This window comes from Gymnogyps californianus, chromosome 7 (assembly GCF_018139145.2).
Source record: "Gymnogyps californianus isolate 813 chromosome 7, ASM1813914v2, whole genome shotgun sequence".
In the NCBI taxonomy this organism is placed as follows: Eukaryota; Metazoa; Chordata; class Aves; order Accipitriformes; family Cathartidae; genus Gymnogyps; species Gymnogyps californianus.
This window is the reverse complement of record NC_059477.1, coordinates 3,445,398-3,670,965: the sequence shown is the minus strand read 5'-3', so window position 1 is coordinate 3,670,965 and position 225,568 is coordinate 3,445,398. Positions and strand designations below refer to the sequence as shown.

The 225,568-nt window shown below is 45.9% G+C and overlaps 4 protein-coding genes across 4 annotated transcripts; 1 reads left to right on the top strand and 3 right to left on the bottom strand.

The window, feature by feature from the left end:
* Positions 1-2,406: 2,406 nt before the first annotated feature.
* On the bottom strand, positions 2,407-49,456 carry RBM44 (RNA binding motif protein 44). Its single transcript, XM_050899966.1, has 19 exons — positions 49,423-49,456; positions 48,863-48,897; positions 46,434-47,110; positions 45,508-46,403; positions 45,320-45,378; positions 43,934-44,110; positions 43,051-43,225; positions 42,944-42,969; positions 41,947-42,019; positions 41,549-41,642; positions 41,078-41,209; positions 40,311-40,384; positions 40,134-40,207; positions 39,423-39,819; positions 38,501-38,646; positions 38,237-38,381; positions 33,024-33,117; positions 13,174-13,312; positions 2,407-2,892 (listed from the first exon to the last, which is right to left on the bottom strand). The coding sequence occupies exons 3-19, from the start codon at positions 47,005-47,007 to the stop codon at positions 2,637-2,639; spliced, it is 3,531 nt and encodes a 1,176-aa protein (XP_050755923.1). The 5' UTR covers positions 47,008-47,110; positions 48,863-48,897; positions 49,423-49,456; the 3' UTR covers positions 2,407-2,636.
* A 1,529-nt stretch (positions 49,457-50,985) lies between these two features.
* LRRFIP1 (LRR binding FLII interacting protein 1) lies at positions 50,986-167,404 on the bottom strand. The gene is made up of 25 exons (XM_050899965.1): positions 167,315-167,404; positions 116,440-116,526; positions 109,184-109,201; positions 105,188-105,235; positions 103,505-103,549; positions 102,929-102,979; positions 99,247-99,279; positions 98,072-98,119; positions 94,839-94,895; positions 89,166-89,210; positions 88,111-88,176; positions 84,347-84,424; positions 75,528-75,560; positions 74,611-74,736; positions 73,391-73,462; positions 71,003-71,173; positions 69,921-70,013; positions 69,349-69,441; positions 68,076-68,168; positions 67,462-67,603; positions 57,183-57,229; positions 56,123-56,240; positions 55,598-55,677; positions 54,825-54,929; positions 50,986-53,404 (listed from the first exon to the last, which is right to left on the bottom strand). Exons 1-25 carry the CDS (start codon positions 167,402-167,404, stop codon positions 53,294-53,296), a joined length of 1,950 nt encoding a protein of 649 aa, XP_050755922.1. The 3' UTR covers positions 50,986-53,293.
* Positions 167,405-186,935: 19,531 nt separating this feature from the next.
* On the top strand, positions 186,936-191,011 carry RAB17 (RAB17, member RAS oncogene family). The gene is given in 7 exon segments (XM_050899964.1): positions 186,936-186,971; positions 187,803-187,962; positions 189,379-189,530; positions 189,960-190,085; positions 190,282-190,375; positions 190,879-190,928; positions 190,930-191,011. Coding segments are annotated over 7 exon segments (681 nt in total). The 3' UTR covers positions 190,993-191,011.
* Positions 191,012-195,927: 4,916 nt separating this feature from the next.
* MLPH (melanophilin) lies at positions 195,928-224,947 on the bottom strand. The gene is made up of 17 exons (XM_050900265.1): positions 224,838-224,947; positions 220,557-220,778; positions 220,196-220,332; positions 218,722-218,760; positions 217,514-217,608; positions 216,324-216,452; positions 214,662-214,857; positions 213,172-213,332; positions 208,531-208,614; positions 206,574-206,765; positions 203,319-203,513; positions 200,916-201,071; positions 200,711-200,803; positions 200,165-200,230; positions 199,945-200,002; positions 198,423-198,520; positions 195,928-198,021 (listed from the first exon to the last, which is right to left on the bottom strand). Exons 1-17 carry the CDS (start codon positions 224,945-224,947, stop codon positions 197,995-197,997), a joined length of 2,058 nt encoding a protein of 685 aa, XP_050756222.1. The 3' UTR covers positions 195,928-197,994.
* Positions 224,948-225,568: the final 621 nt, after the last annotated feature.

Genomic DNA, 225,568 nt, shown 5'->3' with positions numbered 1-225,568 from the left:
AATGTCAGGGAAGGTAAGGAATAAAACACTCACAAAAATAGAAAGGTTGGAAAATACATCCAGTTTTTGCTTACTGAATGAGAAGGATTCTCTTATTTTCGAGCTGAAAACGCTGAACCAGTTTGCTGTAACGAAGATGAGTGCTCCTTGCTGTAGTGGCACCCTGCTACCGTTATCGCGTTCCAGCCTTCAGCAAAAGGGGGTAAAAGTCCCTGTTTCTTGGGCTGTCACCCATGCCTGGCTCCCCACTCTTGCCTGGAAGCCACTGCAGATGCACCCAGGGCAGAGCAAATGCAGGGTGCTGCTCCAGAGAGCCAGGAGAAGCTGTGTCAGGGCGTGCAGCAGGTTTGGGGTACTTGTGTGAGCACAGAGCTAGCGATGCCATCATCAACGCCAGTCCCCACCTCCCAGCACAGTCCTGCTGTATAATCCCTTCAGCGTGTTTTTGCTTACCTAGAGGAGATGAGCAGAATATTCAAGTTTGGATGCTGTTAAAGACTGTACAAGAAGGCCTGAGCAGCGGTTTCTTCCCATCCCGAATACATGGGGGGAAAAAAGACGTTACACCTCATCCTCAGCCTAGAAGAGCCCATCAGTTCACAGTCCAGGAAAATAAACTGAATTATCTTTTCCTGAACACGAGGAGCTGGGGTTTTTTGTACACATATTTATTTTTATATGTATTTTTATATATACGTATATTTGTATAGATACAACTAATCTATACTCCTTCCAGCCACCCTCGATTTCTGCCTCTCACCTGGGGTGCTGCCGGGGGCACCGTTCGCCGCATATGGCCAGAACACTCCTACAGAAATCTCACGGGGAGCTCGTCTCCATCCGGCACCCCCCATGGACCCCCTGCGATGGCAGAAGGCAAACTATCCTATACGTTCCCAAAGCGTCACCTTCCCCTGTGGCCGGTCAGCAGGTGGAGGCTCATAAGCAAATAGCGCTTGTGCAGGAATCGGCTTCTGTAACTCCCACGCAGCTTTTGGAGCAACTTGCTGCTTTTTTCTTGGTTGTTTGGTTGGGTTTTTTTAATTTATTTTTATCCTCGGCAGGTAACCATCTTCCAGAAAGCCTCTTCAGCTCTTCCTGGCTGCAGGGACCACAGTCTCCGGAGCCCTAGGCGCTCCCCATCAAATAACGCTGATTATTTTTTTTCTTAATTGTTCAACCGCCCTTGGAAAAAAGCCCCAAATATCAAACGGCAAAGAAAAAAAAATGCTGCAGCGTCCCAGAAGAGGAACAGGAGTCAGGACCGGGCAGCCTGGGGTGGGCCAGGCGGATGGCTGGGCGTCCCACTGCCCGGCATGTGCAATTTTGGGGTTTTTTGGGGGAAATGTGAGGGCCAGAGGGAACAGCAGCTGGAGCTGTCGGGGATGAGCAGAGACCAGTGGCAGGGTCAGGGTGTTCCCCCCCCCCATCCCAGGTGCTGCCCAGTCTCCCACCAAGGGAGCTGACCCCAATCCTGGACCCTGCTGAAGGGGCGGCCCCCCCCGACCTGCCCACCCACACCTGGGGACCCCCCTAGGGACCCCCCAGGGACCCCGCTGCCTCGGAGGGGCAGACCCCACTCAGTCAGCCTCCCACCGCCCCCAACCCACCCCTGGGACCCCCAGTGCCACCCCAAAGGTTGTCCATGGGGTCAACACTATTAGGGGCGTCTCCGGGATCACAGAGGCTCTTTCAGGGCAGCGAGGGGGGTATCCGGGGGGGGCCCCTCGATCCACTTGGACCCCAGCCTTCATGGAAGGGGCGAGCACTGAGGATTCGCACCAGAGACGGGCACCTGGTTTAGGTATTTATTTATTTAGGTAGGAAAAGCACCTTATTCCCATTGCTTATTAGCCCCAGGGCACCGCCAAGGCCACCACCGGTGCCACCACCAGTGCCACTGCCGACGGTCACCCATTGCTCCCCATCTCCTAGGCAAAACCCACCCCGTGCAGGCCTTGTCCTTGCACTGGGGGCCGGGGAGACGATGCCTTTCCTGCTGGGGGGGGGGGGGGGGGGAGGGGGGGGGGGGGGGGGGGGGGGGGAAAGGACAAAAAGAGGAAGCCATGGTGGTTTTGTTGCCCAGGGTGGCACCCAGACCCGCCGGCCTCGTGGTTATGCCCGCCAGCACCTCCCGACGCTGTGCCAGCACCGCGGGGCCGGCAGGATTTCAACGTACCCCCACCCCCCCCCCCCTTTTCTTTTTTTTTTTTTCTTTTTTCTTTAAAAATTTTCCTCTTTTGGCACGCAATGCTGAGGGGTGCCGGGAGGGAAGCAGCTGTGAAAGGCCGCAGAGCTGCGGCGGTGCCGCTGCTGGAGCGAGCCGTGCTCCCCAGTACCCCCCCGAGAGGGCTCCCTGCCGCCGGGGCAGCCCGTGACGGCCTCGCCGGCCACCGGCATCCCGTATCGCCAAACAACCGTGTCTTAAATGATGTATTTATTTGGAAACCGCCAGGCGAGCGGCACGTGCGTGGTGTGGAGGGTACCGGCGAGGGAAGAGCGGTGGCGTTGCCGTCTCTGCCTCTGGGGCTTGGTACCCCTCTGTGATGCTCTTCTGCCAGGGTCTTCCCAAAAAAAGGGCATGTTCCAGCGGGGCGGGGTCCCCTTGTCCCTCCTTTGCACCTTGTAGGGCGTCCCTACACGATGCCCTCGCTGCGTTTGCTCCTCCACACCACCAGCGCGGTCATCAGCAGGGTGACGAGGATGGGCAGCAGGATGAAGGGGCAGAGGACGCTGTTGGGGGGGTCGTGCAGCGCCCGGCCGGAGGGGGAGCAGTTCCTGAAGTACTGCTTGTGGACGGCCACGAAGAACTCGTCCACCAGCCGGTTGGGCCAGTAGCAGTTGAGCCTCTTGGCGATCAGCACCGTGCAGTTCGTCAGCTCCCCGTAGGTGCTGCAACACAGACAAGGGCACCGGGGTGGCACCAAGGTGGCACCGGGGACCAGCACCCGGACACGAGCGTGCCACCTCCCTGCCTGTATAATATAAAATATTATATACTTTCTATTATAGCTGCGTGCATTTGTTATTTGAGATTGTATTTGAGATTGTTGTTTGAATTTTTTTTTTTAGGTATTTTTTTGAGATTGTATGTAGATAAGTATAAAAATACATGGTTTTTTTTTTTTAATTTCCCATCAGGTTTTGCCACTTTGATCACACTTTTAAGTGCTCACCCACAGCCAAAGCACAAGGAGGTTTCATTTACAGAAGTAAATAAAACCAGAAATAATATTTACAGAAATAACTAGAAGCAAGGTGTGTTTGGTTTGGTTTGTGTTAATTTTTGCAGGATTTCACGGCCGGACTGGTGCTATTAGAAAATACTGATCGGACTCACATAACCCTCTGGCACCTTCAGGCAAAGACCTTCAGGAAACCCATCCCAGGCCACGGAGCAGCTCGCCCGGCTGCCGGCCTTCAGGGCACCCTCCTTTAGCTTGCGTGGGTTCAGCCAAAAGGGGACAGAAATAAGTACAGCGAATCTACTTAAAACTCTCCTTTTAATTGCCAAAAAATGGGGGGTTTTGCACATGAACCAACAGCATGCTTTTGACGCTCATCTCTCTGCAGTTCCCTGCTTTGCAGATCTGCAGGACCCTGACCCATCCCACCTCTCAATGGCCGGCAAGTCCATTTTTTGAGGGTTTTGGTGGTTTTTTTTTTCTCAAATATTTGGAAAACAAGGAGCAGCCCTGAGCAAGAGGCACTGCAGGAAGAGGACTGCCCCTGTGCTGCTCCAACCAGCCGTCCTCTGGAAGGACAGGTATTACCATGGGTTTCAAATCCTACCTACCTGCTTTAAAATTGACTATGCATTAAAAAAAATATAGTTTTTTTTTCCCCCCATCCCAATTACTCACATCTCATCCTAGAGAAGCAGAACAAACCAAAACCCAGCTAGCCAATTAAAAACCCACCTGGGGGAAGAAATATTTTATAAGCAGCTTCCCAGCTACTCGCCGCAGCCCCTCCGCATCTCATCAGCTGGGTTTTCGGGCAGGCAGCGGTTGCCTTGCCGTGCCCATCGGCACACAGCAGCGCTGGAGGGAGCCTCTGCGGAGTCCAGTGATTTAATTAACGGGGCGCCTGCAGCTACTAAAAGCAGCTTCTGCTCAGCATCCCCATGTGCAAAATTACCATTTCCCGTTCATCAGCATCCTTAGGAGATCTCAGGAGCTGAAGCATCTTCAGGAACCAGATGGAAAGAGTTAACAGAGAAGCGAATAAAAGCTGGCTTAGCCCTTCTCCGGCTCAGACCGTGCTTTCGTGCTGATCAATAGCTGCTCCCATCATTATACGCGAAGACGTGCAACTAACCGAAGCAAAATGGCGCCAGCAAATGCAAGGATAAATTGTAATGACACTTTGCGCTTCGGCAGCATCCGTATTGCAGCGCTCAGGCGGCTCCGTGCGCACCGTGCTGGGGAGAGGACGGACCCGAGGAGAGGAGCCGAGCGGCTACGGCCCCGCGAGCAGCACAGGGGGATGAGGAGGCGGCCGTGGGGCTACGACCGTCTGCCCAGGTGTGGAAGGAGGTCCCTCCATCCTGATGGAGGGGTCTGCAGCTGTGGCTTAAGATACCCTAAGTCTCTGTCCCTTTTATTTTTATGTCCCCTGTCTTCGTTAAAGCCACCCTGCTCTGGATGTGATCGCACGGTCGGCGGGAGCAGGGTGGCATCACGGGCACAGCCGCCCGCCAGCCCTGCATGCCCCCAAAGCCCAGCGGGGAGTGAGCAGGAGGGGCCTGGAGGGAAAAGAAAACATTTTCAGCAACAGCTAGAAGTGTAGAGGTGACAGCGAGGGCTGCTGAGCTCTTGGCCAAGGGAAAGCAAATCTGGAGGCTCTTCAAGACATGACTTTCTGCCCTTTGCTTGCACAAAGCACTACTTGACCATGATAGTTTTACGAACAGCCAACTAAAAGCAAAGCCGAACTCTCAACTGTAGCTGAGCGCTTTAATTTCTTCCACTTTATCTCACAGACCCTTGGCCATCCATGGACACGAGCTGACAACCGCCGGCCGAGACCATCCCCGCCAGCTGCGCGGGTCCTGAGCTGCCGTGTGTCACGCTGTTTGGCGAACGGTCCTGCGAGACTCCGTCCTTCTGTCCTCGCATGCACAGCACCAAGACACGTGGCACCGAGGACCTTCTCATCGCATGTGCACCACCAGCTACCGTAGAGGGATAGCAAAGGGATCCATTTGCTGGAAACGCTGATAAACCAGACCAGTCGGACCCAGGCTGCTGCTTGCGATGCCTCGTCAGAAGGGATCACAATCCCACCGGAGAGCAGCAGTGTTGACGCCCGGGGCTAAGCGTGCTCTTCCCTGCCACAGCCACGGCGAAAATTCATCCCGTTGCATCTGGTATCTGGTTCTCTCTCTCCCCACAAGCAGAGCCGCATTATTACCTTAGCACCACACCGGCGTGGTCCCACTGGGGAATTCAGCCCATGCTGATGGTGAAGCATCTCGAGGGTGGTTTTTTTTCCTGTCCAGCACGGCTGCTCTGCCCTCCCCTTGCCACCCCACAGCCCAGCCCGGGAGAGTGAGGTTCCCCCCCCACCCTGCTCAGCCAGGCAAAGCTGAGCCGAGCTCCGGGAGCTGCAAGGATGATCACACTATTTCTGGTGTCCAGAAAGAGGTGTAATCCTCAGTCGCAGAGTTAAAACTCTCTTTGGAGAGAAGGTGGAGTCAAGCTTTGGCTTTCAAACAACGCTATGGCTCATTTGGAAGCCTCCAGCTCCCAAAACACTGTCTCCTTCACCTGAGCAAGGGCACAGACCTTCCAAAAAAAAAAAAAAAAAAAGCCTCCAGGAATGATACCTCTGCAAGCGGGACAAAAAGGCATCGCCAAATCTCAGCCCCACGTCCCACGCTTATGGAGGACCGCGTGCCGTGCCCCGCTGCGCCGGGGACGCTGCTGGGGTCAGGGCGCTGCTGACCAGGGCTACAGCCCCGGCAGGGACCCTGCTGCTGCTGCAGCTGAAGCGAAACGCGACGCCGGTGACCGACGCAGCTGCAGAAATAGAGCGGCACGGCATGCCACCGGCTCTGCCGCCGCGGCCTCGGCCGGGGTGCAGCTGGGACCACCCTGGAGATGATGATGGTGAGGGCAGAAACCCAAGTCGGCGGCATCAGGGGCGTCTGGGGATTGCAATGCCTGGCAAAACACTTCAGACAATTTTTTGGGGAGGACCTAAGAGACCTGAATGCCACCGACCCCAAATCAGACCCGAGGCGGGGGTGTGCAGAGAAATACCCGTGCCCTGTGGCCTCTCCTCCCTCACCCTGCAGACCAGGGGCTGGCTGCCCTCTAAAAACAGCTGAGCAGGGCCTTACGGCCGTTACTGAAAGCAAGGGAGTTAACCACAGGGCGGATCCTTGGCCAGGCTTCCAACAAGCTCCGTGATGACTCAGTTCAGTCGGGGTAAATAAGGAGGTAGAGAAGCCACCGGGCCACGGACCTGCGCCGTGGCACATGCCTGCGGCTTTGCAGAGCAGCCACAGGATCTGAGGATGCAACATCTAAGGATGGTTGTCCCCGACTTCCCAGCCCGCCTAGGAGCAAGAGCTAACCAAAGGAGCGGGTGTTTTTAACGCTGTTTGCCAGGGGCTATGAAGCCCCGCCGTCTGCTATTCGTAACAGCCGAAAGCCAGGCTGCAAAACCTGGCTGGCAACGGAGGAGTTAGTTAAGATATCTGGAATTAGAGGATGCGACAAAAGCCTTTCCATTGGGCGCCTCTGCCCCCATGGGAAGGTATTTGAAATCCCTCCTCGCCTCTCGCAAAGACCGTCCAGTTGTATCTGCAGGAAAATCCTGGTCAGAGCACTGGGGCTGGTCCTGCTTCCCCCAAGCCTGAGGAGAGCTCAGCGGCTTCGAGGAGAAGCGTCCCCAAGTCACACTCCCTTTTCCCAACTGGGCTTGGGCTTCTCTGGGATCTTTCCCGGTGCCAAAAATCGCCAGCGGCCCAGCGAGGGCTCCCCTGGGAACAGCAGCTCTTGGGGCCTCACCTGTGCTTCGAGATGCAGGGATGCCTGTGGCTGGAGGAGCGCTGAGCATGGAGGGTGTCCTTAGCTTGCCGTGATGGTCAGCGTGTCCCCAGAGACCACTAGACATGGGGTGGGGGAGAGGGAAAGGAGAAGCGGTCTGCGCCCACGTCACCTCCCTCTTCTTCCACCCCTCCTCTCCCTTGGTTTTGCCTTCAATACCAGCATCTTAATTTAAAATCCTTAAAAAAGCCTTAAAAGCTTTAATTATGAAAAGAAATATAAAAAAATTGTGATTATTGAGCTGATATAGGATAGCACAGGGAACAGGGCAAGTTTTCCCAAGCCATCCCACCACCACAGGCTGCGGGCAGGGAGACAGGCAGGGAGACAGGCAGGGAGACAGGCAGGGAGCCTGCCCTGAAAAGTACGGCTTTGATCAGTTCTAAATATTTTTTTTTTTCCCTACCCAATGTGAGCTGCAATTAAAACTGTTTTCCTTGTCGCCATGGAAACGGTTTGGGTTTAAAGGATGCTGCGGCAGGAGGAGGCTGAGCAGCGCGGGGACCACGTGGGGACAAACAACGCCCGTGGGCAGGACGGGGACGGGACTGGGCCGCTGGTGGGAAGCAATCGAGGACTGATTTATGGTTTGACGGGATCCAAATGCTTACACTGCTGTAAATCCTAAGCAATGCCTCCGTTTTGTTTTTCTTTTTTACCACTGCAACCGAGACTGGAATTTGATCTGCCATTTATTCCTCGCCAGCGCCTGGGTGCGGACGGTGTTACACTACGGACACCGGTTAGGGTTCACAGACTTGCCAGCTCTCCCTTTTGCCACAAGTATCAGGATTTTTTCCTATCCTCCCCAAATCCCTTGCTTCAGAAGGAAAAAAAAAAAAACCACAAACAACAAACCACAAGGCTTTCCTTTGGCTTTGTAAATTAAAAGAAAAAATTGATTTCTTCCTCTGCAAGGTCGCAGGGCGAGCTTGGAGATGTGCTGAAGGGGTATCCAGAAGGGACCTGGCAACCTGAAGATAAGTAAGTAGATAATGAGATTATAAGATAATGGATCAATCTGTTGTCTGTAAGATAATAGATCAATAACCTGAAGACACACTGTGAGTGTATTCAGAGCTGTGAGAGCAGCCCCGCGGCAGGGGTAGGAGCGGGGCAGGGTACCAGGCGTGCAGGGAACTGGCAGCATCATCCCTCATTTCTGGACCTGGCTGCAGCTGTCAGACCAGCATGCTCACACTGGTGAGCTCCTTCCCCGCAGGATGCCCGCAGCGAGGGGAAAGCATTCCCCGGAGATTTTTAGGCGTGCCACGGGGCGGATATATTTGGGATGAAGGCGCCCGGCTTGGCTGGAGTGACACCCGCAGCTGCGGCACCGCTCAGCGCAGCGAGCGTCCCCCCCGCTCCGTCCCGCTCGCTGCTGCCCGGTGCACCAATGCGGCGCAAAAACCATCGTGCAAAGCCGTCCCCCGGCCACGGCCCGCCGGCGAGGCAAAACCGTGCGGGAAAAATATCTACAAGTCATCAGCTCCTGCTGATGCATTCGTGGGTGAGCAGCCGGCAGCCTGACCCCTCCAGCAGCCCCAGCTCTGCCAGCAGTGCTCCACGTCCCCAAAATAGCTGCCCCAAGGGAGACCACAGCTAATTCCCCGGCTCAATCGCCGTGCTGATGAATCTGGACCTGGAATCAAAATAGCCAAGTTGATCTTTGGGATAATTAGTCACGCACAGCTGAGCTCCCGGTCAAAGCAGCTCGGCCACCACCACGAAGCAGAGGAGCCCATGACGCAGCTCCAGCTAAATGATCGTCTGGCTTTTAAATAACAGGGCAGCCGCAAGCCCTAGAAAACAAAACACCAGGGTGCTCTGTCTAAATTGCTTTCAGGCCAAGGATCCACGGGATAATGCCACGGAGGGGCTGGAGACACCAGCTCCACTGGGCAGGTGAGCAGCCCCAGGCAGCTGACCCAGCAGGCACCAGCACGTACGGCTCCAGCAGGAGCATCTGGGGCCGTGCCGAATCGCTCGTCCTTTGGGGAGGAAGAGAGGGAAGGAAACCAGACGACCCAAGGGAAAACACCTCTCAGAGCAGTCCTTCTCCCTTCCCAGGAGACAGTGTTCATGACCAACTTCTGGAACTAATTATTTTATTAAAAACCACCTGGCATCCCATTCCCGAAGCATGTAACAGCTCTGGTACACGATAAAGACTTGCATATCAAAAAACATCAGCTTTCCCCAAATAAGCACGGCTAAGAAAGCCAGCAGAGCTTAAGGGTGTTGGACAAACCTTCTCAGAGAGTTGGTGCTTGTCCACGTGGTCCAAGCCCAACCTCACCAAACACGCCTGGTCCAGCTAGACCCCTCCGTTACATCTGAACGCCGCGGTGCCAGCGATGCAAGAGCTCGGTTAATACCTCTGAGGGTAAGATGGGAGGATAATCTGCAGCCTACAAACAGGACCAATAAACCACAATTACAAACTCTGCTGAGACAATTCATTTATCCAGATGTTCCCATCATGTCATTCTCAATTGAGCAGTAAATGGGCCTAACAGGCATTTCCCTGCTAAATGCCGTTTCCTCTCCGTATCTTCCCCCAAACCAAGGAACTTTGATGCTTGAAACCTGTCTGAAACGAGGAGAAATGTTTGAAGGTTTTGCCTCTGACACCACCTGTACTGTCAGCAGCATCGGGTTTGGAGCTGATTCCTCATATGCGGCACTTAGCCTAACAACAGTACTTTTTCTCCTAAAAGGGGATGGTGAGTCCCATGCACACTGAGGGAACAGGGGTGTCGAGCGAGGTGGCCACCCAAAACCCATGTTCTTGCAGAGCAGCTTATTTACAGCAGTAGCTGAGCTACTTCTACCTGATTTTCCTAATGTCCTGAGAGCACAGGAGGATCAGAGGAATGTCATCTCTTAAATAAACCCAAGCCTTGTGTTCGCACGGAGCAAATGGACTCATGCAATCAAATTAAACACTGCAAGTTTATCCATGTTTCCTCCAAGTGCCTCAAGGATAACAAGTTTAGTAGAAGCTATTTAGAAGAAAAACAGGACGTTGGAGATAAAGAACAAGCTCTCTAATACACCTCTGCTTCCTGTGCCATGGCTTCACTGAAGGTCTGGAGGAGGAGATGGATTGCATCTCATCAAGCTTGCAGATAGCACCAAACCAGGACCAAAAGCAAAGTCCTGCCCCTGGGACACACTCAGCCCCTGCACGGGGACAGCCCAGTTTGGGGACAGCTCTGCCGGGATGGCCACAGGGGTGGGAGCTCACCCCCAGTGCAGCCGGGAGACCCAGGGGGGGTGGTTATCCCCTTCTCCTGCCACTCACCGCATCTGGACCACATCTGGATGCTGCCTCCAAAGGCGTCAACAAAGGGCGACGGGTCCTGCGGTGACCCCCAGGGCGGCTGGGGGCTGGAGCAAGGGCAGCAGCCCTGGACATTTTTGAGGACCAGATGAGGTTTCTCAGAACCAGAAAACCTCCCACAGTCTTTCCAGTCTCTTTTCTTCCCCTCCATTTTATCCCCCTGATAAAGGGGAAGGAAAACCCAAGCTGTCCTTTTCAAAAGCTATCTATCTATATATGTCTGTTTACATACACCCATATATACAGATTTTAATTTGGCACAGAAGAGAGGGGCATGAAGCAGGAAATCAACCAAAATCTTACAAAAACTCTGATTTTTGTGCAAAACGCTCACGGCGTAGGGCAACATCTGCTCGCCATTTCCAGCTGACCTCAATCCCCACCTTGTGTTGCAAGAGCTCATTTTTGTCCGCCGCTTTGTTTTCCCGGAGAAAGGCCGCGGCACAACAATGCTGTACGATGTGGAAAGCCAGCTCGGAGTAGAGAACGCGTTTTTATTTTCTCTTTTCAGGCCCTCACACCAACACACGGACACCCCTGACCGGTCTTTGCAACTTCAATCAAAACCATCTCGCCAGGAGAATGATTTACGCCATGGCGGTACCGAAAAATTCAGCTCTGCTGATTATAAATAGGAAAGAGCTAATCCAAAGAAAGCACCATTCGGGTGGGTTGCAATAAAAAAAAACCAAAAGAAAAGCCAAAAAAGCCAAAAACAACCCCCACAGAGCAGCACGTTCCCCACACACAACATCCCTGCTCTCCCTGACGCTGCTGCATTAAGTAGGGTTCCCTCATCACCCTCATTATCCCCCCCAAGGATGCCGCCGAGCGCTCCACCAGGAAAGCAGACCGCATCTCCGCTTCTCCTAAGTCATAAATCACCGCTAATTCCCTGACACTGATTACAAACAGGAGGCGTAGCAGAAGACTGCCATGCCGTACCATGCCAGCCTCTCCCTCTAGTTGCTAAGAGAAATCAACACGCAACTTTTGGAAGCAGCGGGCGAGCCAGCAGGTCTGGTGGGACCTCCTGGGATTTTCTCGTAGAGCGGGTCTGAGGGCATCTCAGTGGGTTATGGGGTTTGCAAGCTGGGTTAGGGCATTTTGGACTGTCTGGAGAACCTGAGTGCTGAGAAAAAAGAAAAATCTCATGGAAAATACGTCCATCGAGCAGTGAGTCACCCAAAACGGTAACGGAGCTGTGACAGGGATCCCAATCTACTGCCTTATTAACACACTGATACCCAGCATGGAGCAGACAGCCGTGGTCGTCTACTGAAGCTCCGCCACTGGGGCGTGTGGTTTCGTCATATGTACATAACTGTATTGAGCAAGACTGCCACCCTGATTTCCAAACACTGCTTAGGTTGGTCTCCTTGAAAGCCCATTTAATCACAGAATGGCTGAGGTTGGAGAGGACCTCTGGAGGTCCACCTCATCTTGTCCAAACACCCCTGCTCAAGCAGGGCCACCTAGAGTTGGTTGCTCATGACCATGTCCAGATGCTTTTTGAATATCTCCAAGGATGGAGACTTCACAACCTCCCTGGGTGACCTGTGCCAGTGCTCGGTCACCCTCACAGTGAAAAAGCGTTTCCTGATGTTCATGGGGAACCTCCCATGCTTCAGTTTGTGCCCACTGCCTCTGGTCCTGTCACTGGGCACCGCTGAGAAGAGCCTGGCTCCATCCTCTTTGCACCCTCCCTTCAGATATTTATATACCTTAATAAGATCCCCCCGAGCCTTCTCTTCTCCAGGCTGAACAGCCCCAGCTCTCTCAGCCTTTCCTCGTACGACAGATGCTCCAGTCCCTTCATTGTCTTTTTATGGTCCTTCGCTGGACTCTCTCCAGTATGTCCATGTCTCTCTCGCACTGGGGAGCCCAGAACTGGACCCAGCACACCGGGGGTGGCCTCACCAGTGCCGAGGAGAGGGGAAGGATCGCCTCCCTCGACCTGCTGGAAACACTCCTCCTAATGCAGCCCCAGATACCATTCACCTTCTTGGCCGCAAGGGCCCCCAAGGTCCTTTTCCGACAAGTTGCTTTCCAGCTGGACGGTCCCCAGCATATACTGGTGCCTGGGGTGGTTCCTCCCCAGGTGCAGGACTTTACAGTTCTCTTTATTGAACTTCGTGAAGTTCCTGTAGGCCCATTTCTCCAGCCTGCTGAGATCCCTCTGGACAGCAGCATGACCCTCTGTGTGTCACCCACTCCTCCCAGTCCGGTATCATCTGCAAACTCGCTGAGGGTACACTCTGCCCCAGCACCCAGACCATTAATGAAGAGCTTAAGCAGGACTGGACCCAGCATTGACCCCTGGGGTACACCACTAGTTGCTGGCCTCCAACAGGGCTTTGTCCAACGATCACCACCCTCTGGGCCCGGCCGTTCAGCCAGTTTTCATCCCACCTCGCTGTCTGCTCATCCAGCCCACACTTCATCAGCTTGTCTGCGAGGATCTTATGGCAGACGGTGTCAAAAGCCTCACTGAAGTCCAGGTAGACGACGTCCACTGCTCTCCCCTCCGAGCCCACCTCGTGGCCCCTCCACAAGCAACCAGGAAGGGGAAGCCCCTTCAGCTGGACCCAGCAGGGACGGAGCCAGGGCAGCATCAGCAGCAAAGCAGAGGGAAATGGCACATTTGTTTCCCCCCCCGGCCATGAAACAAAACCCACTGCTGACCTCCTTACACCCCAAAATCAAAGACGGGTGCAGGCGGTCCCGGGACACCGGGAAGGGAGGGGTGAGCAGAGGGACCTCACTTACCCCATGGTCTCGTCCCAGTCACACCAGAGCTGCTGCCCGATGCTCTCCATGCTGAGCTGGAACTGCTGCAGGCAGTAGTGCCGGATCATCCAGCCGTAGTCCGCCTCCTGGCACGCCGTCGCTGCGATGAAGTGATGGGCTGGAAGACAGGCGAGAGGCCGGCGGGGTTAGGCTCTGCCGCGGTGGGTCATGGCGCAATGACAGCCCCTTGCCCCCCCCGCCACCGCGCGGTCCCCCCACAGCTTTTCAGGCAGAGGGCATCTGCCAAAGCAAAGCTGGACGTCAAAGCAACTCCACGCTCAGCCAGCTTCTTCAAAACCTCCTTCTCAGGGTTTTACTTCCCTCTTCACATCCCTCTGACCCTGCAGCATCATCCTCCGTTACCCTCCCAAGTGCTTGACGGTAGATAAATCAATTATTCAAAATATGCCAGGTAAGCCCTAAATAAGTAAGGACGCAGATTCATTCTCTGCTGATCACTTGACACACGTCTTTTTGGACTTTAAATTCCCAGTTTTTTGGTTTACAAAAAGAGTCAGGCTGTGGGGGAAGTTGAGGAATAACCCCACGGCTCCCAGCCAGATCCCTGCTGCTGCTGAGCAAAGGACCCCTTAAAAATTATCTGCACGGTGCCACACTTGGAAACAAATATCCATCTCGGACGGAGCGCAGGTACAAGCGTAGTGAAATTCATCTCTGGCTGCACGGCGCTGATTTAATTCACCTCTGGGTACGTGTCCCTGCTACACGTCCCTTCTGGTTTGGGACCAGAGAAGGAAGAGATGCTGCTTACTTCCCTAAGAGTTTGTGCACAATATCAGTGTGATGTTGCTAGCGTGTGGAAAGAGAAAAGGACAGTAACGCTACAAAAGGAAGAGGGAGCAGGCTCGAAGAAAAAAAACCTTTGGAGGAATGATTTACCGAGCCTGGCTATAAATTATATCTTTCCCTTTGTCCCAAAGTGCCAGCTAGTGCCTTTGCAGCTCCTGGAGTACACTGCAGGCAGGGATCGCATACCAGCTCTATTTTTTGCTACGCGTGAATAACTCTGCACAAAAGAGCGGGGCTTTATTTTTATCTTATTTTTCAACAAAACAGACTTTAGCTACTAATTTAGCAGTCTGCATATGAAAGCCATGGGACATCGCCAGTGGCTCCTACCCGGGGGAATGCCCTCCTTGAGCGGTCCCTCTGTAGCCCCCAAATCCTCAGAGCGCTTAGGTACCAGCATCCTATGGCAACGGGTGGGAACTCAGGACCTGCTGGGGGATTTGGGTGGCAAGGGGCCCCCAGACCCTTGGGCGAGGATTCAGGATGGCTGCAGGGCTCCCATGCTGCCTCCCACCACGGCAGCCGCTTCGGTCCAGCTCAAGATAAGACAACGTGAGTTATCAAGCCAAGGGAAGGGAGTTAAGGAGCATTAAACCCTCACCGTTGCAACAATAAAACCGAGTTTATCGTAATCTATAGCTCTCCCCAACTGATACCACTCAGGGGCTCACCCTACAGCACTGGCGCAACACGACCTCAGCCAGAGACGAGCCCTGCTCTGAAATAGGAAGGTTTGGGATGCTGAAGCAAAGCGCTGAGTGAGGAGGAGGAGGAGGAAGGAAGGTGCAATAATTTTACATGACAGCTGGACTACAAATCTCAGTCCGGGCAGGCTCAAGGATGATTGATGGCTGGGAGGCTTTTCTCTCCTTCCCATCCCTTCAAATATGGACGAATCAAGTGAACAAGTGACATGGCTGAGCGAGCACCAGCATCCAAGGGAGGTTCAGGTGCCACCCCGAGGGGTCACCCCTCGGTGAAGACCGTGCACTGGACTGCGAAGGACAAACGCCCTGCAAACATTACGCCCATCAAACAAACAGCTTGCAGAGAAAAGGCCGTCGGCGAACGCGTCGAGTGCAGAGCAGGAGAGAGCTGCGTAAGGGGAGAAAGGAGAGCAGGGGAGGCGAGCAGATTAAAAAGCAGCCGGACGAGCGGCTGAAGGGATTGAGGAGCAAAGAAGGAAACGGAGCCAGGCAGAAATGAGTGAGACACGCAAAGCGGGGAGAGAAATTGAAGAAGACAAAGCTGCTTTAAGAAATTCAACAGCGATACAGCACAAGAAGAAAGAGAAGCAGAAGTTAACTGAGCGTGGCCAGGCTGCCCTTCGCCTGGCTTCGCTCCTCCCCACTCCCAATTAGCACATAGAGACAAGTCGTCACTTGTACCACAAAAACAACTATCCTTAGAGGTGCCCAAACATTTCCTGATGACCAGGCAGCTGCTCCCGCAGAACGGACCTAGAGGAAAACACCTTAACAGGCAGCTCCACCTTGGGTAGAGAGAGGAGAAACACTAAATAAACCATGGGGGTGAAGCAACTGAGAACCGCAAGCTGGCTGCAACGCCTGCTTGAGTAGCTGCAAGCCACATATATCTGGTAGTCAGCATGAAAACGAGCCCTACTATTAAAAGAAAAAGAAAAAAACCCAACCCAAACCAAGTGAAAACAAAAACCCAGGGAGCTTTAAGCACTTGCCAATCAAAGCAGCTCAAAAGACACTGCTGGGTTGGACGTGGCCATGGGCTGAGTAGAGGTGTGGGCATCCCCGAGTGCGCGACTCGTACGCTTGCACTTTGCTCCTGCCTCTTGTCTCAGCTCTGAAGGTCCTTTGCAGGCATGTCACCACCTTTCTTCCCCCCCCGCCCCGGCAGCTCTTCGCAATGTTCTCCAGGAGCTTTGCCTTCCCCACGAACACTTGCCTTCTGCAGCGGTGAACACTGCAGATGCCGACAGCCAAGGCTTGGCTTGGTGACCCCAAGGAGTGATGCAGAGACCGTGCTCCTGGAAGATGTCTCTCCCACTGCATCTCCCATACCTACACGTGGGGTCTGTCCGCAAATCCTCTTCCCCAGGGGACTGGGGAAAAACAGACCCACCAGCCAGTGACCAAGACATTTCACAAGGACACTTGATTTTTACCAGCGTGAAGGGCTCTTTTGTTTTATACATCAGAGGCAAAGAGCATCCAAGAGGAGCAAGGCTCAACAGAGCCCGTTGTGTAAATGCTGCGAGGACGGAGCTGGGCACAGCGAGGCCGAAAAGCTCTTTTGTTTTCAGCTGGCAGGGGAGAATTGGCTTTAGCTTTAAATGCACATTTTAAGGTCAAAGCGAGGAGAAGCTCCTGCCACGTTTCCACATGGTCCCCACCTTAACCCACGGATACTTCTCTGCTGCTTCCCGGATTTCCCCTAAACCCACTTTTATTGACACATCAGGCTGGGACGGGCTCAGGGTTTGTAACAACAGGGGGGAAAAAAGCAGGGAGGGATTTTTGTACCTCCTGGCTCTCATTCCAGAAGGTTTTCCTTCCCCCCTCAGCCCTGCTGACAGAGGCGGCGTAAGTCAGCTGCAGTGAGCTGTAAATAACTGAGCTCCGGAGCGGTCACGTCTCTGTACTCAGCAGCATCCATTTGTGAAGGCTACAAGGAGCTGCTGAATAAATGAGCTCCAAAACCCGCCTATGCCGAGGCTGAGCTGCCTCCAAGAGCTCCCTTCTCACGTGTTCCCGGCGCTCCCGTTGGGAAAAATGGCATTGGGAGCTGCGGGAACGCAGTGGTCTTCTGGGAACATCCCACCGGACCTCCAAAGCCCTGCTTGGTCTTTACATGCTGCCTAGACACAGAGCGGGGGGTCCTCTCTGTCTTCCCGTGTCTCCCCAGCCCGTGCATCCATGTAGGTGACGATACCCCTGCGAGCCGTCCAAAATTCATCCTTGAGGCGTGCGCGCGCGCTGCCTTCTGCGTGCAAAGATGTCTTCTGCTGGAAGGAGGCACCATCCGACGCGGTGTTTATCTTGGCGCGAGGCCCTGCGCGACTGCTGATGAACGCCCTTCCCTGCCCAGAGGAGCACTGATTGCCTCTTAAAAGACGTAACTTTAAGGATCCTTCATTTGCCTCCTCACAGGGAACATCCAGAGAGCGGCGGTGAGGAAGTGATTGGAGGGAAAGGCTTTTTTAAGGCATCCCAGACCCTCTTGATCGCCCCGGGATTGATGTCCTGGAGAGTCCCAGCAAACGTCTACCAGGGTTCAGCCTACTGAGGGTTAGCTGCAAAAACCCCAAGTCGCTCATGTATTTCAGCAGAAAAAACAGTGTTGGCCCTGAATTGTTACAAAAATTTTGGGAAAATAACTGGACTTTCTTCCGTTGCACTTCTTATAGCTGGAGTCAGGGCCAAGAGCTCTGGGCTCGCAGCTCCAGAAAACAACTTGGTGGACACCACCTCTTCCTTCTCCTCCTGCCACCGCTGCAGAGCCCACACACTTGCCACGGTGATGGTTCACCAGCAGAAAGCCCTCAGCTTTCCCTGCAAGAAAAGTTTTGCATTTCACGTCACTGTCCTCTCTGCGTAATTCTTTGGTCTCCGGCCATTTTCTCCTCAGTTTTCTGGGACTTCTTGGGCTCGTCTTGCTGGGACGTGCAGCCAACCCCAGGGCAAGGCGGAGGCAGGGAGGACCGCGGAGCCTGAGAACGGATGAGCATTTCAGGCTGGCATGGCACAGGAGGTCAAAGCGATGCCAGCGCTGACGGAGCTGGTTCCCAGGCATCACGACGGAGCCTGTCGGCATTTTTTGCAAGCCTCGCTGCCCCAGCCCTCTGCCATTCGACCTCTGGCTGCTGCCCATGACGCGTGTGCGCTGGGAATATATGGAGAGTTTGGGGCAGCGAGTCCCAAGTAAGGCAGTCTCTTTTTGGGGGAGATCCCCCCCAAGGTGGACTCACATGCCGTGTCCTTCTGGGCTTCCTGGGTTTCTCCAGATGCAGCCAGGGCAGCCCCAAGCCATCGGCCATGTGGCTCCTGCAGATGAAGGCTCCTCACCCAGCGCCTGGACTGTACCCGCCGTTTGCAGTCTCACCCAAGAAGGAAGCCCTTGATGGAGCCTCTTATATAGGATGGGAACTGAAGACACCCTAATTTGTGAACCCTTTCAGTGGCACCCACTGGGTGCTGTTGGAGGGGCTGCCAGACCCACCCAGCATGGCTGTAAGCTCACTGCTATTCAGCAAACGGGGGGAGCTTGACTCCCTCAAGCCCACGACACCCCTTGATGGTGCTGGATGAAGGATGAAACTATTTGACTACGCTTGCAGAGTAGTCACCAGACCATCCTGGCTACGGCTGGACCGGCAGGATTTTTTGGTGGAAATCATTCAGAGCTTCATAGCAAAGAGCAGAAACTAGCCAGTTATTCATCTAAAACCTTAGAGGTCTCATTAAACCCCAGAAGATCAGAGATAATTCCAAAGTGACACTCACAGCAGGGCTGCCAATGAACAAGCCACACATAGCTAAACCCGAGCACCAGCAAAGCTCTGGGCTCAAAGAACAAACATCCCAGTATCTTCTCATGGGCTTCTCCCAAATGCTGTGACCCCCCCCAGTGAAATGATTAGCTCTCTCAACAAGCCCGAGATGAAAACAGTCTGTTTTCCCCTCCTTTTTGGTGTGGATGTTTGCTCTGTTTTACTGAGAACAAACCTCGTGGTTTGGACCCAGTTGCAAAAAAAAACCCAACAAGAGCTGGAAATCTGGAGCTCGTTTGCTGAGCGTGCTTTGAGCCCTGCCTTTGCCACGTCCCCATCCAGCGGGATGAATCCTGCCCCGGCAGGTACGAACCTGTGAGATTAAACCAGGCAAAGCCCAGCCGGACAGATGTGCTGCATGCTGCCAAACCGGGCACTCGCCAGCTGGGAACGATGCTGGGAAGGAGACGGTAGCTTGCGGCTAACCCCAAACCTGACTTTGTCCCGCTCTCTTGTGGCCAACATCCCCCGGCCACCTCAGACTCACAGCTGCCCCTGCCAGGCCACTCGCCCTGGTGACAAAAAGCTCCAGTGGGGACCACAGCCCCGTGTCCCCACTGGAGGTACCGCATGGCTCCGGGAGAGCAGGTTTTGAGCAGGGGGATTTTGCAGGCACAGCCCTGGGAAGCCTTGAAAGCCGCTCGGTACATGGGGAGCACACGTTCCTTAGCCTCAGGCTGCCTCATTCTGCTTTTCAACCCTTCCCTTCGTGTTGGGACCCACATTTACAAACAGACCAGCTGAGCTGGTCCTCACCAAGTGCATTTCTCAGCATCTTTGCTTTCACTCAGCAGAGCCACGACATCCGCTGCTAATTAGTAACTCAACATAATTAAGCTCCAGTTTTCATCTTAAGCCTGGTGAGCATCTCGTACCCCCTCCAAAGGGGCCTGGGCACCCTTGGGAGCATCCCTGGGTTGCGTCAGAGCAAGTCCCCTCCCGGCACCCCGGTGCTCTGCCCGGATTGAAGCACGAAGCCGAGGGAAGGATCAGACCCAGCCCAAAACTTCTCATCCGAAACACTTTTGGGAGGGCGAGGAGAGGACATGGGGCCAGGAGGCAGATGATGAGCGTGAAAAACATCCCGGTTTGTGGCCAAAAAATGGAAAACTTGGGGGGGGCTTGCCTTGTTGACTCAAAGCCAACAAACCAGCCCCACTGGAGGCAGCAGATGGTTTCGCAGGGGACGGAGCAAGTGCTTGCAGGACTAAAAATAAAGCCACCGCTCCCAGCAGCGCTTGCACGTAAAGGGCTGGGCTGGGCTGGGCTCCGGCTGGCACCCGCAAACTGCCGACGTGGGGACTGGCAGCATCGCTGCAAACCCACCCCGGGGACCTCCCTGACCGCCTGCCTGTATCTATCCACACCTTCTCCTAAGCCTGATTTTGTGCTCCCCAGACAGAGCCAGGTTTGGCACGGGGGGGCATTTCCAGCCTGCTGCTTTGTACGTAGCCTCTGGCCCCCACGGCGGTATTAGAAAGTCAGATGTTTTCTCCAAAAAGCAGGCTGAGCCCCAACAGAGGTACAAGCCCGGCGCTGGGGACCAACTGCCTCTGCAGCTCACCCATCCGAGGAGCACCTTCCGCACCAGGCTCTGAAGACCCCCATGGGGTACAGCTCCGGATAGGGCTTAAAAACCAAACAACCACTGCGTAACCTAGCAGGAAGCTCAGGTCTTGCACAAGAAACCTCATGCCAAGAAACAAGAGAGAGAGGGGAAGTCACCCACGCCAGCTGAGAAGCAGGAAAAAAAGGCACAACTGCCCCTTCCAGCATCTGCAGCCCCGTAACCCCCAGGAAGGGCCTGGCACCCTCTGCTTAAAAATATACCTCCTGCCGGGGCTGCTTCGGGCAGCTGCCAGCTCAGCGAAGGCTTCAGAGCTTGCAAACGCTCCCTTGGTTCACCACGAAAAAATGAAGCTGGTGCTTAGCAAACGTGTGACCCTCTTGGGCTGGAGCTGGGGGACAGAAAAATGCAGATGTTGGTGCTGGGGAACGACAGGGCGGCTGGCTCAACACTATTTATTTCTCTGTCAGAAAGAAGGGAGCCATCTGCCAATACCCCTGCTTGCCGACAGCCCGGGATGTGCCCCCGCAGTCAAACGAAACCTCCAAGCCCTGGCAGGGGATGCTATTTCTGTCCCGGTTTTGCATAGGGAATGTATTTTTAAAGCCTCTCCTCCCTGCCCGGCTGGGTCAGGCCGGGGGCACTCCCACCCGCCCCGAGCTGCTGGGATCCAGCCGCTCCTGTGGCTGTTGGGGCTGGGCGGTGGCGTGGGAACGGCGAGATGGATGGAGGCACCCAAACTCTGCAGGCGATCGTGGGGGAGACAGAGACCCGTCCCCTTCTCAAGCAGCCTGCCCGAGCCCCACCACCAGCACAGGATCATCCATCCCATCCCATCCCATTCCCATCCCATTCCCATCCCATGAAGGCTGAGCCCAACTTCTCCCCAGGCAGCTCCCCTGCTCCCCTCCTCCCTTCCAAGCTGGGCAATATTTCATCTCCAGCATCTTTCCCTCTCGCTACCAGCCTGCTGCAGGGGAACATCTGTGGAGGCTTTCAGTATCTCCTTCATGGTGATTTCCAAGCCCAGGTTAGAGAAGCATTGCATTGCAGCTCAGGACACCTCTTCCTCCCCAGCCCAGCAAATGTGGTGGGAGGAGAGCACAGGGACACAGGGCTCTCCACACTGCCCTCCCCAGGCACAGCTCCCCTGCTCATGGCACTCTCCTGCCCCGAGTACCAGCTTTTAACTCAAGGCACCTCCCTTTCCTCAGCTGCAGGTGAGGACCATCATCTTGGCCTCTTCTGTAAAGCACCTGGAGATGCAGAAAAGCCATAATTGTTATTTAACAGGCAGAAAAGGAGCCCACAGCCACCTACCCACCAGGCCTGCAGCTGCCAGAGCTACCCTGCCACCACCTCTGACCAAATAAATTTGGCCAAGTGTCCTGGTTTCAGCTAGGACAGAGATAATTTTCTTCCTAGTAGCTCGTATAGTGCTGTGTTTCGGATTTAGTAGGAAAATAATGTTGATAACACACTGATGTTTTTAGTTGTTGCTAAGTAGTGTTGATACTAAGTCAAGGATTTTTCAGCTTCTCGTGCCCAGCCAGCAAGAAGGCTGGAGGGGCACAAGAAGCTGGGAGGGGACACCGCCAGGACAGCTGACCCAAACTGGCCAAAGGGCTATTCCATACCATATGCCATCATGCCCAGTATATAAACTGGGGGAGCGGGCTGGGAGGGGGGGATCGTGGCTCGGGAACTAACTGGGCATCGGTCAACGAGTGGTGAGCAATTGCATTGTGCACCACTTGCTTTGTATAGTTTAATGCTTTTAGTATTACTATTGTCACATTATTATTATCATCATTATCATTGCTTTTCATTCCTTTCTGTCCTATTAAACTGTCTTTATCTCAGCTCACGAGGTTTTTTTCCTGATTCTCTCCCGCATCCCAGGGGTGGGGGGGGAATGAGCGAGCGGCTGCGGGGTGCTTAGCTGCCGGCTGGGGTTAAACCATGACACCAAGGAAAATGGATGGTATGGAGCACTTCAAGCATCTCAAAAACTTTACTTATGAATGCATGATTGGATGAGCTGCTGCTGTGTTTGCCACAGCAAAGTACCAGGCTCCCTGCATACAGTTTAGAGACCTCAAAAATGCGTGGAGGTGTTCGAAGTCCTCGCAGAGTTGCTCCCGCTTCCCGACCGCTGTAGGGATGCAGGTGCTTGGCAGGCAGCGGGTGAGCCCATGGGAAGAGCCTGTCCCTCGCACTGGCAACCCACAGGCACACCGCTGGAGTCGGGCTTGGGGACATCAGGACAAGGAGGGACTCAATGGCCACCCAAAGCAGTCACCCACCATCTTGTTTAATGCGAGAAGGGCATTTCTCATCCTGGCAGCATTAATTCAGAGAGCTGCTCTGTCCCAGATCTGCTCCCTGATGCCTCTGGTGTATCCTCAGGTCCCAAAACCAGGCAGCCCTTGCCTCCCCTGCCTGCTGCACGCTTGTTCACTTGGCGTGTTATGCCACTGTCCCTTAATCCGCAGGATTTTCCTTCCCAACGTAGCCATTCAGGATGTAAATTAAGAGGGAATTCACGGGATTCAGGGGTTTTCATGTGCTGAAAGGGAGTGGGGATTTTTCAACACGCCGCTGAGTCACTGCGTAGCGAGGATTTCAGAGGCAGAGCAGATGCTGGGAGGTGGGGGGAACATCTGCCCGGCTCCCAGCACCCGGGAAGGCTGATCCCAGGATGTCTTGGACATGCTGCCACCGCCCGCTTTGGAAAAAAGAAAGAGAATCCCCCCCTCCCTGCCTCCCCTCTGCCCCGGGGGGCTGCAGATGGAGCAGCAGAAGGAAACTACCCGGCTCCTACTTGAACAGAGCGGTCTGTAAGCACAGCATGGACACAGTTACAAAGCACGGCCGGAGCTCCCCAGCGAGGTCTGCAGATGGAGGGCTCGCCCCGTATTTTACCTGTCCGATAGCTTCACTGCCGTGAAGCCACAAAAGCTTTCGAAAGACTCGAGGACTCTGGAAACTTGGATGGGAGAGAAGTCACTCAGGCTGGGGGGAAAAAAAACCCTCACGGTGGGGAAAAAACGTTAAATGAAAAGAGACAGGGCTAGGAAAGCTCAATTTTAGGAAATCAGATACTCCCCTGAAAAACATGCATGTGGTTGTGGCTTTGTTTGTTCTGCTTTGGGAGTAAGCTGCAGGCGCTGCTGCAGTCCCGGGGCAGAGCATCGCCGTGGTCCCGGGGCAGAGCATCGCCACGGGCCTCCCCCGCCCGGGGCTCCCCAGGTCTCTGCGCTGCATCTCCCTCCACCTAGGCTTACTCACCAAACAGCCTCCCCAACCCCGAATAAATACTTGCCGGCTAATTCCATTAAATCCCAGCGAAATGAGACCTCTGTGCCAAATACGCACCGTGGCGGGAGGTGCCGTGGCATAAGTGCTGTGGCATAAGCGCCGTGCCAGGGGCGTAAGCTGCGGCGAGGGTCGGTGTAACACCTTGCTGGCTTGGGAGACAGCGGATACCTGAATGCAGAATCGGCAGAGAAAGTCAGTCCCTGCTCGGCCAGGCTGGGGATGGTCGGTCCCCTGTTAGAGACCTGGCCACGCGGAAAGCTGGGGTGGCAGATGCCCTCCAAAAAGGCCAAAGGCTTCCACATCTTTGGGAATGAAGCACGTGTGGTGGGTCTAAAGAGCACACTGTGGTCCTGCCAGCTGCCGTCCCACCGCTGCTTCCAGAGGAGCATCCCCAGAACTCCCATTTCTGGGGGGGCCGTGGCCCGGATGAGAGCGGGAGCGGAGCCAGCGCGAGGGCTGCGCCTTGCAAAAGCCAGGCTGGAGGCAGCGCGATGATGCTCCAGAAACACTTCTGGGGATAAACATCACTGGGCATGAAGACTTATTTACAGTAAAAGGCAGTAACAGGAGAAGGTCAAACGGAAACAAGCGGATCACGAATAAGCATCGGCTCCAGCTCAGCTGCATACCGGCAGCCGGACGCGGCTCTCGGCACAAATGCCAGCCCAGCGACCGCAGCAGCTCTGTACCGGCACGCTGCGTTTCCCGGTCCCCTCATTGTACCTGCAAACAGGGCACGCAGCACCAAAGCGCTACCGTTTCTGCCCAGGACTACATCCCTACCTATTTTTTTGGCAGCCTGATGATCGTTCGATAAACGCACCATCGATGACTCGCTCTGAAGCAATACCGGGCACCACGTTTTTACCAAAGCGTGTTGCACCCGAAGCGCTGCAATTGCTTTCCCCTGGCTGTGGCGAGCGGAGCAGCTCCGGTCCCCGCTCGCTGGAGCCAGCACCCGGACCCTGCCACCCCGTCCCGGCTCTGCAGCCGCAGGAGGAGCGGGGCTGCAGTACGCTCCGCTGCGCCCGGCGATCAGCTCCGTAGCTCGGTCCCTAATTAGGGCCGCTTTGTGAGCGGCGGGCTAACGAAGCTGGCCGGTACATGGGTGAGGAGTCCTTTGCCCTCATCTCTCCTCCCAGTGTAATACCTCCTCGCTGCGTCCTGGCTCTCGCTGCCTGCCAAAGGGACCACATAATAACGGAGATTTCCCTGCCATGCCGCCGGGGACCTGCGCCTGCCCTGCCTGCCGGGGCAGCTGCTTTCCCATGGGACAAGGGACCCGGCCTGAAGCGCCTTTCGGAGATGCCCACGCTTCTCCCCGGGCATCGGGGGGGGTCCCGCTGCCAGAGACGGGGTCCCCCAGACCCAGGGCAGGAGCTCTGCAGGGAGGAAAGCAATTTAGGAGACTGAAATGAAAACCACTACGGCCTTCAGCCTGCCCAGGCGGGATTTCACCTGCCTACCTCTGCCGATAACGCTGCCCACCTCCTGCCCGGCACCGGCGCGGCAGAGCTCCTGCCTTGCTGTGCCCCCTGCCCATGGGTGACCCGTGCGCCCTGCCCCTGCTCCCCCCAACTCACAGCCTGGCCTGAGCGGGAGCCCCGACCACCAATTAACAAAAATACCATCAAATCTGCTGGTTGAAAGTGTCCTGCCTCATCAGCTTAGTAAGGCGCTTGCTTAAAAAAAAATAAGTAAAAAAAGAAAAAAGCCCCCAAACAGGCATTGCTTTCAGGCAGCCGGCTCCTACTTCAACAAATAATTCACCAGGAGTTATTTTTAGGCAGTTTGGTTTGTGCCCTCTTGTAATGCTTGGGATCACTATAAAATGACAGCAAAAACTCAAACACCCCCATCCTAGCAAAAACCGAAATGACTACAAGTCATCAGAGTATCAGCTCGATGGATAAATCACTTCCTTCCTTCGCAGGCACAACAGGATGCCAAAATTAAAACCTCGGATATCCTTTTGGGTGGCATGATTATGTTCAGCTGTATGCAAAATATCTCGTTAGTGCTGGCTGGGGAAAAAAAAAAGCTATCTATTTATTTTGCTTTGTGTAATAAAATGAAGGGGAATAACCATCCCAGGAGCAGGGTCCCACTGGATGAAGTCCCCCTTTTCTACACCGAGTTTATCAATCGGATTAAAGGCATTTAGGTTCTGCGTGGAAAGGACAACTCCAGTTCTCCTAAACGTGAAAGCGATTAGTTTTTCTGAGCCTTTGAGGGATTTAAGAAACATGGAAGTGCTTTGGGATGGTGTAAGGCTCCCAAGCACTAAATTACTGCAAGATACAGCGACTCACAAAAGCATCCAGTGACTGCCTCACCAAGCCCACAGAAAACAGTTTCCCCAGCCCCTCCGGCTGGATCCCTGCCACGCTCAGGAGATGCTCGGGTAGCAGAGCTACTGTTGCGCTATGTTATTCCTCTTCCAAGTTCAGTATTTTACGGAGCACCTACAACCCAACGGCCAACCCCTCCCCAAACGAAGGATAAGTTAACATCATTCTGACACAGGTTTCCACGTAACGGCTCTCGTAAGATGCAGAATATTTGATTAAAATTAAAAATGGAAAATAAACGCCGGTACTTTGCAACCCGTAGCCCAGTGCAGGACAGTCTTGCTTCACTGGTCACAAGGGGTGCACTTTTTGCCATATAATATTGCTGTTAAATAATATTAACTGCTAAATACACTGAAATAGGCTGTTCAAAGAGCCAGGACCCTGGTCCAGTTTCTCTCCTCGCCTCAGTTTCCCAGATCTATCAGCACAAGGTATGGCATGTCCCTGTTACCCATCAGCAGCTGCCAAGCACGTTTCCAGGAACGGGCCTTCTCTTACATGTCCCTAGACTTGATTCTGCATAGGGTAGAATGACAAATACTTTTCTTTCCCCCAAAAAATTCATTTAGTAAGTAAAATAAATCAAAACCAGCTGAGAAGGGGGGAAGGAGAAAGGGAATCAAAACCCAGGCATGCTGAAAACCAACTGCTGGCTGACTGCAAATCAGGAGAGGGAAAAATCTGCCATCGGCCGTTAGTCATAAAGGTAATTCTATCTTTAACAAATAGCGGGGTCTTTTTAAAAATAATCCGCCTTGACTAAATTAATGGAGGAAAAACACGGGTTTTAGACGTGCACTGGAGCTTCGGGGTGGTAGAGCCCTGACTTCCCGGGCGTCACCCACTCCCAGTTCAAATCGGGTCTGGCCATTGCCACCATCAAATACCCGCTTGCTGACCTAGAAGAGCTGAACCAGGGGTCCCCATTTAATTCTGCGCGCCCACCTTTTGCCAACAGCCCGCGCGGTTGGCATCAGTTTGCGGGGAACCGGCCGCCTCTCTCCTGCCTACCAGGGGAGGACAGCGGTTTCCAGCACCATCATCCCGACACCTTAACCCGGCGTTAGACCCGCGCTTTAGAGTTATTTTTAAAACATCAACAAAGCACGGGATGCCAAGAAGAGGCCAGATGTCGGCTCGGTCTCAAAGCCGGGCTGGTCTTGTTGCAGAAAGCTAGGGAGAAACGAGCGGCCACCACGCTCAAGACCTCAAGAACGTGCTAAAGGCAAGTGCACTCTTCTTCCCCCGCCCCCAGACTATTTCTTCCTTCAGCTATTTCAGTTGTTTGAGGCTATAATAAGAACAGGGAAACTAACACCAAGGTTAAAAGTGGCCGGCAGCGGTTTGGAGATAACACGCTTCGATCCTGTTGGTTCAGGTTTCAACGGGTTTGTGTGCATTAAACGCGGATTATTCTGGTACGTGGGACTATGAACCATTTTATTGGACTACCTTTGAGATAAAAAAAATCGGTTCCCAGGCAAATGTTATTCACTCAAACAGATTGCCTATAAAGAAGCACATGATAAATAAATATAAAAATTCACTAGGGAGAAAACCAAAATAAATAGCCACACTGTCTTGTTGGTGCATTCATCACAGGCTGCAAAGAACAGCAGCTTGACTAAATACTTTCAACGTACAGTTTCCAGACTAAAATCTGTTGCTGAGCCACGTTAGCAGCCCGGGAATAATTTATTTTCCTTTTTAACAGAGGTTTCCCGATGCGGTTTTCTTTCCTTCCAGCTGAGTAACACGCAGAGATGGCACTTCTCTGCAATTCACCCGCACAGAGCGCTGCCGTTTTCCCAACAAACATTACCTAAAGGATACGGGGAAGCCCGGACGGATCGCATCCCAGCCTCGGTTGAAATCCAGCGCTGCCGGAGGTTTTCACCCAGGCTGCTGCCCCTTTCCCAGCACAGAGCCCCGCTGGGATGCTTTCCCAGGGTGTCAGGCTGTGGTTTTAAATCCTGAAAAGCTCAAGTTGTAGATGTGCAGAGACAAGGGACTGAAACCATTAAGCAGGTTCATTACTGGATTTGCTGATTAAAAGCAGCGAGCTCGTAGGCAGCATCCGCAGCAGTGCAAGGGCAGAGCAATGGCGCCCTGGGCTCGGGATTCCCTGGTACTCACTTATCCACAGCGGGAATTCGCCCAGCAAACCCTAGCCACGATTATCTTTTAGAAGAGAAAAAGGTATTCAGCTCTTTGACCAAGTCGAAACACGCTGCATATCCCCTACAAGCAGTTTTTAATGCTCCTCTCCCCTGAACCCAGTGCTGCCCCACGGCGTTTTCAGTCCTCGGTTGGTGCGGGGTCTGTGCCGGCAAGGGCTGCGACCACAACCATCGCTTTGGGGCCAAAACCTCCACCAAATGTGCCTGCCAGTACCGATGGAGCCAGACTTTACAGCCGGTTAGGGAGGCAGAAGGAACTCGCTCGCACAGAGCCATAACTCCGGATTCCCACTCGCAAGTTTCCAAGACCTCCCTCAGCTCTGTAGTGACCCGATATTGATTTCCAGCCCTTTGAAAATATGAAGGATGCCAACCCCATTTCTAGCGATTATGAGGTCTTTAATTTCATTCCAGGTCATGGCATTTATATTTTCATTACCTACAACCTCCAGGGTCATTACAAAGATGAGATTACAGTGTCGGTGCTTAACGGCTGTTTAATTCAACAGCATTTCAGAGTTAATAAATGCAATTCAATTTCTCAAAGCCAAGTGGCTTCCTGACCGGATAACACAGCCTGCATCCAGCCTACCAAACCCATACGCCACCGGTTTCTGTAGGAATAGAGCTGGCACGTATGGGAGCGGTACGTGAAATTACATGGTGGAAGTAATTTACTTTTCACTACTCACAGGCTTTTCTTTTAATGTATAGGAAGCCTCGAGTCCTCTCCATCTCAGAGATGCTCTGAAAGGGAGGAGGAACGTTTTACTTTATTGTCAGGGATTTATAACACGACACGCTCTAAATATTTAGGAGGATTTTCCCAGAGACGTGGTAGCCTGCAATTAGTCTTTAAAGCAAGACTTAAGCATTTTTCCAAAAGAGGTGCTGCTCGCGCTCAAACGACACACAGGCGTTTCTGAGTGTGCTTTGGGGTGAAGGAAGACACAAATAATCCTAACGCACCGCAAAATTTTGCGGTAGCGGTGCAGCCGCCTGTCTCGCAAAGCTGCTCCTGCTGACAGGCAGAGGTTTCCCTTTCTTGCTACTTTTAGTGTTAATCTTTTCTTATTACTATTATTTTTTGAGTCCAGGAAATTCAAGTGATGAGCTGACTATAGCCCGCAAAGCACTGGCTGACGGTATCAAGGCGTGAGGTATAATGGTTTAAGGATGGTTACAGGGCAAAGGGAATATACAGGCACCCAGGCACGTACAGAAAACGCAAAGCATCTCCTCTCACGATCAAAGTCATGTTGCTTATACATACAGTTAAGACAATTTAAGGCACTCTGAAGAACTCCGAAGGTTTAAAGCTGCTACCTCTTCTCCCGACTCCAGGGGTCCCAGCAGCTGAAGAGAGGATACAAAGGCACTTGCAATTTCGTATTTTCCAGGAGAGATCATAAATAGTGCCAGTAACTGCTTTGTTTTTTAAGAAAGCATAATTTTCTGTAGAATATGCAAACACAATGCTGTACAGCATGGACAGAAGATGCAGGGAATTAATACGATATTCATGTTTTACTGGCCTTCTTTGCAATTCCCTCTTATCTCTTTCAATAATACAGCTATCTAAACCCAAAAGAAGTCAGAGCAGCGTAGCACAGCACGGTGTACCAGCAGAAACGGGCACTGGAAGCGACAGCAAGCGCCGGCGTGGGGAACGTCGGTCCCCGCGGGATCTCCAGCCACCCGCTAGCGTGTCTGTGAGGGGCACCGGGCATCACCCGGCCCTTCTCACGCCAGCCCCGGGCACGCATGTGGATGCTACTGGCACATCCCCGCACCGCGCTCCAGCAAGCGGCGCAGCAGAGGTGCCATCGACGTGGGCCCATCTCTCTGCAAACCCGCGTGGCTTTTAGCAGAAGTAACAGGGTTTGCCTGTTAACTCTCAGCGGCACGACCTCGACCTGCCGTAATCCTGCTTCATCCACCATCGCCAGCAACAACGAGTCTCCTTGTGAAATCCAGCCCTCAGGTAACCCCTTAAACACCGAAATAAGGCTGCAGAGCAGAAGCGTGGTGCTAATCATCACCGCTCCCGGTAACGATGAGCAAGGGCATGGCTCATTCCCTCCCTTCTGAGCCGCCTCTGCAGGGAACCGCAGCCAAAAACCAGAAAAAGCCTAATTTTACTTCTGATGGAAGTGGTTACCTTGGGATACAGCTGGATCTCAGGCCTGCTGAATGAGACCGGGGTTATTTTTAGGCAGTTGATACCCTGACCATCGCTGTTTTTTAAGGACTAAGCAGCCAGTGGCAAAGTTACTTAAAGCTTGAGCTTTAAGAGAAAGGCTTGAGCTTTAAGAGAAAGGTTTTTCTTGTGTAGGAGGAAAGCTCAGATGATCCTGCCAGGATCTGGACCCCGGCTTCAGTACAGCTGGGGGGTTATGGCGGCAGGGAGAGGGTCTGTGTCATCCTCTCGTGGCCCAGACCACAGACAAATTTCGGAGTCAACAGCTTTGAGCTGCCAGGGGAAAGCTCTCCAGTCCGGCTCGCACAGCTTTAGGCCAGGGGCTCGGTCCCCACCACCAAGAAGCCCTGCAGAGGCTGTGGTCACAAGGCAGGGAAGATGCTCCCAACCGGCAGCAGAAGTTGCTGCGCTCTTCCTTGATGCAGAAACGACCAACTCAACAGAGGCACAACGAAGCAGTATCAGCCTTAACCTTGCTCCCCCTGTTTTATTCTGGATGCCAGCCGGGCATCTCAGACGGTATCTGTTTCTTTTGAAATAGAAAGTCAGCCTCCCCGGACCACTTCTGCATCCTGCTGTGGGCTGCAGCGGCGGACCACAGCAAGAAGGAGCTGGGGCAGGGCCAGGCATGGCAAAAGGCCCCCGAGCTCAGGGTGAGGTGCCTACAGAGGCGGACACGTCTCCAGAAATACAGCTCTGGGGAGGAGATCGTCGTAAACCGCTGCTCAACACTCACCGTTCGTAAAGCTCTCAACAATTTGCAAGGGAAGGTGCTTTGGCAGCAATCTCGGAAGCTGTCCGAGAGCATGTCCCAAGGCAGCGGCAGGGCTCACGAGCTGGCAGGAAAAACGCCGACGCACAGCCGTAAAAACCGGCCCTCCCTACCTGCTGCCTGTCCAACGAGGCTCTGCACCGGTGCGTGGCATGATTTACAGGAGCAGAGACGATGCTCCCCGCGTGAGCGTTAAGATGTGGCGTTGAGCAGAGGCACTCCAGGTTTGTCTGCTACCTCAGCGCTCATTTTAGCAAGATCCTGGCACATCTGTTAGCAGAGCTTTTTTCCCCCTTTTATCTTTCCTTTTTTTTAAATTTTTATTTTCATTTTAAAACACCTGCTTCCTCAGAAGCATCAGCAACCTCAAAATTCGCAACTCCACCGTGACTTCTGGGCTCTCTCAGCTGTCACCTGCAATTTCAGCGCAGCCCCGTCCATGTGCGGGGCCGTAAAGCAGAAAGGCAAACAGGGTTTTTTGTTGGTTTTTTGTTCAAATAGGGCAGAGCGTGCTCAAAAAAAAAAACAAACCCGGGGGGGGGGGGGGGGATCACAGGAGGAGGATGCAGCGAAAGACAAACGCATCCACCACTCGACACCACGATTAGCTGTCACCGGTTAAGTGGCTTGCACAGCGGCAGACGTCCTGCTGTGACCGAGCCTACTGGAGATGGAAAAGAGCAGCCTGGAGTATCACCAGCTCCTGCTCTCTTCACTTTTAAAAGTTACAGTGCCCAAACCAAGAGAAGGAAGGGGCAGGAAAAGGGGAAGGGACTGGGAAAACAGAGCAGAGAGAGAATCCTAACCAAACAGGAATTAGCGCTCACTGGCAGCAAAATCAGCCACAGGTTTCTGTGCAGGACTGCTCCCTCCTCAGCCAGGGACCCGGAGCCTTTCCCCGCAACGGAGCACGGAGAACGTGCTTCATCTAACGGCACGGCCTTCTCCTCCCTGTGAATAACCGCCAGCTAAAGAGTAGTAAATAGTTAATTACGTGGTACAGACAAGACCATTACATGCAGCACAGCTCAATGCATTACTCACCACGGTTCGGAGGACAAAACCGGCAGGGGAGAACAAAGGGGAAGAAGGAGAAATCTAGGCTTCCTCAAAGAGGACTTCGATTGCATTGAAGATCAGCGTTAGGATGAGGGTATGCGGTTTCCCTTTTAAGTAACCTTAAATAAACACACTTCTTCTTGTACAGAGTACCAATACGTGATCCTTCTGAGCTTTCTGCTGCAGATACACAGCTTACAAGCACAGCACAAGCCTCTACCTGTTGCACCTGAAATGCTAGGAGCATCAAAGAAACCAGAGCATGCTGCACCCCATGAAAATGATCAGGCAACGCAAGAATTTCGAACCTGATTTTAAGTCAGTCGATCACCTGCAAAACCCAGAACATCCAACCTCAGCCTAGAAATGCCTGCTTGAACGAGCACTCCTGGCTGCGTCCTCTCCCTGTGGCTCAGCAGCAGGAAAACAGAGACTCCTAAAGCAGTCTCTTAGTAATTAATTTCTACTTTTGAAACAAACGGCAGAGGACGTCTGCCAACATGAGCATGCCTCACTAAATCTCACCTACCGAATAGCAAATCCCACACAAAACAGGCTGTGTCTGATAGCATTGTCATCTGACATATTTAGAGGCCAAGTTAGATGTTTTATTATGCCCTAGCGCTCCGGAATGATTTCTCCCTTTAATTTCCACCTGCTTTCTGTGTTGCCAGCAAAGCCCGGCTGGAGACTTCGCAGATCTCAGGAACAAACAGGTCAGCGGGCACTGGTAAAGTCAGGGAGGAGGAGGAGGAGGAGGCCGGTGCTGCACACCCGTTCTCAGCGCAGAGGCAGCGCACACCTCCCGGTCCCGCCGGTGCTCCCGCCGGTCCCGCTCAGGAAGGCAAAGGACTTCCTTCCCGCAACCACCACCGGGCTGCTCCGGGACTTCCAGGGGAGCTTCTCCCGTTGCCACCGCCCCGCATTGAACGCTGCCAAGGGTACCAGCGCGCTTCCCGCCTCCTAGCCCGGCACCGGCACCCAGCCGCTGCAGCGGTAACCGGGGGAAGTTTGCTGCCGGGGATTGCGCGCACTTACCCAGGACGAAGCAGAGGAATCGCCGGGGGAGCGGGGCCATCTCCACCCAGCCCGCCTGCGGAGCGATGGATGCCTCCCGGGCGGCGGCGGGCCGCTCGGCCAGCCACGGGAAGGAGCGGGCCGGCGGGGCGGGAGCCTCCCCCCGCGCCCCGGCTCGGCTCGGCTCCGCGCCGGCGGGTTCTGCGCGGAGGGGCGGGCCCAGCTCCCCCGGTCTCCGCCCGCCACCTGCCCCGCCGGGGCGGCCCCGGGAGCCCCGCTCCGCCGCCGGTTGCGCCTCCTCCTCCCCTGGGGCGCTTCCCTCTCCCCAGCCGCCGCCTTTTTCGGCAGGACCGAAGGCAAGGTAACCTTTCCGATGGCTCCAGCAGGCTTTAGCTGAGGCTGGCTGTCATGCCCGGGTAAGGCAGCGATGTCTCCCATCTCCCCTCACCGTGGAACGGGCAGGTGGGCGCCCACAGACACGGGAAAGGGAACAGAAAAGCACCGAGAAATGCTTCCCCCCCCCATCTTCCTTAGCCCTCCTTCCACCTCCACCGAAGGCATTTCTCTCCAGCCTAAGGCTAAGAACCATACCCTCGCTTTCTTTTTACATGAATGAACATAGAGGATGTAATGCAATCTGAGGAGGAAAATAAGTGTTTTGTGGTTTTTGTTTTTTGTTTTGGTTTGGTTTTTTACGGACTGGAAAATCATTACTGAGCTAGTACACCTCCACCTACAGCTGAATTTTTGCCTTGCCTGAACATGAGAGTGCCTGCTTGGGCTCTTCAGGAGCACATCTGGGATTAGGATATGCCATGAGGAGCGTATCATCCCAGTAGGCGAGGGCTCCAGCTGCAGGGACATCATTGCCCCACAAATTGGTTCTCCCACGTTTTCAGTTAGCTCTTCCTTTCAAAGGGAGAACAAGAAACAAGAAAACTCGAACGAAAACCACAGTGTTCTAACCTGAGTGTTTGATATCATACCCACTTCTGCTTTCCCAACAGAAACAAAAAACAGTTTGCAGGCCAGAAAGCCAGTTCTATCCTAAACTGTTAGTAACACCTGCCTAGTTACAGAATCAAGTCTGGGGAACACAAAGGGCAGCATTTGCCATTACTAATGTGATAAAGCAAAGCCTACGGCTGCTTTCATCTTGATACAAACAGGGACGAAACCAAAGTTGAGGCCTCACCGGCAGTTTCAGGACCAAGTTTACAGTACTGGCTGTCGAAGGCAAGGCTGGGGCTCTGAAAGCATTACCTACGGCGGTTCTGCTAAGAGGAAGGGAACGGATGAGATCTGAAAACAGCAAAACACCCGCACAACTTTCCAAAGAAGGAATTTGAACCTTTATTCACAGGTAAGTAAGGCTGCTGTTTTCAGCAGCCAATGCAGCTGGGATCTAGAACAAAGTCCAACAAAGAGACAGAGATGGACAACAGCGATGTACTGTCTTGTCATGCAATATCACAGCATGAGCCTGTCCGTGTCAATCAAGGATAATTCCCCTCGCCCCCTGACCAGACACGTACACCTAAGCTGCCTTTCCTTTGTTTACCAGAAGAGGATTTAAAATCTAGACCGCTTCTGTACAGTAATGACACAAGCAAACGTGAAAGACTGGATACTCCCAGCTTTCCTCCTCCCCTTGTATCAACCCAAACCCAGGGTCTCAGGGAGTGCGTGCTTCCCGCTATACCAGGCCATGGGACACAAAAAAAAAAAAAAAAAAAAAAAAAAAAAAAAAAAAAAGGATTTAGAAGCCCATCCTCTGCTTGCAGCAACAGAAGTGGAATACGAGACAAGAAAATGCCATGTTCTGAAGAAGGGAAAAAAAAAAAAAAATTAAAATCCAGGCTTCATCCCGAAGGAACTGTTTGGCCATATCACCGCCCTGCAGTCTGCAACACGCTTCTGAGTCAAAAATGGACACGAGATGACTCTGCTGCAGCACGGGATTCTGTAACCGTGTCCACCAGCACTGCCAGCTCCGAAGCCTGGTTTTCTAAGATGAAGCCCTTGCTGCCTCCCCGGTATTCAAAGGATACATGGAATTTCTACAGACTATTCAGAATCAGATTATCTGGAAAGCACAAGCGTGTTGGCTATTTATTAATATCTTAGCAGCTACCACCACGCCTAAAATTAAGTGGCATGCAAGAACTGGCAGTTGTGTACTTCAGCCTAGAAAAGCCCTGCCAGTATTAGAGAAGTCTTGCTTCACTGAAGTGTGATCTTCCTACCTTAGAGAAACCTGCTGAAATGCTTGAACCAACTACGGGGAACAACAAAACTGGGAAGAATCATTTAATATCTGCACAAACAGAAAAACACCTCAAACTGACCTTCAGGTTATATTCTCTTGGATAAGACTGCATATCATACAGTGATGCTACCTGAGTTTTCGTTAAGATCTGCTGAAATAAATCAAACAAGAAACACAGTACGATCTCGGAACAAGCTGGAGTACAGAATTTGCAAAAATCTTCCAAAGGGAGATGATCGATTCTTCATACTCAGAAAGCCATCTATTTAAAAAGAAAAAAAAAAGAACACAAAAAAAAGCAGCAGGTAAATTTTGCATGTACACACTCAAACTGAAATAAAAGGAACATAAGCAGTTTTAATACCCTGGAAAACCACTAGAAGCTATAATAATTGTGCTATGTACTGCAGAAGTACATAGAAGAGTGAGGTTTCCTAGCTTCAAGAACTACATGAAAGAAATGACTACAATAAAATAAAATATATAATCTTTGTGCAACAAATCATATCTGGTGGTCATTTTTTAATTAATTTAATTCAAAATTCAGTTATCACATCATCATTTAGGAGTACGTAGACTCTATGCATTTCTTTATGTTTAGTTATGCTTTGATAAGACCCCTCTCCATTGGTCTGTTTTTAAATTTCTACTATGCAGATTATTAATTTCAGAGAAAGCTTCGAAGCGTGGACATTTGGTACAGATAAAATTTAAGGAAACAGCCACTTTTAATGCTGCACTGAATAACTTTTATAGCATCACAATTCTTGTTAACTGCTGCCTACCATTGGGTTTAGAAAACAGAAAAAAGTTAAGCGTGCTGTTCAGGTAAATATGATAGCCACTCACTAATGAGAATAAAAGGACTTTTCAGTCCAAAACCTAACTTCCCATTTCTAATGAAGTTACTCCTTCAAAATTAACAAATATACAAGGTCTATAAACACTCACATGTCCAACTCTGGGCTAAGTCAGCCAAAGGAAAAAGCAAGATTATATCATGCTTTACTTTAAAACTGAATTTAAGTTGTTACACATTAAACAGTATGTAATACAGCTTGACATAAAAGTACCTTCAGGAGAAGTCTGAAGCTATACACGTACCTGAATTAGTACAGATGAGCTTTGAGCAGAATCATCTTTTCTTAAACATATTACATACTTGTTTCTCACTATGCAAAAGATGAGAATTCTTTTTCCCCATTACTTACTAATGACCTGGCTATTTCACAGCTCCCTCATGATGACAGTAAAAATGGTTAGAGGTCATCATCTCTTTAGCAAAGCAACAGAAAAACCACTATCATAGGAACAATTATGAATGTAAAGCCCACACAGCATTTAAAAAAAGAAAAAAATTAAAAATCGCTTGACAAGGAAAGCACAACACATTTGAGGCTGTTAAAACCTTACTAATTGAAGAGACTTTCAAGTGTAAGATGGGGTTTTTTTGATGAGTTTATGTCTGTATCTGCAGTCCTGTGGAAGTCAGTCAGTAGATTAATATGAAGACTTTTCTTTTTTAAATTTTATTTTGATTCATAGAGGCATCTGTAAAAGCTCACGGGGCAGTCAAATGCCAAACTAAAAAACTTACGTTACACTAATCCTTTCAAAAGGAACTCAGCCAAACATGCATATTGGTTGAGATTCTTTCACGCTCTTCATCACTATGGGAGGTATGATCTTATGCTGTAGGTAAAATCCTATCCTATGTCCCTGTGTATTCAGCACTATCTACAGTCAGTCTTTCTGAAGGACTTTTCTAGTCGCTGGTATTACTTCCCAGAAAAGGACCGAGATGAACGGCCTATAAGCATCTCTTTGTGTATTTAATGCATCTATGGAAACTTTTCTAGCCCAGGCTTCTGCTTCGTCTTACTGGGCAGAATCGCTCTACTTCTATTATAGTTCTACTATGTAACACACAGCTGTTCTGTTCAAGTTAAGGCTGTGTTATAGTTTACTCATGCACTACATGCATAGGCACCCGACCATGAGTATTTAGTCGAAGGAGTATTTAGTCTAAGCAATGTTCAATGGGTGGGAAAGATACTCGGCTATGTAAAACTATCGGCATAAATACTACTCGTCTTGGAAGAGGTGATATCGATTAAAACCAGACTGACTCCTTGACATCCTTGAAACAGGAGCTTTGAGACCAAAATCAGAGCATTAAGAATTTGGTGCAGTTTTGGGAAGAAACATTACAGAAGAATAAATATCGTACAGGTCGCATTTGTGGGCGAAAGTGAAGCTGGAGCATCGCTAAGAACATATGGGACAGTGCGGGAAACCTGGTAGTGGCACTGCTAGCAGCCATAAAGCGAGCAGAATACCAAGCTTAGTAGGAGACTGAAACAAGCGCCAACTCAAGGGTGTCTCCTACAGGAGAATATAGACACAGATCCCTGGAATCCTGGGCTGTGGTTTTAGCATGTTCAGCTTGCTGCAGCTTCCTGCAGCGTCCAGTGCTGTGTCATCATGCAAGATGTCCTTTAACATGAAAAAAACCTAAAAGACATACACTCTTACTCTGTTAGCTTTCTAGTCCAGAACCGAATCTCATACATCAGATAGAAATCATCAATTTTTAAACCAAAATTGAGCCTATGCTGGGATTTCTTTATGAACTGCTACACAAGGACTGGCCGTTAGGTGTCACCTTTGTACAGAGTATGTATGAGCACGTTCTCCACTAAGTTAATCAATGAAACAGTTTGCATACTAAAACCCCCAGTATACCAAGTTTTATAGAATGCATAGGGCTAGCAAGCCAATCTGTGTACAGATGTTCTGCAAAACAGCTAACAATTCCTTAGAAACCATTGTTTCAGTGGATTCATTCAGGTACTTCTTGCAGAGCTTTATACTAAGTTACTTACTAATCTAGTCAGGCTATACAGCTACACAAATTCAAGGGGTTTTATTTCGATATACTTCTGTAGGCTAGAATACTCACTTATTTGCATTGCTTTTCGCACCCACAACTGGGCGTCCATTTCCTTAGAATGACAGAGGTCCTTTCCACAATAGAATTGATGGACAAGCCACTTAGGATACCTTTGTTGTTCTTCCTCACCTCCAGCAGAGCATCCACAATTTTGTCTCTACACAAATAAAAGAAAGAACTGTTTATATCACATTTTGTGCAATACATTTAGCACTTAGTTACCATGGATATTGGACCCATTACAAATCAGGGCAGAAATGAAATCCAAATACTCACCTGCTAGCCTCTGGATGAATTTCTTGAAGTTTCTTCATTAATTTGGTAAAGCTGCTCAAGTTCAACGTATTAGGAGAAATAAAGGCATCATATGCATTAGTGGAGAAAGGAGCAGATGTTTTCTGCAGGCAATTTTCTCCAGTATCCTAGAATTGCATCAAAATCAGCAAAAAGTGGATGGGTTAAGTATTGTGCAAGTAATACAACGTATCTTTACTACTAATAAATATTCCTGTTATGGAAAAAGAAAAAAATGACAGATACAGATTCAGATCAGTAAGTTATTCTAATACAACCAGTCATATTATCCAATCTGTAAATCAGAAATAAAACTACTACATGTATTTATGTGTAACTGACATTCCTGCTACTTTAAATTAGATCTGATTTATATTTCCCAGAGGACTAGCATGTTTCAAGTTAAATCCCCAAAGGTAGCATATCTATATAGTTTATGAGAGCAACACCAGCAATTACTAACTTTGCCTTATCCTCCAAGGACCAATCTGAGCAAAGACAAACTACTATATTTATACGTAGATGTTTCTTAGATTTATATTAAAAAAACCCAAGAGTATCCCAAAATCTTTCCTGTATAAAATCACAAGATATTCACATAAAAAAAGTGTTACAGGCGGAAACTCAAAAGAGGAGAAAAGCAAGACGAAAAATCTAGTGCAAATGGCTAGGTTCCCAGCTGGCTTAGGATTAAGAAAAAAAGAGGGAGCATCACAATTTGATGCAGGGGCAAACAAATGGTGCTCTCACTCTTCTGCAGCATGCCAGAAATTTATTACTGACACATAATATGTTTGCCTATCCTAACATCATTCTCTATACATTAAATGTAACACGTTATGGGACAAGAAGTTTTAAGGCTCTTAATCTGCCATATAAAGGAGCCTTAGTAATAATTATTTACCTTTTGATTAACTCCAAGCAAATAATGTACCGAATCTTCAGTAGATGATTTCAGACCAGGGCACTTTGTTTCTGAAGGTACTTGGGCAGACCATGAAATTTTTGAAGAAGTTATGGGAAGGAGATGCATTTTCTCAGAAGCAGAGGTGGCGTCAGGTGCTTTCACAGAATTGGAGGCCGAAGCGAGTGTTTTATCTTGATCGTTTCTTTGACTGTTATCAACAGGTTGGATTTCATGCCAAAGCTTATTTGTAAGTACTTGGGAAACCAAATATTTATTCTCTGATGAAGTATTTACAAGTTCAACACTTACTGGTTTTCCTTTTATTTTTTTCTGGTTCATTTCCTCTACAGCTAACTTTGCTTTATTAGTGTCTTTAAAGGAAAGAAATGCATATCTAAGGCGTAAAATTAAAAAAAATAATAAAAAAAAGGAAACTAAGTAAAACATATTAAATTACTATCAGTAAGAACACATGATGGTTCATATCTTTTGAATATTAACTGTATCTCCATTAAACTCAACAGAAAATTTCAGACTCCTTAACTTCTCATAAGATGAGGAGCTGTCTGGAATGACAAGTTTTTGTCAACCTATCTGTATCTACATTAATTACTGAAACAAATTAATGAACAACTCCCTCCTCTCTCCCATGATTCACTCACTTTGACAGAAAAAAAACCCTGAAACAAGTAAAACATATTAATATACCTGTAGTTACTAGAATCCACAGAGGTAAGAGTGTCAGAAATCTGATACTTCTGGAAATGTGACCTTAAATCACCCTACAAAATAGAAGCATATTTGGTTGCAAATGTATACTATGAAAGAATTCAGGAAAGAGGCAAGACATTACTACTACTACTACGTAAATAAGAACAGGCATACCTCTGAAACTGAGGAACACAGGCCACCAAGACGAATAAAAGAACACTCATTTCCACTCTCCATTATCTTTGCTTCTAATAATAAGCACAAGAAAGCAAAGTGTTAATAACTGTTCTTGTTTCAGTTCAAGCTAACATCTTCTCTGTGGATTTTGGAAAGTGTAGATAGAAAATGTTTAAAAAACCTAAAAGAATGAAGAGTATGTTCTAACAGAAAATGAGCGTCCTGAGAAGCGGAACAGTTCAGTTTGTGAAATCTCTTTTCCCTGAGTATTTCCTGAGGTTTGAAGAGGCAGAAGAGGTACAACCAGAGAAAATACTGGTCTGAACTAACAGTGCTAAAGCATGGGTAGTGTACTGTGAGTCCCCACCACGGATCACACAAGCTCACTTCTAACCATGCCCATCACTGGGACCCAAGTCTCCAAACACAGATCACTCCCAGCTAACTCTTAAGAAGCCAGTATGGGGAAGGAAGCAGAAAGAGGAGGAAGAGGAAAAAAAAAAAAGAAAGATTTCCAGCTACATGATTGGCTGGACATTTACTAAATTGAGTTTAACCACTGTAAGTAAAGTTTTCAAGGAAAAACGTGGATGAAGAGAGCTGAGTCTCTGTACAAGCATTCACTGCAAGTCAATGAAAAAGTAAGTCTGAAATCCCAGCTAGCATTTTTTGCAAGTTTACTTATGCTTGTAGAAGGAACAGAATACTCAAATAATAAACAAACACCATTATTAGGTATGGCAGCTTAAAGCACATGACCTCACCTCTGAAATCAACCGTGTCTTGTTTTTCTTGTTGCTTTTTTGTTTCTTCAGATATTACTGAAAAATCTGCTACTGTCAAGTCCTCTTTAGCATCAAACCAATATTCATTCCCTTCTTCATTCTTCACAGAGCCTTGACAGTTGAAATAAATTTCAGTGTGTTAAAATTCAGGCCGTGGTACGTCATATGAATGAGTATCAAATTTCTGTGTGCTTAAGAGGATTCCAGCTACCTACATGACTTGGTACTACATTACGAAGAGGTGACACATACTAGTTTTCACTTCTGATTTAAGTAGCAAAATCTTTTCTCAAGATGCAAAGCGTAATATAGAGCTGATATAACGTTAAGCATCCCATCACAGAAAGGACAGCTGAGTATCCATATGTATGTTTTACACAGGGTTTGTTTTTTTTCCAACAACTTAACTAACAAATAACGTAGTACTTGTACTAGGAGCAGATTGCTTACCACGTTCCACGTCCTGATCTTTATGTTGTTCTTCAAATGTCTTGGAGGAAGTAGAGTCACTTGGCTGACCGCCACATACAGTCTGTGGATTGTCCTACAAACGTGTTTCAGTTATGGCACAGCACTTGCACCTGATTATACGTTATTTTTCTGAGCCTCAGCATATTAAATGATTGAACAGGTAGATTTTAAAAAGTTAACCTACTGACCGTCTTCAAGAACCCCCAAGTTATTTTATTTTGAAATGACGATCAACATTTTGGTCACATCAGCTGCATTTGCAATTACTGGCAGAGAATCCCAGTTTGAGCCCTGAAGACTGTATTTGCATATACCTAAGAGAAGACTATGCTTCACAACATAATGTCTAGGAAACTCAGTAATGAGGAATGCCCTACCATGTTGACAGAAATTTTCCCTTCTTGCAGTTTTGGTGCTTCAAAGTCAGTTTTTCTTGTGCCTGAAACAGAACTAAAACAGATCCAAGAATTTCACATAAAATATGGCACAACAATTTTAAATTCTACAATGATACAGAGTACTCTGAAATATTAATTTAAATATTTCCAAAAGCTCACAGTAAAATAAATAAAATGTGCTTCACCAATCTTAGCTTAAAATGAGAACCAAAGGTTTTTGATACCTGTATTTTATAAAAGCATTGGTTGCAACCTGAAACATAAAGCTATGTTCTAGGTTTATGCTAGGCTGTTTTTCCTTTATACCTAGATGGCTTTCTGTGTGATGTTTCGATATATGTCTTTACGATTTGAAATCTCATGCAATTTTTTATTCATTTTACTAATACTTAACAAGAAATTTGAAAGAGATCCCTAGTTGTTTACCTGATGCAGTAAACACTTATTGCCAAATTTGTTTTAATCTCCACTTACATAAAGTAGCTGCACATGGTTCTTGAACATGCAGTACCATATGTCTGCCTGAAGTTATTTTTCTGTCATTCTTCATAAGTGAATGATAATTTTAGCAGAACAGCTGCTTATATGCCTAATATTATCTTTGTTGGCAGCAAAGTCTTTTTGTTTTGGTGGTTTTTTGTGGTTTTTTTTCTTTTTTTTAAGACATAGCATTAAGATTAGAGACAAAGATATTAGTAGTGAAAGCAGGGAACCAGGAGAATTACCTGTAAATTGAAAACTTTTGCTGTAAAGATAGTAAAAATACAACTCCATAGTTTGCATGTTAGAACACTACGGAGTAAAAATTTCCTTAAAATAAAATCACTGTACCCAAAGTTCTATGCTAGTCTTTCAGTTAAACAGTTTGCAGCAACAAGATACATCCTGAAATGAAGAAATTTTAAGTTTAACACCTTTTAAACTCACTTCTCATTTATTTTAACTTCAATAAATAACACAAATGAGGACTACTTACTCATAGCAAAGATCCTCTCTGAACAACTGTCGAAAAAAGAAAAGATTTATCTTAATTTTCTGAAGAAAACAATTTATATTAAAAACAAAAAGCAATTAAGAAATTACCTTGCAGGGGACATAAGAAGAAGAGATTGGGAACAACTTCATCTCAACTGATAGCGGTGGAAGTGCATTTAAAGGTATGCCCATTTTTATTTTCGTTCTCATACTGTTGTAATTCTTCTTTAGCTCTTCCAAAACCAACATGAGAGATGAACCTAATTCAGCATTTCCATTACATCTGTTAAAATACGTGTAAGAAAATAAGATCGACTTAGCCATTTCATTTATTTTACTGCTTCCAGAATTGCCCAAACATTTTACAGTGTTTAAAGATTCCTCGACATCGCGCAAGAACACGAGCTCACTCCCAACACGCACAGTAGCTCTCTGGAGCCATACTCTGTTGCACAGCATTGCAACCTGCTCTCTTGAACCCTCTCCTAAGCTACGGAGCAGACACTTACAGTAATGAGGTTTTATAGCTATCCGTGGCACAGTAAAGCGTTCAGAGGCAGGACTTCTTGATTGAATTCCAGGTGCGTTACAGGGCGTATGCTTTATCAGCTAGAGACTCTGCAATCACTACCCCCTTCCTGCCTCCCCGTCTTAACAATTCTGCTCCTTTACCACCTCCTCCCCAGCTCTCCCTCTATGCATCTCGTCCACTCCTGAACGGATTCCCCGTACTATTCCTTGTGTACTTTTCCTCCTGTACAGAAAGACATTCCTGGAAACAAACTGTATTTCGCTGGGTCTGTGAATGCTACAGAAAGTCTTAGACTGAAAAATAAGACTTTGCAGTTACGAGAATGTAAACTCCCTTGGACAACAATGCTAACTATAAACACTATTACAAGCTATGGATAGAATCCATCGGTAACACTTAGCACTTAATGCGTTTTAACCAAGTTATTGATTTCATTTAAAAGGACATTAAAGTACGTGCCTGCTAAAACATGTGTTTTCCTCCAAAGCCAGTTTGTAAATCTTCAAGCAGTGCTGACAGCACATCTGATAATGAGTGTTTAGAATCTGCAATTCTGCTTCAATCGCTCTCTGCAGTATTTTTTGACAGTAGCTTGATGCAGAATTCTTCACAGCTTGTTTGTCAAGGTGTACCAGCCTTTAAAATCATAATAATAGACAAAGTCTTGAAGCCCTTGAATCAGTATTTTAAGTTCATTGTGTTTTATTTTGAAACAAGCAGCTTTGCAGAAGCTATTTCTGATACGATTTGAGGAAAAAAATAAGAAAAATTAAATCCGTTCCTCCTATTTACTACACAGAAAAAATGATGTCTTACAGTAGCTTTCACATTATAATCAGCCTTAACCGAGAGGTGGGAATTGCACGAGCACCATGATAATTTCTATCCAAAAAGTGCAGTCGTAAGAGCAAAAAGAAACTTAGCAACTCTGCTGATCTACAGACGCACTTATTTTGTTTCCACAGTCACAGAATAATTTAGGTTGGAAAGGATCTGCGGACGTCTGCAGTACAAACCTCTGTTCAAAGCAGGGCCAACTTCAAAATTAGCTCGAGGTCTTAGCCAGTCCAGCTTTGTTGTTGGGTTTGGGGTTTTTTTTTGTTTGTTTCAAATCTCCAAGAAAAGAGACAGTACCAACGTTACTCTCACTGTAAGAAAATTTGTCTTACACCCACTTAGAATTCCCTCCACTGTAACTGCTGGCTCTTGCCCTTTCGAAACACACCCCTGCAAAGAATTTGACTCTGTCTTCTCTGCAACCCACCACCAGGTTGCCAAGAACCGCAGGGAGGCTCCCCACCTCCCTAGCCTTCCCTTCTCCGTGCTGACCAAACCCAGTTCCCTCAGCTCTCCCCGCACATCAGGCGCTCCACCAGCTCCCCTCACCATCTCCACGGTCCTCTGGTGGACTTTCCCCAGTCTGCCAATCTCTTTCTTGGACTACAAGGTCCACAGCCAGAGATACCTTTCCAGATGCAACCTCACAAGCACCAAACTGAGAAGAACTAACACTTCCCTCCATCTGCTGGCTGCACCCTTGCTAATGCAGCCCCAGGATGTGGTTTCCCTTCTTTGCCATATGGGAGCACTGCTGACTTACACTCGACTTGTTCTTGGCCAGTCTGCAACTGCAGACCAAGGCTGCTTTGGTCTTCGTTCAACTCGAGGAGGTCTTCAGCTCATTCTTCTCACTTGTCCAGGTCCCTTCCTACCCTCCAGTGTAGGAACCGCTGCCCAGCAATCTTTCAATACCATCAGTTTTGCTAAGTGATGTACAACCTTTCAATCACGAAAAATTCTTATCCAGCATCTAGAATTCCAAACCAAGAACAATTCACAACCCACCTGTCAGTGCTTGTCTTTAAATCACGGCTACACAGCTCATTTCTTGATTCCCACTGTTCCTAAACAAAAAAACATTTTAAAAAGTGACAGATTAACATTTGTATAGACAACTTCTGAGCAACTTTAAGTTAAAAAAAGTTCTATATATCAAAATTATTTGGTTGTGTTTTTTTTTTTTTTTAAATTACCTGAATTTGTGAACTTCTTTCAGCTGTTGCAGTATTGGCATCTGAGTGTTCTTCCAGTGTGTCAATAAGCTGCGACCGAATTCCCTCTGTACTACCAGCTCCACATGACCAGTCTGTATTGCAAGCAACGTCTGCGCAGGCTTCATGGTGCCATCCCACGGGTCGAGATTTGTTCATCATTGTTATCTCTGTATTAATAGCCCTGGACGAGAGACAAACCTGAGCACTGGTACTTCTGCTTGTTGTAAAGCAAGCTCTAAAATCAGAACTCGCATCAACAGCCTGGTTAACCGTAGAGTCGCTGGCAACGTTTTTCAAGGTTTCACGGTGCTCCAACTCTGAGTTCAGACAGCTGGTATTTCCACAGGAGGATTTATCTGCAACTTCCACCCCAAAAAAGGGATTCTTGCTAGTGAGAATTTCAGAGACTGGAAATTGGGTTTCAGCATCCTTTGCAGTGCAGTCAACGCAGCTGGTACCAAGTGCGCACACACCAGATTCTTCACAACTACAGAAATCAGAGTCCCCTGCACGTTCGCAAAATTGCATGGCTACTGCAGGGGCCCTTGCCACTGGTACAGGGTTTTCTTGCTTCACTGAGATGCTGTGAATGTGTCTGTCATTCTTTTCAGACACTTCTTCACCTGTAGCGATTTGGGGTGGCAGCGTGTCATCAATCGGTCGTATGCCTTTCACCTCTCCATTTTCTACACTGTCACATACAAGCAGATTCGGACAGACCCTTTCTTTACTCCCACAAGAATGACTTTCAAGTATACTTCCACAAACAACACTATGATATTCTGTTTGCTCTTCCTGATGATCACAAGTCATGCCATTGCAATCTGGCAGAGACAGAGAGTCCTGAAGCAGGTGGGGAAGCTCTGGCACAGCTGCTTCTGGGCAGGTCTGGTCATCCACACCACACTCAGAAGCAGGAGAACAATCTTCCGACGCATCAACAAGATTTTGTTCCTGTGCGACTCCACCCCCCGGAACTTCATGAACTGGATCTAGCAGCTTTAAGGTTTCGATTCCTAGAGTTTCCCTTTGCTCAGAAAACTCACTTGAGCTATTCCCATCATCAAAATCTTGCTCGTGAGCACTGAAATACTCCAGCTGTGAATCTTCACCTAAATGGCTTTGTCTGCAATCATCACACACCCCGCAATTAAAGTGCATAGTGTCACATGCCCTTCCCAATGTATCAGCTTCTTTCTTGCTTTCATCTACCTGTGCACAGCAAATTCTCATTCTCTTTTTATTATACTTTTCAATATCTGCATCTAAAGATAAACTTAAATAAGGTAAGCTTTCCTCTGACAACTTTAATTCTGAAACATTGGCAGAACGTGCCTGGCCAAAACCAGAGTGGTTAGCTCCTGCTGCAACGTCTCTGACGAGCGTGTGCTCAGCTTCCTCAGAATAAGAAAAAAGATAGGAGGTCTGATTGAAGCATCTCCTTTTGCTTTTAACATCGTTGTTCTTTTCTAATTCCATGGTACGAACATTTAAGCCCTCCTCCTCAGAAGTAATCCAGACAACTCACTTCCGCCACAACCTCTCAAAGTCATCAGCTTGCCTCTTCGTATCAGTTTCTCACCTTAATAAAAATTAAGATAAGTTTGAGATACTCCATGGTATACCAGAGGACATTACTGTTTAAAAAATACATTTAATTAACCATCTTATTTTTACCTACTGCATGCTAGTATAGAAGCTAGGAATTATACGGTACGTTCTCAAGGAAATCCTAAGAGCTCACGGAAGGCCGTTAAAAGAATTTGCCGTTCTTGCTTGTGTGATTTCTATTGAGTAAAAGCATCCTCAGAGACCAATCAATCCTATTTTCTTACACTCCTGGGCAAATTTTCCGTCCTCTTACCACTGAAGCCTTTCTTGGCTGAATCATCAGAATCCCTGTTGATACACAGCGAGCTATTTACACCATACGCTAACTTCATGACAGCACACAAGGTGTTTAGATGCACGTACTGACTCTGAAAGTCAAGATGCTGATGGTCATGGATTCAGTGACCACAAACTGACCTCACATCCTTCCTGATTGTATACTGGCCTGTAAGCACTCCTCGCCACAGAAAGCTTACAGCTTCTTGATCCATGACCAGTATATTTACTGTAGGGAACATTCTTCAGTCCAGGAGCTATAAAAATTTAAAAACTACTTAAATGAGTGAAGAGGTGAACTTAGAGCTCTGTGCCTCCCGAGAACTAAAAACCCTTCAGGTGTTGGACAAGGGGGAAATGGAAGCATATTCCTTTTAATTCTGGGGAAACAAGAAGAAATGGTTATCAAGCACAGAACCATAAGAAAACCTGAGAATCTTTACAACCAGGAAGTGTAAGTCATAAAGGAAAACAGGAAGATGGTTTCTTGGATCAGAGCACTTCTTTTAGCGACAGAAGAAAGCTGGACAATACACCAAACCAAAGCAGCACACCTGCTCTGGACTTGCAACAAACCTAGTTTCACAGCAAACGTGAACGAAAAGCAGAGAAAAAGCATGTAGGGATGGAAGATGCTCTTTGTGAAGTTTGTTTCTTATCAATAGTTGACAATTCTTCTTCTGCCTTCCCCCAGAAGCTTATAATGAAGAGAGGGATATGTACAAACGTTAGACATACTTCTCAGTTAGGTATGCTTTCTGAACTACTGAAATGAAACATAACAATTTTATATTACAGTCACAGGTCTCTAACCCAACTATAATCTTCTATAAAGCACAGCAAAACACAGTCCTGTCTGTACCTCTTCCCCCTGCGAGGGCATGCAGGCCAACCAACAGGCCCATAAGCCGGGTTTCACATGCTTCTAAAGACACAACTCACTGGTTCATCCTCCAGAGGAGGTTTCCAGCGTGGTGAAACGCAGTCCATAAGGAACCGAGCGAAGTACTAAAGCGAGACACAGGCTGCTGGTGGAGCACGAGGGAAGACGGGAAACTCAGGCCTGGTTTTTGGCTGCTGCTCTGGGATTAACACACAAGTTACGCGAGCTCTGTCCGCTCCAGATATCAACAGTGTGACCCAGGCCTGTATCTGCACAGGAAGGTTTGCAGCATGGACCCCTAAGAGATAACGTCATGACAGCCCTTTCTCACAGGGAAAAACAGCTTGTCTCTCAAATCCGCATCCACCGATTCTCGTCTGCTAAGGATCATCATTAAAATGACATCATTTAAAATCACTTAAGAAAAATAATTTAAACCGTTTAACAGAAGTCATCAATGGAAGTCAGTCACCCTCCAAAAAAACCCTTACCATGATTTCATTATGCACTTCTACAGTTATTTTTGTTTCAAAAACATTAGCTTTCTTATTACACCAACTTTACCTTCATCTCCTAACTGAAGTTTTGAGCAACTGTATCTGTGAAAACAAAAAGTCTTGTCATAACACTACCAAAGCACACGTCAGATACCTATACATAAATCACAACATATTATCACAGAGGAGTGACTTTCCCCCCCCTCCTACTTTTTCCTTAAGAACAAGTTAAGCAACAAGAATCAAAATAGCTCTACCTATGTCCTAGATAAGTAACAATAACGTTGCTGTTACTACCGATGACACAGCTGGACGCTTAACAACAGCCAAGTCGGTCAGAAACCAGCACCGACATTAAAGCGCAGCTTCCACGTGGCGGCGCAGCGTGGGGAGCCACAGCCGAGCCCCTGGGGAGGACGGGGGGGAAGCCCTTAGAGCAGCCCGGTGCCCTCGCTCGACCAGGGGGAACCCCTAGGCAGGGAACCGCGGCTCACAGCCCTCACCCCGGCTCCAGGGAAGGCTGAGCGACCTTCCCGATGCCCAAACGAAGCACCCCCCCCCCCGCCCCGTAACACCCCCGTACCGGAGCCGAGCCCCCCCGGCCTGTTACCCGCACCCCGCGCCTACCGCCCCGCCCGGGCGACAACGGCCCCGTCGAGCACGCGCTCCGCGGCCGCCAGCCGCCGCTCCCCGCCCGCGCCTCCAGCCCATTGGCCGCGACCGGAAGAGTTTCCAGCGCCTGATTGGCCGGCGCGGCGCCTGCGCCAATAGCGTGCTGCGCCCTCCCCCCTCCTCCCCCCTCGACGCCCCCGCGGGCAGGTCTCCTCAGAGGCGGCGGGGCCTTCTCCTCTTCCCTCAGGGCGGCGCGGGGTTCTCCCAGCGCTTCGCGCAGAACGCCCAAACCCGCAGCCTGCCGGGGGGGACAGCAGTCAGCGTGTCTTCTTGTGCGGTTACGGAAACCTACCAGCCGCTAGAAGGCTTTCAGTCTGTGAAAGAGTCCACTACGGGCAGTGGAGAGGGGGAACATCACCCGGTGAATACCCGCTACACAGGTTACCGGTCGTGAACGCACGTTGTTTTTACAAGGTTGGTTCTGGGCCCTACTCCTTCCTTTAAACACATGAAGTTCTTAATAAAGCGAGCAAAACATCACTTAACTGCCTAAAACAAACCCCCAAACCCATACAATCGTTTAGAGCATTTAAAGCAGAGACAAGCACTAACCTCCTCCTGAGTATATTTCATGTAAGTGATCTATGGCAACAGCCATGATCAGTGCAAGATGAAATCCAATACTACAATTGACACGTTTCTGATGAACCAAAGTGCCTCCTGTTGTGAAGGATTCTTCCAGGGAAAGTTACTATGTGGGTTACCTACATGTTCACCATAAATACTCTTAAGTGGAGAATGAATCCGATCAGCAGCACCATTCAAATTTCTCCTGATGGGACACTGTCCCTGTCCTCCCCCTCCCCAAGTGCACCGTGCCATTAAAAATGTTAATATTTGGAGGTGTGTCTCACACCAGTGCTCTCAGTCACATAAGCCCCTGCCTCTGTACTTTTACAACCAGTGTTGCTCACGTTTGTGTGTCTGCAGCAATACATTAAAAAGGAAAATGAGCTGTTAACACCAGTATCATCCAAAAAGTCTGTATTTTCCGAGAGAACTTTTACCAGTAACATCATCATGACAGACCACTCCATAAAAACTACCCAAACAAGTGACATTTTTATTGGCGAGTTCTGCTCATGGATTTCCTTTTCCACTCTTGTATCTCCTAACAGTTTGATTGAAAAAACAAAACAAAACAAAAACATTTTGGGTAACATTCCATTTGCAAACAATAAAATTATTTAACATTTAGAAATAAAACAAAGGATAACAATTTTAAATACAAATTCTAGGAAAACCCGTCCTGGTTCCCCCAGGAGCTGTTCCTCGCCAGGCTGCCACCACCTCGGCTCCGCTCTGAGTCAGCAGGCTGGGTACCGAGGCTCTCTTGTTTGGAGCTCAATTAAAAGGACCGGGGCATGTGCTATTATTACCATTCGAAGCCCTGTTGTTGTACATTCTTCACAAGAAAACATAAAACAGTTTGCAGTAAACCAACCAGTACTTTTTCTTCCCTTATTCTAAAGCTAAGTCATACTGCAAGTTAGGGGGGGGGGGGGGGGGGGGGGGGAAATGTGGCTTCAACATTCAGCTACTTTATCACACACGAAGATTTCTACTAAGAGCATATCCAGGTTGAAATACACATCTGATTTCTGTCATGAGGTTAATGCTTATGGGGTGCGAGATGCGATCTACTTTGAAATGATAAACACGTTGCTTCTTGACGAGCAAAGTATTATTTTTAGCCTTTTGGACCAATGCTTAGTTGCTAGGTTGTTTCTCCTGAATCTTGCCGGGAGAGACAGTTTTCACCGCTACTACAAATAAAAAGATGACTAGTGGCAATCACACACCTTATCATCACTTAGTAAGATGTTGTATTTAGCGCGTTTGTTCGCATTCTGAAAAACCCTTAGTTCATTTTTTAGGCCCCAGAGGCTTTGTACACCAGAAATTACACAAGTCAACCACAGAAAATTGTACATTGGTATCCACAGCGATTTTGAGGTATTCCACAAGAAACCCGGCTCTGCACCTGAATGTTCCTCTCAAAAACCAAGAAAAAGAACCCAAAGCCCTAGCTGGAGTGGAAATTTCATTTAAAAGATTCCTTTCATCCCCATGTTCCACCACATTCGGTCAACAAGGACATACTTATTTCCCCAGGGGCACAAAGAAAGCCTTCTTCATCCTTTTCCTGGACTATTAATTTCAGTACTTCATTCCTAAATTTCGGGTGCACTCAGAAGAGATGAAGAGAAAGGTGTTATTTTCTAGCCAAACCAGAGAAACTCATTCAGACACTGCTTTTTGTTCATTTAATTTGTGAAGGTGCTCTAAGAAGATACCAGCGATCCCCTTACGTTGAAAATAGCAGCGGTTTATACTCTGACCTCCAGTCTGCGAGGAAGAGGCTAGGGAAAGATCTGGACCGGAAAGTCTAAAGACCAAGTTAAGAAAAAATGGTCTCCCGGGTCTGGATTTGGCTTGATAGAACTGTATCTATTGAGGCAGTCAGCATCGACAGAAGGTTGCTCCTGTCAAACAGGAGATGCTGCTTCATAGCGTGAGCAGATTCCTAAGGGACTGGTCGCCTCCCTTACTCGCAAGCTTTTCTGTTAGGGCTGAAGGGGGAAGGACAGCTTTATTCTTCAGGTGACTGCTGTTCTCCTTTGAGTAGTACATTCAGAATAATTTCCAATAAACCAGAGCTGTAGTGGTGCTAGCTGTGTATAATAAATTGCCTGCAACATCTTAATTGGTTACGTTATTTTTCACGGAAAGTGGAAAACCTTTATAATGACCTTAGAAGGAAATCGCTACTTCTGTATTTGTAGAAAAACCATAGGCAGTAATATTTTCTAAAGTGCTTCTTTACTTATCAGTTACTTTTTTAAAAATTAGACTTGTATTTTGTAGCGGCATAGTTTCCTAGTAGTTCATGGACCAGTAGATAGTTTCTGATGTAAAAAACCTATTACATATTTTGTTTAAGCAAATGACACTTGCTTTGACAAATGCACCAAAGTGAGTGACCTAAGTGCAAAACCCACCATTTCTTAAAACACGGCCTTATGCTGGTTTATTAATGCAACTTTACATCCTTTAAAAGTAGTTTACTTCAACTCCAAGAGCAGGGATTAAATAATACAAATAAAAGTTGAAAATTCAATGAAGCTATTGCCTATTTACCCTGAAATAAAATAGTCTTATGATTCCACTGGTGCAAAAATCCCTCCAAACACCTTTGTTTTATTGGCAAAGTCATTTAAGGTCACTTTTGCTTCCAAGACCATCTTCTTCCATGGTTTCCACTGAAGGAGTTTTGCTTTGTAATGGCTTGTGGTTCCACAGTGATTTGTAAATGAAAAACCTACTATGAATAACTCTACTGTAGTCACTAAATTACAGATACTGTCATGAGAAAGTCCAAAACTTACAGTGTTTTTTTGTTTGGTTTTTTTTTTTCTTCAAATTTCCAGCAAGACACAAAATTCCAGTCCAGTTAAAGTGTTTCCTTTGAATGCCATTTTAAACGGCAGTAAGTGGCTGCTGTGCCTTCTGGATGGAGAACTTAACGCGATGCCCAATGTGCTTCTTATACGGTAGACGGATATTGTACTTCAAATGTACCTAAAGAACGGTGTAGAAGGGCTCCCGCAGGCACAGCCATTTGGATCAGCTACTCCTATGTATATAGTGCAGTAGGTTTGAATCCGCGTAGAGAGAACCACAGCTGGGTGGCACGTAGCAAATGTTGGGGTTGTCTGTTCTCAGAAGGCATGACACAAAGCATCCCGGACAGCAAGAGACAGAAGCATCTGCAACGTTGTTCTGATTCTGTCAAGTAGTAGTAGTTTCCATCAAAAGGTGGTGGTTATTGCTGAGACAGTAAAGCGCTCCGGTTGGCTTTCATCTTCTCCAAGCGTTTTACTAGATGACCATTGCTGACTTCAAGCTCTTCGGTTTTATCCAATGCTGAACGAAGCTGAAGGAAGGAAGCAGAAAAAAAACCCCCCTGTAACTTTCACAGTGTTTTCCCTTTCCAAAGATAAAGCAAGGTTTGTAGTTACCAACGCTAACTAACCGTATTGCTGGAATTTCCTTACAAGATAAAGCAGCTGAAAATTCCTATTAGCGGACTTAAATGTTGTGTAACTGCTTTGAAGGCCACACACAGAGATATTTTCTAAGCATGGTGCCAAGAATCCAAGGTATTTACAGAATGTTGAACAAATGGCTCAGAGTTTGCCTCAACAACAGAGGCACGGATGCTCAGAGATATCTGCTGGGTGACATACGCCTGTCTCGCTGCCTGGCCTTTATGTTTCTGGTTCCCGGAACTACAGCCACAGCCGTGACTTTGGTGCCTTAGTTTTCTATAAAAGCCACCACAGGATGGGGGTAGGGAGAGAGAGGTGGACTGCACAGAGCAGTATTTATAGGCAGCAGAGCAGAAGGAGTATTCAGAAAAAGCAAAGAGCCACACTGAAAAACACCCCAAAAAAACTCAGGAGGCAGGTGTGAAAGAAGCTGACAAATGCATTTAAGCTCGTTGTAGCAGCTACTTGGAGAGAACATGAAGTTTGGTAAGACAAATAAGGTCAAAATCACAGAGAGCTTGAAGATGCAATGTTTTAAGAGAGAGAAACATGGACAGAGTCTGTGGACCGACACACTACAGCAAACAGGCATGAACAGATGGACAGAGTAAGAAAAACAGGCTCAATAAGAACGATTCACATCCATTTAGCACTCAAGTTTAGACTCTGAAGCTTGAAAGTTTAGACTATCATTCCTGGTAAGCTGTGGCACTGTGCTTAAATAATGAAGTGCCCAAATTAACTTTACAGCAGGATTTCCAGCTTTCTACTGCTGTAATTTCTGAATCACATGTTCTAAAAAGACCAGTGATTTGTATTTACAAACCCAGAATTTATAACACCCGAAGTAACAAGCCTTCAGGTACAACAAAGGACGAGGACAGCAAAGTAGAAATAGGAGTTCTTCAGCTTGATGAATGTCAAACCATGTGAACATTCACAGCTGCAAAGCAGCACGCAAACCTGAGCACTTGAACGCTGCTTCTAGATTCAAGTTGTCCAAGTAGAACTTGAGTGTGCTCCGGAGAACCAACTCTGGCACAAAGTGAGGCATTACGAGTCAGTTTAGGAAGGAATGGTGAAATGGCAGCGGGAGCTCACAGTTGTGACTGTTACTCCAGTTTGAGTGCTGAATGTTTGGTTACACGTTTAGAATGAATAACTAAAGCAATAAAAAAAGTAGACGTTTATTCTTTGCTCTACCAAGAAGGTTAGCTCCTCCTCTAAAATGCACCAGACAGACAGGTCTCCTCCCACACGGTGCAGGCTGACTGCTAGCCTATGACAGTCTGCGTTTAGGGTTACCTCTCTCTGTAGTTTGCGTTTCTCTGCTTTCAGTTCATCTTCTACTCTTTCAGCATTTTCAGCAGCAGTTTTGTATCGGGCTACCTGACCTTCCAATCGTATTACCTAAGGTGAAGGCAAATTTTTTGAATTAAAAGCTGTACCAAGAAGTTACTCTGAGGCTTTACTCTTCCACTAGTAGTTAAGCAATAACCAGAGAGATGCTCACTTTTCTTCAATAAAAGAAAGGCATATTTTGAGAGAGAAAAAAAAAATATACCAAGGAAGCCTGGCCATGGTAACTTACTCCAGACCTTTTATACATATCCATATTTAATATGCTTCCAGCAACAAAAAAATACAGTCCATTGACTAAATTTATCTTAGCAAGAGTATCGCTGGCATACTCTGGACAAGAGCAAACAGTCAAAATTGAACAGTCTTGTATAAAATCCATATATACTACATCATATGCCAGGAGCCATTTAAAAATTGTCAATAGCTAGGCATAAGAAATTGTTCTGAAGCGTTCAGTAAGTGCTCTCAATATACCTTTGTCTTTGAACATTTTTCCTTCAGTAAAGCTGCGTAATATATTCGCTCTTCCCCATACATAAATGAAAGCATTTTAGTCTTTATGACTTAAGTGCAGTAGCCCTGATGCTCCAACTCTCCTGCTTCTTATTTTAAGGGAAAAACCACAGTAATCATGATTTCATTTATCATATAATAAAATACACTTTCTCTTTGCATTCTCACCATGCCTAAACAAACAGAACAAGCCAAAAACTTACATTCTGCTCCAATGCTGTTATCTCTTGCTCAGACTTTGCTAGTTTAAATTTGAGATCACTGATCTGTCTGTTGGCATCTCCTAAAAGAATTGCAGATTTATCAGAGACGTCAGAACAAGTGTTAACAGTGTCTTCTAACAAGTCTGTCACAAAATTTCCATGCTACAGGAATCTACTTGGGGCAGCGGCAGAGTAGCAAGTGGTCTCTGCCAAAAAAGTGCCCAGCAGATAGGCGCTATTCCCAGTCTTGCCCGATTCCCTTCTGACCACTCTGAAAGCAGAATTAACCAGGAACTCACCCCAGCTCTCCTGGGGAACATAAAGGAGACTTCCAATTGCAATCTTGCTCAAACAAAGGATAATCGTTCCCTCACCTCTAGTAGAGGTGCACGGCTGGCTCCCAGTTTGAAGCTCTCTTAGAGCCGAAGGCTCATTTTTACTTAGAGCCATGTGGTTATTGTACAGATACATTTTCTCACTCACATGCAGGCACAAAAGTTCCCTTAAAATCAAAATGCAGCTCACTTTGGAGGTCAATCATGTGCATATCTGTCCCATTTTCCAGAACTTCATCTTCTGACTGTGTATTTTCCATCTTGCTATTCTTTTGCTTTTCTTCCAGTTGTCCCTTTAATTTTTTAACCTGAAGGACACAAAATAATTAGTTATTAAAATCAGTAAGGGAAAATTGTGGCTCAGTACTCAAATTCACTCAAGTATTATAAAACCAATTATATTTTTTTTAAACCTAAATCGCAAAAAATCTTTTGTTACAAAATAATTTCCTAGAAATTCTTTTGGCAAATGACTATATTTTAAGCACCAGCGCTTATGCATAAATTCAGGACCAAACATAACGAGTGGAAGAAGACTGTTTTATTAGAAAAGCCATAAATGTTCTGCAGGCACATTCACGTAAAACATTCTTCAAACCCCAAAACTGTGTTTGGTTGTATGTGAAGTCTCAAGGTCAAGGATGTAGTCCACAAATGAAAGCATAGAGCATCCTGGAGAGAAACAGATCAGCTAAAGCTTTTTTGAATAAACTTTGTATCTGCTATAGAATATCATGGTACCAGCAATAATTACTTTATAAACTGCTATCTACCCATCTACTGTAATTCCTCCAGCATATCTTTCTGAATGGCCCATTACCCACAGACCCAGCAATCCGGAAGGCTTACTCCTGGAGATAAAATTTGCTTCTACAATTTCTGGACCATATTTGTTTTTCCCTTGGGCTTGGCCAATCTGAAGCATTATTTTTCAGAAATAGTCCTGGAGAAGGAGTTTTAGGTGACTGAGGACGCTGAACGTGACTGGTTAGCAACATGGAACAGGCGCACTGGGCCATATCTTTCTTCCCCTGTATCCTGAGTTAACACGCAGGAGAAATGTTTCAGAGGAAGACTAAAGTGGCAAGCAACGCAGTAAGTCCTCAGCGAGAGCAACCCAGCACACGTTCTGAAAGGCAATGGCACTGCTGTTCAATACCTTACATTAGGGCTATTTTGATTTTCTTAATCTATACTGTTCTTACAATAGATTTAGTAAACACACGGCATTTCAGTTTTCCTGTGATTACCTGGTCTAGTAAGGATTCTCGTTCATCAATGAGTTTTTTCAGCCTGTCTGAAAGAGAAAACTGAAAGTTCAGTGCTGATTCGGTCGAGCCGCACATTTCAGAGTGCATCTGATATAAGACCGAACCGTTAAGGTTAGTGAAACTAATGATGAAGGTAGTTATGCACGTACCACAGGAAATGAGGCCACAGACAGGGCTGGGAAGGGGCTGCAGCCAGGGGAGGTTATGTCATTCTCACAGAACATGCTTGTCACGGCAGTAGCAGCACCCAGCTGCATGCAAAGAGGCTAATCTTCTACTTTAGGTTAGCATGCAAGAACTCTAGGGTCAAACACAACTGCAACACAAAATCTCACAAATTTTTACAGTTTAACATAATGAAAATACTGTAAACACCTATAATCATAGCTATGCATATTCTCAGCACTTTAAATCTTCACTTCTGTTACTAAACAGCATGGCAATGACATTGTGTGTTATCTCCAGTATTACGACCAGAAAAACATTTGCCCATTAAATTATTTTTGTTTCAAACACAGCAGCCTGGTAAAACATTCTTTTCTCTTTAATCCTTCACAGTCAATTCTCCTGGTCAAACATCAAGCAGGCGATGGGCAATGTGGACCAACTGTTGTGCTACACTTGAACTCGGAAGTGCTACAGATCAGCACATGGATACGTGTGGCATTCGTTAATAAAGTGCACGCTACAGAATGAGACAACTGGAAAAAAGAACTAGAAAGCAAGTAACCAAATCACTTGGGTTTTTTCTTCCCTATTAAGGGGTGCAGAATGTGAAAGCATTTTAGCAGGTACTCACAAATTTTCTTATCACTAAAATTACTTTACCTCATTAATTAACAACCTTAGTTTGTTCAGGTACACCTCAACAGAAGTACACTGGAACATAGCATTCAAATATACTTATTAGAAGAGGATATATTGACCTCAGACAGGTCTTACTTCACAAGTTTGACGTGTATGTTTACTGTAGGTTTATTTAGCTTGCCTCCCTTGCCAGCAAGCAGTCACCTGTGCAGAACCCAGGGTTTTCAGAGCTCAACTCCACATCTAAGGTCTGGCCTGTTAATTAAATGGTTAAAATCCAAAGGTCACTCAAGAAGGTGGTCTTTTCATAAACTTAAGGAAAGCAATTGACAAGTTACAGATAAAAGGCTGGTGGGCTTCTACCAACTAAATTCTGTTGACAGACTTAAGTATTTTTGAAAAGCTTTAAAAATACCAGTCCTCAATTGTTGTTAAATCCTGAACAGGCCCAAGTCTTGTGGTTCCCCCTTTTTTCTTGTTAACGCACGCAGTAAAGGGAATAAAGAGTCTGTATTGAATCAAATCATGGGGAAAACTGAAGTTTTCAAATGAAAGTCCCTCTATATGGCAGACATGTACAGTCCATTAGCTAGTAACAATGTGGTATGTCATTCCCCTCCTGGGTATACAAGTTCCCATATACCAGCAGTCATTCTAGAGCACAGAATAAAACCTTTACCTTGACTTCTGATGCAACACCCAAACATAGATCTTAAAGTGACATCCCAGTTCAGCAGTTCTATGCATTCATTCTGAACCTCCTCAAGTCCTATCCTTTTTTTTTTTTTTTTAGCCATTTGTAACATACCCAACATCGTTACACCTGAGCATTGATATGGAAAAACAAAATAAACAAACCCAACAAACAAACCACATTTTTGTAAACTATCAAGAGTAACAAAAATTTACAAGTATAAACCCCTTCAAAATAATAAAACAATTTCACATATCTATATGGGAAGGAAAGGAAGCTTAAGACAGAAATTCTGTAAAAGATGAAAGATAGGGAAGAAAAATAAAGGTCAATGAAGAAAGCAAGGAGAACAAACAGTAAAAGAAAGGTCAGAGATACTCAGACTTGGAGATAGGGCTGGGAGTCACAGGTCGGCAGAGATCAAGAAATGAAGTTCTAAGGACTGGAAAGAGAACGAGGACTGATGCAGAAGGAAAACTCTAGGCCACTACAAAATTAGCCCAAACTTACTGACTCCAAAGGGGCAAAATAACGTACCTTGATCCTGAAAATAACTTAGTCATGCACACAGCTAAGTACCTTTCTCTAACACAACCACTGCTGTGGGGTGAAATATGCCTGCCTGCAGAAAGGACACCCCCTCCAGTTTCCAGTAAGGATGCCCATCAGCTTCCCCCGACCCCTTCCCCTGCAAAATGGATGTCAGCATTTTGGGATGAACCTTCAAATCTGATCTCACCATCAGTTCTCTCTTCCCTCATTAGGGACATCTGTGCACCCCACTGGGACAGATGACGTGCTGGCAGCAGGATTTACAAGACCACAGAAGAAATTAGTTCGCTAAAATTGCTATTCATGTAGAAAAGTTTTCTGCATGTATAGATGAAGGTCTCTTAGGTTTCACTTATCTTAAAACCCCACCTTAACACAGAAAACTTACTTTAGCTTTAATAGAAATCTCTGCAGAGTCACCTTAATTTTGCATTTAGGAGACATTTTTCCAACAAATCAAGGATCTGAGGACCTTGAGAACAGGTGAGCAGAAAAGAGCAATCTACTGAATTAGGACATGAAGCAACTAATTAAAATTCTCATCTGAACAGTGATTATCCTTATTTCACATACAAAGATATTACAATGAATAATTAGAGTGTGACATTCATCTCACTTAAATTTAACTTTGGTAACATGATTCCCAGGCTACTCACTGCACCAATTCACGGCTTTCACAGGCAAAGGAGCTTAAGAGTGGGCTGAGGCGAGGAGCTGGGCCCTGGGAAGGCCTGGCAGAGAGCAGGACACAGCGAGGGGGGGGTGGTGGTGGTGGTTACCAGTGTCTTCTGCTATTGTACAGGCCTGTTTGTAAGTCAAACGACTATTCTCATTACCCTGGAGTTGCGGTTGACTCAAGGTATTGCTAACTAGGGTGCTGCTCCAGTGGCACAGTTGACCTAACATCCCCTAGTCAGCCACAGATCCTGGCTGTCTCTTCCTATTTGGAGGGGAGCATGGGGTGAGAAGCAGCTGGTTTTAACCTGAATGATTTGCATGATGTGTGGCCCAGCAAGTAATTAATCCTGATGCAAATGAAAGGGGTAAACTGTACTTGGAGGGTGGGAAGACATCCCATGAACTCACACCAGCAGCCCCAAGCAGCCATTCCGAACAGCCTGCAAGAATCCAACTGTCAGATCAATAGCAGGTTGGATAATACTCCTTCTCCAGATCTGTCCATTTATTTTGCATCATGAGAAAACAACAATAACAACAACAAAAAATATTGAGAAATGCCTTCCTCTCTTTCTCAGAAGAGGGATACTGCTGGGGACAGGCTGTTGGGACAGTGAATAAACGTAGGATTTAGAAGACACCAGCCTGCAATACTGATTTTGAGGGGGACAGGTGCACTGTTCTTTTCCGTAATAAAGGAAATACTGACCAAGGCCTTTCACTATTACTTGCTGAATAAGAAGGAAAAAAAAAAAAAGTTTCTTCAGCTACTGCTTTTGAAAGCATTTCAGGCTAGCTCTGAATTCGCGGTAATGCACAAACCTGGGCTACAGGCTACATGTGCCACCAGGTATTGAGCAGAAAACCCAGCGAACATTCGGAGCTACGGAGCTATTCTGAAAGACAAAAGTCTTCTACACTCAGAGTGCTGCTCACTGCAGCACACATCAGCAGGCTGTCCCTGCTCAAAACAAAATGGGTAACATAACAGCAGCAAATATGAATCTTGGTTTTAGTTCATCTCATCATTTCTTGGTTTCATGTTAGACCATAAAAAGACTGATTTTGATACGTTGCTGTCTTTGAAAGTCAAAACCAATGAAAAAAGGGACAAGCTAGATCTTTTCTTGTATCCGTTAGATACCGCAGGGAAAATGCCAAAAACCGTTTTCAATTGTGTAACTTTACAAAAGATACATTTTGTAGGTAATTCCTCCTGAGACACCATCTCCTCCCCCTCTCTAATGGCACACATTTCACTCAATGGTAGCTGGCATATTATATTTAAATTATTAGATTTTGAACATAACATCTAGCAGTCCCCTTTATCTTCAAGATGATTTATCTGGGAGGCCTCCCCCTCTCCCTCGATGTGCATATACTCAAGCAAAAACCAAAGAGGTAAAGAATACCATGACCTTCGCCTCCACGGTACTTGCCCAGTTCAGAAAATCAGGGACCAGCTGCCAACAGAGGTACCAAGCAGCTAACGTTCAAAGATGGATTTCTGGTACATCAGCTACTCTGCATTGCCTGTCCATCTTCTTGCTCCTACCATAGTTTCACTGAGAGTCGGCCAGTTACTGTGGGATAAAAGCTGGTATGTGGACAGTTAGGACTAGAGTTGTTTCTCCTTCTGTGACCTGGCTTTAAAAAGGACCTCTCTTACAGATGCTTTGTTTTCTGAAGTGGAAAAACTAGTGAAAATAAGCTCACCATTAATTCCCTCAACCATCCAGAAGCATTTCTATTAGAAAAAAAATCGTATGAAAAATACAAGGAAATGCTGGCTAAATGTGACTAATTTAACTCAGAGTTGCTTACAGATCCATCCACAGGATGGATCCATCCACATAGATGAAGCCTGGTAAGCACGTTTACTTATATATTTAAGTGCATTTAACATTTAAATATAAATACATTTAAAATACTTTCAACATTAAACCATGTATTACTGTTGCGAGTATAGCAGAGACAAATCTTTAAATAAACACTGCAACATAGTAACAAGAGATGATTTTAAGATCTATGACTTTTTAGATCAGCATTTAGTGGAAACCCTTAAGAAGAACAACCGCTAATACTTACAGAAACCATACTGGAACTGTTGTAAGTTGGAGAGAAGCCATATGAAAAGAGTTACAGGTTTACAGTCCTGTATAGGTTTACAGTTAGGGGTGCCATCGTGTATTAGTCTTCGAACACCAAGGCTGCCCATTCCTAGTAAGATAGCTCTTCTAGCTATGTAGCACAATGCAATAAATTTAACAAAGCTGCAGAAAAATGTTTTTGAAATTATATAGATTTAAATATTTATGCAGGTTTATAAACAGTGCTCTGGACAGGCAATTTAAAGTATAAAATATGTTTATTTCAATTATATACAGCTCAGTACATTTTGATATACATCTTGAAATTTTGCAGTCTGTTTGTAGTCCATCAACTTTGTAATAGCAACACAAACACAGCCTTCCATAGCCTCCCCCCCACCTCCCAATTCCTCAATTTGCATTCCCTTGGGACGTTCATTGCTTAAAACAACTTTAAATGAATTTTTAAGTATGCAAAACATGCTCTTCCTCCCAAGTGCTACCAAAGATGCAAGAAGAAATATACCAATGGAGTCAAAGTGTCTAATTTATGCCAGCAATTCAAAGCAATCCAGCTTTTCAAAAAGGCACAGGGGCTAGTATACTCAACAACAATCGTCTTTGGTCTGATATCCAACAAGAATTAACACATGCAAAGTTATCTTCTTTCCAGAAAGGAAGAGGTATAAATTTTTCAGAGATAAAAACATTATTTCAGAATCATAGTTTGCAAAAAATATAATGCAGTAAGGAAATACAATTTTAAACAAAAATCTTCTTGGAAAAATAGACAGTTTATATATTCATAGCGAGACAGTACTTGATAGCAAACCTAAGCACACATTACAGTGTGTATTGACACTTTCTTCGGAAAAAATAAAAAACCCATGTGAGACATGGTGTAAAAGGCCTATTGTGGTGCAAAGTGCCTAGATGAAGTAAACATGTATATATTTATTCCTTTCAGCAAACTAAGACCTGTATGTTGCTTTTTCTTCAAACTGTATATTGTTCTTCCCAAGTGTTTAGACTAAGCAGATTCACAGTGAGCTAACTATATTTTTGGAATATGACCATATTAGAAATACAGACAAAGTGGAATGAGGGTATCGGGTTTTTTTTTCCATAGTAAAAAAAAAAAAAAAAAAAAAAAAAAAAAATTGGTTCCTAGGCTTTAATCATTCAGAAAGAAGTTTCAACATCAGATCAGTGTTGCTGATCTACTGAGTTCCTTCATGAACACATAAGTACATTCAAGACATCTATCATCTAGGCTAGAAAAAAAAAAAGAATTTCTTATAGAAATTCCTCAGTAGCAGTTATCCACACTAAAAGTACTTTAATTGCAAGATAGTCTGAATAGTCGATTTGTGAAGCTTGCTCTTTTGGTGATAAACTTTTAACCTGAGACACAGCAAAACCAAACCCACGCACAATTTCTTGTGGCTAGGTACGTCAGTGAATAACTTAATACTTGCATCATTACCACTTACATAACATTGTATTATGATGAGAGTTACCTATAAAGAAAAAACTTTGAGAGGATTCCTAAGGTCTGATGCATTGTGCAAAGTGCATGCTTCTGTACTGGGACCGATCAAATGGCATGTAACTCGTGTAGCCTTGAGATTTTGAACTTATGATATTGTACAGTCATCTCTGGATTTACCCTTACCCCTTCTACCACCCTGCAAATCCTCCTTGCTACCATCCTTGTTATTGCCAGCACTTTCCAAATCCTGTTCCGAAACATTTTCATCTGGTATCTTTTCCACTTTATTTGAATCTGATTCTTTGATTTCATCTTCCATCACATCAGTCTTCTCATCAGTTTTCCATGACGCTTCCCCTTGCAAGCGCCCTGCTTCTTCAGGCTCCTCTCCTTTTTTATGCTGCAAGCTGTCATCTTCAGTCAAGGCATCTTTGGTTTCTATTTTGTCTGTTCTTTCCCCGGCTTCATCTGTTTGGGCAGTTTTTCCGACAGCACCATTTGCTCCATCACCCTCTTCTTTCTGTGTATCAGCTTCCTCTCCATCACATTTTTCATCAGTTTCTAGTACCTGTTTTGACTCTTCATCAAAATCAAATGCATCACCATCATCTTCCAGTCTTTCCTCCGCTTGACCCTCCAATTTAACTTGTTCACTAACATTTTCATCCTGCTCAGCTTTCTGTGCCGGGGAATTATTTGCACCTTCCTCAGGAGCAAATCCACCACCACGGTGGTCTGCAAGCTCTAACTCTTGCTCATTTTCTTTCAGTGTTTCTTTATCAACTTTGTTTTCAGTAGTTACACTAACATCTACAGTTGACTCCTCTTTAGATTCACCTTCCTCTTGTTTAACTACATTCTGCGCTTCACCTGCTAAAGGAATATTTTTCTCTCCCACTGTATCACCTGTTGTTTCTTCACTACACTGAACTGTTTGAACTTCTACCTTTGGCTTTAAATCTTCTACCCATTCTGTCCTACTTTCCTTTCCTTTCCCAGACTCATCCCCTGTTTCCGATTCTGACTCCTTAATTTTGTCATCTAAAAGACTTGGATCTAAACCGGTTTCCCGAGTTGTCACCTCTTCCACAATGTCTGTGTCTGGCTCTGCCTGCTGCAGCACACTTCCTTTTACCTCAGTAATGCAGCCTACAGCCTCCACAGATGCTTTATCTTGCTCGCCTGTTTCTGCAGAATCCGAACACATCTCCGACTCTTCTATTAATACTTCCTTCTGTCCATCCTTCTCAGCCATAGCATTTTCAAGTTCAGTTTTATCTTGCTTATTTTGTTCCTCTGGTGATGCTGAAGGACTGTCCTCTGAAGAAACTGGTTGGATGTGTGCCTGATCTCCTCCACCTTCCTTTTCACTTGTATCTGCTGGGACACCACTTTCACACGACTCCGTCCCCTCCAAACCCACAGACTCTGTTTCCCTCGTCTGACCCTGAACTGCGTTCCCAACCTCATTTCCTTCTTCAGCTCTATCACCTCCTGTTTGATCAATTCTTCCATCATTGCAGTCTTTGCTTTCAACAAGCTTTTCCTCCAAGACATTTGTAACCTCGTTTTCAGCACTTTCTTCTGAGTGCTGGAGTCCCTCAGCGTGACTCTCCACATTTACCTCTTCACTAAGCGAGCCTGCTACTGTAACCTCTGGTAGCCCTGCCTGGCTAGAAACCAACTCACAGCTCTCACTTGTAATGTCGACTTCCTGATCCATTTCATTATCACTCAGGGCATGGCTAGTTTTAAGATCCTCTCGTTCTTCCTGTTCGGGTGCAGCTTTTTCCAGTTCATGCTCTGTACCTAAGTCACTAGGCATTTCCTGAGGAGTCTCAAAAATCTGATGACCTTGCAGAGAGCCCACCTCTGAGTTCTGAATTGTCCTTGCATTTATGTCATGGTCTTCAGCCTCTGTACTAACAGGCTGTTGGACTGCTGTGCCTGCGGACTCAGTCTCCTTTCTCAAATCATCTGCATCACTATCATCATTTGAAGAAGCACTCCCTGATACATGTTCTGTAAGGCTTTGAATTTGTTCTGCAAACCTACTATCTGGTGACATCACTGTTGACAGGGCATCACATTCTTCAAACGTTTTTTCTGCCTTTGCATTTTCATCAGCATGCAATGTCTGTACTTCCTGCTCCTCAGACTCCTCTTTGTGTTCCTCATGCTCAGTATTCTGCAAGATTTCTCTTTTCCCCATATCCTCCAAAATCTCATTTTTCATGTCCACTTCATTGGCTTTGCCTAAAAGACCATTGAGAAAGTTGAAGGGACCACACCATAGCACTTACCTCCCCACTTAAAACCCGAAAGAGAATGAATCAAAGAATAGGTTAACAGAAGATCAGCTTTTGCCAATTACGTGAGGCAAAGCAGCAATTGAATTAGTAAGGGTTTGGGGGTTTTGATCAGTGAAATTCACCACCACCCTCTCAAAGCAAGAAGTCTCTGGTGCTGGCTTGTGTTTTTGTCAAGTAAAAGATTTATGCTCTTGGCTGTGTGAATTACAGCTTTTGTAGATGAGAACAACTGTTTCAAGCAGTGCAATTTAACAGTAATACTTGCAGATGTAACACTAACAGTAAAGACTTTTTTTTTCTCAGCAATACTCTCTCCAAATTTAACCCTAACACCACTCTATGCATGCAAGAGTGTGTGTCTGATGCCATTATAATGAAGTAATCAAGTATTATTCAGCAATATTTTACTCCTAAGTATCATAAACAGGCATCATCAGTGTATATGACAACCACTGAATGTAAAATCTGATTGGCAAGCAAACGGTTCAGCTGTTTAACATTACCAACACAGATCAAAGCTCAGGTAGTTAGTGCCCCTTACAGCCACTTCATCCACCCAAAGGGATGGGGACTTCTGTGGTTTTGGGTTTTTTTTGGTAACAGTTTTTCTTCAACTTATATTCAGAAGCAACAGGTATTAGAACAACAGTGTTTGTGGTTCCAGCAGTTAGCTTTTGGGTCTATATTGTACCTAATTAAAAAAAAAAAAACAAACAACAACCCAGAATAAGGAGAGACAGAAAACATATTACATTTAAAAAATACACCCTTACCTTGGTTTTGGTGTTCCAGATTGTTTCCACACAAAAACTCAGTGAGGAAAAAGCAGCCAACAGCTAAAAGCAAGATAACTCGCACTTGCAACAGTTGGCTGCCTGTTGCTATTTCTTAGTATGTTCATTTAGAACAAAAACAGGAGGGGGGGGGGGAATCTATTATTTCCTTTCCTTCCACTAGTATAAAAGTTCTCTGAGTGGCCATTCATCACAAGTGCATAAGAACAATGTTTTTGCCAACCAGATTTCTCCTTCCTAACGCTATCCATCTCAGAGTCATATGCTTTGAATATAACAGCATTAATCCTGTTATAACAAGTAAAAATGTTGAAGTGTTAACGTTAACTGCTCAATAGTACTAGATACCAAGAACAACGAATTCATACATCAGTGTGTTTTAACAGCGCCAACAGTTAACTGTTGTTCAGCAGACACTTACAGTTCTCAGGTATATAAATGAACCAACATACAAGTTCTTTATAGGAAACTAAAATGCTTTTTTTTCTGACTCTTTAGGATATGTGCTGAAAAATATTGAACTACAGTAGGATTATTCTGGGACGATTTTCAAATTCAGGGTTTAAATAGTAATCTGAATGATTGCTACTTATCTGTAATGTAATATTTGTATTCTCGTCCTTTGTCACCTTGAATAGGAAATGAAGCCTGCCTTTGCAGGAAACTGCACAACATACTTGAAGTGATAATAAATATTAAGCAGAAAAATGCAGAGGAAGTGATTTGACAAGTAGCATGCTGCGTGATGTGTTAATTGTCCCACTAACAAACGCCCAAACTCCAAGCAAGGATGAATGAATGGACAGACAGAAAGATATGAAAGAATATACAGCACTTACCTAGCATCCCATCCCCTCCTGTCTTTAATGCCTGAGTTGTGCCTGGAACAGTTTTGGAAGAATCCAAGTGTCCTTCGTTATCAAGAATGTCTGACGTCTCCCCGTTGGTGGCTACGTCAGTGTCTGGGATTATTCCATGTTTCTGTGGAGAAGCAAAAGCAATGTTTTAGAGCCTGCTGCTCAGAAAGGGGAGGATTGTTCAACTGTTCTTGTCCTTGATATTCTGAATAAACATTTGCTTCAATCATTCCATTAACGTGGCTGGAAGTCAGAAAAGAGCACAGAATATTACAGTTCTCAGTTTAGCCATTACGATAGAAAGCATGTGATCCCAGCTCTTTTTTTTTTTTTTTAAAAACATAAATCTGCTGCATAAAATGTTCCTCAGAGAAGCATCTCCTACAAAAGCAACTACTTAATACTACAGTTATACTAAGAGCTCACAGTCAATATTAGGGAGGAGCACTTTATGTAGAGAATTCCTGAAATGGCAACTTACAGGCAACATGAAAATAGAGTTCTTGCTACTGAGCTAGATTCAAATTTTCTGCAAAAACGTACAGGAGGAAAAGGTCAGCAGTTGAATATAAGTTTCTTTTATTCCTCTTGCATACCTTCAGTTGCTCCTTCAGCACAACCACTTCATCTCTAAGGTCATCCCGCTCACTTCTTATGGAATCAAAGAAATCTTTCTGCCTCTCTAACGCCTGAGTTCCCAACACAGACAGATGGCGAGGAGATGTGAAGAAAGGAAGGGAGACAAGTAAAGACCATGAAAAGCAAGTGTAAACAAGAATAAGTAGATTTAAGATATTCAGAGATTGATGGAAGTGGCATGTATGAAAAAGGGAAAGTTTACAGATTAAAGGACCAAGTTTACATACACACAGATAAACTTAAAATCCAAGAAATGCACAGCTTATTCAATAACCAGGAATTCCTACTAAAGACATTCAGAGCCCAGTTCTTCAGTAGGGATCCTTCAAATGAGGATCCACTTTTCATTCTTATCTGCCAGACAAGTTAAGTCATATCCGTATTACTTCAACATGCACATTGAAGACACAGTGCCATTCCCATGTGTTAACGGAAGGGCATGAAAGCAGGCCCAGCAGTTTTTAATAGTCTTTTTATTCCATGGGTTACCGTCATGGGTGCAGTACATTCCAGTTCATTTGAAAGCTGCCATTAAGTCGTCTTCAGACTGAGATGTACCATGTGCAAATGCATATTTTGCTACTGAACCCCCTCAATATTTCTATGTCAGTACAAACAGAACAGTAACAAAAATTAGACAATTTTGAGTTTCAAGTTGCTACAGGTTATTGGACATTGCAAGCATGGGCAAGTTGCCAGATTTCTTTCTCCTATATTCAGAAAGTCCTTCAGTGCTCATTGTTAGAAAAGAAAGCCATGCTTTTCTTTAAGAGTGGGTTTCCATTTGGCTTTGATAGGGAGTGGTGGGAAGGGATGAGAAGCAAGGGAGACTTAGAGACTTTCATCCCAATAGCCCATAAATAGCTCTATTACTTCTTTATCACACGCCAGTTTCTGCTTAGTCTGCAGATTAAGTCTGAATAAGCGAAAATTCAGTGCTGATGGCACTGCATTATAAATAGCACTTCCTTTCTCAATATGGCAATTACAAATGGTGCACCTCAGCAAATAAGTTACCCTAGGTTTTGAAATCAGACCAGCCGCTGAATTTTTCTTGGATTTTACGATACTGGCCAAAGACAAAATTTGCTATTTGCTAGTTCACTGGTAATATAGTAAGACAGCCACACCAAGCAAGGGAGGGTTTTATTGATGAGGTTTTGCAAAAGCAGGATCAGCTGGAGAACCACAGTGCCACTCTGAATACATTTCAGGAGTTGACAGTCCTACCCCTATTTTTTTGTCTTTCCACTCTATTGTCTCCTGAAGATCAGAAATTTCCCTGACATAGCTCTGCTGTTTCTGTTGCAGCTGTTGGATTTCCTGAGAGACAGGAGCAAAACGAGAAGACAGAAAGCAGGTAACAGGTTAACAAAGAAGGTTAAGATTGCAGTGATGCCAAAGAATGAAAAAAGTCGGGTGCTAAAGTAAAAGGGTATCTGCATACACAGTTTCACAGTTTCTGACATCTCAACTAAACCTACACTCCTGAAGTCCATCTTTCTATCCACGAGATGACTTGCAAAGTTAGACAGTTCCATCGGTTTCCTCTGCATCTCCGAAACACAGCTTATTTCGTATTATGGACAAGGCAAAAAAAGAAGTCCAACTTCAGATAATACTTATGAAAGTACTACTTCTGTTAGTCAGCTCTGAACCTGTTTGGCCTGAAACACTAGTATTTCTTCAGGTGAGAAACTTGAGTAGGGAATAAAATTCTCCCTGCCTCACCTTCTGCACTCCTACTGCTAACTGGGAACATACCAATCAAAGAAGTCATTAAAAAAAAAAAAGTTACTTACTGCAAGCATTTCTTCTCTTTGCTTCAAAGCCTCTTTGATTTCCATGAACTGAAACTGCAATATGCTATGAGCATGCTTCTCCCTCTCAAATTCCTATGAATAATGAAATATTCATGACATTTTTATTGATCAAAAATAGCATCCCATGAAAAAAGGAGAAAATAAGCCCAACCACAAAAAAAATGCTTACTGCAATGCAATTCTTGAATATTCCTCTATTCACAATCCCACAAGAGTACAATTTTTATCTTATTTGTCCTTTTTCCAAGAAACTATTATTCCATCAAATAAAGAAGTGACAGGCATCATTTAGCCAGTTTCATAAGTTGAGCAGCAGGGCTGGCAGTGAATAGCTTTTACACTCAAGTCCTACAGACTTCACAGATGAATGGATGAGAATTTAAATCACTCTTTCCACATAACCGTGTACTAAAAGTTAGCCAGACATTGCAGACTTTAAAAAAAACCACACCGTATCTTCCAGGAACTATGTGTTTTGAAGTGCGCTATAGTCAAATGCCCCAAGCTAAAGAGCCAGTTCTGAAAAGCTAACACAAGTCACAGCTGCATTATTTAACACCAACTCACTAGCTGTCAGATGCTGAATTCATGTAAAACTTAATTCAACTCTCAACCAAGTAGCTGCCTTAACTATATAAACTGCACAACTCTCCCATGGGCCTACTGAAGAGAGCTTTGTGTGTAAAAATACTCCAGAAGAAGGAAAAAAAAAAAAAAAAAAAAAAAAAAAAGGAATCCTCCAGAAGTCACTATGAACAAAACCTTTGAATTTACTTTAAAGATGGAATATAAAAGGACATGTGATAATATCAGTATAGCCTTACCATATAAAACATTTCTTCACTTCTTCAGATATTGCTTTATAAGACAGAAGCTTAGGGAAAAGTTCCATTTGTATGATCACAACCACATAATATGCTGCTATTCCGCTTGCTTTAACAGTAACTAAATCAATAACTTACTTAAAATCTTGAATAGTAATTTGGTTGCCTCCTCCCAAAGGTCTCTGGCCCCCCCCAAATCTTTCCCTCTTAAATAACGTGCCATGGCTATATACATACTTTACTTTTTTCTTCATATTGCCGCCTGGATTCTGCCAGCTGTTCTTCTAACTCTAAGAGCGCATCCTTCAGGGTATCTACTTGGTACATGAAATTTGTTTTTTCATTGTCTAGTTGAGCATTTGACACCATAGCCTTTTTATATTTCTCTTCAACTTCGGCTAGAGAGTCCTGCAAAGAATAAGCAACCACAGTTGGAGCCAGTTATAAAAGACACTTTGCCAACCAAGCCCTTGAACAAGAAAATTAAGTACTAAACCATAAGCATGCCGAGTACTCCTACAGAAACCAGTGCTAATCATGTGCTTACCAACTGTCCCAAGGTGAGGATAACCTCCACTGTGTTCCCACCAGACTTCTGTTTACAAGCAAGGGACCTTACCTCAGGACGGATAAAATGTTTCCCGTTCTCTGCTGCTTCAGCTTCTGCCTTCTCAGAGTTTTCTTCCTTCTCCCTCCTCCCCCTGCCCCTGCACACTGGCAGCTCAAAGCAGCTGCTGAAGATGACAAGTCGGAATTTTTTTTTTTAAAGGTAAACGGGCCTTGATTTAAGATCATTTTAGATGATCTTAGGCCTTAAATTAAGGCAGTCTGACAGCCACTTCACACGGATTTCAGGGATCCTTGCAGTGTGGGAACCACTAAACACACTGACTCAGGAATTCGAATTTGCCATGAAAAAGCCGCAGCTTTGTGACCTGATGTATCATTTTTCATTAGGTTTCCTCTATCACATCCCTTCTTTACAAATTTATTCTCTAAGATACAATTGCCAGGGTCTCAAAAACCCCTCCTATCAACTTGACCTGAATATAAGATACTGAGGTATTTATAACAACAGATGATGGCAAAATAAAGATCAGGATCATTTTCCATGTTGTGCAGTCAAACTTTGCAGCATTTGATTTTAATAGAGAAACAAAAGACTTATATAAACAAAACAGTGTGAATATGCAAACAAGGAGGACACTCATGTCAACATTTTAGTTTACAGATCAAGCAATTTCTCTCAGAACTTAAGTAATTCTAATAATTACATCTAAAGCACAGGTGAGTTTCATATACTTCCCTTTTCATTCAATCAGTGGAACTGGGGATGACAGTGGTGAGATGACGACAAAATTAACTTCGAGTCAGTTTAGTTTACATTTCTATTGACAAATAAGATAATTTGGCTTTAAGGACATGAATTTGTAGATTTCCAAACACAAACTGTGCTTTGGTGCACTTTCCAGCCCAAGGATGAGAAATACCAAGCAAAGGAAAGCCGCCAGGATTTGGAAACAGGGGTAGGATCAAACCTCAGAAATTAGCTGGAAAGGAAGTATATGCAAATAAGAAGTTAAGGTAGTTGCTGCACCACTCCTTCAGCATGCTACGTTTTGTTTTCTTAGCATCAAGCGGTGCGGCTTAGGTACAAATCACCACAAAAGGCAGTCTAAAGGACATGAATTGAAAAATAACCTACATTTTTTTATGCCCTGTGATTATTTTGCTACACCTGCTACACAGTGATCATGGAAAAAAACAGTTAGATTTTACAGAAAAAGGGCCAGACTACTCTTTTTCCATTGACAACTCACTTAAAATGGCAGCATCTTCACTTGTCACAGCGTTGAGCCGATGACACAGCCAGCAATTAATGCTGATAAATGTGGCATTATATGCCTGGATGTCTACATACATAGTTGTAAGACTGCCTTTTCTAAAAAAATGCAGCTCATGTTGCTGCTCACTCATGAGGTGGTGGTACGTGGATGCACAAGTTAGTAGTTGCACCAAAATCTATTTACGGCTCCATGGACGCGGTAAGCGCTTCTTTAGTGCCAACTGGCATGAGCATTTGTTCTTCACGTAACAAGCTTTGTTACATGGAGTTTTGTTACACGAATTGCTTAAGGGTGTCTTCTGTGATCTAAGTATGAAACCAAAATGATAGTCACCACCTCACATGCACAACTTTCCAGAGGCATGCGGACCTTATCAAAACAAAAACATACAAGCTTTTAAATTCAGATTTTTCATAGCACTGTAGGACAGGAGTTCTAGCTCATCTTCCAATATTGGGAGGTTTCCTGGATGATTAGGAAACTATAAAAAAAAACCCTCATGATTTTAATTTGCTAGCAAAACGATTACCTTCTCAAAACAGCAAAGACAACATGCAATAGTAATCAGCAGCCTTTCAGTTAACATTTGGAAACATTTCTCACCACAATCAACCGAGGTCAGAACAGATACTTTTCCAGTTAATGAAATGCTTTTCACACAATTTACAACCCCTCCCAGAAGCAAAGCATGCAAGGTCAGTTCTAGGTCTCACACTGACTTTTTGAATGCTTAGCTAGTGTTAATGATCACACTCCCAAGCCCGCAGGAAACCAGTACCTTCATTTCTTTCAGTCCCTGCATGTATTTGCCTTCTACATCCTGAATCTGGTCCTTTAACTCATAGATATCCTGAGAGAAATGGTGAGAAAGGTGAATGATGCCACTGAAACTAAGGGGCAGAAGCGCAGCTGATAGGGAAAAGCAAGTACTCAAAATTCTCATTTAAATATTTCTACCACACAGGTTAAGGGGTCTGATCCTAACCTGAAGCTTTGCCAGACAATGAAATTTCTTGGTTAGAAGTTTATGCTAATTCTGCTCTTCTTGACTGGAAAAAAATGAAATCTTCAACATTAAGGACAAGACGCAGACCCAGCTTCAAAGCCTCCAACGATTACATACCCCAGCCACACAGCCCTTCACTAACCCTGTCACCGATTATCGCCCTCTTTGAGGAATTCTGGTATTAAGGGTAACGGCTGCCAAAGCAAGCCTGAAATACAGGCTGTACTAGCGATGTAGGAAAGCCTATATGAAAACCATCCATCACACACAATGTAATTATAAGTCCTATTTCACAGTCTCTCTCTTCTTTTGTCCTTGGTCACCAGCAAATGGCTATCTTTCAGCTGTTTTACAGTGCTGAAACTGGGACAGACCTGCTTGTATCTGAGATCCTAATACAAATCCAGATGTTTTAAACGGCTGTAATTTCAGAAGAGCTGTAAAGTCGTATGCACGAAAGTTAACAGAATTCAGATTTCCCATTTTAAAATAGTCTTCAGAATGGAGCATTAAAAAACAGATTACAAAAACAATTCGGCTATGGACTACCCAGACTAGCACTCAATGATACGAACACTGGATTGCATAGCTATTTGCTATTCAAATGTGTCTAACTTCATGGAATCATTAATTAGATTACAAAATACAGCCCTCTCCCCAACTTAGCATCCAGCGCAGTGCTTCTTGCATTATTTCAGTCCTCCTGTCAGTGTGCTATATTGAGTCCATTTCCTATTTCATTAGGTTCGGATGAGATGTGTCTATTATGATCAGTCTGTTCTGCTATCATATGCCGTAGGACTTCACCCAAATATTCCTGCAATACCCATGAGCTCCCAGCAGCATCCCTCTAATAAAGCTATTCACTTTTCATTTACAGCACACAATTCATTGTGCCAGAACTGCCGGGAGGGGGAGACAAGGCAGTTTCTTTTTTGGAAAGAAGTCTAAAGGATATTTAATAATTTATGCTGGTTTTAAGTATTTCTCACCTTTATTTCTCTGATAGATGCCTCTGTATCGGCTGAGATGGATGTATCCCCACTGCCTCTTCGTGAAGAAGTCCCACCCAGAGAAGCTAAGGTAGCTGCTGATAAACTTGAGACAGTACGTGCTCCCTACAATCACATACGGTCAAAAATGGTTATACCCGTTTTTTGTAGATACATCGTGGGTTTGTAGTTTGTTGTTGTTTTTTTTGAACACACACGTTACATCAACTCTTGCACTTCTAAATTACGCAGATTTGATTAAAATGTAACTTTCTAAGGAGAAGAATCAAAAGATCAGGATTTAACAAGGGAAAGTAATGAGAAAAGGCAGATCAGATGTATTAAAACACTATTGTAATAGGAGTTTGCATGACTTAGCTTCTAACTATTAATTCTTAGTTAGACAAAGTCTTTAGGGGCTAGCATCATCTTGCCAGATATTTTCAAAACTTGTAATAATACACTTTGTGGATGCTTCTGACTACCTCTCAAGCTCCTCTCCCTTTCACGGATATTTATCTACTCTGCAGCAGCAGCCACATTAACTGTTTTACTGTACCGAGGGTTCTGCACTAAGGCAATTTCTCACTAGTGCAGTATCCACCTCTTTTATTATTATTTATTTATTTTTATATAATACCATAATTAAAATCTAATAACCAAACACAGTATTCCTGTGGCTTAGCCTAAAGCAATTTCAGCCAACTGCTGTTGAAGGTCAACTACTTAACATCTGAATGACCAGAGGTTGAAAAGTTCGTCTCCAAAAATGTAGTAGTAGAAGGCTCCAACAATTCAAATTTTTGCCTCACAATGGATTTTATACAAGATTTCTGTACACTCACTGTGAGTTCTACCTACCAAAAAGCACATGAAAAAAGCACTATTGTCAGAATAATTCAGAAGATCCTTCTTACCTTCTCAAAGTCTTTTTCTGGCCTTTCCTCGATCTGTAAAACAAAGATTTAGAAGGAATCATTAATATCATCAATAAAAGACAAGAGAAGGCAGTAAGATATCAGAAGGAGAATTCTTAAACCTGTAAAAGACTTTTCATTAGCAATTTCTATCCACTCAAAAAGCAGCCAGCTCGCTCAGAAAAGCAGTGTCCTGGCTGGTATCTCAGGGCACAAGGCTAGACAATGCACCTCAAATTTCTAAGCAGTATGCAATTAAGTGGAATATACTTATTGATAAAAAACTATTTGGTCTATTAAGACCGAGGAATACTTTTTTCCCATATTCTACATCACAATGTTTCAAACATGAAGATGGCACGTGACCTATGAGTTAACAATGCAAGAATATAAAGACCTATACGGGCATGAACTCAAAGCCCCAGATGTCCTTCCCTGGACATACAAATAGCTGTATGCAACTGCTGGGCTGACGTATGCAGCTACTCCTATTTATTTCAGAACAACTTAAAAATATGCCTCAAATGAACCCCAAATAGCAATTTACTTAAGTAGAGAGGTTAAGTTTTTTAATTGAAAGATCAATAGACTTCCAGACCAAGATAGCTTCTTGAAGTTACATTTTTTTTTATGGACCTTAGCTAAAAAAAGGCTACCTCTGAAGCCTGCCAGCACATCCTCCCCCATTCCAAAAAGCAAGGTACCAAGTTAGAATTGAAGGATTGTACTGCATCTGCACTGCTCCCAAAAGAAAAAAAAAAGGGGGGGGGGGGGCAGTGAAAGAAAAAAGAACTCTAAAGCTTAAAACCTCTGATAAGTATTCTCTGCTCAAGAGAAAAGGTGACTGTGACTTCAAGCAAAGATCCAAGTAAGGCTGAGACTACAAAAAAAACTGACCCTCAAGTCAAATATCAGGGACCAGTTCAAAGTCTAAACAAACAGCTCTTTTACGGTTTCAGTACTTCACTGGAATTTACTAATTCAGAAGACAGATCCTACACTAAAACCAGTCTAGAACAAACAAAACGGAGCCAAAGTAGCATTTAGGAGTACAGAAAATTACCATGGATACAGACAACTTAAATGCTTAAAAGAAAGTTACAGAGCAAAACCCACATACAACCTGAGCAGATTTTTTTTTCCCCCCTTGATGGGAACCATCCTATCAACTTTTTCCTGCTCTGAGACCAAACAAAATATACAAGTTCCCAAGAGCAGAAATTTAAAATCAAGTATTTTGTCATTATTCACTTTGCTATCAAGGGGAAGGAAAAAAAAAAGTGTGTTTCACAACAGAATCTTTTTATAAGTACCTCTGTCTAAAATGGAACTAAGTGTAAAAAGAACTGAATGAAATGAAAAGCTCAGCAGAACTCAAGAAGTCCTGAACATGTGAACCTCTTCTGGGAACATTCAGCACCACAATCAAGATGGTTTCCCAAAAGACTTATAGAAAAATCAATGGCTTCCCCAGATCAAGAGCCTAAGAGCCAAAGGGAATAGTGTTTTTGAAATGACTGAAAAGAAATCAGGAGACATCTGATTCAGGGGAAGGCAGGTTGAGGTTAAGTTGATAAGTTTCATTGAAAACATACTCAAAAACTACATCTCTTTCCAACCAGTTCACATTTGGCACACGGGTTTTTTTCTTTGAATTATAGAGTAATATGTAGATGATCACACTCATTATTTTTCATATTACCCATGGTACCCTATTAAAAAAAAAAAATCCCAAAACTGAGAGGTACCTATTACAAATTAGCTTTTTACACTGACAACACATCTGATATCATACATTTCCTATGATTATCATTAAGAAAACTTAAGACTTAGGCTTCGAAGTAAAATAAGCCAGACTTAAAGCACTAGATATAAACTCTGCAAAGACTCTGAATACACAAAGTACTTAAGGGGGGGGGGGATCTCAGAGTTTGGATGCAATAAGAGAAGGTCATTAATGAAGGTAAATACTTCAGTTCAGACCCAATAAACAAGATGGACTGACTTTTGCAAACAGCCTATTGTTTTCATGCCAGACAGCTTCAAGTGGTGGATTTGGCAGCTTTCTAGCCCAGCCAAACACTACGTTGTTGTTTATCGAGACAGTTGTGGCAGCGTAAATATTGGCATGTTACCAAAGATTACTCTATACACACACACATGCACAGATCTACCTCCAGAAATTTATGTACAGCCTTTTGCAAAGTCTACCTTACAGGTTCAGGGCACAACTCAAAATATTATTTTCCTTAAGCCAGTTGCAGAATGTCCTTTATTTTCTGAAAAAACGTGCAACCTCAGTTTTTAGTAAGATAAAGAAGGGAGCAAATATTGATATTGTTTTAATGATGCATCACGAGTCAAATAAAAGCTTCCATTTACAAAGGGGAAAACGTTGAAGACAATGTGGTGAGAGATATGCACAGGGTGGACATTTCTACTCAGAGCACTCATAACCACACCTGTGAAGCTTGCTACACACGTATTGCAAAACAATCTTTAATAATTCTCTAGGGCAGCATAATCCTTAATAATTAAAGCTATTAAGTAACTTCTAATATTGAAGTGGTTTAAAAGAAAAAAAACAAAACCAAACAGGAGTTTTCATTTTCCCTAATGATGCTCTCATACATACATCCATTTGGTGCCGTGAATGGAATACTCAGAGCATTTTCTCCTCAAAAACAGTAATTACCACTACCAATTTATTTAAATATCAACATTTAAAAATTTAATCTGTTTTGAGAAAAGCCAGTTCCTCTTTCTAACATAGTATACTTCCATTACAAAGATGCTTCCTGCTACACAATACTTTTCTAAGCAAAAAGTCAGACTGAAACAAGCAGAATTTAATTTTATGGTTACGTGGCAGCGATACACCAAAAGCTGTAAAGAGTGTCTTGTAGAAAGACAGAAGTCTATTTTAGATTAATATTTTATACAGCTTTCATTCTGCTTATCTTTAGATTAATGTATTCACAATATCACTCCTTTAAAAAGATAAACGGTGCTTTCCAACAGCGGCCAGCCACCAGAGGGAACTCCAGGTTCTCAGCCTTCACCGTCCCCAACAAGCCCTTTGGCATTTGATCCCATAAGAAATCAAACAGAGAAAGGTCGGGAAAAAAAATGTTTATTTTTTTTTGAAGTTGCACAAAATTCTTGCCCAAAACACCTACCTTCCATACTGTCATTCAATAAAGAATACTGTAACGATTAAATAGACTGAACACAACTTCTCCACCTTCACAGTACTATACTCAGCATAGTTTTTCATACACATATATACTGGCTTTGGGACTTTTCCACATAAAAATATAAAGGACTAACAGAATACTTGCTAGAAAAGGAGATCTAAAGAGGAATTCATCTAGTGATACTAGACCTTTAATTTCTAGAACATTGTACCTTTTTTCCTTTCTACAATGGCATGGGTCTGTCTCTAATCACAGATTACCTTCCTCTTCACCAACAATTTGGGCAACTTGTACTTTCGTGAGTAAAAAAGCAGGAAAAGGAAGTAATTTTCCAAGGAACTCCAGCACGCACATCTTTGTTTTGGCACAGGGAGTAGGTTGCTCTCTGCAAAATAAGTACAGTGGGATCAGAGTTCAGCCTCTTCTGACAGCTATTTCGGAATAAATCCAGAGCCATGTTACAAAAATGTCAGCAATATCAGAGGCTTACCGCAGCTGGAAACTGAACAAGAGCAAAATCATCCCACAAGTCTATATATGGATATATTGCCTATTTTTCATAGGTAATAAAAACATTTCAGTACAATGTTTGAAAAAGTATTTCTCTCTACTCCGCAGTCACCTAGCAGGTTAACCCTTGAAACTCTTTGCCACCGGTGAGTGTCCAGGCTGAAATCAGAGCCCCTGCAGCACTATCACAGTGCACCCAACAAGACGACTCTCCAACACCTACTGAGAAGACCAGAGACCCTCGGACCGTTAACCATTACACCCCAGCTGCAAGTAAAGAGATCTTTAAATCAATGGAAGAATCAGGACTAAGGCACAATTGCCAGCTTCCAGCCTCCCAAACCAGGCTAGAGAAGAAGGGAAATCTGAAACGCTTGCCGTTGGGTAGTGCCGCAGACCACGCTCAGGTATGAGAACAACTTCAGCGTGTTCAGTACATGCTCTGTCTGCATGTCACTGCTCAGCTCCCTCTAAGATCTTGCACTTAGATCAACTTCCTCATAAAAGCAAGGGGGTTTTTTTGGTGACAAATCAAATTAAAGATCATTTCCTGCTCTTAAAGTAGTACGGCACAGTTTGAAATGGAAATATGGCCCACACCAAAGAAAAATTCTCTCAATAGGTAGTGCTGAGCACAGGATGGTATCTACAAAACCTGGAATTTAAAAAAAAAAAAAAAAAAAAAAAGGTACTGCAGTCAATATAACCCCCTCCTACAATCCGCATCTTACCAGTTTGATCAGGTGGGCTGGGGCAAGAAGTAACACAGAGAGTTTCTGCGTGTTTTTCCAATGAGAGCCACCTTAACACTAGCAATTAGCAATAAGCCTTTAAAAGTCAGCAGGGGAAAACCACTGCTGAACTTTGTCAGGTCTAAAGTGGATTTGTCAGAAGTATCCTGGTTCAGGAATGAGTGTTATGCCAAACGTCATTGCTTAAACAAACTTATCAGTCTCTGAAATGCAAGTTAGCACTGCAGCAAATCCTCACTCCGGAGGGGCCGAAAGCACGCCCAGACTGTCAGTGGCTGGGCTAGGACACAAGCCTATCGTAAATCTTTAAGCGTAGAGGAGAGAAGGCAAAGCTTGAGCACGCTGGTAACAGCTTCCATGAAAATTAAGACTGACTGTCTTAATTTTATTTCTGGTGAGAACACGATAAGCTTCTTCAAATGAAAAAAGCTATTCCCAACTGTGCATTAATGTATGACCTGAGGACTGCACACTCGCTAAGTGGCACTTGCATTTTCAGTCTTGCACTTTGTACGACCACGCTGCTGTCGGTACCGGCCCGCCTGGCCAGGATGCATGCCGACCGCTTGTGCCTGCCGTCTGAGACTCCGCAAGAAGGGAGAGAGTTACTATGAAAGATCATCTTCTCAGGGTAGCAAAATGTGCCCTCTCCTATTATTTTGCCTTCCTTCGCTCAGAAAGTCTTCAGATAAATACTATTACATTCTGAGTCTATTTCAAATGTATAAATAATTGCTTTTCACTAGTAGTTTATTAAGTTAAAAAAAGAAAAAAATCCAGCAATTCATATTAAAAAGCCCACCTCAGCCAAAACACGCCACTAGCTCAGGCACAAGATTTACCTCCATCTGTACAGATGGGCCTGATGTTTGCTCTCAGTAGTCTTAAGATCTGTACTTTATATCGAGTATAATGCTTTAACATTAAACGACATGTTTGCCTATCTGCAGTAACTGCAAGGATAGCAGACAATAATTACTAGTGGGGATAATGGGAAGAATGTTAAAGAAAAATAATCAAACAGCAAACTTCATACAGATATAGTGAATTCCTAAAAATACATACAACACCAAATAAATATTCACATGTTGTGTTTAAGTATCTTCCTGGCTTTTACTGTATTACATGATAATGCAAATGAGAACACAAGCTGGCAAAGCCATGTGCAGCAGGAAAACTACTGTTGCTTTTTGCTCACTGTTTAATGAACAGTGATAGAAGGGGGAAACAAAATTCTGAGAAAAAATTTAAGGGCTGCAGTGAACAAGATATTGTACGCTTTAATTTAGAAAGTTAAACTGAATCATTCTCCATTCTCAATATATAATTTCTCATGATAATTAGTCAGGCTTGGGAACAGTTCAATTTTGGTTTTCTGCCTAATAATGCCCATAATCGTAAGAAAAATCATACTTAACTTCAGTGTTAAGCACTCATGATTACAGTACATGGATTTTGTAAACTATCATACTCTCAAGTGACATAAGCACGCTGGAAATTCAGCTTTTCAACTCAACAGATATTCCCCTTTCCTTCCTCCTCCACCAGCCATTTAAAAAGTAAACTTGGAATCAAATCTTTACATGTGTAAATGCCAGAAGATATATAAAGCAGAATCAAGGAAGCATATGGCTCGATACATTAAGGCAAGGAACAACTCAGTTTTAGGGGTTAGCAATATTAAAACAGTTCTAATGTAGATTACTCATAGATAAAAACAACCACTTTTTTCCTCTCAGAAGTTATCACCATCGTCCAAGGAGATCTTTATTCTTCCTTTAGGAAGTCCAAGCAGATGACATTTCAGGACTGTATGAGTGGAAGCGATAACACTGCTAAGCCCGCTGAGAAGACATGGCTCTATTTCAGCGTCTTTACTGCCAAGATCAAGTACACAACTGAAAATGTTACCAAAACGCCTTGAAACCTCTGTCAGTAAAAGGCAAGGCAAGTGATTCCTTACTGTGAGTTACAGGAAAAGGCATTGCCTGTTTAATACAGGGAAAAAAAGGTAAAAAAAAAACAAAAACAAAAACCAAACCACACAAAGTGCTGCTGCATTGACCTCGTGTAGTAGTTAGAACTTTTAAGAGCAATGCCACCCCGTTAACAAGGCTTGTACTACCTTGCATTAGGAGAAGCAAAGCCCCTGCAGTGGTGCCTTTTAGACCCACTATGGCATTAACTCTCAGCTCTTCTTCAAGGCCATGGAAATAACGGCAGCTCTTCACACCCTGCAATAAACCACTAATTAAAAAAAAACAAAACTAGAAAAGTGCCTGTTGTCTCCTTGCAGAGCAGATTCAGCTTGGCACCTCTCCAGCGTCAGTGCTGACACAGCTAACCATCTCCAGCCACTTGCATACAAACAGTCCAAAGCGTAAGCAGAGAATTAAAAGACCAAAAATCCCCTATAGCTCCCAGGAGGAGCAAGCTGCATTTTGTGATTACCGTAAGCAGCTTGCATGAATGACTCGGACTGCATACAAAAAAACCACATAATGGAAACCAACATCAATGTATGGGTACCCAGTTCTTACACTTAAGAACTTTAATGGAATCCGTGGTTATTCTGATGATTTTTTTGCTTTGGGGATAATTGAAATTCAGTTTGCAAAGCCACTTAAGAAGTAATACTAATGTAAGAGATATACTGCAAGAACTCATAGCTCAGGGACTAATTAAAATACTGATTTATTTATAGCTCACCGGCTGCCATACATTATCTGACGAAAATCCTTTTAAAAAAAAAAAAAGAAAATTTTAAAAAGCAGATGTACCCTTGTCTTTAAGAAACACCAATACTTCAGAGCACATAGCTCTATTCTATCAGTTCCATTTTCTTCTGCTCCAGCCAGTTTATTCAGCTCTTTCTCACTTAGAAGGAGAGGGCTCGCTGGATGATCAAAAGGCTCGCCTATTCCCTGCCTGATGACAAGAAGTAACCCTGCGTGGAGAGTTCAGGCACCTTTCACCACCGGGATGCAGACCTACTGCACAGTTCTAACCACGGGAGAAAACCCCCATAGCACACAGGTTTTCAAATCGCAGGCTATGTTTGAAGGGGGAACCAGCATGATGGGGGACATCAGATACAAAGCAATCCCTTACTGCAGACTACGTGTGTTTACTGAAGAGGAACACTCCAAATGTTCATGTTGCAGCTTACTGTGTTGCATGCTGCGGTAGCTGCTTTGACTACCCAGATACTCCATTTTAATTAGTCCTTAAGGCAACATGTACAGCATTTAAGATTCAGCTCCTCAGCAAAGCAACAAAGGCAATAGGATGTTATGACTAGAGAAGCACGTTGTCTGTGTTAATTTATGGTATCACCCTCCTCATCGCTTCGTATCTTGGGGATGTGGTAGGTAATATGTGACAGGTCCCAGGAGAACGAGCACATTTAAACTTCACTAGGAGGAACACTTCCATGAAGCAAAGGCACTTTACTGAAACTCAGTGCAACACTTCAAAACTCACTCTCTGTGGAAGATTAGTTTTGTTATAGACTAGTTTACTGTAAGCTGCACATTTCCTCTAAGAGACATGCTGCTGCACTCTGCTACTGTCATCACGCTATCAGGCCTTCCTCTGAAATTAATCAGGAAAGATATTTAGAGTTGTAAGCAGCTAGACGGAACAATCACAAACAGAAAGCAGCAATATGCCATTGAAAAAAATAGAAGACAATTAATTTATTTCTGTAAAAAGCTTGGGAAAAAGTCTTGTCTTGGTCAACTACAGTCACAGGGGTTGGACAAGCCTTTAGCATCCTTGTTCAGCCATGACTACTTAGGAATTCATGATGCTAGACACGCCAGGTACACGTAACCCCTCTAGCACTTCACCATGCTAAAGACTCTGCAGTGCCTGGTAATCTACAGTCCAACAAATATGTTCAAATCCAATCTCTGGATAGCCCTGCAGCTTTGCAGCAACACAACACCAAAATACTGCTCAATGTAGAGAAACTGAACTACTTGAATGCTGCAGTAAGACTTAGGGTTTCCTGATTTTAATAACCAAAGGAGACGCGGCACTAGCATCAACAACCCAGTCTTTTTCACAATCCCCTTGCCGATGTGCTTTATGCCCAACTTAGAAAAAATTTAGCATTGTCACCTGAGTCCAAAGTGTACTTTCTATTGTAAAAACATGTGCATTTGCATAGAAATTACTTTGGTTTTGTAATTTCTCATCTGGTTCACCCCTTCTTTGTCTTAAACATTGCCCAGAACGTCCAATTAATACCATAAGAAACTGTCTCACGAGGGACAGGGACCTCTTTGTACAAAAAAGACCTTGAAGAACAGAGGAATTAAACAGTTTAGGGACAAAGAAAAATAGAGGAGCTCACCACTGGACTGGCCCGAGCAGAGCTGGCTCTTGAGGATGCCCGAGATCCTGAACCAAGGTAGCAGCTGTACTCGGAAGGCTGCCGCAGGTAAACCAAGAATAGCAAGCAGAGAAAAGAGAAAAGCATTAGAATTGGGAAGGGAAGTGAGAGGCGATTTAGAGCATTACATCAGAAGTTAGTTACAAAAATGGCTACATGCAGCTGGACAAAGGAATGGCAGCGAAAGTCAGAGAACACACACCTTGACTATTAATTTAAAAATTAAGACAAGCAGTAATTCCAGTTGACGGACCAAGTAGAGTTTTGATTCAATTCTTAGAATGACAGAATACTAATGATTTATTTATATATCTTAAGATACCAGTCACAAGTAAACAACTCTCAGTCTCTATACAAAAGGCTCAATCCTACTACGTTTCAAGAGCTCTGAGGTTCTCTGGTGAGCCTTCTTCCCATGTTTCCACCACTGTGCACATACAAAATGAATCCGTGCTCCACAGGCCAAAGCAAGAAACATCCATCTACGTGGTGACTAAAGTAAAAACTGAGACCATTTCAGAGACTGAGTCTCTCTCCTGCTTTTCCAGCACCTGCAGTCCTCATCTCCTGCCAAAGAAAGTATTTTAGTCCTTCTTAAAAGCAAACATCTAAGCAGTGATGCAGAACAGACAGGGCCGACTTGTTGCTGACAAGGACAAAGAATGTGCCTACACTGTTTTATTTCCAGAGGTTATAATGCAGTGGAAGTAGAGAAGGGAAATGAAAGTTTAAAGCATCAGGGAAACAGAACTAAAACTTACTCTGGAAATGCATTTTAGAATTATTCCCTCTATTTTCACAGATTTCAGAGTAGCAGCTTCACACTCAATCTTGTATTTAGACATACTTTATAGAAAGATACATAAGCATATATAAAAGGGAGTTTTTGATACATTCAGAACAGAGAGGAACTAAAGAAGTTTGAGGTTTACCAGACATGATATTTTACCTATTGCTACTACCTCAAGGCAATTGTGAGCATAGCCTTTGTAAAGAGGCATGTCAGTGCGTCAAATTTCACGTGCAAAAGCTTGTACCGACACAAGGGCAGAGGCAGTTCAGGGACAGGAACAAGCATGAGGAACTGCTCTTCTCAGCAGCTCAGACTATGCTGCTACTGACCTTTCTGAGTTCATTTTATAGGCGCTTAAGACTGCTTCTCAGATACAAAACCACTGAAATCTAAAGAATTATCCTACTTCTGAGATGCATGTACTCTGTCTTTTTTTTAAGGTTTCTTCTGTTAAGTTACCTGGCCACTACAGGAATCCCCTGGACTCCCCAGCTACAGAGACAGCCAGGTCTTCACCAAGCTATTGGAGGACTGTTGCAGCATCATTAGTCACGCTAACAAAGCGGCACAGTATTAAATGAAAATTAAGCTTACAGTACTACTAAATGGTGAGAGGGTAAGCTGGAAATAACCCCAGCTACAGTACAACCATAAGCTTAACTAACCACAAAGCATTACGTTCCAAGGTACACAGCCCTTAGCAAGCCCCTGAAGCAGGGCAGAACGTGACCAAGCCGTGTCCCCCGACGTCTTGCGTGAAGTGACGCTGGCTTCATGCACCTGAACCACTGAGCTTCATTTCAGACACAAGGATACGCAAAATTTAGAACTGTGTTGCACACAGTCTACAACTATTTTCAATCACAGCCACTTCAATTCTTAAATTAAAAACAAAAAGCACTGAAGTAAATATTTAGATTTTGTTTCCTTATTAACTAGTTCTAGCACAGAAGCCTTGTGCCATCACTGGTGTTTTACGTTTAACACAACAAGGATGTAGAATAAACTTGAAACACATGACAGGGAAAAAGTATAAACTATTGATGAGTCCCATATTAACGCTTCACGGGACATTCTTATTCCGTAGTTGCTCTCTGTGTATTGCAGGGCAGAATATGGAAGCAAGTGCCACTTGTTCAGCTGAGACCAAGCAAGGCCAGTTTCAGCCTTGCCCCCTGCATTCACCTGTCATCTCATCATCCAAAAACATTCTTTGGGGACAGCTACCCAAATGGCACACCCTCTACATGTTAAAAGTGCTACGAGGTTCAGACACGTTAAAATAACCACAGGTAACTCGGTAATTGTGACAAGGCCATTCCCTTTGAGGCAACAACCTCGTACTTCAACTCTCTCATTACTACAGGTGACCATGCAACAGAAACCGGAAAGGCTGGGTTATACACAGGCTTCCAAATACCTGTGGCACAGGGTGGGATGGGGATGGAGGAAGGGGAACAATCACTGGCTTTTTATTCAGTGTTCCCTGCTCAAGCCATTAACAGCGGCTGAAAGACTTGTAAACAGCGTTTGGGCTCGGAGCCCCCTGTAAATTATTTCTCCCAAGAGCAGAAGTGTATCATCTGGACCTTTGAGAGACTTGTCTCAAACAAAAGAAGACATCCCGTACAAACAAAGGGCTACAACCAGCCCAGCGCAGCCTCAGTGGCAAATCCACTGAATTGCAGGCTGCCACAACAGCCCAAACAGATAAGTATCGATGAATTTTCCAAGGCAGCCAAATGAAGACAAGGCACAATTATGAAACAAAAAATAATCTGAAGCTTAGTATCAGTAGCAGCAAGATGCACAGCCCAACTAGTGAATCAGTGTGATTGCAAGGGGATGGACTAGCCCTTTAAAGGCTAACAAGCACTTAGTAAGCATTCTTGAAAGTTTGTTTCCTTCTCCAAGCTAATACAACTGTAACTTTTACGGTTAAATTAACATCAATGCTTTGTCTTGAGGCTTTTTTCTGTTACTGTCTTAGGTGGTGTTTTTTCCTTTGTTGGGGCTTTTTTGTTTGGTTGTTCTTTTTGATAATCAGTGAAGGAGTTCAGAGACAGCATAAGCAGTGGGTCCACAGAGCAGAATTTAAAAATCAAAAGAGACTGGCTTGCTTTCCCCCCCCCTCCCAGGCAGATTGAACAGCAGCAGATGGACTGCCTGGCCCAAACGCCCACCACAACAGGGAGACCCCAGCTGAGAAGAGGTAAAGGCATTTTCTGCCTTCTAATCTGTAAATCGAGTCCTGCAGCCTCTCTTTTTTGAAAGGAAACAGTTTATATTGTCATTCCTCATATTGTCTCTCCCCATAAATGACAGAGCCCTCCCCTCACAGAAGCATGTATTTTGAAAATGTTGTCACAAGTTGCCTGAGACATCGCTATGGAATATAAATCCAAGAAACAAAACCAAGCAACACATATATTCACAAAAATCCTTTACTTCATGCTAGCAGATAAGTGCTAACGATGTATCACTGGGGAAGTGGATTTTTTGGTTCTTTGTTTTTGGTTTTTTTTGGTTTTTTTTAAAATTACATTATTCTCAGTTTTCAAAAGAAGAATTCAGTCTCAGTGAGGGAAGGGACTTTATGTACCATCTTTCCAAGGTGTTTTATCTGCAAACCAAGGGCATGGCAGAGCTGAATTCCCCTTGCCGCAGGGGGGCAAGCGCCTAGCGCCAAGCTCTGTCGGCGCTAGCCAGAGCCGGTCTGCGCGAGGCCAGGCGTTGCGACAGCAGATAAATCACTAATTATTTCATGGAAGCTCACGGAAACGGTGCTTGTACTTTTGCCTACAGCAGCAGGCTATCAATGTCACACAGTCCATCTTAAATGTTCCCCAGCCCAGAAAAGGCCGTGTTCTGGTACACACAGGTTACTGGAGGACAGAGACAAGACAACAGAGAAATGCAGAAAACATCTTACAGCACGAGAACTAGAGGCACTATACCGACGACTCCCACTGTAAACGCTCTCGTCATACACAGACGCCTACAATTAAAAGACAGAGTCAGAACAGGACTGGCAGACCTCGTTTCTAGTTTCAGTCTGGAGCATTACAAATTCACAAGGTGCAGGGCGAAGGACGTAGGGGAATGAGCAGTATGTGCAAGGACAGGGACATCTCCTGTACGCAACCACAAGCAACATGCAAGTGAAGATCCAACACAACCTGAAGTCAGTGAGCTGGGAAATGCCATAAGGCACGTGCAAAATCTGACACACCCCGCCCCGAGGAGTCCATCACATAGTCATGCACTTCTCACCGTTCTCCCAATCATCAATTCAACAGTTTATATTGCCTACCAACAAAACGGCTACATCAATTCTTAAATTGTTCAAATCTGTTTAACCTTCGTTCCTGGTGCTGGCAATATGGGGAAAAACTCACACCGGATGAACTTCACTTACTAGCCAGTTTACTAAATTAATAAAAGAGGAGGAAGATGCATATTTCAGACTGGCTCCAGTTCAGCATATAAATATATGGCTCAGGAAACACAGGGGGAGTAGGAAACTCTACCTTTAAGCTTTGAGGGAAAAAAAATAAAAAAAAAAATCTGAGAAGCTCATTTTAAAGTTTAAACAAGACTAGTGGAATTTGGCTACAAAAAATTTTTTAAACAGATTTTTGCTAGTTGTTACACAACCAGAAAGAATTGATGTTGCCTCTCTCTGGCCTGCTCCTGCATGTTGTAGCTAATACACCAAAATGAAGACAACCATCTCCATCCAGAGAGAAGTCTGCGGCAGTATCACAACCCCACGAGCAGTGGTTGCGCAGTTCCAACGGGAATAAAAGGAAGGATCAGCAAATCCAGGTCTGTACAAACAGCATTGCACACGTGCATTCAGATGGATCAGACACCAGAGCGTGAAATAAATGGACCCAACAGGAACTACAGAGGTAAGAGACAACATATGCATGGCTGAAGGTGAGTGGCTTCGGTATTTGTGTTTAGAGCATTGGTACAACAAACCCTGTAACTTCTGGCTGGCAGGGCATCGCTGTACAGCAAGGAGGGCTGAGGAAGACAAGCACAACACTTTTTTGCATAGAAAATGAAACAAAAAAAGGTGCCTACAGCAGAATTAACCATCTTGACAAGAAATTAGGATTATTAAACTGCAACAGAAGGAAACCCAGTATAGACAGTATTAGTCATCTGTGCCATAAAAGCACTAGATCTCAACTCCCAAAGACTAAGAATACCAAGCAGACACGTGCATTTCCTACAGGAAGGGAGGACACGACAGTGTGCAAAAGCAAAACAGCATAATTTTGTTTTAGGTTGTTAAGTTGTTATTGTCTCACACACGTGTGTGTATAGCAGCCAGAAAGGGTGTTTCTCCTCACTTCAACCAAAGCCAGAAAAAGAGCTACATACAAAGACAGAAGTGTTTTAAGATATACATTTTAAGTGTTTCACACAGCTCTAAGATCATCTCTTGTGTATTTCATTATTAAACAAAAATGCAGAGAAAACCCAAACAGTTCAGGACAAAATTACGAGTACTTAAGTCAGAGCACCGCAAAACAAATGACTTCGCTGTTAGTAACCATCATTCCCACGATGCAGCAATTAAGTTCAGAGAGCACACGCTGTATCTGGCATAATTAGGTGCAAGAGATACTCCAGCAGTGGTTCCCGGCCCACAGCTTGCAGGCAACGTCCTGCCCCAAGTCACCCCCCGCCTCCACAGCTGCGGTGCCCCCATCGCCGGCCACCACAAAGCACCACGCGATGTCCTCGTGCTGCTGCCCATCGGGCAGGACGGCCTGCGGACCACTGCTCAAGTACTGCTTTGCTAGCGCCGGACTGGCTGAGCTCTGTCCACACGCAGAGGACAATCCAACCTCCCCGGTGATTTTGAAGCTTCAGTGATTTTCTGCTAGCAGTCTGTGAGTTACTTGCTTGTAATTTCAGTTTATGCGGACTGGATTGTCTTAAGCTTGCTAGACTGACACGGTGAGCAGAGAAGTTCCCTCAAACAGAATAGAGAACTTCAGTTAATTAAGATTTCCCTTATTTTTCCAGTCCAATTGAGGCCAAAAGCAAACAAAATAACTGAAGGAAAGGGAGGAGCAGCAAAGGAAAACTAATTGTGCTCATTTTAAAACAGCTTTCCATTACTCACTCCAATCTTAAAAGGTCTGGTTTTGTTTTGTTTTTTTAAGTTTTTATTAAAAAGAGCTACAGAGACTCTTGACAATTGGTCCAAATTCATTCCTAAGTACAAGAGGTTGCATTATCCAAATGAAGTCAGAACAAGTCCAGGCCAGGTAAAGCCAGAGGGCAACAGACCCAATTTCCATTTTGGGAAGAAGGTTGAGATGTGGAAGTATAGCTGCTGTTGTGAAGACCCAGATCAGAGTAGTACGAAGCCTGCATTAATAACAAACAAAAAACCCCCTTGAGAACTTAGCTTTGTAACATGAAGGACTTGCTAAATTCCTTTAAATGGGAAGCAAAAAGTAAATTAGGTGCTTACAAATTGCAAGGAGTTGAAGTGGTCACAGATGCAAAAAGAGGAGATAACTGCATTAAGGAAACTGCATTAAAGACACAAGGATGTGTGAAAATTGCGTACCCTTTCCATTTGTAAGGTAGAGATTTTTTTAAAATAAACAAAAGGCCTTTCCTGTATCCCTACAGCATCTTATGCACAAAATACCCTTTTGGTTTATTTTCCACTGAAAAGGCCTTAAACCCTCACATTCTCTCTTCCCTTTGCGTTGCCATGACCCAACGTGACAGTATGTTGCAAGGACATGGTTTGTATGGGACTTGGAAGAAGATGGATCACATTTCCAACAGCATGTATGCAGTTCATGCACCTAAGTTTCATCCTAACACTAGTTAAGTGAAGCTGTATTTATCAACACACTTCCAGCTTCTGTTAAACAGAACAGACAACATCTGTTTTACAAGATGCTGGAAATGTTAGCTTCCAGGCTCAAACTCAGAATAAATGGCCGCGTCACAGCTTCATACCTAAAAACCCAGGCTCCTGCCTTAGAGGATTTATTTCTTTGCATGTGCAGCCCCACTACTGCAGACAACAGAGTGGATTGCCACTGCCCATCAAGCACTGGAAAAACGTATTGGTCAGAGAGTGGGTCAGCTTCCTTCTGAATTCTTGAGGAGTTTATACCCTATAAGCTAAACCCACAAGAGATGCAGGAGAAGGTGTCAGGACAGCTCTGCTGGGAGACAGAGAGCAAAGCCAGGGACCAAAACTGCTGGGTGTGCCCGTCAGGAAAAGCGAGCAGCCCGCTGTCAGATATGGCAAGACTGAATGCAAAGAAAACTTTTCTGTAAGAAGCGAGACTAAATTAAACACCTTCTTTTATGCAGCTTCCTACCTAGCACTTTTGGTCCACCTATTTGGTCTCCTCAAGAATGGGGAGATCTTAATTCAACTCCAAGTTAAATACCAAAAGTACCGATAGTGACTGACTGACAACTCCAGTGGACCCAAAACCACCCTTACCCTCCGAAACACTATGTTATTTATCTAGCGTGATATACAACATCTCCGTTCATTCCCCCGAGCACCTGTACTGGAGCGTAGGATGCCAGCCCAGCTTTTCTATTGTCATGTACTATCTGTGAGAATTTCCGCTGCACAAACGCTTCAACACAAAGCTGGCACACAGGGCTTGCCAGGGTGCAGGAAGGGTGACAGCAGTAGGATATTTATAATATTGAGTGGAAGTCAGTATTTTGGCTTCCCAAAAGCTTTAGGAGCATGCAACAATACATTATGAACAATTTAAGTTGTTATAAACAGCTGTTCTTAACATGGAGGGATATTTAAATTTGCCAATCAAGGTCTGTTTTCAGTGCAGACTGGAAATCCATATATAAGACAACATGCATCTCACAGAACCAAAGGAATCAAGAAAAATACAGGCATACTAGGAAGACTTTGTATTTTCCTTATTTTCAGAAAAAGGGCAGCCTAAAAGCACATCTAAAATGTGATGAAGTAGTTACTCTGCCACGCCAGGGACAGACGCAGGCCTGAGCCAAGCGGGCAGGGTCTAAAGCCACACCGGGAAGGCGCGCTTAGGAGCGAGCACAGGCTGCCGCAGCGAGCGTGCAGGGGCGAGGGAGGAAACGCTACCTCCTCGCATCCCCACCCTCGTGAAACGACTTCTGTGCTCGCTCAGTCTCCTGTAACTAGCCCTGCAACAACACATGAGTTGCAAAGGTATTTTCAAAGCCTCCTAGGCACTGTTTAGATTCCTTATTTTCCCATGGGTGCGTGCACGCTGGTGGGAATGGTTGTTCTGAAAGAGCTCCACACCTCTACCTTCTTTGCTATACTCCAGAGCTCTCCTTTTACAGCCATTCTCTAACATCCTGCTTCTCCAGTCATTCCTTATGGGGGTCTAGACAACCAAGATACTCTTTTAGTAGTCATCAATTACTCAGCTTTCTTACAAGCCCTAACTAATCCTCGCGTCATCCCTATAAATTATGTAGGTGTTAGCTCCATTTACAAATTAGGGGGATCTGTGGCAAATTAAAGAAACTTGTTTGTTCTTGACACCGGACTTCTGTCACTGCAGGCAAACACATCTGTGGATAAGACACAACACCCACAGGTATATACTGAGGATAAATCATTGTCCAGCCTCAAAAATTTAGATCTCTTTCTGCCTCACTCTTCCTGAATGCCTGTAAAATAAGACTTCCACTGAAAAGAAGTCTGAATAAACTGAACTGAGCTTAAAGAAATTACTTTCATTCCCACCTAGGGAGTTTGTAATCCACGCGTGGACTACCTCGGCACACGGCATTATTAATTTTTAAGGAATCAACCTGTGATATCGCAAGTACAGTGTAGAAAGGCTGACCTCCATGCGGACGTCACTCCATTTCGCGACTTAAAATTGGACACCTATTTTGGAAACAACTATTTTATCAGCAGACTCATCACTTCCTTCCTGACTTGAAGAACTCTGCCTCTTCTCTGTTTTTTGTTGTCACTTTGGCAATCTTTACAGTTAGGTTTGGGGTTTTTGGAGAGAGTATTCCTAAAGGTGAATGCTAGCCGGACTGGCATCAACTGGTTTTGGAGTTTCAGCTACTCCAAGTCACCCCCAAACTCTCAACCCCCTTCTAAATAATGACTAATCTGAATTACACTTAGTAATGAAAACAGCAAGGAACTAGTGATGTTGCCGTAATTGTGCTCTACATACACTAAACCTCCATGCTACAAACCCTAATACCAAGATGATTTTAAATTATTTAAATGGAAACCAAACAACTCCTTTTCCCGGATGACTTTCTTACAGATATTTTGCTCTTCCTGTAGTACTTGGAGCTCTGGAGTATGTCATTAAAGAATAAGAACATCATTTGTCAGAAACACTACACAATGAAGTTCCTTGAACTTGTCAAGCGGTTCAGCAAGAGTGCCAACAACAGGACATACTGTTTTCTTAACAGTTTAAGCAACAGTATTTCATTTTCTCTTATCCACACATACAAGCTAAATGCATAAAACCATATGGAAGCAACAATTTAAAATGGACATGAAATATAAGGTCCCATTTCACTATTTATACAAGCGCCTGCTTCACTTCATGCTTCCAAAGTAACTCACTGAAGTCTATCTCATGTTTAGAATGTATTGCTCAAACACTTAGCTAAATGGAGTCTTAGAAGTCGTTTATTTTTCCCCTAAACATAGAGCTTTAGTCTGCATACCACTAAATTTCTTTAGAAGTCTTGATAGCATAAAGATCAACAGGCTCTGAGCTTTTATCTGCCTTTGTTAAAATAAAGGCAAGGAAAAAAACCCCAAACAACTCCCCTCCCTGCCCCCCAGAGGCTCTCTTTGAGACAATACCTTTAAATAATTTGCACAAACCCCAATATTTAACAAAGCAGGACAATGAATTCCTATAATTGACACAAAACACTTGTACTGGAACAGAAGGGAACATTGTGACCCACATACACACAATGGAGTTAATAATTAAGCTTTTTTTGACAAGAATATTGCTAGAAATAAAGTACATCAATGGTAAGTAGCTAAGTAGTAACACTTGCACTGGCTGTTCACCTCTGTGGGAGTTTCCAGAAACCCTAGGATACAGTTTATAAAGGGGGAAAAAAAAAGCATTTAGTTAAGCAAACTTCAAATAAACAACATACATTCGGAGAAAATTCAAAATCCAAAGTCCATTTTACCTATGCAAATCTCAAGACATGGACTAAATTCTAGGTGAAGCTTGGGAGTTTCAGTGTTAGAGCATGATGTGAACACGTTGCACAGGCTGGAAAACAATCATTCTGTTGTCCAGCACATGGAAATCCTCCATGCCAGGTGCCACCAAACTATTTCTTGTCACAATTTAACTTTCATCCAATTTGGTTTACAAGTTAAGCAGTTCTGGCTTCCAAGTTCTACTTGTACCAAATTCGGAGACTTCCCTTCCCACTCATGGCCTAATTTTTTTTTTTTTTTTTTTTAGACAGCTTATTGCTGCACCTCAGCGTCTGGCAAACTGCAAAACCCACAACATGCAAGACAGGAAAAACCTGCTTTACCACAGAAAAGAATTTGCTAATTAGCTTTAATCCCATTAAATAGAGCAATAGATTTTATAGCAATATAAATCATCTACTAACCCTGCTAGATTTTCTACTCTGGGATGATCCATACACGTCTTCCTCATAACCATTGGTCTGTTATGGAAGGAAAGGAAAAAGAAACAAAAGGAGAGAAAAAAATTGACGCAGACCCAAAAGGGAATTTTTAGCAAAAGTCATCACTTATGAAAAGCAAAAGGCAGAGACAGAACTTTTCAAAGATACACCAGGAACAGGAGAAGTGCAGGATTACGACATGATTTCAAACAGGAGGACATGAACATTTGTGTGTCTGTCAGTACCTGTATACCAGCCAAAAATGTCAAGGATACTCCTGCTTGCCTTTTCTGACCCCCTTTTTTTCTTGTTAAGAAACACTTCTGCTTCCCCTGTTATTACTGCACTATAGCACCTGCCTCTTCAAACGCTCTGTGAAGGGAACACAGGACAAAAAGGGGACGCTACGGATGACAGACTACAATAAAAGAAATTTGGCACTCTAGTTACTTATACCTCTGGCAGCTAAGCAATTAAAAAGCAGCAAATTGTGGCAAAAGAATGAATTCTAAGTTTATATTTGAGAAATTCAGTTTAGTAAACATGCAATGCTGAACGAAATCTCTTCTTTTTAGCTTTCCCCAATCACATCAAAATTAAACCCAGACAGTGACCATCTGCCACATCCCAGTATTTTGTGTGGCAGTCCAAAGACTAAGAAGAGATTTCAGTTGGTTCAGCTGTCCTCCGTCATGCTCAATAGCCTGCCTTGTTGTCATTAAGATGTTTTCTTTCAAAGGAGAAAAAACAAACGGGCTCAGAATGAGCGTTTCACAAGCAGGGCGAGATGCTTCAAGTCCCTACGGCAGCAGGGTCGGGAATAAAATAAAACGATCACTACGATGCAGATCGGTTTTAGTCTGGAAACATGACATTTGAAGAAAAGAGGACAGACCCAAAAGTCACCTCAATCGATACCATTAAAAGCTCAGGTTTCTCAAGCAATTCACTATTCTGGCATCATTTCACAACGAGGCCTGGTTTAACATAAAAAATGAGCAAGCACTCTGCGTATTTGGGGTGGGGTTTTTAGTGGAACTTTAATTAGAATTTCTATCCAAATTAAGTTTTGAAGTCCCAAGTTTTAATGCATTCCCAAAATGAAAATCCACTAAACCCAATGTGAATCAATTTCCAAGCAAAGTATTTTATCATATACTACACAGTGGCTTCCATGAAAAATTAAACAAATTAACTTAGAAACCAGTTTAGAGCCAAGCTGATAAAGCAACTTCTGGGAAAAGCTTAGATTCTCTACTGAAATGCAGTATTATCACCACAAATGGAGGGCCAACATCGAGTTTCTTTTTTCAAGAAGAACTGATTCGAAATACTGCTATAGCCTTCTCACACAGCTTGGTTTCTTTCCAGTTTTTACTAGTTTTTTTTCAGGCTCCTTGCATTTCTCTAACGCTTTCCTAAAGAATGGTTAAAATGAATCTTCGGCAACTGAAGACAACAGTCCAGCTGCAGCCTCAACAGCACCGTGCAGACCAATTACCTCCACTGCCCCTTTCATTACTACACAGAGGAATTGAGCTTGCCTTTTTTCAGCAATATAATAATGACTAAATGTAACCTCAGATCATTATCTGAACCATTCCTATGCAGAATTCCTTTTTGTAATAGTGTATTTAATTTTTCCCAAATGTGGTATTCCTTATTTATTTTTACTATTATTCAGTTTTGACAAGTTGTCTCCTATTCATCATCAGTGTTTTTTTTCTAACCTCGCATGGAACCGCCTTCACTCCCTGTACTTAGACAGCTAGGCAACACAGACGCCTGTAGAACTCTTTTCCTCTTTAAAAACAGATGATGCTGTCTTAGATGGGAATAGACCCCAGCTGCCTCGTTTTCCAACAGAGTTATTTTTCAACTAACCGTGCATTTCTTTTACAAGAACTAGATCTTGCCCAAGGTTTCACTTAATGTCATGTAGAGACACGCCAAGAGCCTTATAGTCAAGTTATAGTCACATCTAATGCTTTTCCTATATGCCCTTAAATAATTACCCTGCTTAGGGAAATTAAGTTGAATTGACATGATTCATTTTCCACAAATCCAGGTTAACTGTTTATCACTTCGTATTTCAGGCACTTCTAAACTATTTGTTTAACTTGCCCTGTATCTTTCAGATTTCAAACTGAAGGCCCATAGCTCAGGTCATTTCCCTTGTCACTATGACTCATCCTCTCCAGAAACCTCTCCAGCACATATTTCTGAAGGCAAATGCTCCAGACAATTCTTGAAGAGCAGGGACAATTTTATCAGACCTCGCTGACCTTTGTTCTATGAGACGTTAACATGCTAAGCATCTGATCATAACCTTCATGAAAACTAGAACAAATAAAATTGCATAATGGAGAGGCTAAAATATTAAAATTTTACTTGTTCTCCCGTCACGTGCAATTGACCCTATTCTTTTCTGTATTTTCCTCTTGCTTTTAACGGATGCAGAGAACTTTCTCATTGCCATTATGTCCATTTATACTTGTAACATGTTTTATCTTAGACTGTGGCTAATGCTGCTCCTTCAGGCTTTCTCCATCCCACATCCAACTTCCACTTCTCAGAAAATTCTCTGCTCATTTCCAATGTACTGAAGAACCTCAACCCAGCCTGGCAACCTCTTTCTGCGATGAGTAGCCTTCCCTCCGCAGTAGCAGTACACCACTTTGCCCTCTCTCGTGTACTCTTTCCCTCCCTGGAACTGCTCCCCGTGAGACTCACCTAAAATCCTGACCGTGTGAAAGCACACAATCCTTTACCTTCCATCCAGGTCTGGCTTTGCAGTGCTCTAAGTAGTGCCCTATTTGAACAGGTGCTAGTAAGGCATCGATACTACACAGAACCACCTTTATGAAAGGGTGCAGACTTTACTACGTATATATTCTAACTACCTTTATGAAAAGATGCAGCCTTTACTACATGTATATTCTATCAGTATTACCTATTTCTGTGTAACATTAAAGCTCAAGTTGGGTTTTGAGTTTTTCAAGAGGCTCTTTGTGTATAACACCAATTATACCACATTTTGCAGATGAAGCGATGCTCAGTATTCTCGCAGACCCAACAAATCCTGAGAGTTACACTGTATCCTTGACATTAGGCTGGTGAGCTCTTACAGCCAACATATTTGCACATATTCTTTGTCCCATCACAGTGGTTTTGTATGCAAAAACCTCTCTGAGACAGTTAGTCAAGATACATACTGCTTTGGAGTAATTCTTCTTTTTGGTCCTCTCATTCTCTAATCCAGCCTGCAGTGAGATTAAGAATGCAGGATGAAAAGATCAATGAGTTTATGCGCACCCATCCATAGCCAGGCATGCATATCAACGTGCAAAGACATCAGTGCAATTTTCCTCCAGCTCTACACAACACGGCTCAGTAAGCACACATGAAAAAAAAAAAAAAATCAAATCTCAAAGTCAAATGACCAGTTATTAAAGAATATTGTTAAAAGTGATGATAGCGCTGTTAAATTTAGTAGCCACAGTTAAAATCATTCACGCGTGCTGGGTTAAGTCAATTAAAAGAGCTACCAGCTGTCTACACTTAACTACATCAATACATCCATGCAAAATCCAAATGTGTTTGAACTATTTCTGTATATAGGTCACTCACAAATAGATACATTGCATTCCTAATTTGAAATAGCGCAGGGAACAAAGGAGAGTGGAAAAAGCTAGAGAGCCTATAAAACTGCTCTCCGCAGTTTGCTTTCTGCAGAAACCGAGACACCTCTGTTTCAACACAGTGCTGCCACAAGACAGCACTGCTAACAGGACGAGGAAATTTTTTAAACTGAGCTTAAATCCTCATTCTCCCTTTCGTGCCCTTTCTGTTCTTCGAAGAGGCAGCTTTATCTCAATGTGTTCAATGCAAATACTTGCTCTTGTCGTCTTATTACCTACAGAGTTTGATTTTATCCTCCAAAGCAAAGGTAATAGCTCGATACAGAAGCTGCAGCGTTGGTAGGTAGTGTATTTGTCCTGTCACCTTTGCTAGATCTATTCAGAGTGAGTTTGCGAGAGTTTTATTCCTTTCCAGATTTATGCTGAAATAAAACCAGACATACCTGGTCAAACGATGCACAGACTGTAACAGAGAAAGTCTGTTAGGGGAAACAGAAGCTATTCTGCTCTGTCCTACGGTAACTACTGAACCAGACCTAGCTTAGATCCCTCTTAATCATTCAGCGCTTTTCATCTGAACTGCGTCAGAGTAGTAGGTGAGGGAAGTAGCATCTTTACATCACAGACCACGAACTGCCTCGGGATCGTTTTAGATCATCCCTTATCTCAGATCAGCTATCACAATTGATGTTAGTTTCTTCTTCATGATTAGTTTTTAACACACACTGCAACTTGCAGACTATTCTCACCACTGGGTAGGTGCTGGCATATTCCAAATGAGACTGTAAAGGCATGAGAGGAAAGACAAATCAGAATACAAAAGAAAACACTGAAGCAAGTTATGGCAATCAAAAGAATCCCCCAAAACAAAACAAACAAAAAAACCCCAGGCACAGAGATGTAAATCCCAACTAAAGAACTTTGATAATGCAGGACTTTTGCACAAAGCCAGAGGCCAGGAACTTTGGAGCAATCAAAACAAGGAAAATGCACAAACTCCATCACAAGTGATTAATAACACAACAATATTTCATGCTGGATGGTCTCAGATTAGAGATAGCCAACTGAGAGGTGGGAGAACAAGGACATTTGCAGCAGGAAAGAGACTGAAGAGAGGCTCAAGTGTCTGAACAAATACAGGATGGTGTTACTGAGCTTCCCTAGGAAAAACTGCGTGATAAAGAATCGAGCTTGCAAAACTCCTGAAATAAGAAAGGCAGGACATTTCTGATGGATTCAGGATGAGCCACAGAAAAGCTATTAAAGATGCCCCTTCGTAGCCGCTGAAGATCTACCAGCAGGAGGCAGAGAGATACTCAAGCTAGCATTGTATCAACACACTAGGCCACTGTTTACAGTATAGTCACAGCTGTGCAGCTTCAATCGATTTGCTAGCCTGGTCTAATCAACATCTCAGGTGGTTTTGCGGTCCATATGGATGGTTGCTCTGCCAGAAGCATCCAGGCCAGCTCCCCAAAAGCTAGCTCAGCAGATCTCTGGTGCCTGCAGTTCAGACATCCACTTAGAAAATATTCCAGGAGAAAATCCAGAGTAAAACTCACACACATTAGTAGGGTGGTAAAGTTTTTGAGAGAAATAAATTTCTGATACTGGCTCATTTCATTGAAAGCTTCCTGTACAGAAAAGAAGCATAGCTTCAAAAAGCAAGCCCCCCCCCATCAGCCCCTCACGGTGCAATGAGCCCAAGTGCCAAAGATGCAAGATCAATTTGCAGAAAATGGAAGTCTTGTAGACCAATTACAATGGCGTCCTGCAACTATGGAAGGAGCCTTCAAATATCCAAAATAAAAGAAGAGTGTTCAGAATTCTCCGACTAGTTTTATAAACCCTTTGTGGACAGAAGGTAATAGTTTTTGGTGCTTCTTCATGCTGAAATAGCTCAGAAGCCAAACTGAACTCTAGTCCTCAGAGGTAATTTTTTAGGTTGGTCATTGTTTTGTTGTTTTTTTTTTTGTTTTTTTTTTTTTTACTTTGTGGTTTTGAAGACACACGCAGCAAGAGCCAAACCTTCACAAATAGCCAGAGAGAGATGTGGTCAAACTATTAAAAGCATCTACTACAAACCCACACTAGGAAAATGATCAGCGTATGTTCTATCAATTCATTGTGAACACAACAACTAAAAGATGTATAAGGGTAAATTTCAGTTCAGACTAGCAAACATTCTTCTACAATCCCAGTGACACTTGGATCCGGGAAGGAAGCTCTGTCTTGCCCAAGTGTCAGCTTGCGTAAGAATATTCACTGAATGCTACTTTACGAGGACAGGGGGGAGTCTGTGCAACATCACCAGAAATACCAGGGTGAAAAGTTTCAGCCGGATCCTTCTGTCAGAAAAGGACATTCGTTGCAAAAGGATTAGGTATTTACGGGCCATCCCGTGAACCAGCTGGAGGCCGCTGTTCACCAGACCAGCGGTGGTTACTGCAGCCTGAAGGCATGCTGGCAGCCCGCAGACTGGCCGCTCCAGGAAAAAAAGGTCAGAAAAGCTTCTTCTCAGGGATGGTGGGGAAGCAGCATGCAAGGCTCCTGCTGTTTAAATACGCAACAATAAAACACAGGATCATATTACAAAAACACATCAAAAGGAATCAGTAGTGGATTTCCATGAACAAAAGGTGTTTCAGATGAACAGGGCTCCGCTGTAAATACAGTGCCTGAGTGCTTGCATCTTGCCACATCAAGCGACACACAGTTATAGCCATGGTTAAACAACCCATTTGTATCGTCATCACCTTCTAAATAGAAAGAATTGAAATTTCAACTGATCCAGAGATTCCCCCCCCCAGAAAAAACACTTTCATAAACATGGCCAAATTTAACTCTAAGTGAAATAAACATTGGTTTTCATGTTCAGCTGTGAAGGTAAGTTTTTCTTCATCAAATCTTTGGAGCTTTAAGGCATCTTCTAGCTTTGAAAAGCACTCAAATGAGTTTGCAATCTTAAAGAATAAAGATTTTAAGAGCATTTCAGAAGTAGCAATAAGGATTCCACTAAAAAGGGAACAAGGCAACACTTGAAATTTTTAAGCACATCTTGTGCTATCTTACAGTGAACTCCATTAGGATCACTGAGCAGGCTCTGCAGTAGTAATTTTTTTTCTTTTTTTTTTTTTTTCCTTCATCTTCCAGACTCTTTTAGAGCCATATGAGGTGTTCCACTCAACCCTGTTCTTTTGGGGATACTTTGTCAGGGAAAAAAAAAAAAAGGTAGTTCCAGCCTAGATAACTATTAGCAAGCTTTTTAAAGAGGAAAAAAAAAAAAAAAAAAAAATTATGGCATGAAAACTCCATAGAAGCCACAAACCAAGGATTACAAATAAAGATCTTGCTATGAATGATATAGGTCTTGCTTGTTCTATAAAAATAGAACTGATCATCCAGCTTAACCCACATAACTAGTGCTACTGATAAATTAGGAACACCACCAGTAGAAGAACAAATTATTCTCAAACACAACAGGTTTAGGCACAGTGACTCCATAACAAAAACTAGTCGCAGCTGATTCATGTTCAGGACTGCCGAGAGCTCCCTCCATAGTGCTGTTATGGATTGTTTCAGTTTTGTGGTTAGCTGAGTGCTTCTCCATAGGTCCCAGCAGCAGTGAGCTCTGAGCATCTTCTGAAGACTATCAACGCATTGCTGAGACAATAGCATTAGCCGTTCACAACTCCTAAATTGCTTAAACTGTCTTCACAATTACAAGAGCTGATTATGTCTATGCTAGAATGGACTTAAGATTTGTACACACGTGTATTATCTGGAAAAATACTGTAGGGATATTTTGAAGAAAAAACTGTTTGAACTTTTCCTACAGATGAGTACTGGTGCACTACAGCACTCTGTGCTCTACTAACCCCGCCCTTCACAAAACCCAAACCTGCAGAAGAATTTCAAGTACCTCTAAAGCAGTTTTGAGGAGAGCAGGAGTTCACCTGCAATTCCAAAGCGCTTAAGACTTATTTCCACTGATAATTTGCTTTTGGTTTCCTGAGCTAATAAACATTGATCACGGAGTAAGCTAGCACTTCCTCTTCCCAAATTCTCAGTATCAGTATTGAAACAGGGGAGCTTACAAGGTGCATACAAGAAAAAGCTGCATATACCAATGTTTTGGCTAAGTACTTTCTGCAACATTAACAGTGAACAGCAGTTACCAGAAAGGCTTCTACAGTCTCGCGTGCTCTGCTGGTGTTCCTCCATAGTGCATGCAAATCTGACAATTCCCCTGGTTAAAAGAATTATTGACCTACATGTACTCAGAAAAAAACCCCATGCCTTGAACACGGAACATGTCAAGACCTTGGAAGGATGATTATTATCAGAGCACTATAACTAGTCTGGTGCTACAGGGGGACAGCAACATTGGTAAACACACACATGCACACTTAAATTGTACAATTTACCAACCCTCAGGCTTCCACGGCTACCCACTGACATGCGCTCATCTTCATCCGAAGCCTATCGAAAGAAAGTATAAAGACAAGAAAACAATGAAAAGAACACAAGTAACAGGCAGTGAGGTAAATGCTGATGGCTTTGATGGAACAGAAGAAAAGACATACAAAATACATGTCTTTAAAAAAGAATCGCATTAAAACTGTAAGCAGAAAGTAAATGAAATCATACCCTGCCCAAGAAACACTGTCAAGCATTTTACTACAGGATGCATGACAAGCTTGCTCGGGTGTTCCCTGCTCTATGCTCTTGGCCCCCAGTCCGAATAAACGAACATTAAACACTCCAAGCAGGTTATTTCCCCACCTTCCACCCTCTGCCCCTCTTTATTCTAGCACATTTGCAAAAGCTCCCCGGAGTGACTGGGGAGAGGGCAGAGAAGGCAGGAAGTGGCTTTGGGGTTTGCACTTGCCTGGGGCGGGGGGAGCTTGTTCTGGTTTTTCTTTTAAAAAGGAACTGCTTTATACAGGTCTGTTTTCTTAATTTGAAATGTCTAGCTAAAAAGAAAAAGCAAAAGGAGATACTAACCGAGGCATTTCTTCGGGCTCTACGGGAATAACGCTCACTGTCTTCCTACCAAGGCAGCAGAGAAAAAACAGAGAGTGAAGCGTTGAAAGGACAGATACACCAACAGAGCGCTTTCAGAACGACACAGCGAACTTCAGCAATGTTTAGGAGTCAGTAAGGTTAAACCAAATAACGGAAGGTGACACCTTGTCAAGCCAGAAAAAAACCTTTTTCTTCCCCTCATTTGTGACCCCAACTTTCTTTCCCTCCGTTTTATTCTGCTACAAACGTATATTACTTTTGCAGAAAACTGTACGCAGTGACGCCTTTATTTCTATCTCAAAAATGTTTCAAGTGCATCTCTCTGCATCTGGGAATCAGTATACTTACAGTGCTTTTGTAATTAAGCTTTCCAGTTTGCAGTCCTTCAAAATAAATCTCAAAAACCTTCTATTTGAAATAATGTGGCAGGGCAATGGTCCCTCTCTCTAGTGAGTATCCCAGAGGGGCACAGCCTGGCCCCTTCTTCCAGACCAAAAGCATCTGTGCTCTGCTTACAGCCTCTGCGACACACAGCACCACTGCCTTTTGCAGGCCAAAGGCAGTGTTAATGCTGGAACTGCAGTAGGATGTATTACGTTTCAACAAGCCAATTTTACATGGAATTTAGAAACAGTGATAAAAAACAGGAAAAAAAAAAGTTTCAACATTGTAGTTAATGGTTTTCACAGGTGAACTGATTTCTAAGCAAGGGCATTGCTAGTTAGGTGGAGCTAAGCTCACCAAGCAAGGATTTGAAGAGACTTAATGGCTTATTCGTGAGATTGGAGCATCTTGGTGAATGGTTGGTCCATCTGGCAGCAGGCTTTCAAGAAGGCATAGAGCAAACCAGCATTTATGCCGATTAATTATCAAGGGTCAAGGAAGGCATGGAGTTTGAGAAGTTATCTTCCGCATTGGAAGTCAGCTGTTCGGTTTTGCCTTTTTCAGTGTGTGCTACTCAGCTTGTAGGGCAAGGCCACAAACAACAGTTTTTATCTGGCACCACTGGTAAGTTTATGAAATCACTTAGGTTTGAAAGACGTTTGAAGCCAATGTCTTCCAGCCCTTCAGCAACTTCTTCATCTTATATTATGGGTGTTAAAGCAGTCAGATGTTGCTAATGGCCAAGTCCATATCTGGTATCAACTTCACCGGCTGAGCAAATAGTAAAATCCAGGACATTGTATTATGGGGAAAAGCGCGCATTGCCACGGCAGCAGTAATAATGCATCTGAAGAGTACCCATGGGCCAGTAAGTACAAAGGCAACTGAAGAAGCATGGATAAAACTTGCCCAAAATCTACCTGAATGGAGATTTGAGAAGACTCAAACTGTAACAAAATCCACAAGAAGTAAAATGAGTACATGTATTCCTTGGATCACAAGTGGCTGTAACGGGTCTATATGCTAATCTAATCTTCGAGTGACAGAGTGGAGACAGAGGTCTGTAAAAAGAGATGGCTCTAACCAAACCCTTGCCAGTTTTAAGCTGATCAAAAGCCACGTTTCAGGCATTGATGCAGACTGCAAGAATGCTTGCGATAAGAGTGGAATTCACATATCCAATACATGAAAATACCTACTTCGTGGGATTTCAAACTCTATGGACTATACAAAACTTCAACATGTAAAAGTTGTTTAGCTACGTTGATCAAGGCCTACCATCCATTGCTCGATGTCTCCCCATTTAGTATCCAGACCATAATATTTCTACAGACAGAAAAGGGAAAAAACAGAATTTAGATGAGAAAGGCAAACACAGAACATTTAGACATGCATTGCCAGCTTTTGGCCGAGCTTCACGCACACAAACATGCCAGGGGAAAGCTGTGCCAAGTGCCACCGGAGCCCTCTGCAGCACGTGTCCAGGAAAAGCTGCCCGGCGTGGGGAAAGGGGTGTTTGGGGTACAGCCGGGGTACTTGACAGCTGCTTCTTTCTCAGCAGTGCAAAAAACCCAGCGCTGCGGGGACAGGAGCAAGGAGCGTAATGAGTCTTGAATTCCTGACCCATTTAAGTCAAGACTCATTACAAGGGATCCAAATGCAGAACACTTCCAGGATGGAAAATGCTGTCAAATCATGTTTGCCGTACAGATTTGTCAAACCGGGAAGACAAGTTGAATACAATACAACTAATCTCTAGGCATTCTTATTCACTGTATTCAGAACTCCCCAGAGCTCCTTTTCAGAGCACAAGGCTTTTTGCCTACACTTCGACCATCTTGACAGGGGTGGTGTCACCAACAAGGATAGAAGAGGACATGCTTCACCAATGCAGGCAAGACTGGAAAGCTCCCTGCATTTCAGTACCAAATGCCACGCGTTTTCTTAGTAGACTGTCTCTTCTGAACCGCTTCTCAGTTCATAATTTCTTTGCACCACACTGGGAACTTCCCAATGAACTTGCATTTCCACCAGACAGCAAATTGTTCAAAGATCCACAAGTTTCGCATGACTTTTCTTCCTCCCCAAACACGCGCTTCAAATCTAGTCTCAGGAAGTTTGCATTTATAATGGTGACCATAACATTCCTGCGTGAAGAAAAATCACCGGCCTAAAGCACAGTAATCAGCAAATGGAAATCCTGCTTAAGGAAGCATAATATGTATTTTAGAAAAATTTACATTATGTGCTTTGAGGTTCATGTATTTGTGGAAAAAACAAGCCTGTACTTGCCAGCTTTCCTAGAGGCTTGAGGAGGCAGGAGTACCAACAGTCAAAACCTTAGGTAATGATCAAAAAAAATCAGAAACCCATTCTGTATTATACTCTGCATTCAGCACTCGCTCAATGGTATTAATGTAATTTTAGTTTCACCCTTAAAAACCTCATTCACTATTTATTAATAAACTAGAACAAACAGCTATGTGTTCTTTGATACTGTATCAGTTTATTCCCACTTCAGAGTTCTTCCTCGTTAAACAACAAAATTATTTTCACGTTAAGGTCATCTTCATTTTCATCTTAACAGCTCTGGAGAGAAGAAAGTCTCTGTTATGAAGCAGAATAGGCAGCAGGGTGCCCAATGACACATCCTGGACAGCCCAAACTGTACAAGGACCTTTAAATGCTGTCAGTTTAGGGGTCAAATTGGGAAAAGGCAGGAGCTCACAGCCATCCCATTTACTAGGAAAAATATTAGAAAATAAGTTTTTAGGCCAGTAATTTGAAAACAGGAAATAAATTCACTGCATTGCAGATTTAAATAGTATGCAAACATCCCTCTGGAACAAGGAAAAGAGACAATGGTTCAACAAGCTCTTTAACCACATCCTTATGAGAACAGGGAAGTATTCCCCTCTGCTTTCCCTGCAAAGCACCTCAGTGTGTGCTCAAATACATCTAATACCCCTATACCATGCCTAACCAAATTGCACGCAAGTGAAATTTCTCCCTTAAACTACATGAAATTAGAGTGCATGACATGAACCGCTGTTCCTTCAAGCATTACACGCTTCCTCACAAGTGCTCAGACTAGTTACTTCCAGGCAGAAGCATAACACATAGAAGAGCCTGTTATAAAATTAAGTTTTATGTACATCACACCCTGAAAACGACCCCTGAAAGTTGTATGACCTCCAGCTGGTCAGGATTGTGTACATGATCAGAACCTACAGATTATATGCTTTGTAGTAAATCAGGTCAGGTAAAGCCTTATTAGAGGCTCCCCCGCCCCCAAGAGATGCAAAACATTTTCTAACACTAGAAATCAATTTTTAAAAAACACTATGAAAATGGAGAATCCTCTCTCCCACACAGGAAGGATCCACAAACATGTTAATAATTTTTGTAAGGTCTGCTGCTTCCTTTTCCTGCCCTCTGTTCTCCTTACTTTCTGACATAGGCTTCTGAATTCAGGTTTGCAAAAGGGAGATAAGGAAATACCCCTTAAAAGACTTGTTATGTCACAAGTTCCACTTACAGTCTTTTCCTCCACCATTTAAAGTTACATAGCTACGTGCTTAATATCCCAAAAGAAAAATGTTAACGAATGCGATTGCCTTGAGACTATTTTTAATTTATAATCTTTTAAACAGCACATCTCACACTGGACTGAATTGGCAGTATTTGAAATCTCAGGTATTTTGCCCCCTCAGCACTTCCCATTTCTTTCTCTATACCGACTCTTGTGTTCTGCCCCGAGGGGCCTGGTTCGAATGGCCGCGTGGGTTAAAGGAAGAACTGGTGCTTATCCATTCATTTGGTTTTCAGTTAGAGGCCTTTGCCGGACTCAAGTTCCCTTCTACCCTGAAAAGTGATATTATAATTAAATAATTAATGACGTTAATACCATTGAGAGAGAATTCCAGATCAGATTTGCTGAGTAAGTGACAGTGAAACTGCTAGACTTGCAAACTCGCTACGGGATGTTGCGAGGCTAACCCACTTATCTTCTCATCCATGTCAGGACACCAACAGTAAACAACCTCCTTGTCTCCCATGGGGCTGCGTTTGCACCAGAAGATTAAATTAGTTCCTATAAAGGAGATTGATAACGAACCTGTTGATCCATGGGCAGATGTTAATTTGAGTCGCTCAGTACGCAGTCAACTCCACAAATAAAAATAAGAGTAAGATATATTTGTTGCCAAATTGATGGGGTCAGGATTAAATACCAGAGCACATGATTTGAGTAGCTATCTTCATATACATATGCACTTAAAGAGGAGAACAGCATTTCCACGCACAGCTAGGTCAAGCGAGGGAAACATGCAGTTAAGGCAGCTGGAGTGCCAGAACAAAAACATACAGGCTGTGGTTTTAGGAGACATTTATCATTCAGCAAGCAATAAAAATATCTCAGGAAAAAAAGAAATATTCAATAAGGTAAAAAATGGCAGGCCTGGAGAAATACAGGCTTTCTCCCTCCTGCAAAATCTCTTTGGAGCTATTTCTCTTTCTAGGTACCACACAGTTCACGTGCTGGAAGTATAGAACAGCCAAACATCGTAACACAGACCCCAAACTCTCTGTTGTTACATAGCAAGTGACCTCAGTTAGAGCTATTATTATTATTATCATCATCGCCATCATTTGGAACTATGAAAAGGAAACTGGGAGGAGGGAAGAGATGATGACTTTAAACTGAGGTGAGAGAGGATTAAACAATATAAAAGCCTTTATAATGCTTAGGTCACATTGGAAGAAAGGCCATACGGTTTATTTACCAAAAGATTATCAATTCAAACACAGCATCCCTGACTTACTTCAGTGACTTTCTGCAAACAAAGTAATCTGAAAGTCATTCTTCCTGCTGGCACCTGTTAAATGCTTGCCCACAGCCTGAAATATTTTCAGCAATGCTCTTGGCCTTCAACACACAAATGTCTGTACGGTTCTTGGTGACACATGGAGCCACCATACCCTCCTATGATGGCTGGTTTGCCAAATTACTCTTCTGCTTATTGCTTATTCTTTGCCCAACAGTCTGTAGGAAAAATTATATTAAGTGCCCGACCAGATACATTTTACATGGGTCATCTTCCCCCACTCCCCTTTATTATCCGCCCCGCAAGACTATGGGAGGGAAGGGGGGAATTGCACGGAAATACAAAGCCTGCTGTGCATCTTCCATTCTTTAGAGGTTTTTCTGAAATGCTAGCAAGACTCATAACGTGGGAACACATGCAAACACGAATGAAAGAGAGCAAGCCCTACCTTCTGAACTTGATAGATCTAGGGGAAAAGGGAAAGGAAAGAAACAAGGAAACAAAAGGTAGCGTGAATGAATAAATAGCAATGCAACGTTCCATAGCTCGTTCTAAAGGGGAAAAAAAAAAAAAATCATTTACACAGAATACACAGCAAAACACGGCTACAAAAAAGTGCACGTTGAAGCCCTGTAGAGTTAGGTAGAATGAAAGCAGCATTTACATTCTAGGCCTCCTCCACATGAACAGCTAAAACACAGCATTCCTGTTTTCATACCCGCTAGGCTCTTGGGAGGCACATGCAACATTTGCTCCCTGGACTTTGCACCCGACCGGAGCCTAAGCCAGCTGTGAGCCAGGGCCTCTCGCTTTTCCAGTCTCCCTCCTTCAAAGCAATGGATGCCCAAATATTCACCTGAGATGATAGTTGTGCATTTACCATCACAATAAAAGCAAACGGTATTAACTACAGAAGATCTGTTCTTCTGTTAAGGACAAAATTTGTCCTTAACTGATGAAACATAGTTACAAAAGCCTCAATGCTATACAACTTTCACCTGTGTACAGCAGTGTCAGCTCGTTAAAACTCTCTGAAAATTTCTTGCACATATATTGCCAGCATTGGAGGATCTCTGCAGGTTGCTTTTTCAGTTTTTAATGTTTCCACGGAGCCTCACACCATTTGCAGGCCCTAATAAATTAACTGCTGACTCTACAAAGTCGTTCCATAGTCTTGAACCATTTTAATAATACACGGAAGCATTACAGCCACTCTAATACATCTGAATTTTGTTTAAGTGGAGAACTGCCCTTGACTGATCAGCTTTGTAAATCCACGTGAAAGCAGAAAACATGTTTTTTCTTGCATCTCTCCTAGCACTTCTAAAGCAAGAAACCCTTCTTGTTCAAAAACACCTAACTGGCTACACAAATCCAGAAGGAAATTGCAGCTTCATTCTCCCCACTTCTCTGCTGAACACCTAGCTTTGTATCTGTAGGAAGCATATCACAGCTCTGGTCTGAAAGCCCTCAGCTGCCTTACTGCTTATCTTCCAATGCTGGGAAGCAGCGCGTACTTCTTTCAATCCCTGCCCTCCTGACCAGGTTCCCCTTCGTGATGGTGAAGGACCGCCGCAGAACCCAGCTTCATACCTCAGAAGCATTAATTCCTATTCCTACAAGCACAGGGGGGATAATTAGGGGCCACATTTAAAACTAGCTTTCCCACACAACTAATCACCTCACTTACCTTTTACTAAGAAAACCCTGAAGAGGAAAATGAACTAAACCCTCCCACAGTTCCTAAGACTGCATACCGACTCCGATCTTTTGCTTCTCCATTGCACACGCTGAGTGCCTTTCATCCATACACAGAAGCCAAACACCACTGTTTTAGATGCGGCAATTACCATGTAGCTGTTTAACCTTTAAGCTTTAACTTTCCAATGCCGTTGTTTCACCCACGCTTCGAGGCAACACCATGGAAGTCTTCTGTTTCAAACCCCAATGCTTCAGGCTTGGCATAGCAGGTATTCCCGTTGAGCACAAAGCGAGACACACAAGAAGTCTTGTGTCCAGGACCCAGAGTGCCAATGGATAAGATAACAACGAGGCCCTTGTTCAGGGCCAGACACCACGGAGGGCTGTGGAGAGGGGCACAGGGACAAAGCCAAGTGCGTCATCGTAACTGTTCCAGCTTTTTATAAAACCTGGAATTTTTTGGTCATCCATTAGCCAACAGGCATTACAACAGCTCTGCTCCAAAGCGGCTGATCTCACATCAGTGTACTGTCCTCCTTAGACAGTATGTTACAGGAGAAAACACACGCTTTTAAACAATAATCCCTATTGCAGGTATGCCCCCCACAAAGCGCTTAACAGAGTCAACAGACATCTAAGCAGTGAAATGCCTTAAATAGCACTTGCCTGTACTACGATATTGCAAAAAAAAAAAAAAAAAAAAAGCGTTTTATCCACAGTATTAGTGGCAGACTGCTTTCCTGGTTTCCTCATCACATGAGGTTTCCCACAAAAATAAAGTTTTTCATAGAAATAACTTTAGAATGGGACAGAACAAGCCAGTGAAGCACAGTTAGATGGCAGCAGAAGGCAGAAATCCAGTCTACTGAAACCACCTTCAACATTGTCCCTCTCCAAATTTTCCTGTGCAACTTCACACTGGTTGTATAAGAAAGATACACGTTAACCATCACAAACCTCCTTAATTTCTTCCCTGCATATGTAAGCACCACATTTCACAGTCAGTCTCTCCCCTCCCATTCAAGCCACGAGAATTCCGCTTTTAACTAGTTTTTCCTGCACTGCCTGGGATTTTCAATGGCTTCAAACAATCCCAAATGCCAGCTGCGCCACGGGACCCACTGACTCACATCAGACTTGCGGGCACCAAATCCTAGCCCGGGAACAAGGGGTCTAAATCAGAGTCAACAGGATGGGTGAGCAGATCAAGAGTGTTTGCAAGTCTTTTGCCCACATTAACTTGGCTTTAGTGCATTTACTAAATTTACTATGTGCTCAAGGAACTGACATGGAAAAAAAAAAAAAGGAAACCCACGACAGAAAGTACTGGTAACATATTTTATTCCAAAGAAATATGAATCCAGAGGAGGAAAAGTATGTGCAAACAAGTATGCTGGTAAAGAACAAATATACAATATAGCAAAGGCAAGTTTTGTGCTGTGCCCTCACTTTAGTGAGAGCTGAAAATGAAGCTAGGAGACAAGCACAATGCACTTGCCTTGAACTAGAAGCACAGGCTCATCTGCTGTGTGAACTGGCAAGGAAGAATCTTATCCTGCAGATTAAGGAGTGGGAGGAGATCATTCTCTTTTCACTTCAGGCACTAATATCAGCTTAAATTGTGGTCTCCAAGTGTCAGTTCTCGAAGAGACATTTAAAGTCTTGCCAGCAGAACACACAGAAGGTACTCCTACATAAAACGTTCTCTACAGTTAGCCCTAATGCTGCAGCTTTTATGTGTCTTGAAACATTACTGTTAAATATTTCTGGGGGAAAAAGGCTTTAATATATCTTATGCCAAGCTTCTAAGAAAAAAAAAAAAAAATACACAGAAAAAAATTCTTCTCTCCATTTTACCCGGTAGCCCATGAGAATTAACAACTTGTTACTCAGAAAAACCGAGCCGACAACTCCTGACTTGCTCTTCTGCGTGAATTAAAAATAAATATCTGAACGCACACACGCGTTTGTCTCAGTACCAAACACAACTCTACACTACGTGCCAAACGGACTGGCCTTAGACTCTGCAACTGTAAACCAAATGTTCAAAGACCATGGCAGCATGGTATGGTACAAAACACAGGACCCATCACTGCTCTGACCCGCACCAGCTGGGTGGGTACCAGTGGTACGGAAACAGGCGAGGGAGCAAGTACTATCTATTGTAATCGTCCTTTCAGCTTATATCATGCATTGGCATTGCCTCACATGAGAGCTCTCCTGTACTGACTTACTATGCATGGAGGCATACCAGAAAACCTACTGTGACCTCCAGATTAATTATTTACAGCTTTGGTGCATAACAACAACAAAGCAGCACAGAATAAGAAGTCCGAAACATTCAAGCAGTTATGTTTATTAGACCTGTGCCCTTCTTAGAGCCTCATGACCAGGAACCCATTCTCTACTAAATACATAAATATATACACATATATGTGATCCAAGACTGATCACTACCCTTACCTTCATAAATTAGCATATATCAGATCATGATTCTTGTGCTCATTTTCATGATTCTTGTGCTCATTTTCTTTCTTCGGGTTCAGAAAACACCTTTCATTTACCTAGTTTACACTTTCCTACTAAACTTGTACTCATGCTCTCCTCCTTACCTTCCTCTCCCCGGAGGAAAAAAAAAACAACAAAAAACCAAAACCAAACCACAAACCCCAAAACACTGGCACACTTATCCTTCTTTCTGCTGCCTGGCATGAGGTGATGCCAGGTGATGAGACGATACCGCCTCTGGAACACACCTGCAATCCTGCCCCACCACAGCGAACGCCAGCAGCCTTCCACATCTCACACTGCAATTCAGAGTGTTTTCTTCCAAAATCCCATCTATTCCTGCTATATAATTTCTGCAGCTACCATACTACTACAGCCGTATGTTGCTTCACCTTAAGTTTCCAGAAGAATTCTTAGAGCCACCTTATAGTTCAAACCGAGTTTACTAAAGCTATCCCTCCGAGCACACCAACCGTGAGATGAATAGCAGCGACCACTGGCACGAGGTACGGCAGCCTGAGCAAGGGCTGAGCCCACACCTGCAGCAAGCGTCCTCACCATCATCTAAAGCCAAGCTGTCTGCCACGAGCTTCTCATCGTATGCTCCTTTCAAAAGGAAAGGAGCTTATCAATAGCGTGGCTGATGATGAATACAATTTTAAATTTCCAGAAGAATAGACTATGCAGCAATTTCTGCTGTCAATTATGTGTTTTACATGAAATAATTTCTGCTAAAAGAAGAGCTCGGTACGATATCGTGTAGTCTTCACCATTTACCTATGAGCTTTACTACACAGTTGTGACTAATCTTTGGTGCATTCTTCATGTATGGCTAGCCAACAGAACCCGCACAGGGCGTTTTAATAGCTTTCTAACGAAGTTACTGCTCATTCTACCTACAGAAACATTCGTAAGAGAACAAAAATCTCAGATACCTGGTGCTTTTGCATGCATATTTCTTTTGTCATGGCAAGCAGAACATTAGCTAAATCATGTATGTAGGCTCATGATGCAAAAGTCACCCAATTATTTTAAAATGAGGAAATAAAGCACAAGATTAAGAAATTTCATTAATACTAAATGGTGGGCAGGAGAGGAGCCAATTTCCAGTCCAAATCTAAATTGTTAAAACACCCTACTTTACTGCCAGTGAGAGCTATACTGCCATGGTTATAGCTCGTAATGGTAGCATCTGGAAACTCTTAACCAACAATGTAAATATATTCTCAAGTAATCCATGCTCCACAAGAAGCCTGTCAGGGCATGTACACTGCTTTAAGCATGAACAAGTACACACACATGCAATAAATTTATTTATTGCTTTTTAACTCCCATAACTGGCTCTAAAAAGCCTTCTGAAGTAGTAAAGCAAGTGCTTTAAGTTCTGGTTATTCAACACGGCAGTAGTGGGAATGTGCTATTTATTTCTCTGAAAAGTTTGCGAAGGAAAACGAAGATGGCAGACAACAAGCTGTACAGACACAGCACGTTCTCCTCCAAGGAAGGGGCAGGTGCCAAATCTCTCATGTTGATCGCTGCTTGGGATTTTCTGTATTTATGTTTTCTTGTATTGTATCTGCAAGATACTTGTGGCAATGAAAATCTTCCTGCAGCCATCCTTACTAGCTCTACCTTGCAACTGGGGGCTGAGATGAAGCTATTTGAAAAAGTTACAGAATACCCAAGTTGCAAAATATTAAATAAATGTGTAGTCGCACTATGTCATTTATGCCAGTGAATTACAAAACAGATTGTAGTGGATATCCGGCTTAGCTTTCACTGAATTTGGTATTTCAGAGTGACATCCGGTACTATTCCATTTCTGTCTACACAAAGAAGTTTTCACAGATTTTCAGATCACTAGCTCTTCAGTTATTAACTGCAGGAGCACACACACAAGCTTTAGTTTTCATACCAAAATCTCAATTTACTAGGACACCCATTGCAGCATCAGCTTTTAAACTTCAAAGGGGTCATCAGCTCCATTAAAGTTATCTGCAAATTAGACAGTAACACCCCTGTCAGCTGCCACGACACCCATATTTACTTTGCTGCCCAAACAAAACACCTAGTGGTTGTTTACCACGGATGTTCCAAAGGCTGCTCGGCAAGTCCCATCGCTCAGGCTGTAGGCACAGCAGGCAGCTTGACAGTACCAACGCTCATCTGCAGTCCAGGCCTTCTGACTGTGGTCCAGGTTGCAAGAAACATCCTTCGAGAAGCAGCAGCTGTAGCAGAAAAAGGCTCCTCTCTTCCACAAGCACTGTGCTTGCAGCAACGCTCTCCCACAGCTCTTACTCCTGGTGTGTTTGCAGGTACATCAACCCTGCTGTGGCTACAGGGTGCTAAGACACATCCAGACGTGCCTCAACTAGACAAGACGCTCCAGCACAAGGCTGAGCATGGGCAAACTGCCCAAGAGCTTCTTTCGCAGGCTGATTACTGCAGCCTGCACCGACACTAGACTGCTATCACATCCCGATTCGCTGTTTAAAAGCTAAACTGAATCCTTCTCTACACCCTAAAGCACAGATGTACGTTTATTCTTACTACGTATTCCCACACTCTGCCCCCAAGCTCCTTACTTCTTCCCTTTCCTTCAAAATCTATTTGAAAAAATTAAAATATGATTACTGTTGGTCCTGTTATGTCTACTCTGCTGTTTCATTAAATGCACATCAACAAATACAAGTTTTAAGCCCTTCTAGTTCAGTCCACCTGTGCCAACCCATGCTTGCAGCCCCATTCTAATAGTGCTGGTTTAGCTTCTAGAGCTTCAAAACAAATGCTGCTCTCAGTTTCTCGGAGTGGAGTGACATTTAGTACAGCTCCTACTTGTCAAACACAGCAGGAGCAGAAGCTGCTTTTTTGGTCTTTCCTATACTGGAAGCCCATGATCTCCCACATGCTGACATGCAGAGGCACAGTAACTTTGCTGATGGTATAAAACAACTAGCTCTTCCATAATTTGGGAGAGACTATACCGGGCATTTAATCCAAACACTTTGGAGAAGGTAATGTTTTGCCAAGTTCAGTTTCTACCATTACTTCTGCCAACAGCAGACCACCATTTTTACAAAACGGGGGAGACCACAATGCCAGCTTCACAGCAACAAAGCAAAACACCTCACAAGTAGAGTTATACAAGGGCCAAGAGTCTTCCATATTCATTAGATTTCTAACGAAGTGATAAGAACCCACCCCTGCCAACGCATACACAAACAAGCTGCGTACTTCAAAGTTTAATATTAAACAATGATTACTAACTAACTACCAGTATTTTCTGTGAATAATTATACTGACTTCACCAAGATAAAATTCTTGCCACAATCCATATTTTTTCCAGGCTATTTTATTTGCTAGTCTATGATCAACATTAGCTCCACGCAGACTATTAACGTTTCGACAAAATATAGATTAACCCTTTGTTCCAGGATCTCAGATTATGTTCAGGACAGAAGATGATCAAAACACCCCCCAAAGCCTTGACCATACCTCTTTCTGCTGCCTCTCCAGTTCCTTCATCCGGATCTCCCGTGCCTCTGCCCGCGCCGCTCGCTTTGCTGCAAGTCTTGCTTCAGCCTGCAAACGGGAACACAGCAATGAAATAAAAGCTGGACAATTCAGCGTGAAACACACTTGTTAAGCAGGGCATGAAATAAGGAGACTTGACTCGGCAAGACTGTAAACACATCTGTAGGAGTTAATTCCCTATTGCAAGTAATGGCCCTGCCTTCCGTAACTTGTTATGCTTCACAGGCAGGTAATACACCCTCGTGTAGGCACTACCCTCGGTTAGCAGTTGTGTTTAGAAGTGCTCTGCGTTTCTTTAATTACTATTTGCGTGGATAGAGAGGAAACAGTGAGATTTATTTAAGAAAGGCGGGTTTTGCTCCCCCCCCCCCCGCGGTGCAGATTATTTTTTATTGATGAATCCATTTGACCAACAGCAAACACTTTATGTGTCATTTTTCCTAACCGCTGACATTGCACACACATACATGGGCACAGCAGTTAGGTAAACACTGCTGTTCAGCATGACTATGCACAACTAAGGCTGAAATGATGGAGGCTAGGGAGTAGAGAACCTGAGAAAATCCACTAACTCAACTGAAGTCTCCAGACGTCCGTATTCAAGTCCAAACCTCTTTGGAGTGGAAATCTGCCAAGAACGGGCCTCTCGGGAGATCGACTGCTTCCTCATTTCAGCCCAGTCGGAAGTGCTGGAACATGCTATACAGTAACATTTTTAATATTCTGCTTTTAATCCCAGGCAAAGCCAGTTAGTCTTATAGAGAAAAATGTAAAATTAGCTCAGGCTTGGTACAGCACGACTGTGAGCAGTTCGCCCAGCGTAGTTCAGAATAGCTCAGCAGGGAGCAAAAGGCATCGCTCAGCTAGTCACCCTGGTGTTACACCCAACTCCTCTGCTTCTGAAACCTTTTACTGTAAGTACAGCATCCAAGGTAACAGGAAGAACGGCAATAGTATCAAGGTCGAGCATACAGAAAATCAAAACGCCAGTGCTTTCACTAGCACTTCTAAACAGAAGGAAAGCCAGAAAAAAGACAGGTGTAATTTCTTTTCCCTTCTGTAAGTATATCCGCCACTCAGACTTGTGGGAAAGGGCCACAACCTTCAAGAACACAAAACAAAACACAGAAAAAAGGCAAAAAAGGAGCAGGTTGGCTGAAACTTTCAGCTAACAGAAAAGGGCTAATGAAAACCAAGCACAAGCTGGTGTATGGGAGGAAGGAGCCTTGCAATGCTGTAGATCTTAAATCCTCACCAACGATAACAAAATCCAAAATATACAGTCACTAGACCAAAATTTAAGTCCACATCACCTACCTTCTACAAAACCCCACCACAAACAGCCCTAATCCCTAAATATCACCGTTGTTCAGTTATTGACATTCTCCCCCATTTTACTGCTTTGCCCCTAGACTCGAACTGGTAGGCAGGCAGACTCCTTTTGACAACTATTGCACCTCCCTGTTGTGCAAATATGATCTATTTAAATGAACAGAGTTCTTAATTCTTGCAACACAGACAACTTCAGCCTGAAAAATTACTTGCAACAACAGGAAAAACCTTCTCAGAGGGTAAAAATGCCCATGGCAAAAAGAGCAAAGGGCTGGTTTTGCACAGAGCGCTGCTGTCTCTTCAGTCCACTGCTTGAATTTCAAGGTAACTGGCTCTGCCACGGACAGAAACTGCAAAATGCACCTGCGGTCTCATACCTAGAGCAGACCTCCATGCTTGCACCCAAAAATCGTCCCCTCTCATCATCGCCGGGTGCCGTTACTTACGGAGCCAAACGACGGCAGGCTCCAGGGCGCAGCCATGTGTTACCACAAGCGCTTTCAAGGGACCGTGGCTTCAACAGCGCTTGCCAACCTGAAGTGGTTTGTCCATAAAAAACCCCACAGCCCTGCCGCTGGGCAAATACTAGGCAGAATCCCTGCCAGGCAGCGTTATGATTTACCTGCAATGTTTGAAATCGTTTATGACACCCACTACGTAAACATGCTCTAAGATGTATGCTAAAGGTAAGAAATCACAGTACTGGAACAAGTATGGCATTGACTTGACGTAATCCATTTCTGTTTATCTGAAAATAAATTGCAGTACCTCAAGAAGCACTACGGTAAGTCTATCCCACAGTCGGTACCGCTGTAAATACAGGACACCGTCGGAGACAAGGACCGCTCCGGGCTATTCATCACAAGAGGCTGCCAGGCAATTCATACGATACCAGGTAACAACCACTGCCTTTTGCCAGTAGCCGTTCAAACACAACACGCACGTGCCCCAAGGAAGGGGAATCTTGCTCCGAGGACTCCAGCTCATGAACGATTTTTGGGGGGGAGAGAGGGAACAGGAGATACAGCTTTAGGCAACGCCTTTGGCTCCTTACGGTTTAGAGATGCGTTCCCTCATCCTGACATGCAAACTGTAATTAGCCTTAAGAAACAGCACAAAAATGAAAGTAAACAAACTTAACTCTGGACATACGTTTGAAAATTGCACCTGATCTGGGTGAAGAACAACATCAGTGCAAACAATTAGCTATATTTTTCCCATATGGAAAACAAAGGGCCTTAAAGTCTCCATAAGCCAAATACACCAAGCAGTACAGAACTGTGTATGTTAACTTCCCACCTGCCAGAAAAAGACAGAAATAAGGTTATTTTGATGTTAAAAATATTGTAGATACCGTCCTTATGAATTTCAATAACCAGCTGAGCTTTCACATTAGAAAAACTCTATGCCTGTATGTAAAATTCAGATGTTGTGCTTAACACACATGTAAGTACTTCCCCTTCTGTTTTCATCATATGATTAGGGCCAAAGGATTTACATGCTTGCTAGCTATGCTGCAGAATTATATATCTCCAGAAGTGAGCACAATATACAACGGAATGAAGCAACTTGAAAAATGGAAGGGGGGGGGGGGGACATGGGGGGACGGGGACACAAGTTTAGCAAGTTATTCTAAGGCCTCCCTGAGAACAAGGCTCACCAGTTCCCTAGATACCGATACCAACTGCAGGAAGTTAAATTAACTGTACTTTGTGCACCATCCTAGTAAATGACAGATTACATGTATGATACATTTCAGTTTTAAGCGCCAATCCATGGGGTGTCTCTAATTTATTCTATTTCAGCTTTGCAGTCCTCCACCTCCTCGCGCAAAGCCAATTTGCAAATCTTTATGACATGCAAGAGTAAAAATGCATTTTGACTTAGTATCTTTGACGAACAATAGCTTACATCTGGAACAAGCATATTTTTTATTTATGAACTTTTTCTTTCTACGGCCACACGGCTCTTCAGCATTGAGTATCTTCCAATACAAACACGAGAAACAACATATTCTGGACCCTTTTAAATAACTTTTAAACTTCTTTTTTAACATATCAAATTCTGCCATCAGCACATACCCTATGGGTACCTTTGCAAGAAGTCAACACAATGTTATTCCATCCGGAACACAAGTATTTTAAAGCAACTCATTTTTATCACACCAAAACAAAGAACTACAGAATCGTTCAGGCTTGAAGGGACCTCGGGAGGTTTCCAGTCCACCCTCCTGCTCAAAGCAGGGTCGGCATCAAATTCAGACCATGTTGCTCAGGGCTTTGCCCAGTTGGCTCTTGAAAACCTCCAAGGTTGGTGGCTCCACAGCCTTTCCAGGCTCCTGCTTCAATGCCTGACCATCCTCACAGCGAGTATTTTTCTTCCCCCTGCATCACGTCAGAACCTGCTCTCTTTCAATTTAAAACCCACTGTCTCATCCTCCTGCCACATACCCCCATAAAGAGCCTGGCTCTTGGCTTCTTAGTAACCTCAGCTTGTATGTCAGAAGGCTGCTGTTAGGTCCTACCGTAAGGTCTGCCCTTCTGCATCAAATACTACAAGTAAACTGGCTGTTACATTTTTAAACATGTTCTCAACGGTGTCTGGGTGCTATTTAGATGACCACACAGTTATTTTCATTGTGGTTCCTGACAAAAACACCAGCTCATTTGTGCTGGACAAAGGCAGTTCGTAAGAAACAGGCCATCCTTCCCTAAAGAGTTTTCGAATCCACAGCAAAATGAGACTACAGGTCAGAAGAAATATGCAAGGAGAAAAAAGTCTCAGTTCAATGATGTGATCAATACAATAAGCAATGGTCTCCAATTGTACCAGTGATACGCACAGCACTGAGATAATGATTAAGCATGAACCAAACACTTCCATCAAATAAAGTTTACTTCACTTCCTTGGGTAAGGTTGGGTAGGAAAGACTTAACGTGCTCTTGCTTGTCATCCATCTCCCTTTAGCACTTTAAGAAAACAGGACCACTAGAGTCCGTGGAAGGGCAAGTCAGAGCTCCCGAATACTCACAGGTCCCCAGGGAAGTCCTCATCTGACAAAGAGCAAAAACAGTCCCCCAGCTGCACAAGCCCAATAGCCGACCTCAGTGTTTCCAAACCCTACTCCTCTGAGGCTACGCACGAGCCTTTGGAGGGTGTTTTGCAACATGGCAGAACTGTATTATGCTATAATCAGGCTGGTCATTAAATGGTCAACCTGTGCCCTTCATAACTCCATTTCTACCATGCTTTAATTGATATAATTACTTAAACCAAACGATCGGTTTTGATATTCTGTGGGTGGCATTGGTGACAAACCTGGCATCGCTCTTGAGCTCAGAGGAAGTAAATCAATCGGGGCAGGGACGAATACACACCTAACGCTTACTGTGTATGATTTTATCAGAGTCATACCAGAAGTCTGGTAGCAACCCTAACGTCCAGCAAATTCTGCAGCGAGTGTGGGAGACAAACAGGAACTATTACGTGCAAATTCTCCTGTGCAAAAGCATAGCTCAGCTACTGACCAGAGTAGCTACCCCAACAGCAAGCCACGCGGCATGGACATTCATAACATGACCTCCGCTACCACCTACAGACTTTTAGACTAATACTTAAGAGTGTCAGATTTATTATGGACCTCTTCCTCAAAAGCAGGGGCGTGACTAAACTCGTCTGAGTTTGTCAAACCGCACTCTTTGAAAGTCTTGGACTCTGCACATTAATAGTTCTGTGCTATAAATACCTTGATTTCTTGCACACCCTGCAAACAGCACCTTTAACTTCACATTTCGCTCTCTGTGCTGACTAAACCAAAACAGGCTTTGCCTGGATGACTTTGGCCTTCATGCAGCCCAAGCACTTGGCTGAGCCCGGATCCAAGTCACCTCTAAGCTGGTCGCAGAGAGGCACCGCAGCCTGCAAGAGACACAGCTGAACATCATGAAACTACCAATAAATCCATACAGACTTCTGAAATTCAGACTACAAAAGCTAAAACAAAAGTCTCAAGGCTGCCAGCATAAATAACTAGTCAACAGATTCAAGATAAAAAAAAAAAAAAAAAAAAAAGAAAATCACTAAGATTGAAGGAAGTAATCTTAAAATCATCTAAAATTCACTCATGACTCAGTGAGCAATACAGGCTTCAATCAAAAGTGACAGATCACTGGTAAAAACAGAAGAATAAAAATATGAAGCCTAATTGCACTCGTTACAAAGCTTTTGTAACTTCCCTTTTATGAAGTATTGCTCATCTGACAAGGAGAACTGGCAGCTTCAGCCATACCATGCATGTCATACAAAAAAAAAAAACAAACCAACCCAAAACCCAACACCTCCTAAGGGGCTTCTGTAAAGCCCCATGGGCAAAACAAGAGGAGATGGCAACCACACTGCTGAGATGAACACGGAAATGCACACCAGCTGAAAAATAAATCGCTTTAATTTACGTAACTCACTCAAATACTACAACTATACATCCTGCATTTTTGTCTTTTTATTGCAGTTGCCCAGAATGATTTATAGCCACTAAGCCTCGAAACAAGTATACTGTTGCACTGCAAAATGCTCGTTGCTTTTGTTGGTCCGCTTGCTCAGCACTCGACACCCCTGCTTATGGGTCACTTTAGTTTTAAAATAAAAATCCAGTCCTGTGCAGCAGCAATCTTTACCCTGCCTTAAGGAGTTCAGTACGTTTAGCTCTGAACAGGGGAAAAACGAAGCAGGTTGTAACCTGGTTCGCTACTGAAGTACAGCTACATCTGAAAAAAAAGCCAAACCAGCTATTCGGTATCAGCTGGAAAGGGCGAGAAGCATCTTTTGCTGCCTGCAGCATGAGGCAGTGGGGAGAAGTGGGAGTACGAGATCTGCAACTGCTGAGGAGTTACCCCCGCACACCCCTTTTTTAAATAGCACTCAGCAAGACGAGGCGAGGTCTGGTTGCAGACGGGGCCAGCGTGTAACGCACAATGGTTACGGAAGCAACGGCTTCCGGGCCCCGAGCACAGCGTCGGGGAAGCTGCACGTTCATTATCATTTTGATGAAAGAATTATTTAGGTGACTTGGTTAGGTAGAGGCTAATGACACACATCCTGAAGGTGTGCATTCTCAGAGCTTTTCCCTTATGAAATGCCCAAGAGTTCATTGTTCGACTGGAAGCCCCAAGAAACAGCCAACAAAGACAGGAAATTATGCTGCTTTTTTGAGCAGTGAAAAATGACTATGTTGACTTGCCACACAGCTACATACATAAGAGTTTTCGATCCATACAAAGCACCCCTTAATTCCAACGTACTCAAAATTATCTGCTTCTAAGACCGGCAATCAAAGTCAGTATCATATTTTTTGCGGAGGACTGAAGCGTTTGCCAGCACCAAACCATACTCAGAAAGCTCTCTGATCCCACTGTCAGAGAAACTTTAAAACACAAGTCTGCCTGACTAAATTACACCTGCTCGCTGTATGCAACTACTATTACATATTTCTGCAATAACTATTCTCAGGCTGATTTAAACTTCTTGCCAACATGCTTAAGATACAGCCAGCAAGTTGCTTTTGGGGCAAGCACAATTTTTCATGACTGATGCTGTCCCATTCCAATATTCTGCATGTAAAGGCTTTTCCTCAAGCGAGGAACAGTCATACAACTGTTCGCTCTATTTACCTTAAGTCATACGCTCCAACAGACAAAGAAATCTGATAAGGTTTGTTGTACTTCTAAAGAATTTAAAGTCTATTTAGACAAGCAGCACCTGATTTGCAATATGCCTGTAACACAGCTGACCAACATAGCTATCAGGTAAAACTAGTGCTAACCCATGGCAATGTTCTTCCCCATCTCCACTTGAGTAACAAGCGACCTAAACCAGCGGGTTCCAGGAGCTCAGCATGAGTTATCACGTGCTCCTTAGCATCGAAACAAGAGCGTCTATAAGTGACTTCTATGTTTAGAGGTCAAACCAGCATATTTACCTGACATTTTTTGCATCCGAATTACAAATATAAACATACTTTGCATCACTTAATCATATGACAATAAGCCTATGAATCACAAAGGGCTCGGTCAGTCCACGTCCTGCTTAACTCCCCACCTTTCTCTTAAATGCAAATTAGTATTAAAAGGCAGTCCGTTCATGAACCTTAGCCTACACATAAAGATTCCCTTCTAATACCCACGTACCAGCGTCACCAGTTAGACAGACAGGCCCATTATGGGCTTGCCTAGTAGCTCCTCTCCTGTTCATACAGTGACAGTGGTGAACCGGAGAGTGACAGTTTATGTCAACAGATGACTAATCCGGCCATTAACATTTTATGGTCACACGGGGCTGTTTTGAAACTTTATTTAGGAAACATTTAACAGGTTCAGTTGGCCTATCTGCTCCCACACCAAACTGAGCAGTAAGTAGCTTACGCTTTTAGTCTCTGATTTTTAAAAGCAAGCCTTAGAAAATGCCATGCGCTTTAAAGAATCAGCTACCTTGGGCACCCGTCAGTCATCAGCATCTCACCCGCACCCACCCCCGCAGAGCTGCCGTGAATGTCCCGCCGTGCCCAAAAGGCGACTGAATTCCAGGCCGTACCCCAGCGCACTCTCCCGGCACCCCCGCTCACCACCTCTGAGCTCAGGCAGCGAGGGCCCCCGCAGGAAGGACCGCGGGCGCACAGCCCGGCTCCCCGGCCTCACCGCCGCGCACACACAGCCGGTCCCTGCCACCACGTGGAGTGCTGGGGGCGAAAGCCCCCATGCCCCTTTCCCACGGACGCCCGTGGAACACGACGCCCGGGCCGGGGCCGGCGCCCCAAGCCCCGCCGAAGCGGGTGGGGGGTGGTGGGTGCAAGCGCCCCCCCCCCCCCGCCGCCTCGCCTTACCTCCTGCCGGGCGGCCGGGCTGAGGCAGTCGGCCGCCGCCTCCATGGCTCCAGCTCCTCCTTCCCGCCGCCGCTCCGCGCTCCAGGAAGCCGCCCGGCCCGGCCCGGCCCGGCCCAGCCCGGCCCGCCGCGGCTCCAGGGGCGGGGCGCTGCCGGGGCCGGCCCCGCGGCCCGGGGAGCCCGCCGGCTGCTCGGAGCGGCTCTCGGCCGGCTGCAAAGGGTCCGTTCCTGGCTGCAAAGGGTGTCTCGGCGGCAGAAGGCAGCGCGCTTAAGCGCCCTTCTTCAGTCAGCGGCACACTTGCCGCTGCTCCCACCGATTATCATTCCAGAAATCCCCACCGGAGCCGTGCGTCAGGCTTCCCTTCAGCGGTTCGTATCAGAGAAAGCAATTCGGAGAATGGTTGCAAAGCTCATAACCTCCTTTTCATGCTCGAGGAAGATAAAACACCCCCAGCAACAACCGAACAACTCGCTGCTCAGCATACGTCCGCCCTCCGGGCTGCATATCCAAGCTGGTTCTCCCAGCGTGCTGGAAGATAACATTCAGAAGCACTTGAGCAGATGCCTATATGTTCACACCAACCAGCATTTGCATCGCAGAAATAAACCGCGTAACTGTTGTTAATTTGCTGCAATTATATCAGTATGGTGTGTTGGGTTGTGTAGAGCTGAGCTTAAAACGGGTGATCAACGCTGGATATGCTGGTGTTGGTTTTATTCTTTAAGAAATAGCATTATGCTCTAAGCAATTACAAAAAAAAAAAATGGAGCAAAAGAAAAGGCCGGGGGGGGGGGGGGGGAAGCATCTAATCGAGGTCTGAGAGTATGGCAGAAGAGCAATCAGGAATAGTGGCTGGACAAAAAAAGGGCATTTCAAAATTTCAAAATGCATTTCAAAAGGTCTCTTGTGATGAGCTGGATGACCCTACAGCACACTAAGGGAAAAAAAAAATCAGAAGGATTAGAGGACACAAGTGTTTTCAAGCGGCACTAAATGGGACAATACCCCAAGACCCATACAAGGCACCATCAGAGCAGAAATCTTGGCTCCACGGAAATTAGTGCCATCTCTTGATTCCACCCGCTTTCATCCAAACCGAATCGATTCCCCCTGACTTCATCCGAAGCGCACACACCTACCCCCTCGCAGAGCCAAGAGGGCAGGGAGGAAACCACCAGGGCAGGGAGAATTACCGAAGCTTAAGCAGCTCATTTTATCCGTTGCAATTTTGCAGCAGCAACAATAGAACACGTGGAGAGTCATCTCTTCCTGGCACCGGATTTTTTCCGGTTGCAGAGACAAGCGAAACAGGTTGCTCCTTAGCAACTAAACCCTGCGCTCGCTCCCCTTCCCGGTCAGCCGGCGCGGGCTGGGGAGCCCTGCAAAGCCTCCACCCAGCAACTGAGCTCACTTTTTCCATGAGCTGCCAGCCCAGTACGGAGAATCTGGTTTTTCACGCTGGCAGAGGACACGCTGCCATGCTGCTGACAATATTTTAGCTAATTTGGAAGCGTTGGCACTATTTTAGATTTGGGGGCAATACTTCAGCTGGATTCATTGACAGCCCCTGGACCCCAGCCATGTTCCACTGTCCCTGGAAAGGCCAGACACACTTTCCTTCAAATAAAAGGCATTAGGGATGTCTAACTTGCACCCTGGCCCTGGGAGAAACCCTGCTTAAGTGAGGGGAAACTCTGCATTTGTAAAACAGACTGTGGTTTTACGTAAGTCATAGAATCACAGAATGGTTTGGGTTGGAAGGGACCTTCAAACATCATCTAGTCCAACCCCCCTGCCATAGGCAGGGACATCTTCCATTACACCAGGTTGCTCAAAGCCCCATCCAGCCTGGCCTTGAACACTTCCAGGGAGGGGCATCCACACCTTCTCTGGGCAACCTGTTCCAGTGCCTCACCATCCTCACAGTGAAGAACTTCTTCCTCACATCTCACCTAAACCTACCCTCTTTCAGTTTAAAACCGTTACCCCTTGTCCTATCCCTACAGGCCCTGGTAAAAAGTCTCTCTCTATCATTCCTATAAGCCCCCTTTAAGTACTGAAAGGCTGCAATAAGGTCTCCAAAGTCTCCATCTTTCATTAAACTCCAAAACCACCTGTTGAGCCTACAAGCTTTTTCCTTCATTACAGGGTAAAGGACCCAACTTTGCTTTAAAAAAATAAATCTGAACTGTCTTAAGTCCACTTCAATATGTCTATGAAAATAAAGAAGCTAACAGATACAGAAGTAACGTATGTTCCTGTGAAGCAGGAACATAATCACATGCCTCAAAGGCACTGTTTTTTTAATTAGAAAAAGTCAGGCTTAAGCTACTCTGAAAGTTGATAATCGGAGATTCAACGATACACTATAGCCTTGTGTTAAATTTCTTCTTGGTATGACAAGTATGCCTGCATAGCAAAATACGTGCAATGAAAGGGGAAAGGGAAGCCAGTCAATATAGTCTGCCCAGCACACTTCATAGGCAGTCAACATTCAGTACAGAGAAAACATCTGTAATTTAAATCTATGTTTAACAAGACACCTATTTCATCCCCTGGTATGGCTTACTGAAATCAGGAACCAGGCCAAAGTAACACGATCAGGAAACGCTTTCCTATTCAGGTGGTGTAACATACAGCCCTAAGCCCGTTATTTAAGGCTGATGAAGTTCCTAGTATGCTCCGTTTCCCTTATCCTCCATCAGCAAGAGCAAACAACAACAGAGATCTACAGTAACTGCAGGAAGACCCTGGCATTCCCTGCAGCCCCAGCAGGCTGGCTTGCCTGGAGACGCACCCCGAGCGCCGGGTGATCCTGCCTTCAGGCTGGCGGCCTCTCCGCTCTGCCCTGCAATGCCGAGCAAGTCTGTCTTTTGGGAACGGCCCCGAGTCCAAAAGGAGTTATGCCCTAATTCCCAGAGACTGCTCAGCATTTAATTTTGGTGCAGTAAACAGTATCAAGCATTGCACAAATCCAAAAATCATGACCAGCTATGAAGGCAGTACTTCTGGGCTATGGCAGCTCAACCCAAGGTAGGCGGGGGCCAGACACTGAAGTTAATTCTTCAGGAAAAATATGTCTTGCCTTATATGCAGAAGTTTTAACAGAGAGGGGAAGGAGAGTGATGTTAACCGTGTAAATCTGAAGCATCATAACAACTCGGCATGACAAAGTATGCATATTTTCATCTTAGCTTAAAATAGACAATTTGGTCTGGTTCTCTTGGTTAAGGAGAATTAACCTCCCCTTACATTCACTGGCAAATCCGTACAGTTTTTGTACTATCTGGCACTTGGAAGATACACGAGAGATGTGAGTACTTCCTATACAAGGCATAAATTACTGAGGACACCCCCCCACACCTTTTTCTAATTACTTTCTACATCAGTGTAGAAGCCAAGATGTTTGTTTTTATTTGGTTTACTTGAGGAAGCACTTCACACCTCAGGATAAATTCAAACACACAAGTGTGCTATGGACCTGCTGGGTAGGAACTGAAGGATCAGGAGGTCTTTTTAATACCAGTGAACTTCCATTTTTTGGTAATACAGAGCTGACAGCATTCAAAACACACACTTCAGCATGCCTGAATTGATTTTATATGAAGCGAGCCCCATTCTGCTTGGATTTCCAAACAGGTCCCAACATATTTCCCACAAACAGGAATTCTCCGTACACCCACATAAACACTCTTCCTCATCTCTTCTTCCTCCTGGCGCTCCACACTCCACTGGAACCTTCAGACACTGCTAAATAAAAAGCAAGTGGGTACAGTTCTGTAACTACAGTAGCTGAGCCGCAATCTAGGAAGGCAGTGATGCATTTTACTTGATTGCTTGCCGAAGCTATTTAGCATCGTTAAGCTGATAGCAGTTAGCTCCGACTCCTTGCCCTTCAAACTGCTGCTATGTAACTTGGGGGAGCAGGGGGGTACTCGCAGCACCTAGAGACCACTGTCTGAAAGTGAGTATTAGTCTATCTTTTCTTTTTTTACCCTCTCAAAAATGCCATGTCTATCTAGACATACCTCCCCCGTACTATCTTTCTGACAGCCAAAGGATCTGAAGCTCTGCTAAATATCGTGAATTCCGTGCACAGTTCTTGTGTCTGTGCCTTTCCCGTTTGAGACAGGACACTGCAAGAGTGACATTAATTCAGGGAGATATCTAAGCAGGAAGAATGTTCACAATGGAAATATGCATTGCATGGACTACAATGCTAAATTGAGCATAAAAAAACCAGGTAACAGGAGAGATTGAAAAAGGGGGGGGGAGGGAGAGTCAGCTGACATTTTCATAAGCCTGGTAGATTAACTGTGAGTTCATCTTAGATACTGTGAGCAGAAAAAAAAAAAAAAAACCAACTTATGGCACGTAGGACAGCAGCTCAGTTTCTGATGACAGACTCCTTATCTCTCCTTGGGGAACATACCTCACCTTTGCAAACATGCATACACAAAAAAATGCATGCTTGCACACAACACAATGCATTCCTCCACAAATACAGGCCTAAATCCTAAAAATCAGTTTTGCAGAACTGCAACCCTTTACCCATAACTACCAAGGAGTTGTGTCAAAAGGAAGAGGGAAAGATCATACAGTCATCTTCAAGGTATGTTACAATCACTGATAACGCAAACAAATTCCAAGGAAGCCTGGCCTCACACGCAGATCACACCCAATTGATTATTTTTGTCTTGAGGGCATGTTGTGCCAGAGGTAGTTTAAGAGGCAAGGAAGCAGGGGTTCAAGTAGGAATAAGGCAGTCAAAACCTTTACAGACAGGTTTAAACACTGAGAAAACCTGTGACATAGAGCACGCTGGCTCCAGCTTGGCCCACCTCAGTATTAATTCTTAAGGAATACCAGCAGCCACCTCCCAACACTACCCGTCACCTACTATGTAACTCAGCTTACTTCATTTATATCTAAGAAAAAGAAATTCTATTGTGCATTTCCTTCATTCTCTTCAAGTCGTATCTCTTAGAATTTCAGTAATGTCCCTCCATATCACATTTACTACTGGTCTTCCAAACAGTGGGAACAGACAAAGCAAGTCTTGTTTTGTGGAGAAAGAGGATGGAAAGTACTTCATATTAGAATAAAAATTTGGTTACTCTAGCTTTTTTTTTTTTTTTTTTTTAAGGTTCATAATCTTGTTCATCTAATGTTCAAGAAAGTCTATAAAAATCTAGAGAGTAACACCCATCTGAAGTCACGAAGACAGAAAAAACTACGCATGCAACTCACTTCATCATCCCTGTCTGCTGTGGGCATCCTGGCACCCTTGCAGCTCAGCTGGCAAAGTTAACAAAACCTCCTTGTAAACCGTAACCAAGGCAATGAACTCAAGTATACACAACTAAGTGCTTCTTAGGAAAACAATGTCCGGTTTTCACCACCAAAATGTACTGCCAGTATCAACAGATTATTTTCTATTGAGGCTAGAACGCGACGCAGCAAGGAGGAGGAAGGAAACTGCTGAACCAGACGCAAGTGCTTCTCGCCACACTGAAGTCAGACAAACTGAATCATGCTAGTGCGGAAGCTGGAAGACTCTTGGGTAGCCTATACATGGCATGTTTATCATTCAGCTCAGGGAATCCATTCAACTTCAAAACTCAAAAGCAATGCTGTTGTGAACATTCGGATATCGAATATATTAATGCCTCGCTACTATCAGAAAGCTTCAGAAATTTGAAATATGGCTGTATGAAAAGTTACATGATCTTTCAGTTTTAGAAGAGACAGGTTTAAGAATAGTTCCCATAAGCCAATAAATTCCTAACCCAGTCTTAAACTTTTCTGATCCTTTGCTTAATAATGAAAAAAAAAAAAAAATTCCACAGACTTTTAAAAGATCAGACCAAAAAGAAGGGTTTTGGTTAGGAGCATCTCACAGAACCTGAGTATGCAGACATCTGTGTGAAAAAACATACACAGAAGTGATCAAGTAAGAGACTTTTACTTGTAGAAAAGTGCTTCTCTGCTGGTGTATCCATGATACTAGGCTTTGCCATCTCCCAGGCTCTACCTCAAGTCTAATCAGCTTTAAGGTTTGGAAGCTGCATTAACCATTTCCACCATGACTGCAAGTTTTGTAAATTGGAAAACCAATAGTAATTTCAAAGAATACCACGCAGAAGGGCAGAGGTTCTGCTCTTCAGTCCTACCCCCCATTAGGGACATTAGGTGGGGAAGCACAAGCAGCATTTGAAAACTCTGGGAGTGCCACGGTTACCTCATCAAGCTCTCCAACTCAACACGCAAAAAAAGGCAACCGACATCCAATTCACAGTAAAAGCCAAGTCCAAAAATTCAGACTTACAGCTAAACATAATTATAGTTTCAACCCAAATATTTGACTATATTCACTACAGAGAATAAACTAGTATGGCATCTTAAATGTACAATGATTACTTTACCTTAAGATCCTTTGCAAACACTGGAAAATCTCATTATCAAACATCTTAGCAAAAAATTAACAGTTCACTTTGAGAAGCATCCAATTTTCCCATACAAAGGGGATACTAAGGACACCTACAGATGAAAACTGACCAAAAGAACTGTTATGGTGTTTCCCATGACTACTCTAACTGCAACCTAAACCTATTTTTCTGAAATCAGAGTGATTCACATGATTCAATCCTACAAGACTGAAGTTTGGTGGGAGATTAAATAAGTTTCTTCATGGAAAGTTTTTCTTGCAAGAGCATTCCAAGACTGATTTCTTATTTTGAAGTTTCTCAGAATGCCAGAGCTTTGTTTTTCTCTTTTCATTAATTCCCAAGCGCCAGGAGCAGGGAGTACGAACAGGCAGACGCTCCCCCCGACATGCCGATGGTGCTGTTGCGAGTTATCTGTGTTTAAGGGGTCAGCATTCTTGGTCTTCTTGCTTAACATTTTGAGCAGAAGACTGGGAAGAGGAGGAGGGGAAGAGACCCACAACTAATGAGGAATTTACACATGAACACTGTCCACTTTGGAGAAACATTTGCTTCTGTGTCTGCCAGGAAATCCATCTCAGAGATATAATTTAAGCATGTGACCAGAGGCTGGAAAGTCTTGTTGACATGGACCTTTTTTCCCCATAAAGAAGGAGAATGTTTATTCTGCAGAACACTGCAGTGAACAGCGTGTACAGCTCTACAATGTAAGAGACAATTAGGGAGTTGCGTACTACTTCATAAATTATATTGCCATGCAGTCACAAAGGGCCACTGCTAAAAATATAGTCTAAACAATAACTGAACTCCATCATGAGCTTGCATGGATTACCAAAGCAAATCCTGCCACAAAGAATTGATCTTAAAACACCTGTTAAAAGTGAGGTATCCTGTAATCATTTCCATAGATCCTACCAGTGTTTTAGAGGCATTTATTACCTTCGCAAATGTTTTTTTCTCCCCCCGCTTGGGGTTTAAAAGTGATATTGTAAAGCTTACTAGTTACTCAGGAAGGTGATATGGTCTCTCTCCCTCTGCTACCTGGTCACGTACCTTCACATGCACACTAGTAATAAAGAGCTTGTCAACGAGTTCTTCAGTGGTTTGCGCCTGGTGTGGTCTCTGTTGCAGTGTTGGGTTCCTCTTGCATACCAAGCCAGCGGCTTGGTTGCAGATGGGTTAGCTGCAAACTGGATTCCACTTCAAGATTCACTGGACTTGTGGTAGGAGGGAAACAAAAAGTGCTCGAAGCACATCCTTCAATTCAAACAAACCCTCTCCATGAGAAAACACTGGAGAGTTCAAAGCAGCTTCAGAGGCAAGAGTCAGAAGAAAATTACAGAATTCTACAGAAAATCAGTTCTGTAGAAGCCTGTAAAAACAGAGATTTTCATAAGCACTGTAGTTCCAGAGCCTAGAGAATGGGAAGATCACTGTATATATAGGGCATACCGCTTCCACTGCTATTTAGTAATAAATAACTTGTCCTGTTTCCATACTCTGAAAAAGCAAAACAGGGATGAAAGAACAATTCCAGTATAGGCTGTTGGCTGGCAGCTCTGCAAAAGCGTGTTACAGCTTTAAACCCCAACCAATTTTCTATAGGTAGCGTATTCGGCAGAGGACCAACGCAGTATCAACTAACCACATTGACGTCACTTCTTCAATTGGCATTTTCTCTCAAAATAGCTCTAGTCAGTAAGTGGTTGCTCCCACCAGAGAAGAATTTGGATACCACTCTACAGCTGTTATCTCAAAGAACAAAACCACACGTTTTGTACACCCTGTACAATACTGCACTCATATACTTTAGGTCAAGACTATTACTCATGTAAAATAGTTTGGGGGGAGTCGACATTGACCTTGGAAACAGCTGGATCACTCATTCAAGTAAATGAATCAGAATTGTTGAGGCTACAATGATACCTAGAAGGAAAAAATTAAACAAAAACCACTGACAGTATTAGCAAATATGAACTGGAATTTCACAAGAAAAGCATACAAAGCTTCCCAGTGTTGTCTCCTGAAATACTTACTTGCATGAAGCTGCACTCAGTGGTTTCTTCCACTTGCTTTACCCAACTTCTTTTTATAAAGAGAGAAATTTCTCTTTACAGTGACCACACTGATCCTTTTAGTTCTCCCTCTGCTAGATCAGCAGTGTTTTGCAGCGACTGTTCTCCTCGTTTAAAATTCAGATAAAACTGAACCTCAAAACACACAAGTAGAACGGTTGTATTCCAGAGTACTTTTTAAATACTGTATTTCTGTTTGATTGTAGAACAGCCTTTGTAATTGAAGTCGCACAGAGTTCACTGCAGACTTTAGAGGGCTTAAAGCAAGCTGGCTGAAAGAGGGGCAGTATGCGAACAGGGCGTACCTAAGGGAGATAAGAGCTTGTAAAACCCGTCCCACACTAAGTCTATAGTATGTACACCTCAAAAGGCTTTAAATCGTTCTTTATTACAAAATGCGTATGTTTGGCATGCTGAATTTCTTCCTTTGGAGACAAAAAGCAGCATGCTTGCTATAATACAGGCACTAAGGTTATCCCGGTAGCGCAAATGAACTGGTAACATACAGAACTGGATAACTTTTGCTTAAACCAAATATAAAGTGCAAGATGAAAGATAAGTTACCACCTTAATGACCCTGCATTCTTGCTAGTTTGATATCTTTGTGTGACACCACAAATAAAATAAGAAGAGCTGAATTGTATTTCAGACTCTTGGTGCTCAACTGCCAGTTCTTTCCAGCGAGGGAGCAAAGCTGCAACCAGTGTTTCCCACCAGGACCGGTCCTCAGGCACCCAGCACACGGGGAGGTCAGCAGAAAGGCTCTCAGTAAGGAAGCACACATGCAAAATTAATTCAGCCATTGGTACATATTACTGAAGAGCAAACACATTTGTCTTGACCATGCTCACAGAGAAAGTAAGCACAATAACCAAATTTGGAGCCTGCAATAAGGAGCAGTATTTCATCCGGCTTCTTTACAGCATAAACACAGGTCGGGGAGGGCTCCAGGGCTGGGCGAATGCCAACATCTTTTTGAACATGGACATAAACAGAGTTCTTGTTCCTGACTGGTAAAAATATTTGAAATATAAATAAGAACTGAAATTCAGGGACTGCTACAAGCAATGTAATCTGTAGGTACCACATTCTGATCGCCACTGAATTGCAAATTTCATCTGAATAAAAACTGGCAAATCTTGAACACAGCTCTGCACTTTTAGCACATTAAAACGTGGATACAAACCTCAGCAACTGCTTAAAACAATGCTAAAACTACCAGTCAGGAGAAAAGAAATCACAAATTTTGAAGTAAAGGTTACTGATACTGTTCTAGGGATTACCCAGTCTGCGACAAGAAGTGATACAAAGCTTTGAGAAAGGGCATAAATACAAGTTCAAGTTCTGTTTTGTTTCTCAAATCAAGTGCACCTGCTTTCTGGTTTAATCACCTTAAAAAAAAAAGGCAACCAAAAGCCTGCCTTTACTTGCATCACAGTAAGAACAAATACATTTACAGGGAAGTATGTGTCCACCAACACCGCTGGGTCTCCACAGAACTGTGGTTTTTGCATCCAGAAAAGTTTCAGACTAATTTATTCTTTTAAGGCCCAGTAAAATGAAGATCATAAGTTTCAGGTAATCCACTGAATACTCCTCCATATTATATGCTCTTGAAGAGGTACAGAGGCAGCAATAGATTTCAAATGTTATCAGATACCCAATAGCTGGAGTGGCTTGGTCAGACACTAATGAAATGTCCAGTTCTTGGCCATGCAAGTTATACGGTATTGAAAAATTATGCAAACAGGTAGCATGAAGTAAAGAAGATAAGAGATAAAGGAAAAAAGTGCTGAAAATACTGCAGACCAAAGCACACAGTGCAGAAGATGATGAACACAGAAGAAGAGCACAAGAGGGAAGGGAAATAAGATACTAGTGAAAATTTAAAATCAGGAAGGGGGAGAAAAAAAGGCCTAATAAAAGCATAGGAGACAAGCACCAAAGCCTAGGGGACCCAAGATTTAATAGCCATATTCCAGTTCCTGTACACAAACAGTTCAACATCAGTTAAGTGATTGAAACTGAACAGCTTCCAATGCTAAGACAAATTGTATCATTATTTTGAAATGGTGTAAGATTGGAATTAGATCATGTGAACTGCTGCTATTTCAGTGTCACACTAATGTGGGACCTTTCCATTTTGCAATAGGTCAGAACAATTTGTCTCTTAAGTTTCAGTGGGAAATTTCTGAAGAGCTTCATGCCAAGAACTAGTCAGTGAAGTTGCACAGGTCTGCCATCAATTAGGAGCAACTCAAAATTCCACTGTGCTTCAGTTTCTTGTCTAGAGACTAGAGATTATATGTCCCTCTGGAGGAAAACAAATACAAGTAGTATTTTGAAATCTTCACACAACAACACATTACATATAGAGATTTTACGCCAGCAGAGCAATTGAGAAACTACAAGAAAAAAAATTAATCTTTCACACAGCTACGGCGTTTGTATTTATTGGGCATACAGGAGAGCACACAGGAAGCAAACAGAGCTCTTCTTTGGAATTTAGTTTTCAGGAGCAACTTGCATAACATAGCAGCTCTCTGCAGACAAGAGCAATAGCCCATGAAGTGCAACTCGGAAGCGCTGACTACAGGAGAGGCGATAGGAGATCTTAATACTGTCAGTATCGCAGGCACTTGCCAAGTCTGGTACAGCTATGATACAGACTTCTCTCTGCTTTTACAAAAAAGTAAATCATACTATATACTAATAGCACAGCAGTATAAATTCTTGGAAAAAAGTATATTAAATTTAAAAAGTGAATTAAATGCTTTTACAGATTTAGTCCCCTTGATAGAAAAGAATGTTCTAATTTGTAGAGGTGTGCAGTGAAGCAAGTCTTAAGGACAATATCCCATCCAGTATATCAGAGGAGTACTGCTGATTGATTATTCCATCTAAGACGACTGAGAATGAACTTCAAGCTTGCTTAAACTGGCCTGAAACCCACAAGAGGGAGCAGCAATCAAGCAAAGCAAACTTTTTTTGTGTTTCTAAAGAGACAGTACTTCCATCAAACAGAGCTGGACCCCCGAATTTTCAGCATAAATATTTAATTACCTGACTATTCAGTCATTGAGAATGTGGATGAAAATTATCAGCACCTTTTAACCTGACCTTGGGATAACAAAGAGGATAAGAGACCACAGTACAAGGTATACTCCTCTGTATTCCTACTGAGGACATGGTAATTCAGCCTTAAATTATTACCCTTACCAAATGCATTTCAGCCACCTATGCAAAGAAGCAAACCAACAAAGGTGTGTCGTGGTTTAACCCCAGCCAGCAGCCAAGCACCACACAGCCGCTCCCTCGCTCCCCGTCCCCCTCCCCCTGCTCCTGGTGGGATGGGGAGGAGAATCAGGAAAGAAGGCAGAACTCATGGGTTGAGATAAGAACAGTTTAAGAACTAAAATAAAATATAAAATTAACAATAATAATAATAATGAAATATAATAATACTAATACTAATAATAGTAATGAAAAGGAATATAACAAAAAAGGGGGGGGGGGGGGAAACAGTGATGCACAATGCAATTGCTCACCACCCGCTGACCGATGCCAGAGCCGCGATCCACGCCTCCCAGCCAACTCCACCGTTTATATACCCAGAGCTGCAATCCGCCGAAACCAGGACAAGGTGGCAGGGGGGTAGGAACATTTAGAATTTGTGTTAAGTTTCTAGATCCCCCATTTATTCCCCCAAAACCCACAAATCCTAGCTAACTTTATTTTACCAGTAATTCATGTATTGTATCCTCGCTCCCTGCTTCATCAATGCTTTTGAAGAACTCCAACAAAACCCACCTGGCTTTTTCTTTAACTACCAGCCTTTCAAAAGGTAACAGCTTCCGCATTCAGCATCACTTCAACACAGCAGAAAAAACATATTAAGAGGTTTGAAAAGGTTCACAATATTGTTTCTTGCAGGCTCCGCAACCGTATGACAGCCTTGTTTATAAGCGAAAGAATAGAAACAATAAGACAGCAATGTGCTTCCCTGACAGGTTTTTAAGTAGGAGCACCTCAGAGCTATAAGCAGAAGCTGAGGACTCAACTAAATGCTTATTTAGAGGCAGAACCTCCCGCATCGCTGTCTCCTACCTCCCAGCCCTGTATTTCAGGACCTATTCATAATTTATTGCCTTTTCTTAGTCAAGAGCGGGAATTGTAAAGAGAGCACATTCAACTATAAACTGCAATGCAGAAGGGAGACTGCCAGAGATTTTTGACAGAAGAATACTTTGAGACGGGCTTTCTTCTTTTCATGCTTCAAGGAGATCCCAGGAGGGCCAAGGAAGCACAGCTGAGCAGGTCACCGATGCGGGAGCCACTCCATCAGCCAACTACGACCCACCCCGTGCTGGGGAGCCAGGCCCCATGCAGCCCCTGCTCGGGAACGGCTCCCTCGGGCTTTGTGCCTGCCGGTGCGGCGTCCAGCCAGCCCCGTGCAGTAAGGCCGAGGTGCGAGGCTGCAGAGAGTCCCATCATTAGTTCTTCTAGCGGCTCCTGGAGGGTGTGTTTGGACTTCTTCTCACCCCCCGCACCCCGCTAGTTTTTGTTACTGCTCTCCCTTCCCAAGTTTCTCCCTCTGGGATTATCCACAGTGACCTCAACAGGTATTTCATTATATGCACACACTACTCACATGAAAAAGGGGAAGAAAGTAGGAATTTGAATTTAATTGAAACTATGCCTTGGATCATAAAAAAATGAGGATTTTACATTCATCTGTAAAATCCAGCACAGTGGCTAGCAAGCCACTATCACAGACAAAAAAAACCACCCAGCCGTTTTTACGTGTTCTGGGTTCCTTTGGCAATAGACCTTGCACACATCAGTTGCTCCAACACAGACTTTAATAAAAGCTCTGACTGCCCCTCATGCTTCCCTGACTTTTTAAAGCTGTCGGTTATGGATGCAGAATTACTCGGAGCCACAGACATACAAAACATAACTGGTTTTAGAGGCGTGTCTGCCAGAGAATACAAGATTTGCTGGTAATCATTCAAGAATGTTAATGTCAAATATTACTAATAATCACAATACAGTTTACTACTAAAGCTAGAGTAGACTTTTAGGTTATATGAAAAAAAGCAATACATAAGGAACTTACACACCAGAATAAATTCCATTTATTTTCTTAGCTCTGATAACAGTTTCATGGAGAGTAACATTTCAGCAAAGATTCACAGCAACGTCTCCAAAGCTTTAATGATGCTTGCAGGCATATCACCTTGCACAATCAAATAGTACAAGACTAAACCAACTAAAATTTGGAGAGAAGACCTCAAAGGCTTCCATGTTGCCAGAAGCAATGATGCTTTAATAGGCAGCAAATCTCCACGGCTCAACAGCACCAATTAACCAGGGAAGTAACGAGCTCCTTGAAACCTGAGATGCTGCCTGAAAGGAAAAACATCTCCTGGAGGTCACTGAGAATTCCTTGTGACCTTTTGCAAATGCAGATAAATCCATTAGTTTGTTCCTGTTGAACTCCAAATGTCCACCTGCTCTTCCCTGGCAGTTACATGAGGATATTGCGCCAGTGCACTTCATACAGTTGTGAAGCACTCCTGTCTCCTGCATTACAAGCAGTGTGCTGATAAAAATGTACACTTGCCAAGCCAATTCCAAAAAAAAAAAAAAAAAAAAAAAAAAAAAAAATCAGTCAGTTGAGACTCAAGGGCATGAATGGCAAACTACTCACAGCAAACACCAGTGAAGCAAGTAGCCCCACCTAACCATTTTAAATGACTCTTCAAAAGATCTAAGAATTGCTGCTGATCAAAATATTACCTAAAAAATTGTGTGAATAAATTTAAGATAAAGCTGCTGACAGTAGCTAGATACAAACTGAATTATGGAAAGACTTACTTGTCTTTAAGTCCAGCACAAATCTTTTGTTAGGAGTGCATTTTAAATACAGTAGACAGAATCTGCAGATATTGCATGTGTCTTACGGAGTAAAACTTGGTAGGGAACAAAAGTGTGTAAATATAGCATACAGCTTGGATATGCTCCATCTACAAGTAACTGAGAAAGCCTACTTTCACCTCGCAAAAGCATTTAACACTACTTTAGGTCTAGCCAGTGCTGAGGAACAGACTTGTGAGCTATTTATACGCAGAGATAAAGGTGCCAAAAAAGGTTTTAAAAAACCTTGAGGTCATCAAGCCTCAGTCTATCTAGGAGATGTAGCGTTCCTGCTATACAGCCACTTCTTCATATAGTTGCTAGCAGAGAACAAGCAGAATAAAGTAAAACAGGGGAGCGATGCACTGTTTCTCTGAAAAACACATTTAAATAAGCGAAGACAGAAGCTAGAAGCGCTGAGGATTTGGCCAGCATAGGAATGCATTCAGCTTAGTACACTATGCATTAGTTAACAGCGGGTTTAAGATTTCCTCTAAATAAAACATGTGGAGCGGCAGGACTTCACACCATTACACAATTAATGAAACAGTCGCTTCACAGTGGGTAGCAACATCACAAAATCACGTCACTGCTCCATTCATACAGGGGGAAAAAAAGGCTGCAGAATTATATCGTTATTAACTCAACAGGGCTTCTGAAAATCTGGCAATGTCAAGGTTATCTGGAAACAACCCTGAATGTTCAGAGCACACTCCCCAGTTATGTTAATGGCTCGACAAGAGCCACAGTCAGCAAAGTCCGCTTCACTGAAAGCCTGTAGTACCAAGACTGGAAAAGCCGTTGGAGTATATAACTACAGTTTATGCAAATCCGGTATCGCGTCCATAGCAGGTCTGGGAAAAGCAAGGCTAAATCTCTTCAAATGGGAGAAGCTCTGCCATAAATCCAGCTATATACTAGGAATAAGCATGATAAACAGTCAGGGTTTTGACAAAAATGCTATTATAACCATTCTGCTGCAACAAACTGCTTGGAGATGCTCACACGCGTAAAGAGTATCTATCAGATCAGCATAACGTGACACTACACCTGCAAAGACACTACAGCTAATATCCTGGCAATTACCTGGACACAAGGAAACATTATACACAAGAACGGGTCACAGAGCAATTGGTATCAAAGGCACACTTAGTAGCTAGAAATTAGGATGTCAGATAATATTTCTAAGTGTGTCAAATACCCTATATTATTTTTTATCTGAACAGCAGGAGAAAAATCCATCCATGGATTATTTAAGAGACAAATAAGTGCACAGTAGCATCCTAAGGAAACTCTACATACAAAGAGATGCCTGTGGAAACAGCTCTTTAGCTACGCAAGAAACAGCTAATTGCCTGGTTTTTGAAGAATTAAGGCAATGTCTAATTCAGAAGGCGTAACAGGTCACTTCATATTAAGCACATACCAGAATTTGCTTTACGGCAGGCTAAATGCTGAGCACCAATAGTGAACACTGGGTAAGCAGCAGCCCGGACAGCCAGAGGCCACAGAGGTCCTCAGCCCAACCTCTATTCCTCACTGGCCGGTTCCTCCACTGCAACCTAGGAATAAGGCTCCCCCACCCCAAATACTGCTTCGAGGGGTGGGAGGGAAGGATGCCCCTGCTCTCCGACATTTCCAAACAGCAGCCGAGATGCGCAGTGGTTTCAATGGGGAACATCCACAAAACATCGATCTTTAAGAAACGCCTTGGGGCTGCACGCCTTCCCGTTGACGACACTGCAGCTTCTCTCCAGGGCCCCTGGCAGCCAGCCCAGCAGCACGCTCTGCCGCTGTCCCACTTCCCTGCAGAGACCAAAGCCGGAGTTACACACAGAATATCAGGCAGGGACTACACTTGGACACGAGCACTGAATCTAAAAGCCCTGCATCTCCCCATATGCACTGATGGCATTTTACTTCCCGCATTAGATACAAGACCCTACTGAGCTTATCGCGGACAGCAAAACAAACACTTGCTTTGCAGAATCATGTCCAAGCTTGACTTGGGAGGTGCCACTTTTAAATATGAGTTAAGACGAGAGCCCAGCCACCCAAATGCCCACTGCAAAGGATGCAACGTACACACTACAAGCATACCACGCTGATGCTTACAAGTTCGCCTCTCCAGTGGCCACTTCTGAACCAGAAACTATTTGTCATGAATTGACCTCCTCTGACAGAAGATTTCCCCACTAAAAACACAAGCAGGCTGACTAATTTTAAAAGATTGATACAAAATTGCCCTTGGTTTGTTCACCAGGCTCAGGTTTAACACCTCTGGAAATAAATCATCCAGATTAAGCGTAATGGAATATCATGACAGCTCTGTTGCAATATTTACTTTTCACAAATAAGTATCTATTTCTGCTCTCTTATTTATAAAATATCCTTTAAACTGTTCATGTTTTGGTGGCATCCAGAGACCAACTGAGATCACAACACAACTGCCTAAATATTTACGCTATATAACATGCTGTAGTTGTGATGGACAATGCAGACCAAGTATAACACTGACACCATTACTGGGTTAATAGTACCCAAGTGATCTGGCCGATACCAGCATCCACATCAAAATAAACTACTTAGCTGATCAGGATTAAACATGATGTTTGCTCTATATTAGATGTTTCACGCTGTTTAGGTTTTGTTCTCCAAATGGCATGTAGATAGCAAAGTAGGTGACAGCTTTAGTATGCTGCTACTAGAATCCATTCCTCACTTTCATGCAGACTCACATGGCTTAAATAACTATGGAAAAAGAAAGCCTTCTGCCACAGTCACTGTAAAGTTATATACTCCTACTTCCTTACAAAAAATGACCGTACAGCTTTCATTCTAGCCATCTCTTCTATGAAGAAATTAAAGTATATACAAACTATTTATTATCTTTCCCTCCTTGTGTAGTTTTTGTTAGTCCTGTAAATTTTACATAAGTATACTGCTGGGAGTATTGATCATTCACCCCATATCAGAAACCCTATCTGTGTGACCTTTGAGATTTTGCTATGATATTGCATCAGTTGAAATAAGCCATCCCTCACCACCACCAAGCCAGATGAAGGGTTTATTTTCCCTTAATCATGTTCAGGATTGAGCTTCTGCCATGTTCTTACATCAATTTCACTGCAGCGGAAAGAACTCTAAATAGACCGATTATCATCAATCCCATAAAAACCTCTATCCAGAGGATCAATGAGGTACACACAGACCAGCCCACAGAGGCAGCTGCAGAACCTGAATATTCACATGGTGAAAGCTTTGGCACTTATACGAGGAATTCACACATTTCTTCTTCTGTGCTGAATCCGTACCTCCTGCACTATTCCCCTTTCGCAGCTCGTGGGCAGGCACTGCTTGATCCGAGCTCCTTAGGACATTAATACACACTGCTAGCACGGCAGCTGCCACCCGTCCCGCTCCGTCCTCCGGAGCGACGACAGCTCCGGTCTTAACTAGATGGATACGAGCGACAAGGGACAGATGGCAAAAGCGTACTCACCACATGCTTCTTTCTGCGGGAGATACACTGCTTCACAAATCTGTTGCACTAAGAAAAAAGCCTGACTTGGACTGCTGACGGATGCCAAGGGATATTCCTATATGACAACAGATTACAGTTCCCTTTTCCTTTGTTCAGCTTTCAAATCCAGTAACAGTGGCACAGCTGAACCGAGACGGCCCATCACTCCTTGTCCATCCACAGACTGCCCTGTAGGGTGGTAACGAAACGATTTCTCTGCTCATTCCCCTGTGGTATCTCAGTAAGAAAAGAAAAAAAAATTAAAATTGGCCATTTTTCATCACATTCATGCTGTGAAGTTTCCCCATGACAACACAGCTGATTTGCACAACAGTATTTCTGTCGCTAACAAAAGAAACAAAAAGATCAGGAACAAAAGGAAAATGGAGTAAGAAGGAAAAGAAAAACCACCTAGTGCTGGAAATATGATTCAAGTGCTAAAAAATGGAGTCTGACTTATAAAGAGTACAGGCTACACCACTGGTAACAACCATGTTCTCTCACAGAAATGAGGCTTCGAAGTCCTGTTTATTATAAAATCTAAGACCTGATCTAGTTGTGAGACTAACAAGGAGAAAACAAATTTAAAGTGCTGACCTATAGTTCTAAAATTAGTTTCGTTAAATGCATTTACTACTAGCAAATGCCATTCTGATGACATGAAAGCCAAAAGAAGACTCTAGAAAGCTGTGTGTTCCTCACAGCATACATCACCCTCCAAAACTAGATTTCTTCATGTCCAGTAGGTATCAATGCTCTTCATAAACATAATTATTAGGGTTTTTTAATGGGCTCTTCTATGTTGCCATAGCATAAACAGTACTGAAGTCCCCAACTTCGCAGTCCCTCAGTGACACAAAGCACCAGCACTCTTCTGAATCCAACACAATTGCCCATAGCCTTGACAAGAAAAACAAATGTTCAAGTGTCCATACAGAGGCAGATTTCTGCTATATGTAAGTAGAATACTAGATTCCTGATCTTAAAGAAGCATCAGAATTGACAGTATGCAACCGCATTTTTTCTAACACACAAACTGTATAAAAAAAAGTGTCTTTTCTCTTTAAATCAGCTTTTCATTCTTCACAGTGACATTTAAACCTTTTATGCTACATAGGCGTTTCATCCTGAATTCAGCACAGTTCTTGTGCTTTTTATCCTTCAGATGTGTTCACTAAAACACTCAAAGACCATTCCATTAGATTCATACTACACTGCTCCTGGGCATGCTCAGTCCCAGCTCCCCAAGCAATGGTCCATCTATACATTACTGGGCTTTCTAGGAAAGCGTTTCAAAGAGAAACTGAAATAGTTGCATACAAAAAAATTGTTGAGAAGTTCTTACTTTTATTAGTTAAAAATATAAGCACTGATTCTCTTCTTGTCACCACTGTCGCCAACAATTGCTCAGACTGGAAATGATGAGAATCAACCTTTTAAATATGAACCTTTTTCCTTGGAGTTAGGTACTACTAAACCAGTTTTCAGTCTCACGGACACAAACCTGCAAGAGTCATTTACCTACAGCATTCAGAGAACACGAGATTGGGATCTGTGCAATGTTCTCATCATTAAACCTTTGGTTACTAAAAGGAAGAAAGAGGGTGTCAGGCTGCTGAGCTTAGGCAAGCCTCGATGTGATGAAGCTGCACTGGAGAGATGCAATCAGCCTAAGCATCCTGCTCCACGGTCTCCAAGCTGAGCCTTAACTGCATAACCGTGAGAAAAAAAAAACGCAGACAATACAGAGACGGGGGCAAGCGCGAGGTGGTTTTGAAGTCACTGAGACCTAGATAGTCAAGAAAATATTTTCATGGATCTGAGTCTTAAGCTTTTGATTTCCAATTCACTGGTAGTTGATAGGTTTCAAAGTGTTCATGCTGCTCCAGAAGACCTTAGGGACAAACTGGTCTTAAGTAAAAAGTTATTCAGCTCTACTAACACAGAGGTATTTACAGAATATTGTATTTAAAAAATGGGCAGTGTCTTGATTTTTCCAAATCTAAACTTAAACCAACATCAACAACAGCCTATATTAACATTTGAAATACCCATCAGCTACATCATTAGTAAAGCAGGGTCTAATAATGTTTTAGTTTTGCAACAACTTATAAAAATGGACCATTTCAGCAAATTCAACAAGACAGGAACCTTGGCACATGATACAGTGAATTTCTAACCCAGTTCTCCAGCAAAATCTTGGTTAATCCAGTCAAAACCCCTTTATTCTCATCCCGTGTTTAGCATTAGTTTTTATATTTGTCAACTGACACTGTCAGTTTGTTCACATACCTGAGCAGAGTATTTGTTTATTACAAACAGAAAAAAGACAGGCTGACAAAAACAACCAACATGCTAAAGTCAGTCTCTCACCCACACTGTCTAAGCAGAAGATAAGATCTGTAGCTCTGGGAGCAGTGGAAGAAGTTCAGTCCTACAAAGCAAAATCTATACAGGCTAAATTCTTCATGAACACTTGATTTCACCTGAAAGAGTGTTTTTATTCTCAGCTTCAGGGCTGGAAGTGATGAAAGCATGTATGCTGCAAAAAGCTTTCCAGAGACACAGCAATGTGTTCTTGCTTCCACTAGAAGAATAACAGCATCTGCCTAAACTTCAATTCCTTCGAACAGAAATAAGACTCAGCCACGCTAGACACAAACAGCTCAACTGAACATAAGGGTCTGAATGTATTTTTCAACTCGTCTCCCTGATCCCTTCTGTAGATGCATTATAGGCTCGCCAACACCACAGGCCTTACCATATTCTGCATAATTCCCACCAGCTTCAGTGGGAGTACATTCAGGACTTGTGTGGACACATGAGAAGATTTGGTCAACTCGAAGAATTAACTGGCAGTTATTCCAAGCCCTTCCTCCTCAGTACCGCGTGAATCTACGTACCTTTTCGGGGACGACTGCACCACACTCCCAGGCAGAGATGGAATGGGAAGCTCAGAACTAAGATGACAATTTATCTTGATGAGTTACTAACTTTGCAAATAACATATGAATTCCATCTTGAAATCCAAGAGTTGCCGATATTAAAATATCAAAAGCATGAAGTATAAGCAAAAAGTTGAAGCTACGGTTTTATTGATGACAAAAGGGATTGTGAAAATACTGGAATTTATCAGTCCAAAAAAAATGGAATGACTGACTGTTTCCTGGTCCCTAATGCAACCAAGATAGAAATACATCAAAGTGACTTCAGGAGCAATGACACTTAAGCATTTCCGTAGTGCAGACAAAGGAATCTCAAACTCAGCCTAGCACATCAACCATAGGTTTTTTGTCATTAAAATCTAGGAATGAACGTCCTGTATTTTGATGAATAAGACATTAAACTCATGTTTAACCTTTAATTAAACTGAAGAAATACTTAAGGAACAGGACCGAGACAGCTTTACTATCTAGAATTTTAGCACCTTCTTAATTATGTCAGTCAGAAGAAGTTGTAAAATACTCTCCCTTCCTTCCTTCCACAGGCTTTGTAGTGAGTAGGTGGTGATTAACTTTTCATTAACAGGAAAAGCGCTAGCAAACAGCCTACTCACAAATATGCCTGGAAGACTGACATTATTCTAATGTAAGCAAGAGTACCGCAACAGGCCACAATCCTGAAGTCCTTATGAACACAACATGGAGAGATGGAGTGTAAATTCCTCTCACCAAGAAAACTCCATCAGCGAACTATCCCAAGATTAACAGGCGAGTTTCTTTTCTGCATCTCTTCCATCCTAATTGTTTTCGCAGGCATCCAACTGCAACAGCATCTTCCTTAGTATCAATACAGACCTGACAGCTAGAGATAAGTTACAGATCCCACTAATGACAGTCTCAGGCATTAATTCCCTTCCACTTTAAGTTTATTACAAATGCTCAGGTGACTAATTTATGCATTCAGACAGTCACAGATTAAGTTAGGCGTTCTCTACGTCAATGCTGCAATCTAAGGAGAAGCAAGTGGAATACAAAGAGCAAAAAAGCAATGTAAGGTTACCTAATTTGGCATACACTTTTGGTTGAAAAATGTCAGCTGTTGGAAGTTGTTACAAGCTGACAAACACTTCCTCTGAAATACTACTTAGTAATGGTCATCTCAGTACATGTGCCAGCACTGCCTTGCTCATTTCCAGAAATCTGCCTAAAATCTGGATGTTTGGGTTCACAGAATTGTTACTAATTTAAGAGGTCCCCACTGAGTGCCTAAAATTGAATAATTCTTTTAATTTCTAATGTGGTAGTAAGAGGAGAGTTATTTTTCCATGTGCTCAGATATTTATACAGCCTTATTTTTGGTATGGTAAGCTGTTTGAGGATTTATATTCAACCTATGGCAGAGGAAAAGGAAAATATGCTACACCGTACATTCCCAGTAAGCCAACTATGGCTTTGGATGCCATACTTCATATATTTAGACTCGGGCAGAAGCAACTTTACCTGAATAAGCTGCAGCTAAAAAACAGCGTCACTTAAGTCTTATTAACAAAGTCTAATCTAAAAGTTATTTTTCTTATTTCTGTTTTAAGAAAAGTGCTTTGACTTTGGTTGGAGTTTACCTTAAAAAGAACCCGTTCTCTGTTTCCTTTGCCACATCTGTCTTAGCAAGAGCTTAAAGGACAGGACATCAAGCTTCTACACCAATATACTGTCTGACTAAAACCAGAGACTCCAGAAAGAAAATCACTTTCAATAGCAGGGAAATCCCAAGTGGTAAGCCATTATCATCATGACTTTGGGGGGGGGGGGGGGGGGGGGGGGGGGGGGGGGGGGGGGGGGGGGGGGGGGGGGGGGGGGGGGGGGGGGGCGGAAACAACAGGGATTTAACTACAAAATAAGTTTCAGGGATTACGAGCTGCCTCTTTCAGAAAAAAGTCAGCTCCTTCGTAAGCAACTGCTGCCTCACCCTCCTCCCCACTCTGCAATCTCTTTCCTTTTCAGGCAAAATTTCAACATTTTGGAAACTGCTTCTGCACTAAACAAAAAGGTATCCGCCTCGTTTTCATATTCAACCTTCCTCTGCAACCCAGTAGACTGGACAACTCATAGCATCTATACTGCACTGTAGACACCATCAGCTCAGCAATCTGCTTTCTATTATGGACTACACTATGTACAGATGGAGTTCATTAAAATAAGCAGTGTGGCAAAAAGCAAACCATTCACACGATAGCAGAGGGCTGCAGCTGTTGACCAACTCGGCCATCTCCAAATAACTCTCATAACTACAGCATGTAACACAACCCTTCCTTATTCGTTCGCCTCCCTGCAAGGGAATGACTGCAGGAAACATACTCTCACCCTTCCCATCCAACAGGGGAAAGGGTAAAGAGAGTGGATCAGGTTCAGGATGACCTAAGTAACTTATCCTTCAAGACGTCAAAAATCCAAGCAAAGATTGGAGATATTAGTGTTGACCAGACCTGGTATGAAAATTCTTTAATGGGGGACTCTTTGCCTGTCCGTATCTATAGAAGACTATGTAACACATTCACACTGGGAGAAAGAGGGGAAAAAAAAGTTATGTGAAAGTTTGGTTTAATTTTAGAAACTGACTTCCACTCCCCACCCCGTGAATCACAAGAAGCCTTGCCAAAGATGTGCGATCTTCAAGCCCCTTCCTTTTGTCAAGCACACAAAGTCTTCGCTTTCATGAAAGGTAAAGCCACTTTCAACTCAATGCCATTAAAAGTTCAGTGTTGAGAAGCCAGACACCATCACAAAAAGCAGCTTTAAGGACTCAGACACACGAGGACACTATAAAGCTACAGTTTTACAAAGATGAGGAGAGTTTATCTGAATATTATTTTTACACTCCAGAAATTCAACACTACTTACATGAGTACATACACCTAGCATATTTACTATTATGAAATTATTCAATACAATAATTAACTTTGATGCACAAGGTATGTAAACAATATTATTTTCTCAAACTAGAAATAGCAATAAAATCTTCGCCAGAAAGCTGCCACTTTCTCTGTGAGGTCTTGTTTTTAAATCACTAGTTCTGCTAGGGCCTGTTAGTCCCCACCAACACAGCAACTTAATCTTTACTTCTCTAACATGTAATTTCCTTTAATTATATTTGGAGCGTATTTATAAGGCTATTAACATTAATTATAAGAGTCAGAGAGGTCTTTAGCAGTAATTACCAGCACAAAGCAAAGCTCTGAGTAATTTTTTTTGAGGTCTGGTTGGTTTGGGGTTTTTTTTTGGTTTGGGTTTTTTTTTTTTTTTTTAAAGAATCAGTTTGATAATCTGTCATACTGAATTGCTCACAATGATGGAACTACTTCACTCAATACAATGAGCAGCTGAAACGGTTAAACATTAACATCTTTGTAGACAAGCTTTAGCATCCAAATATGAGTCTATTTCCCCTCCTGTTACAGCAAATCCCAAAATTCACTTGGAGATATGAAATGGAATTTTGAGAGAGTGTCAGAAAGAATCGATGCTACTCTTAAGCTTTTACATAAATCATCTTGCTGCCACATGTGTTTGGACCTCAGCTGACATTTTGAAGCAATTAGGAAGTCTAGTTTTTAGCTAAGGAGCTAGCCTCAAGTGACATCTGAATGACTGCAAGCATCAGGGGTCTACAAGGGGACTGTCGTAACGGGAAAAGTAGATGCTGCCACCTTTGAAGAGGAGGAGAAATAGGGGGACTTGCAGCTGCAAAGGAGGGAGGCCGCAGGGAGATCTCAAACTGATAGTACAGAGGCTGGTTCAGTTGTAGTTATTATGCATAGATTTACTGTCATGCAGACTTCACTCTCACGGACCAAACTTGCAAAACTACTACCTGGTTTCACCATATGATAACGTTAGTATCGCATCTGTAAAGTGGGGAGGTGTCTTCAGACAATCCTGCATAAGCCCTTAAAAGCATCCGAACAGCAACAAGCATGACTAGTCCCTCCTCTTTTAGGTGCGCGAGTTTTTTCAGCTCTCAGCTGTCATTTTCAATGTCTTTTTTGACAAAGCTCTAGCTTCAGATGGCAAGTGGTTGCAACACAACCTTATAAAAGAAATTAGCTAAGCTTTCAGCCTTCCTACATGGGGGGAAAACCCAACTGCAATCACAGTGCAAAGCTCTAATCTAGTTTTTCTCTGTTATTCAGTCTTTTTACCAGAAGTAGATGTACACAAACCTACACAGCCCATTCAGAGATGTATGCCATTTGTTGCCAGCAACTGAGCTATGACCTTGCCCCCTTTACTCACACACACGTCCCACATCTAGCTTTGTCGCTCTGAGAGCACAAGGAACAGATGAAGCTGATAGTTCTGCTCCTGAACTTTACCAGGATGCTCTTCTAGCTCTTCTTTTCAAAAAGCTCCTTGAGACTACTGCTAAGCAATCATGGTCTAAAGCCTCTACAACTAGATCAAGAGAAGAGCCAGGATGCCAAAAATCTGGGATGGGAGGAAATGACTCCGGTCCAAATGCAGTGATAAAAGGTACACTACATACAAAAGCAGCCAGAACTATTAAGAGTCTCTTGGCTTGTCCTGTTTACTCTTTCACCTCATTCATTAAATCATAAGTCCTACTGATTCTCTTCTCTGAGATAAATATTTAAAGTTATATAGTTTGAACTTGCCAAACTTGGGGGGCGGGGGGGGGGGGGGGATGACACACACAACTTCTTAAATGTGTACTGGAAAAAAAGATGTATTAGAGGAGGAGAAAAACTGCCAAGCACAAAAGCTCATTTTCTCTAGAGTTTTTTTTTTATAAATCAGTATTGCTTCTAAATATATCCCTGTCTTCTAGAAGTATCATAGTACAACATCCATTGCACTAGGGAGCTTATACTCACAATAAGTAGGTCCAGTGCAATTTTTGCTGAACTCAGGCTGTGGTTTATAAAGTGCAATTCCATCCAATGTAATCACTTTATAATAGATTTCAGATGCTAAAGACCAACACTAGATTAAAACCATCCTGACAAGGAGATAGGTGAAGGACTGGCTGCATCAAGGTTAACCTTCCAGTCAATTCATCTCAGTAATAAGCCTTCAGTTTTGGCTTCCTACCTTGCCAAATCCAGGCAGGAAAAGACAGGTCTTCTACAAAGAAAAAGGCCTTTCTTGTAACACTTTCCTTAATGTCCAAGACGCTGAACCCAAAAAAGCTGCCACAGATCTCTAATCTGTTTCAGAATGAAATTGCAAATTAGCCAGCAACATACACACGCAGAAAACCTCTGCCGCCTGCCTGTGACACCTGAACTGGAGAGACTGAGCCAGTTCACGTTTTGACCTACTTCATCCTGAATAACTGGTCAGTACATTTCCAGTACTGAGGCAAAATACAAACTCCAAAGGAAACAAAAAAAAAAAGGGGGGGAAAAGAGACCAGTTTTCCTGCATTCTGCATTCACAGAAAAGTTGTTATTTTTTAAGGGGTTAACTTTGTCATTTGATCGCAAGCGTGAGTCAGCGGCAGGGAGGGGAAGAAGACAGAACCGTTAGGGCAGGAAGCTCATTCCTATGACACCCTACTTAGCTAAACCACAGGCATCGCCCCGTGGAGCCGAAAGCCCTGCCAGAGCCAGCGTTGCTTCACCTCTCAAACAACGGGAAACAGCAAGGTGAGGGAAGCGACTGCTCAGAAGTTAAGAAACAGGGGATAAAGATGCACCATAACTGGGTTCTGCTCTCACGTCTACGCTAGTCAGGCAAGACTTAAGCATCGTTTTTTCCCCATCTCTTACAGAAGGGCAACTGCTTTACTGGTACACTGGACGGACCTACAGTATCATGCCCCCTCCCTTAATGATGGCACAACTTCCAAGGAGCTGTTAAAATCAACACCAGCACTTTGCTTTCAAAAATATTTTAAGGCATAAGATGCCTCCCTCCTTTTTCTCCTCCCTTTTGTGCATGATCAACTTATTTTTCTTTTTTTCCCCTTCTGAATAAGTGTTGCAGTTATAAAACGTGGCATTTGACTGCCCCAGAAGCACAGATTTTCCCATGGTATTCTGCCAGGATCACTTTGTTCTTGGTTGGAGTCAATGTTCAAGCGAGGAAAGTTCACTCTCCATTTCCATTCCAGCCATAACCCTTTTTCCTGGAATTTCCAACAACACTATGGTAGAAAAAGCCACCAGATAACAGAATAAAACAGGCTCTTGTTTTCTGCGCTTCACTTAAGTGTAACCAAAAAAAAAAAGACTAAAAAACTTTTTGACTTGATGAGCTTTGAATATTCCATAATGAAGACAGCTGACATGAGCATGAGATGCATGAAAATGAGAAAGCAGTTGCACAGAACATTGATTATCTTCTAAAAGCAGTAACATTAAAAAGCATTCAAGCAAAACAAACGCAGAGTACTTTGACATCCGACTACTGAAGCATTCGATGGCATTACCGTGATTTTCTCTCATGCCCCTGAAGTAGCCCATTTCTAAAAATGGGCACTGCTTGACAAACTAAAAAGGCTTCTAGGAAGCTGTAGGTTTTGGGGTTTTTTTGTCTTGGGACAAGACAATTAATTTTTATGTAGCATTATCTCACAGCATAAGTAACCAAACAGGATGAGGAGATAAACCAACACAGTGAAACTTCATTGCTGTGCTCAGACTCAGCCCTCAGTTTGGAGATCTTTTATTTAAGGGAGACCTTTATGCTGAAAGTTCGATTTCATTTTTTTATGGAAAAAAGTGTATTGTACTGAGCATTGCCAGCCATACAATCTTTCAAGGGTCTCCATCTCCAATAAAACTTGAGAAAGAAACAAGGACACTTTGAAGCCAACATCTATATTGATTGAGTTCCACAGCGTCACACACGGCAGCAGCATAGCCAGGCTCCTGAATGCACTGCCTTCAAGAACCAAGGAATCTCAGCATCTCATTAATGAAACAACACTCAGGAGTAAGAATCAAGCATAAGTAATTATTCCTGCTCTTCAGAGATAAGAAAGTTTGAATTCAGCAAAATTAAGACTAGCAGTTGATGAGTAAGACCGCAGAAGTTGGCCAAGAGCCATCACTTTAGGGAATAAAAATATTTATTGCCGACTCCCACCCAGCCTAAGTATTTTCATGCACTATAAAAATAGATCTGGTTTAAAACATATTGTGCAAGAAAAGTTATTTCAAATTATTAATTAAGAGAACAGAAGACTGTCAACAAGACCCATTATGTTATATAAAAACGCATCTCACTTTTGTACTTCCCAAGGTGTTCCCTGTACAATCAGGTCACACTTCAGAAAGAACTCACTACAATGCTACAGAATTGGAAATTAAATCCATTTATACAATTGTCCTGGTTCGGCAGTATTAGGATGAATATTACATCTCACTGCACCCAGCCTGCCTGCATTTCTGTTGTAGAACTGAAGCAAAAGCAAACTGAAGATAGTCTGACAATAAACAAACAAATCACCTAACTACTGTATTAGCCATTTCTAAAGCAAGTATAATATTTTGAAGGAAACAATTCAACATATGATGTTAAATATCCAGATTGCCCTTATTTGCCACACCATACGCTCCCTCTTTTCCCCAGCATTCATCAACTAGCAAATCCAGCCAGAGTAACCACTTACTGCGTCTCAGATGGAATTCTGTCAAGCTTAGCACGTTAAAGAGAGTACTAGAAGAAGCGTGCTGTTTCTATATATAAACTGGCTATCTGGTGCAGAGTATGTCTGAATAATATGGCCTGCCTGACACTGAATGCAAGTTCTCCTGGGTGAGGAAAAAAGAAGTCTCCCTTTGGAGTTACTTTCAAACGACCAAAGCACCGCATAATGTTCTCAAGGAACAAGAGTACATATAGAACAGAAATAAAAGTGTTATCCAGTCTTTGGAATGACCTATCACGCCTACCACTTACACTTGCTTATTTAATTTCTTCACGTTAGTAAAAACCTTTCATAAAGCATGTCACTCAAAGCAGTAGAAATAAAGATTTGAGCACAGAAGCAGACAAAATACTTCAGGAGTTACAAAGTTACACTACACAGAGGGTTACCTGCCTACTATCTTATGCTGCAGCATCAGACCTTGTCAGCTGCTTCTTTGCACTGCACCAGCATCAGACCTTTCCCTCAGGTGGCCTTTGCTTCCTTCCCCTCCATTTCCCCACATCTTTTCTTTTTTAAAAACAACATACTGAAAATACATCCCAGAAACCTTCGTGCATTTACTAATAGAAGCGCGTGGTTCTTATCCTACAAAGAAATAAATACACCTAAGGTTTCCACCCACCACCATCTAGGCATAACACAGTAACCCATGACACAGTTTATAAAAGTCTGCAGGCCTTCCCAAGATGACACTTGGATTTGCAAGGCTGCTAGGCAGGATTTCCTGCCATGCCCACGGTGTAAGTTCTTGGAACTTCCTGAAGTTTAACATCAAAAACTCAAGTGAAATGAATTTTTGTAACGACTACTGCCAAAGGCTGCAGGAAGGATTTTTAACATGTCTAGTTTTCCAGAGTGCTTGTTCTCTTCTTTAGCATGTGTCTCTCCAGCATTAGGTAGCACTGACTGTTTAGCACGGTGTTACTCCTCATCTCAGGTGCTACATAGCATGTTCTTTTAAAGAAAACACTTGACAGTGTTCATGTCAGCCTTACTTTATCAGATTGCATAATCAAACTCAATTATATGGACACAACACTAACAGTTGATAGCAGTACTACTGAAACTGTTCGGGAGTCAAAATAATTATTATATTATCTGTACTAAGCACTCATGACAAGTTTTGATCCTCAATCCTACAGCTCGTTGACAGCAGGAGGAAAATCAGTGTGTTGTGACGCTTGATGTAAGCTCTCATGGTAAGATAGATGTGCAGAGCCTACCTCCAAAATGTAATAAAAGATTTGTTAAAACAACGGATAATGCTATAGAAGCCACTCAAAAATGTGGACACTCAATACTGTTTGAGCACCCTTTCAAAAAAATAAGTCCAAGACAACTTTTCAGTAGTGAAAGAGTTTTCATATGCACTCAGTGGCACTTTTCTTTCCCAGCCATGTATTTGAAAATAGACATTTAAGAACCTTTTTCCCTGGAAAGGGCTGACCTAAAATTCAAGGTATTTAAAAAACAAATCACTGTTTATAGTTAAGTACTTTAATAAGTGGGAGTTCAAAACACAAACATTTGAGTATCAAGTCAGGACAAAGGGTTCAATCTTTGTTTACACAGCACTTTCAATAAGTAAGAAGTATCTACAACTACATAAATCTAATACTCAAAATTATTTCCTCACACCTTATAGGTATACTTCTATTTTCTGTCACAAAAAGTCAGGGAGATCAGACCTCTTCAAATAATAATTCATAATAATAATTTAAAAATCCTTAAAGCTACATTCCTACCTGGCTTCCAGCAAATGAAAGACAAAACAAACTTTTACATGTAACATTAAGATTCAAAACTGGAGATGACCTTTAGTGCACCTTTCCATGGGTGGAATGTTCTCATCCACAAGCAGATTTAATTAAATTTAGCTCTTCAGACTGATTAGAGTTAATAAAGCAGTCTGGTAATAGACCGTTTTATTGTGTTTACAATATGATGTTTTGTTAGACTACAGTATAATGGTTACAAGTTGCAAGGCACTGTTTTCAATTACCTCTTCAACTACACTGACTTTATTTGAAATTTAAAAGAAGGACCTAGAGTCATCGTAAGTACTGGAGAAGATCAGAAGTCTAGTATATAAATTGTATGAAGGACCCTGCAAGGGACATCACCAGAGGAGACTGTTATTATTTTATATAAAAAAAAAACCCATACACACACATTTACCATATACAAGAGAACTATTGTAAAAATTGTGATTTTCATGCCCCCCACTACTTTATACTTCTGTTAAGCATTGGACCACTCCTGTGTGTAAAAAGTGTTTGGGGATAGCTAGGCGGGAAAGAGTTGCATGCAATTCTTCAAATCATACCACCTTCCTGCAGAGAGACTGTGCTTCCAATTAACTCGGATATTCTGCTATAACAAATAACCTGCAGCTCTCCCTCAGGCTACCTATATTCTGATGGAAGAGTCAGGACACTTCAAACACAGGCTGAAATTCTCGATTTGTAACATCCGCCAAAGAAATGCCAAAACCTGCTTGAGCAAATCTGATTTAAGGAAAAGTGTCTATATCCAGAGAAACCACCTCAAAAAAGCCTGGTGAAATTGCCTTTTCTTGTTAGTACAGCTGTATGCTGCAGAGTATGGATAACAGCTTCTACTACATCGTGCTTTACCAGATTTTCTGTCCTTTAAGCACAAATATCAACCTTCAAACATTTAGTAACAGCACTCCTAACCATGCCTCTTCAGGAAAGGAGCCAAGTTCTACATTCAGTTTGCAGAAAAAGCACACAGAGGAAATTTCACAGAGAAAATGTTTTAAAAATTCACACTTCTCAAGCAATTTTAAGAGACCTGTCAAAAATAAATAAATTTTAAAATAAGAATAATAATTTAAAAAAAAAAAAAAAAAATCACACTATCCTCTGTGTCTCACCATTACAACCAATTCAAAAATTTGCATCTACAAGATACTCTTACCTGGCCAGCAGACAAGAGTTACCCCCTCATGCTTGCTAGTGTTCCACACCCCATTCCCTCATGGGAAGAAGAATTCCCTGAGAGAGCCAGGACATGTCAAGACAACTTGCCCAGAGTGAGATGGCGCTGAACAACCCATCAGCTCGGATTAAAGCTAAAAAACCAGCCTTGTTTAAGAAATGATTGGACAGCTTTTGTGTGGGGGTGGGACAGGATTACTGTATCCAAACTGGGTCTGAGCTATAATGGATTACCTGGAGAATCTGTGTCCTAACCATTACTAACAAATTAGTTCAGTTTGAAATATGCTACCAGGCTACACACACCTTGTTTAGTTATATGACAAAAATGACCTTCACAGCTATTTACCGGAGTTCTTGAAATGAAGGAATGCTGCTGGGAATACATCAACAGCATAAGACATATAGCGGCAGCCCTCCCCTAGTCAGGTCCTTTCTTTGCTTGCTCCTTTTTTCCCTAACAGCCATTACCACCCAGCAGATACAATTATAACTTTACCCTCAGTCTCACAGTCTATTTAACACTCAAGTTGTGTCGATCAGTTAGTTTAATGTCAGGAATGGCTGTGTTCGAAAAATGGCAAGTAACAAGAAGTAGTGAGAGAACGGATAAACCAGCAGCAAAAGCTCAGCCCTTTGAGAATCACATTCCATTAGGGGAAATTACAATGAAAACCCAATTCCCGTAAGGTTTACTACCAGCTCCTGAGGTGCACCAAGCAATCTTAGAGATGTTATACATATGGTTTTTATACCTGATCGCTGTATTCACAGAGCTCGTATCCAAGATATTAGACTATTTTTTTTGGCACACTGTATTGATTTTATAGTGCGAGGACTGAAAGAGCAGACTTGTTATGCCAGCAGCACAGGTAGCAGACCTCAGAGAAGCAACTCTAGGTAATGCAGATCTCTGCAAGAAGCTTGCTTCTGTATTAACAGGCTGAACACCTACCCCCCCCACCCCCCAAAAATTAGGATAGGTCATAGTGAGCATCGTTCACTACAGACCCATTAATCTTTATTTTCTAATACTAAATTTTTAGATTGCTTGGTTAGACAACAAGTTCTGGGTTACCAGATGCCTTTCTGCTAGCCTGAAAATTGTTGTTAAGTCTGACAGTGTATATTTATTCCATCAGTGATACAAAAGCATTTCACCAGCACATACACAGAAACTTTCTTCACTTGCTCTAGTTCACCAAATAATGATTTTTTTTTTTCCCCAGGCTAATTAGACAAGAATGAACAAATATTACTAAAACCACTGCGTAACCCTCTATAAATAAAACACTGACATTCTCTACATATACCAACATTATCCCTTGTATCCACACACAAGCATGCTATTTCCCAGAGCCCCTAGATTCCTCCACAGTTCATGTAAAGGTTAGGTCACATCACTGTTTCAATGTACTCATTTCACATCAGGGCAGATTTAAATTTCATATTTAATAGACAATGGAATAGCACGACCTTTGGGTATCACAAAAAATGTCCCAAAAGCCCACTTCAATTTTCAACAGATGTTGATTCAACATATTCGTCAATGTAAATCCTCTTGCAGCTCAGCAACACATTCAGTAAAGGAAGAAAATCAAGATGAGCGCACACACACATTTCATATGGGAGAGCAGACATTTTAAAGAAAACAGCTTCTGGGAAATGCAGTTGCAAAGCAATAGGGTTGTAGACCATTCTAATTTAAACTGACTTATTTTCTAAAAGCACATGAAGTTCTATCTACTATTTTCCTAGCAACTCAATTGAAAGAACTTCAAGTTTGCAATCAGAGAAAAAACAAGAAGTGACTACACATTAAAAAAACAGCAGGCTGTTATCTTTTACTGTTCATAGTCAGCAAAAGCAAATACGATTTCATGTTTCCATGTGAAGACTGTAGTGCATTGGCAGCAGTACAAACAGCCATATCCGAAATATCTGAATGTAAAGCGATGTGTGTTTTAAAAGGGAAAAAATGTGAAGCTACAAGAGTCCGATAGGAGACCGGAGCCCAGGGATTTTTCTGCATGTGAAGCACACCAAAAGCCTTTCCTTGCTCTCCCGTCATCCTAGTATGTTAGCTGATAAACGCTCCATAATTAGAAGACCCAAGTGGGGATGCCTGAAATCCATCTGACCTGAGGGAACAAGTTTAAAAACCTGACCCAGCTTTTAGCGTGCCAGATACTCCTGTATTCCGTTTCTGTCTACTGGAAGAGGCTGGCAAAAGCAGACAGAAGAGACAGACTCAACTAAATTTGGTATTCAAATGTGGGATTAGAGAAAGGATATTTTGGGACATAGGAAGTACTCAAAAGAGGAAGGAAAAAAAAAAAAATTTAAATTTAAATCAGATACTGGCAAAGGGAAAGGTCACAAGATATGCAAGAGCAGAGACCAAGTGGGAAGAAACATTATTCCTTTACGCTCCCTGTCTGTGCAGAGCTCTGCGCTCGAGGCTTCTGTGGGATTGCGAGAACAGTCTGCAAAGAATCACCAGTGGGACCGCTCGGGACAGAGGCATCATCACTTCATTGCAGGCAATATTAAAACACAAGTCACTGACCAAACAGCTAAACCAATAAACACGCAAATAAACTGCTTGTGGAACTCGCTTCCAGTCAGCTTTTTCGTTCTGGGAAAGATAAATCAATCTGACGCTAATTACATCTAAAAACTGCAAGTAGTGACGTTATGGTAGGAAAAACCCAACTCTGAGAATCTATTTTTGAGGAAGCCAGAAGCAGCTGGAGATACCATCTTGCTTGTTTCTTTGACAGAAGTTTGAATACAAATTGAATAATCCACTCTCATGCACATAAACCTTCCAACAGCTAAGAGGAAAGAAAATTGTTGCTCTGAAACTTAACTATCGTTCTTGCATTTCTTCACGTGCCAATGATAACAAGCACTGCCCTACCTAATTACCAGGTATTAAAAATAGGAACACAGCAGTGGTGATGCACCTGGCAATTTTGGTTTACCAAAGGCTCTGATGTCTTGTACAGCAACATATAATACAAAAATAAAATCTAAATACTTTCTCAGAGAGCACAGGAGCTCACGAAGCATTGAAGAACTAGAAGGCATCCAGTGTTTTTGCAAGTATAGTGTCAGGATTAAGCTGTATCACAGAGGAAACTCTCATCTTGCAGACAAAAGCAGCATGCAGGAAGGAGAAAAGAGCTGTGAAAAAGAGAGGCAACGAACCAGCAAGGAGCTCGAAGCAATAGGAAATGAAGAGGCTTCCTCACCACATCCGAGACTGGAACACAGCTCGGATTTGGCACTATCAGATCACTTTCCCTGTTTGCTGTCTCCAGCTCAACTCTTAAATGCTGCGGTAGTATTTAGGTGGATAAAACCCCAGCCCATGCCAAGCTGCTGGCTCCCAGGCTGCAGGCACGCAGAAGGGCAAAGCAGATGCGACTGAACAAATCCGCCTCTTTTCAGATCACACCCAGGATATTTTACTGAAAGTACATCATGAAGCAATCAACTTACCAGTTCTAGGTCAGAAATTTTGAATAAGCAATTAGCTCAGACACTCATTTTTGTTGGCACCGAACAGTACCTTAAGTCCCTAAATTAGCCAAAGTTATTTCAATCTATTTAGTGGAGCTTCCAAGTCAAAATTAGTCACTCAGAGTTTTAGACCAGAGTTGTGCCCTTTATGCGCAATTATACTCAATACCCAAAACATCCACCCTTCCTTAACCCAGAAATAGCTAGTTTTGTTAAAACTTTCAAATTTTTATGTCTGACAATAAAACCAAACATTTTCCAAAGGATTTGGAGACAACCACCCCCCCCTTCAGAATTCCACACCCTAAAGTAGCACACACTGCATTGGAAATTCACTTACAGGAAAACATGAAACACCGAGGGGATGAAGGAAGAGAGAACAGGATTGCAGGCTAGATGCTCAAGTGCGAGTCAAATCCGTCTTGGGGAGATGCTGCTTCATTTAACCAGGGATACAGCCCTTGCTGCCCAGTTTTTGGTTTAGGCATACATCCACATCCCAAAACAAGCAACCCTCAGTTTTGCAAACAGCATTAGTCAGAGTTAGCTTGTGTCTTCTCCTCTCTCAGCACCCAAAACTCTCAGCTGGTTAGGCCATAAAACTGCTCCTAGCTCTGCTCATCAGGAAATACTTCCCAAGCCTTGCCCTTCACACTGCCCTCCACGCTTCATGCCGCTTAGTTAAGTTTGTTTAAAGGCAGAATTAGAAATCCATCCAAATACGCATAGGAAATGTCTTTGGCGCTGAGGTCTAACCAGCGAGTACTCTAGGTAAGGACAGCTGTCAAACTAGTACAGCGGTCAGTTATGGCACCTTCCTGCCAACATGAAAGTATTACTTCCGTGCTTATACCCCAGCCTCTGAATACACGAGTTCTGTACCCTCTCTGTAGCCTCCAAAAATCAGTATTTTTTTTTTTTAACAGCCTGACCAGAACTTCTACATTTTCATAACAGAAAATTATGTCACATGGTCATTCGCCTACCTGAAGTAATTTACACACTGCAAGCACTGCATGGCAACTAGATCAGCTTCTCCTAGGTAGGTAGTTAATTAAAACCTTCAAATTCCTACCAGTGAAGTATTGCCTTATTTAGTATTTATTATGCCACACCAAGCTTTGATTTCAACAGTTAAAAGCTTCTACAACCAGGCCTTTGAGAGTTGCCTTACATTTCTTGCTACCTACCAGCAACACTGGTGGTTCTGCATCCTCAAAATATCTAAGAGCACCTACAAATGAGCTCCAGCACATCAGACTACTCAGTTTAAGAGATTACTGTCTCCAGTCGCTAGTCTCATTCTCCTGTAAGAGGTTACACTACTCACAGGGCAGAGGATGAAGCAGCATACCGCAGCTTTTCACTAGCAGCTACTTACCTTACAGCATCTTACTTTTAAGAGTTTAAAACAAAATTACAGGCAAAGGTGCTAGGCTGGAATCTAGTAATCGCAATAACCTCAAACCACAGTGATCTGCGCCACAGCAACTCATCTCAGCTACCCATGGCATGAAAGACGCGTTCACCAGGAATTGGCCAACGCTAACTTGCAAGGCTGAAGACCAAGGTACCCATATGGATGCTTTTGAAATATATTTTTGCCTGATGTAATATTTTCATTTCAATGCACATACCAGTTATTTTTCCAGCTTTAGCTGGGAAAGTTCTACAGCCTAATTCTTGTTCCCTAACTGAAAGGAGGTGAAAGAAAAGGAGAGTGTCTTGGGAGTAGACGGTTACAGATGTCTTCCCATAAGAAGCCCTTAAGCACTCCCTTCATCTTTACTGTGTGATGAAAGCCCAAACATCAGCTATTTTTCTACTGTGTGCAAGGCCAGATATTTATCTCTAATAGATTCAGGGTGATGAGCACGAGCACCAGATAACACCAGAAGCAGAGAAAGCTCCACAATGAAATGACCATGCACTTTCCCTTCTCAGAAGCACCTCTGGTATTTAAAAAAAAAAAAAAAAAAAAAAAAAAAAAAAACCAAACAAAAAAACAAACAAACAAACAAAAACCCCCCCCAAAAAAACCCACACAAAACCCCACACCACACTCTCAAAGCCACCTTATGACTATCTGAAGGAAAATTTGGCTTGCTGCAGTTCCCTCCCCCCCCCCATTCCAATGGGCAACTTCTCCCCCAAAAAGTATTTCAACACAAGCAAGACAACAGCTGATATTTCAGAGCTGCTATTTTAAGGTTTGCCTATGAGTGCTTATGTCTAGCTAGACAGATTCACTGCTCCTGGCAACCTGCTGACTTGACAGGAGGGACAAATACCTTGTTTCACAAGCCCAAAATGCTATGTGGATTATGCTCCTTGCAACCAAAGGATGAAAAAAAAAAAAGAAAAAAAAAAACAAACCCTGAACAGTGTTGAAAGCCTTGCAAGTACATTTGAGCTCCAACTTTATTCAGCAACAGGCCTGGAAAAACATCCTTCTAGATGACGTAATGATTCGTATTACATCCTGCAGACAAGCTCAGCATCTGGGCTTGCAAAGAAAACGGCTGGGCTTCCCATGTTGTTAATCCTAACAGTAGTCTCTTGCTTGACTGAAATAGGAATCACAGTTCCTAAACAGCTGTTTCCTCGGACAGCAAGAGAACAGCTGAAGAGGACTCAGGCCAGGCATGGACAGAAAAACAGGCAACTAATTATTTAAAGTTGCAACAGGCATACTGTGAGGCAGACTGCATTGGGAGACAGGCTACAATCACCCATTTAACTAAAATGAGATGGGTCTTAAGATTTTTGTTTCACTTCTTAAACCATCCAAACCTGCTCCTTCACACATTTCCTTTGGGAAAGATTATAAGTGATGCCAATGCCATTTGTTGGATATATAGATGTAAAACATTAGGGAAAAGGAGCGTTCGATGAAGAAGAGCACATTTGCTACATAAAATCATCTCAATTTTGGAACAATTCTCCACGCCCTGCTGGCAAGCATTACCTACAAAGTCCTCCTCCCTTCCTATATTTAGGTCAACCAGGCTGAGTCAAGCCCTCCATGAGCATCCCTTGCTTTCATAACTTTCTATTCTAGAAGAGAGACCTACAGCCAGGCATGCTTTTTCAGATCATTTGTTCTCTTGGGCTGATACGTTAACACTCATAAAGGCAGAACGTAATGAAAAAATAAGTCAAGTACAAGCAACTGGTGCTACATAAAACAGACTGTTTCTAAGGGCTTCTCTTGGAATATTTATCTGGCTTACAAAAGTCTTCATGCATCTCTAATGCCAAATACTGCTCAAAAAAGTTCCACCACTACACTAATGAGGCACACAGACCTTACACGGGCATTACCTAGTATATCCTTACAGAATACGCTGCTTTAAATGCTCTGGTTTGCACAACAGTTCAATAAAGTTTGCGTTCCCATATATAAATATCCATTCTGCTTGTTTTAGCTTCGATTTTTACCAAATTGTTTTCATCTCTATTTATGCAAGTCACCCAAATTGTTGTATAAACCAGAGAATTCTCCCCCAAATTATCCCCTCAATTCAAGAACCAGGCCTTTAGATTCCACATACAATGATCATAGCATCTCTTTTCTAGTCCTGAAACTCCAATTTAGGCTTTTGAAGTGACTTAGTGCCTTCTTACCGTAACCAGTAAAGCTGGCTGGCTGGTTTCACCTGCATTTTGAGCTATTTCTAATCAGCTACGCTTTCTGCTCCTTCATAGGAGTGCAACATCCCAATTTTTGAATCACTGAGAATGCAAGTCAATGCCCAAACTAAAAACTTCAGTGAGACAATCAAATTTACAGTCCATAAACTGATCATGCCAGTTATTTAAAAAATAATAATTATGTATGTATAAGTATGTATGTAGGTGACAGTTCTTGCAACTTTGAAAGTGACATACAGGGTACAAAGAGTGAAGAAGCAACCCTCATAACATTACTTACTTTAATAGCAAAAATAAAGTTATGTCGCTTGAATTACTAACTTCAAATTAATTACTAGCTAACAGAGTTCTACTCTGTAAATTGCTGGACGAAAAAGAGATTTCTAGCACAGAGATGACACAAGGCAGGATTGTTTTTCTGAGCAGTATAACACACATCTGTTGGCAAAAAAAGGTGTAAATGACTTTCCTAATAAAGACTAGAAATTTACCTTGACCTTGTTCTTCCTCATTCAAGAAAACAGAAGCCAGTATTATCTGCCTATAAGAGAAATATCTCATTTACACAGATGGCAGTTCCTCATTGGACTTGCAAAATTCTTTCTGCTCATGTAACTGAACTATTACTGTAGCTAGCGAAGAACATAGTGGAAGTTAGGAAAAAAAAAAAAAATTCCCCTAGAAACAACGTCTCAAGTTATCACATCAAACCCATCTAACCCAAGCAGGAAAAAAAGCAGGAAGCCAGTCCCTGTAAGGTTCAGCAGCCCAGGACTGTGCCTTCCCGAACCACGCACACACCAGCCCGAGAGAACGGACAGATGACTGCACAGTACGCGTACGCGATGACTGCTGGCTGTGCTGGCACAGACCTCGAGGAGCAGCGAACTGCTAGATTTTGCAAACACTGCTGGCACACATTCACGGAGAAGAATAAAATGGCCCAAAAGTTTCCATTGACCTAAACACAGAATAATCTACTGGCATCAACATGAGCCTGAAAGAGGAGAAGCCTATCATTGATCAGCTTTGCTCTCATCTGTAAGAGCTGACACCTGGAAAAAAATAACCTCAGCAATACAAGCCAGGTGTGCGCACAGCAAATCCTGAGTGGCACTCATCTATGTCCATGAGAAACTCAGAACACCATGTTCTTGTGTTAACTATATTTACATATTTGCCATGCATTTCATTACCACTTAAGTCAGAAACTCAACAGCCAGATTCAGTGGTACGGTACTACTCTTCCCTGATGGGCAAGGTGATTTACAGTAACTGTACCTTCTGCCTCCGCTCTAAACAGGTCTAGACAAGGTGATAAACTACCTGCAGCTGATCTAGTTCAGAAATGGCCTCAACCATTAAAACTTACTACTACTGCTTAACATGACTAATACTGCTACTAAAACCCTATTACTACAATATGCTTCACGTTTACAATTGCCTTCCGCTTGCTTAGCTACTTCCTCTTGAGACCGTCCTCACATCCCACGGGGGCGAGGACTGCTTTCTTCACTGCGCAAGGCTCTCTTTCAGTCTATGCAAGACTGCACATACACAGCAAGACATTCTGGTTGCAAATTCAAAAAAATTTATGCTTCAAATGGCAGGAGTTTAAGAGAGTTTTTATAAGTCTTAATGTGTCCTTATAGAACGATGTAGTATAGCAGGAATTGTCGATCTTTCAAGATATTCTGACAATTACAAAATAAAACTGGGAAGCGTCAAAGCAGCACAACCCTTTTGGAGGAAAACCAAAAGGAGAGAAGATGTACACCTTTCAACTTACTCCCAGAGATCCCAAGGTACCTCTATGAATAAGTCTGGTTTGGGTGCTCTTTTAGGCTCCCATCTGAACACAGCAAAATGAGAGTCTAGAATCTGCTAACAACTCGCAAGCACCTGTGGCTTCTGGATAACAAAGGAAGACCAAAGGAAAGAGAAGAGTGAAAAACCTATGCGCAAACGCAACATGTCTATGTCTCAGCTTTGCCTAAACGCCTGCGAGGAAGGCTGGAAGAGCCAAAATGTCAGTAACCCTTGTACCCTTCTTAACATGAAGACTCTCAGCATCTTTATTAGGAGGAGACAAAAGGCTAACTTTACATTTTTGAGAGTTCTTAATATCATACGGAAGGATTCACCTGGGATCCTTCGTGTGGAGAACGGGCAGTTAAACAACAAAACTATTGTAAGTGCGTAAAACCCAAGACAGAGTAATGCAAAGAGTTAAAATAATATGGGAAAATGCTGAACCTTGAACTTGGCAGTTCATAGTTTTAGCACTCAAGGGAAAAGATAAAAGACATGCTTGTGTTGGGCTTTTGGACCAAATGGAGTTGTCCTTTAAACAATCCCCAGAAGAAAAAAAAAAAAACACAAAAAAACCCCAACAAACCAAACCACAAAATAACACAATATTTGAGGCCTCAAACCACTACATAATACAGTGAAAAGCAATACATAAGCTGAAGAAAAGTGAAAGCAGGAGAGAAACGTGCAACAGAGAAGGACAACCTAGGCCCCCTGTCACAGATTGATGTTTTCCTTGATCAAATGACAGCATGGCCAGGACACAGTTGTGGAATTTCAACCCTCATCCCGAAGCAATTCCTAGGATGTTATCATGACTCAAACTCTAATAAACAGCACAATCACTCTTACTTGCTGTCTCGTGTCCAGGACACAAGACATTCTTGTCCTCCCACCTCAAACTCCATCCCTAGGAACTTTCCCATCTTCTCATCATACTGCCACAAAAATCGGACTTCTGGAGACACACTATCCAAATCACTCACACAGAAACTAGTCTACTGCGTGTATTCCAAAGATGCTACAAACCACTTCAAAATGGTAAAGGCTTCCCATGTCAGGGCTGCCATTAGTGATAATATCCGAGGGGCACGATATTACAGTTAACTCCATCTAACAGCTAGTTGCCACCAAAAATAAGCTGCACATTTGCATTCATCTGATCCTGCTGCAACTGTGATTCGGGAAAGGAAACCAAGAGAGACTTAAATCTCTTCTAGAAGAGCGACTTATCTTGTAACCCATCTTGGGGTCAGACCAACACGAGGCAGGGAGGAGACACACGTAACCCATGCTAGGGGAAGAGGATGGCCACCTTCAGCAGCAGCCAGCATCACATCAGCTTAGACACGGTGAAGAACAACCCCACGGACGCTTATCCCAATCTCAGGTTGGGGTTGCCCATCTCCCCCATTGGAAGACTGTGGGAGGAAGGATGCAGAACATCCTGTGTCAGCTTTAGTAACCATAATAACCAAATTCATGTCATCCTATTCACCATTGAACCAATGCAACTACACACAACAAGAATAAGGAGGTAGAAAGAAAACAGCCATCAGCTGGTTTGAACTGTTTAAAGTCAGATCAAGCACAATGCAGTGTCTAGCGAGCAGCAACCCTAACTCATTAAATATAAATATAAGCCGGTTTCCAAGTTAGATTGTACACTCATGCCCACATCTAGCATCATCTTGCAGTCTTCTGGTTTACGTTTTTTCATTTATATGTATCCGTAAAAAACCCGAGTGGCCTATTTTCTGGTTCTCAGTCATTAACACCAACCTCAGCAGCAGACAATTAATTTCCCCCGCTCGCTGAGGGGCCGGAGCAGGGAGGGATTTCTGCCCTGGCTGCCACTGCACGCCGTTTTTCCTCACAAGACAGACCACTGTAAGCGCTTCGGACTTAAAGCGGTGCCTTCGGAACATAAAAGAGGCCGACACCGTCGAGACGAATGCGATTTTTATTCCGCGTTTCATCAACCTGCCCTTGAACCGCCGCCGTGCCCGGGGGCGCGTGCGCGGCGGTTGGGGGAGCCCGGGGCTGGCGGGGGGGGGGTTGGTTGGGGAGGGGGTCGCCGCCCTGCCGCTCACCTCACGGGCGATCTGGTTGAGCGCATCGTCCTCCGCCGTCAGGCGCTCCCGGTTCGGCAGCCGCTTTCTCCCGGCCCCCTGCGTCCCCATGGCGGACCCGCTCCACCGCCGCTCAACCCGCCGACCCCGGCCCTCCCGCCGCCAACCTCCTCTACCGCCGGCGCCGGCGTGAAGAGCCCGGCCGTCACCACACCGCCCCCCCCCCGCCTCCCCGCCGCGCGCATGCGCCGCCGCCCCCCCTCCCTGCGCCCTGAGGGGCCGGGCCGGGCGCCGCCTCACGCCCCTCACCGATCACCACACGCACCCCCCGCGAAAGCGGGTTGCGGGCAGGGGAGGGGGGGCTCGGCCGGGCCCCTCGCACCCCTTCCTCCGCAGCAGTTCGTCCCCCCCCCCCTCAGGCGTGGGCAGCCCCCCCCGGGGACCCCCTCCCCGCGGAGCCCGCGACCCTGGCCGGGCACAAGCCCTGGGCTCCCCGGCTTTCCCAGCCTCCCCGGTAACCCTCCTGCCGAGGCCTTTTGTCCGCAAAGCTGAAGAAAATTTCCCTGGAATCGGGGAAACCTCACCATGCTGTGAACATGGGGGGTTTCTCTGACAGAAATACGTGGGGAGTGGGCCAGAAACCCGTCTCCTCGTGCCCTGAACCCTCACCTGGCCTCGTAGCCCCGTGGGATCCCCTCAACCATTAATTTTCGTGTTGAGTGTAAGTGGACGTGATTAATTCTAGTGTCAAATACATCAGCGCTTAATTAATTCACGTTGACAAGGAGCATGTATTCTCTGGGATTCCCGTCACAGCCCTTGTACCGCAATTTTCACAATAATTCCTGAAATACGAATTATAAGTCTCTCAGGACACCCTGCAGGTTACACAGAGGTGTGACAGAAAAAAGGGCTCCAAGACCCACCCGCCCCCTTACTGACAAAGACCAGCAAGCTGCATTTAATCTTTGTGACTTAAATTCACCATCGATTCAAACTTGATAAAGGTAAAAGGCAATGCCTGCCCGCTCTGGTCAGCCGAATGTTTATCTGGCAGTTTTCACGTACAACACCCAAGATTTGGGTCATCCTCAAATTCAAACCTGTGTCAAGCAGTTTATTATATCATCCCTTCCCATGAGGGCATGCATCAGAGCATAAAGCAACCGGTGGCTGTATTCGGAAAAGAAAAAAAAAAAACTAGTTTTAGCAGAATCCCTTTCCCCAAGAGGGTATAGATGCCCTCCATCAGTCCCCAGGCTGGTACTTGTTCTTCAGAAACTATGTAATTCTCACAGGTTGCTTTTTATACAAGTGACATCAAGGTGCCTATTTATAGCTGGTGCCCGTGCTGAAGCGATTCTCTCCGTGTGATTCTCCTCCGCTCCCCCGCAGCCTGGTGCCCGCACAGTACCCGGCACCGCACGTGGAAACGCTGTGGTCCGAACCTGGCAAGAGGTGGTGCAGACCTTTGAGGTTGCAGCCGTTGGCTTCAGCGTAGATGAGTAATGGAGAGTTCCTAACGAAGCCCTCCTGATCAGCCACCCCACCAGGCAGGTCCCCTCCTCTCAGCCCTGGGACCTGCAGCCTCAACAGGAATCCCTCCATTTTTGACAGCTTTCTCCTGTTTAGCATCGCTTGCAAGAGGGCACTCGAAGCCCACCCTCTCCTTCACTCTGCCATCGCTCCAGCTCTCATTCGATGTCGACGACCTTCTTAGAGCAGCCAAACACTCTCTTTTTTTCTGACAGCATTTGGGCTGTGCACGCACTCACCACTCACATTACAGTTGTTTTGGGAACCATGGCTCTTCTGATGACTGGGTAGTGGTATCGCATTGATCCTGCTTCTTATGCCTGGGACTATTTATCTTTACAAGAAAAAAATGATTATTTTGTCAGCAGAAGCAGATAGATGAGTTCCCCACCTTACTTGGGCATTAAAAACAAGCGTGTCACGTCCTGAGATTTGGCGTCAAGCTTACGCTGACCCCACACGAGTGGAAAAAAAAACACCTACACTGCAAGGCAGCGCAGGGCCCTTAAAAGTGAGCTCTGACCCTGCTACGGAGGCAAAGCCTTGCTGTGTCTGCCTTTCCTAGATATCCCGCAGGCTTCCCTTCTTCAGCCACCTCAGCTCCAACCTCACCTCCCCAAGACCTGGCTTAGCACTATCACCCTTTCAGGCTCTGCATAACTTGTTCCCTGAGCCCTTATCCTTGCATTTGCCCCTGCCCTTTGAGGAATTCTGGCTAGCGAGGCGGGGCAGTGCCTTATTTTTAGGTCCGTGTTACCCAGGGATTTCAGCCACCTGTGCAGCTGCATCACCGTATCCATGCAAGGAATTTCCAGTTCAGCGGTGCAGTAAGATTTGCATCAGCGCTGTTTGCCTTACTGGCTGAAAGCCTTACAGAGGCTTGGCCTTACAGCTAAACTGGGGCTTGTGGTAGACAGGTTTATGTCCAAAAACCTACTATTGAGAGGGCTTTGTAAAAAAGAAAGAAAGAAACAAAGAAGGAAAGAAAGAAATTAAAAAAATAAAGCAGAGAAATTGGAAGAGAAGAAGCTATTGGGTGACTGCAGTCAGATTTGAAATCACACATTGAGCGTGTGCTGCAGTGTAAGAAATCCTTCTTTTTTCTTGCATTCCAGACATGTATAGTAATTTTTTTCTTTTAATATAGTCAAAATAAGCCATCTTGTTATAAAAATACTATAAATGCGGAATTTGTCCAAATAAATATGAAATAATGATTCAAACACGTTAGTTTTGGCTACGCTCTGAAGTGCAGTGAGTGCAGCTGAAAACGAAATACTGAAATGTACATTTCTTATTTTAACAAGCAACATGAAGTCGAGGCTGGTTTTGTCTGAGAGTCATAACTGTGATTAATGATACTCGGACAAGACTGAGTAGCCCGTGCCAGTTTCAAAGGGCTCTATTTTAAGAGCATAGTACGTACCTCATTCTCCAATATCCTGTCTACAAGGAGGCCGTTTGACGCGGAGCACACCCCAAAGATACAATTTTCCCTCTGTGCTGCTCTTAAACCAAACCGTCTTGTAAAACCTCACTCTTGAGAATCAGAACAAGCAATCGGCTGTTAAAACTGCTGCTGCTGTACTGAACAGACCGCTTTTACATAAAAAAATGGATGTTTTTATATGCTGTGCAGCAAAATATGATTACATCTCTATTAGCGGCAAGCCCTGGGATAGGGGAATCCAGTGGCTAGCTGACGGTGTTAAAAGAAAACACAAGGGCACCTCTCTGCTCCACCATAAGATCACGGCATCTGCCAAACCAGAAATGAAGTCTGACAGCTTTAACAAGATGTGCATTAGTCCAGGGAGAGTGGAACGCTTAAATACTTTGGAAAATCTACACTTAGGAGGCCAATATTTCATATTGTCGAGATAGATAGGTGAAACGAGCAGAGCTCCATTAGCATTGTAACATTTTGCAAACATAACAGCAGTGGTATCCAGCAGGGTCTGTGGATTTATTAATGGAAAAAAATTACATCACAGACAAGTATGTGCTGGCACCGAAATACTGCAGGAAAAAACACTGGTGCAACTAAAGGGCTTGTACTTTATTAGACCTCCTAAGGAGCCCGAGATGATCCTCTTCAGCAAATCAGACCTCCTGGGAAAAGCTTTCAGATGTTGTTGCCACATTTGAGCAGTGTCAAGACAGGGCTCAGGAGACTGGTAGTGTCCATGCAGATTTTGTCCGGATGAGATTCATTACCGTTGCTTCGTCTCTTCAAGTCATCAGAGTCGCTATTTGCATCAGCGGCTGGGAACCTTGCTTAGCCTGGGGCTTGTAGTTACACAGCGACTCATCACAGCAAAGCCGTAACTGATAACTTTAACCGCCTTTCCAGGTGGTTCAGAAAAGAGATCCATGAGCTTGGGTTGACCAAGGAGAATACAGTCCATAAAGTGGTGGGCTTCCAAGCCGAGCTTTATGAGGACTGGAAAAAAAAAATATCCCACAAGAGCAGCAGATGATAATCTTGTTCCCTTTTTACCAACAGCAACTTACTTGCTATACCAAAGATGTGTTTTTTTTCTGAAGAGGGCTCATTTGTTGTCTTCATCTTGCCAAAACCCTCAATGACTTATTGGCCTCCTCTAGTCACCTTGGCATGTCATGAGAGATAGGTTTTCGTCTGTAAATTTTGCGCAGGTCACTGAAGATGCCACTTTGGGGATCTCGAGGTCTCAGAATTAGATCCCTTTCAAGGTTGAGGAAGAATCTTCCTTTGGAGGGAGTTTTTCAAAGGTTAAGCTTGGGGTTGATTTCATTTAATATTTTCATTAGCGCCCTGACACAAGCAGGACAGCACTAATGAAAAACGCTGATGACAGTGTTATGAAGCATCACCAATAAAGGAGGATAAAGTCATACAAGAATGGGAAGAGGTTAAGGACTTGAGAAACAAGTGGAATGAAATCAAGCAGACAGCAAATATCATGTCAAGGACTAAATTCATGATCTCATCCGCTGTAAATGAGGGAAGAGGAGGAAGTTCTGGGGTCATAAACTGGTCACAGGTTCGTTGTGTGCCACCATCACAACACAAACACCGAAGAATTACATTTAATGTTAGAGCACTTCAGGTAAGGGTCTACCAATGCAAATATTTATACCATTGCACAACCATCCACAAGACCTTACCTAAAATGGTGCCTGCAAGTCTGCTTTTCCCAGTTAGGAACTCAAACTTGCATAGCTGTAGAGAGAAAAGCTCTTAGGATAAGCAGGAGGAGGACTTTTCCTGGGATGAGAAGGGGTTGGCTTGTCTAGCCAAAGGCAGAACAACTGCGTCTCTTTTCTATAAACTACTTCGGAGAAAAGGGATGGGGATGATGCTATGTAAAGCTTAGAGCCAAGTTAGCACAAAAGCGTACAGCTAAACAGGCCATATATAATTGTAGTCTGGAAATCAGAGGTTTCTTGCCAAAGTTCTGGACATGCATCCAAAAGCAGTTTTCGGGTAGCTGGGGTGAAGTATGTTAAGTCTGCGGTAAGCACGATACTGAGAGTCTGTCTGCCTTAACGAGCACTAGCCCAAACACCGCGGGCTCTCTGCCCTGCCACTAAATTTGGGACACGAATATCCATCACAGCTGACGCTGCAACAGCCCCAGAGAGGTTGTCCTCCCCCCACTGATGCTCCTGTTTGGAGGACGTAAGCCAGCCTTCACCCAGACCGACACGTGCAAGCTCTCCATTACTGTGCCAGGCAGGGAACTTACCTGCAATTTGCAAACTGTCACCGAGCTCGCTGAAAACTGCCCATCTTGGGCTAAAAATGGGAACTCGCTCAACGCAGCCTCTGTGGACCTAATCTAATTAGCAGCAGACACGCCACGGCTCAGAGTGTTTCAGCACGAAGCAAAGTGAAGCCAGCTCCACAGCAGCTGTAGTTGCAGGGAGCCAAACCCTATCCTAGGCTGCTGAATAGCAACCGATCTCCGCGCCTGGCTCACAAAGACGGCCTGTTATGGTCTGCCGTTTGCTATCTGCGCTCCTATCTGCTATTCCCAGCCTGCCACAGCACCGCAGCGAGCTGCAAAATCTGGCTGTTTCTCCTCCTTTGGCTTCCCCTCTTGCCGTGTAAAAAAAAGCTAAGTTTTAAGACAGCCCTGGGCTGTTTTCAGAAGAGCCTTCTAAAAATACATCATACGTCTCTTCCACCTAGCCTAAAACCACTCACCATTTCCTACCTCAAGTGCTATGGGGGTAAAACCCATTCCAGACTGCGGGACACCTGGGTATTACAGTGACAAGACCTGCATACCCCTTGCCTTTTCTTCCCAGAGCCTGGGCAGAAGGCAGGCAAGAGATCAATATACATATTTAATTTGGGAATACAGCCTCTACATCTGTCCAAAAAAATAGTCTGAACTAGTTAGCCAGACGAAATCAGGATGGCTTCGGCGAAAACAATGCATTACATCAGCTGAAGCAGCTGAGGAACTGGCTCTGGCATCACTTTGGGATTAATATATCAAAGCATTCCTCCTGCCATTGTGCCGGTGTCCTCGCCCCGCTGACAGCGCGTAGACACGAGAGCGAGGAATCACGTGGCCTTGCTACAAGGGCTCGACGCTGTCTGCTTATTTGATTTTCCCCGTGGTTTTTCTGCTCCATGCTGTGTGGCCTCATCCACTCCCATCCCAAATGTTGCAGAGTTAAGCTGAGCCACATTTTCCAATCAGGACCTCCAGGTTTTCTTAAACTCCAGTTGTTTTGGACTGCAGTAAAACATAGCCACAACACATGGTCTAAAAACAACCGATTGTTTGTAGCAGACCAAGTGCTTGCGCTAATTAGTCATACTGTTCCGTAAAATGGCGTATGAACATCATTTTGGAAAAGCTTATGTGAAACCACATCACAGTTTAACTCCCTCAGCTGGAGCGGAAGAGGGGGAAGGAGGTGCCGTTTGTTGTCCCTGTGGAAATCCATCCAGATTCATCCAAAGCGCAAATCAGAGGCAAAACACCCCTTTTCTCAAGCGCAGCAGAACTTAACCGTGCTCTGCTTCTAACCATCTTTCACGCTTGCCAGGGACAAGGTATTTTCCACTCACCTATTTTATAGCAAAATGGAAAATTGCCCCATCTCTTCTCAGGGAACGGTTCCAACCATGTAACATCAGACAGAAGAGCACGTGTGTCTGATGTCTCGTGGTTCTGCATTATGAACTGAAGCCGTGCATCGCTACCCCATCTCCTGTCACCTCTCCAGTCACCCAGCTACACAGAACAGCAACAAACCGGTGGTGTCAGCTAATAATTCTTGGCTTACCTAAAATAAGCCATGCTGGTGCTAAAGGATTTCAGGTTCCAGCTGTGATAATCACTAGTAGGGCAGGAAGGCAGGTCATTATAGTTTCCTGAAATACAGAAGTTTGCCTAAACTGGGAAGTGAAAGAAGATACTGGTAACAAAGCATTAGAGGAAACAGAGACAAAACACTTCGGATGTTACAGTGTGTTAGAGTTGGTGCATCTGATTTTAAGTCATAACACATTTTTCTGGCATCCCTAGCATTCCTGTTTTTCCGTGCACAGTGACTGATGAATGGCATGTGGGACTGACTCATCTGCCCCGCGCGCTGTCCCTGCCCTCTGCCTCTCCCTGCACCCCCAAGCCAATTCACCCGTTAGTTACCGCACCCCATCCCAGCCCTGCAGCAGTTACCGTGCTCTGCAATTTTCCTGTAGGCTTTTCCGCAGCATTAATTATTACGGCACTAAAACCCTTCTGATCCTCCCCTGTAGGAATGTGAAGGAATTAGCTCCTCTGTTCTCCACCAACAAAGAGCCAGAACAGTCAGGCAAGTGTTGCCAAATTCTCCGGTGTTTAGTTTTCCCTCCGATTGCAGAAACAATTAAAAGAAGATTTTTTTTTTGCCAAACAACGAGTTGCCACAGAACCCTTTTGTTTCAGCTGCATGTAAAAATAAACAAACAAATAAATAAAGCATTGAATACCCCAAACTGGACAGAAAGCAAAATGTGTGCTTGCATCTAGAAACCACCAACTTCCATAGCCGGCTGAATGGCTTGTCAAGGACCGGGCTGGAAACAGACGCCAGAGGCCGGAACAGAATGGCCTCAGCCACAAGTCTCTGCTTTTCCCTTCTTTTGCCTTCTGCCCTTCCTAGCTGTGCATTTCCCTAAGGACAGCTACTCAATACATAGCTACTTCTTGCATGGTTTCCAGCCTTAAGCTGTGTAGTAGGGCTGGGCACTGTTAGAAGGAGGCATCTCTCCAGGGATTGACAGACACCGCCTTTGTTGCCCAACCTCAATTTCTGCAGAAGTTTTCATCCTCCCTGACCTTGTAGCTGTGGTGGCAGAGGGGAAAGGCAGGAAAGAGACTTCTCTGCAGTGGCCTTTTTTGGGGCAATTACTAGTTTAAGTTTCTGAAACATCCTGAGCGCATTAGTGGCTCAGCTCAACTAATTAGAAATTCCGAAAATAATTTTTAATACCTTTTTCAATTATAAAAGGAGTTGCTCTAGGTAACGGCAGATAATGATTCCCTCCCGAGGCATCTTCATTCCTTCCTAATTTATTGGCAACAGATGACTCATTTCACCTCTGCGTAACAGAACGACTGCTTTACTACTCTTCCAGCAGTGGCTGGCGTTAAACGAGGTTGCTCAGGCTCATACAGATGAAATAATTTCTATTCTTGTGCCTTTACAGACCATGCCTGTAACACCCAGTCCATGAGACTGAAAACCAGCTGAAAACCAGCCAAACGTTTAGACATGACCTGAAAAAGCAAGACTACAATGGCTACCGGCCCGCTGTAAAGCACGGAGATGCAAAACCCATCATAAAACGATGACATATAGAACATGTCTGTACTATACATCCAAAAGCTGGATGGAGACTCCAGGGGGAAAAAAAATTATATTCACGCCCACACGAGCTTTCCAAGTCTGTGCTAGACAGCATTACTTAAATATTTCTCTTTCCAAGCACGGGCAAACCATTTTCAGTTGCGTTCATTACAACTGACTCGCAGACACAGACAGATGAAACACTTCTGGGGGAGATTACTGAGCTGGAAGCAACTTTCGGCTGTCGGTGAGCTCCTCTATCGCCCTTCGCATAGAAAGGTACCGCCTACAGCCATTTTTAGCCTCGTTTCGTAAGGGAACATGTGTGATCACTCTGTAAGCGTGCGCCGGTCCCGGACTAATAGCTTAAACCAGCTGGCCAGTTGCCACCAAGTTTATCGGAGAGGTCAAGGTCCATCCCAAACGCGATATCCCCACTGGCAGAAAAGCAGCGCACGGAGCCCATGGTAGGCACCAGACCATGCACGTGGAAGAGAGCACTTAAGTGCTTTAATCGTGTAAAATGCTGCAAAACCTGCACCTTGTTAGATAACGATGTCTCTTATTTCACAGAACTGTTTCCTTCATTTCCATACCCTTCAGGAGCCAGCTCTCCCTTTGAAGACAGGTACCCAAGCTAGAGCCAAAGGTCTCTGCATCGCAGCTCTCTCGGCAAGCTGGGCTAGACTCGCGGAGCGGGGGGTCCTCCTGGCCAAGCTCTGCTGAGTAAAAGACAATGTAAAGTTTGGGATAAGCAAAATGTTCGATGCATATATTTTTACTAGAGAAAGCTACATGTACCTTTCACAAAAGCTGCAATTTACTTATTAGACGCATGGCAAGAACCACTCCATGCACTAAAAGGGAACACTGACTACTTTTCATATCTCTTTCCACCCCACCTCCAGCACCCTCAGCAGGGGCTGTTCATAGCAACTCTTAAGGTTTGAGAAATCCCCTATAAATCGCAAGGGATCATGGCTAGCAGGTAACCGGCGTGGGTAGGCAGCTGCCTGCAACAGTTTCTAGCCGAAGCATGGCTCCTCTCAAGAGTAAGGAGGTGTGTGGCAGACGTTTCCCACCTCAGCACATCCCTATGCTTCAAGGCTATTTATTGTGACCCGTCAAGTGTAATTTCAAAGGTGCAAACAATACTACCTATATCTTCAAACGGGTGGCAGGCAATGCTATAGGAAAGCCTTTCTTGTCGTTCACACTTGCATTCTTTTTGTAATTTAATCCCACCATACTTAAAATGTTTATTGTAGTCAGTAGTTATTTTCCCTCCTCGGTCTTTAACACATGCTAATGTTCACCATCATTTATCATCTGGGAGTCATTAATATTAAGCTTGTTTAATGTTTCCAAGCCAATCTCTGGAGTGTTTTAGCGATGTTAATAATTAATACAGGAAGACTAGCATTTTAGAAGCCTGAAGCAGTTCACGGCAGGCTCGGTTTTGAGCCTCAGTCTAAATGATCTGTTCATCATTACAACTCTACCAATCCTCAAAATATTTCTTAACTCTCTATCAGTGCGACAGTGAGGAGGCCCAATCTTTTTTCATTAACAAAGGCACAACCCTTCTTCCTCTCAAGACTGACAAAATGATCTTTTAATGCTCCATTGCAGTGGTGACAAACCTTGCCTGTGTGATTGCTAGTGGGCTACCCTGGGTCTTCAGGCTACCGTGGGTCTTCGGGCTTCAGGAGCTGAACTCTAGCTCATCTTATTGCATCAGTTCATGACATTACTGCAGGCACAGAAAAAGAGAAACAGTAAAGACCAGGATGCTTAGAAAAGGCATTTCCATTCCAAGCCAGGTCTCTGTGATTAACTTCTTACCCATGTTTTCTATGAGAACCATCATGCAAACAAGGGATTACACGTTTAACAGCACAGGTATGGTGAACGCTTTCAAAAACATAATTTGTAGTGATGTCTTGATGGACCAAGTATTTTGAATTCACTTTGCTTACCGTGGTTTCAGATGTTTCTTCTCGAAACAAATAGTCTTTTAAAAATAGAAGAGCCCCAGCTTATTTCTGAGGCTTTGTACCTGCTGGCTGCTGACAAGGGCCAGGCTGGCTTACTCAGCGAGAGGCAGCATGCCCACCTCTCTCAAAACTGGCTGGGGGCTCCCCAGACCAACACTCAGCATTTTGGAGCCCTGCTGAAAGGAGCACAGTGAGGAGAGCTGCTCTGCAAGAGCAGGGTCAGGACCACAGGTGGACTCTGATCGGTGAGCTCATTTACAGCAATCCCAGCTAAACCGAAATAGTTACATCCCAAAAGCAAGGCATGCTATATATACTCACACGCAAGTGACTGGTTCCTTTGAAGTTGGTGGTGCAGAGAGACAAGTTGTCTGTCCTACAGCTGGTCCAGGAGCCAAAATGACTTAGGCAAGGTCATAACGAAAGCCACATTTCTCTGACCATTAATTCTGGGCTCTGCATGCCCATTGCCAGCTGTCTAAATCTGACCATAACCTCACTCTTGTCCAGCTAGCCAGAGCTCACAATAGACATGGTGTTGGCTTTGCAACAGCATCAAGACGATGGGCAACGCTCTCGGAAAGCCTGGCGATAGAGGCAGCCTGTCAGAGCCTATATATACAGAGCCATTTCCAGCAGCAGAGGCTTTACATCAGGTCAGCAGTGGCCCGTGGCCACTGTGGGCTTTCAGCGCAGCCCGGAGCCCTAAAGCCACCAGACCACGGCACAGGACAACAGCAGGATTCAGACACTATCAAATACGCACCCCATGCTTTCTAAAATGTCTGCATACGTATGCACATGCATTATAGATACGCAGCTTTCTGAAAAAGTGAACAAGGATTTCCAGGCCAGTGTATCTGGTGAGCTTATACTGCTCTATCCCTGTTGTGGCAGCTTCAATCTGTACAGGTGTAACTTTAAAGCAGCTCTAGCAAACCCCAGCTCTGTGGTTTAGGCCAGAAAAGTTTCACAAAGCCCTTCCAGTGTAAATAACACATTTTTGCTGCTCCTCCATGTCCCCCAGCAGCAGCAGGAAAAAAAACCCAAAAAGCCACTTGTGCTTTCAGACATTTTCTTCAGAGAGCAAGAGGCAAGGCGGACAGCAGTGCTCACGGTGTAATCCGGGCAGCTGAAACACGCTTGGGTTTCTGTGGCTGTTCCTTGTCAGACCAGCCAAATTCAGGAGTGAGGTCACAGCTACCTGTCGCCATGCAAAATGGTGCAGCGGCGCTGCGATGTCAGCGGAAAGCCAGAGCCTGGAGGTGCCCAAGCAAGCGGCACAAACAGTGCTCAGCTGAGCAGGGCTGCCGAGACCGCAGCCGTACTCTCGGAACACGCTAAATAAGAAGAAATGGGAGCGTTTTGGATGAAAACTGACCCATCAGGAACAATGTCACGGTATTCAGGGATCTCAGGGGTCCAAAAATGCTAAAGCTGAGGCTAAGCAATTAACAACTTCTGAGCAATACAAGGTCTTAGTGTTGGTTCAGCAGTGTGGGAGCCTCGATGGAGATCAGACCTCCTGCACTGGGCTGCCTGCACAGAGCACACCGAGGAGCACACGTAAACTGAGCGGACAAGCCAAGGGGAGCGGGAGAAATGAGTCAGGGGAGCAAAATAACTCTTCCCACGGGCAGACAGCACACAAGTGGCAAAGCTGAGGTTTTAGTCTTTGTTTTCTGCGCAGGGTAGTGCCCTTATTACCGAACCCTGCTGCCTTTTCCACCCAACTGCTCTTCCTTAAGCAAGGGATGATTTACAGTGCTCTTATCGATGAGCTAATGCTTCCTCACAGCAGTCAGAGTCAGGAGGAACCAAGTGCTACACAACCACTGAAAAAGAACCCTCCAGGAACTCCCAAACTGCTCCAGAAAGGTCTGTGTCCTTGTGCCTCCTTTTACTCAGAGAAAGAGGGAAGGAGAGGCAACCTGCCCAAAGAAGTTACACAGCAGGCAGAGCCAGAAATAGGAGAGTATTGGGATTATTCTTACATGTTTACTCCAGGAGTTTTATTTTGACCTGTTCTGGCATTGCTGTGCACTACTGAAATGTCACCATTTCCTTCACAGTTGATCAAAGAAAAGAGGCTGAGGTGGAGCAGTGAGGGAAGGTCTACAAGGGGGTTCTGGGTGCTCAGATCATGCATTGCTAGGCTGGAGTATTTGATCCATACCACCCCTGCGGCCAGACCTGTCCTGCAAATTCTTGTGGCATCATTACGTCAGGCAATCATAAAATTCAATGCAATCCCTAACCTCGGAAAAAACAACCAATGCCCAGTTTTTACCAGTAAAGTTTATTTCAGGTAAGGAACCCTTCGCTGCACAGGCACAACTGAACAAGGTGCATCCCTAGCTTTGTGGAGGTCACTCCTGGTGCCCTGCCCATCCGATTTAGATGCAGCCACAGTCTTTATTTGCAAACCACTTGCTGCTGAAGGAGATCTGATCCTGAGCATCCAGGACAGCAAGATATTCACGCGCTCGAGAAGCAGGCAAGCAGACCACGATACTGTGCGAAAAAGCTCTGGCTTCCTGACACTGCAACAGCGTTTATCACAAAGGTTCACGTCCCGGTTGTTTGGAGAACCGAGCCCACCCAAAGAAAACCTGGCTGTCCAGACACAGTTCTAGCAGGAGACCTCAGTCCATCTCTCTGGTCACCCTCACTGACTGGTGTCTATTTGGTTGCCCAGTTCAGAAATGACACTCGGGAGCAGAAGTCCCCCTTGTCTTACATCGTAGATGAGCTGTGCCCTCTAGTGGGATCTGGCTCATCAGGAGCCGGAGAAGGGCCCGTCCAGGAGGGAGATGCCCCAGCCCACGCAAGGGTCACGCTCCCCTGGGCTCCGGAGGACTCGGGGACATTTGCACCAGCCAGGCCATAGCACTTTGTGCGAGCATCTCATTTGCACCATCTCCTTTTATGAAAGCCCTTAACAAAGGCATCTGAGACATAACATCTGCTCGGGCAGATGAGACTGGTATGAAAATAACAGAGCACGAGATGGGTGCTTATTGCAGCAGCGCAAATTGGAAATGTAGTTTCTCTTAGCAGCTACAAAGCAATCTTTTCATAAGGCTTCAAAGCCTTCCAGCCAAGACCGAGAGCCTCATTTTCTACTAAGAATTAAATGCGTAGTTTAGGTGCATGATGTTACCATAGCTTGTAGGTCCAAAGCAGGGGGTAAATGGGAGCAGACTGCCTTTCAGCATCGCTCACTGCTGTGGGTCAGACACTCAAATAGCATTATAAGCACAAGATCCTTGCAGATGGGGTACATACCGCCAAAAATTAAAATGAATTTTGATGGTCATCTGCATTCTCTGGGCCAATAAGCATCCTAAATGTACTGGTACAAGCAGGCTTTGTCAGAGCTACCAGGTTTATGTTCACGATGGGAAGTGTCCTGCCGCAATCTCAGCCTAAGGTATTTATGCCCCCAGCCCTTCCCAAACCTCGAAACACCTTTCTACCCCTCTGCTGTGCCAACACGGCTGTTCACAGGGTCACACGGAGACTCCCGCTTAAGAACTGATCTACCCAAAGCCCTGGAAGAAAATAAGGCTTTAAGTCAGCTCATTTCACAGCCCAGCCTTGTGAAACAAGTTGTGGGAGAGGGATGGGAGCACCTAAACTGCTTCTGTGCTGAAAAAATTGTACCAGCCTCAGACGGTTTGGGTTTTCATAGGGTTGTTAAGAATATCTTCAAAGGATCCCCAAATTCTGTTCTAGCCTCTGCAGAGCTGGTGGGAAGGGACCTGGGAAGGTAACGCTTTCCTTCCCTTTCACAAAAAAGCTGCAGGGTAAGATCTGCTCTCAGGCCAGAGGCACACGTGGGTATACTCAAGCCAGCTTTGCTGCAACGGTGCAAATCCATGCATGGACACATTCCCAAACAAAGGGAAACACTCTCATTTGTCTCTCAGACCAAAACCTCTCATGGTGATTCCACTCGGTGGGGGCACCGCTCCCGTATGAGGTCTGTGCAACTCTCCGGCGTCTGTACCTGGCATTTCATCATAGAAACGGGAAGTAAGTAATTGAGCCGCAGCAGTCAGGCCTTGGAAGTCACAAGACATGCTCTTCATTTCAAAACTGGGATGATTTTTTTTTAAGCTTGCTTGTAGGACTCCTGCTTTTCACCCTGCTCCCTATAACTATGAGGACTAGATTTTGTAAAGTCTGTTTCACTTCCAGAGAACTTTAGGAGCCTTTACTGGAAGGAAAGACACTGACTATGACAAGATGAGTGACAGAAATACAAAAACTATCTTCATTTACATTTTTAATTATCAGCTCTTCCTGTTCTCACTCCAGACCCGTTACCCCAATGCATTAACATGCTGTGATTTCTCTCTCAAGATATTAGAGCTTTAACAAGAGCAGCCTTCTCCAAAGCACCAAGCCCCAGCTGCCTGTGGTAACTAGCTATTACTTTAATTAAAAGGCAGTAAAAGCCCAAGTGCTCCGTTTTTGCTCGCTTTGCACCTCCCCAGCTCGTCTGCTGAAGTGCTTTGCAAGAGAAGCGGGTGTGCTGTCTCCTGCCAGCTAGTAAACCAGCCACACTCCCGAAAACAAATCGCTTCGGCAATCCTGGGCCCAAGTTATCTGAGCCTGTACCCTGGCACAAGACCAAAGCCAGGTCTAATGTGCGTCAGCAGAAATTGCCATATTATAAAGCCCAGAGAAGGCCAGATCCCTGGCACGCCGTGGCTCCAGCCAGCCCCGCACCCAGCCCTCCCCGGTCCTCAGACCCTCGTGGTGGGGTGCGGGCTGCTTTTACTCCCCATGCCCCTGGTAGCCGGGCTGGCCTCGGACCCCGAGGCATGGGGAAAAACCCACCCACCCATTCATCCACCCGTCCGTCCATCCACCCACCGCCAAACCCCAGCATGGGAAGCGGGGAAGGAGGGAGGGAAGGAGGGAAGGGATGGATGGAGGGGGTGCGGGGGGGCATGGCCACCGGCTCTGCTCGGCATGACGGCAGCCCTGTGGTCCCGCCTTGCCCGGCTTGCCGGCGGGTCTAAGGTTCACCGATCTCCGGTTGCCTCTCACCTTTGACACCGCTCCCTGGGAGGTACCGAGTGGTTTCGCTTTTATCTGCCCCTGGCACGGAGAGGCTCAGGCAGCCGGACGGGGCTGTCGCCCCACCACCCCTCACGCCACGGACCGGAGCGCTGGGAGGAGAGCAAGGCTTCGGGAAGGTAAAGGCATCCTCCTCCGGGGCATTCCCCGCAGAGCAGGCCCCAGCCCCAACCCACCATCTCCGAGGTGCTTTTCCCAGACAAGCTCCTGGGACTCTCATCCTCCCAGCGGGAAGCAGCCCCGCATCCCAGCTGCAAAGAGGCATCCACCGTGGAGGGCAGCACCGTCCTTAGCGGCTCCCTGCCCAAGGGAAGAGATTTTAGGAAGACTTAAGAAGCCCTCTGCCCTATCCCCATCCTCTCGGGCAGCCAAAGAGCTGCTGCGAAGGTCTTAGCAGAGCACTTGGTCTCACCCACAGCCCGGGGCGGTCTCCGTTTATTGCTGCCTTATTTCCCCGACCTGCTCCGGCTGCACAGTTAATGACCCTTATTCTGTTCCCCTTAGCTTTGAGGAGAGCTGATTGCTTTGAGAAATCAGCCCTATGTAAATCTAACACTGTTTACACATTAAGTCTTTGCAGTTGGGATTTTCGTATCCCCTGGTAACCTTGGCTTAAACGAACTTCCAAGCGGTCACGCTCCTACACCAGCACTGTGAGAGCTTTAGCAGGTAGGAGGAGGCTCCCAAAAGCAGAGGAGTGTTTTGAGCTGAATACTGGAAGTTAATTGGGGAGGTAGATGCAGGACCACTATCTGAGGGGGGGGGGGGGGCGGAATCTAAATCTGAAGCATCGTGTCCAAAAATTGCAGGGCTAGATAGTGCAGACTTACACAGGTAGCGTCGGAGTTCTGTTTTTTTCCGAGGAGCTGATTAACTGTGGTTCTTCTTCACTGCTGCTCCCCTGCAGAAACTCGGCAAATGTCTTTAATGGTTTTAGGATCTTCTTAGAGCTTGTGGTTTAGAAAAGCTTAGACATCAGTTAGACATCATTAGACTTAAACATCATTAATTTCCCAGGAAGTTAAATAGAATCTTAAATAACACTTCTCAGTGGCTCGATCCCCAAAGGTATGCATTTCTTTTATTTTTTTTACTGTTTTCCTTTGGAAATAAAAGGCTTCTCCCCCACAATAAATATACCAGGGTCCCCCCTCCCCAGATTAAAAATACTGCAGAGATACTAATTTATTGAGTGGCGAAAGCCAAGCCCTTGCTGTTGCATTCCAGCGCAAGTATCTACTCTGCCACCTCATGTTTCTGTTTTTTATTACTAGTGTTTATGCCCATAAAACATGAGTTTGAAAGGATGCTGCTTAGATAAAGTCCGCTTTCCTGCTAATTATAAACAACTGAGTCACCCTCATAAACAGATTTGTCAGGTTCCTTCTTGGAAACAGTGAGGGCAGGCGGTTCAAGTGCAGTATCACTGATCTGGCGCTTGCTGCTGTACCCGGCAAACAGATTACCTTTAAGTTGATTTACATCAAACCAGTGGGCTCCGTAGGGGAAGCTGGTTAACACTGGTTGGAGCTGCCTCTGCATACCCACCCATTGCCCACGGGAAGGAGAGAAGAGACATCGAGACGGGGGAACGGGGGTGTCTGGCCGAGAACACAATTTCCTGGGTGCAGCGATGCTTAATTCTCCATTAGGAAGTGAGAAATGATCTGCGTCGCGGCCGTTTCGGTACTCACCTTCTAGGTAAGTGTAAGATCAGGCAAGCCTGCCCTGAATATCTGCTGCTAGACACAGCTGTCACAAAATATTAAGCTGTATCTGGAGACTCAATCCACCAACAGGATTTTTACAGGTGATTGAAGAGAAATGCTTGTCTAGACTACTCTCTGGCTCTTTATATTGAATCTGAGCAGGTTCAGCTTTCCCTGCCCCTCAGCGTGGCCTCTAGGCACGAGGACAGGACTTGTAACACCTCAGCAATTCCCCAGGCAGCTCCCTAAATTGCTGAGTTATTCTTTACCAGCATCAAACTAAAAAGCCCTGAAACCCAGCATCTAAGCAGTCCCAGTTCAGGTTACACCTCAGCCTTTCAAAGCCGGCATGGGAAAACCTGCTAAAGCCATTTTGCACGGAAGCATCGGTGACTTCTTCAGAGTTTCGAGTTTGCAGCGACTAGTTTATTCTAGTTATGGCAACAGAAGCTTTCTGGCATGCAGGTGCACTCTGCTGGGGCTTAACTCACAGAAACCAGCAGGAAAGTTGCTTTAAATGTTTCTTGTGGGTATGCTCAGTCAGTCTCAGCCCGGGGAAGTCAAGGAGGTTTCCAGATGAAGAACGAGCTTCCTCTGCTTCATCAGCAGCACAGGCTGAAAGAACAGGGATGCTGTTTGCTGCGAGGCAGCAGCATTGTTATCCGCACCCGGAGCAGGCATCGGTAACCCTGCCGGAGCAGCATCCTGGATTTGCAGAGCTGATTGTAACCCTAAGCAGGGTCTCGCTGACGGCCTCTTCCCCTGGGCAGGGAGCAGCCGCAGAAGGGTGACTACCAGCCACATGAGATGTCTGGAGGGCTTTTCCCGTAGTCCCTTAGCCAGCGAGCACAGGGTTTTACCCTGTACACTCCTTTCTTCCAACAAAAAAAAAAAAAAGAGAGAGAGAAAAAGAACAGAGTTTCCCCTAAATCCTATTTTCCATTGAATCAGAATAAAGCCACTTGTTTTGCTTCCTTGCTGTTCTCCTTGGGTTGAAAGGGAGACTCACCTTCTGCCTCCTAACATGGAAAAGAAATGGTTTCAAATAAGCTTTGGCAAAACTCCCCATCTCTAATAGGTGTTTGCTAGTATGAAGTTTGCAAGGAAATTTCCATCAATGGCAGTAGTTCTTGGGTGAGCTTTGTTCCAGTGTCAGTGCAATATTCTAGGGTTAAACAGAGCGGCAGAGTGAAATAATGCGAAACTGAGTTTAAGAGAGACAATCTTGGGTGCTTTTCATGCAGCTTCTTGCTTCCCTGTAGAGTTCTATGGCCTATCATCTATGGTAGCCCAGAAAGGATAGTAGTCTTATTTCCAGGCCTACAAAGAGGCAAATGTGTGTAACTAATACCATACGGAGCACCCTTATGCTGTGCCACAGGGTTTGTCTTTTTCCTGCTTAAAAAATATAACCCACCCCTAACTAGCTGTTCTGCACAAACTGCGATCCCGCTCTTCATCACCGGGCTGTACGAGCTGGGGGAGAAGATTTTACCCCTGGTTTTTAAGGGGATGAAAGCCCATCTCACCGAGCAGAAAAACCACCCGCATCTAAAGATACAGACACAGGTTCAGCCAGCACCGAGGAACGCTCTTAATGACAGCCTGCTTTGATAACAGCTCAGGGAAGGGAGAAGAATTAAAGGTCTGGAGCCTGCCAGATTGCAGGGGGAAGAGAGGCAAAATAAAGGAGACGTGTGGGATGAGCAGCGCGCAGGAACAAGAGGCTTTTGTCAGACTGCAGAGACCTTCCTGGGCTGGGAGCTACATTGCTAGCGCTGCTGTTAGGTGTCTTTATAAAGGTACTTCTTCTTGCTCACCTGCAAGTTCCGCACACCAAACTCCTGCGAGCCCCAGGTAGAAATTGGAGTAATTGCACCAAATCTTCATTATAAGTCTTGCAGGTCCCTGCTCTCTGGCTGACCAGGGCTTTCTTCAAAAGCACGCGGAGGGTGGCTCTTCATTTGGCATGCAATAGTGGCGAGAGGGTCAGGACACACAGGCAGGGACCAGCAGCAGGACACTAACATTTCAGCATCCTTCACAAGGCTCCTCTGCTGCCTTTGGGTGTTAGAAGATCAGATCTATATAGGAGGCACATCCCATCTCTGCACACAGCAGTTACAGGCTTGCTCGTGGCATATTTCCCCCTTGCTGCTGCATGTGAGGTGGGATAAGTGCATGCAAGGTCATCTCATACCCTTCTGCTCAGTTCAACACCCCATGACCCTTCATCTTCAACCTCCCTCTCTCCTGCATAGCTCTCCGCTTGAGCTGAGTAATTTTAGAGGAGGAGCTCTGTAAGGAGGAGCCAAGGCAAAGCTTTGGCTAGCTGCAAGACAGTGTTATTCGCCACCCTGCGCTGACAGTTCCCACCGACAGCGGGGCAGTGTCGCTTCCTTGAGCTCAAGACTAGGAGAAGAGGACACGTGCCACCCCGAGGGCTCACACTGACCGTCCTCTTCCCAGGGTATGGCCAATGCTCTGCAGCAGCTCCCTTCGAGTCAGGTTTGAGGCGAGCACCGTTATTTTGGGCTGTGCTCCCCTGCCGTCCCGGGTCACCGCGCGGTGTAGCTCCACCCCGAGTGATGCAGAGTCACACTCCGTGGTGCGACGGTCATGAGGGCGTGAGACTTCACGGGCTTGGTCTGCCCGGCGTTTCTTAATCCACGGTGGAGGAGCGCGTGCCGTCTGCTTTGTGTGCTGCTGTCCTCAAGGGTGCTTGAGTCAGGTCCTCTCACTCCTGCTTTTTCACCCTGGTGAGCAACATGCTGACTCGAAGCGGTGCTGCCACAAAGCCCATCGGCTCTTGAGGTGCCCAGCCATTCCCTGGACAGTGTCCTTAGCAAGCTGGTAGCGGTATCACCTCCACACTTGAGCTCACCTCAGCCTGAGTTAGGCTCTCCTAGTATAACTTCTAACCAAGACCCACAATAAACGTGGAACGTCAGCGGCCTAAGCTCTTCACCAGGACTTTTGGGAAGGAGGCGTGCTCAAGAGCAAGGCACAGCCATAAGTGATGTCCCTCTGCCATTAACTTTCTCCAGCATGTCCTCTCTTTAAAGGAGATGCACCCAATCCAATCTCCTTGTCTACATCCAAGAAGGCCTCTTGCATCAAGTTTCTTCCTAAAGATCTCCACCCTCTGGTCATAACTGACAGTGGCAGATGGTTTGATGTATTAAATTTGATTCAGGATATCAATGATTTTATTCTAGCCTATTTTGAGTTTAAACCCCACCTGCCCGCTGCCACTGGTCAGGAGTTGGTGCGGGAGGCTCGGTTGATGGACCTGTGGTCACTGCTGATGCATGTTGAACGGAGTTGGTTTCCTTGCAGGGCACGGCGCAGAAAGCAATGCTGGGCACCTCCCTGGAGGGGACTCGTCCCACCTACATCTACAAGGTGGTTCTGCTGGGGAACACGTCGGTGGGAAAGTCAAGCCTGGCCTACCGATACGTGAAAAAAGACTTCAAGGAGTCGCTGCCAACCGTGGGATGTGAGTGAGTGGCTTCAATAGCTTGATAGCTCTGGACAAGAGACCAGGCCTGATGCCCTTCCTTGCAGCGGGGTGGGATGCGGGAAAACAGGCTGCTACATCCTGCAGTAGCACAGACCCACTTTTGAGCATGATATGGACTTGCCCAGAGCCAGACCTCCCCCTTCACTGTCATCTTCAGATCTCTGCAGCCCATTTTCCTCAGCACCAGGCTGTATGCAAAGCGACATCCAAATTGCACGGGTTTGGCTTAGTGCTGCTTTTTGGAGGCAGATGAGCGGCAAAATGAGTGAAACCTGGAGTCCAAACTGTACGGCCCCTCTGCCTTTTGCACGCTTGGTCCTGTGCTGCCTTCACAGCTATTCAGACACCCCAGGAGAGTCTCTCCTGTACGTGTGCTGCCCCAGCCTCAGTGTCCTGCTGGAGCAAGGAGGTTCTGGCTGGGGTGCAGGTGGGCAGGACAGCCCAGGAGGAGTGGCCAGCTGCGGCAGGACCCCCCCAGCGCTGCCCGATGGTAGGCTCGCAGCGGTGCCTCCTTCCTCCAGCCTGCCTGCAGAGATGAGAGCGCAGATCTCCCCGTGCCCTGGCCAGGCTGCAAAGCCCACGCTCTGCCCCACTGGCAAAGGGGAGAGCATCTGCCCCTGCGCGTCCTGTCCTGACAAGCCATGCTGAACAACCCACGTCCGAAGGCAGGCCACGTGCATGCTCATGCTTTGACGAAAACTGTTTGGAGAGCTGCGAGAGCTCTGCTCCCTCTATAACCTCCCTCAGGCCAACACGCCTGCTGGGATCAAGCTCCCTCCCCTGCACGTTTGCATCAGCACAGCTTCCTACAGCACCTAGCCATTATAGATGTTCATTTTACACGATATACCTGAGTTTTGCCCTAAGAAGGGACAGCAGGCACAGAGGTTGTGGTCCCACTTGGAGCCTGAAGAGCCAGCTGGTGGAGGAGAGCGAGGCACTGCGGAGCTGCTCCCCTTGTCCCTCTGCCTTGGCTCTGGCTGGTCCACAAGCAGCCATCTGCTCCCTGGGAGCAGGGATGGAGGCTCCCCTCCAGTGGGAGCCCTTTTCAGTGGATATTCCTACTCACAGCTCTCACAGGTCTGACCCACCAGCAAAGTGGAGGTGGCTTTCTATCTGGGGGCTATTCTGCAAAGCTCAGAGCTATCTGACATCAAAACTGGTGTACATCCACCCAAATCTGCCACCAGGAAGGGCTCCCAGCCTGCCACAGGCTGCCCTGCCTTGCGGCATGCCACCCCATCAACGGTGCCAGTGCTTATGAGAAACCCATCCCAATTTTGTGCATTAGAGCATTGTTACCAGCCCTTGGGATGGGTTTGACCTCACGGCAGCAGATCGGAGCTCTCTGCTCTTGCTGCCAGCGAACGTACGCCTGCATCTTGCTTGCAGGCTCCTTCTTCACACAGACGATCAACCTGGAGGTAGCTACCGTCAAGTTTGAGATCTGGGACACGGCAGGCCAGGAGAAGTACCACAGCGTCTGCCACCTCTACTACCGGGGCGCCCACGCTGCTCTCCTCGTTTACGACATCGCTAACAAGGTAAGGCAGGGGATGCTGATCCCATCTGTGCCAAAACTATGCCGTGCTGCAGCAGCACTGGCGGGGCAGGGGTGTCCAGATGATGGTGTTTGTCCTTGGTAGAGCAGAAAGCGGTACACGAGCACTGCCTGAGAAGATGAACGTCCCACCTGGGACGTGCCAGGGGCTTTCCCTGCCCGTGCAGGACCACGCCACCACCCCAGGGGTGATTTCTGCTGCCATGCAGAAAAAGTGCATCCCATCCAAGGCTGATTTATCCCTAAAGGTATTTGAGGGCCGGTGACCTGTTTCCCTGAGAGAGAGGGCAATCAAAACCACATCTCTTCCACTGCCTTCGGTTTGGTGTCACCCGTCCAGCTTTGCTATGCCTGAGACAAAGGGATTAAATCAAAAGCAGGTCACTGGGTGGTTTTGTCTCCATCTCTTCAGGAAACACTCAAAAGAGCAAAGCTGTGGCTGAGGGACCTGGAGAAGGAATTCCTTCCTGATGAAATCGTTGTCGCTTTGGTAGGCAACAAGATGGACCTTGCTGTGGAGCGAGAAGTCGCCACCGAGGTGAGCGCCTAGGCCCCCTCGTCACCCCCTTGCCAGCAAGCACTGGGATATGTCCTAGCAAAGCCGAGAATATAAAAAGGCTTTCAGACACCTCCAAAGTCCCCGTACAATTATTGACCCGCCATGAAATGCCACTGTAACCGAACAAGCAGCCCCAGAGGGGGCTGGGGAAATAACTCTGCTTGTCTCCACCTAGGAGGGGGAAGAGTTTGCAAGGACCAAAGGCCTCCTGTTCATGGAGACATCTGCAAAATCCAACCACCAAGTAAATGATATCTTTATGGCCATAGGTGAGTTGTGTGATGGCTCTAGGTGAGAGCAGAGGCGGGTGGACCACAGGCCCCAAACCGCTGCTTCAAGGCTGCAAACGCCTTCCCGCCTGCAAAGCTGACCCCCTTCCTTGCTTGTGCTTGCCACCGAGATCTTCTTCGTGGCCAGTCCAGCCTGTGCCGCACCCGGCAGCTGCAAGGGTCGCAGCCACAGCAGTCCATGGTTTCTGTGAAACGTGCCACACCTCTTAAGGCAGAAGGATGGACAGGTCCATCCCAGGATGCTCCAACATCAGAGATGGATTTCAGGCCCTCTCCCAAAGCCACAATTCTCTTTTGCTTTAGTATCCAATCTAGGTGTAATGGTGTCCCCAGTGTAGCTGTTCAGTAGAGATCTAACACAGTCACCATGGGATGGTACCGGTGGCCATCAGTGGCTCCCCTGCGGTGGGACGGGACAGCCATCACATCCCACCCCACCAGCAGGAGAAACGAGCCCTTTCTCACCTTATGTTTCTTCCTAGCCCAAGAGCTCCTGCGGCGGGAACAAGAGAAGGCTTCCGCCCTGTCCCCGCTGTGGGAGGTCAACAGTCAACCTGGGGGAGAGCGGGGTGAGGACGGGGTGCTGCCGGCTCTGAGGACGGGCAGCTCTGGACCTCAGCAGTGGCTGGATGAGGTCTCCAAGAGGAGCAATGACAAAGCAGGGGGGACGCAGAAGCGCAGGGGCAGCTTAGCCCGACCACCCTCCCCCTCGGAGCGAGGTCAGAGCCCATCCTGGGGGCACAGGGCCTCTTCAACCCTCCAGCACTGGCTTCATCCAGAGGTAAAGCACAGGGCTTTCTTCCACCAACTTTCTGCTTCAAGATAGGAGCATGACCCACCAGCACCACTGCCACCGGCCCTGGCTGGTGACATCCCCCCACCCCAGCTGCACGTCGCCTCCTCCATCTCCCTTCCCATCTGAAAAAGGAGGGTTTAACTTTCTGGAGCGAAGCAGGTGCATCCCGGTGGCTTTACACCCAGGCTGCAAATAAAGAGAATATTGCCCTAAAGGTGGTGTTATTTTTTTTTTTTTGTTTTCCTGACCTGGATGTCAGCCTGCAGGCAGGGACCACAGGAAGCCTGGAGGTGGCAGGGACCGGACCCGGTGCTCCCCTCACCCCGCCGGCCCCCACCCGACCCATTACAGGGGTCACAGCCCATCCTCTGGAGAAATCACTCATTTCTTACTGATACAAGAGCCAGGTCTGGGGGTAGAGCAGGGCCAAAGCAAATGCCAGGCGTCGCAGTAGCCCGTGCCTTGCAGGGCCTCCCCTTTGCACGTTATGAATTACGCTGCGGGAACGCACCTTGGCTGGAAGAGGAGAAAAAAAAGAAAAAGCACCTGGGCTCTCTCCAAAAGGATGTTGGTGCTCAGCAAAGCTGGTGTCGGGCTCAGGGAATACGTTGCCCTTTCGGGGAGAGCTGTAGCAACGCTGGCACGGCCAGGGGCAAAGAGCAGCACCACTCACCCTGTCTGCAGGGCAACGTAACCGCTGAGTTTTTGGGGCATGCCCTGACGGCAATGCCAGCCTGCAGGGCAAGGCTTGGCCCGCTGAGCTCGGCCACAAGGCAGCAGACACCCTTGAAGATGTTCCCCATAGAGAGGAGGGAACCACAGCACCCTTTGCCTAGGTTTGCCGGTCAGGTCCCCCCCCCAGTACCCCACACCGGCCAGGGACACCCACCTGCAATGCTTCCCCAAGGCTGAGCCACCCTGGAGCACGACAGGGGCTCATTCTCAGCAAGAACACAAATTTGCTGCCTCCTCTTGCCTAAATCCCCTGTGTTAGGGTGATATTGGGTGCTAACTGCCACTCATCCCCTCCATCTGCCCCTTCCCCTCCCAAGATTAACCCTTCCCTCCCCAAACAGCCCTAGACCCTCAATGCTGGGCCAGGAGCCGCACCTGAGGGTCACCATTCTCTGTGGCCCCTCTCACCCCCAAACTGGAGACGGGGTCAAATGGTCTGGCTTGGGGACACAGCTCATGAGGGGACGTTTGGGAACATGCAGCGCGATGGACAGGGCCCCACGTGCTCCCCGAGCATTTCTGACTTGGGCCATGGAAACGGGGTGGCTGTTTCTGACCGCAACACTGTGGAAATGAAGGTGTTGGGGGCACCCATGGGTGCCGGCATGCTGTGGGGACCCGAGGGGATGCACCTGGGAAAGGGGTCCCTCTGGGGCTTATTTTTAGGGTTTTTTTGGGGTGTGGAGGGATAAACATGCCGTGTCGTGCAGAGAGGGAAGCACTGCCGCACTGCATGCACCGCACCACTGCAGTGCAGGCTGCAAGACCATGGCAAGACCAGCAATTTTGGGGGTCACACCCCCAACCCCGTGCCCCCCCCCCCGCGCCCCCCCCCCCCTGCGTTTTGGAGCAGAGAGGCTGGGACACGAGGATGAGAGGAGAAAGGCTTTTATTGTCGGCTTCAGCTCAGGGGCTCCGCTCCTCCCGGGGTGGCTGGGGGTGCAGGCGGCGGGGGCACAGGCTTGCCACCGGCCGGCCCCCCCGGGATGGGTGCCCTCGCCCAGGGCTTGCCGCCGCCCGAACCGCCCCACCGGCCTGATCCCGCGCCCCGTGTACCAGGAGGGGTCGATGTCCGGGTCTGCAAGGCAAAAGCCGAGGAACCGTCAGGGGGTGATGGGGGAGGACGCGGAGAGGGGACAGGGCATTGCACCCATGGGTGGGGGGGATGACGAACACCAGGGGAGCGGGAAAGGGGGTTGAGGGGGATAAAAGCTGTTGCAAAGGCTGTTTCAAAGCAAACCTTTGCTTCTGCATAGTGACACCCCCCCCTTGCCCCCCCAAATGCAGCTGAGTCTGGGGATGCAGAGGGGGCTGGAGGCAGGGGGTTGGCTGGGGACAGTCCCTTACTCCTGCTCTCCATACTCCTGATTTCCATGGAGCGCTCACGGATGCGGCCGTGGGCGACGGGCAGGGTCAGGCAGGCGAGCAGCAGGCACAGGAGGCAGGTGGCCCCCAGCTTCATCCCCGGCACTCTCCGGCTGCGGTGGCTTGGCCCCAAAGCCTCCCGGCCTCCGGCGCTTCCCGCTGGTGCCACGAAGACGACGGCCTCCGACGCGGCTGCGGGAGCGAAGGGGTTTGGCCGTCTCAGAGACACCCCGCTTGGGTTAAACTCTCGCGGGGTGAGCCCCCCATCAGGAGGGGAAGGCTGCGATGGAGGGGATGGGGCGACTGTATCGCTGCTGCCACGGGGCTGCCGCCCCCATCACAGCGTCACTGGGCCGGCAGCGATGCGAGTGTCTTGGGGCAGCTTGATCAAAACCCGGGGGTTTTGCTGGGGCTGATACCTCTGGGGAAAATATCCCCTGCAAACATGAGTTGTAAGAACCTCATGCTCATTAAAATAGGTTTTTGTCCTAGCCTAGCGCCTTAGGCCAGGCCTGGCATCGCTCTTTCTCTCCGGGACCCCCAGTATGCCCGTGGCACCCCGCAGCCCAGGAGATGGGGAGAGGGGCCACCGCCAAAATGCAGGGCTGGCAGCACCAAGCAAAAGCTGCAGAGGCACAAATGGGTTTTGCTGCCGGATGCTGGGTGATGGATGGACCGCGGCCACCTCTGCACCCTTGGCACCCACCCCTGGACCCAGCTGCCAAAATGATAACCTGGGAGCACCCTGTAACATGCTTTATGGCGATGAGCGGGACCGTGCAGGGCAGGCTGAGCGATGGGCTTGATTTCTGCAGCCACCTGCAACGAGGGAGCAGGGAAAGGGGCAGAAGCGGGAGAGCTGCGTTAAGCAGGACATGGCAGGGACGCGGCAGCAGCTTTATTTCCAGGGACTTTCGCAAAGGAGAAGTTTGCAGCATGCCAGGCAGGAGCCAGTCTGGGCTCCTGAGAGCTCAGGTTTGCTGCGGCTGCTGACTTTTCCCCGTTTTGGAACCCCCCCAGCTGGCTGGACAGACAGCAGGACGCACACACAGAGGCAAAGCAGCGCTCGGGAAATTATCCCGAGCAACAAAAGCATCACGAGAGGGAGAGAAAAGCGGCGCTCCCCCCTTGCCGGGGCTGCACTTACCGCGGTGTGGCGAGGCGAGGTGCCCGGCTGCTGTCCCGCTGAGCCGAGCGGCCGCCGTCTGAGCCGGAGTCCCCTCCGGTTGCCGTTTTTATGGCCGGTTTTGTGCTGATGTCAGAGGCGAGCCTCAGCGGGGACCGAGCCGGGGCATCTCCCCTCCCTGCCATCCCCTCTCATCAAATCAGCACAGGGATTTTCATGACTCAGAAGGGACCAGCGTTTTATCTTCCGCTGGCCGAGACAGATAGCTTGGGAACATGTTAATCCCTGTCCTCAACCCGGTGTTATTTTGGACAAGGGGAAGTTTTCTGCTCCATCACCCCGCCCGCGGGGAGCCCCTCATCCAACACCCGCTGCGGTGGGGTCGGTGGGTGATGCTGCCCTGAACGCCGGGGTCCTGCTGCCACAAACCTGCTCCACCGGAGGAGTTACGCTGGGTGCCACCACCCTTTCTCCTTCAACCCCCTCCCCAAAAGCTGCTTTAAGGAAACTAGAAAATTAAATACAGAGAAGAGGGGAAGGCGACTTGCTGGGGCACATGGGCTGGCAGGAGCAGGCTTGTCCCCATGGCGTGAGGGCTTCAAAGCTCCCATTTTAAATGGGTTAAACCACCCCCAGGTAAAGATTTCTGATGGTGGTTGTTCTGCTGGATGCAATGCCGGAGGAGCCAGCTCAGGTCCCCAGCATGAAGGGCCGGTTGGTGTCTGAACACAGGTCCAGCCCCAGGCAAAACTGGAATTACTGGGACTAGAGACATCCCAGGACATCTCTGTTTTGGCAGGATGGTGAAGACACCCATGGTGTGGGCAGGGGGCAGGTCTCTGTCTGCCACCCCCATGTGGGGCTGGCATTGCCCTGGGACAGATCTCCATCGCATGCCCGCAGTTGGCTCCGCTGCCCGAGCACAACCAGTGTTGGGGACGGTCACAGGAGCAGCATGGGACACGGCGAGTGCTGCAGAGGGGCATCAAAGGCAGGGAAAGGGATGAAGAGAGGAGAAAGATACCCCATCAGCCAAGGAAATCCAGACCCTGGGCTCAGCAGGGCTCTCTCCACCCCAGGCTTATTGCTATTATTTAATACAGATTTAAAGCAACCCTTTGCTGTTGTGGGCTTGTGTTTCGGGTGGCTTCGGCTGCCAGATTTGATCCTGGGTTTCCATGCAAGTCGGAGCGTCGTGTTTCAGGGTCAGCCCCTCCTTACACCAACACCGCGCATCCCCTTTGCCCGCCTGGCCTTGCCCCTGGGTACCACTGACCCACGCTCATCACACCCGTGGCTCTATGACCAGCATCTGACAAGTCGTATTGCCATCCTGTTCATCACCATCTCCCCCCCCGTTCTACTTCGGTGCCACTGATTCAGCTCCTGTCTGCTTTCACCTGCCTAGTTTTAAAGCGAGGGGTGCACCAGCTGGTTAAAGGAAAGGATGGGAAGAGAAAGGAGCCTTCGCTCAAGTGAGCTGAAAGAACAGACACTGCAAAACAGGTCCTAGGTTCTGCACACAAAATTGGCTTTATTGCGTGATTTAGTGTACATACATATAATCTCTACACAGGCAGATGGGGCAGGAAACCGGCAAATAACAACGTGGGTGACTACAGCCTGAACGACGCCTTAGTTTGCACTGCTGAGGCTCACTGCGAGGACTTCTTCGCAGGGTCAAGCATCCGAGCGGTTGCGTGGAAGGACTTGAGTTACGGCTGAAACCAGATACAGCAAGAGATGCGGTTGGGGCGAAGGCTGAACCCTGACACCAGAAGGGTGGGTGCAAACCCATAGCATTGGCCAGATCTTGGTGGAGCTCCCGTCTGCCAGCCAAGGAGCTGCCATCCTAGCACCGAGGCTGGCTGAGCAGCAAGAGGTGCACCCGGCAATGCTGTGGTGTCTGGGAGAGTTTCTACAACGGCAGTAATTTGCACTTACCCTTTTGAACTTCAGGCCAGAAGGATTGCATTTTAAAATAAGAAACTGGTTTTGTTTCCAGCTGGGAAGCCCAGGCTATGGACTTACAAGACGGCTCTGGAATGACCGCAGGACCAATTTCTAGGCAGTTAAGCAGTCTCTACTACTACCAAAGCCAAACATACGTGTTACTTGCATGAGAATTCACACTACCGCTCATAATTAAAGTGGTTTTAGTTCAGATGCACAGGAATGGCCTAAAATGGCCCAGTCCGAGTGGCCATTGATGGGAAACTGCCAGCATCAGTCTGACATCCCCGCTCAGCTGTGAGCGATCCTCCCAGCATCGCCACTGCAGAGGGAGGGAGGTGGGGGCTATAAAGGACAGGGACCAGAAGGTACCGAGCAAAATGTTTTAACATGAACCTCCTCCAAAGTGACCTGCAAGAGAAAGCAATCCTCTCCCCATCCCGATGTCCTGGGCATGGGTACGGGGCCAGGCACTGATCCACCAGGGTTAGTGGATGTGGAGAATTAAATGTTGGAGGAAAACAAACAATTCTGCGTATCTGGGGGAGGGCACTACCAATGCCGCTGTCACCTGGCAGGAGCCCAGGGCCACCGCAGCCCGCAAAGGCCATCACAGCCCCTCCAAAGGATCGGATGGTCCTACCAGGTTCTCCAGTCCCATCATCAGGGACAGGGGACATGCTCATCCACAAAGTGCCTCTCGGCACGGGCTGACCCCTCTGCGGAGCGGGGAAAGCCTCCAGAGAAGCACCTTCGCTCTGCTTGCTGGAGTCCTTCTAAACTTGCTGTTATAGCCTCACATGGGGAGGGGATATCTTCAAGAGCTGGAAAAGCAAACTGATCCCTAATAAGCCCTCCAGCCTTTCTTGCCGCTACTTCCCACAAGCCTCGCCTCACTCACGTCCCCAGATGGTCACAGCTGCTTCAGGCACGGTGGTGAGAAGCCTCAGCGGGTATTTGCATGGCTTTGTGCAAAGATCTGTTGGCCAAGTGCTCACTGGGAGGGAGCCAGCACTGCTCCCCACCCTGCTTTGCTGCTCAGGGAAGGGAGGCGATGCTCCAAGGGACATCGCAGGGAGTCGGGACCAGCGCCAGGATGCGAATCCCAGCCTGGGATGCCTGGGTCCCTGCTCTACCTGGGGTATCCCAAGGGCATCCTGCATCCGCTGTCAGGTCCTGTTCCTGCTCAGCACCAGCCCGGAGAGAGCAGGGACAGGTGCTGACAGCTTTTGCCAATTGAGGGCCATGTCACTGCCCCCGGTCCCCATGCTGGAAAGCCACGCTGACGTCCAGCTCCCTCCGAGGAGGTCGCTCCTGCCCTGCACCCCTCTGGTCCCCTTGGTTGACCTGGTACCAAAGAGCTGCCCAAAGCCAAGGTCTCATGCCTGCATCCTCCCATGAGAGCCCCCGGCCACGTGTCTGCACCCCAGTGCCTTGCTCCTCTCCCCAGCAGCTCCCAGCAAGACCTCCTGCCCACGGCCTCTGGCTTCCCTCCTGTCCGGGGTTTCAGGGAGATACGGGCATGGGAGAAGGAAGAGCAAGCGTTGAGGGGAAGGTGGTGAGGCTTTGCGCTGAGGTCCTGTATCGTCAGTGAAATGCAGTGGCAGGAGGGTCCCCCTCTCCTCAGGACAGGTGGGTCATCACAGGCTTCTGCAAGGCACCGGAGGGAGAAACCTCAGCTCACCGCCGTGCCCACGCCACCCCGAGCCACCCCAGGCGACGAGGCCAGCGCGCTCCTTGTCCCCTCCAGCTGCCACAGCATGGAGCGAGGACCTGCCCCATCCCATGGGCCACGCAGGCAGCGGGAATTCAAAGATGCACATCTCGTTTGGTCCCCCCACCCTGGGGCTTATGACATCCCAGACCTCAGGGGGTGATGCCCAGGCATGCCTGCCCTCACCGGCCAGCATGGCGAGACCAGTGCCGAGAGCTGGGTGCTCCACCAGCTCAAGGAGAGCATGGGGAGGGACAGGTCCCTCTGCGCAAGCCCAGGGAGGCAGGTCCCACGTGGAGCCCAGGTCAGCAAGCCTCCTGTGTGGCTGGGCTCGTACCGCAAAGAGCCTCTCCACTCTCCTGTTCTTCCCGTTGGGGTTTCTCTGTGTCAGGGAGCCACGGTAAACAGAGTTGCGGTCAAAGGAGTCGTCAGGACCTGTAGTGAAAGAAGAGAGATGGGCAGCAGGTCCTCATCCACCTCACTAGAGGTTTCAGTTACCCACCAAGTCACTTTGGTTTTACTATCCCCGCTGGCTGTGGTTTTGGATGCATCACGGCACTTCCCTCTCCAGGAGGGTGGTGAGAAGCCCTTTGACAACAGGGAGGCAAAAGCTGCTGCTACTCGGGTTTCCAGAGCGCCGTGCAAGCTGGGTCAGCCTGCCAGTGGTCAACTGCCAAGACTTCTGCTCTGGAAACCTCCATGGTACGGCAAAAGCCCAGCCCGTGAGGAGCTCTCACCGCCCAAGCCTACGACACTCTCTTGACCTACTCAGTCACCTCCTCTTCTCTGCCACCAACTTCTGCCAGCTGCACCTTTGCAGGCCCACCTTTGCAAGTCATTGACCTGCAGGGAGGGTGGTCAGGAGACTGAGTTGCCCCATCACCCAGCCCAGGCAGAGGGGATTAGGCTCGCCTGGTGACGTCCGTCCCGATTGCTCATCCCTCTATCTCCTCGCGGGCCTGACGCGTCCCCCGGGCTGCCTTTATCTGCCTGCCCTTCGCAGGAAGGAGAGCAGATGACTCCTCCTCAGCACGAGGAGAAAGGACCTTTCCACCTACCAGCCTCAGCTTGGGAAACGGCACTGTTAATTGTCTGCGTGCACAGGGGAAACGCGATTCCTTCTCTGCATTAAATGATCTTTCCTCGCTTCCCTCCCTTCATCTTCCATTATCTGGAAGAAGAGCCATTCTTTCTGCCTTTAAGCTTATGAGGCGAGATAAGAGAGAAATAGAAAAGTCATTTCCTAATGGGTCTCGCTGATATCGGTCAGGATGAAATGTTTCCAGTGATTGCCCCCTACCATACAAGCTGCTGTGCCAAGTTTCAGGTCACCATCTACTTTGAAGCACTCCCAAGCTGCTGTTTGTCATAGCTGGGCTGTGGAGGGCCTCTTGCCCCCCACCAGAGACCAGTGGCTGAGGCAGGTGGGCAGTGGTGTCAAGGATACCTTCCCCAAGACGACCAAGCAAGGAATTAATTGCTACAGGAAGAAATGATGGGGTTAGGTGAGGCTTTGAGTCCAGAGGGATGCCACAAATGAAGTAACACAGATGTCTCCCTGGACTCTGGGGTGGCAGGAGCCCAGGCTGCAGAGAAAGACCTGGTTCTTGGAGGACTGACCCAACTCAGCCTGACCTCCGCTCTCCCATCACTGTCCCCGATCCTGCCAGTTGCCTCCTCCTTTCTAAGTTATCCACCACAAGTTTCCCCTGTGGCTGTCCTAACAGGAGGCTGCGAGCACAGGGAACGGGATGCAGACACACACTGGACGCAGAGAGAGATGACCGAGCATCCCCCCCAAAGCCCAGCCCATCCACCCACAGGTCCCCACCTCCCACAGGCAGAGCCACAGTCCTTACCGGTGATTTCGAGGGGACTATTGAACTTCCTCCTGAACCCCTGCAGTCCGGGCATTGCCTGCAAGAGAAGGGGAGCAGCATGCCGTGGGGAAAGGGACGGGAGGACAGAGGTCCCCTCCGAGGCCACCACTTTGAAAGCAGCTCCCTGGAGTCCCTGGTTGTTCCCAGGCTTAACGCCGTGCCACGTGCACTAGCTGGCACAGATTAAACATGTACTCACTTTAATGTCATCCAAAGACTCCCCTGGACTGCTGCTGGTGGGACCGGGAGAGTAGAGGCAGGCAGCCTGCGGGCAGAGGAAGGGCAGATTTTTCTCTGGGGGTGCAGAGGAGGCAGACAACTCGGTCTGCCTTTCTTTGCGTTTTCACCTCTTTTGTTTAGCCTGAGCTGATCCTAAGGTGAGCAAAAGAGGCAGCGCCCTGCCACGGCAGCAGCTCTGCCTGGTGGATGCCATTATAAAAATCAGTATGGAAGTACAGGGGTTGAGTGCAGGCTGTGGTGCATGCAGCAGCCCTGCGTGCCCTCTCTGCAGCCTCGGGAAGAGCGCCAGTCCCCAGATACAAAATCCTCCCTTGATGCACGTAAGGAATCAGCGTTGTCCCCCATCCTCAGTGAGACATCCACTCTCGGAGCCTCGGGGCAGGGTACCAGGCAGCAGGGAGGGAGCTGGGCACAGCTCAGCAAAACAGGGGCGGCAGCAACAACCCGGGGGAGCATGAACATCTCAGGGCTGGGACCTCTCACACCCACCATCCTCCACGCTCACCTGCTCGCTTGACTTCTTCCTCGCCTTTTCCACCGACTTCACTGTCAGCCCTGCAGCGGACAGAGCCGCAATTCGAGATTCGATGTCCGATATCTGTAGAGGGAGGGGAAAAAAAAAACCATACAGATGGTGGCCGGAGGATCCATCACCAGCTTCGTTTGCTGTCACTGGCCGGGCAAAGCAGCTCTCGGAGCCAAGCCCTCACCTCGCTCTCTGCCTGCTGCACCTGAGCGGCTGCCGAGGCCACTTTGTCCTCCAGCTCCGACAGCTCCGAGTCAGTAGTGCCGCTGTGCTGAGCCCCTTCCTCAAGCTCCTTCAGGGTCTTCTCAAGCTGGTAGGTCTTCCCAGCAGTCAGGTACACCTGAAATGCAAGAAAAAAAAAAAAAAAAACAAACAAAAAACCCATATTGCAGAATTAACTTCCCTGGAGTCCTCCTCTCCTGGTGTGACCGCAGCCCCAGACACAACAGCTCCTGCCACTATTTTATGACTGCCTTCTTGCCTTGCAGCACAGACAGTACCAGTCAGCTCTGGCAGGGCTTTTCATCTCATTTCCTCCCTTCCCCGGGCTTTTCAAGAGCAATTACCAACAGGGCGAAGTGGTAAAAGGCTCAATGGGAACACAGGAAGGACCAAAACTCGGTGACCTGCTCGAGAAGCATCAGCATCTTTATGCCATGTGCTCAGAGGGGAGGCAGGTACCTGCAAATAAGTGCAGGCTGCCACGTCCCGTGGTGGCAGCAAGCTAGGAAGGAGACAGACAGACTTTCCAAATCCGCTCAGTCTTTTTTAGGGGTTTCTCTGCTGCTGGGTTGCCTGGGAGTAGGGTCAGGATTTGGGCGTCTGGCCCCGGGCAGTTAACCAACCCGACCCCTGCAAAAGGCAGCTTTGCCCAGGAACTGCTCTGGACACGCAGGAATGATCCCGGCCGAGAGCCCCAGCGCTCTCGTGCGCGAACAGAGCCCAGTGCAGCAGTGGGGTGAACATGGGAGTGCTGACTGGGGATGCACGGTGGCTACAGGAAGCAACGTGCTACCTTTGCTGTCTAGATAAGAAGGGTAAAAGGACCTATCCCAATAAAACCACTGGTTTTACTGTCACTTGCCTCCTCCTTGGCTACTACAAGGATGCAAATCCAAACAAGGCAATTTAGGAAACATTAATATGTCAGTATGCAATCACGTATGATGATCAGATGGGTTGTGGCCACTGTTTTGCTGACCGATCCCAAAATCTTGGTACTGCTAATGCAATTCCTGCTCCTCCAGCCCTCTCCGCTTTTCCTGGGCTGGGTATTGCACCCAACTGCCTGGCACGAGCCCCCTGCATGCACTGAAGCACCGAGCATCCGCCTGAATCACAGCAACGCGCCCCACGTCCCGTAGGTCCCACCCATCCCAGTGCAAACCCTGAGGCCATAACAGATGGCAAATGTTGGCGGGTGCTATCCGTGAAGCCGCTCAACCTGTGAGTCACAGGGACACAAGCTGTCATCGGGCCATCAAACTCCCCCAGTGCCCTCCGAGGTGGGTGGCATCCCTCAGAGCGGGGCGGTGAGCCAGCCCGTGACTCAGCCGGGGCCCTCGAGGGAACGGCAGGGCAGGATGAGCGCACACCTTCTGGGGCCATCGTCTACCCACCGCTTCACCCCTGCCCCGCCGCTGACGGCAGCGGTGCTAAGCTCAAAGTTCACATCCTTCCCAGCCCTATCCCCTCTCCTGGGAGAGGGGGAACCTCCAAACCTTCGTGCAGGCACCCCTCTGCCCCTGGGATGCTGCATTTGGCCAGAAACCAGCCGGCTGGTGCAGTTTCTGAGCACACTCTGCTCCCAGCAGCTCCCTGCTTTTCTGTATAACTTTCCCCCGATGAGAGGCGAGCCACGGAGTGTGTTATAAAACCCCGCTCCCCATTGCAGGACGCTCCTGACAGCGAAACCCGACCACCCAGATGGAGATGCGACTCTTCGCCCCATCTTTGAACTGTTTCTTTGGAGCTTGGTAAATGGCACTGCGGATGCAATCCATTTCCCACGGGGAATCGATTCATACGGGTTTACAGTAGGTAAAAAAAAAAATTGTCGGTGCTTCACAGTGTCACACTAACCTAGCAGGGGATTATACTCTAGATGTAAACTTATCACCTGCACGAGCCCGTCGGCCCCAGGCACAAGTCAGCCTTAGCGAACAGACAGGTCATGCTATCCTCGTTCGTAAAAGCCTTGATGAAACGCAGCGCTGGGGAGGAATCAAAGAGAAGCGGGACGAAAGCTATTGCTGCAGCTGGAGCACAGGAGCGCCGAAGTCCAGCAAAGCGATGCTACAGCAAGCTGGGGACGGCGCTCGTCCTCTCTCCCTGGCACTCACCCAGGGGGAACCAGGAACCGAGGCAAAGGAAGCCACAAGACAGAGCATCTGCACTTGCTGTTGTGCCACCTCCCTCGTAAGACAGCCCTGGCCACCGTCGGACAAGATTGGACTCCGTAATCCCTCTGTGGTGCCCATCCTTTTAATGCTGACCTACCCACTAACAAGAAATTTTGGGGTGGTTCCTCTGTATTCCCACCCCCTCGACGCCCTCCCTGCTTGCAGAAAGCTCTCGTGAACCTTACGTTTTCTTCAAGCTCACGGTATGCTTCGGCCACCTCTTTCCCATCTCCCAGGCTGGGAAGCTGCCCCGCGGGGAGGGCACAGCCGCCGTTGCACTGGCTCTCTCCATGCAACGACTCACACACCGCTTTCTCCGTGGCGTTTATGGCTCTCAGTACTTTGGCCGTGATTTCGCTCAAAGCCTGAGCCGACGACCTCTGCGAACACCCGGCACAGCCAAAGCGGAGGGTGGGAGGGGGGAAAAAAATAAGGACATTACTTTAATGCGGTGTACAAAACAGCGCAAGTCAGGGGTGAAAGGGGCATCAGACCTTCAGGAGCTGTAGAAAGATGGAGAAGCGATAATTAAAGGGCTTACGCTGTTCCTGAAGGGCTCTCCACCGGAGATGGATGCGTGGCTAAAGCAGAGCTTTGATCTCAGCCTGTGCTTTCTGGAGGATGGCTGTGACAAAAGAAGTCATCTCAAAAGGCTTGGAAAAGAGGTTATCAAGGGATGTGTCGCTCGCTGGAAGCGGTGCCACCAGAGCTCTCTGACAGCAGCAGCACCTGGCCACCTGAAGGCCACTCAGTTACTCAGCAGTTAAGATCTAATTGCAGCATATTGCTTTACACTTCAGCAGGCCTTGGGCATGGATGCAAATAATGCCTTAAGTTTGGGGCAAAAGAAAAAAAAAAAAAAAAAACCAACCCCAACCAAAAAAACCCCCCCACCCCATAAAATGATTGTATTGCCGCGCTGCCAGAACTTGGGACTAATGTCCTCCCCACCCCAAGGAGCGCTGATGGCAATAACGCCGTAAGTGCTGCCCTTCGCTTGATAAGGCACTAAGCACATGTAAAAATAGGCTGAAGAAACTCATCATCTCTCTCCCAACTGATAATTCCCTAGAAACCAAGGAGATGGGGGTGATATATGCACTGGTGGCAAAGACAAACAGTTGTGTTTACAACTGCACATATTTCCAGGTGAGCCGTGCTGCAGAGAACCAGCTAACTCAGCCCAGCTGATATTTTTATTATTTTATGGTGCCTTCATGGTACAGCAGAGTTTTTCCACATTTTCCATTAGGAGCGTCTGCTTTCATCGCAGTGTTCTGCAGTTAGAAGACTTCCTCCTGACTGGAGAGGGGACTCGCATAAAACCAAACTCAGAATCATGCAAAATCCAAGCCTGGATCTGGTATAAGCATAAGGAAAGTTGCTGTTTAAAAAAAAAAATCCATACTGACATAGCCTTTAACCAAGGCTGGTCCAGCTACATCACTGCAGGCTTTTCTAACTCAATACTGCACGAAGGTGTTTGAGCGTTACCACGAAGCAAAAAGCTGAATTTTGTTTCACTTTGCAGATTTGGTTCTGCTTGAGCTGTTGCAACCCAGCTGGGTCTCTCTTGGCTTAGGAGCTGTCATATAGCTCCTGTGTTACCTGCCTGCACGACTCCAGCGAGAGACAACAACCGTGCCTGCATCCTCCCTGCTTCAAAGCTGGGTTTTGGTCAAAGAAAGTAGCAAATCTGGAGAATCTGGGCTTCATTTTACAAGAACGAAGCAGCTTACATTGGTATCCCGCTAACATCTCCCTATTCCTGAGCACAGATCCGGGGTTGAGCCTCTGTCTGCTGCAGATCAGTAGCTCACACAGGAATTAAGTTACCTTGCCTTGGTGAGTTACCACTTATCCCCTGTGCTGCAATTAACTGGAAATGGTTACTAAGAAGATGCACATCGTTCAACCGATGAGTGCTAGTGAAGTCTAGCTGCAGCAATCATCTAAAAGCAGCTTCTAGGAAAAAGGAGGCAGTAAAGCAGGCTGTCGGTAAGAATGCAGCGCACTGCTGATCCAGTGTTGGTAAAAACACAGCAAATGGTACCCAAACCCGTGAAGGAAGCTGTTCTGCGAACAGTCACTTGCTCTAGTCCTGAGATTTTACGTAGAGCCGTGCAGAGACTCATACCTGAGACAGACTCACTAAATGCACCACGTGCGTACACGCAGCCACGCTCTCCAAGCCCAGCAGCAGCCAGGTTTTGCCTTGCGAGGCTGAGGAACAAAAGCACGTTAAGAGAGGCCTCCTGGCACCGTGAAAGTCTCCACAACCTCAGATGAAAGGAGCTTTGCAGGAGAGGAGAGGGGCAGCGCGGCCCCTGCTCGCTTCCTTTGCCGCGCTCGCGGCGACAGATGTGTCAGAGCAAGCACGCATGTACCCCATCCACCGCCAAGGCAGAAGGGAAGGGATGAACAAATAAGCCATTAGAGACCCAACAAGGAACGCTGACCTCTCCATTTTGTGCTAATGGACCACCTCGGGAGGCTCTGCGCAAGTGGAGACGCACAAGAATCTCCCTTTCTTTCCGAGTCACCTGGGCTGTCATCGGTTGCTCGTCCCCAACGCTGTCACCCAGCCCTACCGCCTGCCGGGCGAGGCGAGGGGGAAGCGGTCCAGCACCTCTGTCTGCTCTCGCTCTCCAGCCAGGGAAGCGATTCTCCCCTGCGAGGCTGCACGCAAACGGACGCCTCTCCAGCCCTGCCGCGGGGATACGTGGGGGAAAAGCAGATCTCCGAAATGCACTCAACAGGCAGAGGGATAAATCAGAGCCGTGGGGGTGAGGGGCCCTCTGGGGTGGTGGGAACGGTGCTTCATACATGCTGTGATCCCTCCTGCTCTCCCTGACCCGTGTCCCCACGTATCACCCACCACTGAGTAAGGGACAGGAGCCAGCACAGTGCTGTAAGTACCGGAGATGCTGACCTAGTAGAGTGGAAGCAGGACCAGGGATTTTGGGACTCAGGAGCACTGACAGGTCTGGAAGAGACATTTCAGGCTGTAGCAGGTGCCTGACAAAGGCTGCCAGTACTAAATCATCACCGAGCTCTTCTCCCACCCCAGGACTCTCTTCTCCATAATGACATCCTGATCCTGAGACAACTCTTCTAAATAGATGTGGAGGTTGTGTACCTTTTCATGACAGGCAGCAGCCTGCAAGACCTCTAAGAGACTTTACTTTTGACTCTTGGATGAGATTGGGAGAGCCTACAAGGAGAAAGGTCCAGATCCAACACCCTGGGACTTCCCTATCCCTTGACACTCTGTTAAAGCAGGCAGCTAAGTCAGACACACCACAGCCCTGGGAGGCATCGAGGTGGAGGTGTGGGACAGAAGAAGAGTCACATTATCACGGTGTAAGCCATAAACCACCTAGGGCAGAAGGAACCGCAGATGGAGCCTAGAACGATATGGATGGGAGGACACAGATTACCTTTCGAGCATCTCTGGCCATGTCATCACTGGAGAAACTCGTCTCTGGTTTCTTTACTCTCTTCTTTTCTTCATGCTCCTCTTCTTCAGAAGAGACTTCTTTGTCGCTGATGTTGCTGGCTAACTCCTCCAGCTTCCTCTTCAACTCCTGCTCCTCGGCATCGGGATCAAGTTGGGACTCTGGGGCCGGAGACTGAAGGAGCAGAAGAGGGGAGTCACGTAAGAGTCTCGTGTGGTGGACAATGGGGCATGCCCAGGTCCAGACACACTCACCAAACTGGCTAGCAGAGGAGCTCGAGGAGCGCGACCACAGATGGACTTTGCAAAGGGGACTTCGAGCCCCTTCTCCGCACCCATTTTCACAAGGGGAGCAGCAGAGCCCAGCGAGCTGCGCTCCAGCTCCACGCTGAGGAACACAAACCCTTGATCTAAAGAACCCCATTCCCATTTCCTGCCCCCCCCCCAGAACTTGCTTGTTTTTTCCTGTGGAAAATGGCCTTTTTCCCCCCTTAAAAAGGTGTGCATGGGGGATTTGGGGCCAAAAATCACCTCATTTTCATTAGGAACCACCGTGTGGCTGGTGGCTCCGAGGGCAGAGATCACAGCACCCCAAAGGCAGAGTCCACCAGGGTGAAGGAAGCAGCCACGTGAACCACTGCTCCCCGAGGCAGCTTTTGGAGCCTTTAGGTAGGCTTATTTGCAATGAGAAAACACGCAGCAAATTTTCCTGTCGGACAGATGGCATATTTCCACCTGGCCCTGTTATTATAGGTGCAATTCATGGTACCTGGAGAAGAATCCTATTAAACTCCCAGGCGCTGGAAGGGATCTCCAGATGTTACTGAACTCGCTGTCCTTTGCGTTAAGATGGGAATACAATTATCTGTGTTATACCTGGTGGGTTTTTGTCTAAGCTGTCCGTAACAACCTTGAACAACGGCATCCGCAGCAGGCAATCTTTCTCCCAGGCAACCTATTCCAGGGCTCTGCTCTCCTTTCTGCTAGAAAGCTTTGCTTGATAGTTAACCTCAACCTGTCCCGCAGCAGTTTGGACCCGTTGCCTCTACTCTGATCTGCCCTAGACATGGGAATAAAGCATGGGAACCTGCAACCGTGCACATCTCCGACTCCCTTGGTCAGATTTACTGACAGAAACACTGAATGATTACAAACATGGCCATCCCCATTACAAATTTTAGAATAAAAGAAGAAATTGCATTGTTTCATCTATGCCCAGGGGACTTCTCTGTAAGTATCACTGTCCATTCTACCGAGCCATCAGCCACCAGAGCAGCTCACGGTGATGGGTTCACACGAAGGAAAAGAAGAGTACATAGTCTAAAATTAGAAACCCCAAATCAATATTAAGCGACCTAAGTATTCACAGATTCTACATTGCTGCCCAGCTTTAACTTAATTTAGCTGTTTTCTTCCAAGCTTGATGGCATGGTAAGACAAGGGCAGCTCGGAAGAGATACAGAATTCCTTCTTGACTCCGATCTCATACACAGAATAACCAGGTGACTTCCTCATATGTACTAATTGAGTCTCCCATGATTTCAAATGAGCTGTCACAGCTCTGCGGATGTACCGAACCCACTTAATACTCCCGAAATTAGCATTTCATAGAGTATCAACCTGAAACCCAATTTTCCTTGTGCAGAAGGGGCAAGGAAGGCACTAGCTTGCACGGGGGCCTAGATGCCATGGGTTAAATTAACTTTGGTTTCTGTCCTGCCATGCAATGTTTTCTAAGGCACTCCATCACCTGGAACTGGAGAAGAGCCTCCAAGGCCAAACCAGAGGATTAAAATCGAACAACCTGAGTCATTTTGTCTATCTGGCTTTCTCCCTGCAATGCTGGCTGTTTCAGAGCAGCCCCTCCAATGACAAGGGGAAGGGACCGGCACAGCCCACGCTCTCTCCCTGCAGAGTGTGCCCCGGCTTTGCCCAGTTACCTCGTCAGAGCGCACCAGGATTTTTTCCTCCAAGCGATTCAGCATGCGTTCGATTGCGGACATGCGTTTGTTGAGCTCATGAATCTAGAGGAAAGGAGAGAGGGAGAAAAGGAGTAGAGAACAGACCGGCCACCGCTGCCAGGACAGTGAGAAAACAGTGCAACCAGCAGAAGAAAGCAAGCAGCAAGACACGGCCACCGTGGGCTGAGTTAAAAGACATTAAAAACTAATGTCTTTAAAAAATGGCCCTGGATACATCAACGAGGTGCTGGAGGTGCACAGCCTCTCCCCAAATCTGGAAAACTCAAAGCCATGCTGAGTACCCAGCACATCGCAGTTCCCACCGAAGCATCGGTAGCTTTGATGCAGTGAACATAAAGGCACTTCACCGGCCCCGTTGTGTCCCTTGTCCAGACAAAAGCATCAGGCTGTAACAAAGCCATCTATCTTGCCATCGTTTGCATGCTGCCCCAAATTCAAGTCAACATCGATTTTCACTTCCTACTAACACGTTTTTCAAGCAGCTACTACCCCATCACCCCCCCTTGCCAATACAGCGCCGGAAAGGAAGAGGAAGGAGGTAAGAACTTCCCAAGAAAAATTCCAGACAGAAAAACTAAAGCTGAAAGTTTTCCCCAACACACTCTGACGTTTCCTGACTTCTCCATGCATTGATTTACCAAGATGCTTGCCCCTCTTTTCTCCCTCATTCTTCCTACTGAAAAAAGGGGCACGGAGAGAAGAGCAGAGAAGAGAAAGACAGACAAAATCCTGAAAATCAAAGAGAAGTTACTTTCTATGCTCAAGAGCCAAGACAAATTTCTGTGGTTAAATCACTGAAAACATTAAAGGAAGCTTCCCCCCCCACTTTTAGAAATTGAATTTTGCTTTCTCCTTTGATCCAAACAAATAAAACACAAATGATGAGAAATATTGCCCATTTTATAACACTACCTCCCACATCACTGCTGTTCTGAGTGGCTGCCTCCCATTCAAAGGGGAATGGGCAGCAAATGCAGTAAGTAAATGCAGTAACAAAAAGATGCGAGGGCTTGGCTTTGTTTTTATCACATTTCCATCCTCTCACTTAGTTTTTGTGCTTGCTAGCGTTCGATTAATTAGATCCTCACAACAGCTTTGGCGGGATTGCATCTGCTTAAGGGAAGATGAATATAAAAACCTGACACTCTGGAGAGCAGAGCGCTGTAATTACCATCCCGAACTGAATGCACCTTTAAGCAGCATTAAACCCACAGGCAGGAAGGAATCCAATCCATCCTTAAGTGGTTTCCCAGTACTGTTTAAGGCCTGACTCTTGCATCGCTCCCGGTGACAATGAGAAGTCTGTGATGGGCCATCAGCTTCAGAGGAAGAGATGGTGATGAAGCGAGCACCGGCACTACCCTGTCTCCGTGACGCAGCGGTTGGGAGAGGTCAGAGCATAGTGCATGGTCCGCTGTCGACGGGCTACAAGCGTAAGAGCTGAAGAGCTTGCTTTCGTTCTCCTTCCCAAGCAAGGCTGGCTTTAACGCATGGTGGTCACCCCATTAGGGTGCATCCCCATCAGGCGCTGGACCGCCCTGCACTGCTCTCTGTGTGACAGAGGCTGGCAAACGGTGCTCTGTGTTAAAACATTTAAAGTGAAGAAACTTAAAACACAAGCCCATGAGGAGGACATCAGAACTATCGCTTGCTGCTGGGGAGGAAAGACAGGTTACTCTAGCAGAGGTGCTGCCTCCAGTCTCTCAAAATACCAAGACCTCTAACAGAAGGGGAGCCAGACAGCATCAAAGCTTTGGGAATCCAGAACCACTGAGCTCCCTTGAGGTACAGTGGAATGGCTTTTGGGGAGAAACTTAGTGAATTGGGGCTATTCCTTGTGGCTTGGTCCTGTTCCTGCCTGGCTTCTAAAGACCTAAAGGCAAAGACCTGCACAGCTACCAATTCAGGGCTTCTTTTCATGTATCATCAGGTTTAAGAGCTTTTTTTAATAGCGTTTTGTTTTTTTTTTTTAGATTCTGTTCTAGCACCTTCAGCTCCTGGCGTCACAGGGCTAGGGAACAGGCTCTGCTTTTGTTAATGGAAAAGTTAAGTTTCTTGTGTTTGGGACTGAACAGTGTATCCTCTCCAGAATTAAAGCAAAAGCGATTTTCAGATCAAACCTATTTTGACAAACTTGCACCTAAGGCAGTTTTAGGAAAGAGGGTTTTCATCTGGGGGGGTCAGAGTGATGCAGGGCAAAGAGCTGAGCTCTCCACCTCTTGAAACCATCAGATGGCAACAAGGTGTCCACCAGGAAAACATTGCTTTTGAAGCCAGCCTATGGGATTCAATATAGGGTTAACAGGGGGTTAACAAACATGCTTCTGGACCCTACACCCCACAGGCCAACATCCTGAATCGCCAAAGGGCGCAGCCTCTGAGAAGTGCAGCGCCAGGGTGACCAGTGGTACTCAGCCATTCTCGCTGTCCCTGGGATGTCCCATCAGGGGCTGGGATACCCCAGAAGCCCTGATGACTGCTACATGACATACCCTGGGACTGCCTGTAAGCAACTCAAGAGCCACCGCTTCACTGCTCAGGAGAACGCAGTCCGCTGCTCGCTGTCCCAAATCTCTCCTGGCCTGTCTCTGCCCTCCTGCCAGCCTCAGCCCCTCCATCCCCTCCAATCTCAGGACAAGGGGATGGACACCCGCCTCTTCTGAACCTCTTCCAGCTCTGCCAATACAACAGAGCTGGCTAGCACCAAAACCTGGATGTTCTTGCCTTCTCTCTTCTTTGGGCTTGTACCTGGCCTCTCCTTGGCCAACGGTGACAGCAATGCACATGTGCATCGTTCTGAAGTTAATGGTCCAGCACAGAGCTGGGTCTCTTCCTGCTGGGCGAGGAGAAGGCTCGGCGGGAGGACGGTTGCTAGCTGTAAACACATCAGCAGCACAAAGGGCAGGAAGGATGAAGAGCTATTTAAGCTAATGAACAATGTTGGCATAAGAGCAAATGGGGTTAAATTGGGAGTGAGAAGATGTCTTGTAACCATTAGAGTGACAAGGCTCCACAGCAGCCTTCGTACTGGTGTGACAGAGCAAACCACAAAGCACGCCGGACCGCCCTGAAGCGAGAGCTTGCCCAGCTGATGGAGGAAGTCATCTGAAGCGTTGGTAGGAATTTGGCCCCATTTCCCCACTGCAAAGCACGGTGCACATTTCATGCCTAACGTACCGTGGCCTCATTAAGGACACCCAGGCCAGGGTTCTTCCATTTATTGCTGACTGAAAAAGGAATGGCATTTACTAATTAAAACATACGCCAACGGAAGTAAAAGGCAAAGGAAAGGCTTCCCTACACAGGCACATGAAGCGTGGTGCCGAGGGATGGTTGTGGTTACAGATCCCCCCACCGATTACCCAAAGTGGGGTCCAGGACGTGCAAAATTACCAGCTGTGAGCAGAGGCTGCAGCTGGCTCTCCCCACGTATCTGTAGCCAAACACCACCCCGCATTTTGCTGCTCAAGAGGTCTGAGGGATGCTTTACCATTCTCACCACCCATCATTCGCAAAGGTGACATCAGGAACTGGAGGTCCTTGCTTGAACAATTGAAAACACAAGCTCGTAGCCTTTTTGACACCATTCTCTAGACTGTTCCCCCTATTATCATCATTCAGGAAAGACTTGTGACAGGTCGTCCTGACCCAGTCCTACTGGGGCGGGAACACTACATGCTGCAAAGGAAGAAAAGGATCTTGATGCTTATTAAATATCCCTCTCCAAATCTCCGTCTGATCGTAAAGCACCGGCGCATTCAATTGAAGAAAACCTTTTTGGGGACACAGAAAGCCATAGGTAACTCACAGATTAATAAGGATAAGCTGGAAAATTAACAGCAATGAAGGCAGGCTTGTTACTGTGATAGCAGCACGGGCAGAGTGAAGCACCAGCCAGTGCCTGATTTTCTCTTTGCCATGACTGCAAAAGCGGAAGGCTGGAAGGAGGACCTGGGAAAGGAAGCACAGAGCTCCAGCGTACCTCTGCATCATCCTACAAGGGCAGAGAAATGTCTGTTCTCCATCATCTTAACGAAATGAGGGAGCCTTAGACACACCTTCCCAGGTCTCAGTCCTGCTCCCATTTCACGAGCACCTTGGCAGGTCCCTCACAACACGGAGGGCAGGACATGGCCTGGGCATTCATCTCACTGGTGCCACGCGACCGTGACGTGACACCGGGATGAGCCAGCTCCTAGGTCATCCCACAGGCCCGCTGTATTGCTCTGGCAATGCAAAGTGACTACACCCCCAGCTTCTTCAGTTCCTGAGCTGAAGAGAAGGAGGGATCTCACGTCTACAGAGATCCGGGACCCACTCTGCTCCCTCTTGGACTTGCACACGGAAAGCGTGGGCACCAAACCGCCCCTGCGCAGAAGGGGCAGCTGTTGTGTGGGTACCTAGGGCACACCAGCTTTTCTGCTCCTGCTCCACGTCCATCCTGGCTGGGAGAATACTGTGCTTGCACCCCAGTTTACCATCACTTCTTCTCTCCTCCTCTGAACCATCCTGCACCTTGTAGATAACAAGTGCCGTTTACGGCAAGAGAAGCTTGGCCACAGACTTGGTCTCACAAGAGGTTCAACAGCTGTTTGGTACCTGATTCCCAGAGTGGCTGATGTTCTCCTGGGAGGAGGCTCTGTTCCGGCGTTTTGTGTGATGGGGCAGGTAGGCAGGGAACTGGGCTCCCTTCACGTCCTCATCAGAGGTGTCCATATCTGCAGAGTACCGGGACCCGGCCTGCTCGTTCCAGGGGCTGCCTTTGGAGAGAGAAGGCTTCAGCACAAAGGTACAAGAGATTCACAACCTTGAGTTCCTTCCTGGACATCAGCCTCATCCTTAAGACAATCAAATAATGAGGCACTTCTCCAGATCACGCTTTCTACCCTTTGGCAGGAGATGCTTCTGCTAGAGAGACCAAGGTTAAGGATGGCCACACTGGACCATGCTGCAGCTCCACCCGCTGTGGCCACACAGCACCTAGCTCAGCAGGGTCCCACACAACGCTGCTGAGATAGCGGTGGGCGCAAGGAGCATCATCCTCGCTCTCTCATGCCCCAAACAGCCAGGCCCCTCGCCAAAAACTGCTGTTGCCTTCCCTGTTTTGTTGGAGCCCAGGTTTGGACACTGCCCGTCATGCATTGTCCAGGTGCTAGAAGATATTTAGCTCAGGTTAGAGAGGTACCAGTCTAGGATGGAGCATTTAAAAAAAGAGTGGAGAGTCTCCTTTTCGAAGGATAATTTCAAATGAGACAAAAACAATAAAAGAAAATTGAATTAACAAGCCAGAGGGCCCTGCTGCTGCGTCGCTCCAGCGGAGCTCAGAGTGGGAGTTTAAACAGCACACAGTAAGGTTTACCCAGCATTTCCTAGGGCCCTGAAAATACAACCAAGCAGCTGGAGACCCAGAAGGATATATTCTACAGCTGCATGTGTGCACAAGCCGGTATCCAACCCTCCTGCCTCTGCTATCACAGCAGGAAAAACAATAGTAGTAAAAGGCAAATTCTGCACCGTCATTTGCTAGGGTATTTAGAGAGTCATGAAAGCACAGACCCTGTAGCCTGCCAGTGCACTCTGCCCAGCTACAAGGATGCTACTTAGCAACCCCCAGTGCTTGCCTCCAGTTCTTGTCCAGTCTTACTCCAGTTCAAGTCCCCTTAAAACTCAGAACTTTTTGCACCCTCAACATCCTTTGGCAAGGAGTTGAACTCATCTACCGCTGCCTGCAGGAGGAAACACATCCCATGGTTTCTAGTAGTGTCCATTTGATTGTATCTAGTTTCTACCCTGGACAAGACCGGTAGGTATGAAAGGGATGGACACCTTAAGAACAACCCCTCTGGCTTTGAGAAATGAGTTTGCGGGGAACAAGACCAGCCCATTACAACTAAATAACTTCAGCCGACTCTTTCATGAGAAAAATCACTTTTGCAGATGGGTATTTTGTCTTGACCCTCAAGCCTTTTAGTGGTTTTAAGGTTGTTAAAAAAAAAAAAAAAAAATCGAAGACATTTGCATTTTGGTCCAACTCTTGCAGCCACTTTTCCTCAAAAGAATACAAGAGGAGCCTGGCCAGAGACACCTACCAGGTTTTGCATTTCTTTCCAGGCTCCTTCTCCGTGAATTGACCGTAAGCCGAACCTCTGTGCTGAAGTGCTGCTCCGCAGGGCTCACGCCCGGTCCTTGTTCCTGCAAGACGTGGTGGAAGACCAGATCCGCATCCGCGATCCTGGACTCCTTCTGGGAGGCATCTTCGGCTGAGCTGGGGAAATCTGGGAAGGACTGAGAGATGAGGATTGCTGCTGAGCAGCTGCTCGCAAGGACTCCTTGCCTCTCCTGACCTTCGCTAACAGCTCCCAGCTTTATCCTCCAGTACATGCATGGATTGACCTTTTATAATGCCAATTCCTAAATAATCCAGTTGAAAGACTTCTTCCCCTTGCTGATGAACCCTGAGCAATACTTCTCATCGCTGCCAGGGGGCACTGTTAATTTTTACAAGAACGAGGGACAGAGTCCCTTCAGCTAGGCTGCAAAAAGCTCTGGTCTTTTAAAACACCATGCCCTTTCGCTTATTCAAACAGTAGCCACCTTCTGCCCCTCAGATAATCTGCAACCAATAAATCTGATTCAGATGATCTTGACAGAGGCCAGCCCTCCCTAGACTCATGTTGAATTCTGCTGCCTAAAGACAGGCTTAGATAAAGAAAGAAAGAAGCTACTTGTTTGCCCCAATTTCTTATCAATTTAGTTGGAATTGTGCGGATTGTTTTTTTTAAAGCCTTTGTTACACATCTCAGCACATCCTACTACTACCCAGGAGTGGAGTTTAAAGTATCGCAGTATCGTTAGAAGGCAGAAGGCCCTGTTTAATGTTTTAAAAGTGAAATTTCAACAGGAAAGGCAAACGGAGCAGCCCAAACAGCTTGATCTGAAGCATCTCAGGCTGGAAGGCCTTTTGCCACATCCAGGGCAGCCCCATCGATGTTCTTCCCCAGAGCTGGAAGGTGGGGATGGCTGACCCCCTGCCCTTGGTGGGATCACGGGGCGCAGCTCACTGCAGTTGCTCGTGCTGGAGCTGTCCGTGGGTCCCGCTCCTGGTCAGGAGCTCCCGACACTAAGACACATATAGTCTCCTACATAGGAATAACCAGTGTTCACGCAGTTTTTGTTCTCCCTGTGTTCTCCTCTCTGACTGATGGGCCCCCCCCCTCCCCGCAGGTGCCAGCATGATGCTGGCTCTGTGGGATTCATCTTCTCACTCTCACAAAGGTTGTGTGCCCCATGAAGCTGCCGGCCAACTACGTCCCCAGTGCCACCATGTGGCAAAACCAGCCCTGAACTGGATGGGATGATAGGAGAAGAGTCCAGTTTCATTTCGTCCTTTGAGTACTCAACCTCCAAAAGCTCGCTGGAAACTAGGGTGTCCCATAGCCTTGGGACAACACAAGAAAACTGTTGTCTGCAGAGAGCAAAGAAATCTGCAGGGAGAAGGCCAGAGAACCTCTGGCTATCTCATCTTACCACTCATCCTTGCTTCAGTCAGATGTCCTACTCCTGACTCAGCCTGAGGCAAAGGACTTCAAATGGAAGAAGAGATAGCAAGCGGGGCTATGGGAGCAAGAATTGGCACCATTGCCTCTCAACACCAGCTGAAGGAGGTTTTGATAGCTGAAGGAGGAGGTAGCAGAGGTAGCAAGGAGGAGAGGAATAAGAGAGGAAAGGAACCCCCAGCACTCTCTCAGTACCTGGAAAGCATCCGGGCTGCTGGCTGCTGGAGAGAGCTGCACCGACTGGCGGCGAGACTGAGCAGAGTACTCCGAGTCCAGTTCAAAATCAAAGGGATGGACAGACAGCAGGCGCTTTGTCTTGCACATCTTAGTCAGCGTAGGAAGTGCAAGAAAGGAAAATTCAGCATAAAACACAGTTGACCTTGAAGAAAGGGGGAGGGAGGGCCCTTGTCTCCTTAGTTTGCCTGAGTTTGTCCAGCCCAAAGCAAGGCTCCTGCTTTTTGCAGAGAAAATTTGGGTCCGATGTTGTCCTGCTTGCAGGGAGCCACGTATATAGGGCAGCATGTGCTTATGCTGAAGTCAAGGAAAAGGGAGTTCCTGATTTCCACAGTCTCTGGCTCAGGACTGTGGCCATGAGCAGAGAGTGAGAAGCTCTCTCCTGGGTTATAAAAGCACTACGGGAAAGCTGAGCCAGGTTACAGCTCAGAGAGAGATCCAGGAGGTGCTTTCGAGTCCTGAAGCATCTCCCCATCTTCAGAGAAAGGATGCTGTGGGCAGATCTCCCCGGATATTTTTTGGGAGGTCATCAGCTGCCTTGGGGCAGGAGCAGCTTGGACAAGCCTCTGAGACTTCAGAAGCAGATTGAAATGTGTGTATCAAGTGCGTGAAATGCAGTACATACCCGTAGCCGCAGGCTGAGATGGTATGTATGTAACAGCATGTATGTAACCGCACCAGCATTTCAAACACACCGGCAGATTTCACACATGCTGCAGGGACAAATACACTTCCCATCAGGCTTCTTAATCTGTACACATAGTCCCAGAAAAACCCAGGAGATAACTCGATATACTCATGAACCCAGCTGTGCTTTGCTGCTCTATCAGGTACCTCTTCTTCTAGTAAAAAACCAGGTGGGTTCTCATTAAACGGGTAGGAGCTGGGACTTCTATGTTAATTGGGGACATCCTTAGTGTCAGGAGTGGGTCTCTTTTCCAGAGGACAAGTATTTGTGGTTTTACTGACTTGATTGTTTCTACACAAACTGGGAGAAGGGCTTACCTCAGAGAAGGAAAACAGAGAGAAAGGCCCAGTTTTGAACGTGGCATAGAAAACCACCACCACCACCATCACCACCCGCCAAGGCTGGCCAGCAGCAGCTGAAGGCACAGAGTGAGGCAGAAGGGGCCCCAGAACGAAACGCTTACTCTGCTGTAGCACTCCGCTTCAGCTCCACGAAGGACATCGTCTTTGTCATCGCTGTCGTCCCCAATGTCACCGCTGGTGAGGAGCTGGCATTCACCTGGAGGGGAGACAAAGGCATGCTGTGTATGGGCAGCTCCTGCACCGCGTTCCTGGAGGAAGTAAGTCCCCACCGTGGTGGTCACACCAATGCAGCTGTAGGTGAGGCCATGCTTCTTATATGGGGTGAAAAGGTCCAGATTAGGAATACCTCCCCAAATTTTTTTTCTTTCTAATTTTTTGCATACTACATGATGGCCAGTAAGTTGCACAAGTAAAGGGAAGGGGACAGAGGATAGGAAAGGGACAGGAACATCTTAAGGTAGCCCCAGTGCTGCAGCTGGCACACAGTGACCACAGTCTAAGGTCTGTAGGGTAGAAGCTCTTTGGGGTGCAGTTCCCAGGCAGCACGGCACAGACCCGCTCTTAGCACTTGATCTTGCAAAAGCTTGGCTGGCCTCTCATTGCTTCCCCTTCCAGCTGTGCACCATCACAGATGTGGAAGCGACCACCACAGGAAGATGAAGGGTACCTGTACCACAGAGAGCACCCCGAGGTCCACCTGGGTGACTACAGTGTTGAAGGTGCTACAGCTCAGCCCAACACGGCTCTGCTTCTGCTAGTCCTGGTTCCCATCAGCCAGCTCCGCTATCTGTCAGTGACCTGTTCCTTTCTGGGTCCCCATCTCTGTACCCAGATCACTGCCAAGCCCAGCAGTACATTGGGAGCAGCACAAATGCCAGACCAAGTCCAAAGTCAAGGTAGGCAAAATACTCTTTCCTATATCAAATGGCAAGGTGCAGTGAAACTTTACTACAAGGGCTCCTAAGGAACGCAACCTGAAGTCCCAAATTCAGTGGGTTCCTTAAGAATATGGCCAGCTTTAAGCGTATGATATAGGTGCGTTGAGATGATGAGTACTTGCAAGCTTCAAGTTTGGCATGTAACTAAAAGCCCTGTTGCATCCGAGTCTACCCTTGGAGACCCCAGGCGTACCACAGGGCAAGAGATGAGCATTACAGTCCACCTCCACCACAGCGGAGAGATGTCCTCCCTGGTCCAGCCACACCAAACTGCGCTGGAGTGCCCATAGCCAGAGGGTGTGAAGAGAAAAAGAGACTGGAAACCTCTCTTGAACTGCAAGCCACACGCTGCAATTCTCTTTTTTACTTACTATTAATGTCTGGCAGGCTGTAAACTCTGTCATGAAGACCTAAATGAAAAGAAAAATGGTGGGAAAAATAAATAAGCACATTTTCTCCAGGTACCTCACGGAGAACAAGCCTCAGAGCTATGGTTAACTGGAGTTCTCATTCTCCAGCCATCACAAGGCACAATCATCAAAAAGGCCCTTTAGAAAGAACAAACCAGGCACTTGGAGACAGGACTTGACTTTTTAAAAGTCAAAGAACGTATTGTCACTACTTCCACAGTCCTGATGCAGCACGCCTGGGAGCGCAGCAGCAGGGGAAGGCACAGCCAACAGCAGCCAGCCACACAAAATGCAATGGTCTCACATCATTCTGCTGTACCTCCTGCAACCAGAGACACGTCCCAGGAGGAGATTCTTGCTCGCTCAAGGGCCAAGCCAATTCACTGGTGTTAACGAAGTAATAACAACAAAATCATCTCTTTTTGAAAAAGACATCAGAATCCCAGTTTAAAGAAGCCTAAAGCGCTGTTATCCTCACGCTTGGTTTGGTTTTCTCTCGGGTTGTCCTTTCTGCGTGGTCTGATGCATTTTCAGACTGAATGCTGCATAAATTGTGTCTCAGTCCGTTAATTTTACATTCAATGCGCTACCCTCCACGCTCTTTCTGATATTTCTGCCATGAGTGGTCTGGATAAAAGAATGATTGGACCAGTTGAATCAGCTCATGTCTATGGTATTTGTGCAAACTTTTCTGTGGCTCCTCAAGGTGGGAATAAAATCCCCATCGGTTTTCAAAGGCAATAGGCAAAGCAGTGCAGGAGCTGTATGAATGACAACTAGCAGCTACCCAGTAAATAATACTGTATTAACAACAGCTTTCAGCATATGTTTATGCACTATCGGACCAGTATCAGAAATACTGAAGCTCCATAAAGCTCTGAAGAAAATAGCTATGGTGACAGGTAACTCACTAATTTTGATACAGTTTTGTCAGTACCAGAGTGTCATCAGATTGGCTGTAAAAATCATTAGATCGTGGGGGGAAAAAAAAAAAAGAGTGCTGGCTTTATCCAGCCAGCTGGATGTTTTGGACCTGCAGGTTAAACCTGAGTTAATTTCACAAGCTCTCCCCCGTGACAAAAAGAGCTAAAAGAAAGAAAAACAAGAGCTGCAACTCTCACATACTTACAAATTGCAGGACACGAGACTTTTAAAACTAAGCACGAGATATTCTCAAGTCTGTGGTAAAAACTTAAACCTTAATGGAGGGGGGAAAAAAAAAATCCACCGAGAACATCTGCTCCGCCGCTCTCAGTATGAACGCACAACTCTGAACCTCTGCTTCCTCCCCAAGATATTTTGAGCGGTTTCGAAACCACACGGCACTCAGAGCAGCATCAATGCTGACGTTCCTCCCTTGGTGCACCCCGACACGGTGCTGCACAGACACCCCGTGTTGCGGCAGGGCAGGAGAAACCCCGGCGCTCCTCCTCACCTAGAAATGCGGAGTTCACCTCCTGCCCCGGCTGCAGCCTGCCGTAGAGGGACTGCAGCACTTTGGCGCTTCCAAACCTCTTGAAACGGGATCGCACGTGTTCGTAGTACCACTCCAGGGAACCGATCTTCACGATCCTGCCCGGAGAGAGGGTGCACATACAGGTGAGCCAGTCCAGCCGCGCTCAGGGCGACCAGACCCTCACCCAGAAACCGCCTCTTAAGAAAAACACAGCCTGTTTTCTAACCAGCATTACTGGTTTCTAACCAGCACAAAGGGATGCTGAGTTTGGGCGACTCTTCCTGAGCCTCAGCCCCGAGGCTCGCGCCTTGCCCCTCGCCCTCCATCACAGGAGCCGTACCTGGAGAGGCGGCAGGGATCGCAGACCCAGCCTTGCTCCTTCTTGTTGTAGCGGCTGCAGTTCTTGCAGGTGTAGAAGCAGCAGTCCAGGCACTGCCGCTTGCTGTTCAGCAGGAACTTGAAGGGCTGGAGGCAGTGGACGCAGTGGGTTTCGTTGAGGTGGGACTGATTCGTCAGGAACTCTCTCTTGCTGCTCTCCTGGTCGATCTTGCATTTCAGCTCCCTGCAGAAAACATCCCCAAACCCAGGAACGTGTTTTCGTTAGCATTTCATTGCAAACTCTCATGTGGCAAACGCCATCACGCTTCAATCATTTCAAGAATGATTTTCCAGGGAACATCCCGGGTCCCACAGCTTGTGGAAACAGCTGTAGGGCAAATCTAATAAATAACATATGACGAGTTAAATAAACTGAACAAAGAAGTGGGCTCCAGATTCAGGGCAGGTTACTATACATTAGGATCTGGAGCTCTTAAATTTAAGATTAGATTTGATTGTGCCAAAACCTGTCCCATTTGCTTTACAGGGTATTGATCATAAATCCCAGGATTCTCCGGAGAGCGGCTCTTCTCGAAGTCCCTGGCTGCGACCCAACCCAACACAATCTTTGAACCTGAAGTCCAGCTGGGAATTAAAAGCTTTCCGGAATTCTCACTTTTTAAAAAAAAAAAAAAAAAAAAAAAAAGGCAATCAGAGATTACAAAGGATGAAAAAGGGTTTTAATCTAGTCCTTTAGTGCTAAATTCAGCAGAGACTTTTATTAAGGGCAGAAGGGATGCGCAATGAGGTTCTGGCTGTTCAGAGGACAAGCAGCAGCAGGAGATGCTCATGACAGTCCCGTGAAAGCCCGGCCAACGCGAGCACTTTCCAAGAGCACCTTCTCCTGGCAGTGCATCGCTACAGGCTTCCTTCGCTATCCAGACCCGGCTGCTAGCGCAGGTCCCCATGCAAGAAGGTGCCTGTGCGAGGCCGAACCCCCAGCGACAGCCAGGGCCAGCTAAAATGCCTGCCGAGCTGGCGGGGCCCGCTGCGCTACCCGAAGGCTTTCTGTTTGTTCCTCGCACCACGCACTACCTCAGGTATGTTTGCCTTTGGGGCTATCGCTGAGAGGCAATGTTTGACTTGTAGGGAAGGTCCTAGAAGGTTTGTTTTCTGTCTAGGCAGGGTTAGGAAGCTGCATTCTCCAGAGCAGAAGTCAGCCTGGGCCAAAACACTCAGGTCTGGAGGTCGCTTCGGGAACACAGCGTGGACCACGAGGCTTCTGGTGATGCTCCCAGTGCCCCCCAGCCACTGGGGAGACAGGCTGACCGCAGCAGGAGCCTTGCTGGCGTAGCAGCGCGGTGCCGGGACGTCCACGGGAGCAGTGATGTGGCTGGTGGTGGGAACGACACGAATGTAAATCAAGCTAATCTCTGTTTAACCAAATCAGTTTGCACATTAGGGATAAGCTCTCGGTTTGTTTTTTTTTTTTTTTCCGGGGGAGACTTTTCTCGCCAGCTCGCTGCCAGCACGCCAGGCTGCGTTCGCTGTTACACAGGAGCAATACCAACTTGCATTAACCGAGGTTGTGGGACACGTAAAAATCAGTATAGAGACTGAACTGGGCACCTAGTTTTTATATTCAGCTATTCACCATCCTAGTGGTGTTTCAAACGACCTAGTGCAAACGTTCAGCAGTAAATTTATATGTGGCTACTAAAAACAAACCCCCAAACAGAAAACCCTTGGGTTGGGCTCAGTGCTCCTTTTCCACTCCTGCGCTAAGGCTGGATCCGATCTTTCACTGGACTGCTTTTTCTGGTTCCCAGAGACCGGTCGGATCCCTTCAACCCCCCGTCCCTCACCCATGAGACCTGCTGAACGAAGGACAAGTCTCAGCCAAACCAGTTTAAAACCCGCAGGAACCACACGCCTCTTGTCTCCTCTTGCCAGCAGGAGCACAAGCCAGCCCTTTCCCTGCTCTGCTCACGGCAGAATAAATCAGCGGCGGTGGGATGCCAAACTGCAGTAGGGTTGGTCCGGCTGAGCTCCAGGAGAGACGTAGGGAGCCATCCCAAAAACAGGGGGCTGCTGGCAGGAAGGTTTATGGAAGGAAGCAGGAAGAGCCCTCACAAAGCGTCCATTATTTAATTTCTCGGGCAAAGCATTACCCTCGCGTGGTTGTGCAGTTTCTGGCCAGCTGAAGCCTTTGTCTGTTGTTGGTGAATAGCTTCTGCCAAAAAGAAAACGCAGAGAAGTAGCAGAAAGGGAAGAAAAAGACCAAGCTGGGGGGGGGGAACGACATTTCTTCAAGGCTTGCAGGTTGAGACAAGCCCAGTGAATAGAAAAGCAAATGAATAGAAAAGAAAATGGGGGTGGTCAGAGCACAGGGAGCAGGGTGAATGGCTGTAGAGTCTCCCATAACATCACATCATGTCCTAGCTTGTTACAGGCAGAAAATGCTCACGTAGCTCCGTGTTCAGCATGCAGAAGCGTGGCAGACTTTCCCAGACTGGTGGTCTGGTCTATGCCAGGTATTCCAGAAATATCTGATGTATGGCCTTAGCTGAGCCTGTGGAGAGAGGCAACCAAGCCTTGGACCGGGTAACATGCTCTACCCTAGAGACTCAGGCAGTGCCAGGCACCGCTGGGTTAATGCCAGCCCTCTGCGGGGCAGGATTAAATGACAACATGAAAAAAAAAAAGCCGTGACTGCTGGGACAGAGGGAACGCTGCTTAGAAGAAGAGACAGCAGCCGGGTAGAAGCATCCTGAGATCTTCCCCCTGTCTTACAGGTCCCATACCATGGCACTCAATTTGGGAGCCTCCTGGATATCAGAGAGGACCCAGATAAGCCAGTCTGGCGCCAAGGTCAAGTAGGTAAGCCACTCAGCTCGCCCACTTCTGTCCTGCAGGGCACAGCAATGTCGGTCCCCACCTCCTTCCTCCAGGCAGAGCTCAGATCCATCACAAGGGAGACATTCACCCTTTCCAGGGTGATAATTTTTTTTAAACAGCCTTGTCTGATCTCCATCCTGCACTTCAGAGCTCCCAGCAGAGGAAGGCAGCAGATGATGATACTGAATTATCTCTGCCTCCCACACAGGCTGGGTTTTCTTAGGCAAAAAAGTAATCAGGAGGTTCAAAAATATATGACAGAGAGCTTCTCGTGGCTAATGGTATAAACAGAGAGGCTCCCACACAGCCTTGCGTGGAAACCCACGACGGCAAGCTTTTAGGGGATGCTTCGACAGCTCAGATGCAGATATCCCAAATGAAGAAGGATGACTCTCACCCCTCACCTTTCCCTTTGGATCTGATAGAGGAACCAAAACGAGCTCCTGGTCCCCAGGCATCGCCGTGCCATTGGCACCAACCCTGGCTCATAAAATTCAGAGCTAGGAGGGTACGAGGGCTCAGCGGGAGCGCAGCACTGCCCAAACCTGGCCTGGGAGCATGGGTCATCCTGTTGGGATAATAACGAGAACTTGGCCGGACCCTGACCAGGGACACTGCAGCTTCTTGACATAAAGTTAAGGAATTATTGAGTTCAACGCCTGACATAGTTAACAAACAAGGCCTAAAACCTCACAATTTCTCATACTCAAAACTTAATCTAATTTGAGCATTTTTTTAAACAGCACTTTTGTCAAATGCCCTGTTTATAAGAACTTAGAAGATATATCCGTTTGCTGCTCCAGTGATTTTCAATCTTTTCCCAATCTGTGGCCCCCTAAAACTTTCCCAGCACGGCACGGCCCCCTGTATAGCATATTTAAGGCTACTACAGTAGGTTTACTACTCCTCTCAGTTATTTTTCCAGGATCCTTCAGGAGTCTGTGGACTCCCAGGACCCACTGAATCACTGAATACCCCTCCTGTCCCAAATGCATGAGAACCATCACATGAAAAAAAAAAAGCAAGGGAGCCAAATCCTATCCTTTGCTCCAAGGTAAGGTCTCCCCGCGAGAGCCACGCCAGCGTCAAGCCCCACAAAGGCATTTCCTGAGTGGGGGCCAGATATTTGTCCCCATAAATCACCGTAGTGACACCGATCTGCGTCGCCGCCGATGGCACGGCGCCAGTTTGCACCTTCGCAGCCCAAACGCGTCACCTCCCCGCTGATAACGTAATCTATTAGCCACCGGGTTTAATTTTAACAGCCAGGTCCTGGCTGTTCCTCCTCGCCCACAGTCTCAAGGCATTGCTTTATTCCTGCAACCCACATGCAACAGGACGTACAGGGATCTGCGGCTATGGCTTGCTTGCACCCAACCTCACGGACCACCGAGCAGATACTCACTCCAGCCGTTCCTCCTCTTTCTTCCGCAGATCAAAGTCCCGTTGAACGACTTCCCAAACGTGCTTGGCCTCTTCATCGGTTAGCTTGGAGAGGTCCAGCTTCCTCCCCATCTCGTCCCGGCGAGGGTTGAAGTTACTCGCTACCCGTCCCGTTACTCGCTACCCCGAGCGCTCGCCCTCCTGTACCCTGGGATGCTGACGGAGGGGGAAGAGCTCAGCCCACCTCCGTGGCTGCCCATAAAAAACAGGCAGCGGCAGAGCTGCGGGCAGGCCAGCCGGCTCCTGGCAGCACCGCAGCCGGTCTGCCGAGCGAGCCTGCCCGCGGAGACGGGCGGGTGAGCAGGACTGGCACGGTGCCTATCGGCTGTGGGGACTCCCCGCCATCCGGGCAGGCAGCCCTGCCTTCCCTCGGGGTCCTGCCCAGAGCTGCAGGCAGCTCCAGACCTCGTCCGCCTGGCTGGGGTTAAAGGAGATGTTTACTCTCAGCGGAGCTGCCTGCTTTATGCAGGGTGTGCGAATCAAAGGAAACCTTCAAACGCCTCCCCGGGGAAGGCAGGCCACGGGGTTTGGGAGGGGGCTGAGCATCCCCGGGAGGAGCTGTGCTTGCACACCCTGGGGGACCAGCTCCATCATGGTAGGTCCTGCCCCACCACCAGCCTCTGCTCCCCTGCTGCTCGCTCCCCGGCTCTTTCTTCTGTGTCTGATATCCTTAAACCAATTTCCCCCTCGCCA

Excerpts from the sequence above, each read along its gene's own strand:
- LRRFIP1 (XM_050899965.1), bottom strand. The coding sequence starts at position 167,404 with ATGGGGACGCAGGGGGCCGGGAGAAAGCGGCTGCCGAACCGGGAGCGC. Across the intron at positions 116,527-167,314 it reads TCAACCAGATCGCCCGTGAG|GCTGAAGCAAGACTTGCAGC; the intron begins GTGAGCGGCAGG and ends TCCCGTTTGCAG. Across the intron at positions 70,014-71,002 it reads AATATGAAGAAAAAAGTAAA|GAATTTGAGAGGGAGAAGCA; the intron begins GTATGTATATAG and ends CATTATTCATAG.
- RBM44 (XM_050899966.1), bottom strand. The coding sequence starts at position 47,007 with ATGGAATTAGAAAAGAACAACGATGTTAAAAGCAAAAGGAGATGCTTC. Across the intron at positions 42,020-42,943 it reads AGAGAGGATCTTTGCTATGA|TTCTGTTTCAGGCACAAGAA; the intron begins GTAAGTAGTCCT and ends GATCTGTTTTAG. Across the intron at positions 38,382-38,500 it reads ATTCATCCAGAGGCTAGCAG|AGACAAAATTGTGGATGCTC; the intron begins GTGAGTATTTGG and ends TTATTTGTGTAG.
- MLPH (XM_050900265.1), bottom strand. The coding sequence starts at position 224,947 with ATGGGGAGGAAGCTGGACCTCTCCAAGCTAACCGATGAAGAGGCCAAG. Across the intron at positions 218,761-220,195 it reads GGTGAACTCCGCATTTCTAG|GTCTTCATGACAGAGTTTAC; the intron begins GTGAGGAGGAGC and ends CTTTTCATTTAG. Across the intron at positions 203,514-206,573 it reads TGGCCAGAGATGCTCGAAAG|AGGTCGTCGGCTCAGGCTTT; the intron begins GTAATCTGTGTC and ends GGGTGTTCGCAG.